The sequence below is a fragment of the Orcinus orca genome, chromosome 16 (assembly GCF_937001465.1).
Source record: "Orcinus orca chromosome 16, mOrcOrc1.1, whole genome shotgun sequence".
Lineage (NCBI taxonomy): Eukaryota > Metazoa > Chordata > Mammalia > Artiodactyla > Delphinidae > Orcinus > Orcinus orca.
In genome coordinates this window covers 49,140,368-49,409,418 of record NC_064574.1, presented here as the reverse complement: position 1 = coordinate 49,409,418, position 269,051 = coordinate 49,140,368, and the positions used below count along the sequence as shown (strand labels likewise).

Here is a 269,051-nt window from a genome sequence, read left to right as displayed (position 1 = left end):
ATCAGAACACTGAATTTCAGAGATTCACCAGGACTGTTGGAGGGGATGAACTGGCCACTGCTAAACTGTGAGTGGGGCGTGTTGGGCGCTGCATCCGGGAGGACACAGCTGGGATCGTGTTGGCAGCCCTGAGTTCGCAGTGGGGATGTGCGGTGTCCTCCCAGGGATGTTAGTCTTCTACGCTTGTCTCCTGGACTCTGCCACATGGTGTATCTCTGTTTCTCCTGGAGTATTTCAGCAGGACTTATTTCATAAAAGCATCCCTGCATGAAGGCTTTGGGCACTCTTACTCATGGCACCCTGTGGTTCTTAAAGATTCAGGGCGTTTACGGAGAGAAGTCCCTGCAGAGAAAGAGGAGAAACTCTTGGGCCATGGGGATGGCAGTCCTGCGTCCACCTGAGGGCCAGATGCCCCTGTATTCTTGCCCTCAAGAGTGTTATAATGGTCCTTTTTTGTTACAGTGTTAACACAGTTGAAAAAATAAATTGACATGCTGAAAAGTAGGTGTATTAAAACTCGCAGCATTATTTAAGTTTAAATTTAACATTTAGACCCAAACCAGAATTTATTAAAAATGTACTTTTCTGGGGACATCCCTGGTGGTCCAGCAGTTAAGACTCCACACTCCCAATGCAGAGGGCCCAGGTTCAATCCCTGGTCAGGGAACTAGGTCCCATGTGCAATGCCTGATCTTGCAGATGTGCATGCCATGGCCCCGGTGGGCAAGGGATTTCCCAGGCTCTGTAGCAGGTGCTTTGCAGTCATGACTCAAGCTGGTGTCTTTCTTGCTGTCCAAGGAACAAGAGCATCAGTGGTCTTTGCGAGCTGCACCCCAGGCCTCCAGGTCTCAGGGACTGCAGTAAAGACGAGGCCTCCAATGCAGCGATGTCTGACCTCACGGGGCCCCCTCCTCGGCAACCTTTGTGCACTTTGGAAATGGGCCTGACATTAGCTAATTCAGCCTCATCAATGTCAATAAGATCAAATTAGGTTCTATCATATTACATTAGTTCACAGCAAATCAAATTAGACATTTTTGAAAATCTGAGTTGACAAGGCTACCCCTGCAAGGAAGTTTTCCAGAAAATAAGCCACGACTTATGGAGCAGCAACTCACAGCCCAGTGACTTGGCTTGTAGCTGAGGCCTTCCTATAAACTCCTCTCCGTGGCTCATGCCACATTTCCTGCTGCTGCCAGGTGGCGGTCAACCCCAGGGCTGGCCTCCATCCATGGTACATACACGCCTCAGCACAACCAGATGGGCCACTGGCATGGAAGCTGGAATGGAGACTAACAATCTCTGAGCCCAGATGTAACGTCCAAGGGGATCCAGCCCTCAGAGCAGAGCTACCTGGGCATATGGCTCTGACACAGACATCCATGGTGCTGAAATGACCCCCTGGCCTCCCCCTACCCCACCTCCTCCTGCCATAAACGGTTGACTAGAAATTCCAGTTCTAGGTGAGTGAGGGGCTATTAGCCCTGGGAGGTGGAGAGCAGCAAACTGTCCCAGGTCCGATTTCTCCGCCTTCTGGCCCATCCCTGGCAGCATCAAGTCATCTTCGGCCCCAACCTCCTGCTTCAGGACCAGATGGAAGGAGACCACTTGAAAAAGCCAATCTCACAGAATCAGCATTTCTTTCCAAGACTCCAAGTCACATCTGAGAAAGGAAAGATCAACTACAAGCAAAGAGCAGCTGTCAGCCCGGCGCTTCACACCAGGCCTGGCTGGTGCTCTAGGGTCCAGGGTTCCAGGGGGAGGATTCATGGGGTTGGGGAGGAGAGCTGCTTCCAAAGGTCTGGGTGTCTCTTCATCATTTCCACCACTGGGTATGATTTTCTTGGCTTATCCCCCTGCAGCCTGCAGATGCTCACCTGTTCAGGGTGACAACCTGTCCACCAGAACATGTGTGCTCTAGGGGCACTTTGGGACTACAGAGGGGGCAGAGCACCCGCAGGCCTGTGTTCCTTAGAAGAGATGCCCCCATGGTTAGGATGTCCGCTTATCCCAGTGTGGAGGCTGAGGAGATGGTTGGTGGGGAGCGGGGGGTGGGGTCAGTGTGACCAGGGGAAGGGATGAGGTCCAGCAGCTGGAACCCCCTGAGACCTTGACACTTGGAGGGGCCTCGAGATGACATCCCTGGTAAGGCCTGCACCCCCTCCTTCCAGCCCACTTTACCCTGCTCAGACTCACCTCTCAGAGGTCTTCATGGGAGGGTCCCCTCGTAGGTGGCCTTTGATGTGTCAGGTGACCAGAGTGTCACCTAGAGACACATGCTGGGTGAGGGGTCCCCCACCCTGATCCCCATCCCAAACCAGGAGATGCATGTGGGTCTTGGGACTGCTCTCCTCCAGGAGGGCATGAGGTCCTCTGTGTTTCAAAACTGCCCATGTGTGAGGGAGGTGCTTGGTGAGGGCTGCTGTCCACCAGTTCCCTGCTTTTCCATCCCTGCCTCTCCCAACAGGGGCCCTTATAGGAAAAGCTCCTCAGATTCTTCTCTTTCAATTTTACTCTTCTCTCCCTCATTTCGGAAGGTTCTGAAGCACATTCTGTCGTTCCTTTGTCAAGCTGCTGTGTCAGAGTTTGAGGTACCACCAGGAGACCCCTGAGCCTGGCACTGCTGTGGCTTCATCAAAGGGGCTTGGGTGGAACACAGAACCACTGCAGCCCCGCCGATGTCCCCACTGGGAATGAACCCCATCAGGGCACCAGGGCTCACAGACTTAAGGGGACCCCTGCCTTTGGGACTGGCTTTCCTCCTTCCTCTCACCTGCTGGTCAGAAGCCCAGGCATCCCCACCTTGGCTCCAGCCCCCTGGGACAGCTTTGGGGTAATTCAAGAGCCTCACGCTCCTTTATCTGCCTGGGGATGAGAATTTTTTTTTTTTTTTTAAGATTTTAAAATTATTCATTTATTTTGGCTGCATTGGGTCTTCGTTGCTGCACGTGGGCTTTCTCTAGTTGCGGTGAGCGGGGGGCTACTCCTCGTTGCGGTGCGCGGGCTTCTCATTCCAGTGGCTTCTCTTGTTGTGGAGCACGGGCTCTAGGCCTGCAGGCTTCAGTAGTTGCAGCATTCAGGCTCAGTAGTTGTAGTACATGGGCCCTAGAGAATGTGGGCTTCAGTAGTTGTGGCATGTGGGCTCAGCAGTTGCGGCATGTGGGCTTTAGGGTGTGCGGGCTTCAGTAGTTGTGGCTTGTGGGCTCTAGAGCACAGGCTCAGCAGTTGTGGCACACGGACTTAGTTGCTCCGTGGCACGTGGGATCCTCCCAGACCAGGGATCAAACCTGCGTCCCCTGCATTGGCAGGTTGACTCCCATCCAGTGCTCCACCAAAGAAGTCCCAAGAATGTCTTAAAAACTGCAACTGGCTGATTATGGAGGGCTGAGTGTGTGCTGCAGGTGTGGGTGGAAAGATGGGGTGTGAGGTTCCTATGTCGGCAGGGTCTTCCAAGCGTGAAGATTTGTGTGTTTCCCCCAGCCAGTCGACTCCCCACACCGTCCTCCCAGGAAGCCCAGATCCAGGATTATGAGGGCAAAGTTTTTCCCCTTGCTTATCTGTAACTTCCACTCCTTCGTGGGTTCAAGTCCCAATCCGAGTTGCACGGTGACATATGTAAGATTCATCCATGTTTTTGCATGGGTTGATGGTTCATTTCTTTCTATCGGTAAATTCCATTGCATGTGTATGGGAGGAAAAATAATTTTCCCTCTACCCTTCTAGGTTTGCTTGAGATCCCCTTACCCCCCACCAATAAAAGACAGATTAATAGGCGAAAAAAAAATAGAAGTTTGATAGCATGTATACCTATTGTATACATGGGAGATACCCAGGAAAACTGAGTAACTCCCTTAAATGACCCAAGTTATTTCCTTAAATGCCATCTTCAGCTAAAACCAAAAGAAAGATGATGGGGTTGGGGGGGGAGCCAGTAAGGGAGCTTATCAGGCAAAGCACAGTGAACAAGGGTATGATTCTTATGCAGATTTAAGTTCAGGCCTTCTCCACTGACAACAGTTTCATGTGATTTAGTCATCCTTCAATTCCCTGTGCGGAGAGGGAGAACCCTTTCAAATGGAGATTTGCATAAATGTAAATTTCCCTCCCAAAAGGGCAAATTCTACTCATTTTTCAGAGATTCTCCTGTGTCTGCTGTTTTTAAAAATAAATGAGGGAGCGCACTGCAATGAAGAGTAGCCCCCGTTCGCCACAACTAGAGAAAGCCCGCGCATAACAACGAAGACCCAACGCAGTCAAAAATAAATAAATTAAACAAACAAACAAATAAATAAAAAAATAAATGAGGGACTTCCCTGGTGGTCCAGTGGGTAAGAGTCTGAGCTCCCAATACAGGGGGCTCAGGTTCGATCCCTGGTTGGGGAACTAGATCCCGCATGCTGCAACCAACAGTCCGCATGCAGCAACTAAGAAGCCCGCTGGCTGCAACTAAAGTCCGCATGCCACAACTTAAAAAAAAAAAAAGATCCTGCATGCCTCAACAAAGATCCCGTGTACCTCAACTGAGACTTGACACACCCAAATTAATTAATTAAATTAAAATTAATTAATTAAAAATAATTAAATTAATTAATTAAAAATAAATAAGCTCAGGGACTTCCCTGGTGATCCAGTGGTTCAGAATCCGCCTTCCAATGCAGGGGACGTGGGTTTGATCCCTGGTCAGGGTACTAAGATCCCACATGCCGCAGGGCAACTAGGCCCATGTGCTCTGGAGCCTGGGCACTGCAATGAAGATCCCGCGGTCCACAACTAAGACCTGAAGCAGGCAAATAAATAAATATTAAAAAAAAAATGAGCTCACAATAATCCTTATGCCAAAGAGACATATTTTGGGGTGGCACATTCTGCTCCCCTTGACATGTATGTGCCCCAATTTCCTTATGTATTCATCTACAGAAGGACATCCTGATATCTTTAAGTTTTTAGCCATTAGGAATGTGCTGTGCATAATTTTTAAAAAATATTTATTTATTTAGCTGCGCCGGTTCTTAGTTGCGGCACGTGGGATCTTCGTTGCGGTGGCATGCGGGATCTAGTTCCCTGACCAGAGATAGAACCTGGGCCCCCTGCATTGGGAGCGCGGAGTCTTAACTGCTGGATCCCCAGGGAAGTCCCAGGAGCTCCTCCTTGAATGTCGTGCCCCTGGTGCCTCACTAGTCCCACCCTGTCCTCACTCTACTGAAGGATATATTTCAGAAGTCTGAGGTGTAAGAAAGAATGAATAACAAAAACAGTGGTAAATACAAACATTGATTGTATGTACAGTTATAATGTCTATGGAGTTAAGAAGAAAACAAACAAAAAAACAACCAAAAATCCCTACACAGACCCAAAACAACAGTCTTGGGCTGTGCATAATTTTATGTTAGTTTTTGTTTGAATACGGTTTCTCAAAGCAGTCGTCTAAATACTGGAGGTGTGATTGTTGGATCCTAAAGTGAGATTTGTTTAGATTTGGAAGAAACTGCCAAATTGACCTCCAGCGTGGCTGTATGTGCATCCCACCAGCAAGGAAGGAGAGTTCCTGAGGTAGGAGATAGATGGGCCCCAGGCTGAGCAGCTGGAGTTTGTCCCGTGTGGACAGATACTCCAAGATAGAGATAATAGCAGGAGGCTAATAGGAGAGGCTGAGCCCCGCCCAGATAAGAGATAGGGACCACATATTCCTCATTCTCGAGGTCAAGGAGACCTCTCCGACTACACATGCGCAGAAAGGCTCCTGGGGGTCAAATAGGGAGGGGGCGACACCCCACAGTAAGTGATGCCTACCTACCCACAGGCCTCTTCTCTAGACTACATCTTGGCTAAGAGATGCACGCGCACACATGGGAGGACCCTGAGATAAACCAAATACAGACTTAGAACCAGACAAAGCAAGATGATTGGCCAAAGGAAACCTGGAAGAAATGCCCCATAAAAGTGATTCAAACTACCATGAGGGCGCAAAATCTCTCTCTGAGCCTGCCCTTGTGTCAATCCACACGTACCCTTTTTCCTCCTAATAAACACTTTACTTGTTTCACTATTTTCCATCTCTATGTGGAAATTCATTTCTACACAGCTGATAGGCCAGGGCCTTGTCACTGGCCACTGGTCCCTGGTGGTCTAGTGGCTAGGATTCAGCGCTCTCACTGCCACGGCCTGACTTCAATCTCTGGCAGGGAACTGAAACACTGCTTCAAGCCGCTGCAGGCCGAGGCCACCCGCCATCACTCTCTAGTCCACTAGCTCGTATTTTTTAATTAAAATTTTATTATTATTATTTTTTTGGCTGTGCTGCAGGGCATGTAGGATCTTCGTTCCCCGACCAGGGATGAATCTGCGCCCCTCGCATTGGAAGTGCGGAGTCCTAACCACTGGGCCTCCAGTGAAGTCCCTCCTCTAGAATTGTTAGTTTTGCGATTTAAATTTGTGGACAATTTTTTTTTTTTTTTTTTTGTGGTACGCGGGCCTCTCACTGTTGTGGCCTCTCCCGTTGCGGAGCACAGGCTCCGGACGCGCAGACTCAGTGGCCATGGCTCATGGGCTTAGCCGCTCCGCGGCATGTGGGATCTTCCCGGACCGGGGCACGAACCCGTGTCCCCTGCATCGGCAGGGGGACTCTCAACCACTGCGCCACCAGGGAAGCCCTGTGGACAATTTTGAGTGCCTTTCGGTGTCAGTTGTAAAGCTTCTGTCTGCATTCATTTCATTCCATATGGTTTCCAATTAGTTGCTCCTTAACTATGTTTTGAGAAGACATGCCAGGATATTCAGCTCGATTTCAATTTGAATTTCCAAAATTTAGTGGGAGCAGCCCAAGGGCCCGCAGGGAGTGCGGCCTGGCTGAAAGCGGAGCGCTGCGGGGCCTGCACTTCCTGGGCGTCCCGCAGGGGGCGCGCAACCCACCCGGCTGACCCCACCGTGCGTGCCAGTTCCGCCCCCGGACTTCGGTTTGCGGCCGGCTGGCGGGAGCTCGGCCTCCTCGGGACCCGCCAGGGCTTCGGGACAACGCGGGGCCGTGTCCTCGCTGACAGGAGTCCAGTCTCTTCAGGACCTGCCCGGAGGTGCCGACGCGGGAGGAAATTGTGAGGAGAAAGTGAGGAGACTTCCTGAGCTTGCGCACACGCGTTCCCCGCGGGCTCGACTCTGCGCCCAGCTGAGAGCAGTTGGGTCTCCTCAGGCACCGCCGGGGCTTCGGCCGGGACGCCCGGGTCAGCGTCTCTGCTGACAGAGCTCAGTCTCCTTAGGACTCGCCGGGGTTTCAGCTTTAGGACAACACGGGGCTGCGTCCACGCTGATGGGAGCTGGGTTTCCTGACGACCCAGGCGACGCCGGGAGGAAAAGGTGAGAAGTGGGGAGAAGCTTCCTCTGGGTGACTGACGTCTGTTTTCAGACGACCCAGAAGCGCTTGCTGTGGAAAGCTGGGTTTTTAGTCAGTTTGGTGTGTGGTGTAGATGGTGTCTAGTTTTCCCAGGACCGTTTATGGCGGGGACTGTCCTTCCTCTTGGTGTGTCCTTGGCCCCTTTGTCATAAATTAATGGACCCCCTCCATGTGGGTTGAATTTTGGGCTCTCTGTCCTCTTCCTCTGGCCCGTGCTCCTGTTTTTGTGCCAATTCCGCACTGTGTTGGTGACTGTAGCTTCATACCGGTAGTGTGAAGTCGGGAAGGAGATGCCTCCAGCCTGTTCTCCTTTCTCAGTGTTGCCTTGGCTATTTGGGGTCCTTTGTGGTTCCACACAGATATTAGGAGACTTTGCTCTATTTCTGTGAAAAAATACCATTGGAATTTTAGGAGGGCTTGCATTCACTGTGTACATTGCTTTGGGGGGAATAGACATTTTATTTTGATAAATTTATTTATTTATTTATGGCTGCATTGGGTCTTTGTTGACGCGCGCGGGCTTTCCCTAGTTGCGGCGAGCGGGGGCTACTCTTCGTTGTGGTGCGCTGGCTTCCCATTGTGGAGCGCGGACTCTGCAACAGTAGTTGTGGGCTTCAGTAGTTGTGGCACGCGGGCTCTAGAGCACAGGCTCAGTAGTTGTGGCGCACGGGCTTAGTTGCTCCACGGCATGTGGGATCTTCTCCGACCAGGGCTCGGGCTGTGTCCCCTGCATTGGCAGGCGGATTCTTAACCACTGCGCCACGAGCGAAGCCCAGAATGGACATTTTAACAATAGTAATTCTTGCATTCCATGCGCACGTGGTATCTTTCCATTGATTTGTGTCTTCTTCAGTTTCTTCATCAACGTCTTAAAGTTTTCAGTGTGCAGGTTTTTCACATCCTTGCTTAAATTTATTCCTTGTTATTTTGTTCTTTTTGATGCAATTGTAAGTAGAGTTTTTTTTACACTTTCTGATGGTTCATTGTTAGTGTTTAGAAATGCAGTTGATTTCTGTGAATTGATCTGTACTGAATTCATTTATTATTTCTAATAGCTTTTTTGATGGAATGTTGTAGAAAATTGGAATTCCAAAATCCCACTGTTTCTACCACATCCAGGTCATCCACAACAGGGAAGAAAGGGAAGTCCTTTATATTGGGAAGTCCTAATATAGTCTTCCCACAATGCCTCTAAATGACATGTGGACTTTGGGTGAACTGGGTCTGGGTAAGGCTTGGCCTCAGTATGGAAGTTTGATGTTTTCTCTGCTTTTCTGGCATGGTTTTGACATGGTGGTTTGAAAAGTAATTTACTTCCCAGTAATTTCAAATGTACAGACAACTTTACATACATAAAAGCAAGTCTTGTATCTTGATTAAATATATTCTTAAATATTAATGTTGACATTATTTAAAATTGTTTTCATAAGTTCTTTTTCAGATTATTTATTGCTAACGTATACATATAAGATAGATTTTTGTGAATTGATATTTTGTCCTATAACTTTGCTGAATTAGTTGACTAGCTCAAATAATTTTTTGTTGTTACAGGATGTTTTATATATAAGATGATGTGATCTGTGTTCTGTGAGTAGACACAGTTTTAATTTTTCCATTCACACATGGATGCCTTTTATTTCTTTCCTCAAAACTCTGGGTAGAACTTCTAATACACTATTAAGTAACAGTGGTGAAGGCCAGTTTCCTGGCCTTGTTCCTGATTTCAGGAGGAAAGCTTTCAGTTTTTAGCATTGAGCATGATGTTAGCTGTGGCTTTGTGTACTGCTCTTTTTCATATTGAACAAATTTCCTTTTATTCCTACTTGCTTGAGTGTTTGTATCATGAAATAGCACCGGATTTTGATTATAGCTTCTTCTGCAATAATTGATACGATCATGTGTTTTTACTTCACACTGTTATAGAGGTTCAATACATTGCTTAGTTTTAATATGTTGAACAACCTGACATTTCTGGTGTAGAGAGAGTTGCTTATGGCATCGTCCATTTCATGTTCCCGTTGGTTTCATGTTGCTCTAATTTTGTGGAGGATGCATTCATATTTACAAGGTATACTGGTGTAATTTTCTTTTGTATGATGTATTTGTGTGGTTTGATTAGATCTGGCTTGGTGTTGGTGGTTTGGAGGGTTAGCATTAGGGCTGGGGCTGGTGGCCGTTATGTGACCCACATGTCGCAGACCAGGCCGCCTGCCTCTGACCTCCGCGTCCCGCCCACCAGCTGTGGCCCGGCCCTCAAGAGACTCCTTATTCCCCGGAGGGAAGGGCTGACCGCCTGCTCGGCCGCCCTCTCACCTCTGCCTGTCCGTCTGTCCTCCCTGAGTCAGGACACCATGTCCTCCGTGAGGCTCCTGGCTTCCGGCCTTGGGGTCCCACCCCCACGAGCTGTGTCACCCACCAGGATTGGTCAACTCAAGAGGCCCCGGAAGATGGACTCCCTGGGACCTCAGAATGGGACTTTGTGGGCAGATGGGCCACCGCAGAGGTGCCCGGGGAGAGACGAGGTCACTGACCTGTATGTGGGGAGGTCCTCATGGGCAGAGGTTTGGACACAGACACACGGGGGAGAAGGCAGTGTGATGGCAGAGACAGAGACGGGACTGAGGGTGGCCTGGGACCGACTGACCCCAGAACCCGCGGGAGGGGAGGGCCCCCAACACCTTGATCAGGGCTCCTGGCCTGAGAGTAAACATCCCCTGTTCCACCCCTGCCCCCCATCTGGTGTGCAGTGATGGGGCCGCAGGAAACCCACACCCGGCCTGGGGGAGGGGACACTGTGCTTGTTGACACCCAGGACCGTCACTGGCCCCTCCCCTCTGGGCATGACCCCACTCCTCCTCAGGGAGGGACCCAGGGCTCCCAGCCCACATGTTCCTGTGCGGCGACCTTCCCCCCGCCACCCCTGGGGCATCTCAGGCCCGAGAAAGGAGCCACAGCGGCATGGTGACCACGGCGAGTGGCTGCAGGCCACCCCACCCCACCCTGAGACCTGAGCGTGGTCATCTGAGAAGTGACCCACCAGCGCCCCCGACCCAGGCTCCCCGTTTCACAGGGCAGGTGCTCGTGCCGAGTTCCTGGAGGGGGATGTCGAGCAGGGGTGACTGAGGCCTGTGAATTTGTGGGCCAGAGAGATCTTCCCCAGGAGCCCAGGCACAGCTAGGCCAGGACGAATCCATCCCTCCCCTCCCGTACCCCATGGAGTGAGGATGAAGCCCCAGTGACCCCCAAGAAGAGACATGACACCCAGAGGGCTAGAGCATCCACAGAGCGGGGACTAGTGTCCGCCTCATTCCCCCAGAGAGAACGATGTCTTCACCGGGGCCACCAGGCTGGCCCATGTCCCCACAAACATCAGGCCTCAGTGAACCAGCCAGACAGAAAACTCTCTTCCAGGGTCCCCTGTGTTTATAGGCCCAGGCTCGGGGGAGGCTGGCTGGCCCGAGGGAGGACGGACGTGCTCCAGCGCCGGACACTCACTGCCCGCCCCCTGCCCACTGCCTGTCCCTCTCCTGCGCCCTGTGGTCTCACCCCTCAGGAACTCCCCTCTCCAGGCTCCCAGCACCCACATTTCCCACCTCAGCCCCATCACTCTCCAATTCAATTTGCCTGTTTCCCCGCCGGGTGAAGAGGAGGGTGAATGCCCAGCACCGGCACCGGTGTTTCCAGCAGTGTAGACGGGGCCTCCCTTCTCTTCCCGGCTGGGGTCTGGCCAGACACCAGGTGGTTTCCAGCTGTGCGGGTCTCAGGCACCAAACAGCAGGGAGCAGCCCTGATACCCGCGCCTGCAGCGCCGCCTGCTGGTCTCTCCGTCCTCCCGTCGGGCACAGCCTTCACCTTCCCCGCTGCCTCGGATGGTCCGTCTCCTCAGCCATCAGCCCCTTCTCCCCACCGCCATCACCCCCAGCTCCACACCCCTCGTCCAGCCTCAGGGATGACCCAGGACCCTCCCTGGGCTCCCCCGCCAGCCCACCCATGGCCGCTGTCCTCAATCCACCTGTGCAGACAGGTGAGGGTTCCCTCCAGTGGCCCCCAAACGCTTCATCCAACATCCTCCCCAAGGTCGGCCCCATGTCCCGTCGTATGTTCCACCGTCACCAAGCCCCCAGCTCCATGGCAGGGCAGGTATCAGGCCTGCTGCATACACTGCTGTGTGCCCTGCTCTATACACAGGCATGACCCTGCCCCAGGACGCAGGAAAGGTGGCCCTACCGCGGGATGCGGGGAGGTGGGACTGACCACAGGGAGCCCTGGCCGTGCTCGCACCCTCCCGGGGAGGACACTCCAGTGCCCTGGAATGACCGGGAGGTTGGCCAGCAGCACCCCCACCCAACCTCACTGTCACCACAAGAAACAAAAGATGCCTCTGTGCAGAAAGACAGAACGTCACCAGCCTGATGCTGTCCTGAGCAAGGCTGGGAACTGGGCTGCTGGAGTGGGTTGAATGGGGGGCCCCCAAAAGTTACGTCCATGTCATGCCCCCCAGAATCTGAGAATGGAACCTTACTTGGAAGCAGGGTCTTTGCAGGTACAGTTAGTTACGGATCTGGAGATGAGGTCATCCTGGATCAGGGTGGCCCTAAATCAATGACAGTGTCCTTCTAAGAGACAAGAGGAGAGACAAAGAGGAGACAGCAGGTGAAGCTGGAGGCAGAGATGGGAGAGATGTGGTCACAAGCCCAGGGACGCCTGGAGCCCCCAGAAGCTGGAAGAGGCAGGAAGGACCTTCCCCTGGAGCCTCCGGAGGGAGCGCGGCACTGGGACACCTTGATGTGAGATGTCTGGTCTCCAGCACTGAGAGGACAGGTTTCTGGTGTTCTGAGCCTCCGCTTGTGGCCGTTTGTCACAGCTGCCCCAGGAAGCTAATGCAGCTGGTGAGCAGCTCCCCGCCCAGATCTAAACCCTCCCTCCTCCTCCCGTTAGAGGCAGCCCCCTGCACCTGTGCTGTCTGCACAAACCATGTGGTTCACACCGAACCCCGGCTCCCCTTCTGGGCACTGGCATTTCGGAGGGTGAGGGCAGACAACACCACATGACCAGCCCCCAGCCGGGTGCCAAGTCTCTAATGAGTTTCCCCAGGGGGACGGGGGTGGGGGTAGCTGTTGTGGTTCTGCCCTTCCTCGCTGGGGGAAGAGACACCCCAGAGACCCTCGAGGGAAGGAGGGGGCACGAAGGGTCATGACGTGTCTGGAGCAGGGGCCCTCCCACCCGTGCATCCCTACTGTGCACCGTGACCCATCTCAGCCGTGAGCACACAAACGTGAGCTGAGTCCTGTTAGCCTCCCAGCAAGTCGCTGAAGGTGAGGGCAGCCCTGCAGACCCCACCCCTTTCCTCCACGTCTGGTAGGTGGAAGACCCACTTCTTGCCATTCCAGAAGCGGTTCTGGAGCTGCTCTGGGAGTGGTTCTGGGGTTTTGCAGGCTGAGCCCCTGTTGCTATGCCCCCACTTCCCCACAGTAACATCCAGAACAAGCTGTTTGCTCTGTTGCCTGAATCCCCACCCCCCCGCCCAATATTCTCAGGAAAGAATCGGAGAGGACGTTCATTCACATGCCCCTTGCAGCGCACAGGGCTCTCATGGGCAGGCACCCAGCAGCCCATGGGGCTCGCGTGGGAAGACCCCTCTCAAGGCACAGGGCCCATCTCTGCAGACCCCGCGACAGGCTCAGCACACAGGAACCGTGCACATAGCCCTCATTGCAGAGTATCCCCAGCCCACCTGTTGGTCAGAGCAGGATGTGAACTAACAGCAGCTCCTGGATAGGTCTGTGACCCTGGGCTTCACTCACGCGCCTCCCTCCACCGGGTCTTCCAGAGGCTTCCACTGCCTCTGGGGCACTGGGCTCCTGTCTCCACCCACCACCCCTCCTCTCCCCGACTCCTGGGTTCTTCTCAGTAGGAGAGGGTCTTCTTGAAATTGTCTCCCACTCGTGGGCCAGATAAAATGATTAGAAAACAAGCCAGAGTGACAGCCCCATGTCCATCCTGACCCTCAAGACACCTGTTCCTTGGACTTGGCCAGTGCAGCAAGACCCATTTTCTGCAGTTACAAGCCCCTGATGGGCGAGGATTGGCTGACCTGGGCAGCCTCCCCCGGCAAGCCAGCCGTCCCCAGGTGTGCCTGGGTTGAGCTCTGTATAGACACCCTCTCCGGGCAGCAAGAGCACCACAGCTGTACCTGAAGCCATACTCTCTGCCCCATCAGCTACCGCGGGGCTGGGCTTGTGGGAGGGAGAGAGGGGCCGCGGCCTTGTGGCCGGCCCGGTCTGAGTGGGGCTCTGCTGGACCTTCCACAGGAGTTGCTGGGCTGCTACCTGCTAAGGAAGAGGATGTGTCGCCCATACCTGCCATTGGAAGTTCTCCCCAGGCAGAGGTGAGGAAGCATGAAAAAAGGCAGTGGGGGTCAGGAGAGGAGGGATAGCTCAGGTAGGTAAATGGAAAGCTCCCAGGAGAGCACCCGGGGCCAGGACCATCCTACATGGCCTGCGGGAGCCAACTCAGTAAGCGTGCTGCCACTGGCAGCTGCAAGCCGTTTCCTCCAGCGCTGCAAGCCCTTTCCTCCAGCCTATAAGGTCCTTGCACATATTTAAATTTGCTTCCCTGCGAGGGGTGGATAAAGTCCAGGAGCAGCTGGCCTGGGGGTCAGCTAAGGTTTACTCAGAGACGCCGCCGCACCAGCTTTCCAATGAGGACGCTCCTTGGGGTGGGGGGAGCTGCTGGCTGCTTGAGAGAAAACTGCCCACCTCTGACCAGCTTGAGACTTGTTCATCGGTGAAGCAAGTGTCCTGATAGGCTTTTCATCTGTGTACCTGGCGGGTTCTTAACTAGCAGCGTGGATGGTGACATCAAAGGTCCTGAATCAAGACTGAAATACTTACCCCACACGCGTACAGGTGTAAGAACCTGGGGAGGCCGTGTGCAGCCGGCACCCTTAGGGATGGGTTTCCGACTTGACCCCCAATATTCTGGTGTGCATCCACTGCTTTAGGGTTTCTGGGGGCCCAGTGCTGACTCTAAGGGTTCCGCAGTCCAGCCTCTGTCTGCCTTTAGTGAGACCCCACTTCCAGGATCCTACAGAGCAGGGTCTGTGTGACTGTTCTGTGGCTTCTCTAACAAATGACCGCAAGCTGGGTGGTTTAAAACAACAGGAATTCATCCTCCCCCAGTCCTGGAGACCAGACACCTGAGATCAAGATGTCTCAGGACTGAGGTCCCTCCAGGGGCTCCAGGGGAGGATATTTCCTGCCTTTTCCAGCTTCTGGGGGCTCCAGGCGTCCCCAGGCTTGTGGCTGCATCCGTCTTCACGTGGCTTCTCCTCCGTGTCTGGGTCTCTCCTCTTCTGTCTCTTATAAGGACGCTGTCACTGGCTTTAGGGCCACTCTAACCCAAGATGACCTCATCTCGAGATCCTTAACTACATCTGCAAAGACCCTTTCCCCAAATATGGTCCTGTTAACGTGTTCTGGGGGGACACATCTTTTGGGGCCACCATTCAACCCATTGTCTGTGTATGAAATAACCCACTCATTTTAGGAGATTCCCAAGGTCCTGTATAGACTGGCACAGACAGCAGCCATGTGGGTGGGGGTCTGGGGAGAATGAGGACCCAGGAAGCACCTGGAAAGGATCAAGGCCTGGTGAGCTCTTCCACGTGGGGCTGTGAAAACAGCCACTCCACTCTGTCCGTGGAAAGGAGCCCAGTGCAAGTGCAGAAGTGGTTACCTTGCAAAGCTGGCTCTTCTGGGATTTCATCATCAATAGCATCATGTAACCAATAACTACGGGCTTGGAGGAAACGCTTTCTGGTGTGTGATGACAGCACTGTCACTTTAGGCTCATCAAGCCTAGAATAGGAATGTTTGAAGGAGAAGAGTTTGGGAGATTGTGAAGGAAGCTTCTTTGGGAGATTGTGAACCAGTCTTCTTTGGTTGTCAAGGAAACCAGTCAGGTTTGTCAAGATTGTCAAGGAAACTGCTTTGAAGCACCATCACCTGAGTGGTGGTCTCAGCAGGAGCTGTGGTTTGAGAAAAGTGTGATGAGATTAAGCCTTACTTTCTGTAACAGCTGGGGAGGGATTTGTAAAGCACCTTGGCTTTTAGGGCAAATGTTCGTTGCTGGAACAAAGGGTCTCCTCGGATGGGTTGAGGCTCAAGGTGTCTCTGTCTCCTTCATGCAAGAGTCCAGGGCAGGCGCGTGTCAGGGCCCAGGCTCTGTCCCCCTTGCTTCTCCTCCCTGCTTCCAGGTAGAGAGCTCCAACCAGCACGGTGGGGTGACCACGTGGGCACCAAGCCCTCCATCCTAGGATGCAGACTGGCCAAGGCCCTCACCCCCTCCACCACTTCCCCTTGTTAACAGGAGATACTGTGCCCCAGCTGCAAGGGGTGAGAAGGCTGGGAGGTGCAGGGGAGCCATGAGCAGATGAAAGGAAAATGGGTTCTGGTGGGCAGCTGGGCGGCTCTGCTGTGAGGGTCGCCCGGACACCAGTACACAGTCCTGGGTGCTGTGAAATGTGATGACACATCAGCATGAGCTCTTCGATGCTTTGTGGTTCTGGAAATCCTATAGGAGGTGGTTCACAGCAGGTGAAGCTAATGCTCTCAGTGGAGGTGGTCAAGCCAAAGGTCTGCGGTTCAGACTGAAGGTGCCCATGTACACACAAGACAAAACCATCTCGTGTGAATGTAGTTCAGGCATGTTTAACGTGAATGCAGTTGTGTTATGCCTAAAATCTTCTATCTTGGGCCTCTCCTCGGGGACAACATCTTCAGTTCCTGAGATTCCTGTAACTCACGTACGGGGGAATGGAGAGTGGGCTCTGTCCATCTGAGACTTGAGTTACTACCCTATGTGTGAGTCTGCTTGGGGCTTCCCTAACAAATACCTCAGACAGGACAGCTTAAACAACAGACCAATCTCCCAGTCCTGGATGCTGTCTGAGATCAAGGTGTCTGCAGGCTGGTTTCTCCTGAGGCCTCTCCCCTTGGCATATAGACAGCCATCTCTTCTCCCCTTGTCCTCACATGGTCTCCCCCTGTGCCTAACTGTGTCCTAATCTCCTCTTGTAGGACATCAGTCCTATTGGATTAGGATCTACCCTAGTAACTCCATTTTACCTTGATCACCTCTTTAAAAACTCCATCTCCAAGTACAGACACATCTGGGGTCCTGGGGGTTAGGGATTCAGCATGTGAATCTGGGGGGACACAGCTGAGCCCGCACTATCCTGCTTAGGTACCAACATGTGCCTTGGTCCCTCCTTCCCTCAAGTCACATGGGGATCATGCGATGGCCCAGGGAGAGGCCACTCCTGCAGTGTTTGTATCCAAGCTGGGGAACCCTTCTCTGCTCTCTTTGATCACGCAGCAGCTGTGCCAGCCCCCTCCTGAGGTGAGCAGTTCTGGGGTTTTGTGCCGTGTCACCTGGCCTGCTGAGGCGCTCAGTGTCAGGGAACCCAGGAGCCACAGCCTAGCAGGGAATCCGGGGACTCTCAGGGCCTTGGCAGATGTCTGTCTCACCAGACACCCAAGCAAATGAGGGAAAACTTTTGGGGGGAATCACAGGAGGGAGAGAGTCAGTCTCCTTCATGCTTCAGAAAGACCACATTGGGGTGGGATGTGAGACACATCATGTGGGGGTTACGGAGTCTAAGTGGGCTCTGCTTGCTGCATGACAGACCAATAAATCAGAGACGAGGTGCTGAGGCAAGGAATACAACTTTATTTGGAAAGCTGGTAGACTGAGAAGATGGCAGACTAGTGTCTCTGAAAAAGCATCTTACCGGGGTTTGGATGCCAGTTTCTTTTATAGAATAGAGAGGGGAGGATATGAGGAAGTAAAGTAAAAAGGCCATAATATTTGCAAATGTCCCCTGGAATGGCCAGCCTCAGGGAGCGATGTGTTAATTTCTTCTTTCTTGCAGCCATCCACAGGTGGACAGGGTCAGGATGTACAAAGGCACTTTGGTTTAACATTCTGGCAGAGGGGCAGGGTTCCCTGAGGCAGGCCATTCTGTATGATTATAATAACAAAAGCAACAAAAAGCAAAGGCTAAAGTCAGAGAAACAGATGGAACTTGGAGTATGATTGAGCTCTTCCCTGTTACAGGGACGGGGCTTTGTCAGGGTCTGATGGAGGAATCAGGCCCAAGATCGGGCTTGGGCCAGGGCTGTGGATATGGAGGGGAATTAGTGTGGGGACTGGCCACAGACTCTGGAGGAGGAGCTGACAGTCTGGGGCACAAGGGCAGTGGGAGCCTGGAGACCCCAGTGTTGCCGAACCAAGCTTGGTTCCACGTGCCCATGCCTGGTAAAGCCAGTCTACTGACACCAGGCTGTGGTGAAGGAAAGTGCAGTGTTGATTGTAAAAGCGTCAATGCAAGGACAGGTGGCTTGTGCTCTAAAAACCCCGAACTCCCTGAAGGTTTCAGCAAAGCAATTTTAAAGCCCAGGTGAGGGGATCAGCTGGTGCACAATTCTCTGGCTGATGGTGAGGTGACGACGGTTAACATTGTAAATTCTTAGGCACCAGTAGCTCTGGGGCTACGTGTTCATGACCATCAAGTAGTTTATTTCTTCCATTTGGTGGTGGGTTTAGCATCTGTAAAACAACTCGGGAAGTGTGCATCAAATACTATTATCTAGGTACTTCAGAGAAGAGTTACAACAGAGGATATGGTAGAGGGGTCTGTCCCGGGAATGCCCCATAGGGTCCTGCTCGGTTACAGCAGGTGTCTGGGCTCAGCAACCAGGGGAGGTGGGTGCCTCCTGGGCATGGAGAGCTGCAGGATCCCAGCCCTCTGAGGGGCCTGTTAGCCCCAGGGTAAGATGGGGATGCAGTGGCTGGACAGAGGCGTCTGGCCTGGGAGAGGGGTCCAGTCTGGAAATGTCACTGGGATCATTGCAGGGAGGAAGAAGAAAGACCAGGCTGAAGCAGGTGGCTCATAGCAGATTATATGCAGGTGACAGTGGTCCTGATAGAAGCAACTCAGAGCCAGAAAGGAGTGGCCATCAGGGGCTCAGCTTCATTCTCTTGTTCCTTTGTAAAACTCCTATGACAGTTTGAAACACCGCCAGGAGACCTCTGGGCCCAGCGCTGCCATGGCTTCATCAAAGGGGCCCAGGTGGAAACCAGAACCACTTCAGGCCCCGCTCATGTCCCCACTGGGAATGAATCCCATCAGGGCACCGGGGCTCACAGACTTCAGTGAACCCCTTCCCTCAGGACTGGTCTTCCTCCTTGCTCTCACCTGCTGATCAGAGGCCCAGGCACCCATATCCTGCCTCCACCCCCGGGCTCCCGGGACTGAGTAGTATTCCATTTTATATCTGTACAACATCTTCATTTTTCTGTCAGCGGACAATTTGGTGGTTTCTCTGTCTTGGCTATTGTAAACAATGCTGCCCTGAAAATAAGGGTGCACATGTCCTTTCGAATCATGATTTTCTCCGGCTCTAAGCCCAGGAGTGGGGTTACCAGATCCAATGGGAACTCCATGTTTTGGTTTATAAGGAACCTCCATACTGTTCTCCACAGTGGCTGTACCAATTTGGATCCCCACTAACAGTGTAGGAGGATTCCCTTTTCCGCATGCCCTGTCCAGCATTTATTCTTTGTAGATATTTGTTGGCGATGGCCATTCTGACTGGTGGGAGGTGATACCTCATTGCACTTTTGATTTGCATTTCTTTAATAATTAGTGATGTTGGGTATCTTTCCATGTGCTTATTTTTTATACAGTGTGAGTAAAATTTACCTCTTGCAACTGGCTTCTTGGAAGTCAGCCCTGTTTTGAATTCTTTTCCGATGATTTACCCCAGGGCATTTCTTGAGGGCAGGTGACATTTAGAGCCCTGCAGGCCTTGTGAAGATTGTGTCCATCAGCACCGGGTTTTTTTTTTTCTGCGGTACGCAGGCCTCTCACTGTTGTGGTCTCTCCCGTTGTGGAGCACAGGTTCCGGACTCACAGGCTCAGAGGCCATGGCTCATGGGCCCAGCCGCTCCGCGGCATGTGTAATCTTCCCGGCCCAGGGCACGAACCCGTGTTCCCTGCATCAGCAGGCAGACTCTCAACCACTGCGCCACCAGGGAAGCCCTGGCCCTTTTTTTTGATTGCTTTTTTGTTGTTGTTGTTTGTTTTTGATACTGAGCTGCATGAGTTGTTTGTATGTTTTGAAGATGAATTCCTTGTGGATATTTTCTTTTGCTAGTAATTTTTCCCATTCTGAAGTTTTTCTTTTGTTTATGGTTTCCTTTGCTGTGCAAACGGTTTTAAGGTTAATTAGGTCCCATTTGTTTATTTTTGTTTTAGTTTTCATTATTCTAAGAGGTGGATCACTAGAGAACTTGCTGTGATTTATGTCAAAGCATGTTCTGCCTATATTTTCCTCAAGAGTTTTATAGTATCCATCCTTACATTTAGATCTTTAATCTATTTGGAGTTTATTTTTGTGTATGGTGTTAGGGAGTATTCTAATTTCATTTTCCTTTTAATCGTTTAGGGAACTTCCACACTGTCTGCCATAGTGGCTGTTACCAGTTTACATTCCCAGCATCAGTGTAGGAGGGTTCCCTTTTTTCCCACACCGTCTCCAGCATTTATTGTTTATAGACTTTTTGACAGTGGCCATTCTGAGCAGTGTGAGGTGATACCTCATTGTAGTTTTGATTTGCATTTCGGTAATATTTAGCAATGTTGAAATCTTTTCATGTGATTTTTCTTTTTTAACAGTGTGAATAAAACTTACCTCCTTAAATTGGCTTCTTGAACGTCTGCCCTGTTTTGAATTCTTTTTCGATGACCTATCCCAGGACATTTCTTGAGGGCAGGTGTTTTTTTACTTACAGTCCCACAGGCCTTGTGAATATGAAGTGTCCATCACCGCTGGGTTTAAAGTTGTTGTTATGGGAAACGGCCATAGGAGGCACCATTTCTTCAGGCCCAACTTTTTTTTTTTGTAATTTCATTTTTATTTTATATTGGAGTAGAGTGATTTCCGATGTTGTATTTGTTTTAGGTGTAGAGGACCTTGATTCGGTTCTACATGGACATATGTCTATTCTTTTTTGGGTTCTTTTCCCATATAGGTTATTACGGTATGTTCAGAAGAGGTTCCTGTGCTTTTCAGTAGGTCCTTTTTGATTAATTATTTGATATGTATTAGTGTATATGTGTTAATCCCAGCCTCCTAATTTATCCCTCCCCCACCTTTCCTTTTTGATAATCATAAGTTGTTTTTCTGTGAGTCTGTATCTGTTTTGTAAATTAGTTCATTTGTATGAATTTATAGATTTCAGCTGTAAGTGACACCTTAGGATATTTGTCTTTCTCTTTCTGACATACTTAACTTACTAAGATTATCTCTAGGTCCATAGGTGACTGCAAATGGCATTATTTCATTTTTTTCATGGTAGAGTCATATTCCATGTGTACACGTATCACTTCTTTATCCATTCGTCTGTTGATGGACATGTTGTTTGCTTCCATGTCTTGGCTATTGTAAATAGTTGTGCAGTGCATGCTTGGGTGCACGTGTCTTTTCAAATTCTGGTTTTATTTTTTAACATCTTTATTGGAGTATAATTGCTTTACAATGGTGTGTTAGTTTCTGCTTTATAACAAAGTGAATCAGCTATATGTATACATATATCCCCATATCCCCTCCCTCTTGTGTCTCCCTCCCGTCCTCCCTATCCCACCCATCCCTCTAGGTGGTCACAAAGCACCGAGCTGATCTCCCTGTGCTATGCGGCTGCTTCCCACTAGCTATCTATTTTACATTTGGTAGTGTGTATATGTCCATGCCACTCTCACTTCGTCCCAGCTTACCCTTCCCCCTCCCCGTGTCCTCAAGTCCATTCTCTACGTCGGCTCAACACATATACTCTTAAAAGTGGGACTGCCAGATCATATGGTAGCTCTGTTTTTACCTTTTAAAGGCACGTCCATAGTGTGCTCTATAATGGCTGCTACCAATTACATCCCACCAACACCATAGGAGGGTCCCATTTTCTGAACTCCCGCTCTCGCAATTACTGTCTGTAGTCTTTTTTTTTTTTTTTTTTAATAAGAGAAATTGTTTTAGAAATCAAGGTGATAAAAATAACATTCAGCCTGGGATCATACCATTCAAGAAAAAGAGTGAGAAAACCGCTTGTAAAAGCCAAGATAATATAATCAAATTATGTTCATAAGATCCTACTCTTAGTAACAGAAATACTCAGTATAAACGTTACAGAAATAACTCTTACCATTTATTCAACACTCTCATTTGCCAGGCACTGTGCTAGATGCTTTACGATCACGATTTCCACTTCTAAAAACTATTCTTAGGAAGACGGCTAGGCTGCTTTTTGAAACAGAAGGAAATGAAGCTTATTAAAGTTTAATGACTCATCTAAGGCCATACAGCTGGTAGATGTGAGAACTGGTGTTTGAATCCAAGTTTTTTTCCACACTACACAGCACCTACCGTAAAGAAAATCGGCAGAATAAACTGCTCTTACTGTTTTATCCAAATTTCATTTGTAAAATTCCACACACCACCTACTATTCTGATGGCAATATCTATCTTTCATAGTATTAATAAATAAGAAAATTCATTACGTTCTTATCATGTGTTTGGAAAAGTGTTATCACAGATAACAATACGCTATTCTTGTCCTCAGTTCCAACAATTTAGAACCTGTTACTCAAAACAAGAAGCCCTCTGATTCAAATATAAAACACAGCATTCTAGTTAGTCATAATCACAAAGATCCAAAACCCCGTTTTTGAGCCATTTCTGCATAATAAGAATCCAGCCTGCATTTGTCCATAATAGAATATTAAACTAAGAAGTCCCTGAAGAGGTCACAGTGTTGACAAAATTCAACATGATGGTGGAGCCTACACAGACACAGGAAACAAAGCTAGGCCCTTCCACACAGCCACAAGTCCTCGCGATGATTTCGTTTTAAGTCAATGTCTCTTCATGCCTCACATATTCCCCAATGTCTGCTTGATGAAATACCACAATCGCCATGGGGTCTACTTTCCTGCAGTCTTGTGTAGACTTTGCTGCCACCCCAAAACCCAAAGGGATGTCTGCCATGGAGTACACCACAACTCCCTGGTACTGAGAAGTATTTTCAGTGATTCGACCAAGTCCAGATTTCAGCACATGGTTCCCATACAGGAAGGATTGCTCTGCTCCAGGTTTTATCCACACTTTATACTTGGCATACGGTGCTAAGTAATCCAGAGCCGTGATGTGCAACCGAAACTTGTGGGTCTTCGTGAATTTTCCGAAGCACGTCCCCAGCGACACCAGCTTGTCACCGGAGATGTTGGCGGCCAACTTCAAAATCTTCTCACTCACGTAGTACACCCGGTCGTTGTGCAGCCTGAAACAGTAGGTGCCGTCGGGCCTGTCGACCAGCAGCTGCAGATTCTCCCCGATGTATTTTGCTATCTTCTCAAACATTACTCGCGTCTCCTCTTCAGTCAGAGGCCGCATTTTCCCGCTGGGTTGGAACGCCGGATCCTCGTGCCTCAGTTCTGTCTGTAGTCTTTTTGATAATGGCCATTTTGACTGGTGCGTGGGGGTATCTCTCTGTAGTTTTCATTGGCGTGTCTCTAATAATTTGCCGAGATGAGCATCGTTTCGTGTGCTGTTTTTTTTAAACAGTGTGAGTTGTATTTACTTGTTGATATTTTCTTCTTGATAGTTTTCCCTGTTTTTAATTATTTTCGTTTACTTGCCACTGGAAATTTTTTGAGGGCAGGTGTCATTTAGAGCCCAGCAGTTCTTGTGAATATTAAGTGCCCATAAGCAATAGTTTTCAGGTTGTTGTTGCTGGAAATGTCCACAAGACGGCAGGATTTCTTCTGGCTAAGTCTGGTTAGTCCGGCTGCCAGAGCCTTAGTAGAAGTCCTGTTTTGGGGTTGTAATTTGAGTGGAAATTTCCAACACCCAATAGTTCGTGTCTCATTAGTTCCGCTTTTTATTGAATTAATTTCTATTTCTTATTGGAGTAACATTGATATACAATGTTGTGTTTGTTGTAGGTGTAGAGAATATTTTTGTTATACATATACGTATATCTGTGCATGTTCAGCTTCTTTTCCTATATATGTCATTAAAGAGGGTTGATAGCACTTCCTTGGTATACATAGACCTTTGCAGAATATCTGTTTTATATGAAATAGTTTGTATTTGTTAATCCCAATCTCCTGTTTATTCCTTGACCCCTTATGTCCCTTTGGTAACAATTTGTTTGCTTTCTAAGTCCCTGAATCACGTTACGTGTTCTTAATTTGTTCAAGGGTGTGTATGTATTTTTAGATTCCAACTATAAGTGATATCATATGATATTTGTCTTTCTGATGTTGACTTACATTATTTAGTATAATTAAAAAGAAAAAGAATGCGACTCTATTCCTCTCAGTCCTTGATGACCTGGGCTGTTGTTACATCCCTGGAGCCTGAGCAGGCTTGGGTCCCAAGGCTGGACTCTCGTGGGGCTGAGTGAGCTGGAGAGGATGTGCCAGCCGGTGAGCCCCCAAGATGGACTTGGAGTACCTGATCTGCTCTGCCTGAGCCCACAATCTCCAGATCCAGGCGGGCCCTCCTACGTTGAAATCAAGCCTAGTGCATGCAAACGATGGTGGAGACTCTGGGCTGGAAGAGCTTTGAAAAGTGCCCTGGGTTCCATGTCTCCTGCCAAGTGGTGTTACAGGAGTTGGGATTTGTCCTGGGGGGGGGGGGAAAGGGTAAGGTGGATGAAGTACTTTGACACAAACCTTGGGTGTTTCTTCAGGCACATTCCACTCTAATTGACAACCCAGGAAAAGGACATTCCCTAAGGCTCTGGTTGCCCAAGTAACCAGATTTGGGCATGAAGAAATGCTGCCGCCTTGTGGCCACTTCCCATACAACAACTTTAAAACTGGTGCGGATGGGCTCTTAACGTTCACAAGGCCTGCAGGGCTGTAAATGACACCACCATCAAGAAATGTACTGGGGGGCTTCCCTGGTGGCGCAGTGGTAGAGAATCTGCCTGCCAATGCAGGGGGCACGGGTTTGAGCCCTGGTACGGGAAGATCCCACATGTTGCGAAGCAACTAAGCCCATGTGCCACAACTACTGAGCCTGCATTCTAGACCCCCGTGAGCCACAGCTACTGAGCCCACGTGCCATGACTACTGAAGCCCACATGCCTAGAGCCCATGCTCCGCAACAAGAGAAGCCAAATAAAATAAAAATGAAATTACAAAAAAAAAAAAAAGTTGGGCCTGAAAATATGCTGCTGCCTTATGGCCATTTCCCGTAACAACAACTTTACAACCAGTGCCGATGGGCACTTAATATTCACAAGGCCTGCCGGACTGTGGGTAGAAAACACCTGTCTTCCAAAAACATCCTGGGGTAGGTCACTGAAAAAGAATTCAAAACAGGGCAGACATTCAAGGAGCCAGTTTCAGGAGGTAAGTTTTACTCACACTGTTTAAAATAAAAATCACATGAAAAGATTTCAACATTTCTAAATATTAGAGAAATGTAAATCAAAACTACAACGGGGAATCACATTCACACATGTCAGAATGGCCCTTGTCAAAAAGTCTACAAACAAATGCTGGAGAGCGTGTGGAGAAAAGGGAACCCTCCTACGCCGATGCTGGGAATCTAAGTTGGTAACAGCAACTGTGGCAGATAGTGTGGAGCTTCCTTAAAGAATTAAAAAGAGAATGAAAGTAGAATACTCCCTAACACCTTACACACACAAAAAAACTCCAAATAAATTAAAGATCTAAATATAAGGATGGATACTATAAAACTCTTGAGGAAAATATAGGCAGAACACGCTTTGACATAAATTGCAGCAAGTTCTCTAATGATCCACATCTTAGAATAATGAAAAATAAAACAAAAATAAACAAATGGAAATTTGCTTTAAATTAAATTAGGAAATGGAACCTAATTAACCTTCAGAGTGTTTGCACAGCAAAAGAAAACCATAAACAAAAGAAAAAGACAAATTTCAGGTAGGGAAGAAAAACTTGCAAATGAATATACCCACAAGGAATTCATCTCCAAAACATACAAACAGCTCATGCAGCTCAGTATCAAAAAACAAACAAACAAACAACCCAATCAAAAAATGGGCCAAAGAGCTAAATGGACATTTCTGCAAAGAAGGCATACAGATGGCCAGAAAGCACATGAAAACATGTTCAGCACCACTAATTATTAGAGAAATGCAGATCAAAAGTCCAATGAGGGATCACCTCACACCGGCCAGAATGCTCATCATCAAAAAATCTACAACAATAAATGCTGGAGAGGGTGTGGAGAGAAGGGAACCCTCCTGTGCTGTCGGTGGGAATGTAAATCGGTACATCCACTATGGAGAACAGCATGCAGCTTCTTTAAGAAACTAAACATAGAACTAGCATGTGACCTGGCAATCCCACGCCTGGACATAGATCCAGAGAAATCCAAAATTTTAAAAGACCCCTGCACCCCAATGATCATGGCAGCACTAGGTACAATAGCTAAGACGTAGAAGCAACCTAAGTGTAGAAGGACAGATGAATAGACACTGAAGACGTGCGACACAGGCACAATGGAATATTACTCCGCCATAAAAAGGATGAAATAATGCCATTTTCAGGCACATGGATGGAAGTAGAGACGATCGTACTGAGTGAGGTGAGACAGGGGGAAGATGAGTATCATATGATATCACTTCTAGGTGGAATCTAAAAATGGATACAAATGAACTTCTTCACCAAACAGAAGCAACCTCACAGACTTACAAAAGAAACTGACGGCTGCCAAAAGGGAAGGGGGGGGGCAGGGAGAAATTGGCAGGTTGAGATCAACATATGTACACTACAATTTATAAAATAGTCAACAAAGACCCGCTGTATAGCACAAGGAACCCTAGTCAACACTCTATAAAAACCGATATGGGAAAAGAACTCGAGAATGAACTCATATACGTCTATGTATAAGTGAATCGAGTGGCTGTACACCTTAAAAAAACAAAAACAAAAACCCACAGCATTGTAAATCACCTATATACTCCAATTCAAAATAAACATTAAAAAAAAAAGAAAAGAAGAAAGAGGTGCTGACTCTATTCCCCTCAGTCCTTTGTGACCTGGGCTTATGTAACATCCCTGGAACCTGTGCAGGCTTGGGTCCCAAGCCTGGACTGTCGTGCAGCTGAGTGAGCTGAGGAGGATGTGCCAGCCGGTGAGGCCCCTGGAGGGACCTGGTGTGTCTGTCCTCCTCTGCATGAGCCCACAATCTCCAGATCGAGTCAGGCCCTCCTACAGCGAAAGCAAGCCTAGTTCATCCAAAGGATGGTGGAGCCTTGGAGCTGGAAGAGCTTTGAAAAGTGCCCTGGGCTCCATGTCTCCTGGTGGTGGGCTCCCACCTCCAGCCTCCTTCCTTAGGGTCGCCCCACCTACGGATGACAGCACCCTCAGCAGAGTGGTGTTACAGGAGTTGGGATTTGTCCGGTGGGCAAGGAATTAGGGGGAAGAAGTAATGTCACACAAGCCTTGGGTGTTTCTTCAGGCACATTCCACTCTAACTGAAAACCCAGGAACAGGACATTCCCTAAGGCTCTGGTTGCCCGAGTAACCAGAGTTGGCCATGAAGAAATGTTGCCAACTTGTGGCCGTTTCCCATAACAACAACCTTAAAACCGGTGCTGATGGACACAATCTTCACAAGGCCTGCAGGGCCCTAAATGTCACCTGCCCTCAAGAAATGCCCTGGGGTAAATCATCGGAAAAGAATTCAAAACAGGGCTGACTTCCAAGAAGCCAGTTGCAAGAGGTAAATTTTACTCACACTGTATAAAAAATAAGCACATGGAAAGATACCCAACATCACTAATTATTAAAGAAATGCAAATCAAAAGTGCAGTGAGGTATCACCTCCCACCAGTCAGAATGGCCATTGCCAACAGATATCTACAAAGAATAAATGCTGGACAGGGCATGCGGAAAAGGGAATCCTCCTACACTGTTAGTGGGGATCCAAATTGGTACAGCCACTGTGGAGAACAGTATGGAGGTTCCTTATAAACCAAAACATGGAGTTCCCATTGGATCTGGTAACCCCACTCCTGGGCTTAGAGCCGGAGAAAATCATGATTCGAAAGGACATGTGCACCCTTATTTTCAGGGCAGCATTGTTTACAATAGCCAAGACAGAGAAACCACCAAATTGTCCGCTGACAGAAAAATGAAGATGTTGTACAGATATAAAATGGAATACTACTTAGTCCCGGGGGCCGGGGGGTGGAGCCAGGATATGGGTGCCTGGGCCTCTGACCAGCAGGTGAGAGCAAGGAGGAAGACCAGTCCTGAGGGAAGGGGTTCACTGAAGTCTGTGAGCCCCGGTGCCCTGATGGGATCAATTCCCAGTGGGGACATGAGCGGGGCCTGAAGTGCTTCTGGTTTCCACCTGGGCCCCGTTGATGAAGCCATGGTAGCGCTGGGCCCAGAGGTCTCCTGGCGATGTTTCAAACTGTCATAGGAGTTTTACAAAGGAACAAGAGAATGAAGCTGAGCCCCTGATGGCCACTCCTTTCTGGCTCTGAGTTGCTTCTGTCAGGACCACTGTCACCTGCACATAATCTGCTACGACCCACCTGCTTCAGCCTGGTCTTTCTTCTTCCTCCCTGCAATGATCCCAGTGACATTTCCAGCCTGGACCCCTCTCCCAGGCCAGACGCCTCTGTCCAGCCACTGCATCCCCATCTTACCCTGGGGCTAACAGGCCCCTCAGAGGGCTGGGATCCTGCAGCTCTCCACGCCCAGGAGGCACCCACCTCCCCTGGTTGCTGAGCCCAGACACCTGCTGTAACCGAGCAGGACCCTATGGGGCATTCCCGGGACAGACCCCTCTACCATATCCTCTGTTGCAACTCTTCTCTGAAGTACCTAGATAATAGTATTTGATGCACACTTCCCGAGTTGTTTTACAGATGCTAAACCCACCACCAAATGGAAGAAATAAACTACTTGATGGTGATGAACACGTAGCCCCAGAGCTACTGGTGCCTAAGAATTTACAATGTTAACCGTCGTCACCTCACCATCAGCCAGAGAATTGTGCACCAGCTGATCCCCTCACCTGGGCTTTAAAATTGCTTTGCTGAAACCTTCAGGGAGTTCGGGGTTTTTAGAGCACAAGCCACCTGTCCTTGCATTGACGCTTTTACAATCAACACTGCACTTTCCTTCACCACAGCCTGGTGTCAGTAGACTGGCTTTACCAGGCATGGGCACGTGGAACCAAGCTTGGTTCGGCAACACTGGGGTCTCCAGGCTCCCACTGCCCTTGTGCCCCAGACTGGCAGCTCCTCCTCCAGAGTCTGTGGCCAGTCCCCACGCTAATTCCCCGCTACACCCACAGCCCTGGCCCAAGCCCGATCTTGGGCCTGATTCCTCTATCAGACCCTAACAAAACTCCCCGCCCCCAGGGTGCATCTCACATCCCACCCCAATGTGGTCTTTTTGAAACATGAATGTGACTGACTCACACCTGTAATCCCCCAAGTGTTTCCCCACTTTCGCTACGGTATCCGCTGGGAGAGACATCTGCTAAGGCCCTGACAGTCCCCGGCATCCCCGCTAGCTGCTAGCTCCTGGGTTCCCTGACACTGAGCGCCTCATCAGGCCAGGCGACATGGCACAAAACCCCAGAACTGCTCACCTCAGGAGGGGGCTGGCACTGCTGCTGTGTGATCAAAGAGAGCAGAGAAGCGTTCCCCAGTTGGGACACAAACACTGCAGGAGTGGCCTCTCCCTGTGCCATTGCATGGTGCCTGTGTGACTTGAGGGAAGGAGGGACCAAGGCACATGGTGGTTCCTAAGCAGGATGGTGTGGGCTCAGTTGTGTCCCCCCAGATTCACATACTGAATCCCTAACCCTCAGGACCTCAGGATGTGGCTGTATTTGAAGATGGAGTTTTTATTTTTTCTTATTTAAAAAAATTATTTATTTTATTTATTTATTTTTGGTTGTGTTGTGTCTGTTGCTGCACGTGCGCTTTCTCTAGTTGCGGCAAGCGAGGGCTACTCTTCATTGCTGTGCCCGTGCTTCTCATTGCGGTGGCCTCTCTTGTTGCGGAGCACGGGCTCTAGCCGCACGGGCTGCAGTACTTGTGGCATGTGGGCTCAGTAGTTGTGGTGCACGGGCTTAGTTGCTCCGCGGCATGTAGAATCTTCCCAGACCAGGGATTGAAATGGTGTCCCCTGAATTGGCAGGTGGATTCTTAACCACTGCGCCACCAGAGAAATCCCGAAGATGGAGTTTTTAAAGAGGTGATCAAGGTAAAATGGAGTCACTAGGCTGGATCTTAATCCAATAGGACTGATGTCCTACAAGAGGAGATTAGGACACAGTTAGGCACAGGGGGAGACCATGTGAGGACAGAGGGAGAAGAGATGGCTGTCTGTATGCCAAGGCGAGAGGCCTCAGGAGAAACCAGCCTGCAGACACCTTGATCTCAGACAGCATCCAGGACTGGGAGATTGGTCTGTTGTTTAAGCTGCCCTGTCTGTGGTATTTGTTAGCGAAGCCCCGAGCAGACTCACACGTAGGGTAGTAACTCAAGTCTCAGATGGACAGAGCCCACTCTCCATTCCCCTGTACGTGAGTTACAGGAATCTCAGGAACTGAGGATGTTGTCCCCGAGGAGAGGCCCAAGATAGAAGATTTTAGGCATAACACAACTGCATTCACGTTAAACATGCCTGAACTACATTCACACGAGATGGTTTTGTCTTGTGTGTACATGGGCACCTTCAGTCTGAACCGCAGACCTTTGGCTTGACCACCTCCACTGAGAGCATTAGCTTCACCTGCTGTGAACCACCTCCTATAGGATTTCCAGAACCACAAAGCATCGAAGAGCTCATGCTGATGTGTCATCACATTTCACAGCACCCAGGACTGTGTACTGGTGTCCGGGCGACCCTCACAGCAGAGCCGCCCAGCTGCCCACCAGAACCCATTTTCCTTTCATCTGCTCGTGGCTCCCCTGCACCTCCCAGCCTTCTCACCCCTTGCAGCTGGGGCACAGTATCTCCTGTTAACAAGGGGAAGTGGTGGAGGGGGTGAGGGCCTTGGCCAGTCTGCATCCTAGGATGGAGGGCTTGGTGCCCACGTGGTCACCCCACCGTGCTGGTTGGAGCTCTCCACCTAGAAGCAGGGAGGAGAAGCAAGGGGGACAGAGCCTGGGCCCTGACACGCACCTGCCCTGGACTCTTGCATGAAGGGGACAGAGACACCTTGAGCCTCAACCCATCCAAGGAGACCCTTTGTTCCAGCAACGAACATTTGCCCTAAAAGCCAAGGTGCTTTACAAATCCCTCCCCAGCTGTTACAGAAAGTAAGGCTTAATCTCATCACACTTTTCTCAAACCACAGCTCCTGCTGAGACCACCACTCAGGTGATGGTGCTTCAAAGCAGTTTCCTTGACAACCTTGGCAAACCTGCTCGGTTTCCTTGACAACCAAGCTTCACAATCTCCCAAACTCTTCTCCTTCAAACATTCCTATTGCTGAGACTAAAGTGACAGTGCTGTCATCACACACCAGAAAGCGTTTCCTCCAAGCCCGTAGTTATTGGTTACATGATGCTATTGATGATGAAATCCCAGAAGAGCCAGCTTTGCAAGGTAACCACTTCTGCACTTGCACTGGGCTCCTTTCCACGGACAGAGTGGAGTGGCTGTTTTCACAGCCCCACGTGGAAGAGCTCACCAGGCCTTGATCCTTTCCAGGTGCTTCCTGGGTCCTCATTCTCCCCAGACCCCCACCCACATGGCTGCTGTCTGTGCCAGTCTATACAGGACCTTGGGAATCTCCTAAAATGAGTGGGTTATTTCATACACAGACAATGGGTTGAATGGTGGCCCCAAAAGATGTGTCCCCCCAGAACACGTTAACAGGACCATATTTGGGGAAAGGGTCTTTGCAGATGTAGTTAAGGATCTCGAGATGAGGTCATCTTGGGTTAGAGTGGCCCTAAAGCCAGTGACAGCGTCCTTATAAGAGACAGAAGAGGAGAGACCCAGACACGGAGGAGAAGCCACGTGAAGACGGATGCAGCCACAAGCCTGGGGACGCCTGGAGCCCCCAGAAGCTGGAAAAGGCAGGAAATATCCTCCCCTGGAGCCCCTGGAGGGACCTCAGTCCTGAGACATCTTGATCTCAGGTGTCTGGTCTCCAGGACTGGGGGAGGATGAATTCCTGTTGTTTTAAACCACCCAGCTTGCGGTCATTTGTTAGAGAAGCCACAGAACAGTCACACAGACCCTGCTCTGTAGGATCCTGGAAGTGGGGTCTCACTAAAGGCAGACAGAGGCTGGACTGCGGAACCCTTAGAGTCAGCACTGGGCCCCCAGAAACCCTAAAGCAGTGGATGCACACCAGAATATTGGGGGTCAAGTCGGAAACCCATCCCTAAGGGTGCCGGCTGCACACGGCCTCCCCAGGTTCTTACACCTGTACGCGTGTGGGGTAAGTATTTCAGTCTTGATTCAGGACCTTTGATGTCACCATCCACGCTGCTAGTTAAGAACCCGCCAGGTACACAGATGAAAAGCCTATCAGGACACTTGCTTCACCGATGAACAAGTCTCAAGCTGGTCAGAGGTGGGCAGTTTTCTCTCAAGCAGCCAGCAGCTCCCCCCACCCCAAGGAGCGTCCTCATTGGAAAGCTGGTGCGGCGGCGTCTCTGAGTAAACCTTAGCTGACCCCCAGGCCAGCTGCTCCTGGACTTTATCCACCCCTCGCAGGGAAGCAAATTTAAATATGTGCAAGGACCTTATAGGCTGGAGGAAAGGGCTTGCAGCGCTGGAGGAAACGGCTTGCAGCTGCCAGTGGCAGCACGCTTACTGAGTTGGCTCCCGCAGGCCATGTAGGATGGTCCTGGCCCCGGGTGCTCTCCTGGGAGCTTTCCATTTACCTACCTGAGCTATCCCTCCTCTCCTGACCCCCACTGCCTTTTTTCATGCTTCCTCACCTCTGCCTGGGGAGAACTTCCAATGGCAGGTATGGGCGACACATCCTCTTCCTTAGCAGGTAGCAGCCCAGCAACTCCTGTGGAAGGTCCAGCAGAGCCCCACTCAGACCGGGCCGGCCACAAGGCCGCGGCCCCTCTCTCCCTCCCACAAGCCCAGCCCCGCGGTAGCTGATGGGGCAGAGAGTATGGCTTCAGGTACAGCTGTGGTGCTCTTGCTGCCCGGAGAGGGTGTCTATACAGAGCTCAACCCAGGCACACCTGGGGACGGCTGGCTTGCCGGGGGAGGCTGCCCAGGTCAGCCAATCCTCGCCCATCAGGGGCTTGTAACTGCAGAAAATGGGTCTTGCTGCACTGGCCAAGTCCAAGGAACAGGTGTCTTGAGGGTCAGGATGGACATGGGGCTGTCACTCTGGCTTGTTTTCTAAACATTTTATCTGGCCCACGAGTGGGAGACAATTTCAAGAAGACCCTCTCCTACTGAGAAGAACCCAGGAGTCGGGGAGAGGAGGGGTGGTGGGTGGAGACAGGAGCCCAGTGCCCCAGAGGCAGTGGAAGCCTCTGGAAGACCCGGTGGAGGGAGGCGCGTGAGTGAAGCCCAGGGTCACAGACCTATCCAGGAGCTGCTGTTTGTTAGTTCACATCCTGCTCTGACCAACAGGTGGGCTGGGGATACTCTGCAACGAGGGCTATGTGCACGGTTCCTGTGTGCTGAGCCTGTCGGGGGCTCTGCAAAGATGGGCCCTGTGCCTTGAGAGGGGTCTTCCCACGCGAGCCCCATGGGCTGCTGGGTGCCTGCCCACAAGAGCCCTGTGTGCTGCAAGGGGCATGTGAATGAGCGTCCTCTCCGATTCTTTCCTGAGAATATTGGGTGGGGGGGCATTCAGGCAACAGAGCAAACAGCTTGTTCTGGATGTTACTGTGGGGAAGTGGGGGCATAGCAACAGGGGCTCAGCCTGCAAAACCCCAGAACCACTCCCAGAGCAGCTCCAGAACCGCTTCTGGAATGGCAAGAAGTGGTTCTTCCACCTACCAGACGTGGAGGAAAGGGGTGGGGTCTGCAGGGCTGCCCTCACCTTCAGCGACTTGCTGGGAGGCTAACAGGACTCAGCTCACGTTTGTGTGCTCACGGCTGAGATGAGTCACGGTGCACAGTAGGGATGCACGGGTGGGAGGGCCCCTGCTCCAGACACGTCATGACCCTTCGTGCCCCCTCCTTCCCTCGAGGGTCTCTGGGGTGTCTCTTCCCCCAGCGAGGAAGGGCAGAATCATGACAGTTACTCCCAGTCCCGTCCCCCTGGGGAAGCTCATTAGAGACTTGGCACCCGGCTGGGGGCTGGTCACGTGGTGTTGTCTGCCCTCACCCTCCGAAATGCCAGTGCCCAGAAGGGGAGCCGGGGTTCGGTGTGAACCACATGGTTTGTGCAGACAGCACAGGTGCAGGGGGCTGCCTCTAACGGGAGGAGGAGGGAGGGTTTAGATCTGGGTGGGGAGCTGTTCACCAGCTGCATTAGCTTCCTGGGGCAGCTGTGACAAACGGCCACAAGCGGAGGCTCAGAACACCAGAAACCTGTCCTCTCAGTGCTGGAGACCAGACATCTCACATCAAGGTGTCCCAGTGCCGCGCTCCCTCCGGAGGCTCCAGGGGAAGGTCCTTCCTGCCTCTTCCAGCTTCTGGGGGCTCCAGGCGTCCCTGGGCTTGTGACCACATCTCTCCCATCTCTGCCTCCAGCTTCACCTGCTGTCTCCTCTCTGTCTCTCCTCTTGTCTCTTAGAAGGACACTGTCATTGATTTAGGGCCACCCTGATCCAGGATGACCTCATCTCCAGATCCGTAACTAATTGTACCTGCAAAGACCCTGCTTCCAAATAAGGTTCCATTCTCAGATTCTGGGGGCATGACATGGACGTAACTTTTGGGGGCCCCCCATTCAACCCACTCCAGCAGCCCAGTTCCCAGCCTTGCTCAGGACAGCCTCAGGCTGGTGACGTTCTGTCTTTCTGCACAGAGGCATCTTTTGTTTCTTGTGGTGACAGTGAGGTTGGGTGGGGGCGCTGCTGGCCAACCTCCCGGTCATTCCAGGGACCACGCTGAAGTGTCCTCCCCGGGAGGGTGCGAGCACGGCCAGGGCTCCCTGTGGTCAGTCACACCTCCCCGCATCCTGCGTCCTGGGGCAGGGTCATGCCTGTGTATAGAGCAGGGCACACAGCAGTGCATGCAGCAGGCCTGATACCTGCCCTTGCCATGGAGCTGGGGGCTTGGTGACGGTGGAACATCCGACGGGACATGGGGCCGACCTCGGGGAGGATGTTGGATGAAGCGTTTGGGGGCCACTGGAGGGAACCCTCACCTGTCTGCACAGGTGGATTGAGGACAGCGACCATGGGTGGGCAGGCGGGGGAGCCCAGGGAGGGTCCTGGGTCATCCCTGAGGCTGGACGAGGGGTGTGGAGCTGGGGGTGATGGCGGTGGGGAGAAGGGGCTGATGGCTGGACAGTGAGGAGACGGACCATCCGAGGCAGCGGGGAAGGTGAAGACTGTGCCCGACGGGAGGATGGAGAGACCAGCAGGCAGGCTGCAGCGGCGCGTATCAGGGCTGCTCCCTGCTGTTTGGTGCCTGAGACCCGCACAGCCGGAAACCACCCGGTGTCTGGCCAGACCCCAGCCGGGAAGAGAAGGGAGGCCCCGTCTACACTGCTGGAAGCACCGGTGCCGGGCATTCACCCTCCTCTTCACCCGGCGGGGAAACAGGCAAATTGAATTGGAGAGTGATGGGGCTGAGGTGGGAAATGTGGGTGCTGGGAGCCTGGAGAGGGGGGTTCCTGAGGGGTGAGACCACAGGGCGCAGGAGAGGGGCAGGCGGTGGGCAGGGGGCAGGCAGTGAGTGTCCGGCGCTGGAGCACGTCCGTCCTCCCTCGGGCCAGCCAGCCTCCCCCGAGCCTGGGCCTATAAACACAGGGGACCCTGGAAGAGAGTTTTCTGTCTGGCTGGTTCACTGAGGCTGGATGTTTGTGGGGCCATGGGCCAGCCTGGTGGCCCCGGAGAAGACATCGTTCTCTCTGGGGGAATGAGGCAGACACTAGTCCCCGCTCTGTGGATGCTCTAGCCCTCTGGGTGTCGTCATGTCTCTTCTTGGGGGTCACTGGGGCTTCATCCTCACTCCATGGGGTACGGGAGGGGAGGGATGGATTCGTTCTGGCCTAGCTGTGCCTGGGCTCCTGGGGAAGATCTCTCTGGCCCACAAATTCACAGGCCTCAGTCACCCCTGCTCGACATCCCCCTCCAGGAACTCGGCACGAGGACCTGCCCTGTGAAACGGGGAGCCTGGGTCGGGGGCGCTGGTGGGTCACTTCTCAGATGACCACGCTCAGGTCTCAGGGTGGGGTGGGGTGCCCTGCAGCCGCTCGCCGTGGTCACCATGTCGCTGTGGCTCCTTTCTGGGGCCTGAGATGCCCCAGGGGTGGCAGGGGGAAGGTCACCGTTACAGGGACATGTGGGCTGGGAGCCCTGGGTCCCTCTCTGAGGAGGAGTGGGGGTCATGCCCAGAGGGCAGGGGCCAGTGACGGTCCTGGGTGTCAACAAGCACAGTGCCCCCCTCCCCCCCCAGGCCGGGTGTGGATTTCCTGCGCCTCCGTCACTGCACACCAGATGGGGGGCAGGGGTTGGAGCAGGGGATGTTTACTCTCAGGCCTGGAGCCCTAGATCAAGGTGTTGGGGACCCGCCCCTCCCGCGGGTTCTGGGGTCAGTTGCTCCAACTCCTCTGGGATGACAGGGCATCAGGGACAGGGCCTTCCTGGTCCAGCCCTGGACTGTCTGCCTCCAGACCAGCGTGAGGGATGCCAATCCGTTTTCCACTCAGCTTTGGGGCCCTTTGTTGCAGCCACTGAGCCTTATGCTAAGCAGGACAGCGGACCTGGAGGGACATTTCTTGTGGTTCCCTTGGGTCTGACTGCTCCCAGAACCACAGGTGTCTGACGTTTCCAGCCCTCCATTCCATGAGTGACAGCCAAGCTCAGCTCCATCCCACTCTCCGGGTGCTTTTCTGGAAGCTACTGCGTGAAGATCAATGCTCCCGACTAAACGAGTCTGGAGCTGATATCTTCCTGGGGCACCACCCTCACTCTCTCTCAGAGATGCAGCTTGTTTTGAAATATGCTGCACTGACTGTTTTCCTGCTAATATCTGTAGATTCTAATCAAATAGCTCAGGGAACAGGCCATCTCATGTGTGGTGTAACTTGATTATTGCTGGAAAGATGAGTTTGGAACCGACAGCTTCCCTGCTAAGCTGACAAGTGTAAAACCTTAATTTGAAAAACCACCCAAATTCCACTCACAGTGTGAAGGCAGATACTGGGACTTGGTCAAGCCTGGGCCTGAGCCCTCAGTTTGGGGAGACAGATAGTTAGGACCTCACAAGTGTCTGGTCCTGTCCATGTGATTTTTATATGCCCTCCACCCGGATGGAGCCTGTGATTTTATGGGAAAAGGAATTCTAATACATATTAAATTATTAAACGATGATATTGTAAAAAGGTATATAGTTCATTTGTTCTTCATTTGTTTACTCTGTGTCTGCAAAGTGCCTCGTAGGCTGGTTTAAAATAGAACGTTTAGTAGAAAATTTGAGGTCAGTAGGCCAGCAGATCAGGAGACAACTGCCATTTAAAAGAGAGTTTTGGGGCTTCCCTGGTGGCGCAGTGGTTGAGAATCCGCCTGCCAATGCAGGGGACACGGGTTTGAGCCCTGGTCTGGGAAGATCCCACATGCCGTGGAGCAACTAAGCCCGTGCTCCACAACTACTGAGCCTGTGCTCTAGAGCCCGTGAGCCACAACTACTGAGCCCATGCGCCACAACTACTGAAACCCGTGCGCCTAGAGCCTGGGCTCCGCAACAAGGGAGGCCACCGCAATGAGAAGCCTGCGAACCTCAATGAAGAGTAGCCCCCACTCGCTTGAACCATACTTTAGACCACATGGGCCTAACAGACATATATGGCACGTTCCTTCCAACAGTAGCAACATACACTTTGTTCTCAAAAGCACGTGGAACATTTTCTAGGTTAGATCATACGACAGGTCACAAAACAGGTCTTAGCCATTTTAAGAAAATTGAAATCATACCAAATATTTTTTTCTGGCTACAGTGGTATGGAACTGGAAATCAGTAAAAGGAGGAAAGCTGGAAAATTCACAAATATGTGAAAATTCAAAAACACACTTCTGAACAACCAGTGGGTCAAAGAAGAAATCAAAAGGGAAATTTGAAAAAAAAAAAATCTTGAAACCAGTGTAAAAGTAAACAGAACATATCAAACCTATGGGATGCTAAAAAATTGGTTCTAAGAGGGGAATTTACAGCAGTAAATGTATAAATAAAGTAAAAAGTAAGATCTCAAACAACCTAACTTTACATCTCAAGGAACTAGAAAAAGAAGAACAAATTAAGCCCAAAGTTAGCAGAAAGCAGAAAATAACAAATATCAGAGCAGAAATAAATGAACTAGAGACCAGAAAAACAGAAGAGATTGATGAAACTAAGAACTGGTTTTTTTTTTTTTTTTTTTAAGAGCTGGTTTTTGAAAAGATAGAAAAAGACAACCCTTTAACTAGACTAAGAAAAAATAGAGAAGACAAATAAGTGAAATCATAAATGAAAGTGGAGACATTACCACTGCTACCACAGAAATGCAAAGAATCATAAGAGACAACCGTGAATAATTATATGCCACAAAACTGGACAACCTGGAAGAAATGGGTCGATTCCTAGAAACAAACAACCTATCAAGGCTGAATCATGAAAGAGAAAATTGGAACACACTGATAATGAGTAAGGAGATTGAATCAGTAATTTAAAAAATTTCCCAACAAAGAGAAGCTCAGGATCAGATGATTTCACTGAGCCATCTGTTTCGATTCTACCAAACACTTAAAGAAGAATTAATGCCAGTCCTTCTCAAACTCTTTTAAAATTGAAGAGGAGGGATACTCCCAAGGAGTATTTCACAAAGAAAATACCTGTAGAAGATACAAGAGTAAATGAAATCCATGGCTTTCAGGAAGTGCAGGCCAGGAGCTGGAAGCATTTCAGGGCAAGCCAACTAACTTCCATTTTCTCTAATTCTCCTCCCTCACCCTTATCCCTGTTCTCAGCCTGTCTGCTTCATCATTATTTCTCTGCAGACATTCTGTTCTGACTCGCAGTGTTCATGGCTAATGGTGAAAATGTCAGAGCTTCAGAATTTACACACCCTATGATCAAATCTCCCATGGGGATTCGTGACATCTCTGCATTTCAGTTCCAAATTCTTACAAGAGAAACTATCTCATTGGCTCAGTTTGGCTTTATTGATAAACCTGAACCCAAACATCTACCACTATGCAGGTGGTGCTGGTGGTTATAGTTTTGCAGGCATAAACAGAGCAGACAGTGGGAACTGGAAAAACACTCCAAAGTGCACCACGACGTCTCTGTATATTACTTAGGTATCTGCATAGACAGTATTGATGGCCCAGGGCAATCTGGGCAACTTTCCGTGTGTTTTCTTAAAATTCGCTTAGCTGATTGGTGACTTATGGATTGTAGAGTGATGGGGAAAGTCTGGTGATTTGTGCTTACAGCAAAGAAAGCTGTTTGAATATTTAAGCTGTGTCAGTATGAGGCAGAGAAAGGCATGATTTAAATGGTGTTATGAAGATAATTTTAGCATTTGTCGTTGTACTGAAGTAAAAAGAATAACCTTTGTTTTTAGAGGATAAGGAAGAGATAAGTACAGGTTTCAAAAACTGATTTTTTTAAACTTTAAGGATTGAGGGTTTTTTTTTTTTTTTTTTTTTGGCGGTACGCGGGCCTCTCACTGTTGTGGCCTCTCCCGTTGCGGAGCACAGGCTCCGGACGCGCAGGCTCAGCGGCCATGGCTCACAGGCCCAGCCGCTCCGCGGCATGTGGGATCTTCCCGGACGGGGGCACAAACCCGTGTGGTTTGGAGTGGTTGAGAGGCGTGAAAGTCACTGCTTTTTGAGAAAATATGACTATTGAAGACAGTCTTAAAGACAAAAGAAGGAATCCGTTTATTATGTATGTCATGAGTGGTTAATTCTAAGTATGGGAGAAGGAAAGAAAGATTGCTGAAAGGTAAGAAAAAATAAATGAGGAGTGTGAGAAGCCTATTTGGCCAGTTTAAAAGAATAAATAAAGGGAAGGAAAAATCAATACAGATTTATTCCTCAAGTTCATCTGGAAGAAAAATAAAAGTAATTGGTGAAAATAGCCAGAAAGTTTTTAAAGAGGAAGAACAAGGAGAATAAAGTGTTTCTCCTAATATAAAAATAAACTGGAGAGCTACAAGAATTAAAGCCATGTGACACTGGTCAAAAACCTAAAAAATATATCAAACAAAATAATGAGTCCTGAAAGAGACCCTAAAATTAAAAAAAATAAAACAACTTTGAAAATAGGATACAGGAAATACCACAAATCAGTGATGATATAGGATAGGGGGAAAAGGTAGATCCTTGATTTACATTATATGCTCAAATAAAATCCAGCAAAAAGGAACAAATGGAAACAAAAGAAAAGAAAAAAGTAATAGTTTTTGATAAACTAGTAGATGGATTTTAGCTGAATTTGAGTGGGGAATGACTTCCTTAACGTAAAAGCAAGGGAGGAAATCACAATTGCTCAGCCTTGCTGTGTCCCTCTACCCAGGGGAGAGCTAACCGATCACAAAGTGAGAGCTGACTTTCTTTCACCTGCAGAAATTGTCTCCTGAAATAGGCAGGTCTGGATTGGTAGGATCAGGACCCGATGGCTCAAAACTGTTCCTCACACTGTGATCAGTAGAACAACTGCATCAAAATCTCCCGAGATAAACTGTTAATGAAGGAATCAAGGAAGGAAAGAGGGAGGGAGGAAGGGAGGGAGGGAGGAAAGAAGGGAGGAAGACAAAATATTTTTTAAAAGATTAAAAAGAAATTTAGATTCTATCTTAAACAAACTGAATTAAAGTCTCTGGCAATACAGCTCAGGACTGTCTGTATTTTAACCCACATTTCAAACACAATAGCAAGTTTTGAGAATTATTGGCTTAAAAGAAATATTACTAAGTGCACTCTAAGGAGAGTGTTTTAACTGAGGTGTTAGAACATTCCACAGTACCCCTACTGTGACCTCCCAGGGATGCCCACAGAAAGGTGTTGGGTTCTGGTTAAGGACAAGGCAGATTCTCTGCCTCTGACCCCTCCACCTACCCCTCATACCCCCTGCCATTCCGTCTGGGCTCACAGCAGGCAGTTGGCATGTTTGCTCACAATCAATGGGTAAAAGTGCAAAAGAGAAATCTATATCGTATCTAGGAGGATTTCCCATCACTTGCAGAGAAAGTAAGCTATCTGCCACTTGTTATCACTGGCTTTGTGAACAAATTCCTGTTGACTAGGTCCAAAACAGAATTGCCTCATGCAATCTTCATTTCACCCTTCTTCTAAGTTTGAGAGGTTAGAAAGACAGACACTGTATTTTCCAGGCTTCTTTGCTGTTGGAGGTAAAGGATGAAAATTAGGTTCTGCAAATTGGATTGACTCACATGATATCCGGATCCTAGGAGCTCGGTGAAGGCCGTCTTCCCATACACTCTGCTGGTAAGCCAGGGGGCTCTGCAGCACCTCCCCAGTATACTTTCTCGTAGGTTCTCAGGGTAGAAACACCAGTGGCTTGTTGATTTGGGGAGAACTCCAGGGGTGGTCTCCGAGGAGGTAGTTCTTCTTGTGGGTCAGATCTACAGTGTTCTGACAACCAAGGTCCTGGAAGTCCAGCCTAGAACTGCTCCGTTAGGATCCACAGTGACTGTGTAAGCACCTAAGACCCTATATTAAACCCCTTCCTGCCTAAAATATGCAGAGTGGCTTCTGTTCTTACACCAAACTCTAAAGGACAGAACAATAAAGAGTGTCAGGGATTCACCTTTAAATGTCTTGATCAGGTTTAAAAAAGCCAGTTTCACTGAAGAATGACCTTGAAGAAGCAGAAACTATTAATTTTATTATTTACTCTTAAATAAATGTCTTTAAAGTTTTCTGCATGATGAAATGAGAGGTAGGCATAAAGCACTTCTGCATGGCAGACTGTTTGTCTAGAGGAAAAACACTTGTAAGGTTGTTGAGTTGTGAGATGAACTAGTTACTTTTTCATGAAACGTCATTTTTACTCTAAGTAACAACTGACAGATAAAGCAAGGTTATTCAGATTTGGGTATTGGCAGATATTTTCTCAAAAATGCACAAAATGGGGGCTTCCCAGGTGGCGCAGTGGTTGAGAGTCCGCCTGCTGATGCAGGGGATACAGGTTCGTGCCCCGGTCCGGGAAGATCTCACATGCCGCGGAGCGGCTAGGCCTGTGAGCCATGGCCGCTGAGCCTGCGCGTCCGGAGCCTGTGCTCCACAACGGGAGAGGTCACAACAGTGAGAGGCCCTTGTACCCCCCCCCCAAAAATGCACAAAATAAATCTGTCATTGCAAGGAAAACCACTTGGTAATTGTTGCCAGTGACACAATTTGAACTTCAAAGCAAAAGTTAAAATTTTGGGAAACGTGTATCCACCACAGTGGGCTTGACATTTTCTCAACTTAAAGACTTTCTTTTTTTGATGTTCTAGTCTTTTATTGGATGAATGTTGATAACAGTAATTTAAAGAATTGTAAGCCCTTTCTAAATACATTGAACAGACATTTGCAGTTTGCTGTGAGGAGAAGAAGAAATGAGTAAGGTCATTGTTTTTGAGAAGTTTATAATCTAAGAGGGGAGGTACGTACTATACATTATGTAAACATGAGGACTGAGTAACCGTGATGTACAGTGGAACTTGATAAGTAGCGTAGAACAATGTCTGGGGAGTTGAGAGTGGCAGAAAAATATGGAACGCTTCACGAATTTGCGTGTCATCCTTGCACAGGGGCCATGCTAACCTTATCTGTGTCGTTCCAGTTTTAGTATATGTGCTGCCGAAGTGGGCACTAAAGACTTTTCTGATGACATTGGTGGTGAAATTACTAAATACATTTTTTCCTATTGTAGGATGTAATGGAATATGTTAAAACCTGGGAGGTCTACATAACTGAGCAGCCAGTGCTTTCCAAATGGTCCAGGGATAATGTTACAAAGCCATGCACGGCTAAAGATCCATTCAAAGTGCAATAGAGACCAACAGATTTTCATGTAACAGAGAAGGAGAAGTTCACTGATGTGTTTTCAGATTTCACAGAGCAACTAAACTTTAAGAACTGTCACTTGTCAAATTTCAATGTAGCATCAGAGAAGAACATACACGATTATTTGAAAAGCCTATGTGTCTGTGAGGGTGGATTTCTTCATGTACTTCAACCAGAGCAATGTCTTGAAATAGATTGAATGTAGAAGTGGATGTGAGAATCCAGATGTCTTTTATTAAGTTCTATACTAGATATGCAACAATTTAAAACAAGGCAATTATTCTCACCAATTTTCTGGTTTGGAAAACAATGATACTTTTCATAAAAATATGTTATTTATGTTAGTATATAATGCCTTTATTATTGCTATTTTAATACATAAAGAAATATTAACATTTTTTGTTTTCAATTTATAATACTATAAATATTGAGTCTCATTATGGATCTTCAATAGTTTGGGGGTGTAAAGGGGTCCTATGAACAAAAACCTTGAGAACTACGGTTTTAGTGTGCAATTCAATACCACATGTCACCAGGAGGTGGCGCCACGAACATACAGTGCACGCTCCCCAGCCCTGGCTTAAATTTAAGGCTTCGAGGATGGTCCCAAACCTGCAGGGAGGAAACAAGCACAATTTAGTGGCAGCACCTCCATTAGTGAGTGCTGGCCCATTTGCACCCGACCTTGAGGCTGGAAAGCATCTCTGGATTCCCAGCTGTTAAACGAGATCAGACTTTTCCCTGAAGGAAACTCTTCTACTTCTCTGGCCACTCTTTGCACCAAGAGAACGATTTCTTATTGTGAACATCAAGTTACTGTGAGACTTGGCCCTGGCTTTATCCTTCACTGTCTGCAAACTCAATTTCTCTCACTAAATTTACAGAAGCGGTTCTCTGCACGATAACTCACAATTCTGTAGCTATCATATACATAGAAATGCCAATTTCCTAGTATCATGAAAAAGTATATGATAGAGTATGTATTCATGCAGTGTGTTCCTTGGGAAATTTGTTCTGAAAAAGCCACATCATTCCAGAGATGTAATGCGTAGCACCTGGAATGTAATTGTGATTATTGTAGGCTAAACTCTGTAAGGTCTCCATTTCTAATCATCCAGCCCCATGAGCAATGCTCTAAAATGTTGATGTTTCCCCTCCATGTACTGATGTCAGTGCATTCAGAGATCATCCATCCCTTCTAACTTACATTTGCTCTAAACAGTGAAATGTGAGGATATTACTGTACTGAGCTTCAGTTCTGGAGCAGAGCCACATCCTTTACTGACCTTTTTTCTCTGTTTCCTGTTCTGCGTCTGAATCCCCCTTTCTGTGCTGGTGCAGGCTCACTTCTTTGTTCCTCCTGACTTTCATTCCTCTGCCTTCCTCAAGGGAATCCCTGTGCCTTGTGCTGACTTAACATCCCCTGGCCGTGCTCTGGATGACTCACACTCACTGCCCTCCACCTACCACCAGATGAGAAAAGGCAGTGGCTCTTTCTTCATCTGCAGAAGAGGAACCCCATCTATATCTGGCATGTATAGAAGAGAGTATAATTTCCTGGGGTAACTCACTTATCACAGTCCTTTCTACCCTGCCTTCCAGAGAGCCAGGTAGACTAGCTTGACCATCAATGCCAGAGTTGGTTGATATCCAACCAAATCTATTGGACTGAGAATTTCTGGGGGCTTCAGTTTCTGGAGTCTTCTCAGCCTCTGGGCTCTGGCTTCCCTTCCTCCCGGTTCTGTTCTGTCCCATGATGTATGAACCTCAGTACCTTCTTTGTGTTTTACCAGAAGCCCGCCCGCTCGAAGCACTGGTGATCACTGTGCACTTGTGGGACACTTTAGGTGAGTTCACAGGAGGACATCGATAGAAATCACGTTGCCATGGAGTCGTAAGCTTTACCATTTTCCTTTGCCAGATCCCCCCTCACCTGGTCCCAGCCACCTCCACCTTGCTTGCTCTTTTCTCCCCATCCTTCCTTTGCTCTCATCTCTCCCTTGTCTTCCTGAATCGTAAGGACTTTTCCTTCTTTAGGAAGGAAGGCTGCTTTTGCCTTCCCTTCTGTGGCTTGGTCCCAGGAAGGACCCCCTCCTTTAAGGTGTCACCATTCATCCTGGTATATATCAAGTTATATTCAGAAAAACAAAACAAAACAAAACAAGAGAAGCTCTTTTGGCTAAGTAACTGATGACAGTTTTTCTACCTCATTATTATTTTAGCTTGCAGCTTCTATTAAATTGGGATCCCACGAGCAGACCTCGATTCAAGAGTTTTCACGAGAGTGGTTTATTTGGGAGGTGGCAGTGAATGGGAGGAAAAGCAATAAGAGCAGTAGAGCACTTACAGATGAAGGTGCTGGAACATTCCTGTTCAAGTCTTTATGGGACACATGCTTTCATTTCTTCTGGGAAATGCCTGGCAGCAGAATGGCTGGGTCATATGCAAGATTTAGGTTTAATTTTTTAGGAGATTGCCAAACTTTTCCAAAGTGGTTGTAACCTTTTACATTTGCATCAGCTGTGTGTGTGAGGGATCCAGTCTTCCGGGATCTGTATGCCGAAAATTACAAAGCAGTGCCGAGAGAAATTAAAGGAGCCGGGTGCGTGTCCGTGGGTCACAAGGTTCAAGGGTGTTAAGGTGTTCATTCTCCCCAAATTGATGTACAGATTCAATGCAATACTGATCAAAATCCCAGCAGGCATTTTTAGGAGTAAAAATTGATAATCTGATTTTAAAATTCATACAGAAATGCAAAAGACCTGGGACAGACAAATAACTTTAAGAACAACAGAGTTGAAGGGATAATTTGAGCTAATTTCAAGAATTCTCATAAATATGGGCAATGTTTAAAAATTCTGAGGCCCAGTCCATGCTGCAGATGGTTTAAATCTCAGTCTCTAAGGGTGGGGCCCAGCAGCAGGAGGTTTTGAGGCCCCCTAGCTAATTCCTCTGTGCAGCCCGCACTGAAAATCCCTTTTAAAAGATTCTTAAGTGAATATATTTCATGAGACCACTAGGGGGCATCCTAAGCTTATGACTGCCAGGGAATTGCCCTTCCATCTAATAGAGGGTCACCCTGACAGCCTAATTTTTTCAGATAATCGGATAAGTTGGGGGGAAGGAGGAAAGAATAAAGAAAATAAGACTGAAGGTCACTGCCTTTGGTAGTACTTTAAAAAATGCATTAAATATTCACAGAGCATGGGGATTGAGAATGCCTTTATCGGTTTTTGATTCTGTGTTGATGGCATCTCGGTGTGAAAAGGAGCACCTGCTGCTTACAGATCTGGGTGGCTGATAGAATTTTAGACTTAGCCTGGTATTTGAAACCTTATCAAACTTGGTTCTAGTTTAAACTTCTATGCTCTTCTGAGCTCTCCCAGACCCCTACATAAACCCTCTGTTTCAGCCACCCTGAAGGGTGGTAAGGTCTAGTGTAATCACCTTTCTCCAAACTTGATGTCCAGCTAACTCCCTCTGACCTTTGAGTTCCCCGGACAGAGGACGCTCAAGTTGCCCATGCCCAGGTTGCCCTCTGGTTCCCTCCAGCCCTCAGGGACCCCTCCCTCCCCAGAGCCCCATAACACCTCGTCAGGACACTCACTGAGAACTTATTACCGGACACCTCCTGTAATTCTGAATTGCTTCATACCTTGTCTGATTGACCATTTCAGAAAGCTCTTTGAGTCCTGGGACCCCACCTTTAATTTAATAACCGTTGGTAGTGCTTGCATGTAGATGGTTGATTGACATTTGCTTGATGAAAAATTTTGTTATGATGAGTTGATTTTAAAGTGAGCTTCCTGAGAAAAGGGCAGTTTTTACCCTAGTGCTTAGCATCCTGCCTAGAACAGTGTGGGCCCTTGATACATGAACGTTGCCTTGAGATAAATGTGTACACGTTCAATATTTCCTTGCTTTAAGCTGAGTCTTTTTTCTCCTCCTCCTCCTTTTTCTCCTTCTCTGACTCTTAAAAAGACAGCTTGGTGCAGTCTGCCTCTGGGCTGCCGTATTTCCTTCCCTCTTCCCTCTTCCCGCCTCCCCTCCCCTCTCCTCTGTCTTTCTTAATACGTGTGCATCTGCGGTAGAATAAAAAACATATGTTTGGTCTCTGCCCCCAGTTTCTGGCACAGAGCTTCCAAAACCTTGTAACTTCCTGAGTGACAGGGATGCTGGGAGCATCTTTTGTTCTAACATTGGGTTTTTGACCCCAGTTCCTGACATGGACCTCCTGAATTCCCTGGATTTCTGGGGTGATAGGAGCATATTTTGTTCTAATGAGGTGACTCTGGGCGGGCTCCCGGATGGCTTCAGGATGGAGGCTGGTCACCAGAAAGACAAAGACATGATTAGAAGCTTGGGACTTTCAGCTCCATCCTCTATCCTCCAGGAAGGGAGACTGGAGATTGAGTTAATGATGGATCATGCCTACATGGTGAAGCCTCCATAAAAAAAAATCCCTAAACTGTGGGGGTTTGGAGAGTTTCTGGGCTGATGAACACATCCACGTGTGTGTGGGTGATGTGCCCCAACTCCACAAGGACAGAAGATCCTGAGCATGGGACCCTTCCAGACCTTGCCCTATGTACCTCTTCATCTAGCTGTTCATCTGTATCCTTTATCATATTCTTTATTATAAACCAGCAAATGTAAGCATCTCCCTGAGACCTGTGAGCTATTTCCACAAGTTAAGGAACCTGGGAAGGGTTGTGGGAACCTCAGATCTACATCTGGTTGGTCAGAAGTACAGGTGGTGTGATGACCTTGGGAGCGGAGACATCCTTGTGGGGCTGGTTCCCTAACTGTGGGGTCTTTGCTGATTCTGGGTAGTTAGTGTCAGAATTGAATTAAATTGTAAGACACCCCCTACAGCTGAGGTCGGGAGAATGACGGTTGTTAGAAGAAAAACCCTGCACATTAGTGTCAGAAGTACTGTGAGGGGAGAAATTGTTTTCCTCGAGCTTTTTTTATTAACACATTAAATGACAAGATTGAAGTAGTGATAAGCAGAATAGTCGAGATACTTACAACTCTGATGGGGACTGCACGTAGTTTGATGTTTTTGGTGACAGAGTCACAGGAACCACCAATGCTACTCTGGTTTATCAACTGACATTCACGGTTGAAAGCAAGGAAATATTGAACAAAAAATGTTAAATTGTGGTAGAATTCAGTGAACATAAAGATGTAATTTCTCAGGACTTCCCTGGTGGCACAGTGGTTAAGAAGTCGTCTGCCAATGCAGGGAACACGGGTTCAATCCCTGGTCCAGAAAGATCCCACATGCTGCAGAGCAACTAAGCCCATGTGCCACAACTACTGAAGCCCGCGTGCCTAGAGTCGGTGCTCTGCAACAAGAGAAGCCACCGCAACGAGAAGCCTGCGCACCGCAACGAAGAGTAGCCCCCGCTCACTGCAACTAGAGAAAGCCCACGTGCAACAACAAAGACCCAATGCAGTCAAAAATAAAATAAATTTCTAAAATAATTATAATAATAATGCAGAAAAAAGTAAAAGGACATATTAATAGTTAGAGCTGTTCAAAGGTGGGGCAGGTTATAAGACAATAAAACACCCATCAGCAGAGGTAATGAGCAGAAGTGAGAAGGTTAACTGACAGAAATTCCATAGAAGGAGAGCCTTTCACTTAGTTGCCACTGGGAGAAGATAGCCTCTAATCCCCAGTTCAGCCCCGAGGTCTATAACTTAGAATTCCTCTCATATGGGCTATATTTTTCAGAGCCAATTATAAATACTCTGACAGTCATGGCTCCTGGTCACTTGAAGTGAAGAGAGTGCTAGGTTATTTTTAACCAGTGCTAAATCTCAAATATCCTCGGTATGTATTTTTTCCTATGTGAGCAAAGTGAAAAAGGTACGATTTTGTGCAGAAACTGGGGTGGTTGCATAGTAGCTGCCAGTGTCCCCCAAACAGACCTGCCTCCTCCTGGTGAAATAAGCCAAGTTAGAATCCTCTTAATGCAGATTGCTAATTTCTTGATGAAGTAAATAAAATAATTGACAAATAAAGGATAAGCCAGATTTTCCTGGCACAAGCCAGTCTATCATTTTTTTAAACCTGAAAACATTTTAATTGGCAGTGATCTTCCTATCCAGACAGGCTTTAAAAAGAAAGGAAGGCCCCACAACAGGGCCTGTCCATGGGGGCCCTTGTTCAGCCACTCTCACTGGAACAAACACCTATCTATAGAAATGAGAAAAGCTGTTTGCAGAGGATCAAAGCAACGCTTCCTCGTGGGGCAGACAGAAGCTGAGGGGTCTCTGCAGAAGACTTTAACCATTTCGTGGGTCTCCCGAATCTCACCTTGTGAAATGAAAGCAACTCCGTGAATAGAAACCTCAACTCATAAAGCCCCGTACATGAATGAAAAGACACAAAACACTGAGTACATTTTCTTCACTTTCCTCCTATTTTTTTTTTTTTCTCTTAGGACAGTTTGTTAGGCTTGGTAGGACCTGAAAGCCTGGCTCCATACCCGCTGCTCCTTTAGATGTTCGGCAGTCCTCTGCTGGTCCTGAGTAATCTGTCAGAAATAACGTGGAGGTTGGCAGTGGCTGCTGTGCAGAGCGTAGTCGGCAGAGAGGGCATCTCTCCTTAAGTAACCCCACGCTTATTCTGGGAAAATTTCATAGGAAAAAAGAATGAAGTTCAGCCAACAAGAGAGAATTTTTGCATCATAGTTTTCTTTGCCATTTTTGTTATTTTTAGGCAAGAAGGGGAGTATGGCACAGTTTTTGTTAATTATGGGATATTTGGTGGGCATCTTGTGTCTAGTTTTGACACTGGGCTTTCCAACTGCACAGGGCAGTGAGACTTCAAAGCCCACAACAAGTTTAACTATGTTAATCGATTGTCCTAACCAGCGTTCTGAACTCAAGCCGCAGGCTCTCAGTGTATCTAAATCTTTGTGGGTGATTCGTTTTCCATTTTTCCCCTCCATATACAGTGTATTGCACAGACAGTATTACAGCACAAAGGAAGGTGCCCTTTTTAACCAAAGAAATATGATACCACCGTACGGTATCAATTATTTTATATCATTGTGCTTCCTTCTGGTCCTTATGTATATTGCGTGTGGAGCATATGTATTTTACAGAGGTATTTGTAGAATAATCCAACTGTCGTTGGTTTTATATTATGCTATTTTCAGTTATCTTTGTGTCATAAACACCTTTTCCCATTTCTCATGGCTGTTTGTAACTACTCTGTGACATAATATCATGGGGTATGATGTACTGTAATTTCCCAAGCCTTCTCTTACTAAACTTTTGGGTCATTTTATAGATATTCATACTATTATAGATATAATATAAAGACAGGCTTTGTTTACATTTTAATAAAGACACAAACTATCATTTGACTCCCTAACGGGTTACTAAAGATATTACTAGCTGTGTAATTGTTTTTGAGTGTCTTCTGTGTATGATTATAATGCCATTAGCCTGTTGTGTTTAAGGCATACACTTCCTACTGATTGACTTTCTGGGAAACTAGAATTGAAACATGGCATCATGAGGGCCACTCAAGTCTGAAAATGAAGTTTACTTATAAAAAGCAATTTAAGAAAATCCAAAAAGACCTTGATAAATTAGAACATTTGAGTGGAGAGTGTTCAAGTTAATTGAATTTCCTGATATTTGTTACAGCTGTTATTATTAGCTTATATTTAGAAGTTAAAAAACTATTTTCATGATATAATGTTTTAAGTCATGTATCTTGGGGTTGGTAAAAAAAACCTTGTTCCTTCTTTATCTTGGTTCCCAATATTGCATGTGAATGCATGTGTCTCTTTGTGTCAGGGCAGTGCCACAAAATGTCTCTCATGTGGTGAGTGTAGTCTCACTCCTTTGAGAGGGTGCCTTGCAGACTCACTTGCTGTCATTCTGAACACCTGAGGGTGTAACATCGTCCCTGCAGTTGGAGTAGAGGGACCACAGTATGGTGAGACTTGAGGATTAGCCACAGGACCCAAGGCACCCTTTTGCATGCATGACTGTTTCAACAAAATTCCAGATATGAGTATTTGGGTCTGTACATTTGCTCTTTCCCATCACAGTATATTGCCACAAAAATCCCAGATAATCAAGGACTTCATCATTTAAGGTCTGTAGAACTCCAGAACGTGTAGAGACTGTGATGATCATCCAGGTGAGGAATTTGAAGCCCAGAGGAGTCATGAGTTTCCTTCAAAGATTAGGACTTGACTTGAAACCTTAGAGTTGTGATTCATTATCCAGTGCTCTTTCATCACCTTGTGGTGGTATTTAAAGTTTTATTGCATATACTCTGGGATCTTTTTTTTTGAAACAGTCAGAAGCAGTTGACAGGGCATCACTTAAAACATTCACTGATCTTATTCTTGGTTTTGCTGTCAACTCGCTTAGCAGGACTGCATTAAGTAATAAAGCAAGGATATTTGACTTACTGTCATTCTTCTGTTAAATTTTTATTGTGTATCTACGTTGTGTTAGGGTAGGAGCTGGGTGCTCAGAACACAGAGACAAAGATAATTTGTGAGGCAATTTGGTGTGGTAGTCAAACAGACCAGGGCTTGAACCCCAGCTCTGCCATTTATTAGCCATAAATGTAGGGAAATTACATGACCTCTCTATCTCTGTAGAGGGTCACAGAAGAAAGTCCAGAAGTCCATTTTATTTCCTCTCCAGTGCTCCATATTCCTTGCCTTCTTTATTGAGAAATATTTGAGACCATGGGTCTTTGGGGGGGATGGATTCCAGTCTGCCCTATGTCACCTGAGAACATGTGATGCTTGGGTATCTCTGACGAGAGGAATGGGTAGTGTGGTGACAGAGGACCACCCTAGAGACCGAAGGATTCAGGAATACACTTGAGTCTGTCTGTTGAGTAGCACTGGCCCCAAGGAGGGAAATTGTTTCTGGTGCCAATAAAGCTTTCCCTGGAGGTCATTTCCTGTCTGCCAAGAACTCTACAGGCCGACTGGGCTTGATGTCTTCTTGACTGAATGTGACCCGGAGACATCGTCTCCTACAGAACCCTGGGATTTTGAAAAGATTCTGCCCCAGCAACCATCCCGTGTGGCAGCTACAAGTGTGGCCACGTTCTTGACTTTCTTCTGTTCCTCTCTACATAGTTAGACAGGTCAAGAAATCTTTGAATTTTTTTAAGTTTAGGGAGGCTAGGAAGAACTTCATAATCCTTGGACATCTATTATAATTTTTCCTTCTACACCTTTTGAGAAAACCTGCCCCACATCTTGGTATGCAGTGCTGGTCAGCAGGGTGATACTCCAAGCCCAGGAAAGGAGGATAGGGCCTCCTGGGATAGCAGGAACACTGGATTCTGCAACTTCCAGATTAGAAGACCAGTCACTGTGACTCAGAATGACTGGCCAAAATCCAGAGAAATAAGGGCCAAAGCAGGGTAGGACTGATGGAGTAGGCCTAGCACTGATCCTGGGGGGATGCACAGGTGGTTGTTCTAGATTCCAAAAGTGACTCACACAGTCCTCTTGAGAGCAATATTTGAAACGTATAAGATTACATAATGCTATAATTTTATAACTACGTGTGTGAGAGTGTAACTGAGAAGCTCTGTCTCGATATGTTTTCGCCACAGCCCATATTAAAATATAACCAGCAGCTTCCCTCATAAAGAAACAACACACAGTAATGAGGATCATGAAATGCAATCTCTGGGAGGGAGTATCCTTTGAAGGACACTTTGCTACCCATCTTTGAACAGTGGATTCACCATGCATCTAGGGACCAAGACTCAAACCTAGAAACCATCTTACATACTCATTTTTCTCCCCCCATCTTTCAGTTAACATTCCTTCATTGATTTCCCTTACATTGTTTTGCAATAGTCCTACTGCCCGCTCACAGGACTACTTGCTGATCCCAAGATACCTTTTTCTTCACTCCATGCATCTCCTGACGTCTTTCATAACTTCCTTATACACAGCTATGGTAAGGACCCTTTCTTGCTAAAGAGTCTGGGTTGGAAACTCTAAACTCCTTTGTCTAACATTTTGTCCTCGTTCACCTATCTGGCCTTTGACCCCACTACTTCCCAATACTGCCTTTACTGCATTCACATGTTCCCTAAACTTCCACTAAATTTGCCTAATTTGCCCTGTGGTTTTCTGCTCCTGGGGCACCATCTTCTCCCTGTTCTTGACTTTTGAAATCCTGTCTTCAATATCCTGTCCTCCTCTAGGAAACCATCTTTGATCTGCATCTCCCCTCTAATTTGGAAGTAATCTCTCCTTCCTTTATACTCTCATTGTGAGTCATTTGGACATTCTCCCATGTAACCTCTTGGATGCAAGAGTCAAGAAACCAGAAAAGACACCTATGCTAAGAATATATGTTTGAGAGTTTTCAGTCTATATACAGGGTTTTCAGTCATGGGATTGGATGAGGTCACTTAGGACGGAGTATAGACAGGCACGTGGGCGAAGAAGAACGCCAGCGTTTAGAAGTCCTCGTTGTGTCAACTTCGTGGGATCCTGTAAGTCTAGCACAGAGCAAGCATCAATCATTGGCCATTGAAGTGAACTGAAAATTGAGTCAGTATTTCTTTATAAAATTTTTTTAATTGGGGTATAGTTGTTTTACAATGTGTTAGTACAGTGAAGTGGAGTTCCCTGTGCTATACAGCAGGTTTTCGTTAGTTATCTATTTTATACATATTAGTGTATATATGTTAATCCCAATCTCCCAGTTCATCCCCCCACTGCCCCCGCTTTCCCCCCTTGGTGTCCACATGTTTGTTCTCTACATCTGTGTCTCTATTTCTGCCTTGCAAACCGGTATATCTGTACCATTTTTCTAGATTCCACATATATGCATTAATATACGAGATTTGTTTTTCTCTTTCTGACTTACTTTGCTCTGTATGACACTCTCTAGGTCCATCCACATCTCTACAAATGATCCAATTTCGTTCCTTTTTATGGCTAATATTCCATTGTATATATGTACCACATCTTGTTTATCCATTCGTCTGTCGATGGACATTTAGGTTGCTTCCATGACCTGGCTACTGTAAATAGTGCTGCAATGAACATTGGGGTGCATGCGTCTTTTTGAATTATGGTTTTCTCTGAGTATATGCCCAGTAGTGAGATTGCTGGGTACTGATGGCCAAGAGGCACATGAAAAGCTGCTCAATATCGCTAATTATTAGAGAAATACAAATCAAAACTACAATGAGGTATCACCTCACACCGGTTAGAATGGGCATCATCAGAAAATCTATAAACAGGGACTTCCCTGGTGGCACAGTGGTTAAGAATCTGCCTGCCAATGCAGGGGACCTGGGTTCCATCCCTAGTCCAGGAAGATCCTACATGCTGTGGAGCAACTAAGCCTTTGTGCCACAACTACTGAAGCCCGCATGCCTAGAGCCCGTGCTCTGCAACGAGAGAAGTCACCACAATGAGAAGACTGTGCACCGCAACAAAGAGTAGCCCCTGCATGCCAAAACTAGGGAAAGCCCACGCACAGCAATGAAGACCCAATGCAGCCAAAAAAATATAAATAATTAAAAGAAAAGGATATCTGCAAACAATAAATGCTGGAGAGGGTGTGGAGAAAAGGGAACCCTCTTGCACTGTTGGTGGGAATGTAGATTGATACAGCCACTATGGAGAACAGTATGGAGGTTCCTTAAAAAACTAAAAATGGAACTACCATATGACCCAGCAATCCCACTACTGGGCATATAACCAGAGAAAACCATAATTGAAATCATAATTGAAAAAGTCACATGTACCAAAAAGTCACATGTACCAATTTCAACCAAAAAGGAATGAAATTGGGTCATTTATAGAGTCAGTATTTCTTGAGCATTGAAGTTTCAAATGTTTGGGGTGTCCCTGTACTAGGGATGGAAGAGGGGTCAACTATACCCTTTTCCAGAATGCTGGTCCACGAGCCATGTCTTACCCACCAACCACTGCCCTAAGGAACAGTGGGTTATTGATAGATTCCTGTATTCATTCACAAACATTTGGAGACCTCTTCTGTAGCATGCAAGTGGTGAAAGGATAGTTAATACAACAATAAACTGATGAGATGTTGAAAGAGTGTGAGGCCCATGGGAACAGGACAAAACTCATCATACTGTGTAGTTAAACGCTACCAATGGGGCAAGAACAGCATGGTTGTCTCTCATCTGCACATGGAGGAGAGAGGAAACATGCAGTAGGGGATTTGTCCAAATCAGTGTGAAGACACCATTCTCCAACAGGCTAGTGAAAAAAAATGCCCCTTGAATCCTGATGTTCAGTCTTCCTCCAGGTTTTGAGAGGTGTAATAGTGAAGGGCTAACAGCCTGAACATTAGAGTCAGAGAGATCTGGGCTCAGTACCCAGTCTTGTTACTCATATGTTAGCTGGAGTGAATATCAAATCTTCTTGAAACTCAGGGCTGTCATGGTGGTATAACAGTACCACTCCTTGTGGTTCTAAGGTGGGATTGATTTTTATTGTTTTTGATGTTGTTCCTATTCCCTTTACATCAGGTGTAGCAAGAGGAGTGGAAAATGAGTTAGACACTCTCTTAGCTCTCAAGGGTGTGCTTTTCTCTACAAGTTGAAAATTACCTAAAATCCGCGAAAGTGAAAAGAAAAAGAACTTGTAGCTCTTTTTGAGTGGATGGAGGGGTGAGGAGCCTTTTTCCTTACACTCAGGCACACTGAGTGCTGACTAATAGAAGTTTTATGATGTTTGTATGTGAAGTTAAATGAGTGATGACTCAGGAAGCCACGGTGAATGAATGATTGTGAACCAGGCAAAATATTTCTGTGTACTCCTTCCTAGTTTTTTATTAAATGAGTCACAGAAAGGAAATATGAAACTGACTCCATAGAAGCCAATCTGTTAAATAAAAAACCCAACCCAAAGCTTAACAACAGGAAAAAAAAAAAGAAGGACCATAAATTACTCTCCCGAATGGGAGCTCGATGACAGTGTGGGGCTAGTGTTCACTGTTTTCAAAAGGCAGAACAATTGTGCTACAGCCTTTCCTTCTTCTCAGATAATAAGGAATGGAATTGCAGTTGGAAAGGAAGCTTTCTGAAGTTGATTTACTCTAAATGAATGCAATAGTGCTGTGCAGCCCCACATGCCAGAGACCAACATCCCTCCAGATTCATGGTCTAGACGGTTCTAATGATTTATTTCTATGTAAGAAACAATCCCAATCTTCACTGGCTTAAAACAATTAACTGTCTATCATGTCTTATGATTTCTTAGGTACTTCAGGATAGGTGCATCTGGGTAGTTCTTCTGTTCCATGGGGCGTTGACTCAAGTCACTTGCTGGTATTCATCTAGTAGAAGGGCTAGTCTGGAGGGTCCAAGGTGGCCTCACTCATGCATCCAGCATCTTGGCTGGGGTTGTGGAGAGCTAAATTCCACTGGGTCTCTGGAATGGAACACCTACACATGGCAATCCCAAAAGGCAGTCTCAGGACAATCAGATTTCTTCCATGGCAGCTCAGAGGTTCTGGAGTGAGGACTCCAATATGAGTGATAGCTGAAAGCATTCATCTGTGAAAGCTCAGCTCATAAGTCCCAGAACGTCAATTCTACCATATTCTATTATTGGTCAAGCAACTCACCAAGTGCAGCCAGATTCAGAGGGAAGGGAGTGAGAATTGACCTCTTCATGAAAGGAATAGCAGAGGATTTGTGGCCATTTTTATTCAATTATAAAGACTTACACCTGGGTTATAAATGCTAGGGACAGTTCAAACTCAAGTTCCTCATTATATACCATTGTTTAGCTATGGATAAACATCTTTCTTTGTACTCTGATGGCCTCTTACTGCAATCATCTGTTACTCTCTGCCTAAGAGTTTTCTCTGGCCACAGGTTTTTTTCTCAGCCCAGTCGAGGATCAGGCTGGAAGACCTGGGTATTTAGTGCTTTGCCAGTGATGGATGGGAGGTGGTGAGTTGGTATTATTGTGTTACAGAAAATCATCATGCTGGACTCATTTATCACTGAGGCTGTTTAGAATCACTAACACGCTGTGTTGAATACAAGTAGTGTTAATGAACATGCCTGTTCAGCTCCTAGGTGAAGAAACAAAACATTAACAGTCACCCCAGAAAACAGTATGCCCCCTCATCCTAGCTGCTATCCCTCTCCCAAGGGGCACCACTCCCCTGACTTCTAACCCCTTAGGTTGGTTTTGCCTGCTTTTGAACTTCACCCGCGTGAAATTGTATAGCACGTGCTCTTTCGAGTCTGGCTTTTTTTCACTCAATATCACGTTTAATCGGCTGTTTAAATCATTGGTACACGTAGCAGCTTGTTCATTTTATTGCTATAGAGTGTCCCATTGTTTAATATACCACAGTTTATTTTTCAGTTCTATTTTTCAAATATCTACTGGCATTTGGGTGGATTTCTGGCTTTGGCTCTTGTGAATGTATCTTTTTGTGGAAACACACAGGCATTTCTCTTGGGTACCTACTGAGGAGTGGAGTCTCCCAAGCCTTCTTTGGACGTGCATTTTCCTTTCCTTTCCAGCCATAAGACCTCTGCTCATCTTTGCACCTTTAGTTATGTCTCTCTTGAGCCACTGCAAAACTTTCTGACTTAAGTAGGTCCTTTTTCCAATCCATCTGTTTACACTTTCATCAGTTACTCTTCTAAAACTGATATTGCTTGATGTCCCTCTTCTAACTCCAAAACATCTGGTGGCTCTCCACTGTCTTTGAAATAGAGAGCAGTGTTGGAGGTCTTCCAACATCAGGCTCTGACCAATCCTCCTAGCTTCCACCAACCTCTGCATCCTTTGGCACATTCTGTTTCATATTATCTTTTTGTAAAATTTATTTATTTTGGGCCGCGTTGGGTCTTTGTGGCTGTGCGTGGGCTTTCTCTCTAGTTGCCGCAAGAGGGGGCTACTCTTTGTTGCGGTTTGCAGGTTTCTCATTGCGGTGGCTTCTCTTGTTGTGGAGCATGGGCTCTAGGCACGTGGGCTTCAGTAGTTGCAGCACGCAGGCTCAGTAGTTGTGGTGCATGGGCTCAGTTGCTCCTCGGCATGTGGGATCTTCCCAGACCAGGGCTTGAACCTGTGTCCCCTGCAGTGGCAGGTGGATTCTTAACCACTGTGCCACCAGGGAAGCCCTAGTCGTATTATCTTATTCACAGTTCCCCAGTCACACCAGTCCCATTCTTTGGGGGTATTTTCTCAGCCTAAAATACTTGCTATCCATTTCCCAGTTCTCAAAGTTTCAGATAAACATTTGTAGCACAAAATAGTACTTGCTGTAGACTCCTCAGAGTGGGTAACGTAGCTGTAGGATAGGCATCGCCAACTCGTGAGGCTCATCCCCTACCCGCTTCTCCTCCACCCTGTCCCAGTCACGGGCACCTCCCATGGGCTCAGCTGCTCAACTCAGAAGCCACCTTCGTGTCCTCCTGGCCTCCTCCTCTCCACATCCAACTCCTGAGTGAGTTCTGACCTCCTGCTCTCTCTGCAGACACATCCCCAGCTCTGACTCTGGCCTCCCCCCCCCCCGCCCCCCCCATCAGTCTTGTACCAACCTCATCACCTCCAGCCTGGACCATACTGATGCCTCCCAACCTTCCCACAGTTTCCTCCTCTTTCCTCCTTGCTTCCTTGGAGTCGTTCTCCACAGCAGCCCAAGTGATAAAAATGAATCCATTCATATCATTCCACAATTCTTGGGCTTCCCTGGTGGCGCAGTGTTTGAGAGTCCACCAGCCGATACAGGGGACGCGGGTTCATGCCCTGGTCCAGGAAGATCCCACATGCCGCGGAGCGGCTGGGCCCGTGAGCCATGGCCGCTGAGCCTGCGTGTCCGGAGCCTGTGCTCTGCAACGGGAGAGGCCACAACAGTGAGAGGCCTGCGTACAGCAAAAAAAAACAAAAACAAAAACACAATTCTTAAAACCCTCGAGTGTTTCTGACTTCACTTGGCATAAAACCCAGCCTCCTTACTGCCACCTAGAAATCTGCACGACGTGCTTCTTCTCAACATCCAGTCCTCTTCCCAAATGTTACTTCCTCTGAGATGGTGCCTGAGCCCCTGCAGCTCACTCTATCCCCTTGCCCTGCTTTAATTTCTAGAGTGCAGTAGGGTGGCCAAGGACTGAAACAATGCCTGCTTGTTTGTTTTTGGTCTCCTCTCACTGGAATGTAAGCCCTGAGGGCAGTGCTTCATCTTGGTCATCTCTGCACCCCCAGGGAGCATCATGGTGCCTGGCCCATAGTAGGCATTGAATAAATACCTGTTCAATGAGTGAATATGTGAATGAATAAATATATCAATAAATACACAGCAGCATAATTCCTCCACTCATGTCAGGACTCAGGATGAAGGCTCTCATTCTCCTGCCTTCTTCCACAGTGCTCCTATGAGATCAACTTGCTCCTTCCCCTGGAGTAATTTATACTAGCTTTTAATCTACTACTTATTTCATTCAGTCTTATAAAAATGTTACCTTACTTGTCAGCCTCCCCTGTGGGTTATAGGCTCCTGAGTGCAAGGCCTTGCCACTCACGGCCATGCCTGTGTCCTGAACAGGCCCTGCATGTGGGCTTCCAACCTTCCAAGGTTGTTGATGTGTCATTTAGAGCCATCGTGTGTTATGGAAAATAATTCTGCTGTTCTTGGTTCTAAAAGGAGGTGCCTGAGATGGCCCTTGTTTTCTCTTATGTGAATTTGGAGGATAGATATGCAAAGTAAAGGTCACCTCTGCACGGTACCCACAAAATTTGTTTATTTATTTAATAACATTTATATTTTAATAACCAAAGGGAGTAAGAGAGATACAGGGACATCTTTTTCTCTTTGGAGATTTTCTTTTTCTTTCTTTTTAAAGTAATTAAAAAACCAGAAACTTTATTGTCTGTATCATGCTCAGTGTGTTTAAGAGCCCACTTAATTAGGGGGCTATTTTAAATAAATCATACAAATTTTATTGTGGTTGTATCTTTTGAGATTTTCTGATAGGACATTTCATGAGAACTAAAGACGCTTCATAGGTAAAGACAGAACTATAACTAACTTTTCAAGCCATGTTTCAATTATTTTTAACAATCAACTAGGCTTTCTTTCTTTTTCCCCTTCATTATTCTGCCGTCCTGTAAATAGGACAGATAATTATGTCATCAGAATAACAAAAGGAAGTCTAAGGTAAAATCCCATTAAATTGCAAATTCCTACATTACTGCAAATGTAAAAAGCAGCAAAGCAGCTATTTTATATGAATTTCTCTTAAGTCCCAAGCTATTTTAGAGATCATAGCCCTATCTATAAAATAATTTGAGACATACAGATATGTCTAGAACTTTAATCATATGTCAAATCATTTCATCATATCTGTAAAGCCAAATTAGTGCATTTATGTTGAAGTTTACGTAGAGTGACAATAGCTTGATACAGGAATGATATTGCAATAATAAACATCTATTTGGGGAATTTTACCCTAAAATTTAACCATTTACAATTAAGGGGATATAGGTGTGACACAGCTAATGGTTAAAAGCAAGTCTTTCCTTTGATGACAGACATAATTTTTCTCCAGTCTGGCCTCACCATTTACTAGCAAAATAAACTTGATGAAGTGTTTGGCTTTGATTAGGGTTCTTGGTTATAAGCAGCAACTAAGACTCTGCCTTACTTAGACAGGGAGGGAATTAATTAGAAGGATAACAGATAGGAAGTCTGGGAAACCAGGGAGAGGAAAACACACAAGAACAGGGAAACTAGGAAGAACCACAGCCTCTGTCCCACTCCAGGAGCATCTATTGAGGGGCTGCTGTCACGATGCCTGGACACTAGTTGCCACCTTTGCACCGGATGCTATCAGAGTCACCCTGGACTTGGGTGTCGTAAGCAATGAGCGTATTGAAGAGGCCCAGGTTCAGTCCTTGGTCTTCTCATCACTATCTGCACTCAATCCCTTTGTAGTCTCACCTGGTCTCATGGCTTTAAATATTACCTCTGTGATGCTGACTCCCAAATTTACATCTCCACTCCTCCTCTGTCCTGAGCCCTAGACTCATACCCCGTTGCCTACTCAACTTCTCCGCTGGGATGTCCGAGAGAAAACTCAACACAGCATGCCCAAAACTGGACTTCTGTTCTTCCTCGTTTCAATTAAACTTCACTCCATTCTTCCACTTCCTCACTCTTCTTTTTCTCACACTTCCCCTTCAGTCCACTGGGAAATTCTCCTTGTTCCATATTTAAAGTATATCCAGAATCTGACCTCTGCCCTTCTTTACTCCCCCCACTCTGATCTGAGGACTATGATCTCTCATGGTGATTACTGAGCTAGTCGGCTATTCAGTCTTCCCGCCTCTACCTTTGACCCGCCACCCCTGCCACATTCTGCTCTTAGCACAGAAGCCAGAGCGATCATGTTAAATGTTAAGTCCTTACTAGTTTCACGCTCATTTCTCACCACAGCAGCCCCTCCGGCTTCCTCAGGGCACTGGTGTGGACCGCTGCTTCCATCTGGATGATTTTCCTCTAGATCCACGGTTCCTACGAGGTGCACTCAGGTGTCTGGGGCACTGACTCCAATTCACAGAGGTGCTAAGGGCTATTTTTCCCAGTTTTATTGAGATGTAATTGGCATACATCACTGTATAAGCATAAGATGGACAGCAGAAATACAGTGGGAAATACAGCGACATCTGCTGGACACGCCACAAACTACTAACTTAAGGTTCTTAGCAGTTTTAGCGTTAGATTGTGCCACATTACTTTCTATGACATGCCAGTTGTGGAAAAAAAAGTATAATCTTGGAAGTTAACAAGGAAGCACTGAGTGAAAATGAACTTAAAACAAGAAATGAGATAGTCCTTTTCTAATCCAATTCCAAGTCTGGAAGTTGTTTCATGCCCAACAGGACACCTGAAAGTAATCCCATTAGAAAGCAATTGTGATTATTTACGAATTCAATAACAATTTTATTTTTTTCTATTAAAGAAAGCTAAGTAACTATGCCGACGTCCTTGCATAGAAATGATCCCAGGATTGCCCCTTCCTCAGCCTTTACCGATGGGTGGTGGGGTCAATCTCCTATTTGAATTCATACAACAGAGACTTTCCTAGAGTTAGGGAGAGTGCAGAGACACTGGATAACCAACATTTTTAAAAAAGGTTCACACTATGATATAAACTCTCCATGCTTCAGTTTACTCGCAAACTAAGTGGAACTTTAAATAGCATCTACCTTTCAAGGTATTTTGAGAATGAAATGATCTGATGCCTAGGAAATAGCAAATGCCCTGTACTCAAGAGACTGCAGGTCATTTGAATGAGTACTTTGTCTTTAGGACCAAAATAGCCCATTTGAAATGATAGGAGCTGTAGATGGATGAAGTCATCAAGAGAACTTTAGAAAACATGAGAACTCTCATACCTCATGCCCACCTTAGCTACCTTTAGAGTTTCACTTTTCATAAAGTCTTCAGGAAATGGTGGTATTTGGTTTTGGCTTTATAATTTTCAAGAAAAAATATAATCTAACAGTTTTGAGTGTTCTGCAAGTTGAATGGATGTAACCATTGAGTAACCATTCAAGTGAAGCATAAGACTATCTCTTTTATTGAACACCTTATAATCCGAAAAGGATGACAATTTACACAGAAAGTAGAATCTGATTGAGCACTCATGCATGACCATAAAAGTATGAGCAGTGGACAGAAGGAGAAATCAGGTTGTGTTGGAACAGTGGAAAAAAGGTTTTAGTGACAAGCTCATTCTTAAGATGGTTCCTGGATCCAATCCTTTGAGCATTTGGGGCTGTTGATATTTGAAGTGGAAGGTGCTTATGACGTTGAGATGTGTATATTTGGAAGGAGAGGCTGAGAACATCAGCAGCTCACCTGCTTCTCTTCTGGATACATCCCGGTTAATTCTGCACTGACTTTCTCCAGTTTTTTAAATGGCACTACCACTTTCCTGGTGCACTGGGCACAAATTGTCATGGCATCTTGGATTTGGGAACTGTTTGGTTGGTATGCCTTCAGGATTATTATCTGTCTCAAATTTTCTTCCTTGAACTCCAAAAGGTTTGTGTGTGTGTGTGTGTGTGTGTGTGTGTGTGTGTGTAGTATTTAAAATTGTGATGTAATTTTCTCTTGATTTATGTAATATTCTAGTCACTTCTGTTTTTATCTTACCCCCATATTTCTTGAAGGCAACGCTATTCATATTCATCATTGAGCCCCCTGAAATGTGTGACAAGTGTCTTGTCCATCTTTGATGCTCAGTAAGAATTTGTTGGTTACAGGGGAAGAATCAATTATGGCCTCTTGTGAACATTGATTTCTCTCCTTTGTGCTATCTCTAGAATTTGAGCTTCTACTTACTTTGCTGTTTTGTTCTATCACTCCCTAATCCATAGCCTTGCTAACAAGATTCCCAGCTGCTTTAAAAGATGCCTTGAGTAAATGCCAGAAGGTACAAGTGGCATTTACTCAGAAAATATTTTTAGAGCAGCTGATGGTGTTTACAGTTAGAGCCATACTTGAAGGCATCGTTTTCAATTCAAAAGCAAGTAAACAAAAGGGTCTTCTCAGCTTGAGATGTGTTGCCTTTATAAAACATTTGTCTAGCTTGGAGAAGAACAGCAGTATTGACTTACTTTCACCTCCACTCTCTGCTTGACACCAGCAGACACATAGTCAAACAGTTTGAGGTTAATTTGTTTTTTTGTTTATTTGTTTAATTAAAAAATACTCTGGGTAGGTAAAACACAACAAAATATATAAAGTGCGGACTCCCCTGGTGGCGCAGTGGTTGAGAGTCTGCCTGCCAATGCAGGGGACACGGTTCGAGCCCCGGTCCGGGAAGATCCCACATGCCGCGGAGCAACTAATCCCGTGCGCTACAACTACTGACCCTGCGCTCTAGAGCCCGCGAGCCACAACTACTGAGCCCACCCACCACAACTACTGAAGCCCACGTGCCTAGAGCTCCTGCTCTGCCACGAGAGAAGCCACCGCAACAAGAAGCCTTCACACTGCAATGAAGAGTAGCCCCCGCTCGCCGCAACTAGAAAAAGTCTGCACACAGCAATGAAGACCCAACGCAGCCAAAAATAAATAAATAAATATAAAAAGTACAAAATGTTATATAGGGGAAAGTAAAGCTATTTCTCACTCCTGTCTAGTTTCCTTCCCCAGAGACAAACGTTGTTAATGGTTTCTTGTGTATTCTTACTGCTAAATTTTACATATATGTAGACATACTTTACTTATATGAATATTTTCCTAATGGCATACGCTGTCATGTATCTTAATTTTGTCAATTGACGGTATGTCTTGGGGGTCCTATTACACCATTATATACAGACCTGGTTTATTTGTAACGCTGGTGTAACTTTCCACCATGCAGCTCAACTGTCATTTATTGAACCTGCCTCCACTGATAAACACTTACGTAGTTTTACTATTACAGGCAGCCCTGCAATTAATATCCTTGCATGAGTCATTTTGCATATCTGTAAAATATCCGAAGATAAATTTGTAGCAGCGATTTTCTGAGTCAGTGGGTATGTGCTGCTGAGTTTTTGTAGAGGCAGCAGGCCCTCGTTAGGTATGTGTTCATTTGCATGCCCACCAGCAGGCCGGCTTCTCCAAATCTTCCCTAAGCCTGTTACCAAACGTGATGACTTTACCAATCTGATAAATGAGAAAATGGAATTTCACTGCAGGTTAATTTGTGCTTCTCCTGTTGTAAATGACATTGAACATCATTTCATGTGATTTAGGGGCTTTGAGATTTCTTAAGTGTTGTTCATGCCCCTTCTCCATTTTTTCTACGAGTGCTTGCTCCCTTATCAACTTGATTTTAGGGACATCTATATATTTAGGAAAACAGCTCTTCTTGTGATATGGGTGGCAATTTTTTTGTTCATAGATTGTCATTTGCACTTTGACTTTTTAAAGAATGTTTTTGTGATGCTGAAATTCCTCCATCCTTCCCTCCTCCTAACGCTCCCTTCCTCTCTTCGTTCCTTCTTTTCTTTATGCTTAGAAGGACTTTCTACACTTCGAGATTATGAAAAATCTCCCATGTTTTAGTTTAGTGCTTTTGGGACTTTGTTTCTGCATTTATGTTTTTTAATCTATCCAAAATTTTTTTAGCACAGGCAGAGACACAACACATATCTTACCCAGAAGCTGCTTGGATGTTTTGCACCATTCGTAGATAATTCATCTTCCCCCACTGACATGCACTATTATCTTTATCACATTTACTCTGTAACTTTTTTCTGTTTCATTGTGGTCTTGCATTTGAGGCCTGCGGTTGTACCTATAAATAATATGTTCTAATACCTGGTTGGGATAGTTCCACTTCATTCACATTCTGGCTATTTTTTTTTTTCGTGTTAACCTTAGAATCAGCTTTAAATAATTTAGAGTTCATTCTTTAAAAAAAAACGTTCTGCATATTATTTATTTATTATTATTTTTTTTGTGGTATGCGGGCCTCTCACTGTTGTGGCCTCTCCCGTTGCGGAGCACAGGCTCCGGACGCGCAGGCTCAGCGGCCATGGCTCACAGGCCTAGCCACTCCACGGCATGTGGGATCCTCCCAGACCGGGGCACGAACCCGTGTCCGCTGCATCAGCTGGCGGACTCTCAACCACTGCGCCACCAGGGAAGCCCTGCATATTTTTTAATGAATTAAAATATATTACTGATCCTTTCTGTCACAAAACGGGGCATGCATTTTTTCATGTTCTCATGTAGCATTTTAGTGTTTTCTCCATATAAATCCTGTACATCTTTTTGTTAAGCTTATTTCTATATACTACATGTGTCTTCTATAATCTACATATATTAGTACTTTAATTCCTTTTTCTCCTAACTTTTCTTTTCTTCCTCCTATTTTCCATTTGGTTGTTGTTTATATAGAGCAGAGTACTGATTTTTGTATATTAATGTACCCAGGCCACTTACTGATAACGTTCCAGTCTATTCTCTTGGGTTTTCCATGGTAAACAGAATATATAATTCATAATAATTTCACCACCTCCTCTGCAATTTTTAAATATCTATTATATATAATTCATAATAATTTCACCACCTCCTCTCCAGTTTTTAAATATCTATTATTTCTTTCTCTTGCTAAATGCAATGTCTAGGACCTCCAGAACAATGCTAATAATGGCAATAACTCTGGACACCCTTGCCTAGCCACACTGTTATTTTTTCCCCATTGAGCAGGGTGTTTCAGTGTTTGCAGGAGATACATAGCATTAAGGATGTAGTTTTCTGGTCTTATTTAACTAAAAGGCTGTTTGCTTGCTGTTAAGAATAGATACTGAAAATGCTTTTCAGTATTAGAGATAGTCATATATTTCTTTTGATCTATTAATATGTTGAAATGTAATAATAAATCTCCTAATATTGAAACATCCTTGAATACCTAAAATATACACCATTTATCCATGTGCTATTGCTCTTTAAATGTGCTTCCAGCTTCTATTTGGTAAGATTTTATTAAGATTTATGTATAAGGTTTTGGCAGCATTGTTATTTGTAAGTAGAACTTAGAAGTTTTCCTTTTTTCAGTGATTTGAAGCAACTTAAATACATGCTGAGGTATCTAATTTTTAATGATTTGATAGAATTCCTCTGTGAAAAGCCCAGAACCTTGACTTTTTTTTTTTTTTTTTGAGAGAACATAGTTCTTTGAGATCTTTCTCAATTGTTTCCAGGGTTTTTAGTCTATTTAGATTTTTCTAACTCTTTTGGGGTCACTTTTGATAATTTCTGTTTTCTAGAAAGGCACCATTTCATCTACATTTTTAAGTTTTAGGGTTGAATAAAGCAATCTCTTATTAGTCTTTTAATTTACTTTCATTTGTATTGTTTACTTGACCTTATTTCTTACTTAGACTGTTTTATGCGTTCTCACTTTTTTCTGGGAGGAGTTAGCTATTTTACTGTGTTCCCCTCCAAAAAAAATCAGCTTTTAAATTTATCTACTTATTTTTATATTATCTAACTTATTAATTAATTTTAATTTTATTAATTTATTCTGATTTCCTTAGTATTACATTTTTTTCTAACTCCCTGATTAATTTTCTTCTTTTTCTTTGTTTAGGTGTACGACTATAAATTTTCCTCTGAGCACTTCACCTGAATCCTATACGTTCTGATATATGTTTATACCTAAATCATACCTATATTTACATCCATATTCATATTTATTTATATAATAGACAAATTATTTTACTATTACTTTTCTAGATATTCAGTAATTTTAATTTTCTTTTTGATGCAAAAAATTTTTAAGCAGAAGTATTTTTAACTTCTAGGTAGATGAGCTTTTTTCACTTAAAAAAATTAAATACTAGTTATATTTCATTGTAGTCTGAGAATGTTGTCTGTATTGATTTTCAGACTTGGCTGAGATTTTGATAGTTTCATGGACACATGAAAAGAAGATGTATTCTGTTTTTAATGTGTATACTCTTCCTCAATCCTATTTCCCCTTCTTCCCCCAGATGTAGCCTTATCCTAAATTTTGTGTTTATAACTCCTATGTATGACTGTGTGTATATATGTGTATATATATACATATAAATACATGTACATACATATGTATATTCACATATACATACATATCCATTTGTAAAAGGTACGTATTATTCTCGTAAAACTATTCCACATTTATACAAATGGTATTATACTTTACATATATTTTTCAATTTGCTTTTTTTAACTTATTCCATCTTGAAAATTTCTGTGTTGATATACATCACTGGTCTGTATTCACTTTCACAGCTGTAGTACTGCATTGTTTGAATATGCACAGAATTATTATTTATACTTTTCCCCCTACAGGTGGACACTAAATTGCTTCCAATATTCTAAAATTACAATCAATGCTGATATATTTATTTCTGATACTTTAGTGGTTACTCTTAAAGAAAACTATGCCAAGTGTGATTAATACTCGTTTTCCTCTCTCAAACAATGCAAACATCTTTGAAGGGCTTAACTCTGTTCTCAACTCCACATCACACATGACACTGGGCTTCATGAATGAATCTCATTGTCTTTTTTTTTTTAAAATAAATTTATTTATTTATTTTATTTTTGGCTGCGTTGGGTCTTTGTTGTTGCACTCGGGCTTTCTCTGGTTGCGGCGAGTGGGGACTACTCTTTGTTGTGGTGTGCGGGCTTCTCACTGTGGTGGCTTCTCTTGTGGAACACGGGCTCTAGGCTCACGGGCTTCAGTTGTTGCAGCATGCAGGCTCAGTAGTTGTGGCTTATGGGCTCTAGAGCGCAGGATCAGTAGTTGTGGCACATGGGCTTCGTTGCTCCACGGCATGTGGGATCTTCCTGGACCAGGGCTCAAACCTGTGTCCCCTGCATTGGCAGGCGGATTCTTTTTTTTTTTTTTTTAATTTAATTTATTTATTTAGTTTTGGCTGCGTTGGGTCTTTGTTGCTGTGCACGGGCTTTCTCTTGTTGCGGCGAGCGAGGGCCACTCTTCGTTGCGGTACACGGGCTTCTCATTGCGGTGGTTTCTCTTGTTGCGGAGCATGGGCTCTAGGCATACGGGCTTCAGTAGTCGTGGCTCGCGGGCTCTAGAGCGCAGGCTCAGTAGTTGTGGCCCACGGGGCTTAGTTGCTCCGTGGCATGTGGGATCTTCCCGGACCAGGGCTCGAACCCGTGTCCCCCGCACTGGCAGGCGGATTCCTAAACATTGCACCACTAGGGAAGCCCGGCAGGTGGATTCTTAACCACTGTACCACCAGAGAAGTCCTCATTGTCTTTTTAAACCCTCAGTCTAGCCATTGTTGCCATTTTGTACAGTTGAGCTTTCTCAGATATACCCTCATGTCCAGCAACTTTTCCCCCATTTATTCTTGTATCTCATTCCCTTCCTCTGACTTTAATTCTCTCCCTCCTGAAGCTCGTCCTTCAGTAGTTCCCTCAGTGATTGTCCAGTAGAGAAGCTGGAAGACTTGTGAGCTGCCTTCCAGAGCCATTGTTCCTGTGTAGTCTTTCTGAGCTTTGTTCCCTGTTGCTAAGAGTCCTTGAAATTAAAACCTGAGGTGGATTGAGTTGGTGGCTTTTTTTCTAATTATTAAAACTTGAGGAAGATTGAGTTGGCAGCTGTTCCTTGAAGCCAGCGTCTTGACTAGACAAATGTGCACATGTATCAGAACTCTTTTCATTGATGTAACAGCAAAATCAACCAAACAGGCTTATGCCAAATGGGGATGCTTGGCTCCAGGCACCCAATTTGATCTGATTCAAGTAGTGTCACCGAGACTTGGTTCTCCTCTATTTATTTATTGTGTCAGTTTTCTAGGCGCTGCCTTTATTCGTGGGTAACTCTCAAACATGGGGTTTCAAGAAGACCTACAAGTTTAATGCTGGGAGAAAAGAGGAGACAGTTTCCCAGCAATCTTAGTAGAAGTCTCCTTGTGACTCACTGGGTATGATTGCATCACCTGCCCATCTCTGAACTGATTACTATGGCCAGAGAAATAAAATACTTTGGCCAGACCTGATTTACCTGTCTTCCTCTGGAGCCATGTCCACTGAATCCACAGTGGAATATATTCCATTGAAAATTCATGAACTAGAGCAGGGCAGGAAGTGACTTCCTAGAGGAACAATGGGATACAGTTTCCAGAATAAGAGTGAATGGAATTAGGGCAGAATCAGAAACAAACAAGGATAAAACAAACACAACAGGTGTCATGACACACAGAGCTCTTCCAGGCACTGTGAAGAAAGGTAGACCTATGTTATGCAATCCCTACCATTAAAACACTTACTCGAAACTTTGAAAGGCCAGCCCAGCAAACAGTATTGTCAGCTCCCAGAGCCAACTGCAGCTGCAGCGGACAGCTTCCACCAAGCTAACTTCTCTCCTCAATGCCTCTATTTTTATTTTTTCTGCTTGAGGGTTTTCTTCAGCACCAAGGTGCAGGGCAGCTCTGAGATGCAAGGGAATGAATGCCCTTGGGGGCAGCTCTCAGACTGTGAGGTGTAGAAGTTGGTGGACAATGCCCCAGCCCCTCCAGCAGCCCCAGCCTCTGTGGAGTTGATTCTGAGGTGTATTGGACACAGTATCTCAGGAAGTTCCCAGCAGAATGGAGTTGAGGTTTCCCATAGAAGTAACCCACTTATTAATGTACTCGCTTGGCTTTTCTTCCTTCTCTGTTGCATTCTCCCCACTCCATCATTTATGCTTCTGGAATCACTCCCCATAGAAACTAAATGCAACCAGTCCTGTCTTGGCGTATGTGTTGGGGGAATCAAGGTAAGACACAAGGTATTTTATGAGAAACCACTGAAGAGTGATATCTTGTAGTATTGTTATGGAAGGATGGAGGTAAACACTGGCTGAAGGGAGAAAGATATGAGAAGTATTTCGATTCTTAGAATGACTGGAACTCTTAGAAAGAGGGGAGAGAGAGAGAGAGAGAGTCTATACTCAGTGACTGAGTAGGAATATTCCAGAAAGATAGAATAGCATAAGCTAGATGGGATACCAGGAGTGTGTGATGCAAGAAGTCAGTGAAGTTATCCACAGATTAGCACATGTTTATTGAGGGAATACTAAATGCCAGGCCTTGTTCTAAGGGCTAGGCTGCAGTGGAGAGAAGACCCCAAAATCTCTCCCCATAGGAGTCTGTATTCTCACTGGCCACCCGGGTGTGATTCCTGTAGAACAGAAAGCTCTGGTATTTGAGAGGCACAGGGGAAGCAGTAGTTATAATGACTGTGGAATTGGAGCCCTCTTGCTAAGTACAAATGATGCATTGGAAAAATTTAATGAACGGTCAAGAGTGATTAATCCTCAATTTAAGGCAACATGTGAAGGAACATGTGAAGTCGGAGGGTTTCCTTGCCATTGTGTGAAGGAACTGTCATATCCTGCAGCTGGAAGGCAGTAAAAATCTAAGGACCAGGCCTAGAATTTAATGTAAAAAGTGGCAGAATTCCAGAGAAGGTGGTCAAATTATTACCATCTGGACATCCTGTATGTTGGTTGGACTATATTAACAAGGATTGGCAAGAGTACAGCGATCTTGGTAAGAGTCCTGTGTTCCAGATGAAGGAGTAAACCCTATAAAGGATTCAGGACCTCCTACATCAGTGAAATGTTTAGGGGTACAGTGGTCTGGAGACATGGAGGATATTCCATGCAAACTATTGGGTCTTCCAAAAACTTTGACCACTAAGAAGGAAGCACAATTCCTGGTAGGACTTTTTAGATTCTAGAGTAGCATGTCCAGTAGCACATCATATAGTGCTTATCCATTTTCTGGATGACATGGGAGACCACCAGTTTGGAGTCGATGCCAGAACAGGAAAGGATTCTGTAGCAGATCCAGACTCATATAAATAGCCCTGCTGCTTGGCCCATATGCTCCATCAGATCCTAAGGCATGAGGAGAATCTGTGGGGCAAAAGACACTACATAGACCTTGGCAAACCCCTCCAGGGACCAATCTGCTTCCATGACTAGGAGATGCAGGCATAAAAAAGCTGGTCCCCTTACCTCAATTTGTGATGTTTCTGAAGGGCCATCCAAGCTTCAGAGCCTCTCCTAGGGTCAGCCGAGCCTCTGCTGAGACTGAATCCATTTAACTTCTCCCTGTGCCCGTCCCTCTTTCCCTCATTCTCTGCGATGGCTTTTAAGGTTTGTTCAGAAACTCTTTGGCATTTCTACCCTCAAGAGGTAGAGTTTAATTCCCCTCTTCTTGGGTGCAGGCGGGACTTACGGACTCATCCTGGTGTACAGATTCACAGCAGTCGGGATAGGGTGTCACTTCCTGGATTAGTTTATGGAAAGACGGGTTCAGTCTCGGGTACAGCCCATCCCTCTCTCGCCCTGTCTTATGCTCTTTCGGGGAGGCCAGCTGCCCTGTTATGGACACTGTGGGAGGCCCACGTGGCCAGGAAGGAGTTCTGCCAACACCATGCAGTGAGCTTGGGAGTAGATCCCCCGATGGATGGGCAGCTTGATGAATCCTCATGAGCGTCAGAGCCACACAGCTAAGCTTTCCTGAATTCCTGACCCACAGACACTGTGGGAGACAATAAATGTTTAATCACTCTAAGCTGCAGAGTTTGGGGTAATTTTCTACGTAAGAGATAGTGAATACACTCCTTTACAAATGTCCTTGAGAGAACTCTCCAGAGAACTTCTTGCTTGCAAATCTCTGCCTCGGAGTCTGTTTCCTGGGGAATCCATCCTAAGAGAGAAAGCACAGGCATGTAGATGTTAAAGGCTTGCTTTTTCTGAGGGATGCTGAATAATTTATTGTGGCTGAATGTAGGAAAGCTGATTTATGGAGTGACGTGGTGGGGAGTGAGAAAAGAGGTCTTCTACACCAGGCTCATGCAATATAACTTTGCTTTACAGGCAGTTAGGGGGCTACTGAAGGTTTGGGGGCAAGAAGAACATTCTAGAAACAGAATGAAGGATGGATAAAATGAAGAGACTAGCAATAGGGAAACAAATCTGTAGCCTGCTGTGATGTTTGGACAAGAAGTAAGGAAATAAACTATGGATGAGATAAATAAAAAGTAAGGAAATAAACTATGGATGAGACTAATAAAATAGGGATAATAACAATATCTTCCTGATAAGGAGTTATTGGGATTAAGTGAGTTGACAATGGTCGAGGGCTGAGAATAGCACCTGGCCTGTAGAATCCCTTTATAGTGTTTGTTAGATAAATGTGGGCTAGGCTGGGTGGCACCTCCATGGCCAGAGAATTTACCGGTCAATATTGGAACATGCCAGAGTTCAAGGGGGAGTGAGGGGCAGACAATGGTGTGATTCGGGGTAAGGTCAGTGTTCTAGGAAACTTACTAAAAAGAGAAATTGTGTTGGGTCTATGGTCACCATTCCAAGTTCAAGGCCTCCCTCCCTCCCTCAAATTCACTTTTTGCTCTTGATAATAAGGGCACCTGGAAAGAGAAGCAAAAATCCATCACTGTGAAAGTAAAAATAAATTCAGATCTTATGTTCTGCTGACATCTGATCAGCAACTCCGAAGCCTCCTGAGGAAACTGCAGGACGGAAACCTATCCATCACCGCCTGCCGTGACCTTACTCTGCTCTCTCTCTGCAAAATGGACCCATTGCTAGAGACTTCTAATGCCTTCAGGGCTGTACTGCATCTCCTCCAGGAACAGGAGGAGAGACTGTTGATGCTTTAACCTGGCAAGTTCTTGCTGCCTCATCTCACAGGTCACAATGGATTATTTTTCTGAAAGGCAATTTCCCACTTGCTCAGGGCTTAAAAGGCTCCCTCTGATATTTCATCTGCTGGCTCCAGCTAATGTGCCCGGCTAGCCAGAGCAGTTATTCAATATCTATGTAATTAAGAACGTATCAGATGTTACGTAGAATAAAAAAGAGGAAGTTTATGGCAAAAATATAAGATGGACCGATGCCATATAAAAACTCACTCAGAAGTAAGCCTCTTTAGAATGGTATCCTAAGATGAGGCTCCTTACCTGGTCTTGCCAAAACTGAGCTCCAGAATTTTGACTCTAAAAATGTAGGCAGGGGGGCTTCCCTGGTGGCACAGTGGTTAAGAATCCTCCTGCCAATGCAGGGGATACGGGTTCGAGCCCTGGTCAGGGAAGATCCCACATGCTGCGGAGCAACTAAGCCCGTGCGCCACAACTACTGAACCTGCGCTCTAGAGCCCATGAGCCACAACTACTGGGCCTGTGTGCTGCAACTACTGAAGCCTGCGAGCCTAGAACCTGTGCTTCACAACAGGAGAAGCCTCCGCAATGAGAAGCCCGTGCACTGCAACGAAGAGTAGCCCCCGCTTGCAGCAACTAGAGAGCCCCACACAGCAACGAAGACCCAATGCAGCCAAAAAAAAAAAAAAAAAAAAAAAAAAAAATGTAGGCAGGGTCTGCCCAAACTATAGTTTTAGGTACAAAGCCATCTAATGGGAGTTCTTTAATGTGGGACTTTTTGAAGATGACAGGTGAATTTGTGGAGAACCACCAAGCCTACATTCTAGAGTGGAAATGACACACAATTTTCTCAGCTGGGATTGCCTCCTCAAAAGAGAGCCTGTGACTAGGGCTTGTGCAGGGAGCTTACCTTGGGGGGTGAGTTCAAGGACAGGAGTGGGGCCCTGAGAAGAGTCCAGATGTGCACACAGATGCTCTTACAGGGTGATTTTTCATGATTCAGCTGCAGGGTTCCCTCTTTGTGGATAAGTCATAATTCATTTAACCACGTTCCTATTGTTCAGTATTTAGGTTTATCCCATTTTTTTCTGTTAAAAAAATATTTTGAAATGTCCCTGTGCATTATCTTTGCAAACATAGCTGATTTCCCTAGGATAAATTGTAAAACTGAAACTGCTGAGTCAAGGATTTTGATGCAGATTGTCAAATTTTCCTACAGAAAGTTATACTAATTTACATGCTTACGAGCAGTGTATGGGAATGCCTATTGCTTCCTAAGTGACACATTATTATTCTTTTCATTTTTTCCTGGATAGAAAATGAGATCTCAGTTGCTAATCTCTGATGTGAACATTTTAACTTTTAACAGAACATTTAAAGATGTACTTATTGGCCATTAGAATTTTTTCTTTTATGGATTTCCCTTTCATATCTTTTGTTCTTTTTTCTAGTGAATGTGCCAGAAGATTTTTCATATTTATTTTAACAAATTCTTTGTAATAAGGCTTTTAGCCCTTTGCAAAAAAATGTATATTTTTTCACCAGTTTGTTGCTTATTTTAAAATTTTGTTTATAACTTGATGCATGAAATTTTAGTTTATGATGTAAAATCTGTCAAGTTAAAATATTTTATGCTTTTCAACTAGAATATGTAAGTACATATTCACCTTATATTCAAGATATTTGCTTTCTCTTATAAATAGCTGTCAAAGTTTTATTTTCTAATCATCTTTCCTTTCTCCACTGATCTGATGTTATCTTTATTATAAACTAAATACATACATTTAAGTTTGTAAAATAATCACAAAATGAGAAATATAGAAACTTGAAAATGTTTAGAGAAAACTGTGTAACTCTGCTGATAAATGTGAAACTATAAGTGAAATAAACAGTTTTCTACAAGAACATGAATTTTCAAAGTTAATTCAAATAGAAGCCCTAACCAGATCAATAACCACTTAAGACTTTAAAAAAATTATTTGCCCTTTAATTTTCTTTATTTATTTACTTTTGGCTGCGTTGGGTCTTCGTTGCTGCGTGCAGGCTTTCTCTAGTTGCGGCGAGCCAGGGCTACTCTTTGTTGTGGTGTGCGGGCTTCTCATTTTGGTGGCTTCTCTTGTTGCAGAGCACGGACTCTAGGCGCGCGGGCTTCAGTAGTTGTGGCATGCCGGCTCAGTAGCTGTGGCTCGCGAGCTCTAGAGCGCAGGCTCAGTAGTTGTGGCGCACGGGCTTAGTTGCTCTGCGGCATGTGGGATCTTCCTGGACCAGGGCTCGAACCCGTGTCCCCTGCATTGGCAGGTGGATTCTTAACCATTGTGCCACCAGGGAAGTCCCTAATCTGTGACTTTTTAAGAAGGTCACCTTGTCTTTTTTCCTTGAGCTCTGGATCTCATAAGACTTTAGTCAAACTCATAAAAATTCTGGCCGGACCACAGAGAAATGATCAGGCTCCCGGAGAGGGAACTTGAGCGCGACACAAAGAGCTGCATGAAATGTGAGTAAGTGCTCCTTAGCGTTGCTTCTGATTGTATTGCTGCTGTTCAGTGTTCCAGGAAGTTCTTGATTAAAGGGAAAAAAATTACATTTTTTACCAGTGCTTGTTCAACATAGGTTATTTTGACAAGGACATATTTGAGTAATTCTGGGTTATGGAGTGAAAGTGACAAGTTTTATTTATTAGCCTCAATTGGCAGTAAGATACACCACAGTGAATACAGCTCAGCATTCATGCGGGGCCGCCGCAGGGAGAGGCTGCGCATTCTAAGCACATTCTCAGGGTTCTAATTGTATCATGAAACCAAAGACGTAATAGGTGTAGAATTAAGAAAAGAAACATAAGAGATATATATCTTATTCTCCAAGCTCAGCTGTGTAATAGATAAATTTGATTTATTTTGCCATGATTCAAATTAATATTTCAAGCCTGTTTCTCCCAGAGTGACTTGGAATAGTGTGACTTTTCTTTTCCAGCAAGAACTTATTTTAAGAGATGAGAAGAAAAAGAGAGATGGGAAAAACAATAAGGAAAGAGGGGCAAGAGGGTGGTCTTCAGGGCTCAGAGACTCCAGCCCTGGCATAGTCGAGACAGGAAGTAATCAGGAAGTGATCACCTCAAAGTCCACTCCGAGGGCAGAGGGGCTGCCGTGGGGCCTGTAGATGGTTCAGCCCTGGATGGTCAGAGTAGCACCAGCCAGGATACCCGCCTCTGAAAGCTGGCTTCCAACACTCTCCTTTTCCACCTTGACCTCTGCAAGGCGTTGTCTGGCACTGGTGTTCCAGAGAATCTTCCTGGAGGAGCTGAAATTCGATGTTGTGGGTTTATCATTTGACCATACACTGATTATACCCCATCCTGGTGTGGCTCTTAAATATTTTATAGAGTCATAGGAGGTAAGAGTTAGAAAGGGGCAGTTACAATTCCACGATTTGCTGTCTCTTTCTCTTAATTGAGTTGTAGAGATCCCTATCAGTTGAAATCTTAACTCAGAACTCCAATCTATAAAAGACAGTGTGAAGTGGGGAGAGGATAGGCAATCCTGACAAGCTAGAAGTTAGGAGACCCAGGTATCCATTTGGTCCAGCCTCCATCACACTTCCCACTGGTTAATAAAGTGCTTTCACACAGCATCACCTTATTTAACTTCTTGTCAATCCTGTGAGAGTTAAGGCAGTGACAATGTTGAACTTGATCTGAAGTTTAAGAAATCCTCCAACCTTTTTGTGTTCTGGAAAATGGCTCACTGCAAAGGACCACTTTTCCCCAAATGATTTCCCTAAAGGCTTACGAATGCCTCCCTTCTCTACCCGTGACAAGCCTACACGGTCCCTTTCTTTACCATAAATGATTAGCTGGACTGCTTGTCCCCACTGATCATTCGGAACAAAATGTTTGTTAGCCGAACTTTGATTACGGTTCTCTCCTTTGTCCAGGCCCCTGAAGTCTGACCTGCCCTCAGGCCAAAGCAACAGACAGCCTCTCCTCAGGGTAAAACATTCTCTGATCTACTGTCCCATTACATGGCCCTTTTACCCTGCTTCCCCATGTCTGCTTCTTTCTAGCTTTATTCGTTCCTCTCTCTATAAAAGGGAACTCCTTTTTACCTAACTCTTGAGATGCTTGTAGAGCTTATGGGGTTACAGTGTTTTCCATATTGCAACAGTCCCCCCTCATCCTATTACAATAGATGCCCCCCTACAGCTTGCAATAATTCTTACTAAGTTTGGTTTTTATTTGACAGTAGGTATTTTGATGCCCATTCCGTGGAAAGGAAAGTTGAGGTTTGCAGAAGTTGATGCATGGCCTGGATCTGGTGGTCAGGTTAATGAAATGTGGCACAGGCTGCATTCAAACCCACATCCTCTCCAGACATCACTTCTGGGGCTTTGTGTACAGCCACGTGGGTTCCTTCTCAGTGCTTTGGCAGGTGGCTTCGCTTGTGTAAACTGAGAAGATTGGAATAGAGGTCCTCCTCAGTTCCGCCAGCCCTGAAATGCTGCAGGGACAATACAAAGAGGTCCCGATGTGCAGGGCAGAGCCCAGAATATCCGTGTTCATTGAGAAGACCAGGCCCTCTGACACCTGAGAGCCCTCAGAAAGTGAGCTGTCTTCTCAGAAAACATTCCTGTCGAAAAATAAACATAGAAGGGAATTATAGGCTCAATAGAGGTAAGGGAGGTGAATTTGCCCATCCAGCCTAAAACCTAAACATAAAAACCCATTTGCCAAGTTTTCATATTAAAAGAATATATCAAATGAAATCTTGGGGTGTATTTTGGCTTGTTCATATCACTGAGGGCTACATCTGGCTCATTCTGGATGCCTGAAATTATCTTTTGTCTGGCCTGTCAGAGTGAATTCTTTCTAAGGAAGATCCGGAGAGAGCTGAAACAGTCTCCAAGTTCTATGAAGGAGATTTAGGCAGTGCAGCGTGGTCCCAAGCCAGCAGCATCGGCGTCACTTGGGAACTTGTGAGTAATGCACATTCTCAGGCCCCACCCAGACCTCCTGAACCAGAAATGCTTGAGGGAAGGCCCAGCCTTCTGTGTTTTGACAAGCCCTCCAAGGGATTCACGTGACCCTCCAGGGTGTCCGGGCTTAAGGATGAGGTTTCAGGTCAGGTCTGCCCTAGGTGACAATCCTGAGGGTGAAGGGAACTTTGCTGCCCTAGGTTCCTAATCCTCTGGCAGCTGTGTTCTACAAGGTACCTCATCCTCACCCCCTCTCAATCGCTCTCCCTTCCCAGGTGTTGTTCCTAAGTGTTTTTTCTAGAAGTTTCTGTATTCAAAGAAGGGAAAGAAGTCAAAACGTATTGCGTGTCCATGAATGTGCCAGGCACTTGGGCTTGGTACCTTTGATGAGTTATTTATGTAATCTTCACAAAAACCCAAAGAGTAGAAAAACATGTCCCATATTTCATACAGAGGGATATTTGAATTTTGTTAGAGGAACCCTTAAAGACCTAAAAGAATTTATGGCCTGGAAGGATTTCTATTGGTGGAATTTCATGCACTTTATGGAGGTGGGAGAGATATTTTTGTTGAGGAGGAAGGCCAGGCTGGCACGGGCACTAAAAGGACGGTGCTTCCAAAGGGCAACGGTCAGTTCACAGCGTGTGACTCAGCATTTCCACTCTGGGTTACAGTTCCCGAAGAGACTCCCCCCAGGTCCATAGGAAACAGGAAGGACAATCCCGCAGCGTGGCCCGTGTTGGTGGTGGGGATGGGGTTAGAGCTGGTCTGGATGCCCATCCCTGGGGGGATGCATAGAAGACACGATAGACTCCCGCTTTTGGGAGGGAAGGTCTGGAAGTGCCTACAGCAACACAGATGGGGTTCACAGATGTAACACTGCATCGGATAGGAGGCGGGGGGTGGGGGTAAGCAAATGGGTGAATGTGGTCAAAAGATACAAACTTCTAGGTATAAAGTAGGTGAAAATGTACAGCATGATGACTAGAGTTAACAACACGGTAGTGCATAGTTGAAAGGTACTAAGGGAGTAGATCTTAAAAGTTCTCATCACAAGAAAAACAAAAGGTGATGGATGGTAACTAAACCTATTGTGGTGATCATCTTGCACTATATACATATATCAAATCATTATGTTACACACCTAAAATTAGTGCAGTGTTAAATGTCAGTTATAGCTCAAATTAAAAAAGTAACCTGTGGGGACTTCTCTGGTGGCGCAGTGGGTAAGACTCCATGCTCCCAATGCAGGGGGCCTGGGTTCAATCCCTGATTTGGGAACTAGATCCCACAGGCGTGCCGCAACTAAGAGTTCACATGCCACAGCTAAGGAGCCAGCGAGCCACAACTAAGGAGCTCGCCTGCCACAACCAAGACCCGGCGCAACCAAATAAATAAAATAAGTATTAAAAAAAAAAAAGTAATCTATGGTTCCTGAAGATGTCATAGCCAAATCTCTGTTCTGATAGCATTAACTTAGTGCCTTTTCCTCTCTCTGCCTCAGGGGGGATTTGGGATCTTTTGGCAAGAGCAGAAGAATTCTCCTGCTTTCTCTGCTGGAAGGTCTGTACTGGGCCAGATTGTTCGCTGGCACCAGAGGGACCTTTAAAGTGGCTTTCGTTTTGTGAGAGAATAGTTGAGGTCCCAAGAGGAGGGGTAAGGTGAGTGGCAGAGCTAGATTAGAGCATTAGAGCTAGATTAGTCTTGATTCCTAGTCTGGGGTCATTTCTGGACCCCTCCCCCAATTTTATAATAAAGTCTGGAAACTGTTGAGAAAAAAACAGATCCCAGGGCCCCCCTACTGAGCTTTGGATGAGTACGGCTGGGGGAAGGCTCAGGAACCTGTATCTCCCCAAATTTCTCCAGGGATACTGCCATGAAGCTGGGTTTGAAGACCACACTCTCCCACACTCATGTCCATCTGCAAAGGTGCAATAAAGGGAGAAGTCATAAGACTTTGGCCAGTCTGTTGAGCCTGTTTTCTATCGAAGAGCCCAAGGGAACTGTCTTGTGAAAAAATCTACAGGGTACCCCAAACAGGTATAGAGGTTTCTGGAGTCTTCTTATCTTAGGGGTAGTGCATTCCAGCTACCAAGGCATCCTCTTCTCCTCTCTTTCTATTTCCCAGGGATGGACAGGCTCCTTGGTGGTGATCAACCTGTGTCCATGCCTTCCTACATTGATTCCTTAGCTAATTATTTATTGAATGGCAACTTGAAGCATACTACGCTGGTGCCTGGGAGGCTGCATAGAAAGATGAGATGTGGAACCATCCCTGAAAGCCACCCAGGCCAGTGGTGGAGGGGTGGGTGACATGCTCCAACAAGGACAGAATGCTGGGGGACACCAGGGGACCGACGTGCCAAAGTCTCCCTCTGAGGTCCTGGTTTGCAAAATAGCTTTGAGTCTGTCTCAGGTGGTATTTTTATTGCACATTAAGGAATTATAGTTGGATACCCTCCATCTTTTTCTGAACAGACCCACAGACACAGTGGCATTATCCCCATTGTGAGGTGCTTGGAAATTTGTTCACATTTATTTTTGTCTGCCTTTTTGTCTGCCCAAACCACACAGCACAGTTTTACAAGTGGCATAAGGGATATTTCAACCTTGAGATTATGAGGTTATTATGGGTATTCTGAGACCCTCGATCACCCTAAGATGGCTATGATGGGTAAGTTACCAGCTTCTGATTTGGTGTTTGGAGAAAGTCCTCATGACCTCTCGTGGTCATCTGCAGGATTGCCCGGCTCGGGTACCTCTCCCTTCTCTCATCACAGCTAACGAAGCGCAGCCTTTTGCACAACATACCCCATCTTTCTGGCCTCAGTTAATTAGTCTAAGGATGGGCACCTGACCAGGATAGCCCAGTCAGAATCCCCGTGTGGAATTTTTGGATTGGGGACCAAGGGCAATGGGACTGTCTCTCTCTAATTTCTGAAGCAGAGTACCTGCTTAGGGCTCGACACTGTGCTGGGCTCTGAGGCTCTGGCACTGAATGAAAGAGAGGGCCTTCTTTCATGGTGAGTGGTTATAGTCTGGTGGGGGTGGGGAGACAAACACGCAGACAAATAAATATATAAGTGTAAAATATAGCCCAGAATTGGTCAACCATCACAATAATAATAATAATAATAATAATGAAAACTGCTATTATAACAAAAATAGTGAATATCTACTGAGCACTTACTCTGTACACAATACTTTGCATGTATTAATACGTTTAATTACATGTATTAACTCACCCTAGAAAGTAAGTCCTACGATTAGTCCCATTTGGGAGAAAGCTCTCATTTCAGAGAGAGGCAATGGTGAAAACGGTAAAGTAGGGTGACTTCAAGGTGCTGGTTCTGCATTTAACAAAGGCCCATGGTGATTTGGTTCACATAGATGCTGAGGTTGTTCAGTGTTTCCTTGGTTTCACGAGTGAATAATTTCCCCCGGCCTTGAACTTTCACAAACTGAATTTCTGTCACCTGTCACCTGTCACCTGTCACAGTCTCTTTGGAGACTGTCAAGACATTCTGGAGACTCCATAGCGTTTGTCGGGTGGCCTCTGCATGTGTGGCAAGAATGGGCCTTGCTGCTATGATGAGGGTGAACTGACAGCACCTCAGCTGCAAGAGTGGTCCACAGTCCAGTAAAGACACTGAGACGTCAGAGAAGGAGACCAGAAATGGACATCTGGCCACGTGATGTGATCTCATCCAACTCCAGTTTGCCCTCCTCTAAGATGGGTACCCCAAACCCATCACATCTCCTCTTTCAACTTTTTAATATTTATTTTTTATTGTGGTAAAAAATACATACCATTATATATACCATCCTAACTATTTTTCAGTACTGTTGGATACATTCACATTGTGCAATAGCCTTCTAGAACTTTTTCATCTTGTAAAACTGAAACGCTGTACCCACTGAACCCTAATTCTCCCTTGCTCCTTCCCCTCCCCAGCACACCCCCTCTTTTGTGCAACTGTGACCATCTCATCATCTCCATTACCAAGGTGTATACAGGCCCCCAGGGAGCAGGGCCTCATCTGTCCTGACTCCTGTTGGATCTTCTGATCTCAGGATCCCTTAAAAATTTTTTTTTTTAATTTTAATTATTTTTGGCTGCATTGGGTCTTCGTGGCTGCATGCAGGCTTTCTCTAGTTGCGGCGAGCAGGGGCTACTCTTTGTTGCGGTGCGTGGGCTTCTCACTGCGGTGGCTTCTTATGTTGCGGAGCACAGGCTTTAGGCGCGAAGGCTTCAGTAGTTGCGGCACATGGGCTTAGTTGCTCCGCAGCATGTGGGATCTTCCTGGGCCAGGGCTCAAACCCGTGTCCCCTGCGTTGGCAGATGGATTCTTAACCACTGCACCACCAGGGAAGTCCCTCCAGGATCCCTTTTGCACATGATTCCAAATTAAAAGAAAAAAAATTCCACCAAGACACGTCTGACAGCTGAGCATGGCCTTCCCCCTTCAACACTTGTTTTGAAGCTTTAGTAGCCCCTGTTTCTCATTCAAGAGTAATGCTGTCTCAATGGAATTAACTTGGCCATAAAAAGAACAGAATTTTGCCATCTGCAGCAACATGGATGGACTTGGGGGGCATTATGCTAAGTGAAATAAGTCAAAGAAAGACAAATACTGTATGATGTCACTTACATGTGGAATCTAAAAAATATAGCAAACTAGTGAATAAAACAAAAAAGAAGCAGACTCACAGATATAGAGAACAAACTAGCGGTTAACCTGGGGGAGAGGGAAGGGGAGAGGGGCAACACAGGGGTAGGGGAGGAAGAGGTACAAACTATTAGGTATAAAATAAGCTACAAGGATATACTGTACAGCACAGGGAATGTAGGCAATATTTTATAATAACTATAAATGGAGTATAACCTTTAAAAGTTGTGAATCACTATGTTGTACACCTGTAACTTACAGAATATTGTACAGCAACTATACTTCAATTAAAAAAAAAAGAGTGACGCTGTCTGCTAGGTGTGTGCAGGGTGGGGCAGCTGAGAAGGGAGAACCCAGGCTGCCAATCCGGGTTTTTCTCCTTCCTTTAAAAGTGTCGCTAAACCCACGTCTCTATACCGGGAACGTGAGGTTGTCTGTGGAACAGGCAGAATGGCCTGCGGGTGAGGATCTTGGGCTCTGGAGTCAGACCCTGATGAGTCAGTGATCAGGACTACGACCTCCAGGGAACCACCTAACCATCCACCTCCAACTTCTTCACCTGGAGAATATAGTATTGGTGCTTTCCTCATGGCAGTGCTGTGAGGATTAAATGAGAAAATACATATGAAATACTGAAATACAGCCTGACTGGCAGAAAGTACTAAAAATGGTAATTATTACTATTATTATACAAGGATAAAAATGAATAAATATTTGGATCTATATGTTCAATCAGGGTAAGTCTCAAAAACATAGTGTGTGAGAAAAGCAAAAGAAAGTTGTAGGATTGTACATAAATTCAGCGTGGCACACTTTGTGTCAAATGTAAAACGTGAAGTAGTATGATGCACTGCTTATGAGTATATATTCAGTAAATCAACACCTGGGCTTGGGCGTGTGTGTGTGTGTGTGTGTGTGTGTTAGAAACCATAACGGCACGCCCAGGAAATGTACATACTATCTTCCAGGTAGTGGTTACCTCCGGTGGTGGCGTGTAGGGGTGCGTGTGTCTGTGTGCGCGCACACGCACGCACATAGGCAGAGCAGAGGTGGTCTGCATGCTTGAAATGCTTCATAGTTAAAAATGTTGGAGAATGCATTATAACAACCTGCTCATGAGAAGGCTGTCTTGTTCATTTGTATTCTACCTGGCTGTTCAAACTTTCCTTTTGCTATGCAAGAGAAGTTGCAGTGTGATACCCATCTGATATGTGAATTAATGAGGCTTTTAGGCCTGGGATAGTTCCAGACGGAGGTTCTGTGGCTGGAGTTTGGGGGCAGGGTGGGAGAACAGCTAGGAAACTGGTTTTATGAATTTACATTGTACCTCCTTACATGATCTGGGGAAAGAAAGAGATTTAGAGTGAAACACCACCGACAGTTTGCATAATCTCTCTCAGTACACTTCCTTCGCTATAAAATAGGAATAATAAATCGTATTTTACGAGGTTGCTGTGAGAAGTAAATAAACACAGAACATGGCACTTGGTAAGAGTATAAAATACCCAGGGTTCTGACACCCAATTTACGTTCAAAGCTTATATGTGACCAACTTTAGAGAGGAAAGAAATATCCATCTCCTGCCAGGCTGAAAGATGATTTCTGCAGGGGTCAGAGCAACCAACGAAATCTCACCCCAGCCACCATCCTCCCCAAATCAATAAGTGCATTGAAAACACCAGAAACAGAACGTCAAATAAAATCTTTCTGGATGCTTATGAAACCCCACCTATCTTCCCCTACCTTGTGACGTGTGAGAGCTCTAAGCATCTGTGTAGGCGGGTGGAATGGGGAACTGGCCCCTCGCTGGGAGGGAGGACAAAGACAAGGCAGGGACCACAGGCGGATTTGGGAAAGGCGTGGGAGGCTCAGCAAAGCCAAGGGAAGGAGGGGTTCAGGGGAGACAGCGTTGCAGGTGAGGGAGGGAGGAGCTGCGGGAAGGACAGAGAATATGTGAGTCACCCCGCGGGGGGCAAGTAGTAAAAAAGTGAAGGCTGAGTGAGGCTATCTGAGGTCAGGGATGATACAGCTGGATTACAGAGCACGGAGAGGAGAAATATGACCTCCAGTGGCGGATTGGATCTGGGGCGTGCTCTGAGTCTCCTGATCCAGCTTGTGACCTCTAGCTGGACAGCACAAAGGTGTTCTTCCTGTAGAAAGATGTAGTTCATCTAGCCATCGGGGAACTAATGTAGTAAGGACAGCAGAATGCCATAAATGAATCTTCAGTAAGGGGGCGATGTGTTCCCCACAACTGGAAAAATCAGAGCTCATTGGTATTGCCAATTCTGCTAATGATTCAATTCCTCCACTTTGTGACTCTTGTCCTCAATAGATGTAAACATTTTAAAAAACAGTCAAGCTCTTTGGTGCCATTTTGACTCATACGTCACCATTTCAAAAAGCATTTTTGTTACTGATGCTTTTAGCCACAATGGATGGCAAAGGGAAAATGTGTAGACTCCATCAGGAGGCAGCTCAATATAGTGGGAAAATAGTGGATTTGAAGTCGGACACACCCAGGCTCATTCATTCATTCAACAAATATTTATGGAACATGTCCTATGTGTTGGGCTTGTAGTATTTACTTTCTGGTGAAGGGTGATGAAAAAGAAAGTAAGAAATGAAAGACAAGATGATTTAAGGTGTGGTAGAGCTGGGAAGAAAGTAAAGGGAGGTGGATCCAGAGTGGCCAGGAAAAGTGGGGGCTTTACTCTGGGCTGAAGCCTCGCTACAAAGCAGCCGGCCCAGGGGAATGAGCATTTCATGCAGATCATGTAATGAGGTCTCTTAGTTTACTGCTCTATAGGAAGGCACTTAATTTTAGTGTGCCAATCATACTTCTAAACATCTTACTGAATTTTTGTGAAATTTAAATAGTTTGAAGTGGACTCTATTTCTAGGTAGATAAATATATAACTGAAAGTATTAATTACTTGTCTCTCCTCCCCCTTTTAAAAATTGATTAGCTTGAATCCCCAAGGATAATTTTGCGTAGTAGTAGTGACAGCTGGCGTCTTTTCTTTGTTTCTATTTTAATGGAATTGCTTATGATGTTTCCACATTTAGTGTGGTGTCTGTTGAAATGCTCTGGTAAATATCTTTCTCATTTTGGTTTATGAAGAATTAGTTTTTTTCTAATTTTTTTTTCTGGCATCTATGGCAATTGTTACAGTTTTTTCTTCTTTAATCTGTGAATGTAGTAATTTACGTGAATGCTTTTCTAATATTGAAGAATACTTACTTTTCTTGGGTAACTCTTTCTCAGTTATGGTCATTTTGTCTTAATATGTATTCAGTATGCTGATATTTTATGTAAAATTTCTCCAGTCCACGTTCATAAGTGAGGTTGGCTTATGACTGCCCTTCCTTTGCAACCATTTTATGGTTTATGCATTAAAGGTTGTACTTGTCTTATTTGAGTTGGGTGGATGCTCTGAAATAAAGCATTTAAGATGGGAATTATCTGTTCTTAAAAGTCTAGTGGAATACTCCTGGATCTGTTGCCTTTCTGGGGAATAGGTCTTTCACTACAGTGACATTTTCTTCTATAATTACTGATCTATTCAGATTTTCTAATTTTCCTGTCAAGTGTGATGATTCATATTTTTCTACTTTATGTTGTATCAGTTATCAATATAGCTTTGTATGTAGTATTTTCTTATTTTTATGTTTTCTATATTTGTCAGTTATGCTTTTTCCTATGGGTGTATATTTCCTCTCTCTCTCATTCTCTTTCTCTGTGTGTCTTGCCAAAGATTCATCTATTTTATTAGTCTTCAAAATTTACATTTTTAATTATCTTAACTATATTGCATTTTTTTTGTTTTGTATTTGTATTAGTCAGGGTTCTTCAGAGAAAATATATAAAATATGAACAGATATAGATAGATTTATTATAGAAATTGGCTGAGATTATGGAGGGTGAGAAGTACCGTGACCTGCTGTCTGTGAGCTGGAGAACGAGGAAAGCTGAGGGTGTAATTCAGTTTGAGTGTAAAGGCCTGAGAACCGGGATCCCCAAGGTCCGAGGCAGGAGAAGGTGGACATCCCAGCTCAACGGAGAGCAAATTCACCTTTCCTTGGTCTTTTTCTTCTTTCTATTCAGACCCTCAAAGGATTGGATGGTGCCCACCCACATTGGTGAGAGTGGCTCTCTTCACTCAGTCTACTGATTCAAATGCTAAAATAATGTTTTACCAGCTATCTGGGCATCCTTTATCTCAGTCAAGTTGACACATAAAATTAGCCATCACAGTATCTTATTATTTTCTGCTTTTATCTTTATTATTTTCTACCTCTACTCTCTTTGTTGTTCTTTTTTTTTTCGCGGTACGCAGGCCTCTCACTGTTGTGGCCTCTCCCATTGTGGAGCACAGGCTCCGGACGCGCAGGCTCAGCGGCCATGGCTCACGGGCCTAGCCGCTCTGCGGCATGTGGGATCTTCCCGGACCTGGGCACGAACCCGTGTCCCCTGCATCGGCAGGCGGACTCTCAACCACTGCGCCACCAGGGAAGCCCTGCTGTTCTTTTTTTCTGCCTTCTAATGTTGATGAAGAAATCATATTCCACACCAAGCCACAAAACCTACTAACAAAAAAGTCAATAAACCAAGTGGTCTGAATGTTCTACTGAATAAATTTCATGACCAATTTCAAAGGTCTTAGACTGGACCCATTTAGAAAAGAAAACTGTGATTTGATGTTAGCTGTATATAAAATTCTATGATTTAATTATTTTCCATCAACACTTGGAAGATATTAATCTACTGTCATCTTGCATTTGGTTGTTGATCTGCCTGAATATGGACCAGCTTTGGTGACTTGCTTGTAATGAATAGAAGCTGATGTTGCTTAACTGTTTTATTACCTTAATAAAAGTGATACAGCCTACATCTGACCTCTCTCAGGGTGCTTGCTCTTGGAACCCAGCCACCATGCTGTGAGGAAGCCCGGGGCATGTGACGAGGCCGTACACAGCGTTCCAGCAGATAGCACCAAACTGAGGTCCCAGCCAACAGCCAGCAGCAGCCACCAGGAGAGTAAGGAAGCCTTTAAGATGCCTGCAGCGCAGCCATTGTCTGACTATGTGAAAACCACCTAGTTAAGCCCAGTTGACCCCCCAGAAATCATGAGTTGGGCCTCCCAGCTCTGCCATTGACTAGCTGTGTGACTTCGGACAGATTATACAACTTAAAATGGTGCCAGTAATACCTACACCAGAGGGTTGTTCTGAGAATTAATCAAAATAATACCTCTCCAAGGTAGTATTGTTAGGCTTATTTTACCCATGAGAACACGTACCAGGAAAGGTCAGTTAATTTATGCAAAGTCAGTCAAACATATAATAAGAGACAGAATGTGAGTTTGAACTTAAAACCGATTCTCTTTACCATTATTCAATTTCATTACTAAAAACATCACCATAGCAACTCATTAACCCACCTAGTCTCACACAAGGTCCTAAGGAAACAATACCATCCCTTTGCATGTCGAGGTTTATTTTAAATCAGACTAGGCAACAGGCAAAGTTGCAATGCCATTTAAAGCAAAAGAAGAAAAACATTTGTACCATAGGTTTTGAATACCTGAGCACATCACACTGTGCCAGTGTGAGGGAGAACAGCAAGTTCTTTTTGGCCTCACTTTCTCATAATGCTGTTTTGGGAAAATGATTTTTACCAAAATAGCATGCCGTGTATGAATCTTGTTCAAATGCCAGAGTCGCTCTTGGAACCAGAACGTAGTTATATTGTGTCTATTTGTAGAGGTTTCCAGCACATGGTAACGAGGTAAAGGAGCTGGGTAACAGAGGCGTGTGGTGGGGTGAGCAGAGTCTTCATGCAGGAGTAGATTTGCATGTGAATCTCATACATCAGCCTGGGTTCAAATGACGTCACAAAGTATAAAGATGATCAACACCAACAGCAAAAGTCATACTGCATCTGAACGTACACCTTGGAAGCACTGTTATGAATTCAAAAGATAATGTCAAGGCTCTACCTTTGTCACGTGGAGAAATAGTGAGAATTTGTTTTAGAAAGGGAAGCTGTGTTTCAGAGTCTCTGCTTTACCAGTGATTTGCTGCTGACAAGTTGATTTACCTCCCCATCAGTGTCATCATCAGTTACTTTGTTGAGCACTTAATGTACTTAATATGTAAGAAAGTTACTATGTAATTTACTTACTATGAAGCAGGGAGAATTCTTAATACTTTTCATATATTGTCTCCTTTGATTCTCGGAACAAAGTATGTTGTAAATACTTTTTAATGCACGTTCTACAAATGAAGAAATTGAGGCTCAGAGAAGCAAATTCAGCTGCCAGGGTAGGAAATTTGGTATGTGCAAGGAGATGAAGTTCAAATCCAGAGTCTATGTTCTTAACTGCTCAGCTATTTATTAGTGTTATTAATATTAGCATTATCATTATTTTAAAAATTTTAGGGCTTCCCTGGTGGCGCAGTGGTTGAGAATCTGCCTGCCAATGCAGGGGACATGGGTTTGAGCCCTGGTCTGGGAAGATCCCACATGCCGCGGAGCAGCTAGGCCCATGAGCCACAACTACTGAGCCTGTGCGTCTGGAGCCTGTGCTCCGCAACAAGAGAGGCCGCGACTGTGAGAGGCCCGCGCACTGCGATGAAGAGTGGCCCCCGCTCGCCGCAACTAGAGAAAGCCCTCGCACAGAAATGAAGACCCAACACACCCAAAAATGAATAAATAAATAAATTAAAAAAATTTTTTTAATTACATATTTTAAAATTTTTTGGCCGTGTCGTGCACCGTGTGGGATCTTAGTTCCCTGACCACGGATTGAACCCACGCCCCCTGCATTGGAAGCATAGAGTCTTAACCACTGGATCACCAGGGAAGTCCCAGCATTATTATTATTAATTATAAATATCATTTACTGATATATGTGCCAGGCTAGATGCAAAGCCTTGACCAACGCAAAGGGACAAAAGAGAGTGAAAAGGAGATGATTTTCCTCAGTGTGTGAGTCAATGTTACCTAATTCCTTGCCTCTTTCCTTACTATTCCTTAGTGAATCCTTTGGGTTCCGTGTTATAACATTTAAACTCATGCGTTCACAGAAAGCTAGAACTGTGCTTTTTCTACTAGCTCCTTAATTTAACAGATGAGATCTGAACATCTGTATATCATGAGGACTGTGCTCTCTGTCCTCTGGTGGCGGGAGTGAAATTACTCAGAATTATTTTCATATACCAGGCTCTGTGCCCCTGACTCACTGTGTGACCCTGGCCAAGGTGTCTAATCTCACGGGGCCTTAGTTTTCTTATCCATGTGAGGTTGGTCTGTGACGTCTTAGATTCTTCATAGCCATTGTCTGGGTGGAATGTCTGTGTTGTGGCCATTTTATCCCAATATCAGGAGATAAAGCATGCGCTTATACAAAGATTTCATTTTTCTGTAAGTCCAGTCAGACTGTACTGTCCTAACCAGTGCTTCCTAAAATATGGGTTAAGATCACCCACTGAGAGTTCTGATTATAAAAGAGAAAGGGACAGGAATTAAATGACATGGAATCACATATTTCTCTTTTGGTCTTTCTACCTTCATCAAGGTGAAGGTCTCACTTTGAAGGTAATGTGTCTTTATCACTCCTCTAGCACTTACCTCTCTTTTCTAAAAAAGAACCTTCCCAGACAACATATCTAGCCAAATTGTAGTAACATTCTTTATGTTACTTTATGTCTTTATGTTACATACAATGTTTTGATTGTATCTGTTTTCGGTTAACTTCTATTTGTGTCAAGCGAATTTTTTGTCTATTTGCACAGTGCTACAAAGACTATTTAAAAATTAAGTTATTTAAATGGAAAAGTTGCTTTAGAGAAAAATGTTGAATACCTAATAGTAAGGATATTTATTGGTTATTTATTGCTATATCACAAACCACTCCAAAAGTCAGTGGTTCAAACTAGATCCATTTCATTTATCCTATAACGTGGGTGGGCAATTTTGGCTAGACTCAGCTGAGTGGTTGCTCTGGTACCAGCTGATTCTCTCATTATTTGCAGTGAGTTGAATCCCATGGATTCCTTCTCAAAATAGTGTTCTTAGAGGCATAAAATACATAGAATTACAAAGGAAACCAATTATATTGAAATACAAGTGTCAAGACATTACAAATTTTTTTATATCGCAGTGTATGGATTCTTTATTAACACATGGAGTACCAAGATCCAGTGGCCGGTCAATTAACTGCTATAATTTTGAATAGTGGTGAGTGTAAATAATATTTTGAGATCTCTGCAAAAACTTTAATATGGTATAGCTATTATTTCTATTGGTTCCAAAGTCACGGATTCTAACAATATGACTGTCATCTGTTGCCTAAATTCATAACAGAAATAAATGTTAAATATCATTTCAGAAGATGTGAAAAATCAGGATGCAGATTTCTTTTATCCATTCAAGTTCATTATTCTCCTCTATGTAAATGGGGAAATCTGCTTATGGGTTATGGCTGCACTCTTCTTCTTTCCTTAAGAAAAGCAAAGGTGTGAGTGTCAAAAATCTGGGGAAATAATGATTCCATTTTGATGAATGCATGTTCTTTCAAATTTTTGTTGGCTGTTATTACTTGGGGTTTTTAATGGGCTATGTGTTGTCTTCCAGTGTCCAGCATAACAAAATGTTCTTCCTAACTCAGATGTGAGGTTCTTTGGCATTCTGCTAAAGCTCCAGGGAGCTCTCTTTGACCCTTCTCTTATTTTCATAGGACTTACATGAGCCTTCCTGGACATTATATTTCCAAAGGATTCTCTGATGCATGAGCTAAGTGTCTGCCATTCTAACATATTTGTAGTTGGTAGCCTGAGGATGAAGATTGTTGGGGGGGGCGGGGAGGAGTGAGACCAGGAAGTACATAAATAGGGAGGGATGAAGAATGAGATGAAAACCCAGTTCTTCTGGGATGACAAAGATGTTTTCTGGTCAGTGTTTAGGGGAAATGTTGGAGGGGCCGGGTGTTAGGGCTCCTGACGCAAACCCAGAAAGCAGCTATGTTTCATCCTATTCCTCTGCCTTTTCTGGGTAATTCTCTAAGTATCGTGGGGGACATCACAGAAAGATCTAAGGAATGAAAAAAGCCTGAAATAACCAATCCCTCTTTTCAAAGGATTTTAGTAGGTATTTATCATGCTTTGCTATGTGGGATTCATTAGGGTGTGGAGACCGTTTATGCCAGGGCATCTGACTCCTATATTACTGTTGAACTGTTTGCAATATACAAGAGTATTTCCACTTGGAGTAGACTTAGGTAGTGAAAATATAAGAATTTTTAAAAGCAAAAGACTGTACTCATTATCTATAGCTGATGACCAGTATTGGCTAGGAAGTTTTTTTAATCTCCTCAGTAAAGCTGCAAACAGAACTCTCTGCAGAAGGAAGAGTGATACTACAATTACAAAGACATATAGCCAAGCAAGTCAGCCAAGAACACTGTTATTTTGGGGCTAATTGAGAATGCAGAGGTTCCAGTGGCTCTCATAGGGATAAAAAAATGGAACTAGCATTTTCTCCATGCAGGATTAAATAAAGAATGGTACCTGACTAATTCAGTGTCAAAACTAAAGAATCATTTGTACCCAGTAGACTATTTTTTTCTACTGTGTCATCAAACACCCATGATTCATGCAAAGCATTGCTTGTTTTACTTGTTCATCTTTTAGATTGCATAATTAATAAATGTTTGTTGCAAAAACCCCACAAACAATACAAGTAAAGAGAGAAAATTCTTTCCCCCTACCAATCTCATCCTTCAAGATAATAGCCTTTAACAACTTAGTATGTACACTTCCTTCCTAGATTTCTTTCTCTCCCTCTTTTTTTTTTTTTTAATAAATCTATTCATTTATTTTTGGCTACGTCGGGTCTTCGTTGCTGCAGGCAGGCTTTCTCTGGTTGCGGCGAGCGGGGCCACTCTTCATTGCGGTGCACGGGCTTCTCATTGCAGTGGCTTCTCTCGTTGTGGAGCATGGGCTCTAGGTGCGAGGGCTTCAGTAGTTGTGACACTCGGGCTCAGTAGTTGTGGCTCGTGGGCTCTAGGGCGCAGGCCCTGTAGTTGTGGCGCACAGGCTTAGTTGCTCTGCAGCATGTGGGATCTTCCCAGACCAGGGCTCAAACCCATGTCCCCTGCATTGGCAGGCAGATTCGTTTTAAAAATTTTTTAAATTTAACATCTTTATTGGAATATAATTGCTTTACAGTGTTGTGTTAGTCTCTGCTGTATAACAAAGTGAATCAGCTATATGTATACATATATATCCCCATATCTCCTCCCTCTTGCGTCTCCCTCCTATCCTCCCTATCCCACCCCTCTAGGTGGTCACAAAGCACCGAGCTGATCTCCCTGTGCTGCGCAGCTGCTTCCCACTAGCTAGCTATTTTACATTTGGTAGTGTGTATATGTCAGTGCTACTCTCTTACTTCGTCCCAGCGTACCCTTCCCCCTCCCCGTGTCCTCAAGTCCATTCTCTACGTCTTTATTCCTGTTGGCAGCCAGACTCTTAACCACTGTGCCACCAGGGAAGTCCCTCTAGATTTCTAAATGTGCATATCCACATACAAGTGTATATGCATTTACAAGCAAAATAGGATTATTCTATACATTGGTTCTGAACCTTGCTTATTTCACTTAAAATAACCGTCTTCCGTCTCTTCATGTCTATGTTAGAGGGAAACTCCTATTTTTTTTTTTTTTTTACAACTGTGCTGTGTGAAATCCCATTGTATGGCTGCCCTACCATTTGTTTAATAGTCTCCTAATGTCTGGCATCTAGGTTGTTTCCCACTCAACAAATATTAACTGAAAGCTTGTTATTCTCTAGAGATGCCACAGGAGTACAAGATATATAGATATATAAGGAGCTACCTCTTCTCTCGAGGAATTTTAGACTGAATATGTGAGTCAGATAGACTGTGTAACAAATAGCCTTCACATTTCAGCAGAAGATACTAAGAATTCCAATGTCGCAGAATCTAATGGCAAACCGAACGAAAATAGTCCCTCCAAAGAAAGACATTGTACAAGAGTATTATATTTTTACAAGAGCGTTTTATTGGTAGAAAATCCAACATATCAAAACAGAATGGTTAAAGGGCAATTATGGCACAGAATAAAGGTTTTTTTTTTTTTGCCGTACGCGGGCCTCTCACTGTTGTGGCCTCTCCCGTTGCGGAGCACAGCCTCCGGACGCGCAGGCTCAGCGGCCATGGCTCACGGGCCCAGCCGCTCCGCGGCATGTGGGATCTTCCCGGACGGGGGCACGAACCCGCGTCCCCTGCATCGGCAGGCGGACTCTCAACCACTGCGCCACCGGGGAAGCCCAGCATAAAGGCTTTTTCTTACAAAATGTCTGATTTGTTAAGTACCCTTCTAGTACTTAACTCTTGATTTTGGTACCAACAGCTATTCGATACGGTTAAGGGGAACTGCCAGGTAAACAGAAGCTTGAATATTAGGAATCCATGAAGGTTGGAATTCTAGCTCTTTCTCTTGAAATGTTTAAGTGAAGAAGTATAATTCAATATGTTTAAAAGGGCTTTTCAAAACCTAGGTATGTCAGGAAATTTTAGTTCCACTTCAGATCATCCTAGGCTCATCTGTCTCCAAGACTCTTGGCCACTTTTTCTCTCCAGCTTTCACTTTGGAGACAAACTTCACACAGGTTCTCATAATTGCCATGGCCTCACGTGATACTGAGCAAGAATTACCTGACAGCAGCTTGTCTCTAGCCCACGGCTTGAGCCTCTTGTCTTCAACACAGGGCTTCCCTGTTGACATTGAGACTTAAGATACATCGGGACCTGCTTGGAACTCATAGCGATACATACCAAAGTGCAGAGGAATTAATGCCCCAGGGGATAAACCTTGGATCAGTGGGAACTGAGAGTTAGTGGATAAATTTTCCTCCCTCTTGCTTCACACCTCACCTCCTCCCCACGGACTGTCTTAAGATGCAATAGCCCTTGTGGCCTCTCAGAAGATGGTCCCTCGAAGTGATGCAATTAGTTGGTCTTAATATGAAACATTGGCCATCTCTGTGGTCTCATATTTGAGACCATCTCTCATATTTGCTCTTCCCTGACCCCTTCCCTTTCCCTCACTTCTGCTTCCCTGGGATTGTACTCCCTAATAAGAGTTCAGATAAGCTATTGGCTCAGCCACTGTTTTCTGGAGAATTCAGGCTAAGACAACACAGTCTTAATAAGCGAGATAGAGCTGGATATACTACACTGTGTGTGCTCATTACCTCATTTATAGCTACCCATGACTGAGCACCTAAGTGCCCAAAGGTTTTTCAAAGTGCTTTATATGCCATCGAATAACCCCCCATGAGGAGGTTATTACTATTAATAGCAGTTTTTATTCTACAGGAAAGAAAACTAAGGCTTGGAAAGTACCTTGCTCTAGGCTGTATCAGATCACTTTCTAATTTTGCAGTTACTGCAATTGGTGGAGGCTCGGGGAGCCAGATGGTGCCCATCTCTACTTGATAATTCAGGTCCTCTTTGACCTCAAGTTTCCTCATTCCTTAAGCCCTCAAATATATGTATCAAGTATGTAAAAATGTGGTCACTGAACAAGAAAGACAGACTTTGGACTCAGAATTATATGCGTGAGGCAACACAGCAGAGGTGCCAACTCAGAGAGGCCCCTACGTGCGTCCAATCAGAAAGGCTAGGCTCGGCCAACAGGGGATGCACGACTCAGCTATGGCTTCAGCTTTCACACCTCGGGGATGAGTAAGGGTAACACAGTTTCTATGCTAAAATCGTCCCCGACTTCTCAGAGTGCCACTCGGGAAAGAGGATGGAGGGCTGTACAACCAGGATCTCTAGTTCCCGCCGTTCTTGCTGCCTCATCACACTCTCTGCTCCTGTCCTGTCTCCCTTAACCTGGGCTCAATCTCATCCAAGTTTTGGTGCAAGAGAGTCCCCCCATCCGACTGACTGGCAACCTGACTCCCAGCCTCCCCAGGGCCACCACACTGCTTAGCAATTATTTTCTCAGTCTCAGTGGCCCCCTCCTTTATTCCATTTTACACAGCAGTTGTTCCAAGCATTTACTACTCTTCCACCTTCTCTCAAATGGTTGTCCCCGTGCCACTCTCAAGAGAAGGAAGGTGAGAGTTCTTTACCATATCCCCCACAAAACTACACTCACCTAGCCCTTCACGTAGTCCTCCCCATTTCTGTCCTCAGTCCACGATGCTCTCTCTGGTGCTCCGTGCCCTGGTGGGATTCAGGAAGAAACCCCAGACCTCCATGATGGGCTCCCAGGTCTGAGGCTGGGCATGGAGTAACAGCTTTCCCTCCCCTCTTTCCATATGATACAAAATATAGAAGGAAAAACATCACAGGACTTTGGTCGTAATCCTTTAAAAAATGCTTAGCTAGCTTTTTGTGCATGTGTGAGTCTTACTTATAAAAGCCATTGTTGGGCTTCCCTGGTGGCGCAGTGGTTGAGAGTCCGCCTGCCGATGCAGGGGACACGGGTTCGTGCCCCGGTCCGGGAGGATCCCACATGCCGCGGAGCGGCTGGGCCCGTGAGCCATGGCTGCTGGGCCTGTGCGTCCGGAGCCTGTGCTCCGCGGCGGGGGAGGCCATAGCGGTGGGAGGCCCGCGTACCGCCAAAAAAAAAAAAAACAAAAGCCATTGTTGACAGCAGTCACTTACGTATATGGATTCCTATGGAAGAGATGGACACTGAGGTCAGGTCACTTCAACCATGGTCATACCTGGGGAGGTGGCGACCCAGAAATGGGAAAGGGAAGCATCTGGTTTTATTTTAATTAACCACAGAAGTTATATAAAATCTTGTAAAAGTCATGATCTCTGGAATCACAGCAGAGTACCCTCCCCAACCTATTCATTCCTGAGCGCATCATACCGGCAGTCCTGCTGGTAGCACATATATTGTCCTGGTGGAAACAAATTTAAATTAAGGTTGGTCATGAGCGTGTGTCTGTGGCACTGCTCCTGGATTATTAAAATAAAATTCAGGTCAGAGAAAGCAAAAGCCCTTTTCACAGAGCTAAATTACTTTTGCTCTATACCAAGTTCAATTAAAGAAACAACTTTCTCTTCTTGGCAGTTTTCTCAATTTTTTTTCCTACCTCTCCGGTCTACTTCCACCAATCCTTCTACTCTATAATCAAACATGAGAAAACATAAACAGTAAAATTTCACTAATGTGGTTTAAAAGGAAAAGATTGGTTTAAATAAGTTTGCACCGGACTTGGCAAAAATACAATAGAATACTTTCAAATGGGCTGAGAGAGCACTATTTCATTCAGTGTCTATATCACATCTTCTTAAACTAATTGTGTGTTGATGGGCACCTGGGGGGTTTCCATGTCTTGGCTATTGTAAATAGTGCTGCTATGAACATTGAGGTGCATGTATCTTTTCAAATTGAAGTTTTTATCTTTTCTGGATATGTGCCGAGGAGTGGGATTGCTGGATCATATGGTAGTTCTATTTTTAGTTTTTTAAGCAACCTCCATACTGTTCTCCATAGTGGCTGCACCAATTTACATTTCCATCGACAGTGTAGGAGGGTCTCTTTTCTCCACACCCTCTCCAGTGTTTATTATTTGTAGACGTTTGATGATGTCCATTCTGACCAGTGTGAGGTGATACCTAATTGTAGTTTTGATTTGCATTTCTCTAATAATTAACAGTGTCAAGCATCTTTTTATGTGACTGTTGGTAATCTATGTGTCATCTTTGAAGAAAGTTTTCTGCCCATTTTTGGACTGAGTTGTTTGTTTGCATATTGAGTTGTATGAGCTATTTGCATATTTTAGATATTGATCTCTTGTCAGTTTCATGTTTGCAAATATTTTCTCCCATTCTGTAGGTTGTCTTTTCATTTTGTCTGTGGTTTCCTCTGCTGTGCAAGAGCTTTTAAGTTTGATTAGGTCTCATATGTTTATTTTTGGTTTTACTTCTTTTGCCTTGGGAGACTGATCTAAGAAAATATTACTACAATTTATGTCTGAGAATGTTTTGCCTATGTTCTCTTCTAGGAATTTTGTGGTGTCATGTCTTATATTTAGGTCTTTAAACCATTTTGAGTTTATTTTTGTATATGGTATGAGAGAGTGTTCTAATTTCATTGATTTACATGTAGCTGTCCAGCTTTCCAAATACCCTTGCTGAAGAGACTGTCTTTTCTCCATTGTATATTCTTGACTTTTTTGTTGTAGAATAATTGACATAGGTGTGTGGGTTTATTTCTGGACTCTCTATTCTGTTCCATTGATCTACATGTCTGGTTTTGTGCCCTTTTGATTACTGTAGCTTTGTGGTATTGTCTGAAGTCTGAAAGGGTTATGCCTCCAGCTTTGTTCTTTTTCCTCAGGGTTGCTTTGGCAATTCTTGGTCTTTTGTGGTTCCATCTAAATTTTAGTACTGTTTGTTCTAGTTCTGTGAAAAATGTCAAAGGTATTTTGATGGAGATCACATTAAATCTGTAGATTGCTTTGGGTAGTATGGCCATTTTAACAGTATTAATTCTTCCAATCCAAGAGCATGGGATGTCTTTCCATTTTTTGGAATCATCTTCAATTTCCTCTATCAGTGCTTTATAGTTTTCAGCATATAGGTCTTTCACCTCCTTGGTTAGGTTTATTCCTGGGTATTTTATGTTTCTGATGCAATTTTAAGTGGGATCGCTTCTTTACTTCCTCTTTCTGATATTTCATTGCAATGAAATGCAACAGATTGCTGTATGTCAGTCTTGTATCCTGCTACTTTGCTGAATTCATTTATTAGTTCTAATAGTTTTTGTGTGGAGTCTTTAGGGTTCTCTATATAGAGTATCATGTCACCTGCAAATAGTGACCTATTTATCTCTTCACTTCCAACTTGGATACTTTTTATTTCTTTTTCTTTTCCAACTGCTGTGGCTAGGACTTCCAGTACTATGTTGAGTAGAAGTGGTGAGAATGGGCATCCTTGTGTTGTTCCAGAATTTAGTGGGAAGGCTTTCAACTTTTCACTGTTGAGCATTATGTTGGCTGTGGGTTTGTCATAAGTAGCTTCTAGTATGCTGAGATATGTTCCCTCTATACCCACTTTGGTAAGAGTTTTTATCATGAATGGATGTTGAATTTTATCAAATGCTTTTTCCGCTTCTACTGAGATGATCATGTGGTTTTTGTCTTTTCTTTTGTTGATGTGGCATATCACATTGATTGACTTGTGTATGTTGAACCATCCTTTTGACCCTGGGATGAATCCAACTTGATCATGGTGTATGATCCTTTTTATGTGTTTTTGGATTTGGTTTGCTAATATTTTGTTGAGGATTTTTGCATTTGTATTCATCAAAGATATTAGCCTGTAATTTTCTTTTTTTTTTTTTTGGTAGTGTTTTTGTCTGGTTTGGTATCAGGGAATTTATTGGAAGGATGTAGTCCAGCTCGTAGGATGAAGAAAGATGAAGAACTGGGTTTGAAACAAGTAAGACCCAGGGAATTCAGAGTGCTTCCTCAGCAGGACCACCTCCCCAGCCTCACGGGGGTAAAAAAATTGGCGGAATTGAACTGTAGCAATTTTTACTACTTGCATTACTCAACTCAAGTTTCTAAGTTTGAGAATGAAGGGATAAATTGGCCAACATCAGGACATAAAATATGCCTGTGGATGTACCAAGAAAGTAAAAGGAAGGATGTAGCAGGAGCCCTCAAGGTCACCATCAACTATTGCTGTGTGTGTGCAAGCACTTGGGTTTGCTGTCCCACTAAGACTGCACAGAGTGGAGGAGAGTTAATTACCCTGAGGAAACTGAGGCAGTCAGGAAAGGCAAATGGAGGCTGGTCTGAGTAAATGCCAACAGTCCCTTATACTCCGGTGGCATTAGAAAGGATTCATTCTACATACTTCAATTGCAGTTGGATCCTAAAACCCACTCTAGCTTCACGTACTAAAGGTTATCAAGAAAGATGTGTTCTTTCGGCTTGTCCTTTAGTTCTTCAGACAGAAACCAAAACCACAGTGTCTGAGAGAGCTAAAGAGAGCATAGATGCACACAAGAAAACCTGACATTCTTCTGGAAACTTGACCCTGGGGAGTAGCCAGTGGTGACAGCAGCATCAGCCTATTGGCTGCTGTACATAATCTTGACTCTAAGCCCCAGTTCCCTGATTTGCAGTTAAAACTCTTTGACTGAGAGGGATAATCTCTGACTTTAAAGCAAATCACAGATATATTCTATTCTGCAGCGTGTGGGACTGAACAATTAGAGTTGTGAGGATTTCATGACGTTGATTGTATGTCGAATGTAGTGCATAGCATAGGTTTTCTCATATCTGAGGGAGGTTTGAGACCCCTGAGAACTGGGATGGACTAGATGACTTTTTTTTTTTTTTTTTGCGGTATGTGGGCCTCTCACTGTTGTGGCCTCTCCTGTTGCGGAGCACAGGCTCCGGACGCGCAGGCTCAGCGGCCATGGCTCACGGGCCCAGCCGCTCCGCGGCATGTGGGATCTTCCCAGACCGGGGCACAAACCCGTGTCCCCTGCATCTGCAGGCGGACTCTCAACCACTGCGCCACCAGGGAAGCCCCTAGATGACTTTTGAATATGTGATCCTATCATGTTTTAAGACAAAAGGACAAAGTAAAAGCATGTTTCTGTCCTACAAAATGATTTTGTTGCCTCTAGTTACAGAAGCTCATAACTGGGCTTTGTTAAGTCTAAGGAAAAACATAAATAAAAATAACTAACATAGAAGGAGTGTCCTTGTGCACAGATGTGAAAAGTTCTATTGTTATCCTGCTTCTTTTTAGAAAACATTTTCTTTTTTTTAAGATTTTGACAAAATAATTTCAGATTTACAGAAAACTTGCAAATATAATTCAGAGAGTTCCCATAAGCCCTTCATCCAGCTTTCCCTAATGTTGGCATCTTACAGGGTTCTGCTACAGTTATAAAAGTCAAGAAATTAACATTGACATAATCTACAGACCTTATTTGAATGCTACCAGTTTTCCCATTAATGACATTTTTCTGGTCTAGAATCTAATCCCACATTGCAATTAGTTGCTGTATCTTTAGTCTTCTCCCATCTATGACAGTTTTTCTTTCTTTTTCATGGTCTTAGAACTTTTGAAGGATATTGATCAGTTATTTCATGGAGTATCCTTCAATTTGAGTTTTTCCAGTGTTTCTCTCAGAATTAGAGTTAGGCTGTGCATTTGTTATGGACTGAATGTTTGTGTCCCCCGAAATTCATATGTTGAAATCTTAATCCCCAATGTGGTGATATTTGTGTGTACTTTGCCCTTTCAGTGTATCGTATTGAGGAAACATGGTGTCGACCTGTCTTATCTCTGGCAGAGGTTTGCTCGATTACTTGATGAAGGTGGTACCTACAGAGTTTCTTCATTGTAGATCCTCCTATTTTCCCTTTGGTAAAATGCTGTAAGAACATACTTTGAGACGATGTAAATATTCTTGTTGTTCATCATACTTTCATCTGTTAACTTCAGAACCCGTCGAAGATTCTGTCAACAATTATCACTGTGGTGTCTACCTAAGATGATTTTCCATTTTAATCATGTCCTCTGCGTTTTCAATGTTTGTCAGTTGGAATTTGACTCTGAGGCAGAATTTAGCAAGTATGTTCTAAATGTCTGTGCTGTGAGGGCAGCAGTTCAGGGAACCAGCCTTCCTTCTGTTCTTGGAGGGTTCAGTGCTGGTCAGTTAAGCTCCCGTTGGCTGTTTGATCCCCAAAACAGCAGCTGCAGAGGGAGGAGGAGAGGATCCGCTTCCCTGGGCTCTTTGCTGCCCTCTGAGTTCACTCCTGCTGTTCCTTACACCGGGCGCCCTCTGCCTCCCCTTCTAATTGTTCTACTGGCCTCAGCTCTGGTAAAGACTTAGTAGGGAGCTTTCTTATTCTTCTTCCTCCACAACCTTAGCACTTCTCCCGGCTGACTCTGTCATAGCAAAGAATATGCTGTCCTAAAACAGCCAGATTTTCTTGTACGTTCCCCAGCACACTGTGAGTAAAGACCCCACTATTTAGTCCAGATTTCTGAGCTGTTGGGCAGCACCTGACAAACATGACTTGCCTGGGGAGGATCTGATAGAGAAGGAATGAAAGTAAAATAGAGTATTTGTCACAAAACCCTTCCTTACATTTAACATTTAAAAAAATATTTTAAGGTATGAGTTGTATACAGTAAAGTTCATTTTTTGGATGTACCATTCTATGAATTTTGACAAATGTATATACTCTCAGGTAATCATTACCACATCAAGAGACAGAAATCTCACATCCCCTCAAAAAGTTCCCTTGTGTCCTCTGTAGTCATCCATCCCCACCCCCACCCTTAGCCCCTGGCAAACACTCATCTATTCTCTGTTCTTTTAGTCTTGCCTTTTCCAGAATGTGATATAAATGGAATTATAAAATATGTAGCCTTTAGAATTTGACTTCTCTCACTTACCATAACACTTGTGAAATTCATTCCTGTTATTGTTGCTCTGAGTACTTCAGTTCTTTTTATTATTGAGAAGTATTCCATTTTATAGATTTATCACAGATTGTTCATTCACCAGCCATGGACATCGAGTTGTGTTCCGTTTGGTGGGTTATGAATAAGCTACCACAAACATTCATGAACTAGCTTTTGTGTGGACTTAGGTCTTCATTTCTCTTGGGAACATACCGAGGAGTGGAATCACTGGGTCATAGGGTAAGTGTGTGATGAACAGACCTCTTTCCAGAGTGTCTGTATCTTTTTGCATTCTGACCAGCGATGTATGAGAGTTCCTCCCCCTCACCAGAACACTCAGATAACTGCATGCTTTCATCCGCATTACTTTAGACCAGTAAATGTAAGCATCTTTTCTTTTCTTTCTTTTTGGCTGCGCAGCTGCCGCATGGCATGCAGGATCTTAGTTCCCCAACCTGGGATGGAACCTGTGCCCCCTGCAGTGGAAGCGCCAAGTTTTAACCACTGGACCGCCAGGGAAGTCCCGGTGAGCATCTTTTCATGTGCTTATTTGCCATCTGTATATCTTCTCTACTGAAGTGTCTATTCAAATCTTTATGCGTTTCTTATTGGTTTTTTTTTTGCGGTACGCGGGCCTCTCACTGTTGTGGCGTCTCCCATTGCGGAGCACAGGCTCCGGACGCGCAGGCTCAGCGGCCATGGCTCATGGGCCCAGCCGCTCCGCAGCATGTGGGATCTTCCTGGACCAGGGCACGAACCTGTGTCCCCTGCATCGGCAGGCGGACTCTCAACCACTGTGCCACCAGGGAAGCCTCTTATTGTTTTTTTAATTTCCCTATTATTGACTTTTGAGAGTTCTTTGTAAATTCTAGATATGTGACTTGTAAATATTTTTTCATAGCCTTTGGCTTCTCTTTTCATTATCTTAACAGTGTCTTTTGAAAAGCAGAACTTTAAATATAAAAAAAATTTTTTATAAATATCTATTGGAGTATAACTGCTTTACAATGGTGTGTTAGTTTCTGCTTTATAACAAAGTGAATCAGCTATACATATACATATATCCCCATATCTCCTCCTTCTTGCGTCTGATTATTAATTAAATAACTAGCTTAAGTTAATTAATTAAAATTAAAATGGAATGTAATTAAAATTTTCTCCTAGGGGGGAAATTAAAAAACAAAAACAAAAACACGTTGAGAAACATTGCCTTAGAGCCTCCTCAGATGACCCATAAGAGGGCTTGTTTGATGATGCTCCACAATTAATTTTAAAGAACTCCCAACCATGTTTTTGTCTTATTTTAAAGTTATGGATACTTCTTCTTGAACTAAGAGAGCCATAGAGTAGAAATGGCTGTCCATCACATCTAGATAGAGAGGGCCAGAGGCATCTGGCTTCAGACTCCCTGGAAAGGGTGGGAGCAAAAACATATCTTCTGTGGAATTCAAAGAGCCTAGGATTCAGCTGATGGGTAGTCAGACCTGGGGTGGACCCGAGGCTGGAAGTGAGAGATGCAGTGGCAGCAACCATGCTCAGCCCAATGTATGCCAGTGCAGATAGACCACGTCCAGTCCAGCCACGCAGAGCGCCCCAGCATTCTCACGTCCTTTTGGACTGTACCTGCACCCGTAGCGGTAGGGTCAGAGCTGGCTGTGAATTGAATTCGATTACATTTCCACCAGATAGTCCAGTGGGAACTCAAAACAGAAATAAAGTTCAGGTAAAGAATATAGCACATCACATTTCCTACATCCCTGCATTTTTGGCCTGAGATTTTGCCTACTATGTGTACTTATGAAGAAATGCAGGAGAGAAACATCCGATAATGTGATGGGGACGGAATGCTGGATCCCCTGTATTTCTTGAGAACCTGAAACAGCTGATGAGCAGAACCGCAGAAGAACATACACTGGGTATAGGTGGAAATTCTTACACGTGATATGGGTGCATAAGGATTGTTAATTTCTTCAAGCAAAAGCTAGACGTTCCAGTATTGAATTGGCAGAGATGGTGGTCTTTCTCCAGAAATTTCTGCTGGCTGCCTCTTCTCTTTTTCCCACTTGTCATCTTTCCGGGTGGTAAAATCCTGTCTGAATTTTAGTGCTTAGCATTTTCCTTTGTGAGCTACTTGAATCCCAGAAAAAAAGCCCTGAGCACTGTAAAGGGAGCTCCCATGAGTAATCCTGCAAAATTTTACTGCCAAATAAGATATTCAGCAGAACTTTAAACTTTTGATGAAGTCCAGTTTATCATTTTTTTTCTTTTATGGTTCATGCTAAGATTTATTTGTTTTGTTTGATTGGTGTTGGTTAAACTTCTTTGTCTGCATTATTTTCTTCTTAGAGAATTTCTGGGAAAAAAAAAACAAGTCTTGCTTTCTAAAGCCATAGCCAGGACAAGTCACTTAGCCTTTTCTTAGCTGTTAAATGGAAACAACAGTCCTGTCTTCCTTGGGAAACATTTGTGTTGCCTCTAGGATAAAAGCCAGAAGACACGTGCCTGAAGTGAAAAGGCAAAGAAATGTTTGGGCTTTGAGAGTTTTACATTAGGAGCAGCAGGTTGAAGAGGCAAAAAGGAAGTGAGCATTTACAGGGGAAGAAATGATGGAATAAAGTATTGTTGGAACCTTACTTACAGGAAGACAAGAAGCAGCAGTAAGCAGAGAGACTTCCCCTTGGCTAGACTCCAGAGCAGGAAGAGAGAAGTCTGGGAAACAGATATAAAAAATTATTAATATTCAATAAGTGTAAGAGAAAGTCCCCAAATTGAAAAGTAAAAAAAAGCCAGATGTTTTTATTCTTTGATGATGTAGTTAGCATGTCCTTTGGAAAGGTATTTTTCTGTGGAAGTATTGTCTGGGCTTAGTTCCCTTTAGAAGGTTAATAAAAAATTAAACAAGAAGATCCCATATACTGAATCCAAGGGTTCTTGTGTAAGAAACTTTGCACACCTCTCTCTCTGAGTGCTCACACCTCCCCATGGGAAGTCAACTTGCAAGGAGGCTCAGTCCCAGTAACTGCAGATGTAATCGATTATGAGTGAACCTCATCATGCAGTAGGACTGAAAAATTGAAGGGACCCTCTTCAGAAAGCCAAAGTTCATTCCTCCTTATCACACTTCAACACACCAGGCTTCTTTCTCTTTCTAAAGACAAGTGGGTCCTGAGAGAAACGCAGGATTCTTGATGCCGTAACCGAGTAACTCTGTTCAGACAGAATGGCTTCTCAACATCCTGTTTTATTACATTCCATACTTTGATAACAGTTCTTCTTAAAAAGATGTTCTTCTGTGACATTGCTTGCTTAGGGAGGTTTTAGGTACCAGGGTGGTCCTTCTACCCCAGTCCGCTGTAATGAACTGCTGATTAATTCTTTACCACCCACTTTGCAAGCGAACTGTGAGTTGTGTTTAAGTAGGATGGGACAGAATCTTATCAGACAGGACTTCACCAGCTGGAACTAGAAACAACTCCGTCCATCTGGCCTGGGCAATGTGCCCTCCTGGAAAATTACTGAACAGCACCCAACTCCATAAAAATACATTCCTTAAAATGCCAGCAGAAGGCACAGACTTATGGTGAAATGAAGAAATTATGCAGCCTGTGCAAAGCTCAATTCATCACCAGGCTTGGATAATGGAAATAAATGCTCACCCAGACTTTGTGCCAGGAACATTAATAATTAGTTGGTGGGGACTGTCATGCAGGAAGGTCCTGGCTGTGATTCAGGTTCTGGGCGTGAAAGTGTGTGATGTAAACCCTGTGAGACATTTGGTCCTGGGTGGGCTGGGAATCAGCAGCAGCCCCCTCTCTGTAGGGAGGCAGTGAGAAGCGATGGCTTTGGGGATGTCTCTCTGGGTTGAGGAAAATTTGCCTCGTTTAATCTGGCTGCCTTTCCTTTTCCCTTACTGCACCCTTTACAGAACTTTGGCTGTGGCTGTCTTCCATCTTACAAAGGGGAAAGCCAGCAGACTAAGTGTGTTGTGTGCCCCTCGCTGCCCTCCCATGGCCACTGTCTGTTCCCAGGTGCCGTGATGTCTGCTCACTGTTCTTCCCCCAGTTGTGGTCCTCAGGCAGGTATGGGTCCCCTTCTGCATGGAGCCCTCCTTGCTCTCCCAGCTAAGAAGACACCTCCCGCTTTTATTCCATTTTTTTGTGGCACATGTTATTTCTACTTCACATCCTAAATATCCCGTGAGGCTGGGAGCCATGTCCGATTCAAATCTGGTTTCTCCTCATCCCCATCACACTGCTTTGCAAGTTGTAAGTTCTCTACCAATATTTGTTGAGTGAATCAAAGAAATAACCCGTGACTGATAATGGCTGTGTGACCTCCTGGCCAGGAGCATTTTTGTTTCAAATGTGTTTTAAAAGGTGGCATGGGGTGACAAAAATGACCAGGTCTTTGTGATCAAACAAATCTGGCTACAAACGTCAGCTAGCTAGACCACATACTCTTATTTCACTGCCTTTATTTCACTTATCTCTAAAGAGTTATTTCTACCTGTTGTACAGGGTTCTTGTGTGGATTAGAGAAGGTAACACGTGCAAAGACCCTTTAAAATTTAAAATGTTCGTTCCCCTCAGAATGGAAGTGCTTAACCTGAAGAAATAAAGTTCCAACGAGAATTTTAAGCGTCAGGGGCCCCTGGCTGGGACAGCCACCTCTGCAGGAAGCGCCATCCGGGAGCCCACGGGCTGCCCCTCAGCACACGGGGTGAACAGCCAGCTCCTCTCCCCTCCCAGGCCGTGAGTACGCTGGGAAGCAAGGTGACGGCAGGGGAGCCTCCCAGGAGTTCAGACTGATGTGAGCGCTCCAGACCCCAGGTGAGAGCCTCGCTGTGTGAGCCCAAAGGGTCCCCAGCTGGTTCACCCAGCCTGGCTCCATCATCCACCAGCTGCCGAACCACAAGGGGATGAGACACGTGAAGTTCCGTTCAGTTCAGCAGATCTTTAACACGTGGCTGCTCCCTGTGGATCTGCAGTAGTCCCCGATCTTCAGGGGTTGCCCCATTGTGGGCACAGACAGTCACAGAGCAGGGCCGGGAGCCGCAGGCACAGTGAGTCTCCTCCTTCCTGGATTCCACATTGGCAAACTCACCTACTTGCTGAAATCTGTTACCTCAACAACAGTTGTCGTGATGTTTTTCTGGTCATTCACAGGTGTGTGTAGAGCAGGGAAAACACCTGAGTCCCTCGGCAGGCACGTCCCCAGGTGAGGGGAACCAGGTGATGTTTCAGCTCTCATACCGTAAACAAGTGTCCTTTCCATGGTCTGTGTACTATGCCACCTTTCCCACATTTCTGTGCTTTTTGTTGGTGATTTTACTGTTCAGAGTAGCCCCCCAGCACAGCGCCGAAGAGCTGTCTCGCTTTCCTAAGTGCAAGAAGCCCGTGGTGTGCCTCAGGGAGAAATACGGTGCTGGACAAGCTTCACTCAGGCGTGAGTTACAGGGCTGTCGGCTGTGCAGTCAGTGTTAATGAGTCAGCAATACATGTTAAATACGGTGTTTTAAAACAGAAAGTCACATAAAACAAGGTACCTGCTGATCAGCTGATGAAAATGTGACCAGAGGCTCCCAGGAACTAAACCCTGTATTTCCCCTGGGAGCAATGGTTCAATAATCTCTAATTCATTGTTTGTGGTGACTTTATAGAACACAACGACAGCAAATAATAAGAATTGACTACGTTTTTTAAAGTATTTATTTATGTATTTTGGCTGTGTCGGGTCTTAGTTGCAGCATGTGGGATCTTTTGCGGCGGCGTGGAGGCTTCTCTCTAGTTGTGGTGCGCAGGCTCTGTAGTTGCGGCACACCGGCTTAGTTGCCCCGAAGCATGTGGGATCTTAATTCCCCAACCAGGGATTGAACCTGTGTCCCCTGCATTGTAAGTCAGATTCTTAACCACTGGACTACCAGGGAAGTCCGAAGAACTGACTACATTTTGGTGTGAAGTAGAGTTCAGGGTTGGGAGTGATGGGTGGGGCTGGAGAGACACAAGCGAGGAAGTTTATTAAACGGCAGGACTGGGCCTCGTCTTGCTGCTGGAGCGTCAGTGGCAGTGGCACGCGGTTAGATTAGATTTTACACTCTGCTGCCTGGAAGAAGGATGGATTTGAAGAAGGATTTTGGCAGATGGAGTCAGGTTTAAAACTACTCTCCAGGAACCTTTTACCTACATCGGCCAGCCACACACAACTTGTAGGTACACATACACTTCTAAAAGTATGATTCTGTGTGTGCTGTGGACCAAACTGTGTCCCCCACCCCAAACTCAGACATTGAAACCTTAACCCCAAATATGATGGTAGTAGGAGCTGGGACCTTTGGGAGGTAATTTGATTTGGTCATGATGGTGGAGCTTTCATAATGGCGTTAGTACCCTTATAGGAAAAGAAAAGCACACTCTTTCTCTCTCCCCCTGCTGTGTGAGGACGTAGTGAGAAGGTAGCTGTCTACAAGCCAGAAGAGAGCTCTCACCAGAAATCTACCATGCTGGCACCTTGATCTTGGACTTCTAGCCTCCAGAACTGGAAGAATATAAATTTTTATTGTTTCAGTCTCTAGGTCTATGGTATTTTGTTATGGCAGCCTGAGCAGACTAAAGCAGTATGAAAGCTCTAAAATTGCTAAAGATGCTAAAGAAGAGGCAGGCAGGCACCTTTTTTTTTTGGTTGGGATAAAAATCACTTTGGGCATTGGATGTATGGTCATCTTTCTACTGAAAAACCATGAGATGAAAAACAATTGGATATTTTCTAATTTGAATTCTTTCCTTTATCTGATTAATTACACACACACACACACACATTCACATCCAAACACTTCTCTTGACTTTGGAACACGTTAGAAAGAGCAATGAATTGGGAGGCGGGTGATTTGAGTTCAAACCCCAGTTTTGCCACCAGCTAAATGTGTCTTCAGGCCTCAGTTCCTCAGTGCTTAAGTGAGTACAATGATGTTGTGTTAGCTCAACCCAAATCAGAGGGTCATTTCAGTGAGAGGAACAGACCGTAGATGTAAAAAAAAGTTAAAAGGCTATATGGATGCAAAGTATGAACATGGCAGAAATAGAAATTGCTTCTGAATTGCTGGGAATCCAAGCCTGAAATAATTCTTGGAAGCAAGAAAGTCATTTGGGACTTCATAAGTGTCACATTGCTCTTCATGGTTTAAGAACACCAGAGGAACTAAGACATGTTACTAAGAAAATGCATTCCTACCACTTGATAATAGTTGTTTTTATGGAACTCCATTTTTACTCTCATCTGTATGACAAATATACCCATATGCAAACTAGGTCCAGCTTCAACTAAAGTTCCAGAAAAAAAAAAAAAAGAAAACTTAGGCTAGAAACTGAAGTGGCTAATGAATTAATTTATCCTGTCCCCAGATATCTGTGAGCCCATTACGTGCTAAGGATTGTTTGGAATGTTTGGGGAGGTGCCCAGCAGCAAAAGGTCAAATCCCTGCCTTTGAGAAGCTATGAGAATGACACTAAGAGCTGCTAAATAGAGCAGGAAATTCATACAAGCGATGTCACGGGCAGATATATGACAAGCGCTGACAGTAAGTCAAGATTTCAGAGAAGGAAGAGATGAGTGAAAGCTGAGCTCCTCATTGAATTTCCTGTTGAAAAGCAGGGACTTGAGCTGGGCCTAGAGGATCGATTAGGATTTGGATGAGAAAAGAAAACAAGGCTGGCTTTGCAAGCGGAAGGAATGTGCAAATCAGCTCGCTGGGTCCGCCCAGGCAGAGCCTTTACGTGCAGTGTAACCCACGGTACAGCTGGGCTCAGACCGTAATCTTGGATACATTGATGGCAGAGCTCAGGCTGGAGTCCTCACTCCTGCTTGCTTTTGGGTCACAGGGCCTTCAAAGTGCACGAGCCCTTGAGATTATAACTTACAGCAGCGACGCCCGCAGTGAGTTCCACGGAACCTTGGTACCTTTTGAAGTATATCAGTAGGTCTTGCCCTAAAAATAAAGACATGTGGGCAGAAAAGTTTAGGAAACACTACCTACTGTGTCCCTAACAGACACGTTCAATACCCATTAGTAGCTTTGCCAGATTGATTTTGGTAACTCCAACCCATTCCTGCCCCATTTTATTATTTTATTTTATTTTATTTTTTTATTATTATTTTTTTCGCAGTATGCGGGCCTCTCACTGTCGTGCCCTCTCCCGTTGCGGAGCACGGGCTCCGGATGCGTACGCTCAGCGGCCATGGCTCCCGGGACCAGCCACTCCGCGGCATGTGGGATCTTCCCGGACCGGGGCACAAGCCCGCGTCCCCTGCATCAGCAGGCAGACTCTCAACCACTGCGTCACCGGGGAAGCCCTATATTTTTATTTTATTTAAAAAAATATGTATTTACTTATTTGGTTGCACCAGGTCTTAGTTGTGGCATGTGGGCTCCTTAGTTGCGGCATGCATGTGGGATCTAGTTCCCTGACCAGAGATTGAACCCGGACGCCCTGCCTTGGGAGCTCAGAGTCCCAACCACTGCGCAACCAGGGAAGTCCCTACCCCCATTTTATAAGACATAAAGATTCCATGATAGCAGGGCACAATACAGGGACACTTGGCTAGATGAAAGCAAAACTCTGCCACTTAGCGCTCCACAGGAGAGAAGGCTGTCTCGCAGGGCTGTGCAGCGGGTTGCACCTGGGGACAGGATAACAGCAAACTAGAGATGTTGGGGCAGCAGGCTGGGGTTTGCTAGGTTTCACAGGCTCTCTATGAACTGGCTCATTTGAATAATTCCGTGGGCTCTAGAGCATAGGGGCTGCCCTTCATTGTCTGGTACCAGACCCCAGGCGACTGGGGTGGGTGCATAATGGCCCAAAGTGTGAGATCCTGGCGGGGGAAAAGGGTTGGGATGTGGACATAATCAGGGGAAACTGATAGGGCCTCAAAACTGGGTTAAGAGAGTAATTCCAAAAACAATAACAACAAAATATGTCACTCCCTTTTGTGATGTCTGCAAAATTTAGGGACTAGAAGCCTGATAAGTACATTATTGAGATTCCCTAAGGGACAGAGCTCTGAGTAGATGCTGTCATAGAGAGACACTTATCAGAGAAAGAGAAGACAGAAGGGAGAGAAGACCTACTGTCTTTTCTCCGCAGGCGGCAGGTGGGCGGCAGGAGCGCGGACTAGCTTGGGGGATGTGAGGTTTCACAGTCTTTTCCAGAGAGCCCCCTGAACGTTTGTCTCAGGGCTGGAGATGGCAGTGGTGTCTGCTGCAACTTCCCACCTCTTTGACCCTTGGACCTCGCGGTACCTTCACCTGATCTTGGCAACTCTAGCTCTTTCATTGGGGTCGTGAGTTCCCCATGTCCTGCGGTCCGTCCTTCTTTGCTGGAATCCTAATGTAGTTGCTGCTTTTTTGACTGGGCCCCAACAGTATGACATAGATAAGCTTCTGAGAAATCTTGCTGTAAGACAGGACAAAATAGTTTAAACTAACACTTCCCACATACTTGATCACAGAACCTATCCCCCCATCCTACTCTAGCCCCTGTCCCCCAAAAAACACCTAATATCCGGGGGAGTCTGTGTTCCATGGTGCACCCTTTGGAAGACACCCGAAGGTTTGTAGACTGAGCACTAGGAATCCAGAAACATGGGCTTCATCTTAGCTGTGTGATCTTGGGTAATTCACATCGCTTCTCTGGCCTTTAGTGTTGTCACGGGATCAAAGGAAGAGTTGGATGAAGTTCACCAGCAGCAGTTTTCCCAGCTCTAACATTTTTTGATTCTGTGAGACATGGTGTCCTTAAAAAACAAACACTGTTTAGATAGTAAAAGCAAAAAAACAAAAACAAAAGCAAAAAACAAATCCACTGTACAGTATTTTGCTTTTTGCTTTGCCTTCTCTTCCTTTTTGGCTTAATTTGCATGAATATTTTGAGATTTGAGCTAGGAAAATCCCAAGAGACTGGCAGCAAGTAAAGAAAGGCTGGATTGCTCTTACTGAAGTGATGTGGTACTTTTAGAATTCCAGGATATTAATGCTGACCCTAGAAATATGGCCCCTTCTGAACAGATTTACTTTTACATTGCCAGAGCACAGAAAAAAGCGATGCAAGGAAGAAAGTTCCACCACTCGAACTGAGCCATTTTAATAGGCAGCAAGTTCCCCGTCACTGGGAGCATTCAAATGGAGACTAGATGTTAGCTTGGCAGGAGTAACAGAGAAGAAATTTTGTCTTTTCAGAGTGTTGTGGCTGAAAGGGATGGTACAGATTATCTACACGGATCCCCACATTTTACAGATGAGGAAACAAAAGATCAGAGAGTTTATATGGATTTCCCAAGGTCACACAGCTAGTCAATGGCAGAACTGGGAGAAAGACGCAGGATGTTCCTTGTTCTCCACTGCATTATTCTGCATGCCTGGAATTCATTTTAGTTTCTTTGAGAAGTAAATTCTCTCCCTGAACCTCTGTTTTCTATCTCTTTAAAGAAGCAAAGTCATTTAGTTTGCACTGGAAAACTCTTGAGGTTGCCAGGTACTGTGGGAGGCTGACAAGACTGGAAAGTTTGAAGTCAACCTTTTGCCCTCAGAGTTCTTCTTTGAGCATGCCAGACCAGCCACCAGGCTTCCGATGGCTGCACAGCACCCTTGATCCTCTGAAAGACAGTCCCACTTGCTTCATTCGTGCGATGTCCGTCTCCACGGGCAGCTCTGAAAAACCAACCTGAATACAAGTCTCTTCTGCACAGTTTGAGAGCAAACCACTGCCCCCAGAGAGGCCGCAGAAAACAGCCTGAAGGCAGCGCCGTTTGTGGTGTCGGTGTCTTGGAGCTGGGGTTTCCTTTGCTATCTGCTTGACAGAATCCACGTTTGCTTTCTCAGTGCAGCTGGTAGTGGGTGTGTGTGCAGGGTAATGGCCTTTTCCTTTATTATCCGACTGCTTTTATTATCAAAATGCTCTTGGAAGGGGGGGGGAACCAAAAATTGCTTTCAAAGCAGAGAGCTGTGGCTGTGACTGCAGAGGAACAGGTGCCTAACGCAGATCTGATTTTATCCTGAGCTTTTCCCCCAAGGCAACCCAAGAGTGGTCCAGGAAAACGGAATGAAGTGCTAGAAACTTTTGAGGTTTTCTCTTTTCCTAAGAATGATAGAAACAAAGACAGAGGAGCCTCTAGTAAAAATATTTGAGTTTTAAATAAGCTATTTGTTCCTTTTATGTTACAGGGTATGGGATTCAGTTAGACCTCAAAAGAGCTTCTCACAATGAGGAAGCTAGGGACCTTCGGAAAAAGACAGCCCTGACTATCTGACAGGCTGTGCCTGGGGTTTCTGCTAAGTCAAGAGGGCAGGTTAGATTAGGAGAGATGGGCCTTATTTTAATTTTTCCAGAGTTAACACTGAAGCACGACCTTTAACCCTACTCTGATCTCTTGGTCCCCGCACTGTAGTGACCACAGGTTCTGTTGACAATTTCCCTTTGATCCCACACCTACAGTCATTCCCTAGTTCAGCTCACCACCATCGCTTGCCACTTTTACTCGCATTACTGGTTTCTCACTGGCATCCTGCCTTCATTCTCCACATGCTACAGGTGGCTCCTGAAGACAACCTTCTCAAGACCAGACTTAATTCTGTGAGCCCCCTGTTCAAAGTTTTCTGATGTCTTGACCCTCAAGGCCTCTTGTGACCTACTAGTTCTCCTCCCTGCTAACTTAACCTCGGAGCAGACCCCATCTCCAGGCTTTTTGTTGTTGTTATCTGAGATCTGTGGACCTTCAGAGGAAAGCTGTGGCTTCATCCACACTCTCCATGTTCCCACCCCTTGATGCCGTCCTATTTATGGTGCAAAGGGAGCGTCATGATTTCTCCTCTGAGTAGGACAACTGGCTTGAAAAACGTTTATTCATCTGCTAGATGTCTGTTTAGAGAGCAGGCTCTATGCTAAGTTCCCAGGGTACATTAGCAAAGCAGACAAGCAAGATCCTTGCTTGTGGGAGCTTAAATCTCAGTAGGAGATACAGAAAACTAATAGCTAACTAAATAAAAGTGGTAATTATGGGTGGAGCTTACCCACGTGGTATGTTGTATCAGAGTAGGGAGGAATGCTATGTAGACTTGTCATCAGTACTTCATAGACTTGCTCTATGGCAAGATGTTATTTAACTTGAAGTACAAAGAATAAGAAACAGTTCTTACAGAGGACTGTCTTTGGAGAGGGAATGGACCTGGAGAAAATGGTGGCAGGCAGACCACACACAGTAGGAAAGGGCATTGTGCCAGCTGACTCTTCCCTTCTTCTGGGAGAGGAACAACAGAGGAAAGCCCACAAGGCAATCTGCCACCTTCCCTCCTTCTATTCAACATTGTAATTGAAGTCCTAGCCAATGCATTAAGGCAAGAAAAAGAAATAAAAGGTATAAATATTGGAAAAAAGAAGTAAAACTTTATTTGCAGACAGCATATTGTATATATAGAAAATCTAAAGGAATTAACTTCTAGAAAAAAGTTAATTTATCAAGGTCAAGGTCACAAGATACAAGTTGAATATAAAAATGTCAAACGTATATCTATGCCAGGAACAAACAATTGGAAAAATGACAGTAACAATAACATTATTTACATTAGCATCAAAAAATATGAATTACATTACAACAAATCTAATAAAAGATGTGCAAGACCTCTATACTGAAAACTACAAATCTTGCTGAGAGAAATTAAAGAAGTCCTAAATAAATAAAGTGAAATACCATGTTATGAATTGGAAGACTCAATATTATTAAAAATGGTAATTCTCTCTAAACCAATTTATAGCTTTGATGCAATATTAATAAAAATTCAAACACGATTTTTATAGGAGTTGACAAGCTCAAAAATTTTATGAAAATGAAAAATCTCTTAATTTTGTCAAAATGAACAAAATTGGAGGACTTATACTACTTGATTTCAAGACTTATAAAGCTATAGCAATCAAGACAGTGAAGTAATGATTGACATGTAGATAAATGGTACAAAATAGACAGCCTAGAAGCACAATGGTACATATATGCCGGAATGATTCTAAACAAAGGACTCAGTGAGATTCAATAAAGTAAAGAAACTCTTTTCAACAAATGATGGAACAACTGGACATCTGTGATATTGTGATTTAGAAGAAATATATATCTGGTCATTCAGATGATCGAAATATATTTCTCATATGTATTTGGTCTTCATTCATGGTTCCTGGCCCACAGCTTCCCAGACCTTTAGAATTTCCTAAGCAATAGAACAATGGGAGTAGCTTTTGTCATAATATTTTATCTCTTGTCCTCAGTTTCTGAAATCACTTCAGATCCCTAAAGGTGAAATGGGCATCTTGTTTGTTATTCATAACAAGTCTGTTTCCACCATAAGTGGGTTTATGTCAATGAGTTGACTTTTGGAAAACATCTGAGAAGGGGGGCTGGTTGCCAGGGAAACCAACCAGGAATGGAAGGTTGGAACTTTCAGTGCCACCCTTTCTGGAGAGGGGAGAGAGGAATTAACCACCAAAGACCAGTGATTTACTCAGCCACACCTCTGTAATAATGAAGCCTCCACAAAAATCCCGAAGGAGGGGGTTTGGAGAGCCTCCGTGTTGGTGAACATGTAGAAATTTGGAGAGAGTGGTAAACTCTGAGAGAGCAGGAAGCTCTGTCCCTTATTTTCTAGCTCTTTTTCTGTCTTTGTTTCATCCTTTTTTCCTTGATCTCCACCTGCTTCCCTGGTGTTTTTTCCCCCCATTCTGTCAGGACCTCAGAAAAGGAAGGGATACATCCTTGACCACAGATCACTTTGGGAAATTCATTGCTCTGCAATTCTTCACTAAATCCCTGATAATGGGCAAGTAGTGAAGGGGAAAGGCCACAGGTAAGCAGAGACATGACTGAATAAATGCACAGGAAATGCTGAATTGATTTGGAAGAAGTGCCCTAGCAGGGTGCCGCCTGAGGTGCGTGTTCCACAAACCACATTAAGATTACTCATAGGACACCTTGCTTGCTCCATCTCAAAGAGTCTGAAGTATTAATTAATGAGCCATTAGTTAAGCCTCATTAGTTATCGCTCTAATAAAATGGGTGCTGAAGCACGAATCTCAACCAGTTTGAGTGTGTTATTGCTATTCTACCAGACCTCTCTAATTCGACAATTAGGAAGCATGAAATGTAGTTTAATAGACATAATTTGATGATATAAAATTGTTCATCTGGTGTGAGCCGTTCATGTTCATTAATACGTCTCAGGTCACGTGGAAAATGACTCTTTTCAATTGGACCTACAAAGTCTGTTTGTTTTTCCTCCCTGTCCTCTAAACTACCTGTGCTGGGAAACCAGGGGCGAGGTTTTTCTGATGCAATCTCTGTTATCAGCTCTGCTCTTGGGCAAGCCACACCATCTTGTCAGGCTGGATGATTTTGTTGAAGTGCCTGTCTTGACTGCACAGTAAAATCAAGCTCTGGGCATAGAAACCCCAGTCTTATATCTCATGTGTATCCCCCTAATGCCTAGAAGTTATGATTAACAAGTATTTTGAACTAAGTTAAACATTGAATTTCAATCACTGAATTGAGTCAAAAACAAAATGAGAAAACCTTCATGTGGAATTCAGTGAGTTCACATAAACTGTAGGTAATTTATTGTCATGTGTGTTTCTCTGTGCAGTGGTTCCCATTTCACTTAGTCTTAGAGAATTAACAGTTTTATAGCTTCACAGCTTTTTTTAAAAAAAATTTTATTTATTTATTTTTGGCTTCATTGGGTCTTTGCTGCTGCATGCGGGCTTTCTCTAGTTGCGGCAAGTGGGTGCGTGGGCTTCTCATTGCAGTGGCTTCTCTTGCTGTGGAGCATGGACTTTAGGCGCACGGGCTTCAGTAGTTGTGGCTTGTGGGCTCCAGAGCGCAGGCTCAGTAGTTGTGGTGCATGGGCTTAGTTGCTCTGCGGCATGTGGGATCTAACCAGACCAGGGCTTGAACCCGTGTCCCCTGCATTGGCAGGCGGATTCTTAACCACTGCGCCACCAGGGAAGCCCCCTCACAGCTTCTTTCATTTATCCTCCACTGGCTTTCCAACACACCACCAACCAGCCCTGACACCCTCCTGCCTCCTTCATCTGCATTTGAGTATCCACCACCATCTTTGTCAAACATAAAATCCCTGGTCAAGCTTCTTTCTATTTTGGCCTCCTCTTCTTCAGTTCCTGGTTTTATCATTCATGACCCTTTGGAAGTTGCTTCTCAGAGAAACTTTGATAATTAAATAGAACTTAGGGCTTCCCTGGTGGCAACGCAATGAGAAGCCCATGCACTGCAACGAAGAGTAGCCCCCGCTCACCCTGCAACTAGAGAAAGCCCGCGCGCAGCAACAGAGACCCAACGCAGCCAAAAATAAAATAAATAAAATAAATAAAGTAAAAAAAGGTAAAAGACTTAAAAATAAGTAGAACTTATATTTTCTTATTTTAAAGTACTTTGGTGATAACCATTTCTTTTGTTCTTTAAGGATTTAATGTTATTCATTCTTTTTCACTGCCTATTGGCCAAGTCAGCAAAAATTTACATTATTCTGAATCTGAACATTAAAAGGGGCAGCATGACAATGGTGGAAATGAAAATTGATTAGGAAGGAAATGTCCTGGGTTCCTCATCCATCTTGCTCTGCTGATAACCTAGCTTCCTATGTAACTATGGACAAGTTTCTAAGCCTCTCAAAAATCTCCCTCTACTTACCTATAAATTGAAGATAATTATACCTCCCAGTGTTGCTATTAAAATCAATTGGGGATAGTTGATGTGAAAATGCTTTAAAAAAATAAGAGTTCTGTACAAAGCCAAGATGAGCAATGTAGTCATGCGTGAAAGCTGAAAGTGTTGGCCTTTACCTGCAGGGTGGATCTGTATAAAACTTACCTGCATCTCTATTTAGGTGGATGTTCTTTAGTGCCTCAGTCCCCAGTGTCCAAAACCAAACTCAGCATCTGCTTGCAGAACCTGCCACTTGAATTGTTTCTTAGTGTGGCTAATTGTGTCGCCATCTTGGTCACCCAAACCTAAAACATTGAAGCTGTTTTGGACTTGGGTGGCCATGTCCCAGTTTGGATAGAATCATCCTGGTTTACATCTATTGACCCTGTGCATTAGTTTCCAAATACTACAAACTAGGTGGCTTAAAACAATAGGAATTTATTTTCTTACAGTTCTGGAGGTTAGAAGTCCAGAACTTGGTGTCTCTTGGATTGGGTCCTTCTGGAAGCTCTAAGGGATGATCCATTCCACGTCTCTCTCCCAGCTTCTGGTGGTCGCCAGCGATGCTTGGTGCTTACAGACACATCACCCCAGCCGCTGCCTCCACGTTCACATGGTGCCTTCACGTGGTGTCTCTTGGCTCTTATAAGGATGCCAGCCGCTGGCTTTAGAGCCCACAGTAACCCAGCGTGACCTCCTTTTAACTTGATTACAACCCTATTTCCAAATGATTAATACTCGAATGTACCTTTTCAGGAGACGTGATTCTAGTCACTACCCTATGCAACGTGGTTAAATGTCCCTTTTAGTCTTCAACGTGCCTGGTTTGGGTGGTAAATTGTATTGTCACCAAAAACTTTGATGCCCCACCCCTTCCTCATCATCTCATCCACTCGCAGAGCCAGGAGGGAAGGTTTCTTGGGTTTTATTTCTGTAAATCTGCGCCCACACCAGGCACCTTCCCTTCTGACAGCTCCCACTCCGTTTTATCTCCCAACATTTGCCCCCGTTGGGCGCCCCCTACTGACCTGGTCCTAATCTCCAGCTTCAGTTTTCTGGCTAACACAGCAGTTCCTCATTCCCAGGTTGAACTACTAGTTGTCTGCATGGCAGATCAGCCTCTTCAATGGTCTATTTATCTAAGGGAAAAATCATTCATCCTTTGAGTAATATATAATTTGGAATTCGCATATTTGAACCTCTTTCTCCTCCTATGGGGATAATGCCTGGGACTATAAAATATTCTGCTGCTTTTTTTCAGGACTAAATTAAGTATATATACCACGGTTGTTGATATTCATTCTTACATCCTTAGGGCTTCTCTTTAAATTCTTGAATGAAGAGTAGGATGAGGAAAAGAACTGGACACAGAAGAGGGACCGTCAGCCGGAGCTCAGACATTGGCCAATTATTTAGTAAATAGAATATGATGTGCTTCTCTGGGTAAATAGCAGAACGTTGAGTAAAGGGCACTCACGATGTTCTCGATTCTACTTTTTAGTTTGTAACAACTTGGTGTAGCTTGCTTTGTGTTCCTAAAAATCTGTGAGATCATGTGGAAGCAGATTATTTCAGAACCCGAGTGGTCCTGAGCCAGAGACTGTAGGAGGCACACATGACGTCTGTCTGCTTTTTCCTCCTCGCGACCAAGATTGTAGTGTTTTTGACTGAAGAAAATTTGAGTGGTTTCTAAACAGCCAGTCTGCCCTGAATTCTGCTACATAAATGCATAACAGGTCACCAGCAGGCAGGACACGATGGCTGATTGTTTTAAAAACCTTCAAAAGAGGGGTGGTGTGTTTCTCTTATCTAGTACCCCAAAATGAATGCTTTGAGAGAACCAGCCAGCTCTGAGTGCAGCTCATCCTGTTCAATTGTATTAAAAATAGAATTAAAAAAGAGAAACATCTTTTAGGAACAGGTTTAGGATGGACTGGAGGATTCTGACATGGTTAAGTGTTAATCTTTGGCATTTGGACCTAAGTACTACATTAAACCAGCTAAGCTTCAAAGGACAGGACACTCTGACTGCAGTGTATTCCAGGGTGATTTCCTTTTGGCTCTGGCCAAATCACTTGGAGCAAAGAGGTTTTCCTAAAAGAAAAGAAAGTAAGAAGGAAAAGGGAGAAAGAAACCTTTCTGGCAGAGTCAGAAGAAATGCTAAAGGGGAGGCCTGGGGGATAACTTCTCCAAGGAAAAAGGTAAGCAGATGGAGGCTCTGTCAGACCCTGCAGCCGTTGAGTGACTGAACCACGTGACTGGGTCCTTATTTTTCCTAGTACATTACAAAGAGGGTAGAAAAATTCTTATCATGGTGGGCCCCAGAGTGATTAGAAGTAGGTGAAGTTCGGTATGAGAAAGATAACGAATTGTAACATTGGTTTTGACTGTTTTTTAATCTGTGTATGTTTGCATGGTAATTAGACATAGTGAAAATACGATGCTAATTATGCAAACAAATCATTATGTACTTAAAGGAAATACACAGTTGACAGGATGGCAGGCCGTCTTCCTTCCAGCTTTCTCTCTTCTTATCTCGCCTAAGAAATACTCTCAGGTTGGGGCTGGCCCTTGCTGCTGAAGCAGGCTCCACCCTCACCTGTGTGGGAGGACCACCGGCGCAGTCTAGGAGGAAACAAAAGCTCGTGAGGCTCATATTGTAAGCCTGGATCTCGATGCATTTGATTGTAAATGTCGGACCGCTAGATTCCATCACTGGATTCCTAAGATTAATGCAGAGAAGGAAAAAGTGCCATTTTCCTTTTTAAAAAACTTTCGGCTTTTTAGATATTTATAAATAAGGGACCTCCCAGAAGCAGCACAAGAAACAGGGAGTGAAGAAAGGGCTACACCGATGCAAACACTTTTCTGGAAAATAGATTCCTACGAAAATCTTTCTTTTCCATTATTTTTGTCTTTTCTCACTGGAAGGAAGCTTTGAGAAAATGCCCCTGCCTTCTGGAGAGCTGTGAAGCAAACAGAAGCTCTGATTAAAAAGTGCAGCTTCCCATATGGACGATAATATTTGTTCAGCCCAGCCTAAGAGCCTCTCATTTGGCTGGTGATGATGTCCCAGGGGAACTGACAGCTGAGGAATCCAAGAGCTGCAGGTGAAATAACCACCTCCTCTGTCTCTTTCCACAATCTTCATCCCTCCCCCATATCCAGGGTCCTGATAAGCAGAGGATGTTCAGATGCAGGGAGTACACAAATCGCAGACGAGGGACACTGGGGACCGAAGGCAGTGATTAGCTTAATCTTTGGGCTAATAGGAAAAGGAGTGATTCTAGGTCCACTTGTGGGTGTAGATAAAGCAGCATCATAGCGGCTTATTGATGAGACACTGACAAAGATTCTTTGCTTGACCAAACTTTAGTCAGGCCTCCTGAGCCACCTCCCTAGCCCCATTTGTGTGCTTCATTGTAGAAACCAGTTTCAGCAAAAATCCTTCTAAGTCAGTTTAGCAAGAATTCCCCACTATCAAACTCATCCCTACCATCCCCCCCCACGACCCCTCCCACTCAGGTGATAGCTGATCACCTTGGCCTGCCCTTAGCAAGAATCCTATTGGGTCAGCTCAGCCAGAATCCCCCCAGCCTTGAGGTCTCCTCTTAGTAACTCCACCCACAAATGCTGCACCCTCCCCACCACTTGCTCCTTGGCTGGAAAATCCCCACTTGTTCTGGTTGTATTTGGAATCGAGCGTGGGCTCCCTCATCCCCTACTGCAATCATTTACTGAATAAAATCTATCTTCTTTAACTTCTGTCCAGCTCTGGTTTTTCTTTGACAAAACTAATGCGCTTCAGGTAAGATTTTCATCCGCTTTCCAAACATACCGGCGTTTGCTCTGTGACCGTTCACGGGGACAGCATCCTTTTCAGACCAATCCCTGCTTCCATATTGAGCCACCACAGTGCTAGCTGGGGAGTCACTAGTCAAGTGGTCAGCCCCGTAGCCTCTTTCCTGCAGCCCTGAAAAGCTAGAACCCTGGTCTGCTCCAACCGTAGAGAACAGGGGTGAGTTTGGGAAATGCATCCGGGAAGGCTAGCTGGAGTGATGTCAGTGTGAGGATGGGACCTTAGCAATCAGTCACCTCAGAACATTCCAACTGGACTGAAGTCGTGTTAACTGTATCTGTCCTGTTTTCACTGCTGTTCCCACGCCAAACTGGATTTTCAGCAAGTGTGGTCAAAACAAAGAGCTAACAAGCTGGGCCGAGCAGCTCCACTTCCTGCCGAAGGGCTGTCCTAAAACTGACAACTGTGTCAAGAAAACAATGGCTCACAATGGAATAACTCAGAGGAGCAGTTTACATTGCACTTTTTCTGCACTTGGAAATTTAAATTTGTATTCTATTTCTTTTGTTTGTTTTAAAATTAATTGTGTAACATCGATCACAATTCTCTTTCATCTGAGATCACTTACTGCCTGCTTCTGAGTGTTAAAATGTTTCCTTTCTTTCATGAACTGATGTTTATAGTGAAGCTGAATCCGGCCTCTGTACCCTGACACCGAATTAAATCTTGGAGACAGAGCTCTGGGTGAAGTAGAAAAGAATAGCTTTATTGCTTTGCCAGGTAAAGGGGGTCACAGTGGGCTAATGCCCTCAAGACTGTGTGTCCTGACCTGGCGTGGGTAGTGAGGAGTTTTGTAGTAATGGTTCAAAGAGGGCGTGATCAGCTCGTGGACATTGTTCTGATTGGTTGGTGGTGAGGTCATCGGGTGTCAGCATCATCAACCTTCTGGTTCCAACTGGTCTGGGGTCTATGTGCTTGTGGGAAGCATACTGTTAACTTTTCCCACCTGGGTTTCAGTATCTGCAGAACAGCTCAAAGATATTGTTATGTGTATCCCTTGAGGGGGAACCAGGACCCTGCCCTGAGGCCACACTATTGTTTCTTTGGACTGCTCCTCCATCTCCACATTCCTAATTAGTAACTGTTTGAACCTCCCCATTGGAACTCAGGGAAGGTCCTGGAGGCTGAATGAAGCCTATTTCCTGTAATCAAGAAATGGGGGAAAATGGAAATAAAAACAAAAATAAACAAATGGGACCTAGTGAAACTTAAAAGCTTTTGCACAGCAAAGGAAACCGTAAACAAGACCAAAAGACAACCCTCAGAATGGGAGAAAATATTTGCAAACGAATCAATGGGCAAAGGATTAATCCCCAAAATATAACAGCTCATGCAGCTCAGTATTAAAAAACAAATAACCCAATCCAAAAATGGGCAGAAGACCTAAATAGACATCTCTCCAAAGAAGACATACAGATGGCCAAGAAGCACATGAAAAGCTGCTCAGCATCACTAATTATTAGAGAAATGCAAATCAAAACTACAATGAGTTGTCATCTCACACCGGTCAGAATGGCCATCATCAAAAAATCTAGAAACAATAAATGCTGGAGAGGGTGTGGAGAAAAGGGAACCCTCTCACACTGTTGGTGGGAATGTAAATTGATACAGCCACTATGGAGAACAGTATGGAGGTTCCTTAAACAACTAAAAATAGAATTACCATATGACCCAGCAATCCCACTACTGGGCATGTACCCTGAGAAAACCATAATTCAAAAAGAGTCATGTACCAAAATGTTAATTGCAGCTCTATTTACAATAGCCAGGACATGGAAGCAACCTAAATGTCCATCAACAGATGAATGGATAAAGAAGATGTGGCACATATATACAATGGAATATTACTCAGCCATAAAAAGAAACGAAATTGAGTTATTTGTAGTGAGGTGGATGGACCTAGAGTCTGTCATACAGAGTGAAGTAAGTCAGAAAGAGAAAAACAAATACTGTATACTAACACATATATATGGAATCTAAGAAGAAAAAAAAAAAAGGTCATGAAGAACCTAGGGGTAAGATGGGAATAAAGACACAGACCTACTAGAGAATGGACTTGAGGATATGGGGAGGGGGAAGGGTAAGCTGGGACAAAGTGAGAGAGTGGCATGGACATATATACACTACCAAATGTAAAATAGCTAGCTAGTGGGAAGCAGCCGCATAGCGCAGGGAGATCAGCTTGGTGGTTTGTGACCACCTAGAGGGGTGGGATAGGGAGGGTGGGAGGGAGGGAGATGCAAGAGGGAAGAGATATGGGAACATATGTATATGTATAATTGATTCACTTTGTTATAAAGCAGAAACTAACACACCATTGTAAAGCAATTATACTCCAATAAAGATGTTAAAAAAAAAAAGAAATGGGGGACACAGGAAGGCTTTTGTACCCAGGAGCTCCACAGGGTCCTGCTTGGTATCAATAGTAGATGACTTGGGCTTCCCTGGTGGTGCAGTGGTTGAGAATCTGCCTGCCCATGCAGGGGACACGGGTTCGAGCCCTGGTCTGGGAAGATCCCACATGCCACGGAGCAACTGGGCCCGTGAGCCACAACTACTGAGCCTGCGCGTCTGGAGCCTGTGCTCCGCAACAAGAGAGGCCATGCTCGCCGCAACTAGAGAAAGCCCTTGCACAGAAACGAAGACCCAACACAGCCAAAAATAAATAAATTAATTAATTAATTAAAAAAATAGATGACTTAAGTGGTTTTACATTGACTTTGGGCAAAATAAAAAAGTTGATCACCATATGAAACTAAAAAAACACAAACATGCTGGACCATGGCATTCAAACATTTTAGAATCTCTAGAGAAGATGCCCACCCACCCCACTTATTTATTCATCAAACATTTACTGAGTATCTACTTCTACACGAATGTCCTAAGGCAGCACCATTCAGGAGAAATAAATGTGAGCCACCTATGTAATTTTGAATTTTCTGGTAGCTACATTTTTTAACAGTAAAAATAAACAGGTGCCTCATTTTAATTAGCACATTGCATTCAGAATATTATTTTGACATATAAGCAACATAAAAATGTTATTAATGGGCTATTTTACATTCATTTTTTTTCATGCTAAGTGACTGAATTCTAGTTAGTCTTTTGCTCCTGCAGCCCCTCTGAATTTGGACTAGACACCTTTCAGGTGCTCAATAGCCCCAAGTGGCTTGTAGCTACTGTATCAGACAGTGCAGCTTTAAGGAGTTGCAAGGTTAAAAATAGAGGGTCTTGGGGACTTCCCTGGCGGTCTAGTGGTTAAGACTCCCCGCTCCCAATGCAGGGGACCCGGGTTCGGGAAATAGATCCCACGTGCATGCCACAACTAAGAGATTGCATGCCACAACTAAGGAGCCCAGGAACTGCAACTAAGGAGCCCACCTACTGCAACTAAGGAGCCTGCCTACCACAACTAAGACCCGGCGCAACCAAATAAATAAATTAAAAAATAAAATAAAATATTCAGTCTTCCTTTTAAAAAAAAATAGAGGGTCTCTAGTCTCATAGAGAGGAGATAAATATTGTACACGATTACCATTCAAGGCAATAAGAAAGCATAAGTGCACAAAATGGGACTAAGCCTTGCCCTGTGAAAGTACTTATATTTGTGGGGATTTGGGAAGGTTCTGTGGGGATGGGGAGCCTGTGGGGAAGTTGAAAGATGAGCAATGGGAGGGGCAGATAAAAGGATTCCACATGGGAAGACTAACTGGAGTTGGGTAAATGTGGGTTGTACTGATGCTGGGGTGCACAGCCTGAGGATCCCAGCCTCTGCCTATCACACGCTCACCACCACCTTGCTCAGGGAAGCTTCTTCTAGCTGATATCACTGAAGGATGTGGTTTTCATCTTCTACCTCTGTGGTGCCCTTGCCCGAATCTCTGCCTTGGGGAAGGGTAGGGAGACCTCTGTCCCCATCCTTAGTTCCTTCCATGGCCACTGAGCTGAGGGAAAGCAGCTGATTTTTGTACTTGTGCTTTTGCACTTCTTCGAGTTCTCTTCTACCCCTTTTGGCAGTTAACTACCTTCTACTTGTTAATGATTCTTTGGATTAAAGTTTCCTTTTTCAAGTAAGTGGGGTCGGTTTTGTCTCCTGTTTGAACATTGACTGATATTCTCATTCACTTTCTCTCTCTCTTTTTAAAAATTACTTTTGTTCTCCTTGTTGTTTTTATTTGATTTTAGAAGGGAGGCTTGGGCACACATGCCTCTGTTCCACACTTAAGCAGATTTGTTCTGGCATCATTGTGTGTGCAGCAGGCTTGTCCGTGCTCTGCTCATATGCCTCAGGCCTCAGCACTTCAGCGTACCCACCTACGCTGCTGACATCTAAATCTCCTTATTGTCAGCTTTTTCTGAAGCTGCAGAGTTGCTCTGCCCAAGCACATGGCAGTTCAGATGTGCCAAGAAATTAATACATCCTAAGAGCAGGTGTCAGCCACTGACCAACAAGATTCAGGGTACAAACACCCCAGATCCTTCGCCCTGCAGTCAGGGTAACTCTGAGGTGTGTGTCCTGTGTGACCCCCAGAGTTCTCCACGGGGTGAAGCTCCGGTCACCCTCAGCAGTGGCGGCTTCACAATGCACCATTATTGGCAGCGTTCATCCCCTGTTTTGCATATTGTGCTTCCTGGGATCACCTCGTAAATAAAATACTTTCACTGGAACCCTTGTTTCCGATCTGCTTCTGCAGGAACTCAGTTTAAGACAGTCTGATACCCCAAGTTCACTGGGGTGGCATATGTTAGGTTACAGGGTGATTCACCACATAGAAAAGTTACAGGTCATCAGTTATAAAAGCAAATCATCTATCGCAAGCTGAGGAAAATGAATTGTTCTTTTTAAAATCCTTAATATTCTTTGAAGCTATGAAAACATGTTGCTAAAACATCTGTTTGGTCTAATCATCAGTCAGTTCAGCCAGAAACATGTTTGCTGGTATAAACCCAATACCCAGGGGACCGTTGAAACTTTCCTCATTTCACTTACTCACTTTAGTGTAGCTGGGACACATCTGCCATCTCAACCATCTTCAGAATAAACTGAAATAAGCATAGCACCATTTCCCTAGGCTGTTGTGAGGATAATTCCTAAATATTGTGAGGCACGTGGCACATAGGGAAGTGTTACCCAATGTTAAATAACAAATGTGGAATACTGTATTTCAAGGTACCCAGAGAGAAAGATGGAGCTGTATCAGTGCTTAGAGTCGGTGCTATTTTTCTCCAGTGCACCACTGGCTTAAAAGGTATTTTATTCAGTAAATTTTCTGGTCACTTGGCTTTATTCTAAATGTGAATAATTCCTGGTCTTCGTCGTTCTACTGTTCTGCTTGTGAAGTCTGGTAACACAGAACTGATAAATCAACATAAGCCTAGAATGGTTAATGTGCTGGGTTGCAAATACGACCCGATCCATCCCTCCTTGCACCCACCCCTTCACCACAAGATTTTGCCGTATGGTACTTCCCACCTTGGGAAACCTGCCGGCTCGTGACGCTGGGCTACACCATGTGACTTGCTTTGCCATGTGACCTGTTGGCAGACACCATGCCAGCAAAGGCTTGACGTGGGCTTTGCCTATTTTAGCTTTCTCTCTCTTGCATCATCTCTGTCTTTGCCGTGAGCACCCGGGTTAGTTTTCTGGAGGATGACAGGCATGTGGTGCAGAGTCGAGTCACCCCAGTCACCCCAGGGGAAGCCAGTCACAATCAGCCGACAGCAAGCCATCCCCCAGCCATGTGAGTGAACCCAGCCGAGAGCAGAAGAACCACCCAACTGAGCTCAGCACAAAGTATAAACCTACGGACTCATGGGCTAAATTTATGCTTATTGTCCTAAGTGACTGAGTTGTGGGAGGTGTGTAGGCAGTTACGTGGGTACATGACCACACATCTAACGTGGGCAAATCGACCAGCCACGTCTGCTGAGATGGGGGCTGGTCCAGCTTCCTTCCTCATCTCCTCAGTGCTGGTGATACTCTCCAGCCTTCTGCACTGCTCACTGCCAAGATTTTCCCTCTTTCAAGAATTCCAAGGCTATTTAATATTTCTCTTCCCTTGACATCATCTGTCTTTCTAGCCTGCTATGAGTCAAATATGGAGGCAAATCGTTCAGTCTTATAATCCTCAGTAAGTTTCCTGGCCCCTTTCACCTTTTATAACTAGAGTTCATTATGACACAGCCGGCAGCAACAAAAATATTTCATTACTCTGACAGACAGCTTAAAATAATTTTTCTTTGACATTCTCCAAGCCATCGTGGGAGCTGGAGAAGCACACAGTGGGTGGGAAGTAGCTGATTGGCAGAGATATTTCTAATATTTTTTTTTACACAAAGGGATGCATCTATAGTTTTCATAGCATTTGACACTTGGGTTAGAACTGCAATAGCTAATTTTCCTCAAACAATTTTAATAATATATTCAGAAGAAGACTCCCTTCTTTCCATGAATACACTTATGAAGCATACACGTAGCTGGGCTCCCTTTGCGGGGCCTCTGCATGCCTTTAGCTCACTGTAGTATTCCCTTTCTCTTTCTTCCTTTCCTCCATCAAAGCTCTAAGCTAACCCCACAAGGACTAGAAATTAGTGAAGATTTTACTGGGGAAGCAAAGAATGAAGTCATATTGCCCATCATTTTGCAAAAACTCCATGAAGAACTCTTTCACCTTTTATCCTAGGGAGAAGGAGCTTTATAAGCAAACAGTAATATAAATATTAGTCCCAATATTTAATATTATTTGGGTAACAGCGCGTAGTATGAAATCTCCCTACTTCTGCTTGAAATACAACATAGCTTCAGAAATTTGAGGGCTGCAGAATTTCTGGCATTGCCTCACCGCCTCCTGAATTCAGGTTTTTTTTCTTTTTTGGGGGGAGATTCCTGGTCACTTGCCAATAAACAGCATTATCCAACAGGAATGTACCTAAGGGGCAGCTCTGCGGCCGGTTCTAGAGACGAGAGAGACTTCTTGGAGCTTCACTGGCATTTGAAGCCTTAATGGACATCACTGGGGAGGGTTGGAGCAGAAAAGGAAGAAAAATGAAGGCAGCCATTTATCTTCCAACAATATTTGTTTGGGAGAAAGTGTGGGACCCCACCATGGGTGCCCTGAGATATGTGTGGGGTTTGTTTTACAGAGTATTGGAGGGTCTGCTATATTTGGCAGGGTGAGAGCCAGCAATGTAAATGTTATTCCTGGTTTTATTCATGTTTCCCTGGGAAAACATGAGTTATATATGAATAGACTCCATGTACTAGAAATTCATCCTTTTCTAAGCCTCTTTAGTTTTGAACGGTATTACTTTTTGAAATTCTTCATTTGCCTTTCATTGCAAATACTTGGTATTATGCATACGGGAACCAAGAGACAGTGTGGGCCATAAAATATTCCCTTCAGCTTCTAATTTTGATTATGGAGCCAAATAATAAATTGGAAATAAAGGAAGAATATTCCAAAATGAGTCATAAGATCCACAAAGGTTTGAAAAAATTATTTTTAACTCACGGATCATATTAGAATATACATAAGCTAATGAATCATATATCAGTGCTACTTTCCGGGGTGCTAACAGATGGCTCTTGCTCTGAAGGAAACTGAAATTTACTCATCTCTGTAGAAATCCACGTGGGTTGACAACGCGTGGCGCCAAGTCTAGTGGCACTCAGGCAGCCTGGGTCCATCTCTGCGTCCAGTGCTGTGAAATGGCCTCTCCACAAAAGTCCATCTCCATCTCTGCACAATGGAAGCAAATCATTAGAAATAAGATACAGAGGTGAATACACTCTACATCTTATTTCCCCTGCAGGGGGACTGTCATATCCTGAGTCAAAGAGGAGGAACTGTAGGAGCAGAGGGTTTTCTCCTTAAAGAGGAAGAAGAGTTACCGTTGGTTAAACTGAATTTGTTTGCATAGAAAAGGGACGGATGTTACTGAAAGTGAAAGGAGAACAATTGAGTTGACCTTCAAGACCCAGAGGCAATGGTCATTGGCTTGGTTGGGTCCGCATGGGCTTCTCTGCAACCTTTCTATCAGACACTCTAGGGGCTGTATCCACATCTTCTTGGTCTCTTTTACCATTTCTTTACCTCTCCCTAGGTTTCTGTTTGTTTTTGCTTATCTTGATTCTCTTCAAAGGCCAGGCATTGGGTTTCAGGAGCCACTTTGCCCACATGTGTAGAGTTGCAAATGCCTTTGAGTTTAAGACACCAAGGTGGCTGTTAGCAAAGATTGGTGAGTGTGGAAAGGAAGGCCCAGCTCCTTACGTTCTAGAGCTCCCCTTAGGGTGGGGTCGAGCCTGCAATCACACCCTTGCTCGGCTTCCTCCCCTCCCCTGGGCTTTCTCCTGGGAAAACCTTAATACATGCCTGACAAATTCTCTTTTAATGCCTCTTCCCAGGAATCCAGTCTAAGGTCCTCTTCAACAGATAGTCCTAGCAATCCACGTGCTCAAAGGGGCTTTCCTGCTCAGTACTAGTGTCTGGTTTAGATTGTAGACTCTCTTACTGGTGGTGCCCAAACACATTTCGTCAGAACATCTCAGGAATGTGGAGATGGCAACAGTATTCTGAACTCTCAGGTTTTTTTTGGAAAAATCAAAACTGGAATGATAATAAGCCTCAGTCTTCTAATGACAGGAATAAAAACTGACTTTTTCATTTTAAGAAATATGACTGGGGAGACTGATAAATCAACTCTCTTGGTGAACAAAAGAATACCCCCTCCTCTCGGTCAACAGAAGTTAAGAGTTTCCCTATGGAAACCTACTCAAGTTGGAGGTGAGTTAGAAGCTGATTCTGAGTCTGAAGAAAGGAGTCATAATTAGCTTGCACGGGACATTTCATTACGTGAGCTGCTGTGTATTAGGGCTGTAGGACGTTTGCCCTGAGAATTGGGAGTCAGGTGGTGAATTTACCCAGACACCATGAGGAGATCAGAATTCTCCTGGTCTGGAGCTCAAAGTCACAGCTGCTGGTGGTAGGAACAAATTCATTTCATTACTTCCCGCTACATTTCTTAGTGGAAATTTGTTTTAGGAGGATTGATCCCAGTCAAATTTATGTTCTGTGAGAATATAAATAGACTTTGCATGAGGAAACTGTTGTTCATTTTAATCTGCAGGACTTCCCAGAATCTGTATCTTGCTAATGTGTGTTGTAAATCTCTCAATACAATATTTCCCAAATTTAATGGTCATAAAACCCTGTTTTTCCGAGTCATCTTTGCTTTTATAGACAAGATTGTGAATGGATAAGTTTTCTCTACCTTCCTCCACTTGATTTATTTGTCTCCTTTCTTTGATTTCTTATAAGAGCTATCTGGTATGAAAATACGTATGAGAAGTATATGTGTCTATTATTCTCTTATTCACTTACTATTTGAACTCAGATATCCCTTCTATAAAAATTCAGAATGTATTTCTGGGCAGGGATAGTGTCCATTACATTCTGAAATGGTATCATATTTTGTTATTTTAGGTGTATATTTCTGTCTCCAACTAGATTGGAAGCCCCTGGATAACAGAGTAGAAGTTAAAGGTTTTTGAGTGAAATTTAACACTGATATTCATATTCAATTATAACAATTAATATCATAGTTCTGAAACTTATCAAGTATTGCCACTGGGAAGAAAAGTTACAATAGCTTTGGGAAATACTCTTAAAATGTAAAGGTTGAGAATTTGCTCTTCACTCTCCCTGACACAGCCCTCCCAGAGAGCTCTTATCACCACTGATTTGTGTGTCTTATCTCTTCGCTCTAGGCTATAGGCTCCATTGGATCCAAGACTTTGGTTTCTTGCTGCTGCATCCCCAGTACCAGGCACAGGGCAGATGCTCAATATGTAACTGTGGAGAGAAGGGAGGAAGGAAGGGAGGGAGGGAGGGAGGGAGGGAAGAATGCTTATATACACGGTCATGGCACTTTTGTGCTTTTTGCTAGGATGAGACTGCTGCTTTATGCTCATATCTAAAATACATTGATGTCCCATTAAACAGTGGTATAAGTGGTCATCTGTAACTTCAGTGCTTTAGAATAATTCTACTGGAAGAATAGTTAAGGCATTAATTGTGAATTGAAAGCTACAGTGGACATCTCTTGTTTTGGCCAGCTCATTTGAAACATATATATTATAAGGGAGTTTAATTGATGCTACATCTATTAAACACAGAAGCAACCAGGCTAAAAAGAGGAGAGGAGTTAAGTTTTTTTTAAAAAAAATTTATTTATTTATTTTTGGCTGTGTTGGGTCTTCATTGCTGCGTGCAGGCTTTCTCTAGTTGCGTCGAGCAGGGGTCACTCTTCGTTGCAATGCGTGGGCTTCTCATTGTGGTGGCTTCTCTTGTTGCAGAGCACGGGCTCTAGGTGTGCAGGCTTCTGTAGTTGTGGCACGTGGGCTCAGTAGTTGTGGCTTGCAGGCTAAGTAGTTGTGGCGCACGGGCTTAGTTGCTCCAAGGCACGTGGCCAAGGATCGAACCCATGTCTCCTGCATTGGCAGGCAGATTCTTAACCACTGTGCCACACGGGGAGTCCCGAGAGGAGTTAAGTTTTAATGTGAGGACTGGGACTAGAGTGGTGGCAGTGGAGGGGAGGTGCCATTATTGGGAAGAGATTTCAAGATATTCCAACACTGCTATTTACACTGTTATTCCACACACTCCCCCAACCCCCCAAAAAAAGAAAACAGAAAATCAAATCAATTGGGAGATTCTGATCCTTTTTTCCTATAGGAACTTATTTCTTACTTTTCAATGAAAGCCAGTGGGAGAAAAAATAGGAACCTCTTTACTAGAACTGACTATAAAATCAACTACTTCTAGAATGCAAAAATTGCTATGATTCTCAATGTCCTAGTGACAGAGTAACATAACAACTTAACTCTTATGTCCCAGATGGTTCCAACACTAGAATTGCCTTTTGTGATAATTCCTTTTTTTTTTTTCTTTTTTTACTGATACCACTACTCTTCCACTTTTCCAAATTAGAAATCTTGGAGTCCTCCTTGAACCCTGCCTGCTTTTATTACTCTATGCAGCCTACCATCAAATCTTATTACTTCTTCCTTCAACATGCCTCTTCTTTCACCTCGAGTGGCCTACCCTCTATCCCAGGGCACATCCCTATCACTGCCACCTGGATCACTTCAACCTTCTGTTAGCTGGCTCCAGGCTAAGTGAGTGCTGGTCGTAAACCCAGGTTGCTCTGGGGAACTTTCAGGTGATGGAAAGAGAAGCATAGAGAAGCCCAGTTATGCATAAAATTAGAAGGAAGAATTGTTTTCCATGTAGCTCACTCACAAGAAGACCCTTTGTTTTGCTCAAGACCCTTTGTTTTGCTCCCTGTGGGAGGAGTTTGCTTTTCAACCCTTTTGATTTGGGTTTGACAATGTGACTGACTGACTGACTCTTGTAATGTAGGTGGGAACGAGAGATTATCATACTAAGTGAAGTCAGACAGAGAAAGACAAATATTATATGATATGATTTACATGTGGAATCTAAGAAAATAAAACAAATGAACTTATTTACAAGACAGAAACAGACTCACAGACACAGAAAACAAACTTATGGTTACCAAAGGGGAAAGAAGGGGGAGGTCCCCATCTAGCTGCCAATTTACCGGGCTGGACCAGAGGGTAGAAGAGCTGCAGGATGACAAGGGATGCTGTTGGCTGTGGCAGAGGAAACAAAAAACAAGCAGAGGAGTTGAAAGAACAGCAAAAACAAACTCAACAGAAAGAGGAAGGAATAGTGAACAACATGCTGGGTTTCATATGGACTCTTCCGAGGAAGAAAAGGAGAGGCATGAGGACAGCGATGACAGTGATGCCTTGTCTCATGTGGCCAGACCTGGAGGGAGCACTGATCCTGCACCTTCTCTTCTGATGGTTCTAACAGCTGAGGGCAGAGGTTCTGCACTGGTGCCCCCTCACAGCCTAAGACATGGAGGCTCAGAGAGGTCTATCGGATTAAAATTTGAGGCTGTCTAACTTAAGGTCCTCAGTGACTGCCAAATCTGAATGTGCCTTAGAAACACCTGGAGATATTTCCAAAATGTAGAACAAGTGAAAGGTGTGGCTTTGTTTGGGCTGATCCAACCAATTGAAGAGGCTTCCACTATGACCAGGGAGAAAGTCCACATACAGGGCAGGTCTGCTCATGTTTAAATGCCCAATACAGCATAGTCCCAGGTAACTATTAAGAGTAAGTCCAAATGAGCAATGAAGGTCCCAACCTAGAGTCCAGGAGCAAACCAGGAAGGAGGCATATGACCTGAGGGGAGAGGTTGTCAAGGGGGGATGCCTTCTGCATATCCAACCACCCTCAGGTCATTGGTAGTTGCTCTTGAGTCTTTCTCCTCGTGTTCTGTACAATGACGCCTGCGTGAGTTGTGGCGGTAGGAGATCCTTACCACTCAGAATCCTGAGTTCTGTGCCCCAGCTTTTGTCCTTCTTTCACAGACCATCCTTGCAAATTCGAGCCGCGCTGGAAGACAAATTACCAATGGAAGGGATTGGGGAGTATAATTATTCTTCTATAGATGGAAAAACAAAGACACCAAGAATTTTATTAGCTTATACATGATCTAATTTCTAGATTTATTTCCAGCACCTAATTTCCAGGTGCTTTTGATGAGTCTTCACTGCCTATGTCTTCTGAAATTGAGCCTCAGCGTTTATACCAAATCAGTATTCCTACAGCTTGTTATTATCAAATAACATTTTTAAGGGTTGTTCAAAAAATAATATTGCTAGGTTGTTTTTGGTGCATTGCATAAAGTATAATTTTGGTGACATAATATTGCATTACTTAATGATCACAGCTGAACTAATATAAGCCGTGGGTATAAATTGTGCTTGGTATATATCACAGCAAGCTGTAACTGGCTATGTGTTGATATATTATTAGTTTAAAATGATTACTCTTGCATGTCAGGGGTAAGAATGATGCTGTGTGTAAACTCACTGTTTTTTAAACCTGCAAGTTGGACAGAAATTAAAAATCAAGAAAGGTGATCAGAAGAAGTTAAATAAGATAAGAGCACAACACTCTATGTTCTAATATTTGAAAAATGGCAGTGATAGAAGTGAAAGACAGAAGATCTTGCCGTGACTCAGAGCCCCTACCCCACCCCAAAGCAGTGTAGAGGAAAGAAGATAGGTGGAAAAAATCTTTAGAGATCTGCCCAAATTTTGAGAAGAGTGAATTAAAAAGATGTGTAGGCAGTCCAGAAATAAATGAAACATCTGTGAAAATAAATGCTCCAACCACCTTGAGGTCCCAACAGAGACAAAAATTCTATCAGGCTTTGCCATTTTGTTTCTCCTGCTGGAAGAAAAGGTGAACTAGAAGACAAAATAATCATAATGACTCTGAACTAATTATCTCCAAAGATGAATAGGAATCTAGCAGAATAGAAAACAAAAGAGGAAATAAATATGCCAAGATTCTTTGAAGGAGCAATGTGGGGGTGGGGGGAAGAGTAGTGAGGCTTGCAGGTGCAGTTTCTTCCTCACTCTTAAAAACTCATCAGTCTCAGCTATATTTTCTCTCCACTTGTTGGAGGATGTGAAATTGACTTAGAGAGAAGCAGGTGATATTGGGGAAGGGAAGAACTGGGAGTGTTTGGTGAGAGTGAAGGCGCTAAGGCCCAGTTTTGAATTGGGAGAATGATCTGAAATGTGCAGACGTCCATAAGTGTCTCCTAGACCAAATAGAGTAAACCTTAGTTCAAGGCAATTAAAATTTTTTTAAAAAAATTTTTATTTATTCATTTATTTTATTTTTTTTGGCTGCGTTGAGTCTTTGTTGCTGCACGCGGGCTTTCTCTAGTTGTGGTGAGTGGGGGCTACTCTTCGTTGTGTTGAGTGGGCTTCTCACTATGGTGGCTTCTCTTGTTGTGGAGCACGGGCTCTAGGTGTGTGGGCTTCAGTAGTTGTGGCACTTGGGCTCAGTAGTTGTGGCTCACGGGCTCTAGAGCTCAGGCTCAGTAGTTGTGGCGCATGGGCTTAGTTTCTTCGCGGCATGTGGGATCTTCCAGGACCAGGGCTTGAACCTGTGTCCCCTACATTGGCAGGTGGATTCTCAACACTGCGCCAGGAAGCCCTCAAGGCAATTAAAATTTCAAAGGAGAAAATAGAAGTATTTCCAACTCTCAATCCACTAGGCTGTAGAAAAGTCCTCAATTTTCACAGCTTTTAAACTAAAGTTCTGAGAGCAAGAAAAATAGCCTCAAGAGTTCAAGGAAAATTCACCCACATCATTTAAGAGTAAAAACTGAACCTTTTGATACAGTTTGAATTCAATCTCACACAAAATAATTTTAAAAATCATAAATAAAAATATAAACAAATGGAGGCTATTAGCACCTTAAAATCAAGGAGAGTTAATCCCTAAAATACAAGAATGTTGAAGAATTAATAAATATTAATATGATGTAAAATCTAACAATAGTGAAATATATCAATATTATGTATTATATCCATAATATTCTATACATAATTATATCAATGTTAAACAATAGACTAAAATAACATCAATTAAGGGGGAAATTTAAGAACATTTAACATCCATTTTCCATTTCTATGAAAACCAAACCAAACCAAACCAAATTGCCTTACAACACACTTGTCTATTACTCAACTCTTTTTTTTTTTTTTTTTTTTTTTGCCACACCGCAAGGTATGTGGGATCTTAGTTCCCAGCCAGGGATGGAACCCGTGTCCCCTGCAGTGGAAGCACGGAGTCTTCCGTGCTTCCGTGGACCGCCAGGGAAGTCCCTATTACTCAAAACGATTTTAAAATGTATAAAACTAAAGCCAGGATCTTGTAAGCCAGTATTTGTTAATTTGGGGGAGGAGGGCTTCCCAGTGTCCAATCTTACTCTGTTTGGGAGGAATTTCCCATTGAATTAATTAGTGAAAAGTACAGTCCTTTCTTCCACATCAGAAATCTAAGGGTTGAATGTTCATTCCTCTTGCCACCAGGTAGAGAGGGCTTAGCATGCTCATGCTTTTATTTGGGAATTTAAACCATGAGCGAGAGAGAGAAAAAGAGCAATTATTTGTTATGAAAGAAATATCTTAGATGGTAACTAGTGACAAAGGCAGCAGTATCCAGTGGTGGAGAGCCTCAGAAATAAGATACAAATCAGACAGGTGTTAGTTTTTCATGCTCTTAGTCTGGTTTTCTAGCATCTGTCGACTGTTGGAACTACTTGATAATCTTCCAGAAACTCCTTCCTGCTTAAGGTAATCAGACTTAGTTTTTGTTGCTTGCACCTGGATTCTTGGCTGGAACTAAGACACACTGCTTAATGGTGGTAAGAACAGAAACATTATCATTCAATTTGGGAAAAATACAAGGCTGTACACCATCATTATCATTTTTAACATTGTTCTCAAAGTAATAACTGATGTAACTAGACAAGAAAAAGACATTTGGTTTACATGTTAGAATGAAAGCAGAAAATGTATCATTATTTGTAGACCTTTTTATTGTCTACCAAGAAAATCTAGGAAATAGAAAGAAAGGAACAAACAAAAAAAATGAACAATAGAATAATTCAAAGAGATTGCTGTTTACAAAATTAAAATGCAAAAATTAATAGCTTTCCTAGCTACCAATAATAGAGTCTTCAGGACAACAAAACAAATACAACAGTGGCTAGAATATAGGGATATATATTTTTATCTCACCAAGTCCAGAGGTAGGTAACCTTGGGACTATTATGCTCATTCCTATCAGGGAAGCTTCTATCAGTAGAGAAAAAGTGAGATTATATATCGGGGAACAGTTTGCTACCAACAACTTGAAAATATAATTGGAGTAAAGACTTCATTTTAAAAAGGAGGCCAAATAATTTTTAAAAACCAGATATAAACTTAATAAGATGCATAAAATTTTCTATCCCATGTGGAACTCTTACAGAATAGAATGGATAAAATTCTTTTTGTAAAGATGTGGAGAAGATAGTGAAAAGTTGTTAGCAAGATATCTTCGTGGTGCTCAAGTATCAATCCATAGAGCACTTACTAACACCCAAGGGAATCGCCAACCTTCACAGTGGCAAGATCACCTGGACCAATTGATGGAACAGTATCATTAGCGTTGCAACAACCTGATACTGCGGGCTTCCCTGCATGATCCTGTCTGAAGAAGAGAGCATCTCTTGTGATGCATGCACACTAGCCTAGTCAAGCCTTTTGACTTCACTTTAGATTTACAGGAAATATAGAAATATCAAATTGTTAAAGTAAAATACAAAATGGAGACCAAACTTGAAAATTCCTTAAGCAGGCAAAACCATTTAAGTGAAGCTTACATAAACTTACATGTAAGTGAAACAGCATATTCTGCAGAGCGAGTGGAACTTTACTTGGGCTACCTCTTGTAAATGCCTCTGAAAATCATAAATGAAGCTTAAGCTGTTCTCCAAAACTGGCATGCTGTAGCCACTTTTATTTTTTTAAACATCTTTGTTGGAGTATAATCGCTTTACAATGTTGTGTTAGTTTCTGCTGTATAACAAAGTGAATCAGCTATACATATACATATATCCCCATATCCCCTCCCTCTTGCGGCTCCCTCCCACCCTCCCTATCCCACCCCTCTAGGTGATCACAAAGCGCCGAGCTGATCTCCCTGTGCTATGCGGCTGCTTCCCACTAGCTATCTATTTTACATTTGGTAGTGTATATATGTCAATGCTACTTTCTCACTTCATCCCAGCTTACCCTTCCCCCTCCCCGTGTCCTCAAGTCCATTCTCTACATCTGTGTCTTTATTCCTGTCCTGCCCCTAGGTTCATCAGAGCCTTTTTTTTTTTTTTAGATTCCATACATACGTGTTAGCATACGATATTTGTTTTTCTCTTTCTGACTTACTTCACTCTGTATGACAGACTCTACGTCCATCCACCTCACTACAAATAACTCAATTTCGTTTCTTTTTATGGCTGAGTAATATTCCATTGTATATATGTGCCACATCTTCTTTATCCATTCATCTGTCGATGGACATTTAGGTTGTTTCCATGTCCTGGCTATTGTAAATAGAGCTGCAATGAACACTCCCCTGTAACTTGGAAAACTCTAGTGATACAACTAATCATTTTTTAAAAATTTTATTTATTTTATTTTTATTTATTTATTTTTGGCTGTGTTGGGTCTTCGTTGCTGCATGCGGGCTTTCTCTAGTGACGGTGAGCAAGGGCTACTCTGCGTTGTGGTGCACGGGCTTCTCACTGTAGTGGCTTCCCCTGTTGCACAGCATGGGCTCTAGGCATGTGAGCTTCAGTAGTTGGGGCTCTCGGGCTCTAGAGCACAGGCTCAGTAGTTGTGGCGCACAGGCTTATTTGCTCCGTGGCATGTGGGATCTTCCTGGACCAGGGATCGAACCCGTGTCCCCTGCATTGGCAGGCAGATTCTTAACCACTGTGCCACCAGGGAAGTCCCTACAGCTAATCATTTTAAAGAATAAACACTCTGTGCATTTTCACTATATAAATTGTCTTATCACCATATACCTCTGACTCTCTTTCTACTGTTGGTTTGAGAGCTCCCAGTTCACAAACTGTTCTGATATGCACAACAAACTCTTACTAAATATTATTTGATAGATTTGGTGGTTTTAATTTTGCTATGTTGGGATTTTTGACAAAATGAAACAACCCCTTAAGAAAATAAACATACAAGTCCAGAGCATGGGATATTCTACAGAGCAAATGGCCTCTTCAAGAAGTTAATATCATAGACAAAAAAAGGTAGAGGACTGTTGTATATCAAAGAGACATAACAACAGAATAAAACAGGTGGATGTTAATTGGATTCTGGTTTTAAAACAAACCCAAATATTTATCAGTTGATGAATGGATAAATAAAATATGGGATATATCTATAGAATGGAATATTTTTGAGTAATAAAAAGAAATGAAGGACTGATTCATACTATAACATGGATGAACCTTGAAAATAGCATAAGTGAAAAAAGCCAAACTCAGAAGGCTACATACTGTATGATTTGATTTATATGAAATGTTCAGAATAGGGCAAATCCTTAGAGACAGAAATTAGATTAGTGGTTGTCATGGGCTGTAGGAGGGGAAATGGAGAATAATACACGGAGAGTGATTGCTAAGTGGGTACAGGGTTTCTTTTTGGGTTAATGAAAATAGTCTGGAATTAGTAATGATGGTTGCATAACTTTGTAAATATACTTAAACCCATGAAATTATGTATTTTAAAAGGGTGATATTTATGGTATGTGAATTATATTTCAAGATAGATAGATAGGAAGATAGATAAATACATAGATAGATAGATAGATGGATAGACAGATGGATAGATGGATGATAGGGCAAAGCTGCAAAAGGCAACAAAAACCCCAAAGCCATAAAGAGCATTTTTGGAACTTTTGTGGAAATTTGAATTTAGATTGGATATTAGATATTAAAGAAATTACATAGGTGTGATAATGATATTGTGGTGAGGAAGAGAACTTCTTTTTTTAGGACATACATATTGATATATTTAGAAATAAGATATCATGATGCCTATAATTTGATAATGATATTGTGATTAGCAGTAGAATGTCTTTTTTAGGAGATAGATATTGATATATTTAGGAATAAAGTATCATGATGGCCGTATTTTGTTTGCAAATGGCTCAGCAAAAAATATTAATAAAATTTTAAAAATCCATAGATAGAAATAAAATATGGCAAGTATCAACAATTTTTGGACCTAAGTGGTGAGTACAGGGATTATCATTTTACTATTGCTTCAGCCTTTTTGTATCTTCGAAAATTTTCACAGAAAGGTTTGGAGAGGTACTGAGGTCCCTAAGAGATCACAAAGGTTAATGGAGAAACACGTAGGAGGAACCAATGATGTGACGGTATCAAGTCTACCGGCATTATCTATACTTTCAAAGTCATCCCAATGGGAAGATTACCAGCACTATTTTTGGAAGTCTGCATCATACTAAGGGTAAGCTGGAGAAATAAACATGTGGGAATATCCAGGGAAATTCTGAAAATGAAGGGTAATAAGTAGAGACTGACCTTATGAGCTATTCAACCATTATATAAATCTAAACAATTTAAAAACAGCTTAGTATAGGTGAAAATAGCCAATTTAACAAAATAAAGTAGGGAGTTCAGAAATTGACCCAAATGCATGTGGGAATTGCTTGTATTTAAAGGTGGCATTAAATGTGAGTGGGAACAGGAAGGCTATGTAATAGATTTCTCTGGATCAGATGGCCAGCTCTTTGCCAAAATGCAAATATGAATCTCTACTTGTCCTTATTCCAAATACAGTCTAGATGATGCAAACCTTAAAAACAAAACAAAACATAAAACATTAGCCTACAGATAATTAAATCACATCTTGTATTCCTATAACTGAACAGCAAACTGAGGCTTAAAAACAAAAAATAACTGAGGCTTATGTACTTGATATTTCCTCAGTGAATGGGTACCATTTGTCCTTGGGAAAATGAGCCATGATTCCTAAAATTTGGTGGTGCTGGGGATTTTCACTGCACTGCATTTAGTCAAGGCAGGCTTTTTTGAAGAGCTTGCTGTTCTGAACATCGCTGAATGTGGGAAGTTATTGTTGCCCCTTGTTTGGAAGGAGGGAGAGGGCTGGTGGTGAGAAAGAGCAGGTTGGAGCTAGAGATGCTCACTGATCGTAACTCAAGATTAGATGGACTGTGTGAGCAAGCGTGTGGTTCTTTCAAAGACAAGAACATGTGGCTGATACCCAGCATTTTGCAATCTTCAAGAGACATCCCAGGGCCAGCATGGTTAAGTAAATGACAATCTTAGTGCCATTTCCTTACTCAGTGTTGTGCTGTGAGCATGAAAATGGACCCTAAGAGTCACATGAGGTTCACATGGAAAACTAAACGGTCCACAGATCTGCCATCTCCCTAGGAGGAGCACAGTGAGAGCTACATGCAGCTTCTCTCAGATGCAGTTTCACAGCCCTTGTAAATACCCAGGCTTCCCCAAATGTCTGCTGAAGTCAAGAGCCTTACAGTATTTTGCTATGTGGATGAAGTTGATTTGATCTCTCTTTCCCTGGTTTTGGGCATTGGGAAATCCCAAAGATTTCCCCAAATTCTGGAGGCGCTTACATTCTCTTACTATTTCTGTGTAGGGCAGGCTTTACTGAAATGAAGGGTTGGGGAGAAGAGGGATTTAGCATGCCCAAAGAATTAATTTGTCCTAACTGAGTGACATTCAGATGCACCAATGAAATCCCCTTCTGCCTTTTGCTGGTGCACTCCACCCAGATCTTGTTCCCAGGGCGCATGCTCTCTCTCTCTCTCTCTGCTCTCCACCTGCTTGGTTGAGCCCACTCCCCTGGCGCTCCTCCCACAGGCTCCCTTCATGGCATGGGTGACTGTGTCTCTAGGACCTGAGAGTATAATAAACTTTGTTTCCTTGTGTCTCTCTTGTGCCCCAGCCTTGTGGCTGCACCTGACTGACTGATGAAAGAATACAAAACAATCCCTAAGAAACATTTGGTGTTATTTCATAAAACTAAAGGTTAACATATCCCAGGACTCAGTAATTTTTGTCTTGGGCCCATACAATTTTACATGTTTTTCAAATGTCTATAAATAAAATAATAATATACTTTCTTCTGGAACTTGATTTTTTTCCCTCAACATTATGCTTGTAAGATTTATCCGTATTGTTTTCTGTAGCTTTGGTTGATGTATTTTCATTGCTGGATTGTATTCCACTGTATAAATATGCTACAGTTGAGTTACCCAGGCTCCTGCTGTTGGAATTATGCTGTTGCCAAATGTTTGCTATTACAACATTCTCTTCCAAACATTTTGTATATATATCTTCTTGACCGCATGTGCAAGAGTTTCTCTAACTACGTGCCTAGGAATAAAATTACTAGGTCACCAGATGTATGTATCTTCAACTTTAACAAATGCTGTCAATTTTCTCCCCAAATGTTGTGTCAGTTGACCCTCCCTGCAGCAGTGAATGAGAGTTCCTTTGTTCTGCATCTTTTCCACACTTAGTAGCCTCAGACTCACAGTAGCCAACGGAAGTTTCTGAAATGCTATCCTACTGTTATTTGAATTTCCATTTCCCTGATTAGTAGTGAGAGTGAATGTATTTTCATATATGTATTCTTTGTTCTCTCTTCCGTCACTTTTCCTTCCATATGTTTTGTCCATTTTTCTGTTGAGCGATTTGTCTTACTGATTTGTAGAATCTATTTATGTATTCTGGATAGCAGTCCTTTCTTTGTTACATGAACTGCAGACATATTCTTCCCGGCTGTGGCTAACTTTTTCACTTTTTAATGGGGTTATTGGTGAACAGAAATTGTAGATTCTGGCATATCTACACTTTTAAAGAGTTTTAAAAAAAGTTTTCTAAGATTTTAAAGAATTTGTTATAATTTCTTCTTTTACTTCTGAGTAATTTGGAATTTTTTAAAATTTACAAATATATGGGGTTTTTATGTGGCTTAATTTTTTTTTTTTTTTGGAACGCGGCCCTCTCACTGTTGTGGCCTCTCCCGCTGCGGAGCACAGGCTCCGGACGCGCAGGCCCAGCGGCCATGTCTCACGGGCCCAGCCGCTCCGTGGCATGTGGGATCCTCCCGGACCGCGGCACGAACCCGTGTCCCCTCTATCGGCAGGCGGACTGTCAACCATTGCATATGTGGCTTAATATTTATTGTGGTAAAACGCACACATAAATTTTTATCATCTTAATAATTTTTATATGTATAATTCAGTGGCATTAAGTACATTTACTGTGTTGTACAGCCATCACTACCATCCATCTTCAGAATTATTTTTGTCTTGCACAACTGAAGTTATACGTAAACAATAACTCCCCCATTTCCTCCTCTCCTGGGCCCCCAAAATGAAGGCAACCGACGCTCTACTCTCTGTCTCTGTGATTTTGACTGCTCTACATATGTCATATAAGTCCTCATACAATATTTATCTTTTTGTGTCTGGCTTATTTAATTTAGCATAATGTCCTCAAGGCTCATCTATGTTGTAGCATATGTCAGAATTCCTTCCTTTTTAAGGCTGAATAATGTTCCATTTTATGTATATACAACCTTTTGTTTATCTGTTCATCTGTTAGTGGACACTCGGGTTGTTTCTACCTTTTGGCTATTGTGAATAATGCCGCTATGAACATGGGTATACAAATATCTTTTCAAGTCCTTGCTTTCAATTCTTTTGGACAAATACCCAGAAATGAAATTGCTGGATTACATGGCAATGCTATTTTTAATTTTCTGAGGAATCATCATACTGTTTTCCATAGTGGCTGCACCATTTCATGTTCCAATGAGCAGTGCACGAGGGTTCCAATTTCTTCACATCCTTGACAACACTTGCTATCTTCTTTATCTGTTTCTGTTTTGTTTGATAGGAGACATCCTAATGGGTAAGAGGTGTTATCTTATTATTGTTTTGATTTGCATTTCCCTGATGATTAGTGATCTTGAGCATTTTTCATGTGCTTAGTAGCCATTTGTGTGTCTTCTTTGGAGAAATGTCTATTTAAGTCCTTTGGCCATTTTAAAATTGAGATATTTTGTTGGTGTTGTTGTTGAATTGTAGGAGTTCCTCATATATTCTGGATATTAACCTGATATCAGACACATGATTTGTAAATATTTTCTCCCGTTCTGTGGGCTGCCTTTTCACTCTGTTGTTTGTGTTCTTTGATGTACAGAAGTTTTTAATTTTGATGACATCCAATTTATCTTTTTTATTTTTGTTGTTGTTGCCTTTGCTTTTGGTGTCATAGCCAACAAATTACTGCCAAATCCAACGTCAGGAATCTTTTCTCTCCTTAAACAGGAGACAATAACAATACCTGCCTATATTAGTTTGCTAGGGCTGACGAGGTAACTTAGAAGAAATTAATTTTCTCATAGTTTTGGAGGTTGGAAGTCCAAGATCAAGATGTCAGCAGAGTTGATCTCTCCTGAGGCTTCTCTTCTTGGATGGCAGGTGCTCACCTTCTCTCTCTGTGCTCACATGGCCTTTCTCTGCATGTACATGCACTCCTGGTGTCTCTTCCTCTTCAAGAGGACATTAGTCCTATCAGATTAGGGTCCTACCCTTATGAATCATCTAACCTTCAGTCCCTCCTACGGGTCCTCTCTCCAAATACAGTCACATTGGGGGTTAAGGCTTAAAGCTATAACTTTTGGGTGACACATTTCAGTCTGTAACACTGCTGCAAAATTCTACAAGATATTGAATGTAGCTCATTTAGCACAGTGCTGGTGCACAGTACACAGTCGATGAATGTTAGCAATGGCTGTGACACCATCACTACTATTATTTAAAAGTATAATTGAAGGTGTGTTTAAAGTGAGCTGAGAAGTTATGTATAACTCTAAAAAGTTCTTGTCACTTTTAAATGCTTGAAACTCAACTCTGCCCCTTATAGCCGTGTGACCTTGTGAAGGTCACCTAGTCTCTCTGAACATTAGTGCCTTCAGCTGTGAAATGTGATAATAACAGTAGCCTCATGTCAGGCTTTTTTTGGCGGGTGAGCATGTGGATTAAAGAAAATAATGCACTTAAGCTGCTCAGCATACTGCCTGGAGCATAAGAAGCACTGAATAAATAGAAGACTGAATACAAATACAAACCTCTAGCTATACAGTTTATTTGTTTGCCGGTTATGAGCCACTTAGATGGTTTAGACTTGATCACAATGAAAGAAACATGAACAGTTAAAAGTTTCACAATATTCAGACGGTCAAAACCAACCAACTGTTCGGAAGAGGTACAACTATTTACAATTTTTTAAAATAAACAACATTTTATTCCATAAATCCTCAAAACAGACCACACAACAGGTTCATTTCCTTCCGCCGTCTGAATTCTTACTGCTCCCTGGGGTTCCTGGCCCTCCCCTGACTCTTAGGTTCTGTGAGCTTCCTTCTGTTGAATTCCCTTGTTTGTGCAATTTAGGCAAATATATTTCTCTTGCTTGGAATCAAAGACCTTATTGATCCAAATGTCCTTATGGGGCACACATTTTGCCCTGCCTGTGTGCCAGGCAGTGTCATGGGTACTTGACATGTGTGAACTGTTTTAATCTTCACAATGATCACATAAAGTAGAAACAACCAACATGCCCATTTTACAGATGAGGAACAAGTGACAGACACAACACAACAGTAGGTCCATGATCTTAACCACTGCCTTTCCATAGTAATAACCAAAATCAGTGCCATCAGGCTATTTCTGACAACATCCCTCAGCACAGGCTGAAGCGATTGTGACAGCACAGTTCAGAATAAGCAGTCTTCAGGGGGAACAAAATGATTTGGCCCAAGTGTGTGGCTGTCTACGAATCCAAGTTAATCCAGGGATATCTCAAAGTATCTAGGGGAATGAAAAGATTTCTTTTGCATCATGTGTTTCTAATTAAATCTTGTTTCTTCCTGCCAAGGATTTGAAGATACCAAGCCACAAAGAGTTCCAAATTACATACCCTAACAAGTACCAGACTGAGTACGAGCTCAGGTCATCCTGGTGAAAATTCGAACTCTGCCGTTTCCTAAGTGTGAGATCTGGGGAAAGTTACTTAAGCTCCCTAAGTTTCCTCACCTATAAAATGACTGAAATAATATCTACCTTACAGGATTGTTGTGATAGATAAATGAGAAAAACATTTCAAAGTAAGCCTGGCTCCTGATGAATAGCAAGTGCTTAGTGCCCAGTTGTCCGTGTGCTGTTACCTGTGGGTCAACCACCCTGCAGGTTCAGTTAAATGTAGAACCATTGCTTAAGTGACTCAAGAGCTTAGGGTCAGGACTCACATGGTATAAAAGCTGAGGGAAAGGACATATTCCTGAATGAACGTCTTCTTCATCTCCCCTTAAAGGTAATCAAAGGAAGCATTTGTCAGTGGGTCCACGATTCTCCCTGGAAGACAATCTTTGGTTGGTTTAACCACATTGGACAATTGGGCAAAGTATACTTTCCAAGCATGGTTGTAGGAAAATTCTAAAGCTGGCATAACCAATAGTCACTTTAGACATATTAAAAAGTAAAATAAAACTCAGAAAATGAGCAAGTCCAACTTTGGAAGGTCAACTTCCTCCAAAATTAGCTAACTGCAGACTGCACATTTGAATGAGGTGAGTTGTTTCAGAGGGATGTCAAATATGCAGAGCTTAAGTGAAAGCAGGTAGAGGTGGAGTTAGTGTTCTAAACCAAAGGTTTTGGTTTTAAATGACTGCTTTCTAACCCTTTTTCCTGACAATAACTTGCATAGGTGGTGATGATAAAACCTCACCAACTGCAGACAAGAAAATGCTTCTTATTTTTTTTATATTTATTTTATCACCAAAGGGCATAGCGTTATATGTAATGCCACTAAATTTTTTTTTTTTTTTTTTTTCCGGTACGCGGGCCTCTCACTCTTGTGGCCTCTCCCGTTGCGGAGCACAGGCTCCGGACGCGCAGGCTCAGCGGCCATGGCTCATGGGCCCAGCCGCTCCGCGGCATGTGGGATCTTCCCGGACCGGGGCACGAACCCGTGTCTCCTGCATCGGCAGGCGGACTCTCAGCCACTGCACCACCAGGGAAGCCCTGTAATGCCACTAAATTGAATAAGCACCTAGGAGACGACCCCTAGTGATGTAGACAAGAATGAAGTAGACTTGCAGAGCCGTTGGAATTCTCACACACTGCTGGGTGAGAATGTAAATGGTGCAGCCATTGGAAAACAGTTTGGCAGTCCTCCAAAAAGTTAAACATAGGCTTACCATATGACCAGCAGCTCCACTTGAAGGCATATTGCCAGGAGAAATAAAAATATATAACCATGCAAAAAAACCCCAAAAACCATTGTACATGAATGTTCAGCACAGCATTATTCATATTAGACAAACAGTGAAAATGACCCAAATGTCCATGAACTGAAGACTGGATAAACAAAATATGGTATGTCCAAGCCATGGAATATTTTTCAATAATAAAAAAAATGAATTACTGACACATGCTACAACATGGATGAGTCTTGAAAGCACTATGAAGGCAATCACAGAAGACCACATATTGTATGAGTCTGTATGTGTGAAAAATCCAGAATAGACAAATCTATACAGAGAGGAAGTAGATTCGTGAACGTCTAGGGCTGGACAGAGGGGGTGGGAGTGACTCCTTATGGGCAGTTTCTTTTTGAGGTGATGAAAATGTTCTAAACTTAGATTGTGGTGAAGCCTGCCCAACTCTGTGGATATACTAAAACCACTGAAATGTACACTTCAAAAGGGTGAATTTCGTGGTATGTAAATAATATCTCAATAAAGATGTTAAAAAGGAAAGAACTAAGTAGGTAATTTGGCTGAAGCATTGGGGGAAAGCATTCTAAAAGTAGCTGTGGGGAAGAATAAGAGATGGGGTATCCCAGACCAGTAAACTCTAGAGCTGTGGTTATCAATTAAAGGCGATTGTGTCCCCCAGGGGACATTTGGCAATGTCTGCAGACATTTTAAGTTGTCATAACAGAGAAGAAGTCTACTGGTACCTAGTGAGTAGAGGTCAAGGATGCTGCTAAACATCCTGCAATGCGCAGGACAGCCCCTGCACCAAAGAATTACCCACCTCAGAATGTCAGTAGTGCTGAGGCTTAGAAATTCTGCTTTAGCTGAAAGGAGTCAGACAAATAGTAGTACCTACTTCACAGGGTTGTTCTTTGTATTCCCCACCCTACCAGACGAGTCTGGATTAAGTAGAGGTAGGAAGTTATTACCCAAAGGCATCATTTATACTGAGAATTTCACAGTCTAACAGTCTTCAGTCTGATTCTTAGGGTTGCTGACCACCCAGGTTGTGGCTTGGGGGAAATTCACTGACGTTTGATCAATTTTCAAGAGCTGATAGCCTGGAAATAAATAGTATATCTTTAATTTGTTCCTATAGGCATGTCCCACGTTTAGTGTGTCTTTCATATAAACTCTATGGGATCAAAGAAAGGTTACCATTTATTCTAAAGATTGGAAAATAAATTTATCTTAATTTTAAAATAATCAGAATTCATTGACGGTGTGTTATTTCTGAATCCAATTTCAAAGGATTATAAAATATTCACAAGGTAGAGGAGGGGACTTTTAGTCATTATCTAGCCCAGAAATAAAGTTTGTAGATTTATTTATTTGATGGAAAATCTGTACAGAAGCCAATACAAACACATGGGAGCTGGAAGCTTCTTCTAGGTTTTCCAGAGAATCTTTATTATCAGCCACACTTAGAGACAAGCCAAGCAGCTAATCAATCAAGCAAATTAGAGGCAGAGAATTTGGGGAAAGGATATGTTACCATAAGACTAGGCACAGAGCAGGTACATGCAGATAATTCTCCTGGAACTTGGGGACATCAAATTGGGCTCAACTTGAGTGTCAAATACAAATAAGTTGCCAAGGGTCAGGAGATTTGGCTCATTTATTTCCCAGGGTCTTAGGATCTCATTTTTTTAAATGTACAAAATAAAAGATTTGGAGTGAATTAATGTCTCCCTAGATTCATGAAGCTTATTAAATGTCTGGATTCCTAGGCTGAATTCCTAGGAAGAATGAGTTCATAGGTCTGGAGTCAGGCCCAGGCACCCAGGCTTTAAGTTACAGATGATTCTTATGTACATCCCATTTTGGGAATAACTGGACATAATTACTTTGTTGATCCTGGGTGCTGTAGCAAGACAGAGGTCTAGTGCTTAGCATGGTGTGGCATTAACTGCCCCTCTGCACTCTTTGTCCGTGTAAATCATGAAGTGAAAAAATAAAGAAATCTGCCAGGGAAGATGAGAGCCTGGCAAGGAGGGTGCTAAGGGGAGTGCTGGATGATGTTGCTATGGCAACCCCATCCTTTCCCAGCGTGTGTTCTGAAAGGCTGCCTGTGCTGTGCGGTGGGCTCCACCTCTGATGGAGTGCAGATCGTTCATGTCGTCAATTTGGAGATGAGGACTTGTGGATAGAGCAGGATAATTAAATAAAAGCGCATCTGAATCTTAACCATCAGCGGCACTTCTTGGTAATCTGAATTAAGTATCTGGGTGTTTGGTTCAGGTCCATCACAGGTAAAACAAGTGGAGATCTGGTTTCTGGTTTTTGTTTTTTTAGAGATTCTCTGAGTTTGCTACTTTCATACTTCTTCCCACTCCAAGCCCCCACCTCCTGGAGGTTAATTGTATCTTTATTTGGAGGAATGACAAAAATGTCACAAAATTTTTTGATTGATTTGAGTAGAGCAGCAAATTTAACCTCAGGAGGACGAACTTCTCTTTCACGGAGTCAGTCTTTCTATATCCTTTGCTTTTTTCCCTGTGCTACTTGTAAGATGGTGTGAATGACAAAGAGGGAGGAGGTCAGCTGTGGAATACTAAGTGTGGGCAATGAATGTCCACGGAGAGCCTGACCAATTCAGAGGTAGTTTCCTTGCTGATGGCTCAGCAATCTGAGGTGATGGGCTGGGGGACATCTGAAATGTGAACTGTAGTCACAGCTTTCCTACTAACCCATAAAATCTAGTATTTATTGGAGCCTGCTGTGTGCTGCCCTAAGCATTTTCACGAATTACTTATTTAGTCCTCAGAGCAATCCAGTGATTTAGGGTCTATTATTTATCCCATTTTACAGAGAGGAAAACTGAGGTTTGGAGGCTTTCTATGACTTGTCCATGATCCCACTGTGACGTAAGTAGTAGAACAGGCCCAGACATCTGTCTGTCAAAGCCTGTTCTCTTAACGAGCACTGTCTCCTAATTACCCACATGGCTTTTCTTATGTCTACATGAAAGAGTTGAATTAGACAAGAGTATTTGGAATAGATGTCACTTGAAATACGTTAGGGGAATGCCAGTTGAAATAAATTAAATGAGAATTTTTTACAGGACTTCTTAAAGTCCATTTATTATGCTAACATATTCTGATGGAAAACATGCATCCTTTCCCCACATTTATTTGACCTTGGAGCACACTTTCGTCCCATCTTTCAAGCTATTGTTGAATAAAACCCACTTTAGGAAATATGGCATTCGATGATTTTTAGAGTCCTACTAGGATTAAAGCCAAGGTTCTTTCTTTCCCTCACCTGCTAATTCTTCCTGTGTTCTTTGTCTTGCCCCCTCACCTTTTTTTTTTTTTTGACAACTCAAGTACAATTGATCTATAATAAACTGGACATATTTAAAGTATACAGTTGGATGAGTTTTGACAGATGTATACACCCATGAAACGACCAGTAAGACCAAAATACCAAACATCACGGTTGTTTCCTGTGTCCCATTGCAATCCATCTCTCTCGACACCCCATCTCCAGGCAACCCCTTGTCTCTCCAGTTTTAAGGTGAGTTATATGACTTCTGACCAAGTTGCAGATTATTCTTGGCAATGGTGAAGCGCCACATGGTCTATGCGTCACTTTACCAGCCATATGAGGAACTTTTTCTATCAATTTAATTTCCAATCCCTTTTTCTCTTTTTCCTTTCATTTTCACTAACACAAAATGGTGTGCAGCCCAGACTTTGCACTGGAACCCTCATTCTGCCCGTCACCATGACAGGAAGTCCAGCAATGCTCTGACCATCAGGAGAGAAAGAAAAGGCTTTCATGTGTATTTGAGGGAACTAGGAAACATTTATCACCATAAGAAATAGTAAGGCAATAGGAGATAATTAATTCACTGAATTCTTCAAAAAGATGTTTGGCATTTCACAAACATTCATGTGAAGAGAATTAATCATGCACTGTCTTTATTCATAGAGAAACAAGGGAACTTGAGTTTCTGTACTATTTAGATGAGCCATGTGGCCTGGAGAATGTTTCTTAGTTCAAGAACTATCTATGAAGCTTCTACTGTGGGATCAGCACCTCGCTCGATCCTAGGGATACAGAGACGAATAAAACATGTAGCAGTCACGAAGGAGTTAAAGAGTCAGATGTCTCCATATCATTAATTTTCATCTCAGCATTCAGTTTTTATCTTTGTAGTGAAAAATGAACAAATGAAAATGTTTCACTTATCAAGTTGTCTTTTGTGACAGAGTCAAATGTTTAGAGATTATTTGCAGTAATATTACTTAAATATCTCCTCTAGGAAGTTTGCAAAAACTGATCTCATAGAAAATGGTAGTGTTAAAAAAAAAAGTCTTATTTTGCTGTCCTGTATTCATTTCAATTTTTTCAACAACCTTTGACATGATTTAGCTTATTTCAACACCCAGATAACCTGGTAAGATAGGTAGCGCAGATGTTATCGTTCCAATCCAGAAGGTATTTTAGGAAGGCCTCCGAAGGGATAAAGGGGATGATGCTTTTCTATTCTGGTTGAAAGATGGCACCTTACAGCTTGATGGGCGGCGAGATGGCTGTGATTGTCTCCACAAGACAAGATAAATGATACGGTCTGCTCAGGATCACACAGCAGGTTAGTGCCAGAGAAAGGCAAGAATTCACCGTTGGAAGTGAAGCGAAATATTAATATGAATTTGCTGCTCTGGGGGGGAGTGGGATCTGCACATCCAAAGGACAGTGTGTGAGACCCCAGAGCGCTTGAGACAGGAGGCGGGACAATCCCACCCCCAGCATGGAGTGAATCTGACATGAAGCTGACCCAGAATAGATGGTTGTGCCCTCACCACATTCTACCTGGAGCCTTCATAGAGTGCCTGGACAGAGAGCCGGGCGTCCTCATGGCTGGACAGAAGTCATTGATTGGCCACTTTGTAGCATCTGACTTTTAGGCGGAGCTCTTGATCAGGGCGAAGAGAAAATCAAGGGGGGTGATTGTGCCATGTGTTATCTGAGGCATTGGGGTAGGTTCATCCCATGTACCTCCACTAACCATCTTCGTTAAATGGTCCTTAGTTTATTAATGCATTCATTGATTAATGCACTCACTAGCTAAAATTTTCCAACGAGTCTTTTGGTTTCCATACAGTATTTTTGAAAGGATGAGAATACTTACCCATGTTCCAAATGCAAACTCTGTGGAAATTTAAAACTTCACATTTTATCTGGGATTTTCTCAGATTTGAACTATATATTCTTTACCTACTGTCTCTTTCACCTTCAACATTTAGATATCTTAAAATTGGATGCCTTTGTTTTTATTCTTTGTTCTATTTCCACACTTAAAAAATATTAAGCTATTAGCTATCATATGATTACTGGTCCAAATTCTCTGTAGTTATTAGGGGGGGTGTTGATCTGAAGTCAGACACAATGGCAGTAAATGACTTGTCAGAGAAAGCCAACAAGTGAGCTGTCAGAACATCGCTCCCGTTAGAAGCATATTGTCTCTTCCTAATCAAATTACCTTATGATTGTCAAGTTGTTCCTTTCACAAAACTGTTTCTAGTATTTTTCCACAAATGGTGTTAAGCTGACTAGCATGTAATTATTTACTCCAGCTTATATTCTTTTTTTAAAATTTTTATTTATTTATTTACGCTGGGTCTTAGTTGCAGCAGGCCAGCTCCTTAGTTACAGCATGTGGGCTCCTTAGTTGCGGCAGGCAAACTCTTAGTTGTGGCATGTGGGATCTAGTTCCCTGACCAGGGATCAAACCCGGGCCCCCTACATTGGACACACGGAGTCTTATCCACTGCGCCACCAGGGAAGTCCCTACTCAAGCTTATATTCTGTCTTTAAATAATGTTATTTAAATTTTCCAGACTTTGGGTATTTAATCTGCTACAAGAGACTTCCGGTTATTTGGGATTCAGGCTGCAAAGACTGTGTCTTATTCACTATCCGTGACTCCCTAGAACCCAACAGACTGCTTGAGACGTAAGAGGTACATGATCAGCACTTGTTTTCCCTTGTCCTCTTTCTTTCATCATCATGGAGTTGGAACTCAGATGTCTACTACATGTATGTTAGGTTGGCCCTTGGATCTCAAAATATCTCCCATGTTTTCCCACTGAGCCCAATTCCAATCCTGTAATTCTTCTCACATTTCCCCTGTAGTAGAAAGAAAGGGGCATGCATTCACAGCTGCAGGGCGTAGACATCATGATGGGCTCTTCACATACGTTATCTCATTGTATCCTCCCAGCAGTACTTAGAGATAAGTCGTTTTATCTCCTTTTTACAGCTGAGGAAACCTCAGAGAGCTGAAGGAACCAGCCTGATCTGACTCAATTAGGAAGTGGTAGAATCAGAATCCAAATACAGCCATCTGATTCCTAAGCTTATGTTCTTTCTTTTACATCATTCTGCCTCATTTTCGCAGTTTGCAGTTTCTCTGCACGTTGTTTAAAACATCTTCAGCGTTGAGAGTCAGCAGCTAATTTTATCTGACCCTGGCTTCCAAACTTCTAGTACTACTCTCCCCAATCCTTTTTTTTTTTTTTCTCCCCATTTCTTTATCTGGATCTACCTGACCTCTCTCTCTCTCGAGCTCTGTACCTTATAAATTGCTTACTGTATGTCTCACCTCTGCCCCAGCATCTTCGGGCTGTCTCCCCTCCCCTCCGCCTCCACTTTGGTCCAACAGCCCCGTTGCCATTTCTACCAGAGCCAAGGGTCCCAGTCTCCATCAAATCACGCTGGACACAAACCTGGCCTTAAAAAACTTCCAAACTGGATAAAAACACAAAGCTGCGATATACTAAACGTTAAAATAGGATTCAAGATTTAAACTGCCATTGAAGACAACAGTTTGAGAATGATCACGAGACCATGTGTGGTAACTGTCTTGGAGAGGACATTTGTGTTGCGTGGGATGTTGGAAGAGCGAAACTGGGCCGACCATGGAGCGTGGCAGGACCCAAACAGGTCAAGAAGAGCGTCAGGGGCGAGGCAGTCAGGGGAAACGGCAGGAGGAAACGGGGGGCCCACGCAAACGGGGCAGATTCACAGGACGAGGAAGGAACGTGTTTCTAAAGAGTTTCTGGGTCTCTCCATGAGAGATGATGAGTTCTTTTGAAGAACAGGGCCATTGAAGTTGCAAGGACAGTGTTCTGTTTCGTTCTTTTCATTATTCAGTTCCATCATTTCTTTGCAGGTTTAGAACATTGCTTTAGCATCACAGAGGACAGATAGATTTACAAGCTATGATTTAAGCGCTGACTTGGGTATTTACTGGGTTCTATAGGAATGTACCTTGCATCTTCATAATTATTATTATTATTGTTCCTTCAATTATATATGTTTTCACCTTTGCCTCTGCTAACTCTTTTTTTTTTTTTAAGCAATGACTGAGTTGTATATACTAAAATCAAATTCTTCTCTGTCCTCTCATCATAAATTCGGCTGCAGCCTGAATATTCTGACTAAATATTCTGACTGTAACTTTGACCTGACTTCATTTTCAAGACTGTCAAAAGTAATTAGGGACAGAGAAATTTTCCCGCTCAGCATCTAGAATTGCGAAGATACCAAGAAGGAGTCTCAAGTGTCATTAACATCACCTTTCTGCCTGCTTTTTATATCACCCTATAAAATAGTCTGTTTTACAGCCAGCAAAGTCTATTATGGGAGCTGTCCTTCTCCCTGTGGGGTGTTGGATTTCCCCCTCTACTGGGAAGCAAAAAATGAGTTCCCACCTTTGGAAGATAGCATGAGTTTTGTTGTCACACTGACATTGGGCCGTTCAGTTCACCTCCCTGCCTCAGTTTCCTCATCTGAAATTACCTCTAAAGATTTTATGAGGATTCCATGGAATAACGCAACTTGCAAAGTGATTGGCATATTATAGTACTCAATATTAGCTGTTAGGGTTGGTGAGTGTAGCAGTGGATGGGTTTTTTTAAAAAATAAATTTATTTATTTGTTTTTATTTTTGGCTGTGTTGGGTCTTCGTTGCTGTGCGCAGGCTTTCTCTAGTTGCAGTGAGCAGGGGCTACTCTTCATTGCAGTGCGTGGGCTTCTCATTGCGGTGGCTTCTCTTGTTGCGGAGCATGGGCTCTAGGCACACGGGCTTCAGTAGTTGTGGCACTTGGGCTCAGTAGTTGTGGCTCGTGGGCTCTAGAGCGCAGGCTCAGTAGTTGTGGCGCACAGGCTTAGTTGCTCTGAGGCATGTGGGATCTTCCCGGGCCAAGGATCGAACCTGTGTCCCCTGTATTGGCAGGCAGATTCTTTTTTTTTTTTTAAACCCCACATTTGTTTGTTTATTTATTTATTTATTTTTGGCTGTGTTGGGTCTTTGTTTCTGTGCGAGGGCTTTCTCTAGTTGTGGCAAGTGGGGGCCATTCTTCATCGTGGTGTGCGGGTCTCTCACTATCGCGGCCTCTCTTGTTGTGGAGCACAGGCTCCAGACACGCAGGCTCAGTAGTTGTGGCTCACGGGCCTAGTTGCTCCGCGGCATGTGGGATCCTCCCAGACTAGGGCTCGAACCCGTGTCCCCTGTGTTAGCAGGAAGATTCTCAACCACTGCGCCACCAGGGAAGCCCGGGGCAGGCAGATTCTTAACCACAGGGCCACCAGGGGAACCCCAGTGGAGAGCTTTGAATTCATAGACGATAAATTTTTCTTTTAATGAAATTAACAGAAACTGTATTCTAGAAAAACTTTATTTTTCTCCCCAGAAACAGCATGACTAAGAATAGCAATATTTTTGAAGGGATAGAGGCGAAATGCGGAATATCAGAAAAGTGAAGAGTGTGTTTACTGTCAGGACCTACCTTTCACTCAATAGTAACCAAAGTCACTGTATACTTAATGCTTTTTATTTTGTAATGATTTAAGTATTATAGAAAAGTTGCAAGAATGCACCCATATATCCAATCAGGTAAAGGTAAAAGCTGAAGGAGGATGCTGTGAACAAAGACAGACTTTCACGAATTCACAGCTTTACCAAGGGCTTCCTTTCTTAGCATCCTCCTCTTCAGTTAGTGGAGAAGTAGTAAAACATTTTCAGGACACTTCTGGTTCGTGCACTCTAGTAATGTATGTTCAGGTAAGCATTGCCTCTCAGCTGCAAGATAATCCAGCTTCTCATGATTTAAGATGGACTTTGTTTTAAACACAATCCCCTTTTTGTTATAAAAGACTTAATAACAAAGTAATTCTTCACTGTAAAACCTAACTAACTGAGCTAAACCTCAAGCTGACTCAATGAATTGTGATTTTTTTTGCATTCCAATTTCAGAAGAATGAAACAGATGACAAGAAGAAAGCTTTAATTATTCTGAATGGCATTGGGTTACCGGGACTCTCCATCTGAGAGTCATGATGTCTGGGGGTCCTGTGTAATTACACGTGAAAAATCTCTGGTTATTAATGTTACCCTGTATAAAATAATCAGTTAAAATGGAGCTGTGCAGTACATAAAGTTTTCTTTTCTTTTTTTGTTCTTAAAGATTTTTTCTGACGTGGACCATTTTTAAAGTCTTTATTGAATTTGTTACACTATTGCTTCTGTTTTATGTTTTGGTTCTTTGGCCGCAAGGGATGTGGGATCTTAGCTCCCCAACCAGGGATTGAACCCGCACCCCCTGTATTGGAAGGCGCAGTCTTAACCACTGGACCACTAGGGAAGTCCCAGTACATACAGTTTTCAGTTTTAGCAGGAAGCAACATTGGATGAGACACGTCACAGCCAATTGTTGTGGTAAGATTGGCCAAGACAGGTAGCTGCCAATTGTCAGGGTGAATAGATGGTCCCCAAGGTTTAAAGAGAGCTCAGGACAAGGAAATCCCAGGGTCTTAGGAGGGTTCTGGGAGAACAGTTGTCCTGATGAAGGTAAACATGCAAACGGGCCAACAGAATCATAGGCCCTTTTATTCTCCCTACCCCATAGCTACCTTTACTTTATTCCTGCAACAAAGAATCCTCGAAAATTGAGGTGCAGTCCCAGTGTGGCTGGCCTTACCATTATAACTGATCTATTTTCCCTTGCCTGGAAAGCTCAGAAAACCTTGTCTGCCAGAAGTGTCCTGTCTTCTGAGGTAATCAGAAGCCAGTTAGGGGTTCTAAATTTCTGATTTGGATTAAATGCCATCTGCCGAGTATAGGTGGGATAATCAATCAGGTGTGCTATCATCTCTGTGTTCCCAAAATCTTCCCCAGTCTGCCTGGGGAATTGGAAGGAGTCTAGGCTATAAAGATGAAAACTGAAAAATAAGCCCACATTTACGGGAGACATGTAGCGTCAGTCCATGCTCACATGTGTACACACAAACACACAAAAGGTCTAATCTTTAAATTTTAAATTCTCCAAATTTGCATTTAGAAACAGACATTTTCACTGCAGACCTACTAAATCAAAAACTCCAGGGTGAGGCCAAGCACTCTGTGTTTTTTTTTTTTTTTTTTTCTTTTTTTTTTTTTGGTATGTGGGCCTCTCACTGTTGTGGCCTCTCCCATTGTAGAGCACAGGCTCTGGACGCGCAGGCTCAGCGGCCATGGCTCACAGGCCCAGCCGCTCCGCAGCATGTGGGATCTTCCCGGACCGGGGTACGAACCCGTGTCCCATGCATCGGCAGGCGGACTCTCAACCACTGCGCCACCAGGGAAGCCCAGCACTCTTGTGTTTTAATGAGAATTCTAGGGCATCCTGGGGGACCCTAAGGTTGGGGAACCACTATGTTAAAGAAACTCTGGGGACTTCCCTAGTGGCGCAGTGGTTAAGAATTCGCCTGCCAGTGCAGGGGACATGGGTTTGATCCCTGGCCTGGGAAGATCCCACATGCTGCGGAGCAGCTAAGCTCGTGAGCCACACTACTGAGCCTGCTGTCTAGAGCCTGCGAGGCACAACTACTGAGCCCGCTTGGCGCAACTACTGAAGCCCGCGTGCCTAGAGCCCCTGCTCCGCAACAAGAGAAGCCACTGCAATGAGAAACCCGTGCACCACAACCTAGAGTAGCTCCCACTCACCACAACTAGAGAAAGCCTGCACGCAGCAACAAAGACCCAATGTAGCCAAAAATAAATAAAATTTAAAAAACCAAAAAACCGCTCACCATTAAAAAAAAAAAAGAAAAAGAAACTCTGAATGAGAGGAGCCAGTCCCTCAAATGGTTTTCTGCTTCTGTTTCAGCTACTTACCCAGGAAATTAAAGCAATGTTGGGGTTATAGGTAACAGTCATGTGTTGAGGAATGAAGGCTCAGATGTTTATTTTCATGTAGAAATAAGAATCATTCTCATTTAGGTGACTTTAAGGAAAAAATAGTCATAACCTGAAAAGTTTGCATTAATCCTTTTTAGCTCCGTGGGATCTTAAAATCCTCCTAATCTAACACTGCCATACTCTGAGATTCTGAGTCTTGTGCTGAGTAGAGCTGTGAGTTCCTGTCCACTGCAAGCCTTTCTGTGACTCAGAGGATAGCCTCTCCCTGGCATATAACATATTCCTTCTGTTCCATTAGCATACTGCAACAGCGTAAAGAATCTATATAATGATGCAGGCTTTAAGGGGTTCAAAGAAAACAGGAATTGTGCTCATATATGGAGGTGAAATGTCCATTCTCTTAATAGCTACTAGTACTAGAGTGTTTCTTATTTGGAAATGACCAAAAGTAGTTTTTCTTTTAGTAGCTGAGATCCTGAGGGGGGAAAGGGTGTGAAAAGAGGCAGGACTATAAAATACGCCTAAAGACCTCCGTGTGGCACCAGAGGAGGTATGCGTAGTGTGCCTGAGAGCAGGAGAGAAGAGTGAGAAACAGGTGGGGAGAGAGGAGATACCAGCATGTGGTGATGCTGGAGTTTAGGAGCTGGTGGAGGATGCTCTATGCTTAGGCACCTGGAGGAAATTCCAAGATGCCTGATATTAAACTGACAACTTTCGTTTTACTGCACCGGGAAGTCTTCTCTTCCCTTACCCTACTCATAAACATTTTCTGTGGGTGGGATATTTTGTGCGTGGAAAACAATGTCAAGGGGCTGGCTAGATGTCTGGGTTGATGTGGTAAGACGGCAGGAATCGGGGAGACAGAGGTCGCCATAGGAACAAAGGGATCATGAATACATCCAGAAATCTGGGGCAGGACTTAAAACCTCCACAAGAGTGTTGAGGCAGAGTTCGGGCTGAGCTTATTTAGGTTTCTAAGACAAAGAGACCTCAGCAGGTGTGTTTATTTGTGGTGGTGTTCATAGTCATCACATCAGGAAACAGTTCCACATGGGCAACTACAGGGCTGGAACGTTGTGCAAACACTAATGAAAATAATGGTCTTCTCTCTAGACCAGTGCTGGCTGATAGAACTTTCTGCAATGATGGAAATTCTCTTTATCTGCATTGCCCAATTCAGTAACCACTAGCCACATGTGGCTACTGCACACTTGAAGTGCAGCCAGTGAACCTAAGGAATTGAACTTTTAATTTAATTTAAGTGCATTTCAATTTAAATTGCTCCATGTGGCTACCATGCTGGGTGCACAGGTCGAGAAAGATTGGTATTTATTCTAGAATTAATTGAGCTAGACTTTCCATTTTATTCCCAAAGCTTTTAGAAATGTTCTGTTTTGTGATTATTTTTAAATCTCTCTATATCAATTAGTGTTTCCCTTTTAACATTTTACGTCTTTTATAGTTCTATATTCTTGCCTCTTTTTCCTAATTGAGTTATTTTTATAGTGTATTGTCATTTATAGTTTATTGTCATTTTGTTTTAAACGTGTTTGGGGGTTTGTTATTTTGTTTCTAACTCCTTATTTGACTCTCTTATTTTATTTCTTATTTTGATCTCTTATTTTGTTTCTAACTCCTTATTTGACTTTCTCTTTTTTACTTTTCCCTTCTGTTTTCCTTTAGCTAATTTTATTCTTCTTTGTCTTTTCGATTTAGCTGTTTATTTAATTATGTTTCCTAATAATTATATGGTATTTAAGAGTTTAAAGTTTGTTATGAACTAAGCTTTAGCTATAATAAGTTATTCTGTTTCTTAGACATTTTTGGCTCTTTTATTCACTGAATTTTTCTTTTCACAAAGTATGCCATATGTTTCTTCCCTTTAATTTATGATGGCGTCTTTTTTCTTGATGTTTACTACTTTTTTCTTGGCGGTGTCTTTATTATTTTGTATGGCAAAAAGAAAATATTTTGGGCAATCTGTTCTCAAACTGCCCCTGTAATCCTCAAGTCCTGGGTAGATTACTTTTATTTATACATTTTAATTGAGATATACTTGACATTTAACATTATGTTAGTTTCAGGTGTACAACATAATGATTCAATATTTGTATATATTGTGAAATGATCACCAGAGTAAGTCTAGTCAACATCCATCACCACACATAGTTACAAAAATTTTTTTCTTATGTTGAGAACTTTTAAGATCTACTTTCTTAGCAACTTTCAAATATATAATTCAGTATTATTAAACATAGTTACCATGCTGTGCATTACATCCCTAGGACTTATTTGTTTTATAACTGAAAGTTTGGTATATGACTTTTTGACATAGCTAGTTTTGACATGCAGTCACGTCAACATGTTTTTTGGGGACTTCCCTGGCATGCTGCGTGGCGCGGCCAAAAAAAAAAAATGTTTCTTGTGTTGTTTTTTACATGAGGATGTCGTGATAAGTCTAAAAGAACAAACAAACTCTTAGCTTTAAAAAAGAAATTCAATGCATATGAAATTTAGTCTCAAACCAAGGTGTGCTATACATGTAACCTTTGATTTTGTAACTGAAAATGTTGGATGACTCCGCACACTGTCTCTCTAGTATAATCCAAACTAGTTTACTCGTGCTCTTGTCCTTGTGAAATACAGTGATTTCTCAGGTCAGCTGAGGCTCATTTACATTTGTGTTCCAGTTACAGACTAGAGCTTAGAAGCCCTAAGCCACCTAGACAGCTCCATTACCCCGGGGGATATTAGTAGAGGTACCTGTAGAGGTGAACTATGTCCACTACTTGCTGTCTAAAGTGATCTTGAAATCAATGATGCACATGTGGACCAGGCAGAGTTCCACTCTCACTCCAGCATCCACATGCACTCAGTCTTGGAGCTTTGGAGCTGTAACTACGTTTTCCCTGGCTCTTATCATGGCACATTTTGTTGCAATAATGCATGTCATGTTTAACCATGTGACCCCAGAAGCGGTCTCTCTGTCTCTCTCTCTCTCATTGTCAGTCTCATCCTTGTACTTGCTCTCTCTCTCTCTGCAAACCTTATACCAGGGTTGGAGTCATGATAAAGTTCAGGATTCTCTTACACACCACTTGGATTCAAGGGAGGTGAGGTGTCTTGAACACCAAGAGTTGCCATGATTGCAACTCTGTAATGCTCTCTATCATTCAGGTGAGATAGACAGAAAGTGCAGTGTTTTCATCCCCAAGAGGTCCAGGCAGGAGACAGAAGAGTCGTTCCCTTGACTCTCAGACCCCCAACATCAAGGTGTAGAGTTCACTCTGTCCACATTCTTCTTATAAAGCTTTCTTCTCCTTTTGCCTTTCAAAGTCTTCTCTCATCGCTTTAGATATTTCATCCCACTTTCTTCTTGCTTGCATAGTATTTAAGGAGAAGTTGGATGTAATTCTTGTATTTGTTACTCTACAGCTAAGGTGTTTTTTCCCCCTCTGGCTTCTTTCAACATAGGCTAAATGAGGCTGCCAACTCAGCCCTGTAGATGGGCAGAGCCATTGGCTGGGATCTCTGCTCAGGAACGGGGTCTAATAAGATCTGAGCACCTATTTCGGTAAGCCCCTCCCCCCTTCTCCATGGTCTAGTTCAGTAGATTGCCCTAGTGACCCCCATGAGGTCAGACCTGAGTGAGCCTCTGGGAAGTGCTTCCACATCTTTGATTCTCTTTTCCCACTGGAGAAGCCACAAGCCCGGCCACCCCCCCCCCACCCCCCACCCCCGCCGGGGAAGTGCTGTGCTGGCCTGGAGGAGGGGTGATGCAGTCAGAGTGCATCCTTCTCGGTCTTTATGGTCCAGGGGACGCTTCAGCCTCACCTTCTGGTTCTGGGATTTTCACAGTGGTGTCTCGTCTATAGCTGGATAGTTGCTAGTTGGTCTCCTTGTGAGGGGTACTGTGTTGGGGACCACCTGTGTCGCCATGTTAATGATGTCACTTATGGATGCCTATTATTAGTGGAACTTACCCCATTCTCCACTTGAAATTTTCAGAGTGTACATCACATTCTGTTTAGAGGTTCTTAGTTATGCCGACCTTACTTGATCTCTTATCTTTGGCCTGTGGGGGTGTTGAGGTGTTAGCTCACAGTGCGAGCTCTTATTCTCAGCTCCAGGGTAGACCTTTATTTTTTAATCATAAAATTTCTGAAACCTATAAATCATTTAAGCAATACAGACATGAATATGATAAACGTCCTTATACTTGTGTTTGGAATTAAGATTGGATAAGAGACTGGAATGGAGTAATATTGAGGTGACATCAGTCATATCCATTGCCTGGTAATAAGGAGCAGTAATTTCCCATTTTGACTCAGCTGACTTAATGTGGCACAAAAATGACTGCCCTAGGGCTTCCCTCGTGGCGCAGTGGTTAAGAATCCGCTTGCCAGTGCAGGGGACACGGGTTCGAGCCCTGGTCCAGGAAGATCCCACATGCCGTGGGGCAACTAACCCCGTGTGCCACAATTACTGAGCCTGCACTCTTGAGCCCACGAGCCACAGCTACTGAAGCCCTTGTGCCTAGAGCCTGTGCTCTGCAACAAGAGAAGCCACCGCAATGAGAAGCCTGCACACTGCAATGAAGAGCAGCCCCCACTTGCCGCAACTAGAGAAAGCCCGCATGCAGCAATGAAGAGCCAACGCAGCCAAAAATAAAAAAATAAATAAAATAAATAAATTAAAAAAAAAAGACTGCTCTAAACTAACCCCATGGTCGAATAGGAACCCTCCTCTTGGAAACTTGGCTGTGAATGGAAGAAGAAAGGGCAATACTCAGATGGGTGTGCATAGTCGAGAGTGTTTAGCTTTTTTTGTTGTTATTCTTTTTCTTTCTTTTTTTTTTGGCGGTATGCGGGCCTCTCACCGTCGCGGCCTCTCCCGTTGCAGAGCACAGGCTCCAGATGCGCAGGCTCAGCGGCCATGGCTCACGGGCCCAGCCGCTTCGCGGCATGTGGGATCTTCCCGGACCGAGGCATGAACCCGTGTCCCCTGCATCAACAGGCGGGCTCTCAACCACTGCGCCACCAGGGAAGCCCTGTTGTTATTCTTAATTAAAGGTGACTCTTGGGATATGCGAAAGCCAAGAAAAGGAGAGACTCTTCCAACACAACTGGGATTAAATCTGCAGATGGCAAGCAAAGCAGAGCCAGTCCCACCCTTGTTCTTCTGCTGTGCGGGGCTGATGTTCCTGGCTTTCTTTAGGGTGCCAGATGGAAACCACTCTTGGGCAACCCTGCTTGGTGACTCAATGGCTCATTACCCCATGGCCAGCTCATGTATTTACACACTTTGTCATTCGACCTGGTAAAGTCTCCAGCACATTGGGACCTGATGGTCCATTTTCTTGGCCCCGTCGTTGACTATCAAGTGTGGAATTTAACCAAGGAGATATTTAAAATGCCTTGTGAATTGTTTTCTTATATTAAAGGTAAGCATTTGTTCAAGGCAGCTGGTTATAGGGAAGGAGAGTAAAGACTTCTGCTTCCATGCTCTCTAGAGCTCCTGCAATATGCATTCCCTTAATAAAGCCAGATGCATCCTCTTGCACTTGGCTCATGCATGATCAAATCGACTCAGAGCTGTAATTGTAATATGCCAATTATTTTCTAAAGCAAAACATAAGACTGCTTTGTATGCAAGAAGATAATTTGTCTATTTCAGACATCATAGATTCTTTGCAGTGAGTATGAATGTTTATTCTCCAAGAAAGCCATTGTATTTACAAGGTTTCAGCTTTGGTATTGCTACAGAAGTTGTGGTCCAAATAAAATTTGTGAATTATTTGTCATAAATAATATTCACCTTGTACATTTGTCAGTTGTATTACCATTGGATCATGTGAACTGTATATGACTGGATAGTTTTATAACCCATAAGCAGGGGCTCGCCCACTGGCACATGTCAGCTTGTGTAAAATTGGCAGTTAGAGAGCTTCATAAAGAAAGAGATAAAACTGATTCAGGCTTTAAAATATGACACTACTCAATGGCTCCTTTAAGTACCACTTATGAGCTCCCTAGTTTTGAAATAAAAGGGAATCTCCCTTTTTACACTAAATGATTTATTTATTTTATTTAAAATACTTATAAGTTTTTGGGAAAAAAGGGGAAAAATTACTTATAAATTCACCCACCCTAAAGAGAGGAAACTGCTAACATTTTTGTTTTTCATAGAGTTTGATACTATGATTGGAAGTAAAATGTCTTGTATTAGAGGAGGGTATTGTATTTGGTTAAAACACATGTATAAAACGTAAGTTGTAGGTTGAATCAGGTTTAGGAATGTGGGGAAATGTTCTGTGTGTGGTGGTACAGGAAAATGGCGTGTGTTAAGAAAGTGACACATGAGGAGAAACATAAGGAGGAAGAGACTGCACAATGTTTACATTTTTGAGACTAGAAAGGATTGAGCCAGTAACTCATTTTGGAGTTCAACTAAATGAAGCAGAGGTCTAGGTAAGATGAAACCCAGCAGGGGCAACTCCTTTTGCCCCAGTTATGGGCTCCTCTAGGACAATAATAATACAATGAGAAATGCCACATGCATTTGCAGTAAGCAGTAATTGGGGCAAAGGCATGTGTGGTCTAGAAAGTTCCACCTGGGGGAAGGCCAAGGAAGAAGAGAGAGCAGTTTCTCAGTAGGAAGAGGAGATCACGAGGGGAATGGACTTGGGTTCTAAGTAAAATCCAAGAGTTCACAGACCCCACAGATTTGAGGAGGCAAATTAGTGCAGTGTTTAAAGGTGTAGACTCCAAGTTCAGACTGGTAAGAAGCCTAGCCTTTTAGTTTCCTTGATAGTAAAATGGGAACGGTAATAGTTGGGGTGATGACTGTGAGAATTAAAGGATGTACAATGCTAAAAACAGCACTTGATCCAAGGAAAAGTAACAGTAAATATTAGCTATTATCGTCCCCCAATGACTCAGTCATAATCAGTGTAGACAAAATGAAGGTGTTGGAACTACATTGCTTCCTTTGGCTTTTGATTCATGGAAGACACTTGAGGATTAAGCATGATCAAATGGATTGTCCTAGTGGGTTTTATGGAATGGTTTGGCTTACTAATAGTCTTGATGACTTTTTTCTGCTTCAAGAAAAATTTTTTTTTTTTTTTTTGCTGTTTTTTCTGACTCAAGGGTTAGAATAGTGAGATGAGAGACCATATTTGTATATTTTAACATGCACGTGATTTGATTCTTTACTTAATATTAAGACACGTGATTTGTCTCAATTTTTAAATTAATATTATAATAAGCATTCTCCAGTTCCAGACATTTTTATAATGTTAATAATGTTAATTTATCCAGCTCAACATTCCACCAATGGCATTGCTAATAATTACGATTTTAAAATTTGGCAATACCTGTGATGGCTTTCAGTATACTAGCATGCCTTAGCATAGCATACCAGTGGTTATGAAAGATACTTTGGACCTAATAATTTCTAAGGGTTTGCAGTCACTTCTCTGGCTTGTATTGTGTTTGTTGGAAGAAATTAAACAATAATGAACAAATAGCCCCAACACTTTATGAAGAAAGGGAGATTGTTCTCCTGTGAAGATTGATTTATTTTAAAATCAACAAAAAGAGGGCAAGACCTTCTGAAACAACATTTTCCCCAAAGTCCTAGAATGTTAACTGAATACAAAAATCTCAAACACGTTTTTGAATAAAATAACAGCTATACATAAATCATGGATGTTTACGTTAAAGAGTGTTGTAACAGGGAAGAGCCAAATCTGACTACACAGTTGGATCTGTTTCTTTTACTTTACCCTTTGCTTTCCGCTGCTTTTGTTCACTAAAAGGATACGTCTGCACATAATGGCCTGCCTCGGGGAACCCTGCCCCTCTGCCTGAATGTTGAAGGCAAACATCCGGACCCTGTTCCACCTGTGGATGGCTGCAAGAAAGCAGAAACTAACACATCCCCTCCCCGAGGCTGGCCATTCTAGGGGATATTTGCAAATCTTACGGTCTTTTTACTTTACTTCCTCATCTCCTCCCCCTCTCTGTGCTATAAAAGAAACTGGCATCCAAACCCCGATAAGATGGTTATTTTGAGACTTTAGTCTGCCATCTTCTCCGTCTGCCGGCTTTCCGAATAAAGTCGTATTCCTTTGCCTCAGCACCTCGTCTCTGATTCATTGGCCTGTTGTGCGGCGAGCAGAGCGAGCTGGGACTCGGTAACAGTGTGACTTATAAGAGGGCAGAGTAGGAAGACCCTGAGCTCACCTCCTCCCACGGGCACACCAAAATTACAAATATTTACGGAGCAACTATTGAGGAGAAAGACCAGCAGACTAGTGGAAAAGATCTTCTACAACTAAATATATAAAGAAGGAATCACAACAAAATAGGTAGGAGGGGTAGACTCACACCCCCAGGTGGGCGGCCCACAAACGGGAGGAATGCAGAGTTTCTCTCCAGGAGTGAGGGGTCTGAGCCCCACGTTGATCTCCCCAGTCCAGGCATCCTGTGTAGGGACGATGAGCCCCCAGAACGTTTGGCGATGAAGGCCAGTGGGACTTGCTTTTGGGAGAGCCAGAGGGCTGGGGGTAATAGACTCTACCCTTAAAGGGCACACAAAATATTGCAAGTTCCGGGACCCAGGGCAGAAGCAACAATGAAAGGAGCCTGGGTCAGACTCACCTACTGATCTTAGAGAGCCTCCTGGAGGGGCTGGAGGGGACTGGAGCTCCCCTTGGGGCCATAGACGCTGGGGGCAGCCACATGGGGGAGCTCTTTCTACCACAAGGACGCTGGTACTAACAAGCACTATTTTGGAATCCTGCCTCTAGCTTATTAGTGCAGGCACTGCCCGCCCACCAGCCTGTCTGCACCAGTGCTGAAAATCCAGACAAAATCCATTAAGAAACACTTAAATGGCATACATACATAAATATACCACACACATACAGAGGAATATTACTCAGCCATCAAAAGGATGAAATCCTGTCCTTGGTGACAACATAGATGGACCTAGAGGGTATTATGCTAAGTCAAACAAGTCAGAGAGAGACAAATACTGTATGATTTCACTTGGATGTGGAATCTAGAACACAAAACAAATGAACAAACACAGTCAAACAGAAACAGAGTCATAGATACAGAAAACAAACAGGTAGATGCCAGAGGGGAGAGGGGTGGAGGAAGGAAAGAAATAGGTGAGGGAGATTAAGGGTACAAACTTTCAGTTACAAAATGAATGAGTCATGGGTATGAAATGTACAGTGTGGGAAATACAGTCAGTAACTATGTGACACTTTTGTATGGTGACATATTGTAACTAGACTTACCCGGTGAACATTTTGAAATGTATAGAGAGATCAAGTCACTATGTTGTATAACAGGAACTAACATAGTGTTGTAGGTCGATTATACTTCAGAAACAAACAAAGTCATAGAAAAAGAGATCAGATTTTGGGGGGTATGGGGGAACTGGATGAAGGTGGTCAAATGGTACAAACCTCCAGTTACAGGACAAATAAATACTGGGGTGTAATGTGCAATGTGACAAATACAGGTAACACTGCTGTATGTTGTATATGAAAGTTGTTGAGGGACTAAATCCTAAGCATTCTCATCACAAGGAAAAATATTTTTTCTGTTTCTTTAATATGAGGTGATGAATGGTCACTAAACTTATTTTGATAATCATTTTGCGATGTATATAAATCAAATCGGGTCCTATAACCTTAAACTTATACAGTGTGAATTATGACTCAGTAAAACTTGAAGAAAAAAATATAGTGTGATTTACCCTGTTTTGAAGGGTACATGGTACAGAAAATAGAGTCACTAAGGAATCATATTTGCTTTGCCCATGCCACCATCTTGGATTGAAAATACATATCCTGAAGAAACTCTGGAGAATCAACACATTACATTTGATGCTTTTAATGTCACTGTTGAAGATTTTATTTTTTTTCTAATGACAAAAGTTATAAATCCTCAGTATGTAAAATTTGAAAAAATACAGATAAGCACAACAAGAAAGCATCACTAACTCATTACTCAGAGATAATTTCTGTTAACATGTTAGCAAATTTTCTTAGGTGTTGAGTCTAAATTTCCCTGGGATTGCAGAAATAGATGATGTTAAGGATAAAGAGTTATTAATAAGTCAGAAAACCAAACTTTTCTGTATATAGTATCACTGTGTATATACTATCACTCTGGAGACCAACATCTGACCCAGAGGTAGCAAGGAAGCATGCTTGTGAGGAGTAAGTGTGGCCTCAAGGAGGGCTGCTGAGTGGAGAGGCCTGTACCCTGTGGAAGCTGACTGTGCCCCAAATGAGAACCCCTAGAGAAACATGCAGTGGACACAGATGTCAAGGTCAGGACAGAGAGCCTTTGAGGCCTGGCATCTGACAAAAGGCCGACCTTCCTGACCCACTCACAAAACCCAGGCCCCAGAGTTCCGACCCATCCACATGGGACCATTCACCACTGTATTATGGCAGAGAAGGTGCTTTCTAAGCATCTGTTGAATGTGTGAGCAAAATAGGTAGAGTGATCAGGACCAAAATGGCCTTTTCCAGACTCTATTCTACTCATAAATGGCCTTTAATCAGCCTGTGATTGTTATTATGACTATAAATTAAAAAGACTCGCTATAACAGGCTGGTTTTGTTTTCCCTGAAAACACATCTCCTTGGCTCTAGCAAAACCCTCAGAACCAGGAACTCTGAACACAGTAGAACTTGGCACTGAGTTGCCAATTAGAAAATGATTAGTCATGGATGACCTTCATGCTGGAGAAGTAATTTAATAATAGTATGCTCTGGCTGGGGGCTATTTGCTATAATCCAAGTAAAGCATTTTTACAACTGAGTGGCAATATCCCAAGTTCATCCTGGAACCCTCTTTCCATGGAGGTCTAAAGGGTAAAATTCCTAACTAAAAGTTTTATAAGACCCTCCATGAGGTCTCTTTCACTGACAGTTGCAAAATTTATGAATTTTTATGAATCCATCCAGTTAAAGAAATAAAGTGTCTCTTAAATATATTCTAAGTTCCTTCCATTTTCATTCCACTTGGAAGTGGTCTGTTGATGAAGGCCAGATAATAAGGCCCACAACTTTCCTATGATTTTGCAAAGCACGTGAAAAAAACTCCTTTTGAAAGTAACTTACTAATTATTTTGTAAACTAGGGCAATTTGTTTCCTAGAGATTAAGAAAATACAATAAATAGGAAAACATGGGGTCCTAATAAAGTGAGTAGCCTGAATAAAACATATGAGGGTCAGATCTATAAGCTGTTGTAGCCAGTTATGAGATAAGAATTTGGGAGTTCTAGGGACTTCCCTGGCGGTCCAGTGGTTAAGACTTCCCCTTCCAATGCAGGGGGGTGTGGGTTCAATCCCTGGTCAGGGAGCTAAGATCCCACGTACCTCGTGGCCAAAAAATAAAAAAAAACAGAAGCAATATTGTAAGAAATTCAATAAAGCCTTTAAAAAAGAAAGTCAATTGTATTTAAAAAAAAAAAGACTTTGGGAGTTCCATCATCAACAGTGATGAGAGAAGAGCTTGATACCATACCCAGGCAGGCACGCTTGTTATGTTTCATCTGTGTCATAGTTGTTAGCTCTTCTTTTCATCTCACCAGAAGCATCAGCCCATTGTCTTGCTAATTATTTTCAGGGTTCTCCTGGTCCTCTATGGGAATTACAAGTAGAATTCCAGATACACACACACCTGGGAGCCAATGTAAGTTAATGAGATCCACACTCAGCAGGAAACACGAAAGGGGGTGATAAGGAATTGAATTGTGCACTGGAATTTAGTCTTCTGTGTGTCCCTCCTCATGATCCAGGCTGCTCTCATGACTCCCAGGTGTTTATCCCTGTTTAGACCTCACACAACTGTCTGACCCTCTTGTCAATGCCTGATAACTCGAAGATTTGGTTGTTAGAACTGCCACCGATCCAGGGCCCTGCCCTTGGACTATATTCCATAAAAGCCGGGCCTTTGAGAAATAAAACCTTGCCTAACAAGGCTATCTTTGTAGATTTGTGACAAGGGAAGCCCCAGGTAGGGCCAGAATAGGTCCACCCGCCACAGAACAGTGCAGCGGTTAGAAACGAGGGCTCTGGAGTCAGACGTGAAGTTGAATTTGGGCTAAGACGCTTTCTGTGACACTGTTCTCTGTGCTGCTGATTCCTAGTCTATAAAATGAGGTGTCTACCTCAGCTGGTTGGTGGCGGGGGGGATTAAGGGGAATAATGCATGTGATGCTCTGACTCAGAGATGATGGAGTCATTCAGGACATTGTTACTAACTGTTGCAGGTTCCACTTCAGCCCAGTCTTGGGTTGGAGGCCTCATCACCCCAACCTCACCCTTCTAGGCCTTAGTAACTGAAGGACTTGGTACCCAGACCTGTCTGACACTGGACATTGGCTGTCTCAAAACTGGGGTCAGGAAACCATTGCTTCGAAACTTCCTATCCAAATAGAAACAAAGTCATGAGGGTGGAAACATATAGAAGATATGTTTGTAAATGTGAGTTGTAGCATGAAGAAAAAAAATACACATACACACATAAACGAGGACATTCCATGAAAGTAGTAAAAAATCAGGTCAGTCACTGGTTCCATTGCCACATGAGTCCCTTGTATTTTTACAAAGAGCTGTCTGTTCCTCAGACTTCCCCCAAGAACTGAAGTCTTTGTACCTTAGAGCCATTGGGTCACCTTGTAGTCACCTTGCTCTGTTGTGGATTTATGCCTGAATGATTTGGAGGCATTCCAAGAAAGATCATCTATCCAGCTGTGGTCATTTTTCCGAAGTCTCCAGGCAAAAATGGGGAGATCAATTGTGGCAATAACTTTTAGCATATGGTTTATTCATCTCTCTTATCTGTGAATATTGGTAATTCTGGACAGGGGCTCTTCACCAGGGGTCCCCAGGTCCATAAATAGAAATCAGGGAGGTTTGAACTTGGATTGAAGAAAGTCTTTGTTTTCCTGACTGATATTTATCATTTCCCTCCAATTTAAAGCTTGGAAACAAGCCACAGCACTATTAGCAGTATTTGTGATTTTGTCACTAACAGAAGTCACAGATATTTTCATACCACATTTTAGTTGTTGCAGCTCACAAAATATGATTTATGCCCTTCGCCACTTCAATATTAGGATAGTTATGTATTAAGGTAGTTAGCTATTCAGTGCATTAAATAGATAGTTATTTGCTGCATTTATTAAGGTAGCTGGTTATTAAATGCATTCATAAGAAAACACATTCTTGTGAGAAATGCGTAATCACAATCTAATCATAAGAAACACCAGATAAACCCAAATTAAGGGACATTCTAAAAATAACTAACAAGTATTCTTCAAAAGTATCAAGGTCACAAAAGACTAGGGAGACACAACAGCTACATACAATGTGGGACCCTGGATTGGATCCTGGAACAGTAAAAGGACATTGATGGAAAAACCAGTGAAATCCAAATACAGTGCACAGTTAAGTTCAGAGAATGTTAATTTCTTAGTTTTGATAGATGTACCACAGTTATCTAAGATGTGAACATTGGGGGAATCTGAGTGAAGTGTGTATTGAACGTACTTTACTATTTTTGCAACATTCTGTAAGTCTAAAGTTATTTCAAAAGAAAAGTTTAGAAAGAATTACATTTGGGAACTGAAGAACAAATAGAGAACCACATATATTACTCTATCAAATTTGTTTTTATAATATTTTGACAAAAGTATTTAAAATAATTCTTTTCCTTTGAAATCCTGTGTACTGTATTTTATGATTTAAAATATTATCCTGAGAAGCAGCCCACTGACTCGCTCAGACAGCCAGAGGGATCATGGTGCAAAAAGATGAAGAATCACTGATTTAAGGCAATTGAAAGCTGCAGATGCCAAATGCCAAAGTGATTGGATTAAAATCTATGGGCGGGACTTCCCTGGTGTTCCAGTGGTTAAGAATCCATCTTGCAATGCAGAGGACGCCGGTTCGATCCCTGGTTGGGGAACTAAGATCCCACATGCTGCAGCACAACTAAGCCCACGTGCCGCAACTACTGAGCTTGCATGCCACAACTAGAGAGCCCGCACGCCACAACTACAGAACCCATGTGCTCTGGAGCCTGCGCGCCACAACTAGAGAGAAGCCCACATGCCGCAATGAAAGATCCTGCATGCTGCAACTAAGACCCGACACAGCCAAAAAAAAAAAAAAATCTATGGGAAACAGGTAGCCAGAGGAACCTCTTCACTTTGGCTTTGGTTTTGAATGAGTTGGCCTGAATCCAAGGTATTTTCTTTTTCTTTTTTTTAAATTAATTAATTAATTTATTGGCTGTGTTGGGTCTTTGTTGCTGTGTGCGGGCTTTCTCTAGTTGCGGCGAGCAGGGGCTACTCTTCGTTGTGGTGCACGGTTTTCTCATTGTTGTGGCTTCTCTTGTTGCAGAGCATGGGCTCTAGGCGTGCGGGATTCAGTAGCTGTGGCACGCGGGCTCAGTAGTTGTGGTGCATAGGCTTAGTTGGTCCGTGGCACGTGGGATCTTCCCGGGCCAAGGATCTATCTTGTGTCCCCTGCATTGGCAGGTGGATTCTTTTTTTTTTTTTGCTGTACGCGGGCCTCTCACTGCCGTGGCCTCTCCCGTTGTGGAGCGCAGGCTCAGCGGCCATGGCCCATGGGTCCAGCCGCTCCACAGCATGTGGGATCCTCCCGGACCGGGGCACAAACCCGTGTCCCCTGCATCGGCAGGCGGACTCCCAACCACTGCGCCACCAGGGAAGCCCAAGCAGGTGGATTCTTAACCACTGCGCCACCAGGGAAGCCCCAAGGTATTTTCTTTAGTGTCCTTCAGTTCCCTTCTACAGATGTGTCATGGAGGGAAGCTGACTTTGAATGACAGGCAAGACCAACACACTGAGAACTTCTGGCCGTGAGCCGCACACCCATTCACTGGAGACTCACATCCTTGTCCCAACACGGCACTGCAGAAGGCTCATTTTTCTCTGTCATCCCACATTTGTTTTGAGCTTGGGTCAGGGTTTAAATTATTAATCACTTCCTGGGATATTTGTTTCTCAAATCGGTTTCCACACCACTTTAACTTGTACGCCCAGGCTTTATCCTTCTGCCGTGCAGTTATGTAAAAACAACCTTGTAGATGTTACCGGCCACCTCTGCAGGTGCTGGTGTTGGAGCCAAATCTACAGAGGAAACTAATTGGAAACAACATGTCAAGATGCTTTTTGGAATAGGTATTTATTCAAAAGGCTGCATAACACAAGAGGCAGAGAGGAGAAAAGAGCAGTGCCAAGGAAAAAGGGTGGGATGAGGAATGTGGCTGCATTAAGTCTGCCCCCCAGTAAGGGATGGGCATCTTGAATAAATATGGGTACCAAACCTACACCCTTTCCTTCCCTCTTCTGAACTAAAGAGGCCACTGAGCCCTTACTGGAATGAACTTCAGTGGCTTAAAATGGAAACATGGGTTTCAAAGAGTGTGGAAACTCTCTTTAGAAATAATCTAATAAAATTAAATGGAAAAGTACAGGCTGTTGGCTTTACAGTATTGAACGATGGTTTGGCCAACGTGTACAGAAGCAGAGCAATATTAAAACACTGCTGTCAAGTGATGTGGGTCCATCCACAACCCCTCCCCATTTAGTAAACACCTCCATTCAGGCTTCCAGAGTGGGGGTACCTGCAGAACTGTGCCGTGTTTGGCCAGATAAATGCTTTGATGCTGCAGCTGTAGGGACCATTCCTATCTGGAGAACTAGTGAGGTTGGTACAGATTCAGAACTGAGAACGGCCTAAGGGAAGTCTTAAAAGCAGAACTGAATTTAAACGTCCAATGAGGGTTTGGAAACTTACATGCCATGGGGCTTTAGGATCTGTCTTTGTGCTTTCTCTGTTGAATAGAATTAAAAACAAGGCAAGTGTATCTTGCATTCCCTCCAAGGAACTCTTGAACTACTGAATAGAAGTTTAGGTGGATCACTTACGATGTGCCAGACAGTGAGTGAAATGCTTTCCAGGTATTATCTCCTTTAATTCTTGCTGTATTCTTAGGAGTTGGGTATCATCGGTCCCATTTTACAGAAATGCACGAGTTCTTTGTGGAATAGGGTTTGTATTTAGTGCCAAGCCACAGCTTCCTAGCCCCTGTCTTCAGCGTGGCATTCTAAGTCATGATCTGGTTGGAAATCGTGAGTTTCCTTTAAAAGCAATCCATGTTACTTTCCCTTAAGAAAATAGTCACATAACTGTCTTGAGAGAGGAGGGGCATTAAAACACATTATGTTTAAAAAAAAAACCCCCCACACATTATGTTTAAAAGTGTAGGATTTATTTGTTTTAGTTGTACAAATTTGTGGTAAAAAATCTTTTAGATGAATACATTACAGGTAAGAGTTAAAGAACCTGCCAGTTTATGACAGTGAGTGTGAAAGTAATTCCAGGCCAGACAGGAAGATTTTAATTGAAAAAGAGTACATACCTGAATTAATTAACAAGGGGCCATGAACTTTAAAAATGGTGCCGTTTTGAAATGCTGGTGCTGGACAGGTGTCATTGTAACGGGATGGGAGATGAAGCACCTACCTGAGAATTCCCGCCAACTCTGGAATCAATAGACAGTAGTGGTTGGTTGGGAAGTCCCATTAAGGGCGGCAGATGCTGGCACTGTTTTAGGAAGCTTCCCTTGGGGGCCAGCTCAGGGTAACAGATAGAGGGCTGAAAAGGGGGACCTTCAAACCGAAGGTCAGGTGGGCTTTCAGGTCTGGAGGCATCAAGAGCCTGGTAGGATGACCACAAAGCTTAGCTCTCCTGCCCTCCTCTGCTCAGGGTAACCCTTTAAGGTAGTGGTTAACAGCATGGGATTTACAGTTTAAAGGACTGTGTTCAGATCTCTGCTGTGCCTCTCATAGCTGTGTGATGTTTGGCATGTCACTTCACCTCTCTGATTCTTAATTTCTTCATTATAAAACAGGAATTTTATACTACCTCCTATAGAGTCCCATGAAGTTTAATTAGTTAAGTTATGTAAGGAACTTGGCAGATTTCCTGGTGCCGGAGCTAAAGGAACAGAACAAATTCATAAGAGTTAGACGGATACACAAATGGACAAAATGTCAGTGTGTCAATTCCATGGGAGTCGGGTTAACACAAAAATGTGTAAAATATCATTAGTATATTTTCTCATTAAGTATTTTATGCTCTACTTGACTATAGTGAATGGAAAAAATATCAAGTGAAAGAACTTGCACAAGTTCACAAATAGACTTCTCCCATAAAGTCTAAAGTTCCTCAACATACATTTAGGAAAACAGAACGCGTGAGGCTGAAGAGAAATATAACATCCACTACCTTCAAGGAAATTACAACCTAGGGCTAAACGTATACTAGCTAGGACAGAAGATGCTTTCTTCAAAATACTTGTATGACATTAGGTTTACCTTTACATTTTTATTCTCTAGAATGATTCTTTTTTCTTTAGGTTCATTTAGCAATTTTAATGCATTTTTATGGAATAAAACATTTCTTTATTTATTATTACTGAACAATACATTTCCCAGGAAAGGCTAGCCTGACAAAACTTTCATGCATACCTGAAAGACTGGCTGATTGGTTGTGACCCCATTAGTTTGAATCAGTGATACCCATTCATTATTCAACAGACATTTATTGTGCACCTACTATGTTCCAGGCACTTTGCAGATGCACAGAGTAAAGAGGTGAGACAGGGCAACCCTCCTGTCATGAGACACACATACCAGTGGGCGATGTGGAGCAGGGCTAACAGCAAGCAGCCACCAGGTGTGTAATGTCATCCGACCTCCCCCCATCCCCCATGGGACACCCCCACCCCCCCCCGAGATTGGTGCTACTACACACCCTTCTTACAGAGGGGCACAGAGAGGTAGAGCAATGTGCCCAGGATCCTGCAGCTAGAAAGTGGCAGGGCTGGAATTAGAACCGGGGGTCTAGTTGTAGAGTCCAGACTCAACCATCGGGCTATGCCACCCCTTTAAAGAAGAAAAGCAACTGGTAAACAAGTAAACATAAAAAAGAGAGTTTCAGAGACTGATAGTGCCATGAAGTGATAACCATTATGAAGAAATTAAACTGGACGTTAATAGGAGAGGTTAGTGGTGATTTCTCTGCGGGGCATGTTTGCACTGAACTCGGGGAGGAGCATGAACCAGTCGTGGCCTGATCAGCTGGGGGTGCCAGCAGAGGGGCGTTGGGGCAACGGAGCAGAAACAGCAGTGAGGCGAAGGCTCCAAGGAGGGGGTAGGGTTATGGCATCCCAGAAGGCCAGAGCGGCTAGAGCACTAGAACAGAGGTCAGGTGGGGCCCGAGAGCTAAACAGGGACCCGAAGTTCATTCCCAGAGCTGTGTGAGCCCTTTCACAGGTCGGGAATGCTACTCAACACTACCTACGGAGATAAGACCCTGGCGTGACTTTGTCTTGTGAAGAAGAAGCCATCCTATTCTTGGTACTTTTGACACAGACGCACCCTCGGAGGAGCAGGTCCTTCTTGCTGCGTACATCACAGATGTCACCTGACCACAAATCTTCTGCCCTCGAGACTCACTGCCACCAGCCAACTGGCCAAGCAGCTGCTGCTTGCTCCACGGGACAGGGAGCACGTGATTCTCCCTCATCATTCTAGTCTCTGCACCTGGAAATACGTGCTGGGAGGGAAGGAAAGCATACTGGAGAAATAGAATTAATATGATAGAAGAGAATCATTATAAGGTACTGGTGCACACAATCCTGGAGGCTGAGAAGTCCCAAGGTCTGCCCTACGCAAGGTGGAGACCCAGGAAGGGTGGTAGTTCTAAGGCTTGAGAACTGCAGACCTGATGGTGTAGGTTTGAGTCTGAGCCTAAAGACCTGGGAAGCAAGAGGGCGGGAAGCAGGAGAATTCAACCTTCCTCCCCCTTTCTGTTCTATTCAGGCCCTCAACAGATCCATGATGCCCTCCCCACCCCGACTTGGGGGTGAGGGGGTGCATCTCCTTTACTCAAACTACCAATTCAAATGGTAATCTCTTCCAGAAACACCCTCATAGACACACCCAGGATTAACGTTTAACTGGCTCTCTGGGTACCCATCCCAGAAGGGGAGCAGGCAGTACCCCCGTCTCCATTATTCGCTCTGTTAGCTTCACTGTGCTTTATGGGGAGCAGGCAGTACCCCCGTCTCCATTATTTGCTCTGTTAGCTTCGCTGTGCTTTATGGGGAGCAGGCAGTACCCCCGTCTCCATTATTTGCTCTATTAGCTTTGCTGTGCTTTATGGGGAGCAGGCAGTACCCCGTCTCCATTATTTGCTCTGTTAGCTTTGCTGTGCTTTATGGGGAGCAGGCAGTACCCCGTCTCCATTATTTGCTCTGTTAGCTTTGCTGTGCTTTATGGGGAGCAGGCAGTACCCCCGTCTCCATTATTTGCTCTGTTAGCTTCACTGTGCTTTATGGGGAGCAGGCAGTACCCCGTCTCCATTATTTGCTCTGTTAGCTTTGCTGTGCTTTATGGGGAGCAGGCAGTACCCCGTCTCCATTATTTGCTCTGTTAGCTTTGCTGTGCTTTATGGGGAGCAGGCAGTACCCCGTCTCCATTATTTGCTCTGTTAGCTTTGCTGTGCTTTATGGGGAGCAGGCAGTACCCCCGTCTCCATTATTTGCTCTGTTAGCTTCGCTGTGCTTTGTGGGGAGCAGGCAGTACCCCCGTCTCCATTATTTGCTCTGTTAGCTTCACTGTGCTTTATGGAAACTCCCTGTCCAGTCCTTCCTCCCCACAGTCTACAGCAGAAGAAAGCTAGAGTTGACAGAATCTCTTTGCCTTTTATCTCTGCTGCCTTTATGCCTGAATTCCGAGGAAGCTGATCTTTCCTGTGTTTACTGCTTTGTGCAGCCACTAAAGAAAGATGAGCAATTGTCTCTCTCTACAAACATTTCCAAAATGTGCTTGGCGGGAGATCTCATTTGCATGACAAAGATGCCCCATTAATGAGCCAGTGGCCTGGTGGGACAGGCGGGCTTTGGGGCACATCCAAAGGGACTCTATGAAACTAGAGAATTGCTTATTACGTACGATGCCCCCTCCAGACAACCACACTCAGACTGTGGGACAGCTTCCCTGGAGTCTGCGTTCTTTGTGCTTTGGAGGATCTGGAAGATAGCAGGGATCAGTGAGAACTGTGCAGACTCCCAGCTCTGCTCACGGGTCTTGGAGGCCATGCCTTCGAGGTGGTAGTGGGCTACCTCTTATTCAGAAGACTCACCTCTACTATATATGTATAGTAGACTCACCTCTACTATAATTGTTTTCTTCCTGATATTCTGCCTTATAGATCAGTCATGTGACCTTTTGAGGCCACAGGGTTTTCACTGTTGAATAGTTCTTCAGAATAACTCACGCATCCTGAGTGTGTGCTGAGTGCCAGGCATCATTCCAGCGTTCTCGTGGGTTATTTCGTATAACACCGATGGCTGCCCTTGAGCTATGGGTGATTATCGTATCCATTTTACAGATGAGGACGCTGACCCTAACCACATCTGAAGTCCACCAAGGTGGACAGAAATGCTCTCCTTGCTGGGCTCCCTGAGCTGTGTGGGAAACGGAATTCCTGTCTTTTCAGGATGCCACTGCTGTCTCCCACTGTCCCTTCCCCTCTCCTCTCTCCTAACAGATCCTGGATTTGCTCAAAGTGACAATGCTAGGGGACCGGGGATTGGCTCCATTTGTATACACACAGGAATTGTGGGAAGACAGGTGCGAGGGTTTTCTCTCTGCAGTTCTCCAATCACTTTTCCCCTTTTCCTGAGGGTGTATCTTCATCTTTTCCACGCATAAGAGCATCTTTCTCCTTCTCTCTGGTCTCCCCAGAACCATAATCGATGCTCTTTCTTTATTTCGATTAAAAAAATCCCCATCCCAGTAGCATTTTTTTTGTTTGAGTCTCCCTCAGATAGGTCCATGAAAGAGGGCAAAGAGCCCAGATTCTATTTGGGGAAATCTTGATCTACGTGTTAATTACACACCTCAATTTTCACAGTGTGTTACTTTGGTTGCAGACCCAGCCTAAGCCAGATCCAAGTGGGTTGTACAACCAAACCCTGGGAAGGACAGTGACCAGTGATGGGGTTCAGGATACTCTACCCCCAAATACGGCACCTTGGCGTGTTGAAAATTTTAAGCTAAAGGAGTCTGAGAAAACAGCAGAACTACCTTCTCCCCTGAAAAAGGTCATAAAATCCTCATGTGATGGATGCCCTCCTTATACCCATAGGAAAGAGAATCTTTGTCTCCCAAGACAAAGAGACACCAAGAAGAATCTAAGCAAACAGGACATGCTAAGTCTCCCCTGTTTACTAGCCTTCCTCCTACCCCTTAGCCTGTCATGTTCCTCCATGACCGTTTGCTCTTCCTCAAACCCAGCATAAAAATACCCAGTTCTGTTTCTTTGGGTCTTCCTTTCCTTATGAAGGCGCCCATGTCAGGTAAAACTTAACGAAATGTGTATCCTTTTCTCCTGTTCATCTGTCTCTGGCAGTCTACTTTTCAGACCCAGTCAGGCACCCTACAAGGGTCCAGGAAAACCTTTGCTTCCCTCCACAGGGTGAACCCACTGCTCGGGAGCCCTGAATGGTGCTCGGTCTGTGCTTGACTTTCATGTCTGTTTCTCTGTGATAGTTTCATTTCTCTCCCATGAGAAGGAAAGCATGGCTGATGGCATCTCCCAAGCTTTGTATTTAACAACTTCACAGAGGGACTTACAATCCCCCCCTTTTCTCCGTCTGGGAGGATTCGTTGGGCCAAGCAAAGACCCAGAGTAATAACATGATGGCCCAGAGTTGCCACGGGGATCACGGGGCTCTGAAGAGAAGGGTTGGGCAGATGGAGCCCTAGATGTCCAAGACAGTTCATCGTCCTCATTAACGTCCCAGTACAGCCTCTAAGGTAAGCACATTACTGGACTTAACTGAGAATTAAATTATTTCTGACTTTTGAGCAGTTGCCTATTGCCTTCTGTTTTGATGTTAGTTTCTGCCAAGAAGATCCCAAGCCCTCCTGCTACCCTACTCCCTGCATGTGTTCCTTTCCCATGTCCCCCCGCCAAGTACCTCGCTGGATTGTACGAGTTCAGGCTGTCCTACCTTGCCTTCTCTAAAGACACATTATTAGCTCCCACCTTTTACTTCTTTCTCACTTCCTGCTTGTACCTCCTAATTAGCACCTTTTCTATAATTTATTAAGCCAGAACATAATGCTGATAGCATGCTGCCTCGCTACCTGGCTGTTTTATTCTACATTCTTTGGATCCCAACTAGATTGTGGGTCCCTATGGGCAGGGACCTTGTCTTGTACTTCCTTCTGCTGTACTTCATGTCATGATGTCAAACGTACCAGTTAGGTTTGCATAGCAAACCACCTTAAAACTTCAGCTCCACCTTAGGAGCTTAAAATAACAGCCGTTGACTTAGCTTGTGCTTCTGTGAATTGACGACGTGAGCTAGGCTTGGCGGCACTGTGGTGCTGGCCTCGTCTGGGCTTACTCACACATCTGTGCTCAGTGTCGCGTCATGTCTGCGGCGCTGCTTCTGGAGTTGGCTGGTTGTTGGCTGAGATGGAGGGATTGATTGGCTGCACGGTTCTCAGCAGCCAGCACACGAGCCCAGCTCCTTCACATAGTGACAGCAGATTTCCAGGAACAGCGAGAGAGGAAAGGCTCGGTGTGCAAACACTTCTCTTGTCACCTTTGCTTTTGTCCCATTGACCAGAGCAAGTCACACGGCCAAGGTCAGAGCCAGGGTCAAAGGAGAGCAACAGGCGGCTAAAAGTGCGGAGCCCAGAGACAGACATGAGACGCTAAGGCCGCTGCTGCCGCCACCAGGAGGCCTGTGTGCGAACACAGGTCACTAGCCACATGCCCTTCCGGGGAGCCTGTGCAGCCCGCCACTGCCAGGGTCCCGGGATCCAGGGACAACTCGCCCGGGAGATCGCACGGCGCGCCTCAGGCTGCAACGTCACACAGGCCTCTGCCGCTGCAGGCCCGCCCCACACTCCGTGACCCTCCCTACCCCCCCGGCCTGGGTGAGCCAGAGCCTCCGAATCAGCGGCTCCTTTAACCCCGTCCTGTCTGAGCAAAGAACAGACGCCCTCCGGCGACCTACACGCACAGGCGGGGCCAAATCCAAAGCTGAGTCCCTGGGAGCTGTGAGAACAAAGAAGAGAAAGGGAAATCTCTCCCAGCAGCCTCAGGAGCAGCGGATTAAAGCTCCACAATCAACTTGATATACCCTGCATCTGTGGAATACCTGAATAGTCAACGAATCATCCCAAATTAAGGAGCCCTGTGGATGAAAGGCTCTTGGTGCTGCAGCCAGGAGTCAGTGCTGTGCCTCTGAGGTGGGAGAGCCAACTTCAGGACACTGGTCCACAAGAGGCCTCCCAGCTGCACATAATATCAAACAGCAAAAATCTCTGAGAGATCTCCATCTCAACGCCAGCACCCAGCTTCACTCAACGACCAGCAAGCTACAGTGCTGGACATCCTATGCCAAACAACTAGCAAGACAGGAACACAACCCCACCCATTAGCAGAGAGGCTGCCCAAAATCATAATAAGTCTACAGACACCCCAAAACACACCACCAGACGTGGACCTGCCCACCAGAAAGACAAGATCCAGCCTCATCCACCAGAACACAGGCACTAGTACCCTCCACCAGGAAGCCGACACAACCCACTGAACCAACCTTAGCCACTGGGGACAGACACAAAAAACAACAGGAACTACGAACCTTCAGCCTGCAAAAAAGGAGACCACAAACACAGTAAGATAAGCAAAATGAAAAGACAGAAAAACACACAGCAGATGAAGGAGCAAGATAAAAACCCACCAGACCTAACAAATGAAGAGGAAATAGGCAGTCTACCGGAAAAAGAATTCAGAATAATGATAGTAAGGTTGATCCGAAATCTTGGAGATAGAATGGACAATAGAATGGACAAAATGCAAGAATCAGTTAACAAGGACCTAGAAGAACTAAAGATGAAACAGGCAACGATGAACAACACAATAAATGAAATTAAAAGTACTCTAGATGGGATCAATAGCAGAATAACTGAGGCAGAAGAACGGATAAGTGACCTGGAAGATAAAATAGTGGAAATAACTACTGCAGAGCAGAATAAAGAAAAAAGAATGAAAAGAACTGAGGACAGTCTCAGAGACCTCTGGGACAACATTAAACGCACCAACATTCGAATTATAGGGGTTCCAGAAGAAGAAGAGAAAAAGAAAGGGACTGAGAAAATATTTGAAGAGATTATAGTTGAAAACTTCCCTAATATGGGAAAGGAAATAGTTAATCAAGTCCAGGAAGCACAGAGAGTCCCATACAGGATAAATCCAAGGAGAAATACGCCAAGACACATATTAATCAAACTGTCAAAAATTAAATACAAAGAAAACATATTAAAAGCAGCAAGGGAAAAACAACAAATAACACACAAGGGAATCCCCATAAGGTTAACAGCTGATCTTTCAGCAGAAACTCTGCAAGCCAGAAGGGAGTGGCAGGACATATTGAAAGTGTTGAAGGAGAAAAACCTGCAACCAAGATTACTCTACCCAGCAAGGATCTCATTCAGATTTGATGGAGAAATTAAAACCTTTACAGACAAGCAAAAGCTGAGAGAGTTCAGCACCACCAAACCAGCTCTACAACAACTGCTAAAGGAACTTCTCTAGGCAAGAAACACAAAAGAAGGAAAAGACCTACAATAACAAACCCCAAACAATTAAGAAAATGGGAATGGGAACACACATATCGATAATTACCTTAAATGTAAATGGACTAAATGCTCCCACCAAAAGACACAGATTGGCTGAATGGATACAAAAACAAGACCCATATATTTGCTGTCTACAAGAGACCCACTTCAGACCTAGAGACACATACAGACTGAAAGTAAGGGGATGGAAAAAGGTATTTCATGCAAATGGAAACCAAAAGAAAGCTGGAGTAGCAATTCTCATATAAGTTATATATATATATATGTAGTTTGCTTGAGTGCAGTGTTTTTTGTTTTCTGTACTGAATTCATTAGCATGGGTCGGTATAAAATTTAGCATAGGTCAATATGTAATTTGTAAACTAATAAGGTCTTAAAAGTGAGGAATTAAGTCTTTTAAATTTAATTATTTATTGTAAAGAGCAGAATAGCATACATAAACAGGTGCCTAAGGAAAACTTGTATTCTAATATGGAACTCTCATGAACACCTTTTTTTTTTTCTTCTAACGGTATGATAGTAGGCCATTTGATTATTTTTATGGCTTTAACTTTACAACAATGAAATATTCGTAAATTTTAAAAAGTATTTTTCTTTATTTGATGCGGGTGGGATACTGGAGAAATGAAAGGTCAAATATCTATTGAGGAATCCATACTTGTCTATATATTGTGTACTTTTATTTCAAGAACTGATTTAAAATTCCTAAAAGGATGCTATAATAAGTTATTATGCCATTTTACAGACTGAATTAAGTGAATTTCAGGGAGGTATGAAACTTGCCTAAGGCTATCCAGCTACCAAGCGGTAGAAGTGAGAATTAAATCCAGGTATACCTATAAAAAAAAATAAAAAAAAAAATAAAAAAAAAAAAAGAAGGCGAGGGCAGCACCAGGGTATGGGGTTGTTAGTTTTATAGGGGTGAGTAATTTCATACGCTGATGAGTGGGAGGAGTATTCCAGCTATTTTGGGGAAGGGGTGGGGATTTCTAGGAATTGAGCCACCGCCCACTTTTTGACCTTTATGGTCATCCTTGGAACTGTCGTGGCACCTGTGGGTGTGTCGCTTAGCTTGCTGATGTGTTACAATGAGTGTATACTGAGGCTCAAGGTCTAGTGGAAGTAGACTCGTCCGCCATCTTGGACCTATTTTGTTCTAATCAGTTTATGTTGTGTCCTCGGGCTATGTAATTCTTTTAAAGGTTGTGCCCTGCCCCCTTTCCTCCTGTTTCATATTGAATATATAATATTTACCAGAGTATGTTTTAATAATTAATACATGATATATTGTATAATTAATTTATATATCATATATATAATGATATCTATAGGTATTTGTTCTAATAAGTCATTAAAAATAAATGAATATTCTTTTTCTTTCATAAAAAAAATATAAAAAAAAAAAAAAAAAGGAGAGCAACAACATGGATACAGGAAGGAGAAGTTTTGCTGATTCCATAAGGTATATTCAAAGTCTCAGTAGACATATACATATCTGCCCAGTTAAATTGTATATTTTCTTTTAAAAATCTAGCTCTTAAAAAATTAGTAGAGATGATTTACTTGAAATCATATTACCTCTGTAGTCATGTTCTATTTTTTTTATTGGCCTTTTTTAAAAAAATTAATTTATTTATTTATGGCTGTGTTGGGTCTTTGTTGCTGTGCACAGGCTTTCTCTAGTTGCGGTGAGCGGGGGCTACTCTTCATTGCAGTGTGCCGGCTTCTCACTGCGGTGGCTTCTCTTGTTGCGGAGCACAGGCTCTAGGAGTGTGGGCTTCAGTAGCTGCGGCACACAGGCTCAGTAGTTGTGGCTCACGGGCTCTAGAGTGCAGGCTCAGTAGTTGTGGCGCACGGGCTTAGTTGCTCCGTGGCATGTGGGATCTTCCCGGACCAGGGCTCGAACCCGCGTCCCCTGCATTGGCAGGAGGATTCTTAACCACTGCGCCACCAGGGAAGCCCAAATTGACCTTTTTTATACTACATTTTCTCACCTTCTCTCTCTCTCTCATTTCTCCTTTGATCCTTTCATTGACTGGATGGAATATATTTATCACTCTGAAGTTGGATCCTGCACTTTAGGGCTGTGTGTGTGTGTGTGTGTGTGTGTGTGTGTGTGTGTACGTGAATATATGCATGTGTACGGTAAATAGGGAAATATTTCTCCTTTGCCCAGTTTTAATGTCCTATAATCCAATGTCACATTCTTCAAACATGAGTCAAGTTAGAATGGGAACAAACTGGTACATACATGAATTCCACATGTGCTAATTTTCTCAATGTTCTGTGCTAGGAAAAGCAACAATACCAAAGCTGGTTGGACAGGGCATTCATTCCTTAGGTATAAGTTCTGTGCCTCCTTTGAAGCAGACTCTGGAAAACAGCTTTGAGGCAGTGATGCTGTAATGGTGGCAAACAACCATGGTCCATTGAACTTCCGATTCAGCAGCCAGGGATGGTGACCTTTACCTTCATGGGTGAAGTTGACTCCTACCAGAGAAGGTCCAAGCATGTCAACTAACATTTCAGGTCAACAAAGTACTTCAACTATTTTGACCAATGGTTACTCAATATACATTTTGCTCACTCCACTGAATGGCCCCCTGTAGAGAAATGTGTGGCACATCAAGGAAATTATTCAGACCTTTTATTTGGAGGAGTTTATCAAATTTTAGAACTTTTGAAGCAGAAGACCAAAATAGCATAATAGTTTAAGAGACTGCCTTGAGGTCTAATCCCCATAATAAGCCCTCATTGTGTATCACTCGTTGTAGTTCTGTTTCCCTAGTCAAACCATTACTAACATTCATTTTTCCCCTTTGCCATTTCAAACAGCATTGGGAAGAAGTGGCACAGAGCCTTAGTTGGGGTTTTCCCCAGAAGCAGATACTGAGACAAGGGCTTGGGAGTAGAGAGTTTATTTGGGAGACAGTCCCACAAAGCTCTGTGAGGAGGTGAGGAGAGTGAAGCAAGGAAGAAAGAAGGCAAGAGAGAGAGTGTTACTGAGTGTTGCCCCTGGGGCACCTGGTGAGCAGTCAACCTCAGAGTCAACACCGCGGTGGGGAGGAAGGCTGGGCATCCATCCACCTGTCCCCACTGTCCGCTGGGTGAGGACTGTCCCCAAAGTCATTCACTCTGTTGCCTCAGTCTCCCCATCTGATAAATGAAGTCATTGGGATATTTTTCTAGGCCAGGAAAAGGTGGACTAGACAAAATCCAATGAGAGGAGATGGCATATCAGAAGGTGGTGAGCTCTGTTTACCGTTTAAAATTGTGTTTTTAGTACAGGTGCCCTAATAAAATTCTATTTCTGCCTACAATTGTAAAAGTGAACCATTAAAATCTTTCCGTCTAGTCAGTTAGATCCTGCTGCCTACCAACCAGTGGGTCTACAGCAACATTTATCCTCTTGCTTGTGGTCTGTGGGTCAGCTGTGTCTCAGCCGGATGTGGCTCAAGGTGGCAGTTGGGTTGATGTCTACTCCCTACGTTTCTCCTTGACCAGTAGCCGCTGAGGTTATGCCCTTTCCATGGAGGTTCACAGCAGTGTGGGAGGCATGTTCAGGGCTTCTGTGCAAATGGTGTTCATTAATATTTCATGGACCAAAGCAAATCAGGCTCAAAACAAGGGGTGAAAAGTGCCCTCCGTCCACCATGAAGCCATGGCAATGGCAGGGACATTTAATTTTATAACCGGGAGGGAGTGAAGAATTGAAAGCAATAATCCTACCCACCGTACCATTCTCATGTTCAGAATCACTTCTCATCAGCCTCTTAATCACACCTGCTCTTTTGGCCTCTTCTGAACCCCACGCAGTGCCTGGCTGGGTCTCTCTACTGAGATTTCCTCTCACTGTCATGGCATTTCCTATAGGGAAAACGTCTGTAGTAGACTGTTCTGGTGCCCGCCATGCAACCATTCCCCAGCTGCTGTGAGTGTTGGCTGCTAACGGCCCAGAGCTGCTCCCTTCTCCGGAGAACTGCCCTCTGTTGATGGGATGCCCCACCCTGGGAGGGGAAACCCAGAGACATGATGGACTTATGCAGAGTGCAAAATCCAGCCCTATGCCTCAAGGTGAGGACAGCTTGGCAGTATAATTTAGGTTCCAGAATGTTCCTGTGGATCAGGCCTAGGCTAAATGTTCTTTGAGACTACATCCTATCTTATTTCTTTTCCTATCCTGCTTCTCTTACTTCTTTGCAGTTTTCTCCTAAGAGAAGGTCCTCAAAAAATTAAATGCCCCCAAGTCTTTTTCTCAGGCTCTGCTTCTAGGGGATCTGACCTAAGACAATGCCTGTTTTTTGGCATCTCTTTTAGTATCTCCGCAGCACCCTGCCATTTCACCAACTGTAACTATGCATGGGATGAATAAAAGCTTAGACATTTTCCTTGCTTGGGATGGATGTGTGAAGCCTCCTCAAAGCCTGCACCCAATATTTCTAGTCATCTGTACCAATATCTACTTCAGATCTCTTCATCTTGGCCACACGGTCACTACGGTTCCTTATCCAACGTCTTATATGATCTGTGTATGTCCAGGGTGTCTCCCTCATCCATCGCGTCCAGAAGGAATTGTGTTTAGTCGGGTAAGTTTTTTTTTAATATTTTATTTATTTATTTATTTATTTATGCCTATGTCGGGTCTTAGTTGCAGCACGCAGGATCTTCATTGCAGCATGAGGGATCTTTTGTTGTGGTGCGCAGGCTCAGTAATTGTGGTGCGCGGGCTTAGTTGCCCCACGGCATGTGGGATCTTAGTTCTCCCTGACCAGGGATTGAACCCACGTCCCCTGCATTGGAAGGTGGATTCTTTGTCACTGGACCACCAGGGAAGTCCCTAGTCTGGTGAGTTTTGACTTGGTGAGCCCCTAAGGTTCCTAGTGACCACTCTCCCTTTTCTTTTCACACAGAGACGTTAACCTGGAGGTCCAGGACAGGGGAGGCTGTTGTTCAGGGACTTTAGAAATGACAGATCTGTGTTCAAATCACAGTTCTGTCATTTACAAGCTGTAGTTTTGGCCAAGTTACCTAACATCTTAAAGCCTCAGTTCAGCTTCTATAAATTGAGTACAATGGTACTTGAAGAACAATATTCTCCTTTGCACTCAGAAAATATGTGTGGTTACAAATGCAATTTTCTACAGTGCTATGAGCTGCTTTTGAGCAGAGTTCTGAATCTCAAGTGTGTTTCATGTAGAGAAAATGGGGCAATATACAGGTATCAGGCAGCCCTGAGCCTGGAACATCACAGTGACGGCTTTCACTCAGGTGCTTGCTGTGTGTCAGCTACTAGGCTCAGCCCTTCACATGTGTTGTCTTGGAATCCTGTCAGCAACCTGGCATTGTTCTACCTCCTGCCTCTTTGTGGCTATGGGCAGCTGATCAGCCAGTGACCTTGAAAATGTTTGCAGCTGTTGACTTCCATCTCAGGAAATCAAGATTTGGGAGAAGGTGGAGGAATTGGACTGGGAAATGTAGACGTGTGTTGCCTGGAAGGACTGGATGTAATGAAGAAGCTCACCCACTGCACTCAGTGAGAACGTCTGAGCTAAGAGGTTTTTACCCCAACCGTGCATCCTATGGTCCATTTTTGTTTGCTTTCTGTAGAAGTCAGTCTTCATCATCTCTTCAAGACTCATTGGTTCCATTGGTTCTTGTAAAAGTACACAGCGCTCTTATTTCATTTTCCTTCCATGTACCCAAATCCTTTCCCCAGCCTTGCTTTCACGTTCAGATTTCTGCCTTTCCGCAAATAAATTGCTTGGACTTTGGGGGGATATAACCCTGATTTGGAGGGAGAAAGACCAAAAAGATAAAAATACCTTCCTCTCCTTTACACCCAGGAAACTGTGATTACAACTGCGATTTTCTACAAGGCTGAGAGCTGCCAGTTGCCTGGTGCCTCTTAGCAGTGTCCTGGATCTGAGATGGTAGCTCCACCGTTTTTTTTCCATATCCATGACTCCTATTGGCACCGAATACAGATGTGTACATCTCCAGCCACTAAATTCCGCTCTGCAATCCCCCAGGCTGTTCATTTATTATTAATTACAACCATTATTTATATGGAACTGGAGAGTTTTACATCAAGGCTGAGGCCCAGCTAGAACATAAAGTTGTGTGGGGACCAGCTCAGAGGCAAAGGGACACGAGGGATCAGTAACCCTTATCCCCTGTCACTCTCCTCCCTCCCCCACCAAGGACAGAGGTGGAAAGAGGAGGTGTGAACAGGTACAGACAGGAAGCTGAGGGAGGAGTACACCTTGCACGAGCTTTTATGCTCTGACAAGTTCCTTTTTGAAGCATAGGGAGCAGCTGAGGAGGCAGAGATGGTAATATATTCTGAAATTTTATGGTTAGAAGGATAGGTCATTGTATACATTAATTAATTTATTTATTCAACAGTCAATCACTGAGTGTTGATTATGTGCTAGGTGTAGGTAAAACAGAGATGCACAAAACAGACATGGTCCCTACCCTCCTGGAACTTGCATGCTGGTCGCGTTAATACACACAACTGAGACTAGGGCAGTAGTCTGGGTGTTGGGGTGGGGGAGGGCGGTGGGGTGGAGTGGTCAGGGTGGCAGGAGTGGGATAAGAGGATGGACAGTTACTTAAGAGCAAACGCAGCATGAACATCCTTTTCATGGAGAGCTGTCGCATGTCAGCATGGCAGTTTTCTAGGTGTAGATTTCTGTTCTAACTCTTTCTTGGAAGATGAACTCAGAGGCTATTACTCCAACAGCAATAGTGTAGGGTGTCACTTGTTATTTAACACAGACTAATCTGGTTTTCTACATGCCAGCTACTGTTCTGAGTGTTTTATACATACTGATTCATTTAATTGACATAACATCTCCTCAAGGTAGATTCTGTTTTTGTTCTCATCTTATAGACAAGGAAACGGAGGCACAAAAGTTTAGCTGTCTTGCTGAGTTATGCAGATGTAAACCTGGCATCCAAATTCAGGCAGTCTGGATCCAGAGTGATCCTTTCAACCACCTGTGCTTGGATTTGAAGATGCTGCAGCTCCACCCCTTGCCTCTTATCACAGTAAATTATCATTCATTCCCCCAAAAAGAATGTATCAAATGCTAACTACATGCTTAGTGCTAAGAATACAGAGAGACAGAAAGCAAGTTGGGAGTAACTGCCTAGTGGGTATGGGGCTTTCTTTGGGGGTGATGAAAATGCTTTGGAACTAGCTGATTACACAGCATTGTGAATGTACCACATGCGACTGAAATGCTCGCTTTAACACGGTTAGTTTGATGTTAGGTGAATTTCACCTCAAAAAGGAAAAAAGAAGATAGGGGTGAATATGAAAGACCTGAAGGGGCGAGAGAGGTGTGCCCACTTCATTCTAATGCAGTGGGGGATGGATGCTAGAGGAATCTTGCACAGTAGCTTATGTATTGCTATGGGGACCAAGAGGAGGCAGTGATTTATTCAGCCTCAGTGGTCAGGGAAGCTTTCGCTGAGGGTTTCTCTTTGAGCTAAGCCACAGCAAAGATCATAAACCCAGGCGGCCCTGTGGGACAGGATGGTAATGAAAATGTGTTGTCAGCAGAAAGGCAACAGAATGGGGTACAGAGTTTGTCAAGTGTCCATGTCCCATCCTCTCCCCAATAACCAACAGGCTCCACCCTTTCTTTCCACCAGGGTCTGTGTGCATGCCGACAAGTCATTCACCTGAGAATCACCAAATCACGGTAAATGCCTGTTTTTCACACGATGTGTTGGGAGTGGAATGAAGGTAAGGAACTTTGAGATAGATTGGAACTGAGCTGGACAGTTCTGCAAACTCCCTTCTATCTTCCTAGATTTTATAGTCTGTTGTCACTGACTCTACACCCCTCAAAACCAGGGTTTCAGCTTTGTCGGGGGGCTGCACCTGGCGTTTGGGGAATTGGAGCCAGACTCTGTAGCTTCTCTTGCAAGAGCATCTTCAGAAGGCACATGTTGCCCCTCAGATCTGGGTCTGAAGCCCAAACAAGGATTACAGGGCCTCTTCCAGGACCTCAGCCGTGCCCTACAAGGTGAAACGTGCTAAGAGTAAGTGTAGATATTGTTAACCCAGTCACGATGGATTTCAAGTTTGTCTTCCTCACCGTGAAACTGTGGGCATCGTACGGCCTCCTCAGAGTATGAGTCCAGACAAAGTCAAGTGCAAGTGGTTCACTTGTGGGATGATCCCAGGAAGCACCAGTAGGGAAGTAAGGAAGTGCTATAGGGAAGGGGAGGAAGCAAAAAGGATGGAGTGTTCAACGAGGTGGGCAAGGAGAGCTTAGCCCCACTGGGGAATGCCAAGAAGCAGTGTGGAACATGAGTGTTACCAACCTAGGGCAGAGGATGCTGCAGCACCGCCCTGCAAACCTCTGGTCATCGGTTGCTGAAGGCTGCTTCCAGGGGTGTTAGCTCTCCGGCACCTCTGGCTTTTCCTCAATGATTATAGAAAAGGTTCCTGCAGCCAGAAACAAAACATACAAACAAGAAACTGCTCAGGCAGAGAGTCTTGCGTGTAGAGGTGAGGACCCCGAGGATAAGGGCAGGGCTCTGGCAGCTCTGCTACAATGTGCGGGCTGAACTGAAGTTCCCATCTTCTGTCTCTGTTCACCATCTTTTTTTTTCACCCCAACCAACAACCATAATAATAATCCGTCACAGGCAGAGAAGGTTTCTTCCAATGTGCCAGGCGCTGTACTCAGCTCTATCCATTGATCGGTTATTTAGTTATTCAACTATTCAGCCAAATTCATCAAATGCTCCCCACAGCCAGGAGCTGTGATAGAGTCTGTGAATAACGTCGTGTGCAAAACAAGCACTGCCTCTACCCTTACGGGAGGGTGGACTAGTGTGGGAACAGGCATGAGCTGAACAGTGATATAAATACATGTCTGCGCTCGGGTGAGGGTTCTGATGGATGAACTGCACTTCCTGGAGATCCGATGAATTAGCCTGGGGGTTTAGAGGAAGGTGCACAGGAAAAGGACAGGTAAGCTGAGGCTTGGAGGATGAGCAGGAGAAAACGAGGAGAGAAGTAGGATCAGAATACTTCAAGTAGAGACAATAGCACATGCACAGCCCCTGAGGGAAGATAGAACATGGAAAATTGGAGAAACTGAGAGTAGACCAGGTGTGGCTGGAAAATAATGAACAAGGTGGGTGTGTGGTGAGTGGTAGAGAGGAAGCTTGGAGACTGTGAAGGACACATGAAGGGTAAATGCAGTGGAAGCGACTGCCAAGTTCAAGCTACAGCCAAGGGGTAGAGAGGGGAGGAGTCTGACTGCATTTGAGCAGATTGCTCTAGTTCCAGAGTTCTGAATGGTTGGAGTAGATCAGCCACAATTTGGAAGACCAATGAAGAGACGACCCCGGCAACTTACCAGCAAGGTACAAGTAGCCTGTGAGGTGTGGCAGGAGAAGAAATGGGGAGGTATGAGTGGAATGGGGAGATCTCAGAAAAGGAAAATGCGCAGGACTTGATGAGTTGGTGGATGTGAGGAGAGGGGAGGGGGAATGTCCAGAAAGACTCCGAGGTGCTGGCTTGTGCCATTTACATAGATGGGAGTGGTTAACTCTTTAGTGCTCACTCAGCTTCTGGAGATGGGGACTAACATTATCACTCATTTAGTGAATGAGGAAATAGAGGCTCAGAGAGGTTAAGAAGTGAGCGTAAGGCTACAGAGCTAATAAGTTGCCAACTAAGGACGTAACTGAAGAGCCGGTAGATATTAAAATCCATGTGCTCTATCACCGTCTGCGTGGCACCTGCTCTGTCCTGTCCAGTTCCACTGCCTTGCATATGGTACCTTTGGGTATCCCTTATGCGATCTCTGTAATTAAATCACCCAGACACCATGTAGGTGTTATCCTTTTGGAAACCAGCTCTGTGCTTGGTGCTATCCGATAAACCAATCAATAGAACTAATTTGTGCTAATAGGGCAAAAAGTATCCACTTGATTGCAGGCTTTCTGAACAGCACCTTTGTGCAAAGTTATACAAAGAGTATTCAGGGCTTTGACCTCCTGGCCCGGTAGCTTGTGACCCCACTAAAAATCCCACGGGGAGGTTTCTCTGCCCACCCTTGGGCAGCAGCGCTGGCTCTGCTAGAAAGAAAGGCTCAAGGTCGGTTCAGAGCTCCCACACAGACAGCCTTGATCCTAAGATCAGGTTCCAGAAGAAACAACTTGTAGATGTCTGTCACGTTTTTTTCTTTTTAAACCTTAGCAGCTCTCCTACTTAAAAGCATACTCTAGAAATGCACGTTGACTGGCCTGGGATTTTCTAGAAGCTGTCGGCTGGTTTGAAGACATAAATCGGGAATATTGAATGGACTCTGAACACCAAGGGAAAGCTTAAAACAACATTTTCTTTTCAAATATGGCCCTTTTTTTTTTGCGGTACGCGGGTCTCTCACTGTTGTGGCCTCTCCTGTTGCGGAGCACAGGCTCCGGACGCACAGGCTCAGCGGCCATGGCTCACGGGCCCAGCCGCTCCACGGCATATGGGATCCTCCCGGACCGGGGCACGAACCCGCGTCCCCTGCATCGTCAGGCGGACTCTCAACCACTGCGCCACCAGGGAAGCCCAAATATGGCCCTTTATGTTATGAAAAAGTAATAGTCATGCTCATAAACCAGGTCATTCACATACTGCGATTCATGTACTGAAGATTTTTTTCCCATTTTCAGGAATCATCTAAAGTGCGCAACATAGGAAATCTCAAGGAAGATTATTGTCCACATTAAAGGCAAATGTCTCTGATGACCTGACCTTGCTCTTTTGTTAACTCAGTACCACAAACAGTGGGCAAGTGTTGGTTTGTTGCCATTTCAAATATTCTCTTTCTCCTCCTGGGGACACTCACCCTACTGGAGTGGGACCTCAAAACTGGGGTAAGTACCAAGGTCTCTTACGTGGCCACAGGTAGCTGTGTGCCGTGTGTTAAGAGGAGATGTGTGCCTCGCTACCACCGTTTCAGCAGATGAGTTAAATCCGCTCAACAGCACTGATTCTCAGCCCGTAGGAAATGTCATGCCAAGTGGCCGCCATCAGGCACTGCATGTAACCATCACCTCCGTCCGAGGTACACGCTTCAGGAGCTCGGAAAGCAGGTGCTGTTGGGATGGGAACCTCATTTGTCTGCTGGTTTTTGAGTGTATAGGTTTCCTGCTTTCTTTCGACTTCTTTGCCTTCTGTGATTGTCTGACTGTCAGAGGATAAAGAAAAGCATGCCCAATAAAGCCCTTTTCATGTATTTCGTCTTCTGAATAGATGGGAAATGGTGTTTATGAAGACACCCACCAGAGGACCCTAGTGAAGTTATTTTGTGTCAAAAACTGACACATTGAGAACATTGCAGGAACAGTTAAAATTCTTCCCCCAGAAGCTTGGAAATTATGTGTTTCAAAATCATTCAGGGGCTTTGATAAATAGCCTCTGAATCTGAACAATCTTGTGTTTATTATGGGTTCTGATTTTTAGAAAGATAATTTGTTATTCTAGGGCCCTCATAAGCTCTTCTCCATTCCCCTGGAAAGCAGAGCAAGGAGAAATTAATGCATGTTTCAACAAGGAGCATATTTGAGTCCAAATATTTGAGTAGAAACAAAATTAAAAGTTGGATTAGGTCATCCTGATACATGTTCTAAATGAGTTACAGAAATACTTCATGCAGCAGGAGAAGCGTAAGCAGAGCCTCATTTACCTTTGGAATGATTGCTAAAGGAATTATGTTCATATTGGAGAAGGTTCCTTGTATTTATGGCATATATGGCATTATGGACAAATGTGACTAAAACACAGTTTACTGCTGTGGCTTCAAAGAGGAACACTTAGGAACACTTAACTTGAAATTTTGATTTAATGTTAATAAGTTAGTCTTCTTGGAGCTTGTGAGAGATGGCCTACTGATATTCATCTTGGGAACTTTCTTATCTTAGGAGATACTTAAAGCCCAGGATATTCTTGGTTCGATAGATCAGCACTTCTCAAACTTTCATGTGCACACAAATCCCTTGGGGACCTTGTTAAAATGTAGACTCTGATCTGCAGGTCTGGGGTGGAGCCCAAGAGGCTGCATTTCTAACAAGCTTCCGGGTGATGCAGTGACTGGGACCAGTACACGGATGGTGTGGATTTTGTGTGTCAGGCACCTCTGGCCTATTCTAGGAAAACTGGACAAGTTGTACAAATTCAAATCTTCCTTTAGATTATGAAATTCGCTCTATTTTTCTCTTTAAAAGAAAAGTTACTTGGAAATAATTCAGAAATGTATGTATAAAAGAAAGAGGCAAAGACCATATAATTCATATGTAACCACTCTTAACATTAGAGTATTTCTGAGTGGTTCTCAACCCTCTGTCAGCATCACAGCTGCCAGAGAACCTTTCATACACCACAGACACTGGGACCCACCTGTTCGAGTAACCCTGGACTAAACCTACCGGTAAGTCAACACAGGGATGGAATAAGTGGGAAATACCTAGTGTTCTGTATGCAGGAGAGAGAGGGTTAAACATGAGGGGATCTTTGAAAGAGAATCTCGAGAGACTAGAGTTAGTAGTGACCCTGGGCACAGGGGTTCCAAGAGCAGGCATTATAGATATAAAAAACTCCTAAGTTCTAGGGTGAACTGAGAGCCTTCCAGGGTGTCTGCAGAGATGCTGTCTCCTCAGTCCTCTCAGGTGGGGTTCATTCTTGTGGGAATGATGTCACTGAGATCCAACATCATCGACACAATTCCCAACACATTACAGGTCACGCATGGTCATGACTTCCTAAGGAAAAGATCCAGGCAGCCAACAGAACAGGGTCATACATTCCCTCATTCCCTAGTTGTGTAGACAATGGCTGACCACAGCTCCAAGGGTAAATATGAAAACAGTGGGAGGAGGTTTACTGCATCCATGTGGATGGTTACCGTGTAGACGGAGGATCCCTGCTTTATTTTGAATGAAAAGAACAGGAACCCAGGGGTCAGATGGATGAACATATGATATTACTGTATAAATTGGTCTCAGTTTCACAGAGGGCTCTTGCCTTTGACTCTAGCAGAAAATATGTTCATACTTTTAGCCAGTAAGATATAAAAAATAATAATATTGGCCCAAGTAATAAAAAGATAGCATAAAATCTGAAAACATTTCAGTGATTTTATTGTATTAATTAAAGGAGAAAAGCCATATGGTCACCTTAATAGATGCAAAAAGCTTTTGATAAAATCCTCATGATAGAAATTAATAGAACAAAACAAAACAAAAACAGAAATAAAAGGGAAGTTACTTTACCTAAAAACATGCCACCAAAAACTATTCCGACTGGTGAAGTATTAGAACCATTCCCTTTAGTTCAGGAATAAAACAAAGGTAATCACTGTAGTTGTTTCTATCTGTATTACCGATAGCCAATTCTGCAAGTAAATGAAATCATATATAGCAGGAAGAAACAAAACAGTCAGTATTTTCTGATGATATGATTATCTACATATATACATATGTATATATGTAGATAATCATATCATCAGAAAATACATATATACAATATATGTATGCTATTTATTACTACAAATTCAAAAAGATTTCTGGATACAAGATCAATAATCAGAAACAAATTAGAAATATAATAATAAGAAATCCATCATCAAAAGCAACATGAATTCTAAGAGGCAAGAAATACTTATCTATGAAAATAAGTACAAAATAAGTACAAAACCATTGTGGAGAAAAATGTAAGTCTTTAGTGAAATACATATAAAATAAGCTAAATAAGAGGAAAATATACCATATCATAGATAGGACGTTGAAATTGCAGTTACTTCTAGGCGTATAATTTAGAAAAACTCTCAAGCATAATACTGAGATAAGTTCTAGAATATCATTGCAGAACTAGTTATAAAGGAAAAATAAAAATCAAGTAGCTTAACTGTCAATCAGTAGAAGAAATGGATACAAAAACATATATATTACAGTATTTAAATGGGATAATATACAGCATTTAAAATGAAGGAGCTAGGTCTATATGTATCAATACGTGTGAATCTAAAAACAATGTTGAGTCAAAAGAGCAGGTTGTGAAGAAATACACAGAGTGTGATGGAATGTAAATTTTTAAAACAAAGAAAACAAGACTAAATGTTTTCTAATGGATGCCTATGCACATAGTAAAAGTATAAAATTATGACTGAGAATAATGCTCACCAAAATCAGACTCACGTTTACCTCTGGGTGAGAGGGAAATTTAATGGGTGAGGCCTTCACCTGTATCTGTAGTATTTTATTTCTTTAAAAAGAGGAGAATCTGAAATTAACCTGATATTGGTTAAAGCTGAGTGATGTGTTAGTTGTATCATTATTTCATGACAGTATTTTTCTCAACTTATCTCATCCCTGCTGGTTTCATCGTAGAAGCTTCATCTTCATGGCAGGGACTATATCCTATACTTTTTCTTCTCCCAAAGAAGAAGGAACCTCCTAGAAATTGTTAGTTGCTTTCTGACTGTAATCCTAGCATGGCTTTGCATGAGACCTCTCAAAGTGTCTTCTCATTACCAAGGTTTTCATCCAAAATAAATAATTAGCAGCTTGAGCAGTGCTGACTGGAGTGTGGTGAACTCCATCAAACGATCGCTTGGGTGTTGGGAAATTTTGCAATTGGTGCTAAGTGATCTCCTTGACAAAGAGGTCAGCTTTGGATTAATCCACTTTATAAGAAATCCTGAGTACTTTTTCCCATTCTAGTTCTCTTCTCAGTGGTTTAAGAATTAATTACAATGCTTTCACCCGTCTTTATAGCAGAAAAACAGCAATAGGTCCTCTGTGCAGATAAGACTACTGGAAACACAGTTGGTTACAAATGCAGTGCCCATAGTCTTTTACCTACTAAAAGTTTGTGCTGATCACATGGTCTCACACCATCAGAGGTTTGCAAAAAAGGACAACTGGCCATATGTCACAACCTGTCCTCAAGTCAGTGTTGAAGGAGAACAGATCATCAATGACAGGAATTCAAGAATTGGGCATATCTCAGTAGGGGGGGCTCTGTATGCAAATAATCAAGGCTGACCAAGCAGGTGAGCATGGGCACCAGGAATCTAGACATAGTCCCTGGCCAGGGGGAGCCAAGAATAGGGATAATCAGATGGCGTTGTAGGTGTGGAGGTTGAGGGTGCTCAGTTTTAAGAAAAAAGCCAACAGCCTAGTTACTGGGTCCATGAGGCATGACAAGATAAAAAAGTCAGCTTCATTAGAGGGGTGGGATAGGGAGGGTGGGAGGGAGGGAGATGCAAGAGGGAAGAGATATGGGGACATATGTATATCTATAACTGATTCACTTTGTTATAAAGCAGAAACTAACACACCATTGTAAAGCAATTATACTCCAATAAAGATGTTAAAAAAAAAAAGTCAGCTTCAGAGGAATGAAGAGCAGAGACTAATGGTTCAATCCACGTTGGGCCGAAGGTACCCAGTCCTCAACACACACACACATTCTAGTATCTGACATTTTGCCAACACACAGTAACTTCTTCAGACTGAGACATTATTTCTGATAAAGCTCTTGTTACTTGAGTGTTAACAAATGCAGACTTTAATAGTTACAAAGGACAGGAAAGTAATATTTTATTGATCCTTGTCTGCACTACATAAAACTTGATGAAGGAGCTCTTGTTATCCCCAGGTTTTATAAGAGGAAACGGTAGTTCAGCCGAAAGATAATTAGATATTGCTAAAGATCCTATGCTTGTCAGCTGGGATTTAAATCCCAGTCCCTGTGATAGCAAATTCCCTGCCCCTGCACCACAGCAAGCTGCCTCCCTTATCAGGGTAATTAAGAACAGGAATTAGCACCGAGGAGAGCAATTTTGATAAGGAGTGAGAAACAGACCCCAGGAGGGCAGCCTGACGGGTACACCAGGGGCAATACAAGCCTACCCCCAATTTGATCTACTGCTGTTCCTACTGTCAAGCTTGCTGACCTCACAGATTTGCTAGTGTGGTTCTTATTCTAAGACACTGCCTGTTGCTCTTGCTGTTCTGACGATCTGTACTTTCCCCAGTGTTTCAGAACCCAGAGTTCCTCCCCATTCCCGGTCTCCTCAGGCAGCTAAGGTGTCCCCTCATCAGGCTTTGGGTACACCACGGGCAGCTTCCTGGGCCTCATGGTCTAAATTTACAGAAGCAGCAGATGGCACCTGAGAGTAGCAATTTGAAGAACTATTGGTTGGTTCTGGTTCTAAGATTAGCATCAAAGGCTAAATCAATAATGGGATATTCCTCTCCCAGAATCATGCAGATGGCAATTAGGACTGCATTACAGGGATTACTCACGTCCAATCCCTGTACCTGAGATCAAACTTGGCTAATTTGCCACTTTATTTTAATTCCATCAATTAGAGAAATAAATTGCCAATAAAAGCTCATCTTTTATAAAGGTTTATTTTAACCTTTTATAAAGTCCTTGGGCAAAAGCATAGAGAAGCGCTTCCTAAGTGACTGCTAATTTGTCAAGGTCGGGAGACAGACACTGTGAAAAATACTGCTCCAAACAACAGCTGAACACTGTCAACCAAATGGAAAAAAAAAAAAAAAAGAGGAATGGATTTTCTGGAGTTTTTGGAAACAAAGCATTTCAGCTTAGAATGGAAATCTATGGGAAAATGGAATGTTAGGTTTAGAACATAATCTAAAAATGAGCTAACATGAAAAGATTAGTCCTTTAAATTCAAGCATCCATTCCGTTGCCAAGTATGTATTGAGCACTGGCTGTGTACTAAGTTCTGGAAAAGCAGCGATAAGCTCTACGGTCATGGTCTTTGCATTCATGGAACTTGCAGCCCTGTTGCAGAGATAGTCATTAGACAAATGTACGCATAGATGAGTATAAAACAATGGTATTAGAGAAGGCGGTGGTTGTGAGGGCAGCCGTGGTGGCGTGCAATAGGATGACACCAATTAGAGTGAAGCGATCAGAAGAGTGACCCTTAAGGGGAGACTTGGAGAATGGATTAGAGTTATTCAGGCAGAGGACATCATTCCAGGCAGAAAGAACGACCCGTGAAAAGGTAAGAAGGCAAGAAAGACATGGAAGGATCTGAAAGATCCTTGCTTGGAGGGTGGATGCAAGCAGAAAATAGAAGATATAAAAATTGTGCTTTGAGACAGAGAATCTTAAGGCTCCGGAAGGAACTTCACTCACCACCCATCCTGACATCCTGATTATACAGAAGAAAAAATCCAAGTTCCCAAGGCAGGACTGAATTATCCAAGATGTCAGAGCCAGGGCAAAAAATCTAGTATGGAGGACTCAGTGTTTCTGTAAGCCCCATAGACGTTAGAGCCAAAGCGTTCTTTCTAAGCTTATTCCTGCCTGACTTCCACTGTGATTTTTACCATGATGTCTTAAAAGACCGAAGTGCCTAAGGTTCACGTTGGAAACCTAGGGAGAGGAGGTGGAACTAAGGGCACACCCTCTCAGCCTGTGCCTCAGCCTCCCCTGGGGCACTATGAGTAAATATGTGGGCATAAAGTTATGACTGATGATTTGTTCACCACTGGAGTATAAACTCCATGAAGGCAAGGACCAGGCCTGTGTTGTTGGCTTCTATGGCTACGGCAGTGTGCCTGGCAGATGGTAGACAACCAATAAACACAACTTGCGTGACTGAGTAACTAAACGGATGGGCTCCCTCTTCAGTCCTCAGTTCAGGAACCCTATCGTGCCCCAGAGAGTTCCAAGCTTCTCAACCTCTTCTCTACATGCTGATTTCTATGGCCCACATTTCTAGGTAAAGCACAACAAGTTAAATCCAGTGCCAGGAAAACTGGTGTGGATTGTATTATTTAGGGCTTATCAATTTTCCTATTTTGTCGAATGTAGTTAGAACTAAGCAGTTTCTTTTAATCCCAGGATTTGTGAAGAAACAACATGCGTTATTTAAAGAGCAACAACAAAAATAAACACTTGTAAATATTGCACATTCCTTTGCAAGCAGAAGATTAATACGATAATATTATTGTATTGGGTATGGAAAACAGCGAAATGCAAACCTTGATGAGAGAAATTGCCTTCCTTCCTGGAGAAGAGTCACAGGAGACTGGAGAGAAAATTATTTTTCTCAGCTCCGGTCCTTTAGGGCATCAAAGCTTCCTGAGAAGGATTATGCATCGTGGAAAGTGTTAATGTACCTTATTATTCCATGTCTCTCCGATGAATTCTTTGGAATCAATAAAGGTACTTAACAGCTAAGAATTACATTAGGGCACATTGCAATACCAGGAATCTCTTAGATTAATATAACACCTATCTTCAGCAAGTTCTTTGAAGCAATCATAGAGGATGAATAGGTTTTCCTGCTGTGTGAACCCAGTGAATCATGGCGATTTAGTGTGTTTTTCTCCTTGTGGATTTGTTAGCTGTGGGTAGGACAGAGCTTATGAAAGTATTGCAAGTTTCCTGTATGTTTAACTTTCTGTTGGTATGTTTTTAAAATATGTAAGTTCACTAAGCATGTGTCCAAAAAGTGGCTGAAAGGTGGGGGAAAATGCTACTGCTCTTGGACAGAGAATTTGATTTAGTATGTAGCCTGGAAGATGAGAGGGAGATAGGGAAGGTCGAATAGCTCTGCAAGACAAAAACACAGAAAATGTCACAAGGCAGCCCTTTGAACAATCAGTTCCTGAAGGGTAAAGGTGGAGGCGTTGAGAGTTCACGGGGGCTGGTGTGTTCTTGAGAAGAAATGAATTGACCCTTGAAGGGAAAAAATATGAGTGGCAGAAATGAGCAGTGAGATTATTTCAAGAGGCATCCAAGGATGACATAGTATTTGTGTTGATTATGAGTTTCTTGCAAAACTTTTCTATTTCAAATTCATTCTCAAGGGCAGATGAAAAGTAAAAACCTGCATGGGTATCATCAGATAAAGGAAATCAAAAGCCAGTATTTTACCAATGCTGGGGAACCAGCTCGAGCTTCAGAGGCACCTGCTATGCAATGTTTTTCTACCTTAAATATTTTGTAAACCTTATAGCCGTAGAGGATCCTGTAACTAGAATATTCCATGGCTTTGTGACTTAACCATCCTTTGATCACTCAATGATACTACGGTCATTTGATAAAACAACCTGCTCCAACATGAAACAGCATAAAACAGGTCTTCCTTGATCCCTGCTGATAATGCGCGGCTATCCAAAGTTGCAGAAGTCCCTCCTTGTAAAACTGAGCCACCTGTAACAACTTGAACCCATTCACAGATTTGTGTTCATTTGGAAAGACTTGCAATAGAACGCACTTTTCTAGACTCTGTGTGCTGCTGAGTGTTGTGTGAGATATTACGGCCCTGAGTCCAGCTGATTCCTTGGAACCATGAATATTTTCTACACAGGCACATGCAGGGGAAAAGAGAGGCAGTTATCTGAATGGTACCATCCAAGAAAGCTGCCAAGGGGTGGGGGAGAAACAGAATAGTTTGGTTAAATCCACTGCATATTTATTCAACATTTTTTGCATCCTCTTTTCTTGTATGCGTATAGGGCTTCCTTAGAAGGTACTCATTTAGAGAGGCAGTAGCTGTGACTCCTTGTAGAAGGATTTTTTTTTTCTCAAGTGCAATGAAAACACAGGGACTATTCTGATGACACTTTTGGTTTCTGTTCTGCAGGCCTGGGGCAGAACTGCTTCTTTGAATCGGTCTTATCCCAGTGCATTCCAGCTTTGACCTTCTCTCGCTTTTCACCTCTGTGCTGCCAGCATGACCATCACTTTCCTAAAGCGAATAGGAAGACTATAGTCAAATCTATCAGGAAACATCTGTGGCTTGATAAACACCTCCTCCTCCACCTCCATACTAATTAATTTCAGTTCTAATCACTTTATTCTTTGTGTGAAACAAAACATCTAAATTTGTTCATCCCAATCTTTGTCTACCTTCAGATTCCTAAAAATGCCCCAAAATATGCATTAACATAAGGTTCTGAGAAGCAAGCTTTCTCTCTTACCCCTTAGCATTTTTCAACTTGAAAACTTCGTTGTCAGAGAAATTGGATGCAAAACATTCTCCCTTCAGCCAAAGAAATATTTCCCGTATCTGGTGATGTTGCTTCTTCAAAGTAGATTTTCTTATTTTGGTTTCAGATCACATTAATTGCACTATTTATTTCTTTTCCCTTTGAGATTCTTTTTCATCTGTTTTTGCTCTCTCCTGAATACATTTCCTACTAGCAGGAAGCTCTAAATGATGAATAGAATCTTAACCTTACCAAGCTTTAAGGCACTGATGCCTACATTTTGTGTTTGCTGATAGCAGGAGGCTTTTTAGTAGGGAAGGATGTTGTAAGATTCAAATTAGAAAAAAAAAAGATGATTGTCTTCTGATCAAAGTCTTACACAACAATCTGTGGGTTTTAGAGAAGTTGATTGGTGGCCACCTAAGGGTTTGGACTGTGCATTGTCAAAAGAAAGTGGCAAAAAGCAACATGGCTACTTCTTGGACCTGCCTAGAAACACTGAACAAGGTTTCAATCAATCTTCCTACCTGTTAAATAAAACACCTGGGAAGCATATAAATAATGCTCCGGAGAATAGGGTGTCATAGTGGAAAGAACTCTGTGTTGGCAGTCAGGAAGCCTGGGTCCTAATCCCTGACTTACCCCTAACCTCCACATTTGACCTTTGGCTTGTTGTCACCTCTCTGTGGCTTGGCTTCTTCCATTTGTGGAATGAGAGGGTAAATGAAGAAAATGATCTCTAAGTCCTTTTGTAGTTTTAATAAACAGTGATGTCATAATTCTATGGTACTCAACAATAAAATGGAAGGACTGAATTGAGTCTTGAGTTTCTCTCCCTTTGCATTATGCAAATCTGGAAACCTTCAGCATATAGATAGGGGAGGGTCACATTCTACAGTAGGATTAGTAACCCTGCTTTTGGAGTGGAGGGAAAATGCGGGGACCTGGAGAATGTAAAGGTGTGGGACTGCTCCTGTGCAATCCCAGGTAGAGAGGATTGGGCAAGCATGATGACTGCAGAGATAACCACCGTAGCAGGGCATTGGCTGAGCTTCTGAATCAGTGTGTTTAAACCCTTGTGATTGCCTGAGTGTTAAGAATACTAGGATCATCTTTTGTTCAAATATGTGGTCTTTGACCCTGGTTCTGGACACAGAGCTCCTAAATCCCTTAGAATTTCCTGCGTGATAAGATCGTCTTTTGTTCTAATGAGGCAACTCTTGGTGGGCTCTTGGATGAAGGCTAGTCATCAGAAAAACCAAACCATGATTAGAAGCCTGGAACTTTCAGCCCACCTCTATCCTCCAGGGAGAGGAGAGGGGCTGGAAATTGAGTTAATGTTGAATCATGCCTATGTGATGAAACCTCCATAAAAATCTCAAAAGTACGGGGTTCAGAGAGCTTCCAGGTTGGTGAACACTCCCATGTACCTAGACGGTGGCGCACCCCAACTCCATGGAGACAGAAGTTCCTGCTCTCAGGACCTTTCTAGACCCTGCCCCGTGTACTTCTTCATCTGGCTGTTCATCTGTATCCTTAATTGAATCCTTTGTTATATAATTAACTGGTAAACATGTTTTCCTGAGTTCTGTGAGCTGTTGTAGCAAATGATTGAATCCAAGGAGGGAGATATGAGAAACTCTGACTTGTAACCAAGTAGGACAGAAGTTGTGGGTCACCTGGAGACCTACTACTGTGATTGGCATCTAAAGTGGGGGAAATCATGAGACCCAGCCCTTGAGCTGTGGGGTTCATGATAACTCTGGCTAGTCTCAGAATAGAACTGAGTTGTAGGACATCCATTTGGTGTCACAGAGGATTGCATATGGGCGAAAACCCCCACACCTTTGGTAACCAGAAGTGTCAAAAGTGAAGTGTTCTGTGAGGGCAGTAAAGGAGGCGCACACGAGTGTTTTTTCCTTTACGGTAGCCTTCTGTGGAAATCTTCACTTTACCTCTTTACCAGGTCCGGAAGGCATTAGTATTTCTAACTCAACTAGTATTTCTAACTCAACATAAGTGTATACTTCTGTATTTTCCCAGAAAAATATAATGGGTTATGTCAAATCCTGCCATAGTCAACTCTACAGCATGGGAGTAAACCTGAATGGGAAAACCTTTCATTTTCAAGACTCTCAGCCCATCTCCCAGTCTCCCTCCCAGTCCCTGCAGTTCCTTTCTAACTGGCACACACCTCTTTTTGTCTTCCCCCCAAGCGTTGTCTCTCCTAGAAATGGAAGGACGTGGCATGGCTGACCACAGCAGGTGAAGTGTCTGACGTCATTTTCTGTTATTTTTATTCCCCTGATTCTAAGGCTTCAAAGTGAAACGCTGTCCTGGCCAACTGTCAACCTCGAGCTGGTGAACATGTCGTCAGGTTCACATGAAGGAATTTTACCTGTGTCTCATTGGCTCAAGGTAGCCTTGGTTTATGCCTGTTGCCCTGTAGCAAGTATTAATAGCATCCCCTTTTCCTATCAAAGGGTCCTGGGTTGCACATTAAATGATATAGACACTCTAGCTTTGCCTATCATGCCAGGAACCACACTGGTGCCAAGAAGTCCTGATTACCTGGATTCAGATGGTGACTTTAAAGTATTTTTTGGTCCATGTATTGATATATAAAGAGCTCATGAGGTCACCAGATAAAACAGTCTCCCCATGATAAATATCCATTAATTGGGTACAAAGGCAAATCAGAAATAGGATTCATTGTCTCCATTTTCCACGATTATCTCCTGCTTAGTATGGGGTGCAGGTTGTTATGGTGATGAAGTGCAGCTCACGTAGAGGATAATTATAAAGGATATCGCACTGTGGCCTGGAGATGTCACATCACTTATTTCCCTGATGTCTGTGAAGACTGGCTGGTCGAAAAAGTAGGCATGAGTACTGTGGAGGCTTGGTTCTGGCTACATCAACATCCTGAAATGCAGAGCTATGTGAGACTGACCTTTTCCAGGTCCTCCTCTGAGCTCTTCTTTCTACTCCAGTCCCCTTTCTCTTCCTCTCATTCTTCACACCCAGAGGTTGCATGAAGGAAGCAGGAAGCCTAGCTCTTTCCATTCTGACTAATGGTTAGATTAAGAAAGTGTCTATAGAGTTGAGTCAATTATATGAGTGTTGAGTTGTCGTGGGGCTGCTTTACAGTTGACAGAGCCTGGATAGTTCTTGGCTTCTGTATCTGGTATTCTGCCATCAGATAATATCAAATTCAATTGATTGTCATTGGATGGTTGAATATTGTTTTGTATCCTAGTTCCGTTTAATCAGTGTCCCTGTATTCATCACTGACATTCTGGCAGCATGGAGAAAAGGCACTACTTGCAGTGTTCATAGGTAATGAATGCTTGATCTTTAGAGAAGCAATCATCCACACAGATTCAGTTTATTTTAAAAATTTTCCCAGATTATGTCTTTTTCAGAAAAATATGAAGTACTCTTCCTTGTATGCCCAAGGTTTAAAAATGTAATTTTCAAAATGGGCCAAGTCTTCGACTAGTGATATATAAACTGGGCTTCTTAGAAGTTAGTTTATAGAGGTACATTTGAAGAGGACGGAATTGACAGTACAATAAGCAAATGCCTATGGCTGGGAAACACCCAGGCCACGTTTGCAGCATCTTTCAAACTAAGTGTGTGAAATCATGCTGGGATATTTGTGAGCTTTGTCTTGCCACCTTTTTGAAGCAAAAAAAATATGGACTCTCCTTCTATACTCTCCACAAATACAGACCATGAGCTTGTAGTGTGGACTACAAAGTCATAATAGTGATTGAAATGCGTTATGTTTAAGTAGTGATGATCAATCTATAAACGTCCTTTACATATGCAGCTTCGTATAATTCTTTCAATTACATGATGAGATATTACTATCTCTATTTTGCTAATGAGTTTGGAGGTTGGTCTTAAGCTGAAGAGATAGATTTGGGAGTCAAGTCCGCTCAGTTTTGGAGAGTAATAGACTATGCAACTTTCCAGAATCGTACAAAGAGTAATGGTACACTGTCCTAGGAACTATTTGAAGGAAAGGAATGCTGTTTTCTTTAGCTTATTTGTCAGGAGAACTAGTCTTATCTGAAGCAAAGTTATTTTTGGAAGTGCACTTAGTTTGTAAAAAGGATGGGTGAGCTGACCTCATGCATTCAAATGTCCGGGATACAAGCTCCTGGCTATGAGGTCCTTAGGATCTTTTTAGCCCGCAGACTGGATGTGCACTCAGTGGAAAGCAAAGTGTCTCTTTCCATGCTCACGCTACTGGAGCGGTTGAGTTGTGTTGGCTATAAAATGCCATGTTTGCTGTCACCTGGGAGACTTAATGAAGCATTCTCCATGCAGGAGGGATGATTCTGTCTGCTGACTCCTGGACTTGAAAGCAGATGGTGGAGGAGCCCACGGCTTCTGGAACAGCACAGGTGGAGGTCATGATTTCTGCTGTTGCCCTTTGTCTTCCTACTGAAAGGCTGATTGTCCCAGAAATGTTTAAGGAATATGTGTGAACATGTTTGTATGTGTAAATGTGTCTGTGTAAAATTAGTTTTGCTCCATAAATCCACTTTTCTCAAGAGAAAGGTAATAAATCAGGTTGGAAACACCCTCTTGAAGAACACTCATAGAAAAAAAATTAGATACTTTCTAAGAAGAACCCAAATATTTCAGTCATTTGAACAGCTCAATTCCGGGTCTCTAAAATTCCTTCCTCTCCTTCCCTCCTCCAGTCCCCTTGTTATAGAAGCACCTGGGGAAAGATGTGCTTCACATCGGGCCAGTCAGGCAGGCACTTCCATGCCACTTTCCTGGCAAGAGGAAGGTCAGCTTTGTCGTCTGATTCGTTCTTAAGGTTCTCCAATTAGAGGCTTGTGAAAGAGCGCTGAGACTGTGGGTTTTGTGCATCTCTCATTCTCTCCCATCTTCTCCTTTCCCAGCCTCACTGTTTTTTAAGCATATTGAAAACACTTAAGATTGTGTTAGATCTTCAAGAGCCACTTGGCTGGTAACTCATCCCAATTGTTCTCAGATGCAAATGCAGTTGCCAAGTGGGCTGCCAGTAAGTCTCGATTCATTTCAATACATGTGTAGCCGTTTGAGAGTTAATAGAAAATTAGAATCAGAGCCAATGTTGTCATGCATGGAGGTGACATAGGATCTAGACTCACGTGGCCAGAGTCAGGTCTGTGGTACTTGGTAAAGCAGAGCGGATCCAGCCTTGAGATCATGCTTTGCAGGTTCCCAAACACACTGGAAAGTGAAAGAGCTACCATTGTCAGTCCCACAAGTGTAGTTCTTACAAAAGAAAGACCCTAAGACATGAAAGAGCTTTTTATCACTTTGAAAACCTCTATCACTATTGAGAAGCAGAACTTTTGCACTTCCTCATGATTTTATTAAGTACTAAGCTAACTGAACAGGCACCTTTTAAGTGCCTGAAATAAATCATCTGACTTTTAAACCTCTCTAAAGAGTGTATATAGGTATGAAATTATATATAATGTTAATGAAAATAAGGACCATTAATTGCTCTTTGATTTTACAAAGGTGATGATGCTCATTTGTAATTCCCACAGAGGGTGCAAACTGTGAGTAAAATTTCCTAGAGAACCAGACCCAAAATTAGTTCTGCTAAAAATGTGATAGCTTCCAACAAATGACCTAGGCAGCTGAATACAATACAGGCTTGTGCTTCCCACGGAAGCTACATGCTCTTTGTTCAGTGTCTCAGGAGTTAATCAAGTAGCCATTCCAGATGACTGGCCAACAGGCAAAGGGGACTTGAGACCTTCTGACATTGAGACCTTCGGAAGCACCTTTGCCTTTCTACATACATACTGTGCACATTGCCAGCTCACAGGCAGAAGAGCACTTTATTGAGTTGTCTGTCAGCTGTGGAGATCAGTTTTCACCAAGCTACTCAAACTTTCCTCCCTCGTCTCAATTGTGACCAGCCACAGGCATTTGTAAATGTGTTCATGGTAGAGAATGGCCATAGGCCTTGAGCCTACAGGTATAGATTCCACGACCTTGGTCTACTTCAACCATAGCTATTTCTGAATGCACAGTTGGGCTGCACCCTTCATCCTTCTACCCGTCACCAATCTATCTCCCACGTTGTTCTAAAAATCATTGTTGGCTGTGGCTGGTTGTATTTCCAAAGGCAGCTGCAACAATATCTCCCGCCCCACATGGTCTTCTTACAATGTGACTCCAGGGCTCCTCCCATTGAGTGCTGGACTCTATGTCCCTTGTCCTTGAACATGGATGGAACTTTGTCATTGCCATGACCAGCAAAGTATGGCAGAAATAATACTCTGTGACTTCCCAGGATAGATCATTAAAATGCTATGCACTCCTGCCTTGTTCTTTTGGTGCAACTGGTCTTGGAATCCAGCTCCCTGCAAGAAAACCAAACTGTCTCCTACAGAACATCCAAGTGTAAATGTTCCAGCCAATGGCCCAGCTGAGATCCCAGTGAAGTGCCAGCAAAACCCACCAGACACTGGCCTGCTGATGCCTCCAAATGATCCCAGTCGCTCTTTTTGAATCTCCCCAGTTAGGCCCCAGACATTAAAGAGGAGAGAGAAGCTGTTCCCACCGTGCTTCATCCAAATTCCTGACACACAGAATCCATGAGCGTAATAAAAAGATTGTTTTATGCCATTAATTTCTAGGGTAGTTTCTTACACAGCAGTAGTAACTGGAACATTGTCAAAGCATAGAGTTGGATTGCTTTCAAGCCCTGAAACAGAAAATCATATTCCATCCTCAGAGTCTTTCCATGGCCCATAAAAACCCTCACGTTTCCACAAGCTGCAAGCTTCAGTGAGAGCCAACGGAATGAAGTGTATGAGCTCAAAGTGCCTCAAGACAAAGACATAGCTCTTTTCTGAAATACACATTTTTTTTTTTTGCGGTACGCGGGCGTCTCACTGCTGCGGCCTCTCCCGTTGCAGAGCACAGGCTCCGGACGCGCAGGCTCAGCGGCCATGGCTCACGGGCCCAGCCGCTCCGCGGCATGTGGGATCTTCCCGGACCGGGGCACGAACCCGCGTCCCCTGCATCGGCAGGCGGACCCTCAACCACTGCGCCACCAGGGAATCCCATGAAATATACATTTTTTTAAGTAAATAAAAGTCTATTTCATCCTTATTTAAAACATTTTCTTAATCCTGGTGCCTTGAAGGACAGTATTCTCTTGGAGGAAAACCTTAAAAGGGAGATGCATCCTTCCCTCCGTCTACAAATTAGAAGGGTCTTCTCTACATTTAAGGTGACCTGTCCTGCTGCCCCTGTACCACTTCCTCCAGTGCCAGAAGAGTTAAGCTCTCCTTCAGACCCACATAACATGACTTACTTAGACTTTAGACTGATTGGATGTTTCATTCAGCTTTATGGCTTAAATTATCACAAGGAAGAGGTCTGCCCCCTCCCAGGGCCATTGATACTCTCTTCTTGATTGAGCTGACATTAACCTTCCTCCCTACACATACATGAAAAGGAAAAAGAAAAAAGTCACTAATTCCCTCCTTCCTCCACTCTCACATGAGTAAATGCTGACATTTGCCCCAAGACTATGCTTTGGCTTTTGTTTCCACCTGTGGGAGTCTCCTTAGAAGCTCTCAAGGGAACACCATGGTGTTTTATCCACACCCAGGCGATCAGACCAGCCTCTCCTTGTATGGCCTGTCCCAAAGCCCGCATCTGCAGTGTTTGGTGGTAAACAATGTCCGCATGCCCAAGTGCCCCTTATCAACCCAAATCAGGCAAAGGCCTCTTCAATTTCCTTTACTCATCAGTCTCAGGGGCCAGACAATATATAATTTCCTCCACCATCAGGCTGTTGGGAAAGTGCATCTTGTTCGGAACTAGACACTTGCTCCCAGAGATGACAGTTTGATTTGAATCCCCAGGAATCAGAGAAAACAATCAAAGTGGGAAGCGGATACAAGATTTCCAATTGCCAGGCCACCAAACATGGTCGCTCTCAGATCGGCTTGTCCCGGGGTCAGGAGGAAAACATTTGATGAAATGTAGGATTTCAGTGGCAGCTGAAGAAGCACCTGTAATATGGATTGAAGGGTCACCCTGGGGAAAGCGGAGGAAAAGTTCAAAGCCAAGGAATGATTTAGGACAAAGAGAAAAAACTATAAACCCCAAAGTACTAGCCGCAATGCTAGTCATTGATTGCCAGTATCTTATTTGAATTCAGCCAAGCTCTTGTTCAAAGAGTATGTTGGTATTATACCTGTCCCAGTGTAGGACAGCCACAAAGGTTTCATCCATTTTGTGAGCCATATTTAGGCATTTCACCCACATTTAATTTACGGAAAGGACCACTAGGCTAGGTGTCAGAAAATCCTGGTACTAGACCAACTCTATTAGAAAGGACCCGTATAATGGAACCTTAATATCCAATAGGCATTCTGGCTTGCTGAGACCTCTACACCATTGCCTCACTCTCCTTTTTCTAAATGATGTAGAATTCCACAATTTCCCAGGTTTTCTGTAAATTTCTGGAGTGAGGTAAATGTTGCCGTGGTACCTCTGATCTTGGTTCATCTTTCAATATGTGTTATCTCTTTTAAATCCTTTCAACCTACACATAAAACCTGGTCTCTCCCTCCTTGTCTGCATAACATACCTATTCACATCAAGCATCTGAGGAGAAGAACACCGTGCATCGTGTAGCAAGCCTTGTAGAAACACAGGTCAGGCGCTCCTCCTCCGTAAAATCTTTCTGGTAACCCTGCCAACCCCAGCTTCCTGGTCCTCCATCGTCACCTTCAACTATGGGGTTTGACCTTCTATGCAGCCCTTCCTCCCCTCTCTCTTTTCTTTCTCTTCTTCTCCAAAGACCAATAATTGAAAGCCCTTCCCCTTTTTATCCCAAAGAGCACTTTAATAATTTCTTCGGTTGTCTAACAATAGCAAACAAAAGATCCTATAAAAAAGCTAGCCCTGTATCTAACTGAAATCATGATGGCAACTGGGCATTAAGAAAGGCACTTCCCATCTTTGTACTTGAGTTTCTCATTTTTAAGATGCCAGAGTGGAGCTGTGATTCCCCACTTTGGGATTCTCCTAGAGCCCATCGGGAGCCAACGCTGTGCACGTGGGAAAGAAATGTCAGCATATGGGCATCTGGGCTAATAAACGGATCTGCTAATCCTGTTTTACTTGAAAAGTGAAATTCAAGGAAAACCCGGGGGGATGTTAATGTTGCTAAGCACAGTCCTGTGCTGTTTTAAAAAATATGTTCATTCCTGCTCTACCACTACTCATCTGTGAAACTGGGTAATTAGTTAACATATCTGAGCTTCCCTTTTTATCAATTTTGCATTTGTAACATGCTGTGATTAGCTTTAGTCATCTCTAAGGGGCACTGCACCACTTTGAGTGACTGTTTGATGAGATGTAATAAAGCTCAAACAACACGCTGTGGCTTACACTTCTACTCCCAGGTGTAAACCCAACAGAAACACACACACGTGCCCCCCAAAAGACGTACGCGAGAATGTTCACAGCAGCACTATTCATAATGGTCCTGGAGTGGGTGGAATGTTGGCCCCTATAAGATAGGTTCACGTCTTAATCCCCAGAACCTGTGAATGTGACCTTATTTGGGAAAAGAGTCTTTGTAGTTGTAACTAAGGTAAGGATCTTGAGATGAGATCACCCTGGACTAGCTGGTGGGCTCTAAATCCAATGATAAGTGTCCTTTTGAGAGGCAGAGGAGGAGAACTGAGATGAGGAAGAAGGGAAGGCCATGTGAAGACGGAGGCAGAGATTGGAGTGATGCAGCCACAATCCAAGGAACATCTGGAGCCACCAGAAGCTGGAAGAGACAAAGAAGGAATCTCCCCCTGGAGCCTTCGCGGGGAACGCAGCCCTGCAGACACCTTGATTTCAAACTTTTGGCCTCTAGAACTGTGAGACAAAGCATCTGTTGTTTTGAGTGCCCAAGTTTGTGGTAGTTGTTACAGAAGCCCTAGAAAACAATACAAGCCCCAAACTGGAATACTATTACATTCACAATAGTAGCATGAATACATAAAACACTATAAAATACTTTACAGCGATGAAAAAGAACAAACAACAGGAAGGAAGCTTATCAAGATAATGTTAAATTAAAGAGGTTAGACTGGAAGTGCATAATACTTGCTTCTATTAATATAAAGCTCAGAAACACGAAAAACATTATCATGTGATGGATGTCAGAAGGGCAAGGGGCATTGATTGGAAGAAGCCACAAGGAGACTTCTGGGGTGTTAGCAGCTCTATTTCATGAGCTGGGGAGTGATTACAAGGGTGTGTTTGTTTTGCAAAAATAGGTTGAATTATATGCTTACGTTTTAAGTACACACTTTATAGTACGTATGTTCACCTCCAAGAAGTTTTTTCAAACTTTATATTAATCTTAAAGTATTAACGGAGTTGAGTATTTTGTTCACATAAGCAGAGAACGTTCACCAGGGTTTACTGCATGCTTCAGGCTAGGATATCAGATGGTTGGCTATGGTATTTATATGAGGAGTACTTTGTAAATTTAAAGCAGAATTGGTGTAAACTAAATTCACATATTCAGTGACTGTCCCAATACAGCTATTTAGGTTTCAAATATTCACACACCTAAATGTTTACAAAAATCCCCCAAGTGTGAACTCTACTTTGAAGGCCCCCAAACATGATCCTCAAGTTGAGTTTACCTTGACATCAAATTCTAAAAGATGTTTTTCTTGTGAACTTTTACATGTGATTTTCTGAGGCCAGTTTCCAGAAAAAAAAAAATACTGAAGACTTTCCATGTGACTGTTGTTTATATAGACCCTGGATCTACTGGGGGCCTAAATATTAAAATCCAACAGAGTCAAGGTGGTTCTTCAGGGAATTACTCAGCTGTAGTTCAAGAATGGGGCCTGACAGTGATCAGACTTAATACAGGGACAGAATTCAGACAACATGGAGGAAGCTGGGACTTGTCCCTAACAACTTCTTCCCTAAATGTGGCTTCTCTCTGCTGCCTTTTCAGTAAGAGGTGATGAGTGGGAGGTTCAAGGTTTAATTCTTTGATAGGAGGTTCGTGTACTGATGCTCGGATTCAAGGTAGGTCCATGTGTTATAATAGTAAATAATAATAATGGTGATAATAAAGCAGTGAGGTTGCAATCTCATGAGCTGTTGAGTTTTGGCTGATGCAACCTAGGAGTGTACCTGCTAACAGCAACCGATGTGTCAAAATAATTAACATGAACCCTTATTTCTGGTAGGAAAAAAAACTTATTATGCTCGCTAAGAGGTATAGCCTTCTAGATTCAGTTTTAATCAGTTGAGCTCAAAATATATCAAGAAGTTGGAACTGGTTTCCTCAGAACTTCCTTCTGCTTCCTGAAAACCAGATAATTATTCGAACCATTCAGATAATTGAAGGGTTTGAGAAAAGTGTGCTTCTTCTTCAGGTAAAGAAATTTCTCTCCTACCCTCTTGCAGCTTTTTCTCTTCATCAACACAACATCCAAAAAGAACACCATCAATAAAAATTTCCAAAATTTTAGCTTTTTTTGCTTGTTTATCTCCCAGCTCCAGTCCCTCCCAGTTAGAACTTTGTAACAGCGGGTGCTGTCCCTGGACACGCTTCAGCTGCAGCCTTCACTCTGCATGTGTTACAGGAACTTGGCCAGAAGGTAGCTGCCAGTGTGACAATCAAAGTTGCACAACTAGTCTTGGCATGATTGGGTTCGATGTGTCTCTGGGCTATTGGGATCTCTTGAATTATTCCGAGTTGGTGACCAAAGTGTATTTGTCAATATTTGTAGAAAGGTTGTTTCTGAAGAGCTGGAGTGTCATGTCACAGGGACATCTGGGAATGGATGGACCCCCAAGTTATGCAATTCTTTGAGTCTTGATTTTTTAAATTTGGTAAACAAATATCCTAGTTTTCTTCAGGTGGGACCAGTTGGAAGCATGTTCTACTTTGTGTCCTGGAAGTCCCAGCAGGATTTAGGCCCCAGGTGCCCTCACTGTATCCTGCTCTCTAAAGCTCTTGGGATTGGCTTCCTTCCCCATCTCACTTCCCACATCCCTAAGTTTCTGGGGGTCCTCATCCAGATAATCCTTGTCTCAGGATTAGCTTCCGTTTTTATGGCTCATTTCAAAAAATTTGTAGAGGTATAATTGACATATAACATTATATTAGTTTCAGGTGTCCAATATAGTGATTCAATGTTTGCACACCTTGCAAAACGATCACCATGATAAGTCTACCCTACCTAGTTATAAAAACTTCTTCCTGGTAATGAGAACTTTTAAGATCTACTTTCATAGCAACGTTCAAATATACAGTACAGTATTATTAACTATAGTCACCAAATATTAGCTTCTAGAGGAACGAAAAAATGAGACACCCTTTATACACTTTTGATAAGCTATTTTCATTCCTGGTTTACAGACAAGGAAACTAAGACTTAGAGTCATTAAGTAACTAGTCCAAGATCATACTCCTAATAAATAGGAAAACTTGGTTCAGTCCCACATGCCTCTTCCCATTACACCACAGTGCCTCATAAAATGGGAAGAGCTAATTTGCCCTGCAGCTGGTACACAGACATGGTTCTGGGAATACAAGCATCTAGAACTGGCAAGTCCCTTTTTACTAAACTGGTTTTCAAGTTTTAATATCTCTGCAGGGCATTTTCTTGTTTCTGTTTCATTGGTAACAAAGTTTATTTGGTTGTTGCTTTGTAAGTTGTGCATAAATAGTGGTCCAATGAAAGTAATTGCCGTTTCATGTTAGAGTCATAATATTCTTCACCTGTAGTGCTGGGTGTCTTCCCTTTGCCCCTGGCAGATCCGCTGCCCCCCAGCTCTCCACCCTGGGAGGCTGCCCAATAGAACTGACAAAAATCCACATGCAAGCAAGAAGCCGTGGAATTCAAAGGTAATGGGTTAAGCTTTTTTCCAATCATGCTGTAGTAATAACTGAAATCAGTTTTTCAAAAGAGTCAAAATTAGGCAGTAGGATGTGATGAGCAAACACATCTTAGATTATTGTCAGAAAAACAGAATTCCTTGTTTCATATTGTAATAAAAATGCATTTAAAATGTTACAGGAAAATGTGATCAAAGAGAGAGAAGCCTGCCTTTTTAGATGTCCCAGAGCAGAAGCACATGTTAAAATGTCATATTTTTTAAGTTCTGGAGATAAAAAGTGAGGATGAATGCATAAAAGTGCAAAATGGGTATTTCTAGATGTGGAAACGCGTAATGGAAAAAGTAGGTAGGACGGAATTGATTAGGTAGGCAGAAAAAGAGCAAATATTCAAGCAAATACAGGACATTTGCATGAGCAGAGCCAGTGAGAAGGAAAAGGAATTAGTACGTCAAGCAAAAATAAATCCACTTTCTACAGGCTCCATAGGCTTTCCCGAAAGAGAAAAAGAAACTTGTTTTTTGGGAGGTGACCCCTAGAATGCCCTTCTTCATTTAAGACAATTTTACCCACATTGAAGGCTCAAATCCGAAGCCTTTTCCTCAGTCGGCTGACAATGCCTTAGCCAACGAACCTCTTTGGGTTTCACTCCTCCTGTTCTTTCAGAGTAAAGTCAGCTTCTTAGCAGTGGTTTGCACTTTGCAGCAGGCTTACTTCAGCCAGGCACAATCCTCCGGTACAGCTCTGTCTGCTTACTGACAATTCCATACCTGTGCCATGTGATATGTGAGACGGTCCATTCCCTCTGCCAGGAATACCCTCACCACCCTGACACCCATCCACCTGGCTTATTCTTACTCGTTCTTTAAAACCAATGACACCTTCTGCAGGAAGTCTCTTTGATTAGCTTCACTTACCAAGCTTCCATCCCTCTTAGGCGTATTTGAGTATAGAGATTATCACGTGGAATACGAATTGTCTATTCACCTGTCTCTCTTTTCTAGTACACTGGAAATGTCTTAAGGGCATTGGGCTGTATTTTGTTTATCTTCGTGTATCCAGAGCTTGACTGGGACACTGAAGTTGGTAGTAGGGGAATCTATGTTAAACTGAATCAAAGTTGAGTATATTTAATATGGACTTTGGATCAGTGTATTTCTAAAGTCTTCTTCAGCTCCACAGTTCTCAAATCCTTTGTCCTGGGGGTTTCTAGATATCATTTTGGATATTTGTCCCCAGATGTCTTTATGGTATGATAAAGTAAGGCACGTGGGGATATCCAAATTGTACCCACATTCAACTGAGTCTCCAAGAGGCAAGGGATGTGTTACCTCCACAGCAAGTTCAAACTAGAACTCCTTTTAATGAGGCTAAGCTGATACTTCATATAAGGAGGTTTACTCTTTGTGGATGCTCATATATTTTATGGCTGTGGTAGTCTGAATCACCTGACTCTCAGCTGTGTGTCTTTCATATGGTCCAGGGCAGCACTCGGCTCCCAGGAAACTGGGTCGCCTATGATACGATGTCACATCTGTAAGATTTGACAGTTGGGACGGAGCCGGCTGGGTGCTGCAATCAGAGGGAATTTTCTGCTGGGAGATGGTGATTTGCTGCATTTTGCATTCTCTGATGTACAATGTCTTTGATTGCCAGCACTGTCATTTCAGGTTTGACATCTTTCTATGGAAACATCTGTGGCATGAAGCATTTCTGTACCGGCAAAAAGACAGACAAGACATGGCTAATTTTTTTAAATCACATGATACAGTCTGATATATACAGTAACAGCTAGGCTGCATCTAGGCTGGAATTATTTTTCAATTTACAGCTAACAGTTGTTCATCTTGTTTTTCTCTTGGTTTTTTTTTTAACTGACACTTGTTTCTATCTGCACTTCCAGGGCTCTGAGCTGAGGCCGAAAGGATGGGTATTTCTTTCTCATTTCTTCAGGGGATATGTCCTTTTAACTATGGTCCTCAGCCACATGGGAAAGCCAAAAAGGGTCGTCATGGCCCGTCCTTCTCCCAATCTTCCCTGTTCTCTGTAAAGGTACTCCTTTTGACATCCCCTGCCATATCCACATCACAGAATCTCCCATGTTCTTTATTTTGTTCCTGGCCGTTGCCGACAAGAGGGCAGACCTGGCTAAGAAACAGTTCTACACCAAACCTTGGAATTTTATGTTTTAACTCCCTCCCATTCCCCTTATACACAGTGGCATTCACTTAATGTAATAATTACTCTTTACCAGGAATAACATCAAATGACCCCCCCTTGGGAAGAATTTCAGGCATCAGTGGTAGTTTTTGAGGAATTGTGAGTAGAAGCTCTTCCGCATTCCTGTTATGAAACCGGTCCTGCCTTTTCCCACAGTGCACGACGTGATGACAGAGCACCCAGCTGGCTGCCTCATATTGGTTCTGGCTAATGCACCGAATCACTGTGGACCCTGGACGAGGCGACTTACCACTCTGGCCACAGTTCTGTCAAATGTAAAATAAGGGAATGTGTACTAAATGGTATACACATCACTCACGGCTCTAAGATTCCTACATAGCAGTGAATGACAGTTTCTAGAACATTTCAAGAATTTTCCCACACTTTGACATAGGGATGGTAACAAAACTAACGACAAGGCAACTTACTCTGGACATTCATCATCATGAAGGCATCCTACTTGCTTGCCACTAAGTGATGTCTAGATACAGCAAAATACAAAATGAAAATAAACGCAGGATACGGGTCTTGTCATGAAGCAGCAACGGTATTTTTCCCATCATCCTTTTAGATCATTTTAATTGTTACTCAGTTTTGTCCACACTTTGATGATCACGTGACAGGATGCACCTAAAAGAAAATTGTATCCCCCCAGAAGTTTGTTTATGCCTGGTCTTTATTTTGGTTCATAGGATATGGGCCAGCTTAGACTAGACACTGCCGTCCTTCCAGCTAGGTAGGGTGCTGGAAGCTATGTGGCTGACTAGTGACGGCGACTCGTTCTCTGACATTCTTCCCATGAAGAGGGGGGGTCGATGCCCCCAACCCTCCTATGTGGGCAGGCTCTGGAACCGCTTTGCCTAACAGAATGTGACAGAAATGACACAAGTTGTCTCCAGGCCTGGCCCATAAGAGACCGGCGGCTTCCACTTTCTGTCTCATAGAACACACTTTAAGACTTGTCTTTCAAGGAAAGCCAGATCCATGGAAGAAGTTCAAGTACGGCCCCCAAGACTACCATGCTGTGAGAAGCCCAAGCCACATGAAGAGGCCTGGGAAGATGATGCACCACGTGAAAAAGGAAAGAGGCCAAGGAGCCCCAGGACACTGGATATGTGGGTAAAGAAGGCATCCTGGGCATGGATCCTTCAGTCCTGCTGTCCCAGCTGATGCCACGTGAATCAGACGATAACCGTCCAGGCAAACCCTCTCCAAATGTCTGGGCAAAATAAAATGTTTGCCTTAAGCATTAAGTGTGGGATAAATTGGTGTGCAGAAATAAGTGCCTGGCAGGAGCCATCAGGACCTGTGAGAAACGAGACAGTTGTCCTTTTTATCCAAAAGCGTCAGGGCGGTGTTAAGTGTCAGACTGATCTTCTCTTGTGGGGCATCACCAGCCGGCCCTGTGTCTCAGGCCTCTTTCAGTTGGAATCAACAGGACATTGATCCTTCATGAAGTCAAATATTTGCCTCTGCTAATGAAGCTGCGAGGCTTTCCATTACCAATCATTTGGAAGAGCTTAATGGATCTAAAATCCCAGGTGGTGTGTGTTTGGACAGAAAAATGGATGACTTCTTTTGCTTGGTGGTGCAAAACCATGAATCAGCAGAACACCACTTTGTTTGAGGAGAGGGTCTGGGGAGAGGAAATAACAGAGCCAGCAACTCAGGTGGCCACAGGGAGCCTTCTTCTATCCTGAGATGCCCCAACATGCACACTCTTTGGCCATGCAGACTCTCATTGCTAAACTTTTTTCTGGAGCTAGAGAAACTTCAGCCAGCTGAGCCTTTTCTCCAGTTATTTGTAAAGTACTTTCTAGGTTTCTTTCCCCCGTCTATTCAATTTTCAGTAGTAAATTCTTCTAGCTGCAAGTTTGGAGGCTTAAAAATTTTTTAGATTTATTAGCTTTTTCTTTTTTGTGTATTTTTTTTAATTAATAGACTTCTTTGGATACAGTTTTAGGTTTACAGAAAAAAATTGAGTGCAAAGTACAGAGAGTTCCCATGGACCCCTCATCCCCAACCAATGTCCCATGTGATTAAAATCTCCCACATGTGTTACAATCAAGGGTCAATATTGATGCACTGTTCCTAACTAGAGTCCAGCGTTTACATTAGGGCACACTCTGTGTTGTACATTCTATGGGTTTTGGAAAATGTGTGATGACAAGTATCCACCATTACAGTATCATACAGTTCCAGATTTATTGCAAAGATAGGACAGAGTTTGTGTACACCTCACACTCAGTTTTCCTCATTATAAACATCTAACATTATTATGGTACATTTGTCATGATTAATGAACCAATATTGACACTTATTCACTGAAGCCTATACTTTATTCAGATTTCCTCAGTTTTTATCTAATGTCCTTTTTTTGGTTCCAGGATTCCATCCAGGACCCCACATTACATTTGGTTTTCATGTCGCCTTTAGCTCCTCTTGGCTGTGACAGTTTCTTAGCCTTTCTTTGTTTTCGAAAACCTTTAAAGTTTTCAGGTATTTGGTAAAATGTCCCACTCTTGGGATTTTTCCAATGTTTTTCTAATGATTAAACTAGGATAATGTTTTGGGGGAGGAAAACCACCAAGGTAAGGTACCATTCTCATCATATCATGTCAAGGGTACATACCATCAATGTGATTTATCACTGTTGATGTTAACTTTAATCATCTAGGGTGAGATAACTTTGTCAGGTCTCTCCACTGAAAACTTACCCTTCTTTTTCTTTCTTTTTTTTTTTTTTTTTGCAGTATGCGGGCCTCTCACTGTCGTGGCCTCTCTGGTTGCAGACCACAGGCCACGCAGGCTCAGCGGCCATGGCTCACGGGCCCAGCCGCCCCGCGGCATGTGGGATCTTCCCGGACTGGGGCACGAACCCATGTCCCCTGCATCGGCAGGTGGACTCTCAACCACTGCGCCACCAGGGAAGCCCTACCCTTCTTTTTCAACCTTTCCCTACTGTACTCTTTGGGAGAAAGTCACTGCACAGCCCACTCTAAGGAATGGAGAATTAGGCTCTACCTTTTTTTTTTTTCCTCTCTAGGTTTATTGAAGTATAATTGACAAATAAAATTATATATATTTAAAGTGTACAACATGATGATCTGATAATGTATACTTTGTGAAATGATTACCACAATCAGGTTAAGGTGTGTTTTGTGACTAATAATGTGGTCTATGTTTGAGAATTTCCCATATGAGCTTGAGAAGAACATGTATTCTGCTATTGTTGGATGTGGTACACAGTTTATAAATGCTGACCAGGTCATGTTGATTGATACTACTGGTGAGGTAAACTATATCTTTATCGATTTCCTGAGTATAATCTATCAATTACTGACATGAGTGTTAAAGTCTCCAAGTTTAATAGTGGAGTTGTCTATTTCTCCTTCAGTCATATCAGTTTTTTGCTTCATGTATTTTGATTTTCTTTTGTTAGGTGCATATACGTTTAGGATTGTTATATCCCCTTGGAGAACTGACCCATTTATCATCATGTAGTTACACTCTTTATCCTTAGCAATTTTCCTTGTTATGAAGTCTGCTTTGTTTGAAATTAATATAGCTACTCCAGTTGTCTTTTGATTAGTGTTAACATGGTATATATTTTTCCAACTCTACTTTTAACCTACCAGAGTCCTTATATTTAAAGTAGATTTGCGTAGACAATATATAGTTGGGTCCTGTTTTTTTTTTTTTTTTTTTTTTTTTGCGGTACGCGGGCCTCTCACTGCCGTGGCCTCCCCCGCCGCGGAGCACAGGCTCCGGACGCGCAGGCCCAGCGGCCACGGCCCACGGGTCCAGCCGCTCCGCAGCATGTGGGATCTTCCCGGACCGGGGCACGAACCCGCGTACCCTGCATCGGCAGGCAGACTCTCAACCACTGCGCCACCAGGGAAGCCCTGGGTCCTGTTTTTTATCTGACCATCTCTATCTTTTAGTTGGTATATTTAGACCACTCATTTAAAGAGATTTTGATATATTTGGTTTAACATCAACCATGCTTGTAACAGTTTTCTATACCTAGGTATAAGAATTTTTTATTTTGTTTTTGCTTTTTGGTATTTATTCTGCTTGATGATCTCTGAGCTTCTTAGATCTGTGGATTGGTGTATGTCATTAATTTTGGAAAATTCTCAGCTATTATTACTTTAAATATCTTTTTGTGCTCTTCTGTTTCTTTTTTCTCCTTCTAGTATTTCAATTATAGATATATTACATCGTTTGAAATTGCCCCACAGTTGTTGAATGTTCTGTCCTGTGTTTATCATTCTTTTTTCTCTTTGCATTTCAGTTTGGGAAGTTTGTATTGACCTATCTTCAAGCTAAATTACCCTTCGCCTTGCCAAGTCAACAGTATTTTTATTTCCAGCAATTCCTTTTGATTATTTCTTAGAATTTCCCTCTCTCTGCTTATCCTATCAATCTATTCTTGCATCTGATCTTGTCTTTTTCCGTTAGATTCCTTTACATATTTATCAAAGTTATTTTTAATTCCCTGCCTGATAATTCCAAACTCTATGTCATATCCGAGTCTGGTTCTGACACTCAGTTTGTCTTTTCAGACTGTGTTTTTCTCACTTTTTTGGAAAGCCTTGTAGTCTTTTGTTAATTGATGGACATGTCGTATTAGGTAATAGGAACTAAGTAAATAGCCCTGTAGTGTGAGGATTTATGTGACTCTAATTAGGACCTGGGTTTTGTTTAATGTTTCCTATAGCTATAGAGTCAGAAGCTTCAAGTTCTTCTCATTTTTGTTTGTTTGTTTTTGTCTTCCCTCTTGACTTAGGGCTTCTTGTAATTGCTCCCCATCAGAGAAAGTCTGTGTCTTACAACTCTTCCAGCTGTACTTCACTGTTGTTATACTAGAGTCCAGCTAGTATGATGGCAGGTTTGGGGATGAGGAGCATTCTGTAATCTTCCAGTTACACCTCAGTCACACAGTGGGCCTGTGTCTCTGGACTGTGACCTTCACGCGTGTTTTGTCCTATAGAACTTCCTCCTACTGAAGCAAGATAGGAAGCTGGGGGTGGGGGCGCGGGGGAGAGGCTGGTGTGGGAGGGATACCCTTCCCCCACAGCTCTGAGACAAGGCTCTGGTTAAGTCCTCCCCCGGAGGGTAGGCATTTGTTATGGAGAAAGCTCTGGGCACCTTCCACACAGATTTCTTTTTCCCTCCCCCTTCCAGATTCACAATAGGGTCTTTATCAGATCTTTAACATAGAACATGGTGGGTTCCTGCAAGTAAAGCCTACACCAATGTAAGGGCCCACGCAGATGGCAGCTCCCAGGATTTCCTCCCTCTCATGCTGTCCACACTCAGCCTCCAGAAATTCATCAAAATTGCCATGTAAGTGTATCGAACACTCAACCAGTTCATGGCTCCTGGCTTCCACTCCAAGAAAGTCTCAGCCATGATTCTCAGCGTTGCCTTTCCTCTCCAGATTTTGGGGTGGTCGATTTTCCCTGCAAATTCAGTTCTCTTATGGATCCAAGAAAAGTCTATGATTTCAGTTTGTCCAGATGTTTCCTGTAAGAATAGGAGAAACAACTTCCACACTCTTTAATGTCAGAGGTTTTAGGTTCTGCAGGTACGATATTTCTCAGGCAAGGTCAGGGTTGTGCTCTTGGGGAGAAGTTGTGTTAGGCTAAAACATGCTGCAAGTTTTTTTAAAAAAATAAATACTTAACTGCAGTATGCTTATATGAATCTACAATGTCAACCAATACAATGAACTTACTCACCAAACTGTACTAATAATTTATTTTAGTATTTTTCTAACATTTTCTAGTACTTTCCTAATACTTTAAACAGATATTATTGAGACTATTTCGGAAATTTAGTAAGTAAATCATAAGTTTTATAAAAATACATGTGTGTATTTTTACACACATGTATTTTTATAAATTTAATTTAGGGTATCCAATTTAAACCCTAATGTGCTCAGACAGAACATTTTTTTTTTTTTTTTTTGGCTGCGTTGGGTCTTTGTTGCTGCGCGTGGGGTTTCTCTAGTTGCAGCAAGCAGGGGCTACTCTTTGTTGCAGTGCGTGGGCTTCTCATTGTGGTGGCTTCTCTTGTTGCAGAGCACGGGCTCTAGGTGCATGGGCTTCAGTAGTTGCGGCGCGTGGGCTCAGTAGTTGTGGCTCACGGGCATGTGGGATCTTCCTGGATCAGGGATTGAACCCGTGTCCCCTGCATTGGCAGGTGGATTCTTAACCACTGCGCCACCAGGGAAGTCTGAACATTCTTTAAATAGGAAGCTTTGTTACTCATCAAAGCCTGATTACAGTTTCACTTAGAAAAACCGTAGGAATCCAATAAACCAAATGACATCCAGTGGGCTTCCCTGACTTTTTTGAAGGCTGCATTGTGGAAGAAGAAATAATATACTTGTATATATGGAAGGTTGCCGCCTTCTTTAACTAGTTTTGTTTAAGTTTATTGTGCCTTTAATTGCCTTTGCACTGAATACTGAAAAAAAATGATGACATACAACAGACAATGGTAAACAATAGGTTCTTCCAATTCAAAGAAAATTTATTTTTCTTTGGACCTACTTATGAGGTAGGGACTTTATTCTGTTTATGTGCATAAAAGGAGACCCTGGGAATCCTCTGTGATCCAACCATGAACATCTTGTTGACTTAACTCTCCAGGACTTCAAGCAAAGGAAGAAGTATTGACATTCTGTTTTATTTTCTATTCTACTCATTGATTTTTGGCCTCTGATAAATGGGAACCTTTCATGGGTAGGGTAACTTTTAAAAATCTCTCCATGTCTCAGCAGACACAGAAATAAGAGATCGCCTGTGAGGCATAGATGTTGGGAAAGACTCCGTGAAGTGGGGGCTTCGTATACAGCCCACATCAGCACTCTGTGTACATCCTCTGCTGATGTCCTTTCTTTATCTCCTATCCGTCACTCACTTCCTGAGTTCCCTGGTTAAACTCTCAGACATGTGCCATCACCCAAGTGAAACGATATCTGGAATCCAACCATTTTAGATCCAGAAAAGAACCTAGAGATAAAATAGTCCTTACTCATTTCTCAAAAGCAAAAGCGAAAGCTCTGTAGGAGCTCAGAGATGCACCCAAGTTCACACGACAGGCCAACCGCCATCGCTTCCTTGCTGCCATCTTCCTTTCTTTTATAACAGCAAACCCACCAATGGATCAGAGCATTGAGCAACTCCTGTATGGACTTGCCTGATTCTCCAGTTTTATTTTATTGGCAAAGGGAGGGGTTTGAGGGAAGCTTGAGCCACTTTTTATTTCAGTGTGTTCTCAGCTAAGCTGTCCTTTGAGTCTCTGTTGTTTTTCCTTTGGGCCGTTAATTGCCATTGCACCAAACATAAAAATAACCCAGGTTCTTAACATTCCTGTTTGCAGCAAGAACACTTGATTAAATATCACTTCATTAGTCCTATGGGCAAAGGCCACAGCCCTGGGCTCTGCAAAGACTTGTCCTCCCTGGGGGCTTCTCTCCTTTACATGGAGAGCCAGCTTCTCCCTTGTTGATGGGCCAGGGGTAATCCTTCTGTTTATGTAACCAGCCCCCTTTCCTCTACAGAGGAGATCAGCTCTTGGGCTCTGCAGTGAGCCTGTGACCATGCTAACTGCCCCTCATGTGGAGTCGGAGTCAGAAATCCTCTCTGTCATGATACTCCCGGACTCTTGCCTGGGTCCGTATCCCTCAGCTCCAATTCAGGGCTGGCTGGCCCTGTTTATTGCATTTGGAATCTTTCTTCTTACAGGTTTGGTTCTGTCCAGCTTTTATCCTAGGAATGTTTGCTCTCCGCACTCAATACTCTCTCCAATTCAGTCAATATTTGTTTTCTGCATCAGCACTCTTCCTTTCTAAGTGTTTACCTGATGGCAGTATTTGTCTTTCTTGCTCACTTTCACTTCCTTTTAATTCTCTCACTGTTGAATTTCTTTTAAAAGTAGCTTTGGAATAAAGGAAGGGCAAATTAGGGGTATGGGATCAAGAGATGTCAACCACTGTGTATAAAATGGATAAACAACAAGGCTATATTGTATAGCACAGGGAATTATAGCCATTATCTTATAATAACTTTTAATGGAGTATAATCTATAAAAATATGGACTCACTATGCTGTGTACGTGAAACTAATATAATATGGTAAATCAACTACACTTCAATAAAAAATTGTATCTCCCTAGGTCCCTGCAGCTGGCCCCTGACCCCTAATCCTCCTTTCTTCCTGTGAACAATGGTCTCCACATTTTCCACGGTTACCTTTGAGCACAAAATAGCAAACTCTGTGACATGCATGTCTTTTTCTGGGTAAGCCTTTCTGATGAATTTTGCCTACTGGTGAAGAGAGAGTCTGCCTAAAAAGCAACAGACAAAATGATGAGGCTGCCACTTAGCAATAAATACCCCTAAATTCATCAGCTTCAAAGAAATTTTACTTACTCTGACAAAGGGTAAGCAATGCATCTGGAATCAGTGACTTGGGCACTTTCCTGCCTCTGACATCAATAAAAAATGACTCAGAGACTTCATACCCTCTGCCTGGAAGGCTCTTCCTTTTACTTATAGCCTCACTAATTCCTGCTGATACTTCAAGTCATGAATTAATGTCACTTCTTTAGAGAAGCATTCCCTCACCCTCCAGTCTAAATTGTATACTTTTATTTGATCCTCAAGTCTACAGCCCAGACCTCTCCTTTGAACCACAGATTTTGGTATCCACCTACTTGGAATCTCCAATGGATGTCCAATTTAAGGCATCTTAAACCTAACAAATACAAACTGAACTCTTCATTTTTCCTCTCAAACCTTTTTACCCCTGGGGTTCCCCATTTCAGTAAATGTCACCAGAAGTTACTTAGTTACTCAAATCAAAAGCTTTAGAGTTATCTGTCTTAGGTCGGGTTCCTTAAAAGCAGAGCCTGAGTTGGAGATTCTTGTGTACGTGACGTACTGTGAGAAAGCTCATAGGAAAAAAACCTGTAAAGGTGTAAGGGAAGCTGTAAGGGCAGGAGAAGACACCTGGCAGGTGTGGGTTCTGCTGGAGTCTAGCCTGATGCCACGGGGAGCTTGGAGCACGAATGGCAACAGTGTTGGCCACTGTGAGGCAAGGAGCTGGGCTTTGTTATTCCAGTCAGTGAGTCATTGGTTACAAGCTTCCCTCTCCTACCCCAGTATTTCCACTGCCTGAGGTGAATTTTCCAGAGAAGGAGGCAGCTAAGAGCTCAGCTGGGGGATGGGTGCACTGACCTGGTGGAGGGGTTTGCGTGGAGCGCTGACAGAGTTTACTATACCATCCTGGATTCCTTTATTCCTCTCACAGAACTGCTTCCTCCACACTCAATCAGCAAATCCTGACAGCTTGACCTCCAAATTATATCCCAACACAAACTTTCTCTCACTATTCAACCAACATCACCTTAGCCCAGCCACCATCCCTCACCTAGGCTACTGTAAGTAGGTGAACTCCTCCCTCCCACAAGAAGTAGGAAATAAAAGAATTAAGGTTGCTTTCTTAGGGATATGCTCTTAGACCAAGACATGGCCAATCAGAAAAAAAACGTGGAAAGTTGCATTTATAGGAGTAGGAAGGCTCCCCTCAGCAAACCTAGACTGGTAAGACTGAGTGGACAGGCATACCCAAAGAAAATATCCCAGTCAAGGGAGCAGTTGGCTAGCCAAGGAAGCTACAGCAGGAGGAGTGACAAAGAGAAGCACTGGGAGAGAGCCCGGAAGCCTCAGTCCGTGGATATCATAATTCATGTCCCTTTGACAAGACCAGTCCCGTTTTAACCTGCTGCCCCTCAAGTCATCCACCCAAATCCCTCACTCCTGTGTTCTGATTCCATCCTCACCAGGTGTATAGAGGCAAAAAGAATCTGAGTGGTCCTATAGCAATGACATTTTCTTCTCGTTATAAATAATAAATGGGCATTCCAGTCTTATTCATCAGTATTTTGATATAAGAAGCCACCAAGTGATGGATTTTCCAGTTTTGAGAGCCAACCCCGAACTGTGGCGAATTCCTCAGGATGTACCGCAGATTTTATTTTCCATAAATGGCCACAGCAAGAGCTCCGGTTCCACAGGGTCTTCCAGAGCTTCGCCACACCCCCATCAAGGAGTGGGAGTCCATTTTCCCTCCTCCTGAATCTGTGTGGTTTTTCGTTACTGCTTTAATAGATAGAGTGTTGTAAAAGTGATGCTGTGTAACTTCCGAAGCTACATCATAGAAAGCTTCCAGCTTCCACCTGGCCCTTGCTCTTTTGGGATACTCACCCTTTTGCCACCATGCTGTATGGAAGTACAGGCCTCTGGGCAAGGCCATCAGCAGGAGTTCTGGACAACAGCTCTAGCTACGGTCCCAGCCACTACCCACCAGTGTCACCACCAGTCATGTGAGTAGACGAACCTTCAGATGATTCTAGCCCTGGGCTTTCAGCCTCCCCAACTGATGATGTGCAGGGCAGAGGTGAGCCGTGCTCACCTAGCCATAGCCAGATTGCAGGCTCATAAGAAAAATAAATGCTGGGGTGTTTTTCTAAAGCCACTAAGTTTTGGGGTGGCTTCTTACATGGCAATAGATAATCAGAGGAAAGGAAACTTGCCTAAAATAGGCAGATCAGCCTAATATTGCCATTCAGCCACTTGGATCCTTTTATTAATGCTTTATGGCCATAGTTCCTATGGTCCCTGGATTCCACTTCTGTGTCACATGGGAATAATCATACCTGCTCAGGGCCAGTCTTATCCGTTGGTGATTTGGGATGACTACTCATTCCTGTGGCTCCCCAGCCCATTTCTGAAAGGTTACAGCTTTGTCTGAGTACTTTCCTCATGTTCTTTTCGAATTATTGTATTGTATCGTGGGCACAACTTTTCCATCTACCCTCACTCCCTTGATGATTTCACTTAGTTGCTTAGCTTTAATAAAATTTTTTATGCTGCAGACTGTAACACTTTCCCTCCAGCCTGGACCTCACCCAGCACTCTAAATCACACTGCTCACTTGATCTCTACGCTTGGATGAATAATAGGCACCTCAAACTTAATGCTCAAAGCTGGCCTCCTGGTCTCCTACTGCCTCAGAAGTGTTCCTCCCAGGCTTTCTCAGCTCAGTAAATGGTAATTCTGAATTTACAGTTTGCTCAGATTGAAAATCAGAGAGATTTGGGGGGTGGGGTGGTGAGAGATGAGAAATATTTGTTATAAGGAATTGGCTTCTGTGCTTATGAAGACAGGCAGGCCCCAAGATCTGCAGGGTGAGTCACCAAGCTGGAGACCCAGGGGAGGTGAGAGTGTGGTTCCCGTCCAAAGACCAGCAGGCTTGAGACCCAGAAAGAGCCAATGTCTCAGTCTGAGGCTGAAGGCGGGAAAAATTCTCTCGTACTCAGGGGAGGCTCCACTTTTTTGTTCTATTTAGGCCTTCAACTGATTGGAATGCGGCCCACCACATCAAGGTGGGCAATCTGCTTCACTCAGTCTATGACTTAAATGTTAATCTCATCCAGAAACACGCAGAAAAATGTCTGACCAAGTATCTGGGGCCATTCAAAAGCATCCTTTCTGTCAGTACCACTAAGAAGCAAACCTCAGGGTTAGGAAGCTGTGAGCTCTGGGGTCAGTACCTAACCTTCTAGAAGCATGAAAAAAGTGCTACAATGTGCTCTGGGAGAGAAACCTCTCCTCCCACAAGCCTCCAGAATGAGAATTTGGGGCAGCCTCCCAATTGCTACACTGTATGCTTTCCTAAGAAATGAGAGCACCAGGGAAGAAGCCAGCTCTGGAACTAATAATAAGACCCAGTTCGCATTTAATTTACACACATGCTGATTTATTTTATAATTGCACTTGCTGGAGAGGTATGTTTTTCCCTTCCCGGGCCCCCAATGACCCAAAAGGTAATTACAGAAATGGCTCAGCTCTGCTCATAACATGGGAGCATCACAGTTCTTGAAATGACTTAACCTGCAGTGCCATCGAGCGTCCCCTGAAGAGAATTGGGAGCGAGAAACCCACCTCACCGAGCGGAATACTCCTTCTCCTTACTCATGTATAGGGACCTACTTTAATTACCTTCTTGCTCTTCTCTGTGTAAGAAGGTACCCAGGAGACTGGAAAACAGTCATTTAAAGAGCCTGATGATAAACACTGTCAAAGAAAGCCCTTTGGAAAATAGTTACATGGTGTTCTTTGAAGCCAGGGCGTTTCAAGGGATTTTATGCTAGTTGATGAATCTAGGTTGTCAGGCTATGGAATTTAGAGCGTACACACACACACACACACACACACACACACACACACACACACACACACACACACACACACACACACACACACACACACACACACACACACACACACACACACACGTTATCAGTTCTATGAAGCCCAGTGCCTGGAATGACCTGTGATGAATGCTGACACACTATAAGAAAGGAGATGAGAGAGGACCCACGAATGACTAAACAAGCATTTCACTAGTCAAAGCCCTGCTGGTGGCCTGACAGCACTCAAAGTCCCACTCTGTTGTGCAAAGAAGACCAAGACCACTGCAGGTTTTCTTCCACTGTACCCCTCACCCCTCTTCCCATACTGGCTTCCCATCCCAGGTTTGGCCTCTTGACCTTTCACAGGGGATGAGACACCCTTCTGTGAAGTTAGGTAGCTGTCCCCCAGGTAGATGAATGGAGAGAGATTTCCAACCAAAGCACCAACAACACAAAGGGTGGGACCAGGAAGGAGTCGCATGTCTGGGAACTCATGTATTATGGCTCAACCCTAAAAAAGAAAGGCGGGTAAGTAGGCATAATCCACCTCAAGGGGAAATTCACAGTTGGGCAGGAGTTTGAATTTAAATAGCTATGGAAGTGCTTGGTCAGGGCAGGGACACATCCCCTGAGGTTTTTAGGGAGGCTCATTCAGGCAGCAGTGTGGATGGTGACTTGAGGGAACAGTAATAGAGGCGAGAAGACTGGACAGAGGCTGTTGAGGTTTGGCGGTCCAGGTTGGAGGGTAAATGCCAGGACATAGGAAGGGCAGACCAGAGACACATTTGTTGGGTAGAACTGGCAGGAGGAAAGGATGTTAGGGGTCACGTCATTGTGACTAGAGATGGTGCTGGGGCAGGAGCCCAGAAAGCCAGTTTCCTGGGCCCTTTCCTCATCTTCCAGGGCCGTTCCCGGCAGTGAGTGTGTTATGGGCACTCAGTAATTACTTGTTAACTCAATTGATCTGATAGTCATCTCAACAATTCTCTGGAAGAGGTAGTAAAATGATGAAATAGCATATAATGTAATTTGGGTAGGTCTCATAAAATTTCTGATTCTGTGTTTCTGTGAGTATAAAATGCGCGGGCTGGACAGGGACCTGGCTAACCGTCTCCAGCTCTCATACGCCAAGTCAGCCAGTTCTCAGGGACTGAGCTGGCAGCCACCTTCTGGGGGAATGTTGGCAGAAATCTTGAGAGATGATCAGAGTGTAAGAGGATCTTCCAGGTCCCCTCCAAACCCAGAGCTAAGCAGGAGAATGCTGCATTTATTGATTTATTTGTGTTATTTACAGGCACTGAAACAGTCATCTTTCTGCACTTCCCTTTAATGGAGGAAATTAAATGATCTCTATTGAGGGAGTGGAGTGGGGGGTCCCATGTTGCCAAGGTAGGCTTACTAGTAGTATAAAATTGTGTTTTTATTTAAAGTGAGTTTCCAGTTGTCTGGATTGATGCTGCCTTTGACACCTACTCAGTGCTTTGAATACAGCCTGATTGCTGTGGCTTTGTTTTCTCCAGGCCCTGAGAGGGGATCCCAGACTGTTGATGAAAAGCCATTCAGCCACAGCCTGCCAGTGTTTCACGATAACATTCTCTCGACTGATTCATCAGGGCTGCCTGTGCAGGTGGGAGACTGGCTGGGTCTCCCCAGACAGGTGCTGCCAGCTCTGGCCTTGAGCCTTCAGAAACTTGAGCAGAGAACCTGAAGGGAAGGCAGGAAGGTGCCCAGTGCGAGCTTGTCCCAGACTTCACCCCTGTTCAAGTCACTTGCCTGTGTTGTGCTCTGGTGCCCCAGCACACTGTTTTCCCTTGTCAGTTCCGTGAAGTGAGTAGGAGGCTATATGGTGAACACAGTGTGCTCCTGGTATAAAAAGGAAAGAAAGGAGAGGTTCTGTATAGTTCTGCAGCAACCCTTGATTACTGTGAGAGGGGGAGGCAGGAATCACATACAAGGGAGTATTCAGGGCTGGAATTTCCTTGGTGGAAGTGCTGGCAGGAAAAGACCCCTGGATTCAGAAGCTTGGTTGCTAATCTTATAGCTTCCTCATCTATGAACTCACGGCAGGGAGTTATCTAATCTCTACTGCCTCTTGGGTCTGGGATTCCTAGAAATGCACCCCGAATAGTTAATGCTAGTTGTTCTTGATCAGTGAGGTTATTGGGTAGAAGCCAAAGGAGAAACATCAGTGCTGTCAGATCCTTCCAGCTACAGGGGTGGATAAGAACTGTCCAAGGTGCTCAGGAGGTAGAGGGATAAGAATAGTCTTTCATGCAAACTAGGAAACTTCTGAAAATGAACGAGAGGGCTCTTAATGTTTCCACCAGGACAACAGACTTAAACTGGGACAAATGGTCATCTCAAGAGAGCAGCATCCCTTGGGTAAGATTACCCAGATAAGTGCTTCACTGTTGCTCCTCTTCTTGCTTCCTGTGACTGCATGCTTTCTACCCCTCTGACCACATGCACTGAATTAATCCTATGGCTCTTATTGGTCTACCATTTATCAAGGACCTATTATCAAACCATCTGTGTGGTAAATTGTTGCAATAACAGCTCCCTTACCCATGGCCTTGGGTGTCCCCTCCCACACTGACTCTGAGCTTGGCCATGTGACTTACTTTGGCCAGTGGAACATTAGCAAGGATACTGCAGAAGATTGAAAAATGCTTGCACATTAGGGCACAATCTCTTGTCACTTTTAGAACTTTGCAATGGTGATGCAAATAACCCCAAGTTAGCCTGCTGAATGATGAGAGACCACATAGAACAGAAAAGAGCCATTCCAAATGAGGCTACGCTAGACCGGTCAACTTAGCTAAATCAACAATTTAGCTGTTGATTTCAGACACATGAGTAAGCCCATCTGAGGCCAGAATATACTTTTGGCTAAGCCTATCCTGAATTTCCAACCTACAGAATCATGAGCTAAATAAATGGTTTTTTGTTTTAGGCCAACAAGTTTGGAGTGTTTGTTACACAGCAAAAGCTCACTGATACACCTTGTGTTGTTTTAGGAACTAGAGAGATGCTCCACAAATACAGCATTCAGTACTGTACCTGGAATATACTAAATATTCCACAGATGGTAGCCATTACTATCCCGTTGGGTGGCAAAGTACTAAAGAAGTAAGAGTGATGTCTGTGTCCTCAAAGACTTTCCTGCACTCTGATGCTGTGAGTAAACCTGCTCATATGAAACAATAAGAGAATAATTCAAAGCACTGTGTCTTTGAGAACAAAAGTACTTGTTACTAATATTTGAATATTCTCATGAAGGTTGGTTCAGTTTGTACCTGAAGAGTAGAAATGATTACATTGAGAACCTTGTTTTGACCCCTAAGATGAGGTGGGTGAGTTTGATTTCTTGTTACCAAGGTAACCTCTTTCAGAAAGTCTTGAGAGGAGAATTACTCTGTGTGAAGACTTGCTTTGTATCGCACACCAATGCAGTTCACAGACAACACATCCATGTAAGGACAACAGGTGCTCGTGGAATCACCTTGATTTTATGGAATGCAACTATTTAAACATATATCTGTGAAAGACTCAATAAGCATTAGTTTAAAAGTGTTCCACTCATCTCAATATATGAGAGGATTTTAGTATAAAGATTAAAAAATATAAATTTGTTCAGTTCCCCCACTTTACAAATAATGAAATTGAGGCCCAGAAAATTTAAACCATAAGCTCAACGTCTCAGAGCATATTAATGGCAGAACAGGGATAAAAATTGGGTTTCTGGACTTCTAGTCTAATGCTCTTCTCATCATTTTGTATATTTGGTACGACAGTGAGGCAGAATGTATTTTAATATAATATTATTATTTTTTATTTTTATTTTTTGCTGTACGTGGACCTCTCACTGTTGTGGCCTCTCCCGTTGCGGAGCACAGGCTCTGGACGTGCAGGCTCAGTGGCCATGGCTCACGGGCCTAGCCGCTCCACGGCATGTGGGATCTTCCCGGACTGGTGCACGAACCCGTGTCCCCTGCATCGGCAGGTGGACTTTCAACCACTGTGCCACCAGGGAAGCCCTATAATATTATTTTTAATTCTTTAAGGCAGCAATTAGTAATTGACAATTCAAAAATACAGCAAAACACAAATTAGACTAAAATATCATATAGTCCTTCCATTCAGAAATAATCATGGTTAATTTTTCATATGTTTCCTATAATCACCTTTCTACAAACATGTAATGTATTTTTTAAAAAATACACTTTATTTTTTAGAGCAGTTTTAGGTTCACAGCACGATTAAAAGGAAAGTATAGAGATTTCACATATACTTTTTTAAAATTTAAATTTAATTTTTATTTATTTTTTTATACAGCAGGTTCTTATTAGTCATCAGTTTTATACACTTCAGTATATACATGTCAATCCCAATCTCCCAATTCATCACACCCCCACCCCCCTGCCACTTTCCCCCCTTGGCATCCATACGTTTGTTCTCTACATCTGTGTCTCAATTTCTGCCCTGCAAACCGGTTCATCTGTACCATTTTTCTAGGTTCCACATATATGCGTTAATATACGATATTTCTCTTTCTGACTTACTTCACTCTATATGACAGTCTCTAGATCCATCCGTGTCTCAACAAATGACCCAATTTCGTTCCTTTATATGGCTGAGTAATATTCCATGGTATATATGTACCACATCTTCTTTATCCATTCATCTGTTGATGGGCATTTAGGTTGCTTCCATGACCTGGCTATTGTAAATAGTGCTGCAATGAACATTGGGGTACATGTGTCGTTTTGAATTATGGTTTTCTCTGGGTACATGCCCAGTAGTGTGATTGCTGGATCATATGGTAATTCTATTTTTAGTTTTTTAAGGAACCTCCATACTGTTCTCCATAGTGGCTGTATCAATTTACATTCCCACCAACAGTGCAAGAGGGTTTCCTTTTCTCCACACCCTCTCCAGCATTTGTTGTTTGTAGATTTTCTGATGATGCCCATTCTAACTGGTGTGAGGTGATGCCTCATTGTAGTTTTGATTTGCATTTCTCTAATAATTAGTGATGTTGAGCAGCTTTTCATGTGCTTCTTGGCCATCTGTATGTCTTCTTTGGAGAAATGTCTGTTTAGGTCTTCTGCCCATTTTTGGATTGGGTTGTTTGTTTTTTTAATATTGAGCTGCATGAGCTGTTCATATATTTTGGAGATTAATCCTTTGTCCGTTGATTTGTTTGAAAATATTTTCTCCCATTCTGAGGGTTGTCTTTTCGTCTTGTGTATGGTTTCCTTTGCTGTGCAAAAGCTTTGAAGTTTCATTAGGTACCATTTGTTTATTTTTTTTTAAATTTCCATTACTCTAGGATGTGGATCAAAAAAGATATTGCTGTGATTTATGTCAAACAGTGTCCTTCCTATGTATTCCTCTAAGAGTTTTATAGTGTCCGGTCTTACATTTAGGTCTCTAATCCATTTTGAGTTTATTTTTGTGTATGGTGTTAGGGAGTGTTCTAATTTCATTCTTTTACATGTAGCTGTCCAGTTTTCCCAGCACCACTTATTGAAGAGACTGTCTTTTCTCCATTGTATATCCTTGCCTCCTTTGTCATAGATTAGTTGACCATAGGTGCATGGGTTTATCTCTGGGCTTCCTATCTTGTTCCATTGATCTATATTTCTGTTTTTGTGCCAGTACCATATTGTCTTGATTACTGTAGCTTTGTAGTATAGTCTGACATCAGGGCGTCTGATTCCTTCAGCTCCATTTTTTCCCCTTATGACTGCTTTGGCTATTCGGGGTCTTTTGTGTCTCTATACAAATTTTAAGATTTTTTGTTCTAGTTCCGTAAAAAGTGCAATTGGTAATTTGATAGGGATTGCATTGAATCTGTAGATTGCTTCGGGTAGTATAGTCATTTTCACAATATTAACTCTTCCAATCCAAGAACATGGTATATCTCTCCATCTGTTGGTAACATCTTTAATTTCTTTCATCAGTGTCTTATAGTTTTCTGCATACAGGTCTTTTGTCTCCCTAGGTGGGTTTATTCCTAGGTATTTTATTCTGTTTGTTGCAATGGTAAATGGGAGTGTTTCCTTTCAGATTTTTCATCATTAGTGTATAGGAATGCAAGAGATTTTTGTGCATTAATTTTGTATCCTGCAACTTTACCAAATTCATTGATTAGCTCTAATAGTTTTCTGGTGGCATCTTTAGGAATCTCTATGTATCGTATCATGTCATCTGCAAACAGTGACAGTTTTACTTCTTCTTTTCCAATTTGTATTCCTTTTGTTTCTTTTTCTTCTCTGATTGCCATGGCTAGGACTTCCAAAACTATATTGAATGATAGTGGTGAGAGTGGACATCCTTGTGTTGTTCCTGATCTTAGAGGAAATGCTTTCAGTTTTTCACCATTGAGAATGATGTTTGCTGTGGGTTTGTCATATATGGTCTTTATTATGTTGAGGTAGGTTCCCTCTATGCCCACTTTCTGGAGAGTTTTTATCATAAATGGGTGTTGAATTTTGTCAAAAGCTTTTCCTGCATCTATTGAGATGATCATATGGTTTTTATTCTTCAATTTGTTAATATGGTGTATCACACTGATTGATTTGCGTATATTGAAGAATCCTTGCATCCCTGGAATAAATCCCACTTGATCATGGTGTATGATCCTTTAAATGTGTTGTTGGATTCTGTTTGCTAGTATTTTGTTGAGGATTTTTGCATCTATATTCATCTGTGATATTGGTCTGTAATTTTCTTTTTTTGTAGTATCTTTATCTGGTTTTGGTGTCAGGGTGCTGGTGGCCTCATAGATTGAGTTTAGGAGTGTTCCTTCCTCCACAATTTTTTGGAAGAGTTTGAGAAGGATGTGTGTTAGCTCTTCTCTAAATGCTTGATAGAATTCACCTGTGAGGCCATCTGGTCCTGCACTTTTGTTCGTTGGAAGATTTTTAATCACAGTTTCAATTTCATTACTTGTGATTGGTCTATTCATATTTTCTATTTCTTCCTGGTTCAGTCTTGGAAGTTTATACCTTTCTAAGAATTTGTCCATTTCTTCCAGATTGTCCATTTTATTGGCATACAATTGCTTATAGTAGTCTCTTAGGATGCTTTGTATTTCTGCGGTGTCTGTTGTAACTTCTCCTTTTTCATTTCTAATTTTATTGATTTGAGTCCTCTCCCTCTTTTTCTTGATGAGTCTGGCTAGTGGTTTATCAATTTTGTTTATCTTCTCAAAGAACCAGCTTTTAGTTTTATTGATCTTTGCTATTGTTTCTTCGTTTCTATTTCATTTATTTCTGCTCTGATCTTTATGATTTCTTTCCTTCTGCTAACTTTGGGTTTTGCTTGTTCTTCTTTCTCTAATTCCTTTAGGTGTAGAGTTAGATTGTTTATTTGAGATTTTTCTTGTTTCTTGAGGTAGGCTTGTATAGCTATAAACTTCCCTCTTAGAACTACTTTTGCTGCATCCCATAGGTTTTGGATCATCGTGTTTTCATTGTCATTTGTCTCTAGGTATTTTTTGATTTCCTCTTTGATTTCTTCAGTGATCTCTTGGTTATTTAGTAGCGTATTGTTTAGCCTCCATATGCTTGTGTTTTTTACGTTTTTTTCCCCTGTAATTCTTTTCTAATCTCATAGTGTTGTGAGAAAAGATGCTTGATATGATTTCAGTTTTCTTAAATTTACTGAGGCTTGATTTGTGACCCAAGATGTGATCTATCCTGGAGAATGTTCCATGCTCACTTGAAAAGAAAGTGTAATCTGTTGTTTTTGGATGGAATGTCCTATATATATCAATTAAATCTATCTGGTCTGTTGTGTCATTTAAAGTTTTTGTTTCCTTAGTTATTTTCATTTTGGATGACCTGTCCATTGGTGTAAGTGAAGTGTTAAAGTCCCCCACTATTTTTGTGTTACTGTCGATTTCCTCTTTTATAGCTGTTAGCAGTTACCTTATGTATTGAGGTGCTCCTATGTTGGGTGCATATATATTTATAATTGTTATGTATTCTTCTTGGATGGATCCCTTGATCATTATGTAGTGTCATTCCTTGTCTCTTGTAACATTCTTTATTTTAAAGTCTATTTTATCTGATATGAGTATTGCTACTCCAGCTTTCTTTTGATTTCCATTTGCATGGAATATATCTTTCCATCCCCTCACTTTCAGTCTGTATGTGTCCTAGGTCTGAAGTGGGTCTCTTGTAGACAGCATATATATGGGTCTTGTTTTTGTATCCATTCAGGAAGCCTGTGTCTTTTGGTTGTAGCATTTAATCCATTCACGTTTAAGGTAATTATTGATATGTATGTTCATATGACCATTTTCTTAATTGTTTTGGGTTTGTTTTTGTACGTCCTTTTCTTCTCTTGTGTTTCCCACTTAGAGAAGTTTCTTTAGCATTTGTTGTAGAGCTGGTTTGGTGGTGCTGAATTCTCTTAGCTTTTGCTTGTCTGTAAAGCTTTTGATTTCTCCATCAAATCTGAATGAAATCCTTGCCAGGTAGAGTAATCTTGGTTGTAGGTTCTTCCCTTTCATCACTTTAAGTATATCATGCCACTCCCTTCTGGCTTGTAGAGTTTCTGCTGAGAAATCAGCTGTTAACCTTATGGGAGTTCCCTTGTATGTTATTTGTCATTCTTCCCTTGCTGCTTTCAATAATTTTTCTTTGTCTTTAATTTTTGCCAATTTGATTACTATGTGTCTCAGCATGTTTCTCCTTGGGTTTATCCTGTATGGGACTCACTGTGCTTCCTGGACTTGGGTGGCTATTTCCTTTCCTATGTTAGGGAAGTTTTCAACTATAATCTCTTCAAATATTTTCTCTGGTCCTCTGGTCCTTTCTCTCTCTCTTCTCCTTCTGGGACCCCTATAATGTGAATGTTGTTGCATTTAATGTTGTCCTAGAGGTCTCTTAGGCTGTCTTCATTTCTTTTCACTCTTTTTTCTTTATTCTGTTCCACAGCAGTGAATTCCACCATTCTGTCTTCCAGGTCACTTACCTGTTCTTCTGCCTCAGTTATTCTGCTATGGATTCCTTCTAGTGTAGTTTTCATTTCAGTTATTGTTCATCTCTGTTTGTTTGTTCTTTAATTCTTCTAGATCTTTGTTAAACATTTCTTGCATCTTCTCGATCTTTGCCTCCATTCTTTTTCCGAGGTCCTGGATCATCTTCACTATCATTATTCTGAATTCTTTTTCTGGAAGGTTGCCTATTTCCACTTCATTTAGTTGTTTTTCTGGGGTTTTATCTTGTTCCTTCATGTGGTACATAGCCCTCTGCCTTTTCATCTTGTCTGTCTTTCTGTGAATGTGGTTTTTGTTCCACAGGCTGCAGGATTGTAGTTCTTGCTTCTGCTGTCTGCCCTCTGGTGGATGAGGCTATCTAAGAGGCTTGTGCAAGTTTCCTGATGGGAGGGACTGGTGGTGGGTAGAGCTGTAATGTATTTTTAAAAGAGGAAGAGAGGGCTTCCCTGGTGGCGCAGTAGTTGAGAGTCCGCCTGTCGATGCAGGGGACACGGGTTAGTGCCCTGGTCCAGGAAGATCCCACATGTCGCGGAGTAGCTGGGCCCGTGAGCCATGGCCGCTGAGCCTGCGCGTCTGGAGCCTGTGCTCCGCAATGGGAGAGGCCACAACAGTGAGAGGCCCGTGTACTGAAAAAAAAAAAAAAAAAAAAAGGAAGAGAGATCACACTGTACTCTATTTTAACCTGTTTTGTTTCCTTTAATACTATATCATAAATATATGTTCCATGTAATTAAATATGCATCTAAGCACCATCTTATCAGCATAGTTTATCTCCCTGTGGCTTTTACATACACAAATAAGCTTGACTCTCAAATTAGGTCTGTCCTGAATTTCTTCTGCCTAAGTCAGCTTCAATTTGCTCCAGACACAATTCTAGTGAGTTCCTGGAATCCACAAAGTGGAAAAACACCGTCATTACAGCCTAAGGAATAGAAGCCACAGCCTACAGCTCTTAGATATCAGGAAAGATGCTCAGTGTTGTACATGGGAAGAGAAATGCATATTAAAATTGCAGTTACCCTCTTTCTCCTGTTAAAGTTGAAAAGATCAACAAGCCTGACAACACATTGCAATGGAGAGCACGCCGAGCATTGGAAATCAGCGCTCTGACTGATGCATTGCAGGTGGGAAGGGAAGTCGATACAGCTTTTATAGAGAGAAATTTGGCAAAATCCATTAAAATCACAAGTACACACATCTTTCAATTCAGCAATGTCTTTCTAAGTCTAGGAAATTTCATTCATGTTTATCTTCCCAAGTACAAAATGTCATGTGCTTGAAGTTAATGATTACAGCACAGTTTCTAATCAAGCAAGACTGGGAACATCTTAAACACCTATAAATAAGGGACTGGTGGCTTCTCCATAGAATAGGAAAGAACATGGACACAAAGAAGAATGAGGAGGCCTTCTGTGTACTGATTTGGGTCAAATGCCAATAATTAATGTTAAGTGGGAAAAGCAAAAAGTGAGATAATATATAGAGTGCGCTGCCATTTGTGTAAGATGAGAAATATATTATCTCAAGAACACTCAAGAAATTCCTTTGTCATTCAGAATCTTGGGTACCTTGGATCGGGGTATAGCTCAGGGGTAGAGCGTTTGACTGCAGAATCTTGGGTACCATGGAAATTGATGTCTTTGAACAAGTAGCAATTTAGGTCCAAGTTTTGGCAAATCTACACCAATTAGCAGCAAATGAGCTGTGCTTCTTGTGTCACTGTGTTGTTTATATATCAGTCTGCTTTTTTTTCCCTACAGGTGGCTGTTTTTCTTATCAGGAAGATTGGGCATATTCAACAGTGTTTAAGGCTAGAAAAAGTAACTTCTGTATTAGGACAAGACTTTGATTCTCAGGCCAACACTTGCGTTTTATAAACAAACCCTTTGACATGAGTCCTAAATCAGTTCACAGGAGTTCAATCAAGCAATGAGTTTGGAAATAGAGGTGGGGAACTGTGACAAGTTTCTCATCTGCTGCTGATTATTGGACGTCTGTGATTCAGACAGGGAAGTTCTCTTACAAATAAAGACAGAGCAACTGAGGCAGGGCAGCCTGGACTTACCACATGGTTATGCCTGGGGGTAAACAGAGCTTGTCCCTGGTGCCTTCCCTAGTCACACATGATGTCTTTCAAGCAGGCTCTGACCTTTAAACGGTAAAGCCACAAGTCTCCCATTATAAGAAAGAGTCCCACTGTGTGCACCCACTTACTATCAGCTCTGATCTGCAAAAATATCCCGGGCTGTCGCCATCCTTCTCCAGGTCCATGGCTTTGTCTCTTCCCTTTACATCATTCTTCTCATAGCACAGAATTCCATGTCTTCCGCACATTCCTACCTTACCCTGGAAGTTGATCAATTATACTGTCAGATGGCTCAGCCAGCTCTTTGGAGCATCAGTGATCTTGAAGTCTGTTCTGTTCAATTAAAAAAATTATCCTTCCATATGTCCCTGAATTGCTGAGGACAAGAAACTGAAAGCCTAAGTGCTTAAAGTTTCAGGTTTGCTTTAATCTTGATGTCACCCAATGTCTTGTGGCAGGTACTATGAGGATCCCTTCCATAACCTCTCAATACTCACCTCCACACGCTGAGAGCAAATCCCAGTGATTCTCGGCCTGAAGGCTCTCTTTTTGCCTATGAACAGAGCAAGCCAGAGCAAGCCTGTTCCCATGTCTCTGGAATTGTCTTCAACCAATGATGAATGGGGAGCTGGTCCCTAATGATCTCAGTTTCCTAATCCTTCACTTACGATAACTTTAGGCGTGTTCTACACAGTCTCCCAGAGTTCTTCAGCCACATCGCACTCCAGTTGACCAAAGAGGTAACCTCCTTGATCATATACATAGTTACAAATGCAGCAGTAATTTGGTATAATAAAATATGAGGAGAAATTCTAGTTAATAGTACACGGATCACCCAATACTGGATTGAAAAAAATAAAGCAAAAAAATTAAACTCATGGATAAGTTAGCTGGCAAAGGAATGAGGGAATTCTTTAAAAAGTAGAAATAATGAAAAGCCAAATCCAAAGAAGTAAGCAATGCTGATGCCAACATTTTCTCTGTAGTTATCTCTGATCTCAGGTGCTTGCATTTTAGTGCAAGCATGTGATAGAGAACAAGAGACAAAACTCGGGCCCAGACTGGGTGGGAGACTTAATCAAAAATGCCATACAAGAAGTTGAGACCTTTTGAAGACAATGTTCTGGGGTGTAGACCAGGAAAAAACACTCTGTCAATGGAAGAGAGGGTGGTGATCCATTCATGTCTGGCTGTGGCAATGGGAGAAACGTTAATGATAATAATAATTTTTAAAAGAAACTTGAAAATCTGTAACCATAAGCCACCATCACCAAGCTGGGGGCAAAATTTATATAACCCATGTTTCCTGAAATAATCTAAGCTCTGACTGTAAAGTGAAGTGTTCCTGAGTTGGTAGTACCCTAAGAGCTGACAGAAACAAGGGCACATCATATTGGGAGGACTATTATCTTGACTCAAAAATCCAAAAACATTCCCAGAGATGAAATTCCAAAGAAAAGAGCTCACAATCAAATAACACCAGATGCACAGGAAACAAGGTACCATGAGTGACAGGAAAAACAACAAATGAGATCATCAGACTGGTAATGAGAGCGGACATTAGGATTAACAGAGATAAAATCTACAATAAATAGGTTTAATAAATGTATAGATAGAAGAGAGTTAGAAATATGATGAAGGAATAAATAAAAGACACTCAAAATTGACTAAGCATATTTGAAAGAAGAACCAAATGGAACTTTGTAAGAAAATTGTTGTAATTAAAATGAGAAATTCAATGGATGGGGAAAACAGCAGATTATACACATCTTGAGATGAGAGTTCATGAATGGAAAATCTCTCTGAGAAAAGTACCCAGAGATGTAGGTACAGAATGCAGTACAGTGACAGTACAAAGGAGGAGAGGGTAAAGAGGTTTAACACATGTGATCAAGGTTCCAGAAAAAAAGAAAACTGAGGCAATATCTGAAGAACTAGTGACTAAGAAATTTCCAGAAAAAAAATTACATTAATCCTCAGATTCAGAAAACACATTGATCTTGATTATCAGAATAAAGAAAAAGAAACCATATGTAAATATATCCTAATAAGACTATATATTCTCATATTTAAAAAAAATCTAAATAGGCAGAATAAAAGAAAAATATATGACAATTAGAAAGAGAGCTGTTGTATCAATGACAATAGAAAGCACAGGACTGTGGAATAAGATATTTCAAAGCACTAAGAAAAAAATAACTACCAGCATAAAATTGTACAGCCAGCCAAGATAAATTAAAAAAAAAAAGATTAAATAAAGACATTTACAGACAAAAAAATGGAGACTTTTCTACCGATTGACTCTAACCACAGAAACTTCAGAAAATAAACTTCAGAAAGAAAAAAGTCATGCTTGGAAAATCTAAGATACAAGAGAGAATGGTAAGCAGAGAAAATGATAAACATGGTGGTAAATTAATGGTAATTTAAATTGATTTTTTAACACCATTGTACATTAATGGTGTTAAAAAATAAAGTTGAACTAAAATTCTTGACAACAACAGTATAGAGATCAGGAGGTATAGTGATTGGAGGTAAAATATTCTAAAGTAAAATCTTATTTTGTATGGAAGAAGCATAAAGATTATGCTGAATTTTAGAACTTGTTCAGCTTATGTTAGGTAAGTGTGTTTGATTTTCTAGGGTGTATAAGGAGGTCTTCTGGGCATGGGCTCTGTTTCTTGATCTAGATGCTGGTTACATAAGTGTGTTCATATTGTGAAAATCCAGGAAGCTGTGTACTTATGATATGTACATTTTTCTATATGTGAATTATACTTCAGGAACAATTTAAAATATAAGGATGGAAATATCTAGAGCAAATAGAATATATAAATAGGATATATAATTTTCCAACCATGAGATGAATGAATGCATTAGAAAAACACACACATGATACAGACGACAGTAAACCAGGTAAAAAGTAAAGTGAAACAGGAAAAGAAGCATAAAAAGGTAAAATAAAATATAAAATAAGATAATAAAAGAGAATTCAAATATACCTGTAATTGCAATCAATGTAAATTTGGTTAAAGGACAAAAATTTACAGTCTTTTAAAAGACATAAATTTACAGACCACCAAAAAAAAATTTACCTACCACCATATAATCTTTTAAATTGTTAAGCAAATGGTATTTATAAACACACCTAAAACAAATGACATGAGATATTACGTACATACTAACTAAAGGAGAGTTGGTGTACATTAATATTAAGCAAAATAGACTTTCTGGGCAAAGCGTTATTCAGAGGTAAAATGGGTCACTAAAAATTGGTAAAACTTGCAATTCACAAAAAATATTATAGGAATTGTAAATTTGTATAATACTAGTGACAAAGCTCTAAAACAAACACATTTTTCAGAAGGCTGGAAGAAACTGGCAAATCTACCATAGTAGTAGGGGATGTTTAACTCTCCCTTCTCGGTAACTGAGTGATTAAGAAAAGGGGGAAGGGGGAGGAAGCATAGGCTAGAGAAGCTTTGAGTAACAGCAGGCACCAAAGCTTGCTCTTAAAATAATACCATTCTTGGGAGAAGCAAAAACCATTCTAAAACATGACAATACCTGAGATAAAAACACCTACATATCTCCGGATGAGTTTGTTTAGAATGTTCTTTTAAAAAATAAATTAAATAAAACCCTATGGATTTTTTTTTTCTGATTCCAAAACCAATACAATATGTGCAAATAAAATTGCAAGGTCTAGGGGACTTCTCTGGTGGCGCAGTAGTTAAGAATCCGCCTGCCAATATAGGGGACACGGGTTCGAGCCCTGGTACGGGAAGATCCCACATGACGCGGAGCAACTAAGCCTGTGCGTCACAACTACTGAGCCCGCGAGCCACAACTACGGAAGCCCATGCGCCTAGAGCCCGTGCTCTGCACCAAGAAAAGCCACCGCATTGAGAAGCCCGCGCGCTGCAGCGAAGAGTAGCCCCTGCTCGCCGCAACTAGAGAAAGCCCGTGCGCAGAAATGAAGACCCAATGCAGCCAAAAATAAATAAATTAAAAAAAATTGCAAGGTCTAATAAATGTACTGTTAGGCAGCTGGTTTTCCTCAGACCTCCTTAATCTCGAGTGTGAGGCAGGAAGTGTTCTTACGGAGGCTGTGTACTGAGTCTGACACAGTGTCAAGCCCAGCACAGGTGACCACAGTCCTATCGATTTTTTTTTAACATCTTTATTGGAGTACAATTGCCAGTCCTATCAATTAATTAGGCCTCTCCACTCTGCTTTGATGCCTGGAAAATCACTGGTTTGAAATTCTGGAAGGAAGGAAACAGTTCAGTGTATTATCTGGGATTAATTACAGGATCCAATAAAGAGATGGGATTTTCTATCCAATTAGAGAGTGGATTTAACAGCAGGGTAAAAACTGAACAAATACTGTTTTTATCAACTGGAACTTTCCAGAGACCCTTCCTAAACAACAGTCTAGATGTACATGCAGCTTCTAGGGGGTCAAGAAGATTAAGCAGAAGAGAACAATGGGAAAAGAGGAAGAGCCAGGTGTATGTCCTGGTGTTGTCCAGTTAGAGGAAACACTGAGAACAGATCCACTGGTTTCAAATCACGCACCCAAGTTCTCTCCCTCTTTTTCCTGATAAGCAGAAGTGCAATAAGTGATTTGGTAAAGTATTAATCTCCCTGTATTAGCAACCTGCAGGGAGCTACTTGCAAAGGTTTGCTTTCTCCTCTCAGAGGACTCCCAAGCAGGGAGAAAAACTCTTTAGATGGTCAGTGTATTCATTTTTCATTGCTTCCAGAACAAATAACTGTAAACAGTGGCTCATGGAACCACAAATTTATTTTCTTAAACTTCTTTAAGTCAGAAGTTCAACACGGCTCACTGGGCTAGAATCAAGGTGTGGGCAGGGCTGTGTTTCTTCCTGGGGGGTCTGAGGGAGCATTCATTTCTTGCTCATTTGGTTGTCGACGGAATTCATTTCCTTTGGGTTGTAGGACCAAAACTCCTTGCTTCTTGTCAGCTGAGGGCTGTCCCCAGCTTCTAGAGGCCACCCATGTCCCCTGGCTCATGACCTCCTTTCTGCATTTTCACAGCCAGCAGTGGGGGGTCAAGTTCCACTTATGCTTCACATCACTCCTCCTTCTTCCAGTGTATCTCTCCCCAGCTGGGAAGAGTGCTCTGCTTTTAAGGATTTATGTGATTAAACAGGACCCATCTGGATAATTCAGGCTTCTCTCTCCATCTCCAGCTGCATCACCTTAATCACATCTGCGTCATCTCTTCTGCCATCCGTGTAAGGTGATGTGTTCACAAGTTCCAGGCACTAAGGTGTGGAACCTTTGGGGGAAACCTTTGTTTTGCTAACCACAGTGGGATAAAGGGGTGGACCTAGCACAGGTTAGGTCTCACAGTCTGGGGATCAAGTTGGCATTTCAGCTACAGAAATGTTCTTTGAGCTGGAAGCCCTGTGGTGGAGAAGGCACGTGGGTAGTCCTATTCTTCCTTCCCCTCTCCACTCCCCCTCTGCAGGGTCCAAGCCCTGGAGTAAGGAAAGCCAAGAAGATAGTGCAGTCATCACTGGGCTGTGGGTCTTTCACTCACTGGCCTGGCCAATGGTGAAAGGGCCCTTTCATGGGTTCCTCAGAGAATCTCTGCAGGGCCTACATTTCTCTTGAGCAAAAGAAGGTACAACTCTATCCACGTGGTCAAATGCACTCCTCTCTCAGCTTCTGTGCATTCAGCAAGGTTTGTCCAGCACGTTCCTGCTGAGGTCTCCTCACCCCTTCAACACCACACCAGATCTATTTCTCTTGTGGTGATGCTGGTCCATGAGAAACAACTGTAGTCTCTCTACTCTTCCAAGCTATGTGTGATGGGAAGGAAAGTAGGAAATCAGACTTCAGGGAGCAAGCACAAGGCGACAGGTGGGGGTCCGAGTGGGGCCTTGACCATAGGACAGGGAGCTCTGAAGAGAAGGAGGCAGCTAAAGCTGGCTTAATGGAGCGTGTGGAGGGAGGTCAGCGAGTGTGCAATGGGCTCTAAGACAATGTCTCAATCTCAGGTGGGCGTTCTAGAAGCAGACACTGAGATGAGAATTTGAAGGCAAGCAGTTTACCTGGAAGTTTCCTTCAACACTGGCCAGGAGGTGGGGGCCTAATACAGGAATGGAAGGCAGCCTACAAAAAGTGTGTTGTTAAGTTAGCTGTATAATGAGCAACTGGAACTTCACGCCACAGGAGAGCCTGAGGAAACTGTAGAACACACCTCTGAGCTATAGCTCACCTGAGGGGCGAGGGGGCTGGGGTATTTGTACACCCTCTCCCATCACTCATTTGTCAAGTGTCCTCCTGGGGGATGCTTAATACCCAGGCACTTCTGGCCTGTCCTGAGCCAGAGTAGCCCTATTGAAAGTCTCCAGTCACAGAGAGATGCAGGAGCAGGCATCTGAAGCCATCAGCTGTATGTTGACATAATAGAATTCCAGGCAGACAAGTGACGCCTCCAGGGCCTAGAGTGAAAGGGAAGGGAAGCTTAAGAGGAAAGCCTGTGGGCTGTTGTTGAGCCCTTTGGAGATGGAATAGGTCCTAATATCTGGATAGGGATGAATCTAGAAGTGGACAAGAGGGCGTCAAAGTAGAAAGATACAGGGTTCCTTTTGACTGAGGAGCGAAGACTAACATAAAATGGCAGAACCCAACATGTGAGAAGAGCTCTTGTACACGGCATGGACGAGAGTAAACACTGTGGGGAATCAGCAAGGCAGAAGAAGTGAGCATAGCCTTGATGGAGGAAGACAGACTGGCCCGCGTCTTCAAGGATGGGTAGAAGACAGCACAACTCATCTTGTCATTTGCTTTGGTAATCTTCTTCAGCTGTGATGCTTAATTAAAGCCAGGAGGGAAAGTGAGAGAGAAAATAAGTGTGTCAACACCAGGAGGGGAAAGGCACATCTCCCAAGGTTCATTCTAAACACGGTGGTGGGGATGTCCCCTGGGCACGTGATGTAGCGCTCGTGTGTTATTTCAGGGCTGAAATGGCTTTCTCAGCTCCCTCTTCTTAATTTTCTGGAGACTAGTCCAGCGAAAATAATTAGAGTTGTTTTGATAATGTGTATGCTTTACCACTTTCAATTAAGGACAAGAATACAGTGAGAGAGAGACAGACAGGGACAGAGACAGAGACACAGAGACAGAGGGAGACAGAGAGAATGAATCTGAGCACATACCCAACAGTGAAAGTACTTTGTTGTGTCACCACCACCATTTCTCCATATAAACTGGCACAATGTTTTCTTGGTTATTTTAAAGTAATGAATTCCTACGTTGTTTCATTTTAAACAACTTAATTAAGGTATAATTAACATACAATAAATTGCACATATAATAGAGCGTACAATTTTGATGTTTTGATATGTATACATGATAAAACCACTACTACAATCAAGAGAGTGACCATATCCATCACTCCTCCTACTGCTACTGGCACCCCTGTCCCAGGAAACCACCTGCTTTCTGTTGCTATAGGTTAGTTTACATTGTTAGAATTTTATATCCATGGAACCATACAGTATGTACCCTTTTTTAATCTGGCTTCTTTCACTCACCATAACTATTCTGAAATTCATCTGTGTTTTTTATATGTCAGTAGTCCATTACTTTTTTTTATATATAAACTTATTTATTTGTGGCTGCGTTGGGTCTTCATTGCTGTGTACAGGCTTTCTCTAGTTATGGCGAATGGGAGCTGCTCTTTGCTGCAGTGCGCGGGCTTCTCATTGCGGTGGCTTCTCTTGTTATGGAGCAGGGGCTTTAGGGCGCACTGGCTTAGTTGCTCCGCGGCATGTGGGATCTTCCCGGGCCAGGGCTCGAACTGGTGTCTCCTGAATTGGCAGGCGGATTCTTAACCACTGCCAGGGAAGCCCAGTCCATTACTTTTTATTGCCGAGTGGTCTTCAAGTTTGCAAGTTTGCAAAATCAGGTACGTCTTAATTTTGAGACCTGTCCATTGTATTAGTTTTCTAGGGCTGCCTTAACAAATTACCACAAACTGAGTGGCTTTAAACAACAGAAACTTTTTTCTTTCACAGTTCTGGAGGCTAGAATCTGAGATCAAGGGCCCTGCTCCTTCTGAGGACTAAAGGGAAGAATCTGTTCCGTGCCCTTCTTGTAGCCTCTGGTGCTGCAGCCGTCTTTGGTGTTCCTTGGCTTTTAGATGCAGCATTTCTGTCTCTGCCTCCTCTTCACGTGGCATGTGTGTGTCTCTGTGTCTTTCCTCCTCGTGTAAGGACACTAGTGGTATTAGGTTAAGGGCTCACCCTATTCCAGTATGACCTCATCTTAACTAATTACAACTGCAATGATTCCATTTCCAAATAAGTTCACAGTCTGAGGATCCAGGAAGGACATGAATTTGGGGAGACATTATGCACCCAGTCGTCCCTCCCCATTAAACGCTATATGGCTCTGTTAAATTAGGAAGAGAGCAGTGTTTAAGAATCTGCCTGCCAATGCAGGGGACACGGGTTCGAGCCCTGGTCTGGGAAGATCCCACATGCCACGGAGCAACTAAGCCCGAGCACCACAACTACTGAGCCCATGTTCTAGAGCCCGCAAGACACAACTACTGAAGAAGAGAAGCCACTGCAATGAGAAGCCGGGGCACCGCAATGAAGAGTAGCCCCTGCTCGCCACAACTAGAGAAAGCCCGCGGGCAGCAACGAAGACCCAACACAGCCAAAAATACATTAAAAAAAAAAAATTGGGGGGCTTCCGTGGTGGCGCAGTGGTTGAGAGTCCGCCTGCCGATGCAGGGGACACGGGTTCGTGCCCTGGTCCGGGAGGATCCCGCATGCCGCGGAGCGGCTGGGCCCGTGGGCCATGGCCGCTGGGCCTGCACGTCCGGAGCCTGTGCTCTGCAACGGGAGAGGCCACAGCAGAGTGAGAGGCCCGCGTACTGGAAAAAAAAAAAAAAAATTGGGAAGAGAGAGTGATTTAAAAAAAAATTCGTGACCTACCTTGAGATAATGTGAGCTGAGACTCACATTTCCCAAAGTGTGTTCCAAATAATTACGTATGAAATCGCATTCTCTAAAACTAGGATAGTATGCTCAAAAAAGTCTGGTGAATGCTGGGTTTAAAAAGAAGAAGAGTGTCTTTATTGAAGCCTTAACAAACCTTTAACATGTAAAAGGGGAACAAGCTTGGCCCTTTTCATTACCTTTCTTGGCACAGCATTGCTTTCAGAAGAGCTACAAAAGAATTGAAAAGCAATTTAAATCTTTATTGCAGAACTCTTGAAAAACACCACAGGGGAAATATACTACATTATGTACCGTAAAAATGCCCCTAAATCCTCATTCATTTTCCCCAAGCCTACTGATGACCTCACAGCAACTGCCCCCAAATTGTACAGTCATCCTTTTAAATAAAGCTCCCCAAAGCTTTCTCCCAAAATGAACTCCAAGCTGATCTTGTCTCCTTTGTCCCCTCCTCCCCTCCTCCCTGCACAAATACACGTTTTTAGAGAGAGGCAAAGCTCTCAGTTCTTTCTAATGTAGAAAAATTTAGCCTTTAGGAACATCTCTGGTTTTCCTCCCTAACGTCCTTGCTAATGCAAACACACCGAGACCTTTTAGAAAGTACAAATGCAGCGGGGTGGGGGAGGTTGTGAATAATGAGGAATTCTAGCAGGTCACACGGTGCAGGTGCGGCTGAACCAAGAAGAAGGGCCAAGGGAAGGAAGATGGCCGACGTTGGAGAAAGATGGTCCATCCCTTTGCTCCAGGCCCAACCTCCAGGGCTTTCTGGAGAATTCCTAAACAATGGAAATTGCTATCTTTGATGCCCCTAGTTGGCCTACTCAAAACAGTCTGCCCAGATGGACCTCCCTCTGCTAGCTTCCAGATAATCAGTTTATGCAAAAATGGTGCAAACGAGATATGGTACAAGATGCATCGATCTCATTTCTCCCTTCTGTCTTTGACTCCTGCTTTGTCTTCATTCTTCAGCTCAAGCCAAGCAGCTCCTTCCCATGTGAGTAAACAATCTGCCTGCAAAATAAACTAACAAATGTCTCTGAATTGTTCTTTGACAAGAAACATTATTTTTGTCTTCGTCACATAAACTATACTTCACTACGAATATCCAAGTGGGGTATACCCTGTACTCTTTTTCTAAAGTTCTACCTTTGCCTTTTAGAGACTTTTTCATGATACACGAGAGACTTTAAATGCTGACACCCGCTCCCCCACCACTTGACAGTGTTGGTACCAGAGCTGCTGAAGACCCACGATGTTTTCGGTTGGAAACCACCAAAAAGTAGGCGACCAGCCCATTGAACATTCACCATTCACAGAATATACTCAAAACACAATTTAATTTTTTCTACCATTTCCCTTTAAATTCCCTGCCTGTTGGTAAATATTGGGGTAGGTCTAATGAATTAGGCAATAGACAGTTTTATGGCCACTTTAAGCAACACACAAAGCTTCAACATAGAAGTTAGAAGGACCCGTCCTTGATAGTAATGAAATATCTGAACGTGATGATTTCGTGTCAAATCTCCCACTTCCCAACTCAGCCACTGCAGCCTGTCAGGTTTCAGGGGTGGAGGCAGGGCTGGTCCTTCTTCACTCCTACCCCACCCTGCTCTCTCCTCCTGAAGGTACTGGCCCAGGCAGAGCTGGGCTTGTGAGAACCCATGTCTGACAACCTCTCTCTGCAGTTACCTTTGCAGGTCCTTCCAGGTGCAGATCTTACAACGCAGACCATTCTTCTCCTCTGTCCAGATACTCCATGTCCAGCCCACGGTGCACATGCTCACCGTTGAGGGTCTCATCATCCCTTCAAGGTGGTCCTCTTGCCCCGGACCTGAAACGGCTCCAGGAGTGTCTCTTTCTTCCAGGGTCAATAGCTTGTCTATGGGGGTCACTCATACATGCTATGTCCAGGGGTGAATGGAGTGTACTTACTTCCCACATGCAAGAGCTACTCACAGATGAACATCAAAGAATCTCACCAGCTTTCCCCTGACCTCCAGATTTCCTGGAGGGTAGGAGACAGGCTTCCAGCTCCTGGGCCTCCAAAACTCAGGGGATATATCTCAAGTTCTCTGAGGGGTCCCACTGAGCCCTCCCCGCAAGCAACTAGGGTTCAGATGCGGGAATCGCTAACCTCTCTACACCTCTCAGGAGCAGTTTTCTCTAAAAAGTACTCATCACAACATCCTCTCTTTACATCTGCACACTTCTTGAGCCTCTAGATGAGATGCCCAGAAGTCTTGAAACTGATTATCTTCTATTTTCTTTATTAAATGGTTATTAATTAATTAATTAATATTTTTAGAAATTAAATTATTATGTGTAAATTAAATCCTCAATTTGGATTCCATTTCTATTGTGCCTTGGTTCTTTTTAGGAACTTCAGTTTCACAATCCTATTACAGTAAGACATGTCAGAGGACAAAATGCTAGCATACCCTTTCTCTAAGGAAGTAAAAGCCAGGTGTCGGACAGGTCTAGCACTATGTGATTTTTTTCTTTGATGCTGAGCTGGCCTGATTCTCTATGTTCATGTAATGTAGAAAAATAAGACCTATGTAAACATGAAGAAAATCATGGCTCAGCGAAAAAACAAAGTTAAATTTTTTAACGACTTCTTTGAAGTTTTAAACAGTGTGTTCTAAGTTCCAATACAATTTTTGAGATAAAACATTTAAGAATAATTAATTTTTAAAATGACTTTGAGAAATAATCTAGATGTCCCAAAATAAGTTGTTTATGAAGTAAATAGATGCATTTTAGTTTTTGGAGAACCATGCAGTAATTACAAATAATAATCTGCATCTAAGTTTATTGACTAAGAAATGTTGTTCACGCTATACTGTTAAATTTAAAAATTAATCAGTTTCTATGGTGTGATATCGTTTAATAAGTGTGTGTGTATGTATGAGTGTGTGTGTGTGTTTGCTCATAAAAAAATATATGAAAAGATATATACCGATATATTAAAAGGAGTCACTTCTGAGTGATAGGATTACGAATACTTTTCAGTTTTGTTTTACATTTTTCTACATTCTCTGCTTTTTTAATATTGAATACTTTTACTATTTGTAGTGAGAATAAAAACAAGAAAGATGTTTTTATTGAAATGAAGTATACTCTCAATGTGAGGTTTTTTATTCAACATAATTGTGCTTGAGTTTACTGTTATGAAATTCAGTAAGAGCATTTATATATTAACTATAATTTGGCTTCGATTCTGAATTAGGCAGTTTTTGCATGTGAATACATCCTTGACAATTTTTTTTAAGATATTGATGAGCAAACCATTTGCAAGTGGGTTTATTTATAGTCTCACAATTTAATAGATATTCTTTTTATTCTGTGATTGTAAACTGATTGTAGGCAAAACTTTAGCTATAAAATTAAAATTTGTAAGCATTTCCCCAAACCATAGGAAAATATCTGTAAGAATTGGGTAGCTTTAATACACATTATCTTTCAAGGTTCTTGTTAAAATAGACTGTTTATCAAAAGACATACAGATGGCCAACAAATATATGAAAAGATGCTCAACATCACTAATTATTAGAGAAATGCAAATCAAAACTAAATGAGGCGTCACCTCACACCGGTCAAAATGGACATCATCAAAAAATCTACAAACAATAAATGCTGGAGAGGGTGTGGAGAAAAGGGAACCCTCTCACACTGTTGGTGGGAATGTAAATTGATACAGCCACTATGGAGAACAGTAGGAGGTTCCTTAAAAAGCTAAAAATAGAACTACCATATGACTCAATAATCCCACTCCTGGGCATATACCCAGAGAAAGCCATAATTCAAAAATATACGTCACCCCAGTGTTCATTGCTGCACTATTTACAATAGCCAGGACATGGAAGCAACCTAAACGTCCATTGACAGAGGAATGGATAAAGAAGATTGGTGCATATATACAATGGAATATTAGCCATAAAATAGAACTAAATTGTGCCGTTTACAGAGACGTGAATGGACCTAGAGACTGTCATACAGAGTGAAGTAAGTCAGAAAGAGAAAAACAAATATCATATATTAACACATACATATGGAATAGGTGAACTTATTTGCAAAGCAGAAATAGAGACACAGATGTAGAGAACAAATGTATGGATACCAAGGGGAGAAGCGGGGGCGAGATGGATTGGGAGATTGGGATTGACATATACACACTACTATGTATAAAATAGATAACTACTGAGAACAGATTGTACAGCACAGGGAACTCTACTCAATGCTCTGTGGTGACCTAAATGGGAAGGAAATCCAAGGAATAGGGGATATATGTATACGTGTGGCTGATTCACTTTGCCGTACAGCAGAAACTAACACAACATTGTAAAGCAACTATACTCCAATAAGAAGAATAAAAATTTTTTAAATAAATAAATAAATAATAAATAGAAAAAAAATAAAATGGAAACCTTTTACTTAGGAAAAAAATAAAATAGATTGCTTATCAATATTTGATATATCATTGTGCCTACAATTTCTGCATGCTTATTTAAATACATATTTCATAGTCACTGTAATATAACTACATGCTTCACTGACATCAGTTCTTCCTGGATCCCACAAGGAGGAAATTTACCTGCTAATGCAATGCATTTGGAGAGAGAGCAGAGAGCCGCAGCCCAGCTTAACATGTGCAGTGCATTCTTACTGCGTCTTCCTTCGGTATCACAGAGCTTATGGATGTGGAGTAAGTGTGGAACAAGAATGATCTGGTATAGCATTATCTTTTAATTGGAGTTTCTATTTCTGTCACTGTTTCATTTGCTCACCATAATAGCTTAAACCATAGCAATTGGCAGAAGCATCGTTGTTGGTTTGGACTGCAGACAAAAGGACACATGCCAAGTGTTTTATTTCCAAAGAGGCTTGGGGAGGAATTCAGGATTTTGCCTAGATTTTGCTTGGGGAACAAATTAGATCCGAAAATAGCTAAGTGCACATTTAAACCAGATTCCTGAGGTGTCTTTGCATCCAACGAGACCTGATGTGTCCTCCCAACTCTCTTTACCTATGCTACGCATTTCTAGCTAAGGTTAATATTTATAACTCGAAAGATGTATTTTCCTGAAAATAATGTGTGAGGAAACTTGGAGCCCTTGTGTTTGTTGGGAGCTAATGTCCAAAAACATCAACACATTTGTGCATAAAATGTGAGCAGGCAACTTTGTCCTCACATAAAAGAGGGCAACATTTCTGGTAATTCCTGTATTTGGAGGCAGTTCACAAATGGAGTGAGAAATGCTGAGTTTAATTCACCTGGAGAATTGTATTTATATCTTCTGTTCATGGGTCAACATGAGCTATTAAGGAATACTTTCTAAGTACCCTGTCCTTTTTTATTCCAAAAGTTGAGTCCTGTCCTTACCGAGTCAATTGTGCTTGTTCCCAAACTTGTTTATCCACGTTTCTCAATTTTTAAAATCATGCAAGCTATTAAAAACTCATATAAAACAACGAAATGTGACTGAAAAGAGATTTTTAAAAATAAAATTAAGTTGAGTACTTTGGAAAATCTCAGTAAAGATGAATGACTTTAAAAATTGCTCTCAAATTAAAAGTGGCCTCAGTGTGAAACATTGGGGAGAAAATGTCAAAAGCAGAAAGATTCTACACTCAGATTATGTCCATCTTGTTGTTCCTGCTGTTGTCATTGTAATTTTATTCTTGTCCCTCTTTAAAGAGATCAAAAATTGGAACTGATAGGTGAATCAGGGCACGGTTTATGCAAGAAACACAAAGCGGTCCTGAGCACTGGCAACTGTTAACTGATCTGTTTGTAGGATTCTTCCTGGATCCTATGTCCAGAGATGCTGATTTAGCTGGTCTAGACCCAGTGAGATATGAGCCTCTGGATTTAAAAAATTTCCCTACCTAATTGTAACATGTAGTCAAGTTTTAGCACTAATGCACCAGAACAGGGATTCTAGAACTTCACCTGCAGATATAATCCGTGGATTATAAGTCAGTATGTCTGCAGTGGCGCGGCTCCAGGTTCCGCATTTATAGTAAGCTCCTGTGTGATATTTATGCTAGTTGTCCTGAACCACAATTTGAGGGGCCCAGGATTAAACAACGAGAAATAGAGTACCCCGTCTAGCATTGGTTCTCAGCCTTCAGTGCACCTGCAATTACCTGGACTTGTCTCACAGGGATCCCAGTTTGATTTCCAGGTGTTGTCACTGTGCACTCAAGGCCCAGAAGCACCTCTCTGGAAGACAGTGTGTTAAAAAAACAACAACAACAACTGCGCACCTGGCAGAGAACATTTATGTTGAGGCACACTGTCTGTGAATTGCTGCTAAAATATGTTGTTTGTTTTCCGTCTTCAGGATGGTTCCCCACTGCTCCATCCTCTCCCCTTCACTTATGAAGTCTGCTGATTAAGGGTCCCCTTGAATAGCCCATATCATGACACCAGGACTTGCCCTACACAGTCAATCAATTCTGTAGACTTTGAAAGCATGAACAAACCATTTGATAACAGAACCATGTGTTATTCTTACCCAGATCCTTCAAACTCAGCTCCTGGAGCTGTAGAAATAGCACATGGATTGAGACCAGATGCCGTGCTCTCCAGAAAGCTGGTTTGGTAACAGGTTTCAGCTGTGTGAACATTCAATTCCCTGGTGAGTTGGGAGGCCTGGAGTGGAGAAGAGTTGGAGGAAGATTAACCCTCTCAAGAGAGGATCTTTGGGAGTGCAAAGAGCAACTTAAATATCTAAATTCCACACCCAAAATTAGAAATGTTGAATGTGATCTCACTCTTGGAATAACTGATTTAGAGCTTATTATCAAGCTTCAAATCAGCAAAGATTTGCACAAATGTGTGATTCATTGTAGCAGATCAAGAGCAGAAGTCTTTTGGACATTAAACATTTGAAAAGAATTTGTTGGACATTTATCATGGATAAGATGGTGGGCTGCTCACGGGAGAAATGCCAAACAACTAGTGAAAAAAAATGTCAGAATAAACTACGAGTGTGTGGTAGATTGCATTTTCCAAAAATGGCCACATGGGTTTCTTCCCATATGCTCCTCTTGCATGGTGATTTGACACTCCTCTCATGGAGAGATGGGGTCTATGTCTCTCTCCTTGACTCTGGGTAGGTTCTGTGACTACAGCAGAAGTGCTGCTGTGTTTCTTACAAGGTTAGGTCGTAAAAGGTGATATAGCTTTCAGACTTTCTCTTGGGGTACTCCTATTGGAATACAGCTGCCATGCTGTGAGGAAACTCAGAGAATCTCATGAACAGGTCCTGTGGAGGTTCTCCATCAGAGAAATGCATGAACAGGTCCTGTGTAGGTTCCTGCCAACAGCTAGTTCCCCATCAGACGGGTGAGTGAGGACACCTCCAGGTCATTGTAGCCCCAGCCATCCAGACACACGTCTCCTTCTATCCTCTTCAGCTAAGATCCCCAACATCCTGGCACAGATACGAGCCATCTCCACTGTGCCCTGCCCAAATTTTTGGCCTGCAGAACTCACGGTGTAACAAAAGGGCTGTTTTGTGCCCTACACATTAGGGTGGTTTGTTACTCAGCAATAGATAACCAATAGAGGATGACTGAGTTTTCTATCATTTCTTATGACTATAATATCAAGCTTTCAGGGTAATTAAACCATGAAATCTGAGGCTGTCACATGTAATTTAAGGACATTAGAAATCCAGATGTATAGCTTATAGTTTCTGTAGTAAAATTAAAATGATAAGTGTGAAATAAAAGATGAAACAAATCTAAACACTAAACACTGTCTAATGCTAACCACACATCATTGAATAGACATGCAAATAATAATGGGCAAAGAAATTGTGAATACCAAACTATAATTCAAGCACAGTATAGTATAGAACAATAAGGAAAATGCCTGGTTATTTTTTTTAATGACCTACTTAGGAATTAAAAGGCACAGTTATAGCCAAGGCTTAACTTTCAAATGACAAAATACTAATTACATTTTATTTAAGCAAAATGAAGACAGGTAGGTAAACGAATTAGAAATGAAGTTCATTTTTGTATCATTTGTTTATGAATGTAATGTTATTCTATTTATCTGTTTTCTCTTCTAATTAATATGGGAAATGGAAAAAATGAAAGGGACTTGGGAAAATTGGTTTACAGAAATATAAACGTATTTCTCTCTATATATATTAGTTTCTATAAACATATTAGTTTTCTAATACATATATCAGTTTTGTGTGTGGATTTCAGCTCCTTCAAAAATTTAATGAGCTGCTAGCCTCCAAAGTTTCAGAAAACTGAAAAACTAAAGGTGGCTCACAGATATAATGAACATAAAATAACAAAACAGACCAATCAATGACATCACTACTGTGTTGCCAGGTACCTGCCTTGTGACTGACTCTTTTCTTCTCACAGATCCAGGAGCATGGACCTCAGAGTGAACAGGCTAAAAAGGGATGCTGTGGACACTTTCTCCATCATTCACCTCTCCTTCTAAAGCTCTGGCACTGAGCGATCGCAGTTCTAAAGAGCAGTCCTGTGTACCCCCATTTATGGTTTTTTAATGTTCAATTAATATTACGGAAACAAATCCTTTCAGCAACTTCTAAATCAATTTTCTAAAATCTGCTTGTCTCAGAATTTACCAACAAAACATACAGCTTTTTGAAGACGCTAATGTTCACAGCCCTTTATGCCACTTTATCACACCTCATGTTCTCAAAGCCCTGGAGCAAAAGGAATTTTTTTTGTTTATTTACATTTCTGGGAAAGAATTCCCACTTGCTTCTGTACCTTATCATTTTTTTTGCCAAAATCAAACCTAAAATTTATAGATAATACCTTTTTCTTCATTAAAATCATGAAATATGTTAAAATCCTACCTGCTAAAAAAAAGGTGGGGGAATTTCATGTGGCTCAAGACAAAAGACATTTTTCATAAAATTAATTAAATTAAAACGTGAAATCAAAATAAGAATGAAGTTGAATTCCAGCTGCCAGCCAGGGGCCTCCTCTTCCAATAAGTCACCAGACAGACAATAATGTGAACGCTGATGTCCACTGCAATCACCAGTGCCAAGTGTGGTAGTAGGTACACATACCTACCATAAGAAGAAGGTGATATTTAGAACTCTTAAAATTTTTCTTTCTTTTTTTTTTTTTTTACTTACAGAATTTTCCTCTCCAGCAAGCTGCCTGCCTTAACGGCTTGCTTGTTGGGGATATTTATGGTACTGGAGTGAGTCTTATTTATTTATTTTTTTCTCTTAATTTTGCCTCTAAGACCAGATTCCTATCTCTTTGAATCCCAATAATGTAAATTGTGGATCTGAGTAGATCTAGAGGAATGACAGGAATGAGAAACACTTCTGGGATATTCAGAAGTTGAAGCAGATTTGGTTGATGGAATATTGCCTCCAGTCTTAGCAAGTATGGAGGCTAAAACCTGGAAAAATGGCTAATGAAGGCAAGCTTTGCACCTTGTTTTCAGGAAACGAAAAAGCACCCGCTGTTTATTTCTGCTTCCCCAAATGCAGGTGTTTCGAATCTAAATACGAGGGGGCTGGCATTTCTTCCAAACAAGCTGTGCACTGCAGCTCTTAGAGTCCTAAATCCTCAACACATTTACAGGTAAGGGTCTAGCCTGGACCACACATCAAACACAGCCACTGCTGTCTTTGCTCCAGAGCCATGAGCTTGCGGGATTGTGGTTTCGCTTCTCATGAGGCTCTGGCTGACAAATGGCAACTATTTAATGGTGTGTTGAAGAGGTGGAAGCCAATGGAAGAGGAGGTTAAAAACTAGAACTCAGCCCTCTCCTGGTAACCCAAAGAATTTCCCCAGTTGCCATTGATGCTGGTTTTTCTTGTGTGTGTGTGTTCATATGAATACATATACGTCTCGGCAGATTCCGTATATGTTCTTATGCATGTTAATAACAGTGTTTTACTATAGACGGAGTGAGAGAGGGGGCACCGAATTTGAAGTGATGTGCTTATAAAGGATGTCTGTGATTTCCAATCCAGCGAACCACTGGGGAGTGAAGGAACTATGTGGAATTGACATTTCTCAAAAATGAAGCCTGAGAAACTACAAAGGCACACAGTTTCAGCTCTCAGAGTTCCCCGTGGGAAAGAAGGTGGTTAAGAAGGTGGCATCTGGAGTCAGATGGCTTAGGTTCAAATCCCAGCTCCATTGTGTAAGTTCTCTGTGCCTCAGTGTCCCCATCTGCAAAATGGGATTGTTTGGGTAGTCAGTGAGCTAATACGGGTAGAGTGCTGAGAACACTGCCTGGCCTCAAGCTAGAAAACAAGATATGGCAACACTGAAGGACTGGCCAGGCTACACTAGTTTTCCTTCTACATTGCTGTTCCAAGGAGGCTGTTTCTTCCATTTTTATAACAGAACTTTTAGATTTGTTTTCTGAAATGCAGCTAAGCTTTGTCCCCTTTATTCTCTTCTCACGGCCATTACCCGAGGAGCGAGGGTTTTCCTCAGGCGAAGCTGGTGCAGTAACTTCCCAGGTGGTCTCTGTCTCTGCACACCTGCCGTCCCAGAGCTTCCAGGCTGTCCCAGGTGCTGTTTGCTCAGTGCTGCTTTCACCTCACCACGCTCGGTACCCCTGCCCCGCTGCACGCAGCCTAAGGCCTCTGCCTGGTTTCCACACCTTCCAATCCAAACTCCTCATGCCACCCCCAGCCCCAAAGCATCCCCACGTGCAGGGCAGGCCCAGGAATACCTCCTCTTTTGCTATGTCAGTGGCCTCACCGAGGATGGGGTCCTGTAGGACCTGCATTTTCTGAAAGGAGAAAGGAAGTGTTTTCCAAACAGAGGGTGGTAGCTGTGAGAAAAGAAATAAAGGAAACCATGAATCAGATGGACTTTCTGAAGTCAAGAAATGGCGCCATTCCAAGACTCAAGGAAGAATGGAAAGCAGCTCGATACTATTAATTCCCTTTTGTCTTCACATCAGTGAGCTCTCCTCCCTCACCCAGCACCTGGGACATAAGAAACCAGTGCACATCCATGTATTGATGATGCCACAGGAAGAATCAATGTGTTGCAACCCTATGTTCTTTGAAAAAACTATAATGGTTATGAGAGGAAATAATTTTGAGCATAACTCTTAGTTTACATGTCTTCTACTCTTTGTTCCCGTCGCGTTTTTGGTTTTTTTTTTAATCTCTGCAATGGCTGAGTGTACATCCTCTGTTCACACCCGCGTCTTCCTCTGGGGGGCTACGTCTCCTGACCCAGTCTGGGGTTTCAAGGAGGAGCTGCTGGTCATAGAATCCTGTCGCTCTGACTGTAGCTGAGCCAATCGGAGTCCTTCCCTGGGGTTTTTCAAAATCTCCCCCCAAAGCCTAGTCACGTCGCCTCTCACGGGCCACTGTGACACCACTGTGTAGTGTCCAGCTGGTCCCTGCAGCCCTCCGTCTGCTCCTGTCTCCACAAGCTGTTCTGCTCTCAAGAGCCAGACGAATCTTTCCTCCAAAAGTTTACTCAAATGTCAATTGTCTTCTCAGTTCTCTTTTTTTTTTTTTTGCGGTATGCGGGCCTCTCACTGTTGTGGCCTCTCCCTTTGCGGAGCACAGGCTCCGGACGCGCAGGCTCAGCGGCCATGGCTCACAGGCCCAGCCGCACCGCGGCATACGGGATCCTCCCGGACCGGGGCACGAACCCGCGTCCCCTGCATTGGCAGGCGGACTCTCAACCACTGCGCCACAAGGGAAGCCCCTCAGTTCTCTTTTGACTTAGCATCCCATTCTGATGAAGTTCAGAATTTTCACCGCTTCCCACCGGCTCTCCCATTTCACTTCCAGCCACTCTGATCCCACCGCCACACCATTCCTTGTACACACCAGATGCACTTCCACCCCAGGGCCTTTGCAGGAATCATCTGCTCTACCTGGAACACTCTTCCCACCAAGAGTGGCTCACCCTTCCCCTCATTTAAGTTTCTACCCAAATGGCACCTTCATAGAGAGGTATTCCCCGAAGTTCCTGTACAAAATAACCCCTGCTGCCCCCCTGTCCACACTCCCTGTTTTCTGACTCTTCCTAGCCCTTAGCACTACCTGATATAGGTACTTTTGGGGTTTTGTCTATCTCCTCCTACTAAAATTTTTTAAAAAGTAAGTTTATTTATGTTTTATTTATTTATTTTTGGCTGTGTTGGGTCTTCGTTGCTGCGTGCGGGCTTTCTCTAGTTGCGGCAAGTGGGGGGCTACTCTCCGTTGCGGTGCGCAGGCTTCTCATTGCGGTGGCTTCTCTTTGTTGGGGAGCACGGGCTCTAGGCGCGTGGGCTCCAGTAGTTGTGGCTCGTGGGCTCAGTAGTTGTGGTACACAGGATTAGTTGCTGCGCGGCACATGGGATCTTCCCAAAGGATCGAACTCATGTCCCCTGCATTGGCAGGCGGATTCTTAACCACTGTGCCACCAGCGAAGTCCTTACTCCTACTAAAATTTAACCTTTACAAGTGAAGGGACTTTGTCTACTTTTGTTCCCTGCTGTCTCCCCAGCATTGAAAACAGTGTTCCACATACTAGGTCCTCAATAATTATTATGCTGATGAATGTCTTACTGAACTATTGTTGAAAACTCCTACCCCAATGTCTTCAACCAAGTCCTAAGAGCTTTTGAAAGGCCACGTTAATAAATGTCTTATGCAATGAACGAACAAGAAAAAGATTCAGAAATAATCTTATCCAACCTCCTCTTTTAAAGATGAGGACAAGGAACCCAAGATCGCACACCTGCTCGCTGCACAGTTGCTTTTGGCAGAAAATAAAAACCCAGGCTGAAGCCGTTTACCAGCCTCACGTAGGAAGGCACCCATGCCGCGTGTGAGCCCCTCCTGACTTCAGTACATCTGGGAAGCTTGGGGCAGGAAGCAGGTGCAGCCAGCTGGCTTTGTTTTCTCACAGGCCAAAGCGATATATGGCCTCCCCGGAGCGCGCTTCCAGAGAAGGGACTTGGGAAGCATAGAAACGAAGGTCTCCCTGCCCCTTCTCCTGTCTCTCATTACCTTTGGCTGCACAAAAGGATTGAATAAGTGCCTGTCACATAAAAGACTCCCACACCCCCGGAGCCAGAAGTGGGACAGCACAAGGGAACGCGCCCGAGGTGCTTCAGTCCCCACCCCCGGCTCCTCTCTCCCACCAGGAAGTGTCCCTGTTCCCTCCCCACCTCCGCACTGCACATCCACACTCCCAGAAGAATGGAGCACCACAGTGATAAATGATTTCCAACTTGTTTGGTAACAGAGCTCACAGAAGGCAGTGCCGTTCTTTTATAGAATTCCTTCCATTTCCAGGTGAGGGAACTGAAGTCTGGGAGGTTTAATGACAGGCCTCAGGATCACCCATCTAGTTACTGCACAGTGCACCCCAGGCCTCGAACTTTTCCTCTAAACTTTCCTATCAAATTATATCAATTTTGGTTTCTGGGGAAGAAGCAAATTCAACTGCATTGTTCTCATACAATACAATTCTTAAGGTGCTCATGGTAGATAATTAAACACTGCAAAGAGTTTTGAGCTAATTTACTTAATGAAATGCAACATATATATAATGCAATGAAATGCAACCTATACATAAAGAACATATATATGTTCTTTTTAAAAATATTTATTTATTTGGCTGCGCCAGGTCTTAGTTGCCGTGTGCAGGATCTTTGTTGCAGCATGCGGGATCTTTAGTTGTGGCATGTGAACTCTTATTTGCGGCATGTGGGATCTAGCTCCCTGACCGGGGATCGAACCTGGGCCCCCGGCCTTGGGAGCGCAGAGTCTTAACAACTGGACCACCAGGGAAGTCCCTATATGTGTTCTTTATACATAAGTATATTATATAAATATATGCATATATATATGTATATACATATATATGAAGCTTCAGATACACAACAAGGCAAGTAGAATAATATAATGGACACCATGCACCCACAATCCAGCTTAAGATATAAAACATTAAAAATACCAGCAAATCCTCCCGTGTAACTCATCCAGAACATTATGGTTTTAATTTGAATTTCCTCATTAGTAGTGAGGTTGAATGTATTTTCATATGTTTATTGACCACTCATGTTTCCTATTCTAAGAATTGCTCATGTAATTAATTGATTTTTCTATTGGAGTATTCATCTTTGTAAGAGTTCTTTATATATTCTGGAATTGAATCCTAATCATGTATATTGATTATATTACAATCAAATACATTGATATTTTTCCCCAGATGGTGGCTTGTCTTTTTAATTTTTCATTTTGGCCTACAATGAACATAAATGTTTTGCCCTAGTATAGTTGAACTTACCACTTTTTTAAAGATTTGTGACTTTTAACTCTAGAAATCTTTCCCTACTCCAAGTCCATAAAGATATTCTTTTACAGTTTCTTTAAAAAAAATTAACGACTTGAGTTTTGTTTTTAATCCAATCTGGAGTTTATATTTACATACATTAGGGAGGAAGGACTGAAATTAAATTTTCCATACAGTTACTTATCCCATCACTACTGGTCGAATATTACTGTCTTTCTCAGTACATCTGCATTGCCTACTCTGCCGTTTATCAAGTTTCCACGTGGGCACGGACCTGCTTCTGGGTCTTCTCTTTTGTTCCACTGTGTGATCTCTTGGAGCCGTAAAGCTGAAAGCAGACATGAATTTCATTTTCCTTTAATAACACAAAATTCGTGAAGCTGGGTGATGGGCCCGCAGGACCTCATTATACCATCTCCTCTACTTTTGTGTATGCTTGTTAGTTTCCATAAGAAAGAGCTGCGCAAGTACTGGATCTTGGACCCTAGTGGAATACAGACGGCATCATTGAATGCAGGTGCTCATGGGCCATGCTATTAGGGCACCAGATCTTTGCTGTTCAGTCCTTCTCTGGGAAGCGCCCTTCTTCTCATACAGCACCTATTCTCCTGGTTAATGGCACTCACCCACTGGAAGCATTTGCTGACCACTCCAGGCCGAACTGTTTGGGGTGGGGGGGCCTTTGTCCATGCCGTGCTCCAGCAAGACTCTTACCCCAGCTGTCTGGGGCCTTGCCTTTCCTGTCTAAGCGTGCCGCTACACTGAGCTCCCTGAGAGCAGGAACCGTATCATATTTATTTCTGTTTCCCTACAACAGAGCAAATTGCAGATATCGGATGCTTATTGATTACTCAGTGAATGAGCAAATGAATGTTCAAATATTCTTTTAGGACTAATGATAAGCAATAGGAAAGAAATGGGGAGACATGCAGGTTTCTGACTCATATGTTTGGCCTTTAGAGTGTAATCAGTGCTGGGATGATTCCAAATGCTAAGACCCAGACTCCATCAGCAGAAGGACTGGGAAAAACTCATCCTAAAAAGCAGGAGGTGTCTGCAAGCATCAGCAGAATGTGTGACCTAATGCCCATGGAAGAATCTTGGAAACGTAAAATCCCTATATGCTCCTACACAAAGTGGTGTGACTGTTATTATCAGCAGATTCTGGTAACTCGTACTATTCCTGAGTATCTCTTGCACTTCTGGAACAGTGTTTTTTTTTAGGAATTCAAGCTGCATGTGAAAAATCATCAAGATTATTTTCTAAAATAGCTAAGAAAAAGTACAAGGTCTATCAACCAGGCAGACAGCACAAGTCATCAAAGAGCTCAAAGGTAATATGACCTGCCCTGCCTCAATGACAATTTGAAATGCACGTAGGAGAAATTAAAATCTTTACCGGCAGAACTGTTTCATTGTCAAAGCAGAGCAATCGTGTCTGTTTCGAGTGGTGCAATGCTTTCTTTTTGTTTCCAGGATCAAACACAAGTGTTTTCATGCGGCCGCTCAGACTTGTTTTCACCGACAGAGGAAAAAGCCTCCACTGGATAAGACACTCTTACCACATCCCATCACAGAGTAAACCCTTTACTTTTCTTTGGTGTTTCTTTTACTTCTCCAAAGGAGTAGCAGGAAGCTGTTTCTAACAGAATAAAGAGGACAACCTACGATGTTAATAATTAAATACCAGAAAGTAATGGTTGTCTTTGGTTTAGAATCTGGAGCCCAGGGAGATAGATGAAGGGACTGGATCCAGGATCACAAGGTAGTCAGTGAGTTGCAAGATTTCATGACTTCAGATCCAGTGATCTCTCCCCTCCCCGCTGGATTTGTTTGTAATTAATCTGCGTTACAACCCACTTAGGATGAATCAAGCAGATAATATGTGATGCCTTTTTGGAAACAGAAAAAATCTTGGACAGTTTGGTAATTGGACCGCAGATGACATCCGTGAGAAATTAGGGAAAGATTCCAGGCATTCTAGCTGCGGGGTAACCCTGCATCAGATGGTGTCACTTCAGAAGGCTTAAGACTAAATTTTCTACCAAGAATCTGAAAAATACCTTGATCTACCTACTTAGCATAGTGTGAGACTGTAGGAAGGCAGAGAGATGTGGCATGTGGTTTGATAAACGTTAGTAAAAACGGTGCCAGAAGAGAGGGAAAAACAAAAACAGATGTGTAAGCATGCATAATCAGAAAGGCATTATGTACATAATCCTACCAGCTTCATTCAATGGCTTGTTCCATTTCGGTGATCATGTTGGTAGATGAGCTGATTGCAAATTTGTGAAATATTCATAACCAGCAATTTCTGCTAAGTGACAATGAACTGTCACAGTCGAAAGGATTACAGACCCTAGTGTGACGTGATTCCATAGGCTACCTCCTGTCTTACCCAGAAATCATACTTACCCATTTCCTACCTATGGCACAGGTATTAAGGAGCAGGGCAAGGTCGGAGAAAATGCCCAGGTGTGGAAGGACGGAGCGCAAACAGTGGCCTCTCAGTTTGGACACCAAGTGGAAGAGTGAGACTGATGCTCACAGGTTTCAACGCCAAAGCTCTCCTCCAAAGCCCAGGCTTTCGCAAGTGGGTTTGAAGACTCTGTTGTTCTGAGATCTATTACATTCTCAACTCCTTTTATGTAAACACTGTCCTTTGGAGGTGGAAAAACTAGAGGAACAGGTAAAACTTATTTTCACCCATGAATTTTTTATTCTTTTTTCTTTTTTTTTGCGGTACGCGGGCCTCTCACTGTTGTGGTCTCTCCCGTTGCGGAGCACAGGCTCCAGACGCGCAGGCTCAGCGGCCATGGCCCACGGGCCCAGCCCCTCCGCGGCATGTGGGATCCTCCTGGACCGGGGCACGAACCCGCGTCCCCGGCATCGGCAGGCGGACTCTCAACCGCTGTGCCACCAGGGAAGCCCCACCCATGAGATTTTCTGTCACATAGAGCCTTACTTCTCAAAGCTGTGATCAGTGGGCCAGCAGCCTCAACATCACTTGGGAGCATGTTAGACACACAGCATCTCAGGCCCCACCCAGACCTGTTGTGCGTGGATCTGCATTTTAACAGGATTTGCATCTCAAGTGAATATTATGCACTTTAAAAATCTAGAGCAAAGGACTTCCACTTTTTCAAGGGGAACAAATACCTTTTGTGATTCAAGATCCCATGGGCTTAGAGCGTTAGATGAAACAGCACACAAGCCTGGGATTTTGATTTTCAGGAGATCTGTTAATACCCAAAGTGTATTTGGAGGCTAACCCATCCGTTTTGCATGATTCTGTCACAGTTACCACAGTTACTGTAATAACTGTCATTAGTGTCTCTCCTGTATCCATCGTGTGGGAATTCCACTTCTTGCTTCGTCGGCTTTCACGATGCACTGCTCCAAGTGAGGTAATTCCTAAGTTTTCCATGTGACGCAAAGTACATTTTGTCAGTTAATTCCTCGACATCCTTACTCTTTGTTAGGCAGTTTCCTCGTGTAACCAGAGTCTGCTTCCATCTCCACATAGACTCCAACCCTTCTTACAGACCTGGTCGTTGGCAGTTTTACGTGTTGATTTCAGATTAGTCTGTGGTTTTCATTTCACTCCAACATTTGCCATTACAGACAGTCACAATTGACCAAATAGTTCATTGCTCTTTCATTGTCACAATGATCTGTCACTATTTATCAAGCACCTACTTGGTGCAGACACGTTGCTCAGAGATAACAGAAATGTCATCTCTAATCCTCCACGCAAAACAGC

At 43.5% G+C, this 269,051-nt stretch overlaps 1 protein-coding gene, 2 long non-coding RNA genes and 1 other non-coding gene across 4 annotated transcripts; 2 read left to right on the top strand and 2 right to left on the bottom strand.

The window, feature by feature from the left end:
* Nucleotides 1-21,623: 21,623 nt before the first annotated feature.
* Nucleotides 21,624-22,929, bottom strand: LOC125961549 (60S ribosome subunit biogenesis protein NIP7 homolog). The gene has a single exon (XM_049700105.1). It carries the CDS (start codon nucleotides 22,891-22,893, stop codon nucleotides 22,351-22,353), a length of 543 nt encoding a protein of 180 aa, XP_049556062.1. The 5' UTR covers nucleotides 22,894-22,929; the 3' UTR covers nucleotides 21,624-22,350.
* Nucleotides 22,930-42,336: 19,407 nt separating this feature from the next.
* Nucleotides 42,337-42,443, bottom strand: LOC117201543 (U6 spliceosomal RNA). Its single transcript, XR_004483608.1, has one exon. It is a non-coding gene; the product is annotated as a U6 spliceosomal RNA (small nuclear RNA).
* An 80,314-nt stretch (nucleotides 42,444-122,757) lies between these two features.
* On the top strand, nucleotides 122,758-264,560 carry LOC117201540 (uncharacterized). Its single transcript, XR_004483605.2, has 4 exons — nucleotides 122,758-123,235; nucleotides 254,710-255,692; nucleotides 257,513-257,631; nucleotides 259,385-264,560. It is a non-coding gene; the product is annotated as an uncharacterized LOC117201540 (long non-coding RNA).
* LOC117201519 (uncharacterized) lies at nucleotides 194,087-208,053 on the top strand. The gene is made up of 3 exons (XR_004483587.2): nucleotides 194,087-194,360; nucleotides 205,784-205,886; nucleotides 207,807-208,053. It is a non-coding gene; the product is annotated as an uncharacterized LOC117201519 (long non-coding RNA).
* Nucleotides 264,561-269,051: the final 4,491 nt, after the last annotated feature.

What these genes read in the sequence shown, in the direction of transcription:
- LOC125961549 (XM_049700105.1), bottom strand. Translation starts at nt 22,893, where the DNA reads ATGCGGCCTCTGACTGAAGAGGAGACGCGAGTAATGTTTGAGAAGATA.